The sequence below is a fragment of the Leptidea sinapis genome, chromosome 1, assembly GCF_905404315.1.
Source record: "Leptidea sinapis chromosome 1, ilLepSina1.1, whole genome shotgun sequence".
NCBI lineage: Eukaryota > Metazoa > Arthropoda > Insecta > Lepidoptera > Pieridae > Leptidea > Leptidea sinapis.
Window position 1 is genome coordinate 17,198,332 of NC_066265.1, and position 288,358 is coordinate 17,486,689.

Consider the following 288,358-nt stretch of genomic DNA (forward strand, 5'->3'; position numbering starts at 1 on the left):
CGAATTTAAATTAAGATTTTATTTTCACTTCTCATGCTCTGAAATTGCTTATGTGTGCGCGATACAGGCTGCACAAAATCGATTTTTGTGCACTTGTGCACTCATTTGTTTTTTAAGACATAAAAGATATTAAAATTAAAATACGGTAGGTTATTCAATTAATTAAAAAAAATATATATTACCAAATTAATTCAATAGTAGGCTGTATAGGTCTGGAGCCCAAGCCTAATGATATCAATGTCGTAAGATTTAAAAAAAAAGCGGTGGGAAACAGGTCTTGTTTTTTCGTGCGTTTATTAATTTCTTCAAATTTGCTAAAATTGTTAAATATGTCCATGTTATACTATTGTTTTATTTCCTTGCAATCGAAATGAAAAGCAGAGTTTATAACTCGCCCACAAAACCTTTTTATCCTCGACATTACTATCTGCTTAAAGTCTCGGATAAAACTGGTTCGTTTTGTGCACTCGTTGTAAAATCTACTATTGAAAGCGTTGACTTTGATGTTTGAAACTGTTTTGCGCCACCCTCACTTCGTCCAAGTGAGTTTTAAAATTGTTTGTGCTTTAGATTTCAATAAAATTTTATTGTTGTGGGTGTAAGCAAAACCAAACAAAAATAAATAAAAACAAAAAACATATTTTATGAGACTCGCTCGATCCTGTAGACAAACTGTGTGAACAGTTTTACTGGACTTTGTATTATTTTAAGAAGAAACTGTATCTTTATAAATAAATAAATAAAAAAAATTATAAAAAAGCCTGGCCTGTTTTCATCGGTTGTGTAGCAGCAAGACTCTTGGTCAGTTTGGCCAAGCGGATTTAAAAGATGTAGTAATTTATAATTTGAAAATTGATTTCATGAATGTGCTTAGGATGTCATTGCATTTTACGAAATACGTTTTAATTCATTTTTTTTTCAAATTCATTGCTGTGTCACGGGCTTTTGCTACTACGAAGCGGCAACTGCATTTGTTGCATAGCCTGCGTGTTGCATAGCGTCTAAGAAGAAGGATGGAGCATCGTGAGGCGCATTTTCCATCGCGGCATCAGCTCTTGACGATGCAGTGTGGTGTCAGTTCGTGGTGCTGCTGGGTGGCACCTGTACATACTTAATTACGTTGTATGCTGATAGACGCGCCTACTGTGGTATGTTCTGATGGTTTGTCACTGCAACGTGTATGGTGAGAAACTTTAATTTTTACGATTGAAGACCATAGTGCTCGTATGCAATCAAATAACTTAAAGAGCGTGCCCATGCGTGTCGTGTCGTGCCTGTATAACATTATTATTGTTACAGGAGGAAGACTAGATTATTTTGTTGAAGGGTGCGGTTGCGTCCATAGCACTCACGATCTCTGCGATGTTGGCATTCATCTTGACTGACTGCAACGATGGCAGTCATTGAGCGAGGGCAACGTAACCGAAATTAGTAATTTTTAGTCTTATGATGCGGTTGTGTTGGAGTTGTGTTGTGATTGCAATAGACTATATTGCAATAGAATTGCGAACGTAATGTGTAATTTATAATCTGTCATTTGGGACTACCTTCAAAGCAAAAAAGAGTTTCATAACTACTGTTAACAAAGCCGTGTCGAGTATATTATTTCTCGCCGCCCTCATAAGTGTTTGAATTTATAAGAAGATATTTTTTTTTAAATAAGTCCACGCTACCTTCAATATTTAAGACTTAACTTTCGTGTTAGTAAATCATAAGTCACCGTGTCCAATGTGTGTTAAGCATTTATTTATCTTATTTGTAGCCACAACTGTGAGAATTAAATTCTTCAGTGAGTTGCTTTTTATGATTGTGGTTTTCTGTAAATCAAAGTAGTAAATTTACTGTTGTGTAATAAGTTTTTACGTCTGGGATATTATTATTGCCTTAAGACATGCCTACCTATTGGGTTTCCCGAAATAGGTCTCGTTATGCTGAGCATCTGGGAAACTATAATAATGACGTTTACATTTGTACTTTGTAATGATTTTTGTTTACATACTGGAGCGAGTGCGCTGCAACGCTTAGTGCAGAACAACGTGTGATGTTACGTGATGCCTTGCGCAGTATTCACATGATACAGCGACGCTTAGGGGCTGGAGGACCGCTGACGAATGTCTCTTGGCTATGATTATTTATGACTATTGCCCACGGGCAATGACACACGTGTCAGTAACACAGTTGGTGAGATCTTTACATTTACTAGACAGGGATGGGATATTTGGTCAGGTTCGATCGAGCAAGAAGATAACTAAAAAATGTTTTTATTTCACTTGATGAAGTAAGTCATGATGATTTTTTTTATTTTCTGACTCTGAGTGCTGCAAGGTGGAAACTGCATTTGCCACTTATCTTGGCGTGATGCGTAGCATCTACGGAAGAGGCATGGAGCATTGTGAGGAGCTACGTGTGCTGGTTTGTCCATCGCGGCATGTGCTCTTGACGCTGCAGTGGGGTGCTGCCGGATGGCACCAGTACATGCTTATTTTACGTTGGTTGAACATGCCTACTGTGTTGACTGACTCATTTCTGTAGTTTTAGCTGGATATGCCTACTGAGAGAGGCCTCTGTCCATGCTTATTTTATGTTGGTAGGACATACCTACTGTGAGACGCCTCTGTCCTTTGTAATAGACGGTTGGGACACCTTCCGCCTACTTAGTGTGTTCACAGGATTCGAGACTTGTGGCTGCAGACATGACGAGGAGTTTGCAGTAAAGTGAAAGCGTTGGTGGTAACGTACTGGGGTTTTATGAGAGCTCTCAAAGTGTTATTTTTATTATTATTTTTTGTGATACTACTACATGTGTTGTGTATGTAAAAAAATGGCAAATATAACGCGGTAATGTAAAAGCTGTATTGAAGTATAAATACTATATTAATCCTTATCATTTTATTACTACATAATATAAAATCATTTTTGACTACATTATTCCTGAATGACCTAGGTACGTACATCTTTTTTTTTTCTATTGCCAGAACAGCGTCTGTCGGCTTCGCTAGTAATTGAACAAATTGATTATGTTTCACAAGTCACAACTCGACTTACTTGACAATTTTTTTTAAGAACATTTTGTTTAAGTGCTGTTTTCAAACAGGTTCGGGACACTTTTTAGTGTAATGTTCTTTGCTTTAATTTAAGATTTGTCTTAATTGACCTAAATTTACCCTTTACTCAGAAGTGACTACCTACTTCACTAACGGGCTTGTCAAAAAGGCGCTATATATCAGGTGACCAGGTACATTGTTCTTCTCTTCTATAAAAAAATATGAGTCTTTCAAAGGGATATGTGAATCCACTGATTAATATGGTTATTAACCCTTTCAGATCAGATTTTTGTATTTTAGTATATGTTAACTGATACGACTTAGGGACCTTCGTGAAATGAGGATACTCCTTACCTTAAAGGCCGGCAACGCATCTCATGACATCTGTTGTTGTGGATGTCTAGATTGCCTCACCACTCCCTATCCCGTGAACCTCTTGCACGTTTGCCCCTTCCTTATATAGGAGGATAAATAATGTTACTGATGATTATTAGTTTTTCATTAATTTATACCTAATAGACTATGAAAACAGTGAAATAATGAGAGGAAGTAAAATAATTAATGAGAAAAAAGGTCTTTTCCTTATATGCTCAGATGTGGACAAGATATAATAAGCCCTTTTGTTGTATTTCATGCAGTTATGACACGAGTAGATAATCAATTTAATTTTACTACCTTCTGTCTCCGTTAAAATTTCATGATCGGTCAGAGTATTTCTTATAAGTTAGTCGCGTGAAATGGATAAAAAAAATAGGAAAACGGTTGACCCTACAGGCCATCCCTGCAACTTCCCGCAAATTAATATTAAGTACTGATTAGTTTTTGGAATACATCGGTAAGGCCGTTTAAAAGTTATTCCAAAAACACATATAAAAAATATTTCGTACATTTTTGAGATTTCTTAAAATCTTCGATCCGAATTGTATTCAAAATTTAAGTCTGGTCAAGCCCTTTCGATTGGCGCCAACCGCGATGAAATCGGTACATACCTCCATACTCACACATACACACACACACACACACACACACATACCTACATACAGACGGACACCATCTCTACTAACATCTAGCCGTTCTTCTAGGGAAACTTCGTAGATCCTTCATACATCAAGATCTGATGAAAACTCGATTTTCGAAAAACAGGATGAAACCAATAATATCCCGATTTTTGAAAATATTCAAGCAGGAACTTAAAAACATACTTCTGATATTAATGTATACTAATATTATAAAGCTGCAGTGTTTGTTTGTTTGTTTGTTTGTTTGTTTGTTTGAACGCGCTAATCTCTGGTACTGCTGGTCCGATTTGAATGATTCTTTCAGTGTTGGGTAGTCCATTTATCGAGGAAGGCTATAGGCTATGTTTTTTTTTTTTCAAAATTAGGGATCCGTAATAAAATTGCTATTTTGTAACACAAGGTGTAAAATCGAAAACCTATTTTTGCGTGCGCTGCAAAAACTATTGACAATAGAACAAAATGATGTACAGGCTATAATTACTTACTTATTATTACTTATAAAACTATCGCGTGAATTATACTTTATATGGCAAAACAACGTTTGCCGGGTCAGCTAGTATATAACATGGCTTTCGTGATTTTAAATACAAACACAGCACACTAAAAATATTTATATTATAGAGCATCTCTATTGCTATATTCACAAAACAAGCGCTGTTTAATAATTCAATGATAAATACTTTACATACAACTGACAGTTTTGTCTTTGTTGCCAAATCCGTTCCTGACAAATTGCGCTGGTATTTGAGTAGAAGTCTGTGACTTATAAGTATGACGGCGGGGATAAGTCGGTGAGACAAGAGCATGCGATAGAACGAGATACAACTATGACTTGTCTCAAAAAAAAGGATAGAGAATTATGCCCATCCTCAATATAAATATGGATAAATTTTTGGTAGGCTGCTCTATATATTATGTCTGTGTGGTCAGTTATAGGTTATACAAAAATAGTGAGGTAAAAACACCACAGAGTGGTTTAGGTGAGAAATCCCACACCAAATTCTATATTCATCCCATAGAGCACCTACCAACCTCATCTAATTTCATTTGTTATCATACCAATATCTCAGTAGAGCTGTGTACTTGAACGACGCCCGTTTACCTGGCGTGCACCACGTACGAGACCCAGCTTGTGATAAGTATTTTTTTATGACAGTAAGGGACAAGATGAGCAGGACGTTCAGCTGATGGTATTTGATACGCCCTGCTTATGATGCAGTTCCGCTGATTCTTGAAAAACCCATAAAATTTAGAGCGGCAATACAATTGCGCTCGTCATCTTGAGACATACGATGTTGAATCTCATTTGGCCAGTAATTCACTAGCTACGGCGCCCTTCAGACCGAAACACAGTTATGCTTACACATTACTGCTTCACAGCGGAAAAAGGGGGGCCGTTGTGGTACCCATAATCTAGCCGGCATCCTGTGCAAAGGAGCCTCCCACTGGTAAATGGAGGAAGCCCGCGCACACAGGCAGTAAGTGTCATTGATTATCTCTGCTAAAAACTAAATTGTGTGTCGTTTATGTTGGGATATCTATTTAAATCATAATGCTGAACCTGAAGAAATGAAAGAAAAATTAGAAATTATAATTATTATCATTACAAATATCGTTGGTATGTTTTGCTTTTTGCATCATTTTTCTTTCGAAATGGTTTATACTTAATTCGGCATGGTTTCAATTTAATTAAATTGCCATCGGAAGTATATTTAATATCGGAGCTATATTGTCATGCATAAATCTACTTGTTTTTACAATATGTAAATACTACTATTCATCATCATCTGCATCATCATTTAGCCGGAAGACGTCCACTGCTGGACAAGTGTCTCCCCCAAATATCGCCTTGACGAAAAGCGCTCCCCTTATATTCCGGCGATCTTGACCAGATCGTCGGTCCATATTGTGGGTGTCTAATCTTGTACGTGGTCAACATTGGTCGACTTTACTACCCTAACGGCCATCAGCTCGTCGAGCTATGTGTCCAGCCCACTGACACTTGAGTTTCGCATCTCCTCATTTCTGATTTGATATCGCATCATAAGGCCCATAGTTAGCGACCACATGGTCACGCAGACATCTGCGTTACGTATCATACAGTACAATACCGACTATTAATTAATAAAAATCACTGCCATACTGCCAAACGCCTTGGCTGCAGTCTACTATAGTCATCGTTAGTGGTTCCACTATACAAGTGTCTCCCAAACGGTTTGGGACACGTTTCATATCGTTCTGTCGTGATAGTCTCGCTATCACTCGCATTCAAACTTGAACCGACAGTTGGAGACTAGTATGGAGACATCCGTTCAGCTGTTGGTAGTGACACGTGCTGCCCGGTAGAATGTGGTGCCGCTCAGGAATTGCAGTATTTAAACCAAAAACAACTACTTCACGACAGACCTTGCCTGCACCCGGCGCACAGAAGACTCCCACTGCTTAAATTAATAACGACTAAAACTTATCGGAAAGCACGGCCTAACATTAACTTTATTTGGATTCTTCCAGAAAGTTTGAAAGTCCTTGCAAGAGTGTTTTCACTGACTTTGTTTTCAAGTTGTTTTCAAGTCTTCAAATTTCGTAGACTCCGATATATCTTCAAAAAGTGTCCTTTGGAAGGCTGCCCAGCCATCATCTACTTTTGAAATTTGATGCTCCGCTTTAAGGAAGGTGTATGCACTTTTTTGAAGGTACCCATGTCGTATCGTCCCGGAAATACCGCACAAGGAAGCTCATTCCACAGCTTTGTAGTACGTCGACGTCCTTGAAAACGCACTGTGGAGGACCGCCACAAATCCAGATGGTGGGGATAATATCCTAATTTGTAGCGGGTCGTGCGAAGGTGGAATTCAGCGGCAGTAATCTTCGGAACACTCCCCGTGATAAATGCGGTAGAAGAGACACAATGAAATGACGTGTCTACGCAACGCCAAGTGATCCAGCCGTTCACAGAGCACTGGGACCCCGACAATTTGAGCTGCTCTGCGTTGCACGTGGATCGAGCGGTTGCGCCAGAACAGATTTGAGAAATGACCATATTTTTTATTCTGTAATACATTTAGTTGCTATTTTATTTGCAACAATAGCCTATTATTTCTGATTGTCTAATATTGCTGATTATGGATGATTAGTATAGATACCAGTTAATAACGTCAATAATACAGAAACTTTATACAACCACCTGAAAGTTGTCAAAATCATTAAGGAAAACATCACGACACATAGTATAAAAGTCATTTATTGCAACACTCATAGGGCGTACACCCGCACGTAGTCCACGTTCAGATCTGGTGAGAACCAAGTCGGGTGCCAGGAGTCCCGCGAGCTCCAGAAGTTAAACATGGCCTTGCTGCTGCGGTTCTTCCAGGGCTTGTCCGGGCTGTCCGGGAAGTCGTGCACACCTCCCACTCGCACACCCAGGCTCACGTAGAACTACAAAAAATATTGTTTTGCAGTCACTTTCAGTCTCAATCTCAATACAGATATATCCCCAACTTTAGCATCTTTTTTTTCTAAGCTACCAGTGGGATGCTCGTATGCACAGGAAGCCAGCTAGATTATGGGTAGGTACCACACCGGCGCCTATCTCTGCCGTGAAGCAGTGTGTAAACAGTACTGTGTTTCGGCTTGAAGGGCGCCGTAGCACTGTCGGATGAATAAAGAATAATTTGGTGTGAGATTTTCCAAATTATTCTTTATTCATCCGACAGAGCACCAACCAACCTGATCTGGTTTCATTGGTTTGCTTAGGTACCAATATCTCAATAGAGCTGTTTACTGGGTACGACAACCAGCTTGTGAAGAGTTTTTTTTTATGACAAAAGGGGACAAGACGAGCAGGACGTTCAGCTGATGGTAATTGAATAGCTCTGCTCATTACAATGCAGTGTCGCAGATTTTTGAAAAACCCAAAAATTTTGAGCGGCACTACAACTGCGCTCGTCATCTTGAGACATAAGATGTTAAGTCTCATTTGCCCAGTAATTTCACTAGCTACGGCGCCCTTCAGACCGAAACACAGTAATGCTTACACATTACTGCTTCTAGGCAAAAATGGGCGCCGTTGTGGTACCCATAATCGAGCCGGCATCCTGTGCAAAGGTCCCTCCCACTGGTACGAGAAATACAGAATGTATCCAAAAAATTTTGCGAGTGTATCAGAATGAGTATCGAAACCTTCGATTATAATATTCTTATAAATATTCAACCAGAAAAAAAAAAGTTTCTCACTTTATTTTATTCGCGGCGAAAACAACCAAACTTCTTTAGTTTCTGTACTATTCACCGCATCTACAGTTCAGTCGCCCGCCGTGCTATCTGTCGCCCGAGCGGTTTGCTCGGTAAATTTCGCTGATCGCTTAGCCGATCGCCGCAGCGCGTGGCTTGATCAGTAACATTGACATTTCGATAATTACATTTATTCTAGTCGCTATACGCTTCGCCGTACGCAGCGCGTAAATAAACGCTATAGTGACTGTCCCGTGGCCAGGCCCTGAGTTGGGGGCGGCATGGCGGCTCTCTTTCGCCAGACAAAGGCCGGCAACGTTCTAGTTAATCTCGCGTTGCAGGAGAATGTGGGCGACAATGATCACTTATATAAGGCGACTCGTTCGCTCCTCCATAAAAAGCGACGTGATTGCGTTGCTGTGCTATATAGATAGAAAGACAGGCAGGTCGGTACCAGTTGGTCCAACGGCGCCATGACGGTTCCCTTGAGCCAGGCGGCGGCGTGTGGCACGGCGTTTTCACGGGCGCTGCTGTAGAACCCTTCGCCTGGACTCACGGAGCCGTAAGACTCGCCGTCAACGAACATCTCGAGACCGGCTGCATTAACAAATACTTTATTGGAAGAATATTAAACATAAAATAAAGGGTGCTTCAGCTAGTTGGCTGGACTCTTCCGCAGTCTTAATGTGAATAATAATTAACAAACTATTGGATATCTGTGAAGCAGAACAGATGATAAGAACAACGTATAATTGCTTCAATATCACAAAAGCTTAACCGTATGTTTTAGATAGGGATTCAAGTAATAAATTGAGATTTTTGCGTTTTTTCCATAGATTTAAATTAATAAGTTCTAATCCAATAAGATAAAACTTCCTTGGTACTTGATTTAAGGCTGAGATCCATAGAGCGTACTAAGACTTAGCTCACGTAAACCATAGCTGAGTGTAACCTTAGCATAATCTTTTATTTCGTTTTTAATAGTCATTTGACAGCTGAAATTATACTTAGCTTGAGCTAAGACAGCCGAATACAATACTTAAGTTCTCATTTTATCACACTCAAAGTTTTACGTTAGTAAGGTCTGAGCAAAGTCTAAGTTCGCTCTATATTTATGTCTACAGCTAGAACGTTCTAGATGTAATAAATTGGATTGTTCGAATTTCAATTGTTTTTGCGTTCGGGTTTAAAAGTAAAGATGGAGACATTGAAAATTTGAGTAAAATTTGTAATAAGAGGTTGCGTTGTGAAGCAAAAGCAGCAGAAATATCTCGCAGTATCAGTGACATCCTCGAAAGGATAATATATTTATTTATTTATATATCGCTTCCGCAGAGGAAACTTCCACTTGAAGAAAGAACTCCGAGGAAGACCAGACACTAAGTTAAGTAATTACGAATTGGATGTCATTGTAGAGACCAAGTTGCATGTAACTACCAGGGAATTTGCGGTATTGTTTGGTGTTAGCATACCTAATAAAACGAACCATTTGCATCAAATTCATAAATTAAAAATGCTTGAATAATAGGTATAACTGACCTCCAGAGACAACACGCGTAGAAGCATGTGTAACCAAGATAAGCCGGCACAGGAGTGAAGGGAACTAGGGGGAACATATGACGTGTTATGTAACATAAATTCTGTGTGATAATCTGAAGCAAGCATTGTTAAAGCTGACTCCAAGTCAAATGCCATATTATCGCTCTAAAGCGATGCTTACCAATATAAAAGTGACAGTAACTGCTTCATAGTCAATTCGAAGTGAAATTCACTACCGCTTCCTGAGATCCAGTGATGAAAAGACATTAGATATCAATTTTAATGGACTTCGAACAATCACAGAGACAACCCCGTTCGTTAACCGGTCTTTACCATTATAACTCGTACCGTAAATCCTACATTGCTCGAGGAACAGTTTTAACTCTGCAGGACCTGTATTTAGAAACCCTCCCATACCCTCCGAATTCGCCAGGCCAGGTCCCAAATGAGTACCTTTTTTTTCGCGATTTGGAATTTTTTTAGCATGGTATTTTTTTTCTTAGAAGCAATACAAAATGACTTCACATGCTTGATTTGTTGAATCCAGGGTCCAGGGTCCTCAAAACCTTTAGTGAGAAGGGAATGTTTGAATGAATGTTTAATAGTTAACGAAAACTTCGATTAAAAAATATATTTTACCTTAGAAAAAAAAAAATGTTTGATTTTTTTTTGTACCAAAATTCCAAGGTAATTGTCTTCTATAACTCGTTATATTAATGTCAGATGACACTAAAACGATACTTTGCAGTACACCATTCGTAGCAGATATATATTGCAACGATTTGCTAGCGTTGAAGAAAGTAGAAACCCACCGTTACAGGTATTTCTATTGCTTGTTTTAAGTTTCATGTTGGTTTTATATATTATGTGGCTTCAACTAGGGATTGGCCTTTCTAATTATTTCAGGAAATATCGGATCCGATCGTCAATATAAGAATTCAGAGCACACTCTCACCAAGTTGCAACATCTCTCCTGACTTCTGCCTGGTATCTTATACATCCATGACAGCTGACTGCATTTGCTGTGAGGTGACTAACATGCTCCTGGACCCTCAAATATATATTAAATTAGGATGGAGGAGGAGGAGAGGATAGATTTGAGCAGCAACCATCGACACCGACTTGTATCCTGCGCCCATCTGCGCATGTCCACTTGCAAGAACTATCAGCAAGCCCATATGAAGGTCAACCCTACATGTAGACTAACATCCACACCTACTCCCTTGCTTTGGATAGTCGCCGCCCTAATAATATACTGCGAGTAAAACTCCTGTACGTACTCCGGAATGGAGTCATTACATAATAGGTATGGGCTGTGGGTTTTCATAATTACCATTTATTAGTTTGTAATTCAACAAGAATGTAATATTTGTCAGCGACAGTGTGAACATAAAATTTCATAAAAGTATACTCACTGGGTTTCCAAACTAGAGTATAGATGTGGAAGTCTTTGTTCCAGTTGTCAATGCCGATCTTCTCCTTCAGCAGGAAGGTGCGGTAGGGCTCTGCGTCGCTGAGGACGGGCCCGCCGTACAATTTCTTGGCGAAGATGGGGTTCCCCCGGGCGAAGGCGACGCGCATGATGCCGGACTCATAGCGGCCCGAGCCATACACCTTGTCTCGAGATTCCAGATTTAATTCTGAAACATTATATTTTTAGTTACTTAATAGTTCAACATTTGTTATTGTGAAACATCCGTATCCGATTTTGATGAAATTTGGTACAACGATAGATGAGAGCTTGGAAAGGACATAGGATACATTTTATCCCGGAAAAATTCATGGTTCCTGCGGCATTTGTGAAAAACTGAAGTCCATGTGGATGAGCTATAATTATACAGACAGTAGGTTTAGTTTGCCAGAGCAATCTTCCTCGAAATATGATTCATATAATATGTTGGGAACGGGAGCGAAAACGGGAACCGGAACAGGAATAGGACATGACGTAATCTTCAATTCCAAACATGCTTATTATTATTAAAAACCCTTTATCTACGCGGACAAAGTCGCGGGCAGCAACTAATTTATTATACGACCGGTCAATAAATTCAAAGTTAGACCTTAAAGTGTTCAACAGCTGGTGTGCAGTTGGTTACAAACCTTGCACCAGTTTCAACAGTGGGAAGCTCCTTTGCACAGGATGTCGGCTGGATTATGGGTATCACAACGGCGCTTATTTCTGCCGTGAAGCAGTAATTATTGTGTTACGGTCTGAAGGGCGCCATAACTAGTGAAATTACTGGGCAACTGAAAGTTAACATCTTATGTCTGAAGGAGACGAGTGCAATTGTAGTGCCACTCAGAATTTTTGGGTTTTTCAAGAATCATGAGCGGCACTGCATTGTAATGGGCATGGCGTATCAATTACTATCAGCTGAAGCAAAAGCAAAAAAAAGAATCCCGTAGGAAGGAGGTCGCGGTTTATATCAACAACAAAAATTACCCAATAAATTTTAATCTTAATCTAATAAATGCATCATAGAAACAAAAGTGAATATATATACATCATAGAACTATATTGATCTATTTGTCGTCGCTTGAAACTGTTAAATTTAACCAGGCTCCTTTGCACAGGATGCCGGCTAGATTATGGGTAGTACAACGGCGCCTATTTCTGCCGTGAAGCAGTAATGTGTAAGCATTACTGTGTTCCGGTCTGTAGGGCGCCGGCCGTAGCTAGTGAAATTACTGGGCAAATGAGACTTAACATCTTATGTCTCAAGGTGACGAGCGTAATTGTAGAGTCGTTAAGAATTTTTCGGTTTCCAAAGAATCTTGAGCGGCACTGCATTCTATTGGGCAGGGCGTTAATGACCATCAGCGGAACGTCCTGCTCGTCCCTAACTGTCAGACTCTAACTCTTTATTAATCATTTTATAAGCCATGAAGGGAGGGCTGCAACGAATTAATTTCGTGGTCAACCTTGCCTTGTGTTATGTTCTACCTGGAATGAGCCAATTTCCTGCAGGAAGCTTAGCTCGTATCTCGATCTTGCCAAACTTAAAGTTGAACTTGTTGCGAGTGGTCACCTTGCCGGTGATCACAGGGGGCAGGATCTGTGCACCCGACGCGACGCGACTGCACTCTGTGGACCCGACAGTGCCCGTACATCTGGACGATTCAAAGTCAAAGTCAAATAAAATTTATTCAAATATCTCGAATCGTCAGTACAAATATTTAATTTACTGAATCTACCATATTTATGATATTATTATTATTATTAGAGTATTTTACCATAGCTATAATATACATAACAAATTAGTTTGCAAGGTATTCCTGCCGTGAAGCAGTAATGTGTAATCATTATTTTGTTTCAGTCTGAAGGGCTTCGTAGCTAGTGAAATTACTGGGAAAATAAAACATCTTATGTCTCAAGGTGACGAGCGACATTGCATTGCCGCTCAGAATTTTTAGATTATTCAAGAATACTGAGCGGCACTGCATTGTAATGGGCAGGGCGTATCAATTACCATCAGCTAAACGTCCTGCTCGTCTCTTCCCTTTTTTTATATAAAAAAATATTTTGCTAGATTGCACAGTGGAATCCCAATAATTGTTTCAATTAGAATTTATATTGGTCAGATAATTTATGAGGATAAAATAAACAAACATGTTGGAGAGGTCCAAGGCCTCGTTGAGGAAGCCCTCGCGGTACTTGGTCTCGGTGAGGATCGGAGAGATGGCCAACGCGCCCTCTGACAACCGCAGTGTGCCCTCCGCCATGTACAAGTTGAACGGATAGTCCTGGAACAATGTACGAGTGAATATAAGCACGGATTAACCAAGTTATACTCCAAATGTCAAAATGCGAAACTCACTATAGATACCTTACACTTCATCAATGTATTAAATTCAAACAATATTTCATTTTTTTTTTATTTAAGGATAACCAACAGCTAATACAATTTCTATAGATATAGTTCTATAGATACATTTATATATCGATACAATAAACAAAAGTCATAAATAAAAGTCAGTTATATTTCAATTACAAAGTTTATTATATTGATACTTATAATAAACAGAATAAGTCAAACAACTCGTGATGTTTGGTGATTTCCTTCACTTTTGGTATTAAGTTACATTTATTCGTCAGAGCCGTCAGAGCTCTCATGTCAGTATTCGACATTTATTCGATTCTGTTAAGTTGAGGGTTCCGTACCCGAAGTGTAAACAACGAAAGATAATTGCAATGGCTCCGTCCACCCTTTTCTATGTCTGTTATTTTTTTTTTATGGAAAAGGAGGACAAACGAGCGTACGGGTCATCTGGTGATAAGTGATCTACTACAACTAACTAACTACTACTCTCTTGCAACACCACAGGAATCACAGGAGCGTTGCCGGCCTTTAAGTACCCATGTCCTATCGTCCCGGAAACACCGCACAAGGAAGCTCATTCCACAGCTTTGTAGTACGTGGAATAAAGCTCCTTGAAAACCACACTTTGGAGGAACGCCACACATCCAGATGGTGGTGATGATATCCTAATTTGTGGCGTGTCGTGCGAGGGTGGAATTCGGCGGCAGGAATCAGGTGAAACAGCTCTTCGGAACAATCCCCGTGATCAATGCGGTAGAAATCACACAATCAAGCGACGCGGATGTCTCTACGCAACGCCAAGTGATCCAGTAGTTCACAGAGCACCTCTACGTTGCACGTAGTCAAATGGATTGAGCTAGTACTAGGGTGCGCCAGACCGTGTCTGTATCTCATTATGTCTGGCAGAAGGCTGGAGGTAAAGCTCATAAGCAGCTCTTGTTATAACTAGACGGCAGACATTTTAACAAAAAGTGTATAGACATAAGTGACTTAATATCTATGTTATGTTATTGTTATAACGCCATAACCTGTTTCTATCACAAAATAATTTACGGAGCACATTAGTGTTAATCTTGTAGGATGTAGGTACATATTGACACACTTTTACACAAATTATCTTGCCCCAAGTTAAGCATATATAGCCTGTGTTATGGGTTACAAGACAATGATATATTTAATACAATATACTTACTTAAACATACATAAATTCATATAAACATTTATGACTCGGAAACAAACAACTATATTCATCATATAAATGCTTGCACATACCGGGATTCGAACCAGTACACACAATTGATGATAAATAAACTGATGATTCCCTCCGCCAAGTGAATTGAAAATCTTTCGTTTTATCAAACGTGTCATAGCACACAACTAAATTTAAAAACAAAATCTATAAACGATGGGGGACTCGAACCCGCGACTTCTCGCGTTCAGTGCGAGCGCTCTTCCACTGAGCCAACCGCTCGAGTGACGTAAGGTTCATATATCTTGATATGTTTTTGTCTTTGTTCAACTCCTAGGTTGTGGGTTTATAAGTGTCCAGAAGTGAGGGTTATCACTTAACAAATTAACATTATATTAACAAATTGTAAGCACATTTTGTCATAACAGGTTCATAATTTTATAGAGGTCACGTCGGCGGCTGGAGGTCACAGCCTGCGGTCAAGCAAGTCTCTGAGTAATGGCGACTCGTCTTTATAATAAGCTTATTTATTAAAATTACTTAAAAACACATGTGTATGTCTTCATTCTATGTGTTCTATGTGAGTGTCTGACACAAAACCAATGGTGTAGTGTGCGGGAATAAAAGATCATAAAAAACTGTGAAAGAATAATCCTTCACAGTATCATTTCGGTGCAGACAGCAACGTACAAAAATCTCAAAGGCACTTGTCGTAACTTCAATATAAGCGCGGTCCTCCGAACAAAATTATTCGTCTTCTGATTATTATGTAATCAGGACATTAATGACATAAGTGCCTATTTTATGTGCGGTCAACCTAATTACAAAGAAAACATCTATACATACATCAAGTAGCAAAAATAAAAATCTACTAAAAGACAGTGCTCTGTGAACGGCTGGATCACTTGGCGTTGCGTAGAGACATCGCTTCATTGTTTGTCTTCTACTGCATTTATCACGGGGAGTGTTCAGAAGAGCTGTTTAACCTGATTCCTGCCGCCGAATCCCACCTTCGCACGACACGCCACAAGTTAGGATATCATCCCCACCACCTGGATGTGTGTTTTCAAGGAGCTTTCTTCCACGTACTACAAAGCTGTGGAATGAGCTTCCTTGTGGGGTGTTTCCGGGACGATACGACATGGGTACCTTCAAAAAAAGCGCGTACACCTTCCTTAAAGGCCGGCAACGCTCTTGTGATTCCTCTGGTGTTGCAAGAGAATGTGGGCGGCGGTGATCACTTAACAAGGTACGCTCGTTTGTCCTCCTATCCCATAAATAAAAAAAAAGACAACATAACAAAAATGCTTGAATTTTTGCTATAATTATACTACAAAGACTAATGACTAATAAACAATTTGATAAAATTAAATAAAATGAAAGAACACAAATCAAGTTTTATTGAAACACATGCAAACTTATAATTATCTATCTACCTAATAAAGACAAAATAAAAATAAAAGTATTTTTTTTCTTTAAAGGTTAAACATAACTAAAAACCTATTTACATTTCATTTATGATTTTAACTTTCAATCTTAATAAATAAACTAATGTTAAAAACATATATATTTTGTTCGTTAAAATTATATTCGAGCACTATGTCTGATCGGCGACTTGCTCACTCAGTGTGACATTAATTTATTTGCTGACAAACAAACGAATGTTAATGACATGCATATTGTGTTAGATGGTACTTGAATTATTTATTAATGTTAATACAGTTTTATTTTTTTTCTTGACATAAAACTTTGGACTTAATTATTTGATTATTTGGCGCTATGGACATAATTTGATTTTATACAACTTGACATTTTTGTGTTATGTTTGTTTATATTTGTTTATCATTGTTTTTTTACCTTTGATTTAAAATCTAATTTTGTTGTTTTAGTGTCTGGGATTAGCTTGTAAATGCTTTAGGAACAACTTTAAAATTATAAGTAAGTATATATAATAATTACTACATAATTTACGTTGCATGTCGTTTCATCTCGATTCCTTTAGGTTTGACTTAGTGCCGCTTGTTACGAGCAGGACGTTCAGCCGATGGTAATTGATATGTCCTGCCCATTATAATGCAGTGCCCATCCTGATTCTTAAAAAACCCAAAAATTCTGAGATTCTTGAGATGTAAGATGTTAAGTCTCATTTGCCCAGTAATTTCACTACCTACAGCGCCCATCAGACCGAAACACAGTAATGTTTACACATTACTGTTTCACGGCACAAATAGGTGCCGTTGTAGTACCCATAATCTAGTCGGCATCCTGTGCAAGGGAGTCTCCCCACTGCTCCTGCCGTCAATTCATTCTCACATCACACTTATTTGTTAACATCTCATATATATGATCATGTTATACTGACCGGTTGCTCAGGAAATTTAACTTCGGCATCCCAGCTAGTAAGACCCTTGACATCCGTCTTATCAAACTCCTCGCTGAAGACCAGCTGGCCGGTGCAGATGTTGCCGCGGCCGTGTACCACTGTCTGCGACACCTTGCATGATGGAGCCGGGGTGGGCACAGGCTGAACAGAACCCGTGGGAGTGGGGGGGCTGGTCGCCGGGGAGGGAGGCACCGCGCCTGGGTCCACCGGGGTGCCCTCCTCAGTCACGTATTCTGTACAATATGTTGCGTGATACAATAAAACGATTCACTAGTAGCTTGTTGACTAACAGCCATTTTCAATAGCGTATCTCTAGTTACGGATACATTGCTGTCACCGTTTGATGACAAGATCTTATCTATCCATAGTTATGTCTGATATAGTTATAGTCCAGTGCTTTATGTCAATAGGTTATTGAAATGTAAGTAATCGTAAAATGATATATTTGTCTACCTCTTTTAAGTTAAACTAAGAATAGATCGGTTATTGAAAACGGCCGTAATTGAATGAGTAACTTTGGTGACACATGCCCGTGGGGCGAGTTGGTCTCAACCTTCACCTAGTCTGATGGACTATCAATAGGACTAGTTTTATACTTAATCCGCGGTGAGTCTGAACTTATACAACTATGCAAATTAAATTTGAAAACAAAAATTGTTGAACGATGCGGGTCTCGAACCCGCGAGCGCTGTTTCCACTAAGCCAACCGTTCGAGTGATGTTTCGTTGATAAATCTTGTAAGTCTTGTTCAACTCTCACCACCAGATGAAGTCACAACAAGTTGAACAACACTTACAAGATTTATCAACGACGCGTCACTCGAACGGTTGGCTCAGTGGAAAGAGCGCTCGCACGGAAAGGGGGAAGTCGCGAGTTCGAATCCCGCATCTTGTTTTCAAATTTAATTTGTGTAATTAATCCTAGAATTAGTGAGGGTTGTCACTTTAAAAAATAGACAAATTGCTTAAATTATACAATGTTATATCGAGCTTGAACTTGCATTTTTGTACATATTAGGAGCGTCTCAACCAGGCCATAGATCAGCACCGTGTTGCCCAGGATAAGGTGATAGATACTTCATTAATCGCGCGGGATGTTACCCCTGCGATGGAGTCTTCCGATAATATCAGACATGGTTCCCCGTAATCTTTAACAGAGCGAGACAGCGGGATATAATAAAGCAGTGGCAGGCTCCTTCTCAAAGGATGCCGGCTAGATTGTGGGTACCACAACGGCGCCTATTTCTGCCGTGAAGCAGTAGTGTGTAAGCATTATTGTGTTTCGGTCTGGAGGGCGCCGTAACTAGTGAAATTTCTGGGCAAACTTAACATCTTATATCTCAAGGAGACGAGAGCAATTGTGGTGCCAATAAGAATTTGCCAATTAGAAATCCTGAGCGGTACTAAATTGTAATGCGCAGGGCGTATCAATTACCATCAGATGAACGTCCTGCTCGTCTTGTCCCTTGTAATCATATTAAAAAAAACACGTAATGTCTGTCTCTGTCCTCCGCCCTTATAATATTCTGAATTCATTATAATATTACCCGTCACAGTCCATTCCCCATTATCCTGTCGGTAACCCAACCCGTCCTTAATGACGTAAGTCCAGAAGTAGATCTTGTCTCCAATATTCAGCTTTGCGTTCCGGTCCCTGAAGATCCAGCGGCCGTTCTTGGGCTTGGTGATGTCTCTCGACCACTGGCCCGCCTCCAAACCCTCCATCTCCTCGTTGAGCTTGCCGTGGAACGCGAATAATGTGAAGCCATCATCTGAAAAGTAAATGTTCTACTGTGATAATTTAAAGAAGATTCTACAACTTTCTCAAAATACAATAGATGCCTTATTAAATATTAACTTATTTGGTTGTTGTAATATATTTCGATTCCGAATTTTTCTGTTTATCAATGTAACATGGAATCTTACGTTTTTCGAGTAATTAAAGTGAAAATTTTAATAAATAGCTCAAAATTGTACATACAGATTTAAAAAAAGTGGATTCGAGTTTATTTCGATTCTTTGCATTTTCTGAGAACATAAATGACCATACACACGTAAAATTGTATACCATTGGTTTTCCAATAGGTTTCATCCTACTATTATTTATTTTGGTTTAAAAAAATATCGACCCTGGTTTACCAGTCATTGGAGCGACGAGACACGTAACTTGTCACGAGTTCTGCATCCGTCGTGGAGGGTTGGGCCGGCGCCGAGCCACACGTCATACACAGCTTCCACACACACACATCATCCATCATCTGGCTGTATGGTGCTAGTCGAAGAAAGATTCCCCTTTCCAAAACGAAAAGACCTTTTCCCGCCGAGTTTTTCATCTTGTATAAACTTGTTAATGAAAGTGGCCGAAGCGAAATAAGTATGTAAGGATAGTAGCAAGTGGAAAGAAGTGGTCTCTGCCTTCCCCTACGGGAACGAGGCGTGATTATATGTATGTATGTATGTATAAACTTGTGCACACTAATCGACTTGTTGAGTTCTTAGATGTACAACAAAAGCATTATAGACCTCGGGGTCGATTTTTAGACCTCGTCAAGCTTTGGGAAACCCATACCGACCCAAGGTCAATATCGACCAAACTGGAAATCCCTACTACAGCGCACGTAGTCTCATATATAAAACACATCACCTGTGTTTTAGCCCGTACTCGTACAACTTCTTTAAATGCCAGAGAAGACCTATTCTTATGCGCCTTTGTCCTCTAATTCTATAAAAAGAGTAGTGGGAGGCTCCTTTGCACAGGATGCCGGCTAGATTATGGGTACTACAACGGCACCAATTTCTGCCGTTAAGCAATAATGTGTAAGCATCACTGTATTTCGGTCTAAAGAGCGCCGCACCTAGAGAAATTACTGTGCAAATGAGCGCAGTTGTAGTGCCGCTAAGAATTTTTGGATTTTCCAAGAATCCTGAGCGGCACTGCATCAGCTGCACGTCCTGCTCGTCTCATCCCTTATTCCCATAAAGAAAGTTTATCCTTCACCTCCGTCACCCTTATGTGAATGTAGAGTATTTTTTTATGGAAAAAGGAGGACAAATGAGCATACGGGTCACTTGGTGTTAAGTGATCACCGCTGCACATTCTCTTGCAACACCAGAGGATTCACAGGAGCGTTTCCGGCGCTTAAGGAAGGTGTACACGCTTTTATTAAGGTACCCATGTAGTACCGTCCCGGAAACTGCGCACAAGGTAGCTCATTCCACAGCTTTGTAGTACGTGGAAGAAATCTCATTGAAAATGGAGAAGTATGAGTGTTAGTTGAACATCGTAGTCCAGGAGAGTGTCTCACCCGGTACGGAGACTCGCAGGCCACGTGGCCACAGTGCTTCCAGCGTGGCGGGAGGCACCGAGTAGCTAGCAGCTCTTGCACCTCCCCCCGCCGCCACCACCGCCACCAGAAGCAGCACCAGGCGCATGTCACACAGCACAGTGGCACACACACGACACACGTTCGTTCACCGCCGACACTGCGACGCTACTGCCCGACGACTTGAGGAAAACGACCGGATAATCTCGCGACGAGTGACCACTGACCTGCACTACCGCATCTCGCTAGAACTTGGAAAGCGGTGGAGCTGAATTCATATTTTTTTTATGAAAATAACGGTCGACATGAGCAGGACGTTCAGCTGATGGTAATCGATACGCCCTTACATTACAATGCAGTGCCGCTCAGGTTTCTAGAAAAACCCAAAAATTCTGAGCGGCACTACAATTACGCTCGTCTCCTTGAGACAAGATGTTAAGTCTCATTTGTGCAATAATTTCACTAGCTACAGCGCCCTTCAGACCGAATCACAGTAATGCATACACATTACTGTTTCACTGCAGAAAAGGGCGCCGTTGCGGTACCCATGATCTAGCCGGCTTCCTGTGCAAAGGAGCCTCCCATTGGTAAAGTGTCTCTCTATGTATAAAAATCTCAATATCTTATAACAGTTTCCATTCTTACAATATTATTAATAAGTTAAATTTATAATTTGTACTGTCATTTCTTATTTTGTTTATAATTTAGCGATAGTATTGGATCTATTTTTACCGTAGAGAATTTTTTGTAATTTTTATGTTCACCATAATTATCCTATACTATATACTATACTATATTTAGATCTACTAATTGTAACATAATATTAAGAAAATTGTATTGTATATGATGTGGTTTCACTTAACAAGAATTCGGCTGAGTAGTGCTGGTAGAAAACCTCAGCAGCTACTATTCCCAAAAAACCATAGTTTTGCTACAATATTTCCGGCAACGTAACATGTATATCGTACTGGAAGATATTTTCATTCCAGTTCCCAGATACTGCATAAGAGACATCTTCCACGTCCAATCTTCCCTAACAGACACTGGCCACAGATCGCCTATTGTCAGCATTGTTAGACAATTAAATAAAAATAAAAATTAAGTTACACTCGCTTATAGAACCAATTCTGGACATCTTTTATGATTCCTTAAATTGTTTCAAGGTTTACTAATTTTTATCTCCAAATAAATAATACTAATTGTATAAATATAATAGTTCGTTTATTAAGTGAACAAATCTTATAACTATATTTACAATACTACGATTACATAAAATTAAAACTATCATTACGTGGAAGCGTACCAAGAATACTGGCAGCATTACCGGGTTGGATAGCAAGGCTGATCCGTTAGCTGCCAGCGCTTGGGTTTCCAGTAGCCTTATTGAGGCGCGAAGATAGTATTTTTAACATTCTCCGCGCCCCTGGGCCCCACGGGCCAAGTGTCTCGACACCAAACGGCACAAAGATGTATGACTCACTGAGACCAACATATTTGCGACGCTTGCTGTCTTCGGCAGTCGAAGCAGCAGCCCCAGCACCCACTGACGTAACTTGGACATTAGAAGGAGCCAAAGTGTCGACGCAAGTAGCGTCCCACACCAGCGCCCTTCCCCGTGCCCTGCGGATGACTTCATTAATGCATTGTATATATTATTTGAAGTAAACATGTGTACGCCCATATTGTGTGAAATGTGGCAGTACCTAATAAATGAATTCATAGCAGCATGAAAAGCTATGTGAATTTTATATAAAGAGGACTTTATGGGACATTAAACAGAAATTGTAATCGTTTTTAAAACTAGAAACGAAAATTGTGTTCTTTAAAATACATAATATGAAAAAATTACTTTTAAAAGCAGTAAAAATTTTAAAAGCTCGATTGATTTTCAAAACACTGAAATAGGATTTTTAAGTCAAAAGTATTATTCGTGAACTCTATTTTAATTTCTTATGTAAAACTAGCTCCTGGATAATTATTTTTGAATAAAATTTACGTCATTGTTTATGAAATTTAATTTTCTTGACATTAAAGGAGCATTATTTGAAATAAAAAACGTGTGCGTCTCGGGACGCCCGGCAGAAGCGACGATCATCTACAGCGATATCATGCAGGGACCAGCCATCACTTCCCTCAATATAACATACATATCCAACACAGTTTATACATTGTGATGACATTTTGGAATATCACATTTAAAACATAAAGTTTAAATTAGTATTTCTATTATCTTGACGAACACAGTTCATATTCTAACTTAATAATCTATTTAAATTAATTGTATTAAAAATATATGTTAATAATGGAAATAGAAGATAATAATATTTTAATAATTACATATTTGGCATTCATAATAATTATTATAAATGAGAAGACGCGCGGTTTGTGTATTGACAGTGAGATATTGACCGTGACACGGTCAGACGCGATGCGATAAACTACACAATTTTCAAATCAGCGATTACCTTGATTTTATTACGTAAATAATCTAAAAAGAAACCTCTGGACATTTTATTCGATATAGTTATGACAGCCTAGGTTAAAATACCTTGCTTCAAATTAAATTTGGAAACAAAATTTATGAACTGTACGGGACTCAAACCCGCGACTTCGCGACCTAATTAATTTTGAAAATTTTGTTTGTGAAATTAATCCCAGAGTGAGGGTTATCACTTTAAAAAAACAGATTGCTTAGATTTGAAAGAGCGACATCTCAAGTCAATTTCCTGATATGCAAATATTTAGGTTGAGCAGGTTATCAAGTGTAAAGTAGATCTTGTAGATGAAGCCACAACCTGAGAGTTGAACAAAGCATATAAGACTTATTGACGATACGATATTATCACTCGAACGGTTGGCTTGGCGAGAGGTCGCGGGTTCGAGTCCCGTATCGTTCATAAATTTTGTTTTCAAATTTAATTTGCTTAATTAATCCCGAATGTGAGGGTTACCATTTTAAATAATAACAAATAGTTTGTTTTAACAATACCAACGTGTTATGTGAGAAATGTACTGTAGACAAAAAAAATAATCGTATGTTTTTTTATGTTCACAAAAGATATAAAATTTTAAGTAGCTTATTATCACAAAGTATTTTATTTATTTATTTATTTATAAACATACAGTTTCTTCTTAAAATAATACAAAGTCCTGTAAAACTGTTTACACAGTTTGTCTACAGGATCGAGCGAGTCTCATAAAATAAATCTTAAAGCGTATTTTACAAATGTTACTGCAACAATAGATATTGATTCAATAGTTTTTTAAATTTATTTTTGTTTGGTTCCCGTCGGATGTCGTCTGGCAAACTATTAAGCAGATATGGTATTCTTTTCTTTAAAGGTCTATCGCCAAAGTAATTGTTTACTCTTGGTACTTCAAGTTTGCCTGATGTCATCGAACGGGTGCCATGATTATGACTAATTAACAAAAAATTAACATCGTGCGAGATATAATTATTTGTAAACGTGTACAATACAATCTGTAGCTACACAAGTTTGTTAATTATAATTGGTGAGTGTCGACTCTACGGTTTATTTCCCGATTACACTAATGACGTTAATGACCTTCTACTTGAAACACAACATTCTTGTTCCGACATTGATGACGTAACCATTACATTATGTTTGCCGGCAATCTGTATCGTACAGGTATTCTATGCAGTGCATAGCCAACGTATGTAACATCTTCCGTTTCCAGACAATAATAACTGACCACATTTTACACATGATCCATGCTTACAGGGATGCTTTGTGAACATGATGGTTGTGATTACTGTTCGAAACGTGTACTCATTTGCGATTATTTTATGAGACGTAATGAAACTGAACCGGTTTTGAAGAGATTGAAGAGACTGGTGATGAATAGTGGATCAGGTACAATAAGAATGTCCGAAAAAAGTCGTGGTCAACAGTCGATAAGGCTTCACAGGCTTGCAATAAAATAATGTTTTGTGTATATTGGAATTTAAAGGTAAATTGTTCTTTATGAGTTTTTACCGCCGGGCAGAACCATTGATTTAGATCTCACCTGCCAACTCATGAGTATAAAAGCAAGAATTTGACAGAAAGCTTCCGTAAACAATTGAAAGAAAGGGCGCGGTCTTTCATCAAGATAACGTTAGACACCACAAGTTCTTTAGCCGCTCAGAAAAAAAAATAAAGACAGTTTGGCTGGGAGGTATTAATGTATCCGGTATATACGACACCAACCTTGCATCATCACATTTGCACTCTCAGTCTCTTTAGAATATAAGGTCAGGTTATAACCAGGAGAAGACTTCCAAAATTACTGGTTGCGTTTTGTTTTTATGAGAAGTCTCAAAACTTCTACAGCAACGCGATAATGTCACATACAAAAAAAAGTCATCGAACAAAATGGTACAAAATATACTGTATTTAAATGCAAAAAAAAATATTGATTATTCTTGTAAAATGCGAAGAAACTTTTTCCGCAACCCAATTAATAATCTGATGAGGTTTTGCAATTGCTCTTCAAAATGTGTCTTACTGATATCGGCAGTGCCCCAGGGCACAAGATTTTTTTGATACATCAAAACCGAGTGTGTTGTATTTTGTTTATAAGATAGTGTATTTTGCATGGTCTTATAGCTGGTTTCAATATCTTTCAGATACATTCACTCAAATCATCCTAATTCGCAATCTATTAATACACGTAAAATAATTCACATTGACAGAACGCTGCGCGAGCGGCAAAATCGCGCCGATCTGAGACATACCGCGCAATACGAGTTTCCCGGAACGGAAAGACAAGTATGCCTTCAGGGTGTTAGTGGGACTGCCTCGTTGTTGCAGCGCGTCGCATATGTTCGCGGATGCGCATGTAGATTGCTTCTACACACCCATAAACAAACGATGCACATATTCTGTTCGCAGTATGCGGGCTGGTTCCAATGGTATCCTGAGGGCATTTGCTGACAAGTTTGATTGTTAGTACTTGAACCATTGTAATATGGTGCACGTGCCGACTAATCAGGCCTGTCTTAGATATCGAGTTTATGTTATATAGGATTAGATAGTTGTTTAAGATTACTAACATTAGTTTTAGTGGATGTTTTCCTTACTAACAAATATGATCTTATAGTCGAATTATATGATTTTTATTTTAATATTATGTTCTTCGCTAACTTACAGCATATTCCTGGAATTTCAATATTTAATGTTAGCAAATTATAATATTCCACAACAAAATGATGAGCTATAGCAATCGGCCGTCAAGTAGTGCGTCACAGAATGTGAACCGGTTCATTATTACCTAGCTACTAGCTAATGAGCAGCCGTGTGCGGTACGACGCGGGTACGTGACGATCTGGTCGACCAACTCACGTATTAGAGCAGCGGGTCGTGATCGTCGCTGGTCACGGAAGGGCAGCCCAACATCTCGCATGCGGCGTCTTCAGTCGGAGAGCGTCACGTGCTCGGACGGTCGTGCGATGGTCGGACCGCTGCTGGCGTGTGCGCTGCTGCTATGTGCGGGACTGGTGCGAGGGTACCAGGTACCTTCCGCCACGTTGGAGGCGATATACCCGCGCGGCCTACGAGTCTCCGTGCCGGGTGAGATAACAGTTACCAAAACAATATAGTTATATAATATATACTAGCTGTTCCCGCCCGCTTTGCTGTGCGCATTTTAAAAGGAAGGAACGTTAGAATTCGAAAAATAAGTAGCCACAAACTATCTTGGATAAATTTTGCATCAAATTGTGGTAGTTTCGATACAATCAGTGGTTTAGGCGCAAACAAAGACCATTTTCATTATATATATATAACGATAAAATGACATCTCCCCGATATCCATCTCGGTACTTGTATCGTGCTGTCAGTACAAAGTGTACATTACGGGTACATTTTAAAAAGGGTCCACGTATTGATGTGACAGTGTGGTCGAAAGTGCGTCTTATGAATATTAATTATTAATGTGTTCGTCTTTTGTTTTGTTTGTATATTGAATAAGGCGTAAATTGATATTTGCTAATATTATAATTATTTATTTTTGTTTCTTTACTGCGTAGGAATAGTATATAAGGCACTATTTATCACTTGAGCAAAAGTGTGATTCAATTACTAGGGTGCATTGAAGCTCTCGTGCCTAAAAGTTGTAACCTTGCTGGAATCGCTATCTTTCTCACCTTGGTATAGAATGTTTTATTATCTGTTAGCTTCAGTCCATGTCATTAAATTAATTAAATAATAATTGTAACAACTATAATAATATCTGCACCCGGCGACACTGATAATATCTGAAACATTGATAACTGCAGTTGTCGCTTTCTGTCAAGGAATAACAGAAAAGGCAAAAACCCGTCGAATGGTGTTGTTATGTATAAGCCTTTAAATATATTTAATGGAAAAAACCGACTTCAAAAACTAAAAAATATAAAATAACTTAATAATGATTTAATTAAATACACCTTTTATGAAAATCTAATAGCTTTAATATAGAGAGACCCCCCTTGCAGAGAGTACCACCCGCCTGGTCCTTGAGTCCCACCAGTATAGCCACGCTATAAGCTTTGCATTTATCAGTACGTCGAGGTTTACCAGGGGAGGTTAGACCAAGAGAAAGTTGCATTCCATAAAGGAGATCCCCTCTGACTTGTCTTAAATTCAAATTGAATTATATTTATTCAAAATCACTTATTGAACGTCAAAAACTCCCACTTATTCAAATAGACTATGTATAAAATATGGATTACAATATTATATCGTACTATAACCATTTATAATTAATAATTAAAGAGCATGAGGGTGTCCGCTTCATTCCCATTATGTGGTTTCTTTAAGAAAATCATTTATGTTATAATAAGTAATTATTTTAAATTTTGTAACACATTTGATTGGTACATTATCTGGGATCATATTGTAAAAGCATATACATCGCCCAATAAAAGATTAACTAACTCGACTTGACTGAGCAGTAGACATAACAAGTTTATATTTGTTCTTCGTGTTAACATTGTCACAGTTTCTAGCAAATTCCTTAATGTTCTTTTGAACATACAGAACATTATAAAGAATATATTAAAATGCAACAGTCAAAATGTTTTTAAATTTTTCTTAAAATGATTGTTTAGGACCTAGGTTATTAATAGCGCGAATAGCCCTCTTTTGCAGCACACACATGGTATTAATATCGGTTGGACTTCCCCGTAACAGTATACCATAGGACATAATACTATGAAAATAACTAAAGTAATTTTTTTATGAAAATAAGGGACGATACGACCAGGACGTTCAGTTGATGGTAATTGATTCGCCCTGACCATTATAATGCAGTGCCACTCAGGATTCTTAAAAAACACAAAATTCTGAGCAGCAATACAATTGCGCTCGTCACATTGAGACATAAGCTACGGCGCCCTTCAGACCGAAACACAATAATGCTTACACATTACTGCTTCACAAATGAAATAGGCGCCGTTGTGGTACTCATAATCTAAACGGCATCCTGTGCAAAGGAGTCTGCCAGTGGCCAACTAGTCACGCCGTATCTATGTCAGTTAACTATCTAATTTTATTAACCGCATATGCTGCAGAACTAAGCCTATTCACCAATCCTACAATATGGGGGCCCCATTGCAATTTGGAACCAAGAGTGATGCCAAGAAATATAGTTTTACCGTTTAATAAAATATTCGCATCTACATTTTGACATTTGGCACGACAAACCTAATAAATTTAGTTTTATTACTATTTAACAATAAGTTATTAGCGCTAAACTAGTACACGATGTCCAATACAGCATTGTTTACTTCGTCATATAAAACTTGGCTTCTTTTCACTTTGAATATGAGTGAAGTGTCATCTGCAAACAATACTACCTTGTATGTTTTTTCTACAAGGTTAGGTATATCATTCATATGAACTAGGAAGAGAAACGGTCCAAGAATAGACCCTAGTACCACTATACCGAGAGAAGTTCAAGGATATCTCCTGAAAATCACATCGACCCTCTACATTTATTATTATTTTAATGTGAGATCAGAAGATCGAGCGCAGATCCTTTTACACCATAGTGCCATAGCTTCCTGACCAGCGTTGAATGTTGGACACAATCAAAAGCGTTAGATAAATCACAGAAGATACCCATCGCTTTCTGTGAGTCCTCCGAGGCCTCAAAAATATTCCTGATGAGTTCAAAACCTGCATCCGTAGTCGAGCGAGTGAGGGATACTGTATGACTTCCTCCTAGGCAGTAATAAGATATAAAGCGTGCAAAGGGAATATTAGCTCCTAAAATCCTCTGTTGCGTTGTGTGTGAGCGGATACGGAAACATTTAAAAAAAGGAGTAAGAAATAAGGAGGTAGTTATCAAGCAAGCAAGCCTTCATTAGAACAAGAATTCTCAATCACAAGATTTTATATTGCAATCAATTGAGGAAAATAAAAATATGACGTTCTCATACATTTACTTAACATTATAACTATTATGATATTTTAATAAAAGCGATGCTACAAAAACATCACGACTTATGAACTTTAATTGTTTTATTATACTATATTATTGGTTTGATAACATTAAAATGGAATTCCCACAGATTTGAAACTTGATGGTCAATTATTAAATTTAAATAATCGATTGCTAAACACTCGTGACCAGTTCTAAAGAAAAAATCAACATAAAGAAATAATAAAATAATTAAAACAACAGGATAAACAAACGGAAAACGTCTAATACTCCGCGTCTTAGACCCACAAGCTGTTGTTCATATTAATATTATTATTAATGTTATATTTATCTAGGTATACATACTTCATCTTAATTATCATAAAATAAATATGACAAGTGCGCTTGTCAATTGCTGGCTACATTAAGTTTGTGCAATAGATGTCGATTGCACTTTATTATTAATCAAGCATAATATTCTAATTCAAATATTTTTATTCAAAACAGGATATGATATCACTTATGGAAAGTCAAAAAGTACCACCTATTTAAAAAGGTATGCCTCAGACCACAGACCAACGGGCGCAAGAAACAAAGCAGTTTTTTTCATAAAAATATAAAATATATTATATTTTTATTATTTAATAGTCTGAGGGTGGTCGCCGAATCTGCGGTAAAATTAAAAAGCCATTTATGTTATAGTAACCTTTACCACAAGTTGTTTAACAATTATTTTGAATTTCGTAATTCGTTTGTTTTGAACATTTTCTGGGATCTTGTTTTAAATGCAAGTCTAGACTTAGCTGAGTAGTAGGCTCAATAAGTTTATGTCTATGAACTTAGTATACTGCTAGTATATGAAGTTTATGACCAAAACTATGACAAATACTAAATTTGGACGTGACATTATTATATTTTTTGTAATTCTAATACAAAACTATTAACAACTACCAAGAGTTTTAATTGCGATTTTTTCATATGTTTTATAAATGTTTTTGTTGTTAATATTTTCTATAGAACACTTTCTTTAAACACTCACGTCGGTTTTTGGATATTGAGTAAAATACATCTTTGTATATGGATGACAGTTAATCTGTACAGACATATTCTCATCTAAATCTCTATGTTTTATAAAATAAAGTCCTCCACCGCGTCCGTCTGTCTGTCTGTTCGCGATAAACTCAAAATCTACTGCACCAATTTACATGCTCTTTTTACCAATGGATATTGTCGTTCTCGGAGGAGGTTTTAGTGTATAATTTGATAAGGTTTTGTATAACTTTTTGTATAAATTAACGATATTTGTTGGAAGTGTCGGATAAAATTTGCTGTCTAGGCTTTCAATGAAAACGCTGTCTAAACCCTTTGAGATATAACAAAATACTGTATCGTGGAACTGTTTGTCTTAGAACAACATCTGTCGGCTCAGCATAATAAAGTTAATTGAAGAAGTTCAAGCTACATACTCCAACTGTATGATGAACAATAATTCGAAATGTAACTAGCACTTTATGACATAGATATTTAGAATGGATATCATATTATTAGAATTACATATAGGAATGTTTGAATATAATTAAATATAAGAAACTTTGTTTTCTAGACGTTTCTTTAAAGTCATTGATACGATATACAAAACCATGAAGACTATCATAACCTTCCTCCATAAGAAGACTGCAATTTTATTACAGAGTATTAGACCGCTAAAGCTTTTTAAACAAGAAAGTAAGATTTGTTAGGAATTCTAACAGATTTAAATTAATATTTTTTATGGATTTGTAATTAAAAGTCCACTTGATGCACATATATAGTTTGATATATCTTTACTTATCTCACAATCGCGAGGGTCCCACCCTTAACCATAAGTTAGTTCTCGCAAACTCAAATATTTATGAGTCGGACAGTCGTAATCGTGTTGTTGTCTATATTACAGACGATGGCTTCACGCTATTCGCGTTCCACGGAAAACTGAACGAGGAGATGGATGGTCTCGAAGGCGGCACCTGGTCCCGAGACATCAACGCGCCTCACAACGGACGATGGACCTTCGAAGATGACAACGCAGAGCTCAAGATTGGAGACAAAATATACTTTTGGACCTACGTCATTAAAAATGGCTTGGGATATCGGCAAGATGATGGGGAGTGGACTGTTGATGGTAGGCAACCATAATTTAAATAACTGCAAGCTTATAGTGCCCCCTACTAGTAAAATAAACAATTCGTTTGCATGCAATGGTGTTAAATTACACAATTAATGAATCTACTGCCTATTTATATTTACGAAAATTTTCAGGGTACGTCGATAAGGCCGGTGATCCGGTAATATTGGCTGGAACTACGACTACAACTAACGCAGATCCGAGTATAGTTCCAAGTGTAGATCCGAGTATAGATCCTTACACAACGGCGAGTGTAGATCCGAGTACAGATCCTAACACAACGGCGAGTGTAGATCCGAGTACAGATCCTAACACAACGACGAGTGTAGATCCCAGTACAGATCCGATCACAGCTCCTGGTGTAAGCCCCAATTCCGAGTTGAGTTCTGAGACAACAACAGATTCACCAGCTGTGTCAGCGAGCACAGTGCCGCTGTCCGCTGTTGAGCCCGAAGCTGATGAGTACCAATTCCCGTGTAAAGTGTCTGCCACGCAGGTGACGTCAGCTGGGTTTGTATGTCGGGGACAGCTGCTGTTCGAAGACACGTTCGACGGAGACCTCGACAAGGGCAAAATCTGGACACCGGAAATAAAGATGCCTTGCGCACCGGTGGGTACACTTTGAGGTTAAATTTATTTGGTCACGACTCACAACATGGCCACTAATTTGACTAGTAATTCTTATTTGAAGGCGTTTCTACAAAAATACTTATGTTCCATTATGTATGGTAATATGCTCTTGTTAACATTACATGTCGTGGATCGGCTGCCCGTGATTTCTCACGCCAGTTTTGTACTTTTTTATTTGTGTATCCTGGCATTCAAAATAATAGAGGCGTCCCAACCACGTGGACTTTATAAAAGGTTTTAACCACGTTATGACAGCGTCCCGGCAAAAAGCAATACCCCAGAAGGGTATCGATCCTGCCAGAGCTGGAGATGATATAAGCGGAAACCGCATCACGGAACCACGCTCTTCTTTTTAGAATTTCCGGGGAATCTACTTCAATTAAAATGCCATCCATCACCAAGTTGATACTTGTTATTCGGACATGGGACACGAGAATATCTCGACCTAGGGACGTTTAATATAGTATCCCTGGTATATTATAGATAATGTTATGCATTAGGTTATGTATGTGATTTAGCGAGGATATCTACTGTCATTCACTTAGCATTTTTGAGAGTAAAGACATGTCTTCTCCTATGGCTGCGAGTATATTTTCAGGACCGAATTTGCATCTACTGGAGTCTTTATAGGTTACATAGTGTTTTCATCATCTCTCGACTTTTTCAGGAATTTCCATTTAATGTATACTTGTACGACAAGAACATTGAAACCAGAGATGGCAAGTTGGTGATCGAGCCGGAGCTCCTCGAGACCAAGTACGGAGACGGCTTTCTGTGGGAGACGCTGGACCTCACGCTCAAGTATGTCATCACTTAGAAGTTCGATAGTTATTTTACTTTTACTAAATATTTATTTTTAGAGGCGCGGATAATGTACAAACTACTATACTCTCCCACCAATAGGGCTACTGGCATCCCAAGCGCTGGCAGCTATTTCGGTCAACGGATCAGCCTAGCTATCCATCCGTGGAAATACTGCCAGTATTCTTGGTACCCCGTATAGTTTTAATTTAATGCAATCATAGTATTGTAAATACAGTTAGTAGATTTGTTTTATTTACTTTTTTTTTTATTTATAACCAAATACTATTCAGACCAATGAATAACAATTCAAGAATTTTGAACATTACATCTACATCAGCTTTAATATGGGGCCTCGATGTGCAATACTTTTAGTTAAATAAAATATACTTAGTAAAAATATATTTCTTTATCTACTTTGTGTATCATTACTACTATTTGCGTATCAATTTGGAATAGCTTTTCTGTTTTTTTTGTCCGATAGACCAATACAGACCAATGCTTTATTGGCTACTACGATAATATACGTAGAGACACATGGTGTTTGACGTACAGGATAGCGTTGGGATTTGTACTTATGCTATGATACCAGGATCATATGACTGCAGTTGACGTTAATGATGTTGAATTCCACCATCCAACTTCGTTCCACAAACTGTAATATGATCCTCATCGTCTGGTTGTGTGGAAGTCTCCGAAGTACTATTTTTACGGCAACGACCATACTGTTAAAAGCACTCACCATCTACCTAGCCAGCCATGCTTCTGTGATTCCTCTTGTTCTCTACGCATTAAAAAACATCTTTATCGTTCAGATGCACCGGTAAGGTGGGCACGAAGGAGTGTTACCGCGAGGCATCTGGACCAGAGATACTGCCTCCTGTCATCACCGGCAAGATAACCAGCAAAAGGAGGTTTAGCTTCAAGTACGGCAGAGTTGAGGTGGTGGCCAAGATGCCGCTCGGTGACTGGCTTGTACCAGGTATGTGCCAGCTGGTGGCGATGCTATCCCTACATTATTATTGTTTTTCTTTACTATTCATAATTATTCGTAATATTTCAGAAATACATGCGTCTGCCAATATCGTGTTCTTAATTCACGGTGGTGTTCCTTATATTCCAGTTAATGGATTATTATACTTCGACTTTTAATTCTCTAGATCGCAAAAGTAAACTCATTAGTGCCAGCAGATTGATTCTACGAGATGCTCAGAGATATGACTTGAGGATTGGGATAAGAGCCAAACATAACGGTCACTAAATGTAATAACATAACTCTTGAACACCAACATTGTAAAAAGTTATGTGGTGTGAGGTCACATCGCAATATGAGGTCCTCACGCGATCTATTGCTTCAAAATAAAGGATAACTTACCCGGCTTGTTACATGTTGTGTATTGTCTTAGTTACAGTTCTGAATCTATTATTTATGAAGGTTAAAATATTTTTTAGAGATCCAGCTGGAGCCGGCCCGGCACGAGTACGGCTCGTCGCGGTACGCGTCCGGTCTGCTCCAGATCGCGTTGGTCAAGGGCAACGCAGAGTTCGCCAAGAAGTTGTACGCGGGCCCCATCATGTCGGACAGCGAGCCCTTCAGGTGAGGTATCTCATAAAACAAGAGTCTTCAAACTTATTTTTGAGGTCGCTCTAAAATTTGATTTTAAACATGCATCAAGATGGGGAGGATGGTAATTGAGTATTTGGGGGTAAAAACTCCAATTCTAGTAAGATTCAGGAGCGGGATTATACGGCATGGGTCACATTGAACAGCTCTACAAAAAATTATCTATACTAGTTGAGACTGTTAACGCTCAATGAAATCACGTCATAGTATTTAGCCGAAAACAGAGAGCCTCGACAATGTGAGCCGGTTCCACCAAACCAGGGTTGAATGAACTGCGTCCGTGTGCAGCCGCAGCTGCTCCAGAAGCAGGTTTAGGAGGCGGGATAGTCTGTCTGGCTCTGTTGATGACATCTAGTGGCTTCTAAACCAATTTTGCTTTAATATTTTATGAAAAAGAGTGACGAGATTGGCAGGATATTTGATTGATAAAATTTACGTTTGTCACATTGAGGTTGATGGCGATCAATTAGCCCCGTTATTCCACTAGCTAGGGCACACTATTGCTTCACGGCACGAGAAGGCATACAGAAAAAGCTCCCTACGCTCACTAACTTCTTAGGTGATTAGGAGTTGTCCGAGATATGCAGAGCCGACATTCTACCACTGGGCGTGACTCAATGACCGTTGTTGACATCAAAGGACTCTCCTGAATGGTGAACGCGTAAGCTTGAGTTGACGGAGGTTCAATTTGAAATACAAATGGCTCGTTAGTAAATAATAAATAATTGATTTGTTTGTGTGAGAAGCGCCAGGTGACCGCACCTTGAATAGCTTTAAATATCCGGTGACAATATATAGAATCAAATATCAAATAAAATATAAATATTTAACGAATACAAATGTTTTGTTTTACAGAAGCAAGTACTTAAAAGAAAAAATTGGTCTCGAGAACTGGAACAACGGGTATCACAACTACACTCTGTTATGGAAACCAGGTAGACATTATAATGCTCACTACAGACTTACAGACGGACAGACAGACAGACATGACGAATCCATAAGGGTTCCCTTTTTTGCCATTTGACTACGGAAAACAGTCAATATATTAAATAAACAAATTATGTAAACCATTGCTTGGTATAATTATATGATTACCGTGATCCTTCTATTTGCAATGACTATGACAAACAAACCTAACACACATTTAAGATTTTAATAATTTAAATTTCTAGATTCAATCCAAATGTTCGTCGATGGAGAGAAATACGGCGAGGTGGACGCGGGCGAGGGCTTCTACGAGGAGGGCCAGCGGTGTCACGTGAGGGCTGCCCCGCGCTGGCTCAAGGGCACCGCAATGGCGCCGTTCGATGAGCTGGTACGACACGTCATCCACAATTTTTTTATGATAATAAGAGACGAGACGAGCAGGACGTTATGGTAATTGAAACGCCCTGCCCATAACAATGCAGTGCCGCTCAGGGTTCTTAAATTCTTAAAAATTCTTACAATTCTGAGCGGCTCTACAATTGCGCTCGTCACCTTGAGACATAAGGTTAAGTCTAATTTGCCCAGTAAATCACTAGCTACGGCGCCTTTTAGACCGAAACAAAATAATGCTTACACATTACTGCTTCACAGCAGAAATAAGCGCCGTTGTGGTACCCAGAACCTAGCCGGCATCCTGTGCAAAGGGGCCTCCCACAATGGCTACAGTAACACCGGAAGCCGGTGTTGTCGCAAGCTAATCAGTTGAGTTTGTTCCAGTTCTACATTTCTCTGGGTCTGAGCGTGGGTGGGGTCCACGAGTTCCCGGACGCGGCCCGCAAGCCCTGGCACAACCGCGGCTCCAAGGCGATGCTGCAGTTCTGGGAGGCACGCGACCAGTGGTACCCCACCTGGTTCCCCGATACCAGCGCGCTGAGAATCGATTCCGTCAGGGTGTTCGCCCTTTGAATATAAACATGATGAGACGTTCTAACAGTAGTTTCATTTCATCACTCAGTCAGACAATCACGTGAAACCTAATTGCTTACCCACTAAACATCACCTGAGGTTGGCTTTGCGCAAATACCATCTTAGCCCTCATCGGCTGCGACCTTCTCTTGGGGAGAGAGATGCGCAAGCAGCACTTGGAAGTATCAACTGGAAAATACCGCTTTGCGTTCCGGCCTGCGTAGACAAGCCTAGTCAATGTTCTATTTTAACACATAAGTCTAACATTTTCATTTCCGACTCGTGGTTACTGGTGTCACCAGTTTGTCACACCAGTGTGACTACGAGTTATTCTATTTCCTCGTCGTAAGGTCGTAAGGTGTAGTATAACCCGTGGTATGAATACTAGGAAAAAACATTTTCCTTCCATAGTCATTCATTATATAAAGTATCGAGAATGTCAAGATTATGAGAATAGAAATTGACACATCACTTATTATATCACTTACCAACAGGGTGTAGTAAAACTCTTGGTGTGACGATGAGGAAAAAAAATGACTCGTAGTGACACTGGTGTGACCACGTGTCGGGAATGAAAATTTTAGTTTTTCCATCTCATTTTTTATGGAAGAGAATACAAACGAGCTCCTGCAATACCAGAAGAATCACAAGAGCGTTGCCGGCCCTTTAAAAAAGTGTACGCGATTTTTTTTTAGGTAAGGATATCGTATCGTCCTGGAAAACGTCCTTTTTCGCGTGTCGTGCGAAGGTGGTATTCTGCGGAGGAAACTGTTCAAACATTTCTTCCGAACACTTCCCGTAATAAATATGTTACAAGACACACCATCAAGCGATGTTTGTACGCAACGCCATGTGATGCAGCCCTTCACAGAGCACTGGGTCCCCGTCAATTCTAGCAAATAGCAAATTCTGGGTTGCGTCAGCCCAAATGTGACAGCAATACTCCATATGTGGCCGGACCTGCGCTTTGTAGAGCGTTAGAATCTGGGCCAGCTTGAAATATTTCCGTGCCCTATTTGAATGATGCCCAGCTTCTTTAAAGCCAGTTTGGCTTTGCCGTCTAAATGACCGTGGAATTGGCAATCTCTTGAAATTCTAGACCCAGAATTCTGATACTAGGTAAGGCTTTAAGGGAAGTGTACATGAAGAGCGGTGATACGACAAATGGGGTAGTAGATAACGCGCAAACTTGAGTTCTGAGGGTTAACGGAACGTAAAATTTTCATAAAACCATGACAAGGACGGCATGATGTGCGAGAGTGAAGAAGATAATAATTTTATAGAAGCTCTAGCGAACGATATAGAATTGTGCGACAAGGACGGGATTTATGTCTGGAAAGAAAAGTCGGAGAATCCTTTCCCGAGAATTCTCGCCCAGGCTGCCCGTCTTATTCTGGGGAGGGAACAGAACCGCGCATGTCGGAGGGCAAACGAAACTGCAACACGCTTAATGTGGACTTTCGTTACATTAGGGGAATCCACTCCAATCTAAACGCTGTCCACCACCACCTTGAGACGGCGGTTTGGTGGTCGAACACATGCACAGACAATATGACATTGTCAATATGCGTATCACTACGGCTAGATATAAAACTGAATGAACCATATCACTGTAGATGTGGCGTACAGGTAGATGCTCTCGGGCGTCACGGGTTACCCTACCTGAAATCGGTAGGCCGAATCTGTCGTCACGCCAGCATTAATGAAGTCATCCGCAGGGCATTTGCCGCTCTTAATAAACCAGCTGTTTTAGAGCCAAATGGTGGTAACCCGCCGTGATGGCAAGCGTCCTGATGGAACGACGCTGGTGGCTTGGGCACGGGGAACGGCGCTGGTATGGGACGCGACTTGGGTCGACACTGTGGCTCCTTCTCATATCCAAGTTACGTCAGTTGGTGCTGGGGCTGCTATCCCCCTGTCCCGTGTTTATAATTACATGTACAGTCCATTGCCCTTGTAGTTGTATATTTGTTGCATTAGATCAGGTTTTAAAGCAGTAATAATCCCTTCGGTGGGTGGGATGTTCAGAATGTATTCGTTCATGACGCTTAAAAGCAATATTATTTATAAATGTTTAAACTTCCAATAAAAAGATGGCGTTGTACTTACTATTATTAATCTCAATCGCGCTGTGGTTGCGTTAGGTATACGAAGATGGGGCGACGTCCGCGTGTACCTGGACGCCGCCTAATTGAGAGTTTATATGGAAGATGGTGCCGGCACTCATGCTGGCACGCGCCAGGAGGAGTACCGGATGTGTTAATAACGCCGTTCCCGGACTCCTCCTACCAAGGCGTGGTATGGTACACCGTGTGGTTTTAGTCGGTTCGATTCCGACACACCACCCTACCGAAAACCCCGGTGGGGTGACGGCCCGTGGAGGTTTCCACACGTATAAAAAAAAAAGGTATACGAAGATGTATATAATGCTACTATTTCCTGTACTGAGATTTTGTCACTCCCTACTTAGTCGTGTTTTGCTAACATTACGTATGTGTGTGATGCAATTGTCACATCTATTCACCAGCTAATGCTTGATGCTTGCCGAATGCCCATTGCCCGCTATAATCTACTACCTTCAACAACAATGTAAATTTCGTACATATTTCCTATTTTTTCAATTATGTTGTGATTAAATGATAAATAACTTCTAGTAGTAACAATTAATACAAACAAATAACGGGCCCAACATTAGTCGGTCGCGCTATACCGTCACAAACGCCATAATATCTTGATCGTCGCGACTCGCGAACGCTTTGCACATAATATGATCAATGGCTGTCCTTGAGTTGGCTCGCGAACCAAAAAAGCTGTCAAGTTGCATATTATTGATCATAAACTATATTGATATGTGTTCCAAGAACAGGTTTATCTTATCTGTATTCTTTAATTGTGTGTTAATAATAAACACCGATGAAGTGTCGTCTACATTTAAAACATAGTCCAACTCTCTTAAAAGATTAGAACTGGCAAGCCGTAGATGTATACAAACACATCAGCAGACGATAATGAATGTAGTTACTAGTCGTAACTCGTATTGACTCAGTGAGTATCAACTATCAGTCACAGCCACAGTGATGAACGGTCGTGCACGCGTCTCTCTGCTGTGTTTGTGTGTCTGTGACGTCATCTTGTTCAGTGATCGTGCGCAGGCGCAGGTCTACGACTACAATGTCACCATCGAAGCTTTCACACCGCGAGGCTTCAGGATCTCAATACCAGGTGATCAAACAACTCTGACAGCAGCTAACGAACTTAGCTAACGCAATGGTGGTACCATTGTGTGAATTATTTAAAAAAAAATTGTGTGCATGTATCTTTACTCGCGATTGAAGTAAAACTTAATTATAATTAACTTTAGGAATAATGAACAGATACACATATATATATATATATATATATATATATATATACTTTTTTTGCTTATCTGAAAGCTCATAGACAAAATATGTAATTTTCGTTTACCCTTGTTTGTCCCACCTATTCTAGGACATCCAGTAGGTATATAACAAATATTTTAAAAAATCTGAAAGACAAGAAGATTTAATTTGTGCCATTAAATATATACTTACATTAATTAAAGCCGTGCTATTAATAAATAATTGAATAAAAATAATTAAATTATTCGTATCACACATATCAATATAACGTTGATATTGAATATTAACAATATGGCTCTATGGGCTCGGACCTTTTGCCTGTCGGATGGATGAAGAAAAATTAACGAATGTCGCGAACGTCAGACTGAGAACTTTTATTTATTATTTATTACAAAGTAGTCATAAATGAACAAATACACTTGGATATTTTCAGAAAATATTACTGAGCAATTTGAAACTTATTTTAATTTGTTACTTCCGTCATAAAAAATATTCTGAGTTACCTCCAAGTCACGCCTAAAGAAGTTTTACTTCAAAAAACCATTGATCATTCAACCTCCGCCGAAAGAGTCCTGAAGGCGATTTAATTTACAAATGGATCTATTCAATCAACAATTAATGTCACAGCGAGTCTCAAGTAACATTTTTAAAATTGATTTCAGATGATTCGCGGATCAAATTCTTTTACATCGAGTACTTGTTGTACAAATCGAATCAATTTGTGAATTCGTCGCGGCAGTTTGTGACTGAGGCGAAAGACGGGCACCGCGCGGTCGAGGACCGGAACGTGACGCTCTCCGTGGGGGACGTGGTGCGCTGGACCAGCTTTGTGGCGCTAGAGTGGGGGGACATAACCCCCGCGGACCAGTACGGACTGAACCTTGAGTACCACACGAGCGGGGTGGCTAAGCCGTACCACAACTCTATAATACGCGGTACGTACTCGTGTATATCCACGGATAAAAACACACATAAAATATATTTAATAATTATTTAGCAATAAATAACTCAATAAATTCTCAATTTGAATATAAAACATGAATAATTTGTATCTTACAGAAGTTGTCACTCGAAAGAATCTGGTCAGTCCGAGAACGTCCAACATAATTCGAACGCAAGTAAACAATAAGGAGGTTGCACCGAACCAAGTCATATTCAAGGACGAGTTCGAGGGTCGCGCGCTCCGGCGGGATCTGTGGCACGTGGCGCACTACGTCCCAGTCGACCACCCCGTAGGTACCGACTACCACCCGCTCCCCGGGACCTGTAGCACGTGGCGCACTACGTCCCAGTCGACCACCCCGTAGGTACTGACTACCACCCGCTCCCCGGGACCTGTGGCACGTGGCGCACTACGTCCCAGTCGACCACCCCGTAGGTACCGACTACCACCCGCTCCCCGGGACCTGTGGCACGTGGCGCACTACGTCCCAGTCGACCACCCCGTAGGTACCGATTACCGCCCGCTCCCCGGGACCTGTGGCACGTGGCGCAATACGTCCCATTCGACCACCCCGTAGGTACCGACTACCGCCCGCTCCCCGGCACCTGTGGCACGTGGTGCACTACGTCCCAGTCGACCACCCCGTAGGTACCGACTACCACCCGCTCCCCGGGACCTGTGGCACGTGGCGCACTACGTCCCAGTCGACCACCACGTAGGTACCGACTACCGCCCGCTCCCCGGGACCTGTGGCACGTGGCGCAATACGTCCCAGTCGACCACCCCGTAGGTACCGACTACCGCCCGCTCCCCGGGACCTGTGGCACGTGGCGCACTACGTCCCAGTCGACCACCCCGTAGGTACTGACTACCACCGGCTCCCCGGGACCTGTAGCACGTGGCGCACTACGTCCCAGTCGACCACCCTGTAGGTACCGACTACTGCCCGCTCCCCGGGACCTGTGGCACGTGGCGCACTACGTCCCAGTCGACCACCCCGTAGGTACCGACTACCGCCCGCTCCCCGGGACCTGTGGCACGTGGCGCACTACGTCCCAGTCGACCACCCCGTAGGTACCGACTACCGCCCGCTCCCCGGGACCTGTGGCACGTGGCGTACTACGTCCCAGTCGACCACCCCGTAGGTACCGACTACCGCCCGCTCCCCGGGACCTGTGGCACGTGGCGCACTACGTCCCAGTCGACCACCCCGTAGGTACCGACTACCGCCCGCTCCCCGGGACCTGTGGCACGTGGCGCACTACGTCCCAGTCGACCACCCCGTAGGTACCGACTACCGCCCGCTCCCCGGGACCTGTGGCACGTGGCGCACTACGTCCCAGTCGACCACCCCGTAGGTACCGACTACCGCCCGCTCCCCGGGACCTGTGGCACGTGGCGCACTACGTCCCAGTCTACCACCCCGTAGGTACCGACTACCGCCCGCTCCCCGGGTCTAATATATATAATATAGTAAAATATCAGCCTACTAGAGCAAAATAAAATACGCGACCAAGAGACTGGCATCTGGAAACATTCAAGTTGATAAACATCCGAGCCCTAATACAATTTATTTTTGATAAAATATTACTAAATTCAAGAAAAATTATGATTTCAATACATTCAATTCAACAAAAAAGAATAAACTTTACGTGCCGTTTAATAAGTTAGCTATAGTTAAGTTCTCCTTCATATGTCTTGGTATTTTATTTTACAATAAACATCAGAAAGTATTCTATGACTCACTCAGTACAGATTCAAGAAGTATATTGAAGCTTCTTTGAGAAAAAAAGCTAACTGTAGTATAGCATATAGAGGGATGCATGGTCCTGCTCAGACAACTTTCAATTGTATATTATATTGGGTAGACTAAGTTGTTTTATGATTTAAAAGGTGGGCTACGAGTTTCTTATCAGTTCTTCTCCCCATGTCATAGCCCCTTTACGAAGTGATGTAACTTCATGACGCTTACCAAGTGTTTCCATTTAAACTACTGTAGTTTTATCCGTGTTTTAATGAGAAACAGCTACAATAACATTAGAATACAAAAGTAAATTTCGCCGCTATATACAAGGCTATAATAGTTCAGATGGGACATTGGGTGATCCGGAAAGCAGAAGACTCCGGTTTGAATCCAGATGTCTTGTTAGTTTTGTTTTTTTCAAGTTTTGTACATTCTTAAAAATGCGAGCAAGGCTAGGGCGTTCGGACATTATTTATAATATATAATATTGACACACTTTTTACACTAATTATCTTGCCCCAATTAAGCATATATAGCCTGTGTTATGGGTTACAAGACAATGATATATTTAATACAATATACTTACTTAAACATATATAAATTCATATAAACATACTTATAATCATACATAAATACATTTAAACATCCATGACTCGGAAACAAACATCCATATTCATCATATAAATGCTTGCACCTACCGGGATTCGAAACCGGGATTCGAATTTATAAATCCAGTGTCCTGATATTTGTTCCCAGTGAACTCCTAAATGAACGCATTTTAATGGGGAAACATCATGGAGGGTGGAGTCGTATGCAGCTCCTGACGCAATGTTCGTGTCCTATGTCCAGGAACACCCATTCGTGTCGTACCAGGACGACCTCTACAACCCAACGGTGCTGGTAGAACGAGGAGCGCTGCACATCCGCCCACTGTTGCAGCAGAACCTGCCCTTCTTCAACAACGAGTCTCTCTACTCCGGCACTTTGGACCTGAGGAACAGGTGACGATATGACAGGCTCACACGCGCCAGAGCTGGCGTAGTGACGTAACCAACCTGTATATAATTGTTATGTTTTTAAAGTGATAACCCTCAGTATTAAGTACAATAATTAAGGTTTTTAAAATATGAAGAGTGCACGAGCGCTGGAGTACCAGTACGTACGTTGTCTTCCGGAGCCAAACTTTGGAACGAACTTACTCCCGACGTTCTCACACGAGAACCTTGACTGGTGCTGCTCCTACACGCTTGTCTCCTGTTCTACAAACACAGAATGAAACATGTTAGTTGAGTACAGCAGCTGCCCTGGTATGACCCGGCAGGTGCACGGGTTCCATGTGCTGGGTGGAAGGCGCAGGGTCGCTGATCCTGCCCCCCGTGGTCAGCGGCCGCATTCGTTCCCGATTCGCGTTCCAATACGGGACCGTCGAGATCCGCGCCAAGCTGCCTCGCGGCGACTGGATCTACCCAGGTAGTGTTATATTTTATAATATTATGTACCACAGTGGGCTTCCTCCTAATTGACCATTAAAACACAATGTATCTCGCAAGTCATACATATGTATTATATTAAATTAGTTTGTTTAGTACGATGGCGAAGTCAATCTATTTATTTAAAACATAAAATATTTCCAATATTAATATGGTCACTATAAGATGTTGTTAGGTTAGCTAACTATGTAATAAGTAAAGACAGAAAAACCCTCATGTAGAGACTAAATAAATTGGCCGACTTAGTATTACATGGATCTCACAAGTTTTAAGCTATTAAACATATATTTCTTCATCGTTCATTCATCATCAGGCTGAAGACGCACTGCTGGACAAAGTCCTCTCCCAAAGATTTCCACGACGATCGGTCTTGCGCTGCACTCATGCAACGTATTCCAGCGATCTTGACCAGATCGTCGGTCGATCTTGTGGGGGGCCTACCAACAAAGCGTCTTCCGCTATGTGGTCGCTATTCGAGGACTTTACTGCCCTAACGGCCATCTGTCCATCGAACTATGTGCCGTGCCCATTGCCGCTTCAGTTTCGCAATCATTTGGGCTATATCATTGACTTTGGTTCTCCTACGGATATCCTCATTTTTGATTCGATGTCGCAGGGATATTCCGAGCATAGCCCTCTTCAAAGCACTCTGAGCGACCAAGAGCAATTTCATCAGGCCCATAGTTAGCGACCACGTCTGCGTACCGTAAGTCATAATTGGCAACACACACTGGTTGCAAACCTTCGTCTTCAATCACTGTGTTTGGGACGAGAAGGCTTTACGGAGCTCCCCGAACGCTGCCCATCCGAGTTTGATTTGACGAGAGACCGCTTTCGCGAAATTGGACCTGCCTAACTGGATTATTTGTGCGAGGTAGACGTACTCGTCGACAATTTCAAACGTACAGTTTCCCAATTGTTATGGCTTGTTCAATAGCTCCTTATAAAAGGTAAGGATGCAGCACACTGCAGTTAATCTTGATAATCTCCAACGGAAACCCCGTATTCTGGCTCCGCTATCCATCCTTCACCAAACCTACATATTACACCGCCACGTTTCTATTTTCAGAACTTCTCTTAGAACCAAAATATACGAAGTATGGCAGCCAGAGCTACTCCTCCGGTGTGATCAAAATTGCGATGGCCAGGGGAAACGTACACCTGAGTGACACCAACTACGAGAGCAGTGCACGTATCACCTCGCATAATAGTCTATTTCTCATTTGTTCACCATTACAGGATCACAAAAACATTCTTATTGTTATTGTTATTTTCGGAAGAGGAAGACAAACACGCGTACGGATCACTTAGTGTTAAGTGATCACCGCCGCCCACATTCTTCTGCAACAACAAAGAAATCACATGATTATTGCCAGCCTTTTCGAAAAGTATACGAGCTTTTTTTAATCGTCGTGGAAACACCGAAAGCTCATTCCATAGAGCGGTCGTACGTGGGTAAATGTTTTTTATGGAAAAGGAGGAAAAACTAGCGTACGGGTCACCTGGTGTTAAGTGATCACCGCCGCCCACATTCTCTTGTAACACCAGAGAAATCACCGGGGCGTTGCCAACTTATGAGGAAGATGCCACTGTTCAGGCATTATCTATAAATAAATTTAAATGTTTTATAAAAAAATGGCTCTGTCGTAAATCCTATTACTCCACTGCTGAATATCTAAATGATCGGACAGCCTGGGACTAGATTGAGATTATTTTATAGCGACTGTACAATATTGTATATTTTTATTGAAAAGAGCGCAAAAAAAAGAATGCTGGGAGAGTTTCTTGCGCCGCTTCTTCTCTCTCAGAGCGCCATTTGTTTCCGAAGCGGTAGTAGTATCTAGTAGTATAAGAAATGACATCAAAAAGAATTCTAAAGGAATCAATTTTGAGAAAATAAATGCCTTTTATGCCTTTTGATGTGTTCCTTGAAAACCGCACTGTAGAGGAATACCATACATTCAGATGGTGTGGATGATATCCTAGTTTGTGGCGTGTAGTTCGAAGGGCCAATGCGGCGGTAGAAGTCAGATCAATCGGCTGCCGGAACACTTCTCGTGGTAAATGCGGTAGAAGACACACAATGACGTGACGTCGCCACGAAACGCTTAGTGATCTAGCCGTTCACAGAGCACTGGATCCCGAGAATTCGAGCAGTAAAACTGCACCCCACCAGATCAGGTATAAGAGCAATACTTGTAGAGCTTAAGAATGTGGCCGACCTGACGTATTGTAGTTAGCAACTACAACATGATTCTTGAAAATATTGCAAAACCATGTTATGAAATTTACGAGATTTAATAATAACGTATCATATAGCGTTATTTTGGGAATGGAGCAACCGTATATTAAAATTAACTAATAAAATTTTATTTATATTTTAACAAAATTTTATTAAAAAAAAAGTAGAAGCGCTGAATTTTTTGCGCCCGATACTCTCAAATCGCATTAATGTTCTCGAATGCGTGATAGTTTTTGACTGTATAGATTTACAAGAGCGACATCTCTAGTCAATTTCCTAATATGCAAATGTTGGGGTTGAGCAGGTTATCAACTGTAAAGTAGATCCTGTAGGTGAAGCCACAACCTAAGACTTGAACAAAGCATACAAGATTTTATGACGATACGTCACTCGAATGCTTAGCTCAGTTGGCAGAGCACTGGCACGTAACGCCAGAGGTTCGTGGTTTCGAGTCCCGCATCATTCATAAAATTATGTTTTCAAATTTTATTTGTGTAAATTCTTAATACAAAAACTCACAATATATCCAATAGCTTAGATAAAAAATATCAAATTGTGAAAATGATAGCTTTTAACTATCACAAACAAATGTTATTGGCAGCGACGTGTGGAGTTCGGAGTTCAAACAATAATATTTATAATAGCTCAGACAGACGACAGAGCACTGATAAACAGTTATGTATCATTTTGTTTCTTAAAATGTCGGCTTCAAACATTTTTAAACAAGCTGTTCGATATTACGTGGGTAACACTGAAAATGCTTAGAACTGGCCAGTTAGAAACATTGCTTATGAAAACTTTCTTTGAATTTCAATTTTAGAACTCTTTGGTAAACGAATGTAGTATATTGCATTCATTTGTCATTTATTTTTGTGAATTGGCGGCAAATCTAAAACTCTTGTTACTCGTGAAAATGAACCTAACGCGAGAAAATTTTTGGTCAATGATTTATTATGATTTTCGTTGTGGGCTTATTTAACAACAAAGCTATGATAGGCTGCGATTAGCATTTCTTAATGAAGCTGCATTTCGTGCCACCATTTACAATTGGTTTGACGATCTAAAGCGTGGACGTAGTAATCTCAATGATGATCCGCGTGAGGGACGTCCTTTAACAGAGACTACTGAAGATAACATCAGTGCTGTGCGACGCATGATAAAGGAAGATAAGAGAGTGACCTATCAGCAGATACAAGCTTAAACATTGGTATGAGTCAAGTTCAAAAAATATTACACGAACATTTAAGCGTCAGGAAGCTTTGTACCAGATGGAATCCCCATACTGTAACCAACCGCGACGACTATAAACACCTTCGCATGGACTGGTGTCGCCAAATGTTAGATAAGTTCAACGGCGGTGACTCAAATGCTGTATTTGACATTGTCACAGGTGATGAAAGCTGGATATATTGCTACGGACTCGTAACCAAAAGACAATCAGCTCGGTGGGTGTTTCCTTTCGAGGATCGGCCAACTAAGATAAAGAAAGTTGGAAGTCAAGAAAAAAAGATGATTACCTCATTCTTTGGTCGGAAAGGTCATTTCGCGACAGTTGTGCTAGAAGATAGAAGGATAGTTACTGCAGACTGGTATGTCAATCGCTGTTCGTCTGTTATCTTGGAAAAAATTCGACATCAGCGCCCTCGAAGCAGGATCCTCCTTCACCACGACAATGCTTCAGCGCACTCCGCAAAATGGACTGTTGAATATTTGACTATGGCAGGTGTCGAGATAATGACTCATCCGCCATACAGACCTGACTTGGCGTCCTGCGACTTTTATTTATTCCCAAGAACTAAAGATTTATCTTTAGTTCTTGGGTATGGGTAGTATCTCAAATTTTAATTTGAGATATTCGCTTTACGAGCACTGAAGATGCGGTGAGAGCTTACGAAAATGCCATAGAAGAGACCCCTAACGAAGAATGGACCCACTGCTTTTGTCAGTGGTTCCAACGAATACGACGATGTGTACAGAGGAATGGAGATTACTTCGAAAAAAAAATAAAAGTATTGGCAACTTTCTACATTAAGCCGTTTTTTATTTTCTAAAAATTTTCAGTGTTACCTAGGTAGAAGTGAACTGTATATTGTTTGGGTAGGCTTAATAAAAACAATGGTGAAAAAAAAACAATGCTTATACCACCCATCTTTACTGCTAATGACCACAAACAGCATACCGAAATCAACGTGGTTTCAACAATGGCACCTTAGCATGTCCGGTCTTCACTGTTGAAATTATCTGGCAATTTATACGAACACAAGGAAAAAATATAAAAAAGAGTTATGTGGATATAATATATGTACCAGAGATAACATAATAATAATAATATATGTACAGGTGCTACAGGCGGGTCCAATATTAAACGCTGTGTGCAAGGGGCCGTTCACTTATTATAAAAGAAAACTGTTTGATGGAAGCCCCTGGAGCGATGACTTTCATGTGTACTCGGTGACCTGGACGCCTGGTGAGTTGAGCAAGCATCTTACAATAACATCCAATGTTGAGCCAGCTGCTTACAATAACAACCAATGATGTGCACGCTGCTTACAATAACTACCAAAGATGAGCAAGCTCCTTACAATAACATCCAATGTTGAGCCAGCTGCTTACAATAACAACCAATGATGTGCACGCTGCTTACAATAACAACCAATGATGTGCACGCTGCTTACAATAACTACCAATGTTGAGCAAGCATCTTACAATAACATCCAATGTTCAGCCAGCTGCTTACAATAACAACCAATGATGTGCACGCTGCTTACAATAACTACCAATGTTGAGCAAGCATCTTACAATAACATCCAATGTTGAGCCAGCTGCTTACAATAACAACCAATGATGTGCACGCTGCTTACAATAACTACCTATGTTGAGCAAGCATCTTACAATAACATCCAATGTTGAGCCAGCTGCTTACAATAACAACCAATGATGTGCACGCTGCTTACAATAACTACCAATGTTGAGCAAGCTTCTTACAATAACATCCAATGTTGAGCAAGCATCTTACAATAACATCCAATGTTGAGCCAGCTGCTTACAATAACAACCAATGATGTGCACGCTGCTTACAATAACTACCAATGATGAGCAAGCTCCTTACAATAACTGCCAATGTTGAGCAAGCATCTTACAATAACATCCAATGTTGAGCCAGCTGCTTACAGTAACAACCAATGATGTGCACGCTGCTTAAAATAACTACCAATGATGAGCAAGCTCCTTACAATAACTACCAATGTTGAGCCAGCTGCTTACAATAACTACCAATGTTGAGCAAGCCACTTACAATAACTACCAATGTTGAGCAAGCTGCTTACAATAACTACCAATGTTGAACAAGCTCCTTACAGTAACAGCCAATGTACATTTTATTAATTTAACTTGTTGTTAACCGTGACTTCGTCCGCATAGAATTAACAACAAAAGTGTGTTCAGTTCAATGCAGCTAGAAAAATAAATATTGTATTATTTGTAAATTAATACTCAGTACCATGTTGAAATTTATTCTTTTAGAGTCTTTATTACGTGTTTTATTTGTTTAATTTTTTTATATTGTGTTTTTTTTGTATTAACCTCATTGAAAAATCTCTGTATATACAATTTGGTGTATGATTTTCATGATCTAAAACAACCTAGATTTAACTAAGGGTTGCGCAACCCTTAGTTAAATCTATGCCAGGTTTGCTCTTTTGACTTGTGTGTTGAATGTCATAGAAAAAAAATGATGTTGATGGGAATTTGCAGTCTTTTGAATTCAAAGTTATAATTTTTTCAAGCCACTAGGGCCCCTTATTCTTTCCCTAAATTAAAAATGGCCTATAAAAAGGCCTATCAAAATAGATCCAGACGTTTCGGAGATAGCCTCGCGTTACATGTATTTTAATTTTAAGCGAAACTCTAATTTTAATAAATAAAAGTAATATTAAAGTAGCCTATTTTATGCGCCGTAAAGTTAACTATCTGCCAGTTAAAGTCACGTCAAAGGTGGTCCAGACATTTCGGAGATTATCTGGAACAAACAGACAGACCAACAAACAGATAAAATAAGATAATTGTGTGTATATTGATGTAGTATGTTTGTGTATATCTATAAATTTGCATGTGACTAGTTTCTATCGAGATGGCAGTGGATGGCCAGGTTTGGGTGAGCTACAAGCCTGGCGCCGCGGGCCTGCGCTCGTGGCTGCCCAGGGCGTGTGGGAGGGCCTGGTACGACCTGCTCGACTCCCCCCATAAGATTGCGCCATTTGACAGCTATGTGAGTACGCATGTTGTCACTATTGAACAACTAACTATATGGGCATGAAATTAAACAAAAGAGTTTATGTAAGCACTCTTTTATAATCTCTCGTCCCACTAGCAAGACACAGAGTAAGTTTTTTTTTTGCGGTAGCATGACGTAGGGCGAAATAAAAACTAACAGTTCTCTTACCGGATATATATATATATATATATAAATTATAATAGTGAATTGACACAGATGTCGCTCATTCCGGATATAGACAAATTATTTGCTCGGCGATTATTTTTTGCATATTAAAATGAAATAAACCAACTGTCACTGAGATAGAATATTGTTGATTGCAGTTAACGTGAATTGGTTCTGGAACATATTCAGTTCATCACCTCTCTTATTCAGTTTGAGAACGTGCGATGAGTTAATTTTCAATAGTAATCTTCAGATGCGACAGAGCTCCTTTTTACAAATAATAGATAAAAACTAAAAACACGCTTTTCAAGAAACAAAAACTAAAGAAAAACGTGAGACAACACGGTACGCCTGGCAGATGTGAAACATCGAAATTATCATGTACAGGTTATTTGGATAAAAGGATAGTTTACGACAGGATCCCCGATATACTGAGTTTCTGATCAACTAAATTGGTGTCAGATATTTTGCCACCAACTTACCGACAACTTGTCGTTAGCGACACTTTGTTCGCAACTTGCGACAAAGTTGGCAACTATCTGTTGATGTAATATTTCACAAAACTCCATGAAAAACTTGTCTTCAACTTGACATGAAATACTTTCAAACAGCTTTCTATTTATTTACGCCAAATAATATAAAAGCTAAAATAAATAATCGAAATGTGGGCCTTCTAGCATCTATAAGAAATGAAACTTCAACGGACAAAGTAAAAACACATTTCAAAGAAAAGTATTTAAGAAAAAATATTGGCAACAATTTTTTTTTCCCAAATTAAACAATCGATAGAATGTTGAATAAAAAATATTAAAAAAACGGTCAATAAAATGTTGATTAAAAAAATGTTTAAAAAAACCTATTGTGTGCAATTCACAAGTGGTTGACGTGAAACAATTCAATGAATCATTTGCCCGTTTATGTCTCTATTGTCTCACTTTTTCGTTTCATCGAGTTTCAAATCACAACGATTCTAAAGAAGAAGAAAAGAAAATACTAATTTTAATGTATAATTTCAAAATTAATATTTTATTACATCATATCGTCTGTATCGCCATACCATCAATCAGGTTTTTCCTCGCTCATAGATGTTCCTTAACTCACTAGCTCTTAACTCTTTCATCAAAAAACTACGTCTATTGTCACAAAGTCGGTCAAAATCGGATGATTCGTTCGTGAGTTAAAAAAAGAAAAGAGAAAAAAATTTGATGAGAGAAAACCGGAAAAAGTGTTATTTCGGAATCCATTCCAAATTTCGAGTTCGGTCATCTCTTTCTCACACCGCGGACCACAGACAAATATACTACGTTCATTCTTCATAAGCGATCCAAACGCCATTCAGTAAAAGACAAGTCATGGTACGAATTTTAGTGATTCAGTTTAGGTACCTAAACTGTACTGCATCGGAATCGCATCGCTTATTAAAAGTTGATGGTAGGCCCTCAGTTCATCTTCATTTTCAAGATTTCATTTAAAAGATTTGCCGTTTGAAAATTCTTAAAAACAGTGTTTTATTAAACTTTCACCAGACATGATTTTTTCAAATTACTTCGAAATTTAATAACTGATCAAATGCATGTTCTGAGTTCTTTTATAGAATATAAAGGTATTATTGAAATTTTATGAGACTTTTGAGCTCAAAGAGCTCAAATCGTCTTACGTACAATTTGAAGCATTTAGGTATGGAATTAGTGGGAAGTTTCAGGGATGGCCTTTAGGGTTAACCGTTTTCCTAATTTTTTATATGCGTAATCTACGAAATAATAAAATGATATAGTAAAGAAGGAATACAGAAATTATTAAATTGACACCAATCCTTGAGCAGTGTACAGTGTTTCAAATTAATCCGAGGTTTTGAGAATCACGTTCAAATATTCCGTTACATACAGAGATATTAACACATTATATATGTAAAAATAATATTAGTATCCGTCATAATAATAATTATATATATATATATATATATATATATTTGAAAGTGGGAGAGTCACGCTGCTGCCTTATGACGTCAGCACAATCGGGCCAGACTCGTCCGGGTTACTTACCACACTCGCACAGAATACCGGCGTGAAGTAGCGGCCTAGTGCCGCTATGTTTCGCATAGGTTAGTGTCGAGGACCGGAGGCCTTTCCCCCCCCCCCCCCCCCCCCAACAAAATATGAGAGCGATCCTAAAAAATAAATTACCCCAGGAGGGTACCGGCTCTTGTAGAGCCGGAGAATCCCTCCCCGAGCATTCGCGCTCGGGCTGCCCCTCGTATTCTGGGGAGGGCGTACCGCGTATGTCACAGGACAAACAGGGCAGCAACACTACGGCACCCCGCTCCACGCTTAATGTGGACTTTTGTAACATCCGGGGAATTCACTCCAACTTAAACGCCGTCCACCACCACCTTGAGACGGCGCAGCCGGCCTTGTGTTTCCTTACGGAGATATCTCGACCTAGCGATACGTCATATTTAACGTACCCCGGGTACAAAATTGAGCATAATTTCATGCCTCATGCCGGGGTATGTGTGTACGTTAGGGAGGATATCTGCTGTCGCCGTCTCGGCAATTTTGAGGGTAGGGGCCTGTCTACTCTCTGGCTCCGCGTAGATTTAGAGGACCGCGTCCGCATCTATGCGTGTGTCTACAGGTCCCATAGTGGTAACGCAGAAACGGATCACCTCATGGGCTGCGTTCAAGCGGCATTTGATGACGTGCTTGCTCAGAACCCCTCCGCTGAAATCGTAGTCTTGGGTGATTTCAACGGGCACAATGCCGAATGGCTTGGATCACGTACCACAGACTACGCAGGGCGATCTGTGCATAATTTTGCATTGGCGTATGGTCTGTCCCAATTGGTTGAGTCGCCGACGCGGCTCCCGGATGTGGATAGCCACATGCCGTCCTTATTAGATCTTCTGCTGACTACACATCCCGATGGTTACCAGGTCTCTGTCGACGCCCCTCTCGGAACGTCCGACCATTGCCTGGTCAGGAGTGTAGTGCCTATCCGACGCAACGTCGTGTTTGGCACTACAAGTCAGCAGATTGGGATAGGATGCGTTCCTTTTTTGCATCCTACCCTTGGGGCAGGTTGTTTCCTTTCAGATGATCCTAGTGCCTGCGCCGTTGCAGTAGCCGATGTGATACTGCAGGGCATGGATATTTTTATACCAAGCTCTGTAGTACCGATCGGTGGCAGATCACAGCCCTGGTTCGATGCGTCAGTTAAAGCAGCATCTGACTGCAAAAAACAGGCGTATCGAACTTGGGTTGCGGCGCTGGGCTCAAAGGATCCGAACTGCAAAGTTCTGAAGAGGAAATATAACCGTGCCTCCAGATTTTTTAAGCGGCAAATCGCCCGTGCGAAATCGAAGCACGTCGTCAAAATTGGCGAGCAGCTTTCCAGTTACCCGAACGGAACACGCAAGTTCTGGTCGTTGTCGAAAGCTGCTCTTGGTAACTTCAACCAGCCGTCCATGCCGCCGTTGCACATGAGGAATGACACCCTGGCCCATACGGCAAAAGAGAAAGCCGATCTCCTGTGCACTCTTTTTTCCTCCAACTCGACTCTTGACGACAACGGAAAAACACCGCCGACCATCCCGCGGTGTCAGAGCTCCATGCATGAAGTACAGTTCCGATAGAAAACTGTTAGGCGAGCTCTGTTTTCGTTGGACGTCAGGAAGTCGAGCGGGCCGGATGGCATTTCTCCAATCGTGCTTAGAACGTGTGCCCCTGAGTTGACGCCGGTGCTAACGCGTTTATTCCGGCACTCTTATTCAAAAGGCGTAGTCCCTGATTCATGGAAGTCAGCCCTTGTCCATCCGATCCCAAAAAAAGGAGACAGTTCGGATCCGGCAAACTACAGGCCTATTGCTATTACCTCCCTACTCTCCAAAATTATGGAGAGCATAATTAACCGCCAGCTCTTGGTATACCTTGAGGGTCACCAGTTGATCAACGATCGGCAGTACGGCTTTCGCCATGGTCGGTCGACTGGCGATCTTCTGGTATACCTAACACACAGATGGGCGGCGGCTATTGAAAGCAAGGGGGAAGGCCTGGCAGTTGGTCTGGATATAGCGAAGGCCTTAGATCGTGTATGGCACAAGGCGCTCCTCGCAAAACTTCCATCATTTGGGCTTCCTGAGAGCTTATGCAAGTGGACCTCCAGCTTCCTCACTGGGCGCAGCATACAGGTCGTTATCGACGGTTATTGCTCGAATCCCAAGCCCGTAAACGCTGGAGTGCCCCAAGGCTGTGTGCTATCTCCCACGCTGTTTATTCTGCATATCAATGATATGTTGGACACCGCCAACATGCATTGCTATGCAGACGACAGCACTGGTGATGCCGTATACACGGGCCATGCAGGTCTCTCTCGGGAAAACGTCGACCAGTGCCGGGTGAAACTTGTGTCTTCTATCGAGTCCTCTCTCGAGAAGGTCGCGGAATGGGGTAAGTTGAACCTTGTCTAATTTAACTCCCAGAAGACTCAAGTTTGCGCGTTTACCACTAAAAAAACCCCATTTGCCGTATCACCGCTCTTCGAGAACACTTCCCTTAAAGCCTCGCCTAGTATCGGAATACTGGGTCTCGAAATCTCGAGCAATTGCCAATTCCGTGGCCATCTGGAGGGCAAAGCCAAACTGGCTTCAAAGAAACTGGGCGTCATAAATAGAGCACGGCAATACTTCAAGCCGGCCCACATTCTAGCGCTCTACAAAGCGCAGGTCCGGCCTCTCATGGAGTATTGCTGTCATCTCTGGTCTGGCGCACCCCAGTATCAGCTCGATCCATTTGACCGCGTGCAACGCAGAGCAGCTCGAATTGTCGGGGACCCAGTATTCTGTGAACGGCTGGATCACTTGGCGTTGCGTAGAGACGTCGCTTGATTGTGTGTCTTCTACCGCATTTATCACGGGGAGTGTTCCGAAGAGCTGTTCAACCTGATTCCTGCCGCCGAATTTCACCTTCGCACGACACGCCACAAGTTACGATATCATCCCCACCACCTGGATGTGTGGCGGTCCTCCACAGTGCGGTTTTCAAGGAGCTTTCTTCCTCGTACCACGAAGCTGTGGAATGAGCTTCCTTGTGCGGTGTTTCCGGGACGATACGACATGGGTACCTTCAAGAACATGAACAAACATACAAAACTGGTAGTATATTATGCACTAGCTGATTCAGTCTTAAGCTATGGTCTAAATATTTACGGTAAAACGTTTAAGACTTACTTAAACGAGATTGAAAAAATTCAAATTAGACTATTAAAACTAATAATTGGAAGCAAGGAAAAGGAAAAATACGGAAAAAATTATGTATATATATTTAAAGACTTAAAAATACTGCCAGTAACTAACAAAGTAAACTATTTAATAACAAAAGAAAATTATTACACAAATAGATTTAAAAACCCTGTTAATCTGAGGGAAAATTTGAGAAAGAATATCAGGAATATTTATATAATACCAAAAATAAGTAACTACTATGGGGAAAGATTAAGGGAATATGTTGTGCCAAAAATTTTTAATAGTATAGAATGGTTAAGAGAGGATAAAAAAGACTGTAGAGTAGTACTTAAGAAAAAATTAAAAGAGCACTTTCTTAAAGTCTCCACATAAGCCTTAATATTTAAAGTAGTATAGTTTAGTTATATGTATACAGGTAAGATTTTAAAATGTTTTTAGGAATATTATGAATTGATAACTAAGTAATGATATGTGTGTAATGTTATATGTGTATTAGTAATAGTGTATAATATAACGAACAAATTAGGTATAATTTATTATAGATGCACAATAGTATAATATTGTCTAAGAGCGTAAAGTCGCCAACAAACTGTTGCAACAGTTTGGCGAGATGTAAAATTTAAGTACCAACTGTGCATATATTTATGATTAAATAAATTTATAAAAAAAAAAGAAAAGCGCGTACACCTTCCTTAAAGGCCGGCAACGCTCTTGTGATTCCTCTGGTGTTGCAGGAGAGTGTGGGCGGCGGTGATCACTTAACACCAGGAGACCCGTACGCTCGGTTGTCCTCCTATTCCATAAAAAAAAAAAAAAAATATGTCGTCGTTATATTGTCCAAGCCGTGATATTACAATTTCACTAGTGATATTATAATTAAACGGTAAATTGTCAATCGACGTCATTTCTTACAAATTAACGGCCTGGTTATAGTGACATTGTAATGTCACGGGTACACTATAGTGATATTGTAACGGCCGTTCCCAATATTCAGTCTACCTCTTACTTGGGATAAAAATTGTAACTAACTAAACTAACTAAAAACTAAACTAACTGTTGTTGACTTTTCTATCACAATAAACTCATCGACGGTAACTCATCTTATCCGTACACGCTGTCTGTCAATGGGACGACGTATAGCTTAACGACCAGCGATAGAAGTTTGTATGGAAATTACAATTCACGCGTCCCAATATAAGGCGATAAGAATGATTTGTAGGGTATATTGGGACAGCTTCAGATTATTGACAGCTAATTACTGACAGTAGAATGTAGTAATTTATCTCTATCTGTAGATAGTATATTGGGAACGGCCGTAAGGCAATAATATTTTGATAATTTTACTGCTCGTTAGTTTATGAGGCCACCTCTGATTGGTCTGTTTCTTGTATTTATTGTATAGTCAAGATTTTTTAGTTATGCACTAATATACTTACGACACATATAAAGCTAATAAAAGTGTGTCAAAAATGCAATTGTTGTGTTTTAGTTCTACCTGACAATTGGGCTTGCAGTCGGTGGATCCTCCGAATTTCCTGACGGCTTAATAACTGGATCAGATTGCCCAAAACCCTGGAGGAATAAGGACCCGAAGGCGAGTGTAAGGTTCTGGGAGCACCAGAACGAGTGGTGGCCCACCTGGAGCCAGCCGGAACTGATCGTGGACTACGTCAGAGTGACTTCAGTTTAATAAATATAATATGACTCGTTTGACTAATGTTCTTTGTTGGTTGCTTCTTAACTACCAGTGGGAGGCTCCTTTGCACAGGATGCCGGCAAGATTATGGGTACCACAACGGCAACTATTTCTGCCGTGAATGAGTAATGTGTAAACATTACTGTGTTTCGGTCTGAAGGGTGTCGTAGCAAGTGAATACTGAGCAAATGAGACTTAACATCTTATGTCTCAAGGCGACGAGCGCAATTGTAGCGCCGGTCAGAATTCTTGGGCTTTGCAAGAATCCTGAGCGGCAATGCATTGTAATGGGCAGGGCGTATCAATTACTATCAGCTGCACGTTCTGCTCGTTTCATCCCGTATTTTCATAAAAAAAAAATCTACAATAGATCTGAATTAAACTAAAATTCAAAAGAGCCGCAGTAAGCATAGATCTAGAGGACATTGGTGGAATTTGACGCCACGTCTTTATCCTTTATAAAGTCACACAGTTATGTTTATGAGGACACGTCTTGTAAAATTAAGATCGGGTCTGACTAGACGGTTATAAAACTGAAACGATCAATGATGACGTAGCACTGAACACACCGTGATAGAGACAAATTCCTCTACTGTTTGATCTGATCGTATCTCGAATATAACCAACTGTATTTATTTATTTTTTAAAGACACACTAACAAGCTATTCTGAATTACATAAAAATAAGAATAATATTAAACGAACATTACGAACAGAAAAACTTTTTTACACCTCTGTACATACCTGTAAAAAATCACAAGGCAAAGTACTTTATAGGTTAATTAATGTTATAAAAACAAATTATTTCTTATGTTGTATTCAACATACATTCATATGAGTAAATCAAACCATATTATATACAATAAAACACTATTATAAATAATACGGTTGCAAAGTCTTTTAAATTGTAGCACCGACATCCCAAACACATCCATTGAGTCAAAATTATTATTAAGGAGCTCATTAAGTAATCTCATAGAGCGCTGCAGTGGGGAGTGAAGAACAATATTAGTTCTCGGAATAGCAAGATGAGAGAATTGACGATTAGTAAGCCTTGCTCCGAGGCGGGGTATATTGAAATCAGCTGTATCAATATAATAACATTAATATTAACAGTAAACACTGTAGGACAGCTATAAAGGGATTGATTACATAAGAACTGAAGAAATGTTAAAGAAATAGAATGTTAATAATGTATAAGTAAGGATACGACATTTGTACATATTTCCACAAAACATAGACACACACACACACACACATATACATTAATTTTAAACCAATAAATTAAGTTAGTAGTAATGTAAACAAAAATTGTGTTTGTTTACCTTTTTTTGTTAATTAATTAAAGAATTTTGTGTATCAACTTAATGAATTGAAATTGAGGAAGAGTGGTGTCTTTTAATACAGGCATTAATTGCTTGCCGGAGGACACTATTTTTCGTATGAAAATAAGGAACGAGACGAGCAGGACGTTCAGCTGATTGTAATAGATACGCCCGGCAAATTACAATGCAGTGCCGCTCAGGATTATTGAAAAACCCAAAAATTCTGAGCGGAACTACAATTGCGCTCGTCACCTTGGAATAAGTTGTCAAGTCTCATTTGCACAGTAATTTCACTAGCTACGGCACCCTTCAGACCGAAACACAGTAATGCTTACACATTACTGCTTCACGGCAGAAATAGACGCCGTTGTGGTACCCATAATCTAGCCGGCATCCGTTACAAAGAAGCCTCCCACTGGAGCAGAAAGAAATAGGCGCGTTGTGATACCCAAAAACTAGCCGGCATCCGCTGCAAAGGAACCTCCCACTGGAGCAAAAATAGGATAGCACAATTAATTGTTACGTTCGTTTTAAATAGTGTAAATAAATATATTTGATTTTGATTTTTGAAACGATAACAAGAACTATCAACACTTTTTTTTTTTTTATGGAATAGGAGGACAAACGAGCGTACGGGTCTCCTGGTGTTAAGTGATCACCGCCGCCCACACTCTCCTGCAACACCAGAGGAATCACAAGAGCGTTGCCGGCCTTTAAGGAAGGTGTACGCGCTTTTCTTGAAGGTACCCATGTCGTATCGTCCCGGAAACACCGCACACGGAAGCTCATTCCACAGCTTCGTGGTACGAGGAAGAAAGCTCCTTGAAAACCGCACTGTGGAGGACCGCCACACATCCAGATGGTGGGGATGAAATCCAAACTTGTGGCGTGTCGTGCGAAGGTGGAATTCGGCGGCAGGAATCAGGTTGAACAGCTCTTCGGAACACTCCCCGTGATAGATGCGGTAGAAAACACACAATGAAGCGACGTCTCTACGCAACGCCAAATGATCCAGCCGTTCACAGAGTACTGGGTTCCCGACAATTCGAGCTGCTCTGCGTTGCACGCGGTCAAATGGATCGAGCTGATACTGGGGTGCGCCAGACCAGAGATGACAGCAATACTCCATGAGAGGCCGGACCTGCGCTTTGTAGAGCGCTAGAATGTGGGCCGGCTTGAAGTATTGCCGTGCTCTATTTATGACGCCCAGTTTCTTTGAAGCCAGTTTGGCTTTGCCCTCCAGATGGCCACGGAATTGGCAATTGCTCGAGATTTCGAGACCCAGTATTCCGATACTAGGCGAGGCTTTAAGGGAAGTGTTCTAGAAGAGCGGTGATACGGCAAATGGGGTTTTTTTAGTGGTAAACGCGCAAACTTGAGTCTTCTGGGGGTTAAATTGGACAAGGTTCAACTTACCCCATTCCGCGACCTTCTCGAGAGAGGACTCGATAGAAGACACAAGTTTCTCCCGGCACTGGTCGACGTTTTCCCAAGAGAGACCTGCATGGCCCGTCTATACGGCATCACCAGTGCTGTCGTCTGCATAGCAATGCATGTTGGCGGTGTCCAACATATCATTGATAAGCAGAAGAAACAGCGTGGGAGATAGCACACAGCCTTGGGGAACTCCAGCGCTCACGGGCTTGGGATTCGAGCAATAACCGTCGATAACGACCTGTATGCTGCGCCCAGTGAGGAAGCTGGAGGTCCACTTGCATAAGCTCTCGGGAAGCCCAAATGATGGAAGTTTTGCGAGGAGCGCCTTGTGCCATACACGATCAAAGGCCTTCGCTATATCCAGACCAACTGCCAGGCCTTCCCCCTTGCTTTCAATAGCCGCCGCCCATCTATGTGTTAGGTATACCAGAAGATCGCCAGTCGACCGACCATTGCGAAAGCCGTACTGCCGGTCGTTGATCAACTGGTGACCCTCAAGGTATACCAAGAGCTTAAGGTTAATTATGCTCTCCATGATTTTGGAGAGTAGGGAGGTAATCGCAATAGGCCTGTAGTTTGCCGGATCCGAACTGTCTCCTTTTTTTGGGATCGGATGGACAAGGGCTGACTTCCATGAATCAGGGACTACGCCTTTTGAATAAGAGTGCCGGAATAAACGCGTTAGCACCGGCGTCAACTCAGGGGCACACGTTCTAAGCACGATTGGAGAAATGCCATCCGGCCCGCTCGACTTCCTGACGTCCAACGAAAACAGAGCTCGCCTAACAGTTTTCTGTCGGAACTGTACTTCAGGCATGGAGCTCTGACACCGCGGGATGGTCGGCGGTGTTTTTCCGTTGTCGTCAAGAGTCGAGTTGGAGGCAAAAAGAGTGCACAGGAGATCGGCTTTCTCTTTTGCCGTATGGGCCAGGGTGTCATTCCTCATGTGCAACGGCGGCATGGACGGCTGGTTGAAGTTACCAAGAGCAGCTTTCGACAACGACCAGAACTTGCGTGTTCCGGTCGGGTAACTGGAAAGCTGCTCGCCAATTTTGACGACGTGCTTCGATTTCGCACGGGCGATTTGCCGCTTAAAAAATCTGGAGGCACGGTTATATTTCCTCTTCAGAACTTTGCAGTTCGGATCCTTTGAGCCCAGCGCCGCAACCCAAGTTCGATACGCCTGTTTTTTGCAGACAGATGCTGCTTTAACTGACGCATCGAACCAGGGCTGTGATCTGCCACGGATCGGTACTACAGAGCTTGGTATAAAAATATCCATGCCCTGCAGTATCACATCGGCTACTGCAACGGTGCAGGCACTAGGATCATCCGAAGGGAAACAAACCCTGCCCCAAGGGTAGGTTGCAAAAAAGGAACGCATCCTATCCCAATCTGCTGACTTGTAGTGCCAAACGCGGCGGGTCGCTGGTGGTCTGCGACGTTGGCGTCGGATAGGCACTACACTCCTGACCAGGCAATGATCGGACGTTCCGAGAGGGGCGTCGACAGAGACCTGGTAACCATCGGGATGTGTAGTCAGCAGAAGATCTAATAAGGACGGCATGTGGCTATCCACATCCGGGAGCCGCTTCGGCGACTCAACCAATTGGGACAGACCATACGCCAATGCAAAATTATGCACAGATCGCCCTGCGTAGTCTGTGGTACGTGATCCAAGCCATTCGGCATTGTGCCCGTTGAAATCACCCAAGACTACGATTTCAGCGGGGGGGATCTGAGCAAGCACGTCATCAAAGGCCGCTTGAACGCAGCCCATGAGGTGATCCGTTTCTGCGTTATCACTATGGGACCTGTAGACACACGCATAGATGCGGACGCGGTCCTCTAAATCTACGCGGAGCCAGAGAGTAGACAGGCCCCTACCCTCAAAATTGCCGAGACGGCGACAGCAGATATCCTCCCTAACGTACACACATACCCCGGCATGAGGCATGAAATTATGCTCAATTTTGTACCCGGGGTACGTTAAATAAGACGTATCGCTAGGACGAGATATCTGCGTCTCCGTAAGGAAACACAAGGCCGGCTGCGCCGTCTCAACGTGGTGGTGGACGGCGTTTAAGTTGGAGTGAATTCCCCGGATGTTACAAAAGTCCACATTAAGCGTGGAGCGGGGTGCCGTGGTGTTGCTGCCCTGTTTGTCCTGTGACATACACGGTACTGTGCCCTCCCCAGAATACGAAGGGCAGCCCGAGCGCGAATGCTCGGGGAGGGATTCTCTGGCTCTACAAGAGCCGGTACCCTCCTGGGGTAATTTCTCTTTAAATACCAATGCTCTCATATTTTGTTGGGGGGGGGGGGAGAACGGGGGGGAATGGCCTCCGGTCCTCGAATCTAAACTATGCGAAACATAGCGGCACTAGGCCGCTACTTCACGCCGGTATTCTGTGCGAGTGTGGTAAGTAACCCGGACGAGTCTGGCCCGATTGTGCTGACGTCATGAGACAGCAGCGTGACTCTCCCACTTTCAAAAAGCCCGTAGTCGCCTCTTACGACACCCTTGGACCTGGGACTACCCTATTCTTTTTTACGCCCCGGGGCAGCACAGGGCAAAATTTCTTAATATGTACTGATAACGATGTGGATGAAAATTTTTCTTACAACAAAGATATTTATAATGAACTATAAATGTAATGTAGAGATATGGGGGTGAGAGGTTATCGATAATATGTGTCAAGTTGAATCGAGTAACTCTCCACAAACTTTAACAACCACACATCAAGTTCAATCAAGTCAAACGACAACAAACCGATTAGAGCTATGAGTCCAAATCTGTCTGCTTGTGCTGCCTGTCTAATATTAACGGCCACGACTTCACACGTCTTCGCAAAAAATAGAGTTATAAACGCAGTGAAGATAGACCTAACCGCTCCGGAGCTGGTTGATGTGAGGGAAGTGGATGCTCAGGGATTGTACGTGAGGTGGAGGACAGTGGCTTTTTCCAGGGCGGACCCCGTCCTAGGATATAAGGTACGACACACATGTTTATTATGTATTAAAGCCTACTTTATAAGTCTTGCAGACGTATGACTCGCGACTCAGGAACACCACTATTAAGACTTGTACGGCCTTACAAATAAAATTGGCATAAATTTATAACTAATCACAAACCAAGAATATGTAAAATGTTTAAAAATAGACATTTTGCTTACAAATGGTTTGTTCGGACGTATCACGTTTCCCGCGTTTATTTGCAAGGCAGCTTGTCATTCGGACAACTTCAGAATTATCATTGTATTGACAGTGTTGTCAACGATAAATGTAAACATTTTCATTTTCTTTTTTTATCATCAGTTATAACATTATACCAAGTTTATTTGTTAGGCCGTAAAAGTTTTGTATATCTGTCCTTTTATAACTCAAAAACGGCTTGATCATTTATGAATCCCAATTAAAATTGGTACGTAGTAAGATCATGTGATTAATTTACTTAATTAATAGTCTCTTTGTAATGACTATGTTCAGCTTGCGAGTTGAATTCCGAGATGAAATGTGTGTATGTCTGTATGTACTTTATGTCTTTCTCTAGCCAAGGTGTATGTGACATGTTGTGGACTCAGTGTATAATTTAGGCGAGAAAGCATAAAAAATAAATAAACTTATGTAACATAAAAATATAATAGTTTAATATAATATAGTATATATTAATCGGTTAATTAGTAACTAAAAATTATTTACACCCATTGTTTCATGTTTTCTGGCAAAATAAAGGATTTATGATTTTATAATTTCAAACTTATGTCAAATGACTGCACGTTTCATACTAAACTAAATTTCAATTTTTACTTAGACAGTTCCGCCCCTTATTACGTGTTATTTACATCTTCTTTGCCGTCAGTGGTGGTGTGAGACGACCTGAACACTAGCACACATATTGATATATTATGGAAATTTAACCTAAGTGATGCTCCTGTACCATCACTTACAAAACAAAATTAATATACTGAATCGTTATATTTTCAGATAAAAATATGGGAAGTGAAAGAGTCGTCTGAACACGGACTGGAACTGGTTAATGCTGAAGAGTATCCAGCAGAGGTAACCAGTGAACTACCGACAGATGTAAGTACTGTTTATATTGGACACCAACCGCTAAAGGGGCCGTCACTCACCATCATGAGATCACTTCCCACTTCAACAACAAGCGCCTTAAATTTCTCCTTAATCTGAACGACTGAGTATTACTTATGAGAGAGCTCATGGTCACTCAGAGGGCAATGGAGAGGACTATGCTCGGAGTTTCCCTGCAAGATCGAGGAATGAGGAGATCCGTAGGTAAACAAAGTTACCGATATAGTCCAAATGATTGTGTAACTGAAGTGGCAGTGGGCAGGGCAATAGTTCGACGGGCAGATGGCCGTTGGGGCACTAAAGTCCTCGAATGGCGACCATTGCTCCTTTGCACAACATGCCGGCTAGATTATGGGTACCACAACGGCGCCTATTTCTGCCGTGAAGCAGTAATGTATAAACATTACTGTGTTTCGGTCAGAAGGGCGCCGTAGCTAGTCAAATTACTGGCAAATGAGACTTAACATCTTATGTCCCAAGGTGATGAGCGCAATTGAAGTGCCGCTCAGAATTTTTGGGCTTTTCAAGAATCCTGAGCTGCACTGCATTGTAATGGGTAGGGCGTATCAATTACCATCACCTGAACGTCCTGTTCGCCTCTTCCCATATTTTCATAAAAAAAATACAAACATTTTTGGATCATGCGTCATCCGGGCTGGTGTGCCTGAGAGGAGAGCGGCACGAATCGTCCATAAGTGTTGAGACACAAATTAAATTAATTAAGGTTGTATTGTTGATGCGCTCAGCCGTTCCCGTTGGCCAACACCACACCCGGGACCAGAGAGGAGATCGCGACCGGCGGGGAGACAAGCAGCGCGGTGGTGTCAGGGCTCCGGGGCGAGACTGTATACGAGCTCCGGGTTTCAGCTTTCAAGGCTCACGAGGACGGGCCGTGGTCGCTCCCCACGAGGATCAAAGTAATGAACGAGGTTGACCTGGGCAGACGTGCCTCCATCACCAGGACTGCGGAGGGCTGCAGGTTCTCCGTCTCCTCCGATGTGGAAGCGGAACACGAAGAATACATCCACGTGTATAATTCTTATTTTTGAAAAGCGCTACGAACTTGATTTTTGACCGTTTACCCAACTGATTGCAAAATAATTAGTTATGTTACAAGTTGCTTATTGTTTTATTTGCATTGTGCAACCCCCAATCACTCATACATTTATAAATATAATAGAATCTAACGAATGTTACAATTCCATTTTTACCAATCCATAACACTTAAAAGAAGAATTTAAATAAGAACTGCAATTATAGCAAGCACTCTTTTGAATTCACAAAATATTAAGAAATTCAGCAGTATACAAAATATCATAAAATATTTGCGAGCATATTAAATAAAATAAAGGTAAATAAGGTAATAGGTAAAATAAACCTTGGGTCGAGGCCTCTATGAGAACATAAAAGAAACACTGAGTAATAAGCCAATGTATTCCGGAACACTTTTGTCAAATCCCTCCTTTTCCCTGATCACCGTGGTCCACACTCTTGTACCATCAGAAAAATTACAAGAAAATCGCCGACCTTATATAGCGTCGAAAAACCTACTTATGAATTAAAAAACCGATGACATCATAATATAATTACAATGATAATTATTATTATATTAGTAAATAACTAGCCATTCCCGTCCGCTTCGCTGGGCGAATTTTAAAAGGAAAGAAAGTTGGAATTGGAAAAATACGTAGCCATAAACCATCTAGGATCAATTATTTCGCATGGAATGGTGGTAGTTTCATCTCGATACGATCAGTGGCTTAGGCGTGAAAGAGCCTCAAACAAAGACCATTTTCAATATATATAATCATTTATCTATAGATAAAGATAGATTAGTACTGTACGGCAAACATTTTGGGTTTCACAAATTACCCAATTTTTATTTCCACCGCTCCGAGAAACTTTAAAATGTTATTTTTTCTTCATACCTTTCTTTCTTTCTTTCTGTAACATTCGTTGTATGTGTACTTAGTATACGTATCGCACTCCCTTATGAACTGATTCATTTTCAGGACAAAAAAGTACCTTTTGGCGCCTGGTATCGTGAAATGATCATCTTTGAGGGCCTGATGCTCTTCAATGAGTTAGCTGAGAGATTTCTAAAATATATATGTTAGGGACTGATATGTAATCTCCAGTTCGAACGTTTAAACATTCTGTAAAATGTAAAATAACATGTAATAAAAATTATTGAAATGAAGCTGACTTCAACTTTAAATTCGCTACTGCTTCTAAACTACTGGTGATATTTTTATCGCTCTAACAAAAGAGAATAGCTATTTTAAAACAAAAAGCTTTGATATAAGGGACTTTATACTATAGTCATTACTAACGGCTGTCAGCTGGTCCATGTGCGGGCGACGGGAAGTACTGTGCCACTGACTTTCACACGAATTATATTTATTTGGGACTGGTTCGCGTGGAACGAGATAGTTAGCTCCACCCAAACGCTGAAGGTCGTTGCCGTGATCCTAGGCCTTCAATCCTCGTTATGTGTGCTTAATTTCTTTCGTAAAGGCCGGCAACGCTCTTGTGATTCCTCTGGTGTTGCAAGAGAATGTGGGCTGCGGTGATCACTTAATATCAGGTGGCCCGTACGATCGGTTGTCCTCCTCTTTCAAATCAAATCATAATAACAACTTGAGAAGTAGCTGACCCGGCAAACGTTGTTTTGCCATATAATTTAGTGTTCGACGGTTTTTTCTCCGACATATTTCACAAATACAACTATTATGAAAAAGTATTTTAATTTTTTGGGTTAATATATCGTATATATTTGACACTCACAATAATTTGGATTTCTAATGGTAACAGAATTTTTAAAATCAGTTTAGTAGATCCAGAGATAAAGGCCGGCAATGCTCTTGTGATTCCTCTGGTGTTGCAGAAGCATGTGGGCGGCGGTGATCACTTAACATCAGGTGACCCGTACGCTCGTTTCACCTCCTCTTCCATAAATAAAATCATAATCACAACAAGATGAGTAGTTAAGCCATGAAAGCATAACAAACTCACATACGCATAATTTATAATATTAGTAAGTATATAATTATCATTGTAAGGATAAGGCACCGTTTGATATGTATAATATTTTTTTATGACAATAAGGGACGAGACGAGCAGGATCTTCAGCTGATGGTAATTGATACGCCCTACCCATACAATGAAATGCCGCTCAGGATTCTTGAAAAACCCATAAATTCAGAGCGGCACCACACCTGCGCTCGTCACCTTAAAACATAGGATGTTAAGTCTCATTTGCCCAGTAATTTCACTAGCTACGGCGCCCTTCAGTCCTAAACACAATAATGCTTACACTTTGATACTTCATGGCATTGCTACGCCATGCCCATTAAAATGCAGTCATGATTCTTGAAAAACGCAAAAGTTTTGAGCAGCACTACAAACGCACTCGTCTGCTTCAGCCATAAGATGTTAACTTTCAGTTGCCCAGTAATTTCACTAGTTATTACCTTCAGACCGTAACACAATAATTTCTGCTTCACGGCAGAAAAAGGCGCCGTGTTCATCATAGGAATGATTTTTAAAAACTTCTTATCTTATTGTTTGTATCTCATATAAAGTTACACTAACTAAATATTCAGTCAGGATTGATATATCCCTGCTTGTGGATCACAATATCACCTAGGTAGTATAATAATATTAACTTTGATATTACGTTATTATTATATTATGTGCGTGAACTTCTAGAAGTCAGTTGCAAACAAGTATATAACCCTGACTATACTCCGTAAGTCACTAGATCTGAAAAAATTTTCGGGACCTGACCCATTTGGCAGCTGAATTTATCGTGGCATGTGCCTCCGAGCTGTCATTACCCATATCATTATTGTTTAAGAGATCCTTCAATGAAGGTCAATGAAGGTCTGGTTCAAATGGAAAACAGAATATATCTCTCCAATACATAAAAAAGGTTCTTGGGAAAATGCAAATTTAGAAAATATTGTTAGTTGTACCTACATTACTAATTTTCATATCTATATTGGCTGTTATAAAAATTAGGGAACCTTAGGTCTAGATTTAATATCCTTTTTATGTAAACAATTTTAGAATGTGACCGTTTGTTTCTATTAAATAAATAGGTAAATAAAGGCAATCATTTAATATTATTAAAAAACATTACACCAATGCGGCGAAAAGTATCCTTTTACTTTGGTTTTTATCTTAAAATGAGATATTAAGCAGTAGTACTTAATTGTTACTCTTCATACTTGAGTCCCATTAGTTCTGGCGTTCTTCAAGGATCAAAATAGAGGTTAGTTCTTTTTCGACGTTTTCACAGCTGTCATACTCCATCTTGACGCAAAAATGGTCTAAGAATATTTATTATATTAGATCTTCATGTGCATTCTAATACGTATTACATCTTTTTTATTCTAGCTCTTGCTGCAATGACACATATTTTGTCAAATAATATTTTATTTGTGTTGAATCGGACGACTTATAGGTTATACTTGAGCGGCGCATCATAATCATCAAAAGAGTCTCAAAATGGCTCGTAAAGGACAAGTTAGTATTCAAGAGACGGTGGAGAGCAATGAGGAGTTCGAGGCTTACTTGGCAGCCCACTCTCACCAACTGATCTGTGAGTACTGTGTGAAGAGTCTGTAAAATATAAAAATATAAGATAAACAAAAAGATGAAAGTTGAGGTTGGACTTAGTATCCCGTTGAACGAATTAGGAGGTTAAAATATTGTAATTGAGAGAGCTTTGGAGAGAGCTCTAGAGATTAATTAAAGCGTGGGTTAAAGATACCTAAGTATATGTTAAACTTATTTATAACAGGAGGAGAGGCCTCTTCTCGCCTCAATAAGGCTACTGGAAACCCAAGCGCTGGCAGCTATTTCGATACGTTGACCGAACCACAGGCTGACCCGTTGGTCAGCCTAGCTATCCAACGTGGAAATGCTGCTATTAGTCTTGGTACGCTTCCCCGTAATGACACTTTTAATTTTATATAAACATAGTATTGTATATATAGTTTTAAGATTGGTTTTGATTTGTAAGATTTATGTACATGAGCTCTGTTTAGAGAAATATTAAAACTGAATCTCAATACACACATTGAGGTTAGATTTTTTTTTCTTTATTTCCTTGAAAACTGTGCACTGCCTTATAATAAGAGTAGTAGCACTATAATCACGGATGGAGGCTCTATCAACTAGAATTTATAAAAATTGGGTCGGTTAGGTTATGTTAGAACAGTTAAAACAACGCACGAGCCGAGCGTTACGTGCCACCGCAGGGACCGGCGAGTGCCAGAACCGAATTGTAGCTGTTTCCCCTCCTTTTATTTTCGTTCGTTGCCATTTCACAGATTAGGGAGAGGAGAGGGAACCTCCCCAACCGTTCAAATTGTCATAATTTGACGTAAGGTAATAATGCTTTTTTCTCTGATCGGTACATTACCTTATAATTGGAGCAGTATCAGAGGTCGGGGGGCACCCACCCACTCCCCATTCCGCCCTCCTTCATCCCCTCCTCGTGCTACAGGATACTAATTTTTAACCGAAAATTGTAACAAATTTCAGTTAACATTGAGATTTAACTCATTCCTTATGACTGAATCGGAAGTTCAGAACCACGCGTAATAATAATCATTGAGGTCGGTTTTATATATAGTTCGAACTTTTAGAAGACGCCTGACTTCAATTTCTTGTGGCATGCTGTAGTCAAGCCTTTTAGTTTATGCTGAGCCTTTGAAGCAATAATAAGCTTTTGAGTTATGGGTTTTGCTTAAAATATGCCTTCGTGTGAATTGAGATACAGTTTTAATATTTTTCAGAGCTCATGTACTTACATCTTACAAATAAGTTTAACATATAATTAGGTATCTTTAAAACACGCTTAATATAATTAATGCTTCTGTAGTAAAAATCTATAGTAGCCAAAATGTCAGGAATTTTTGTCAGAAAATCAGTGTGTTTCAAGTTTCACTACGGGCTATGTTCACCTGGCACGCGTGCTGCAGGTATGGAGGTGTACAGTGAATTCTGCGGTCACTGCTTGGCGACGGGCAATGCGATCAGAAAAGGAAAACTAGAAATCGGACAAGATCAAATAGCCATGGTTAAAGTATGTTTTTTTTTTTCAAATATTTATATACCCACACTCGCTGTGCTACAAACGTCACTCACCTGCACCAGTAGTGCTACACGTCATGCCCCTCGCCGGCGCTGCTCCAACAGTGTCGTTGGCAACTTATACGAGATCAAATAGCCATGTTTGAAGTATATTTTTTTACTTCAAATATTTATATACCTGTAGTCGTGCTACGTTCATCACTCAATTGCACCAGTATTGGTACACGTCATGCCCCTCGCCGGCACTGCACCAACAGTGTCGTTGGCAACTCATACGAGATCAAATAGCCATGGTTAAAGTATGTTTATTTTCTTCAAATATTTATATACCCACACTTGTTGTGCTACAAATGTCACTCACCTGCACCAGTAGTGCTACACGTCATGCCCCTCGCCGGCGCTGCACCAACAGTGTCGTTGGCAACCTATACGAGATCAAATAACCATGTTTAAAGTATATTTTTTTACTTCAAATATTTATATACCTGTAGTCGTGCTAAGTTCATCACTCAACTGCACCAGTATTGGTACACGTCATGCCCCTTGCCGGCCGCGAGGCTGCACCTACAGTTTCGCTGGCAACTCATACGAGATCAAATAGCCATGGTTAAAGTATGTTTTTTTTCTTCAAATATTTATATACCCACACTCGTTGTGCTACAAACGTTACTCATCTGCACCAGCAGTGCTACACGTCATGCCCCTCGCCGGCGCTGCACCTACAGTATCTTTGGCAACTCATACGAGATCAAATAGCCATGGTTAAAGTATGTTTTTTTTTCTTCCAATATTTATATACTCACACTCGTTGTGCTACAAACGTTACTCATCTGCACCAGTAGTGCTACACGTCATGCCCCTCGCCGGGGTTGCACCAACAGTTTCGTTGGCACTTCGTATGCTGGGAGATTAAAATAATATATGTAATATGTTTTGAGTGGATCGTACTATTATCTCTATGAGACAAATTGTGCTTTCATATAGACTTGGAAGAAGCCATTTGGCAGAGCGGACTCTGTCTTGGCTTGGCATTGGCCATAGGCGGAGTAACGTAGTGATTCAAGTTCTGCAGTCACCATATAGGGATTGTAAAGGTCGTGTTAGGATGAACGGTACCAAAATTTATAAACGATGCGCGACTCGAACCCGCGACCTCTTGGTTTCAATGTATTCAATGACAATTGTCTATTGTAAGTCCAAATTTGTACCACCCTATTTAATAGCAAATAAATATATATGAATGAATAAAAAAAAATAGTTGCGACGTGTTGCTAATGTATGAATAGGATGTCGGATTGAGGCAGTCTCTTAGTCAACGAAATGTGCCCAGTGCTATATTATTAGAATATCGACTTCAAAAATTTATTGAGAACTTTTTCAAGTCGAGCAATGTGAATTCGAGAATGCTGTGAACGAAAGAGTAAAAAGCAACTTTGTGAGTAAATGGCAGCCTGCATGGCCGCCAAGGTGCAGAATGATACCGAACTGGTGAAAGGCCCTCCCTACAGTGTGATCAACATGATAGTCAAACCGTAGCTTTAAGGCAAGCATAACACCTAAGCCCTAATTACCCGGACCCTTACCAGATAGAACGTAATGTAACGATAATATAAATTTAATTTTTAAGTTAATTTTAAGGTACTAGCTGACAAAGTAGACGCCGTATCAAGGTTCAGAGACAAAAGTGAGCCGGTATTTCTGTTTGTGCTGGTAATTATCCTTTATATAAGTGTATTTGCTTTCTATACAATTTGAATTTATTATAAAAATGTGACTATCAATGGCTGTCGCTATGTCCAGACTCACCGCTTATGCCTCCCCGTTTAACTTAACCAATTTTATATCACCATCTGGTGACCTTAACGGAAACCGTATTGCCATTCCGTGTTCATCTGGTGCTCCCCTAAGCATCCCCCGGGCTGGCGGTTCGTAAAGGCAATAGGGCGGTAGTTGGACGGATCCGAGCGTACACTTTTCTTAAGGATTGGGTGCACTAAAACCGCCTTTCACAATTTTGGGACTTCGCTTGATGTGTAGGAAAGCCGGAAAAGACCGGTAGGCGCCAATCCAAAGCAAATATCCGCAACACTATTAAGAGAATGCTCTCTTTATGAATGTCCAAGGTAAAAAGGTGTTAGCTGTGATAGTAATTATTTACTAATTAGTAAAAATTGGTACTCATAAAATTATGAAATTTGTGAACGGTGAAATATTAATCTACGAGAACTAACGTATTATGTCTTGTAATAGAAGGGCAAGCTGACGAGAGCGATGTTCGGTTCCAATGGAATCGAGCTGAACCGTATAATGGAGGAAGAGCTGGCGTTCATGAAGAAGGAGCTGGACACGGGAGTGGAGCGACCGAAGCGCGCGATACAGGAGTTGCTGCCCGAAGAGGCCGTGAGTATCCCGGTCACCTGCTTACTGTAGGATCACTTGATGGTCGATCAACGCAGCACATGCTGTCTTGCAGTACCAAAGGAATGACACGCTATGAAGAGAATAGGTTATTATCAGCCTGAAAACACCGAGTTTAAAGTTCCCCAGTTTGGTAGTATATGCAGGAACACTGACCTGTATAAATACCACTGGACAAGCTGTTTTTGTGCCTATTTGAAGCGCCATTCGCGAGCGTCCAGAGAACTAATTTTGACGTATTATGAATGACGTAAATGGCTGTTAAGGAACGTACAAAATTCAGAAGTATTTTTGTAATTTGAATTAATTTCGTTCGTTTTTCGTGATATTTATACCTCAAGAAACAACGTAATTAAGTACACATTTTTTGTTTTTGTAAATAGTTTCCCACCATCTATCGATGTTTGCTGAGGTTGTCGAAAACTGGTTTTAGTACCGCAGACTCTCGTTATATGGCCAACAGCGCCAAAATGGCGAATATCAAACAGGCACAAAAGCACTTTGACAACCGTCAGTCCTTTGGTAGGTATTTAGTAGTCAGTGTGCAGGACTGTCCCTTAAGGGCTGCCAACCCATCATATTTATCAGAAAAGTGCTAGTATGTGATAATGGCGATTTAACACATACTTAAATAAATAAAAATACTGCTCTTGTGCATTGTATCTATCTAGGTTTCTATCGAAGCAGAAAATACAAATTTCAAGAAACAAGTTCAATTTTACCTGAACCTTAGCCGTTCATATTGTTCTAATAAATTTTATAAATAAAGAAAACGTTGCTATAGTATACTTGCGCATGTAATGGAGATTCTATATGAAAATCATTTATTTCACAAATTTGTAAGGATTGCTAAAAAAATTATTTTCTGGAAGAAGTTTTATGGAATTTGTGCACACTATTTTTCGTTCAATGTTAGCGCTTTCTCTTGCATGTCGTCCACAGCTAATATGCGTTGGATTACAACATGCTTTTTTACCATGTTCACGTTGACGATAGACAGGACCGGGAGGGCCCTCTTAAGAACAGCACTTTGAAGGGAAGTTTATCACATGAAATGCGGCTACAGCTCAAAAAGATGCATCTGCGGTCATACATATACTAGAGTGCAACTCTGCGGAAAAAACTATTGTCTCCAACGCCCAGCTTCTTTAAAAGCAATTTTTTCTTGGTGCTTCAGTTGACCGCTTGCTGTATTTTGTTTTTTTTTTTTATGGAATACGAAGACAAACGAGCGTACTTGTCACCTGATGTTAAGTGATCACCGCCGCCCACATTCTCTTGCAACACCAGAGGAATCACAAGATCGTTGCCGGCCTTTAAACCTTTAAGCCCTTACACCTTCCGTACGCGCTTTTTTTGAAGGTACCCATGTCGTATCGTCCCGGAAACACCGCACAAGGAAGCTCATTCCACAGCGTTGTAGTACGAGGAAGAAAGCTCCTTGAAAACCGCACTGTTTAGAGTGATTATTAAAGAATGTATTTATTAATGCCAAGATAATTATTGTATTTAGGCTAGGATCGAGGCAGATTTAAAACTGGAAGAGGAATACAAAGAGGCAGCGGAGAGACTACGCGTCCTAACCCTCGCAGCCAGGAAGAGGCGCGTGTGCGAGAGGCTCTCCCACCACGTGACTAAGATCAACTTTATCATGTTCTGGCCGCACTGCCACCAAGCACATTTCGACCAATATGAAAAATGGGACTTGCTCAGTAAGTGTGTTCAATTTTTAAGATGAATCGGCATAAATTAACACTCAATCACTTATATACTGCATTTTTTACTACGTAATGTAATTTGACACTGACCAAAGATTCTAAATTACAGAGAAAAATGTTGTTTAATTGGCAAAACGTGTTTTTGCCAATTTTGTTATTGCCAAAATATTTTTCTTTATTATTTGCAAATTTGTGCGTTTACCGCTAAAAAGTCTCCCTTTGTCGTATCCCCTCGATCCGAGATCACTGTATACTCAGCGACGTTCAGTTAACTTGGAAAAGAAGGCCAAACTGGCCCCTAAACAGCTTGTAATACTAAGAAAGGCGAGATAGTACTGCACTAGAAGCCTCCGCCTGCAACTATATAAGGCACAAATTCGGCCTCACAAGGAGTACTGTTCTAACCTCTGGACTCTTCTTCCATCAGTCATTTCCGATCGGAAACAAAACGTGCGGAAAAAAAACATTACGTGCAAAGTACCAAGCGCATCACGTTGACGTATGGCATTCCACAACCGCGAGTTTTTGTAGAAATTTCTTGCCTCGCACAGCCACTTTGTAGAATCTATTACCGGCTGCTGTTTTCCCGAACCGATATGACTAAGCGACCTTCAAGAAAAGAGCATACTCCTCCACCTTAAAGGCCGGCAATGCATTTCTTGACACCTGTTGTTGCACCTGTCAATGGACGGTTACCCCACCACCCCCCATCCCATGAGCCACGTGCCCGTTTGCCGTCTCTTATATATAAAAATAAGTATAATATACATAATATTATAATTTATAAAATAATGCCACAGTAATAAAATGCAGCCGTCATTTTGTGACTGTTCAGTACAAATGCATCAAAAAGATCCGAAAGTATGGACGTCGTCAGTAGTGTGTGTTAACGACAGGGAATCTGTCAATCTGGAATGAAACAGAAACAAAAAACGAATTAGGCGCCACGTTGACAGATTGATGTCCTATTAGTGTCAAGTGTCAATGTGTCAAGAGTTTCTCGCCGCCTCCGCAGTTCCGCCGCGACCACGTGTCATGCAATTGAATCGAAATATCGACATTAAATTAATAAAATACATATCGTGAGTACCCGTCATAATAATTACAATATTAAATGTGTTGTCCAGATGTGTCGGTGTTTGCCAAGGAGACGTTCCAGCTGACTGAGGAGCTGGCCCGGGAGGCGCTCTACATGAGTGACGTAGACCTCAACCCCGCCTGCCTGCACGCGCTGCTCTCTGGTGAGGTGCTGGTCGTGCTCTTCAAGATGCTCGACACCGACTATCGGGACTTCGTCAGTGAGTCTACATCATACCGCTCATCCGATACAACAATCACGTTATTAAGTTATAGTTAATGATCAGGACAACGTTTTTTTATTAAAATAAGGGACTAGACGAGCAGGACGTTCAGCTGATCGTAATTGCTACCCCTAACCATTACAATGCTGTGCCGATCGGGATTCTGGAAAGGCCCAAAAATTCTGAGCGGCACTACGATTAAGCTCGTCACCTTGTGTTTCCACTATACTGCTTCACGGCAGAATAGGCGCCATTGTAGTACCCATAATCTAGCCAGCTTCCTGTGCAAAGGAGCCTCCCACTGTTAGTTTGAAGTTTTGGTAGTTTGAAATTTAAAATATAATTCTATATCCAATCATAATAACAATTTATAACAAAAATTCGTTAAATTGTCAAGAAAACTATTATAAGATACCAGTTATAACAAACCTGACGTACATTTATACCGTTTTATAAATGAATGAATGAAATCAAATCAAAAATATTTAATTTCGTAGGTAAATCACATTACACTTGAAATATGTAATTTTTTTGAAATTTTTTTTTGAAGGCAGATTTCCTCAGAGAACAACGAGCAAGAAACTTAAACAAAAACAGAAAAAAGGTTGAAAAATTGAAAAAATTTCAATTACAATATATGCAAAGTGATGAAACAAAAAATATACTCAAACGTCAAATACTAAATGCCTTACACGAGTAAGTCAAAAATAATAATATGAAGTACAATACAAGAGTTCTGGAGTGCGGTAGATGCATCAATCCACACATACCATAAATAAATAAAGGCAATATGCGAGACTTCAATTAGCTATTATATAAAATAATATAATAAGTTTAATTTAAAAAAAAGCATGTAACAGGACCATCCAGCCACCACAACTAGCGCCCGTTCACGAGCATGACGCACGGACCAGCCATCGCCTCCCTCGACCATATTTTGGGAAGGGAATGACCCGCCCGACGTCGCCGCTACAAGCAGTGGCTTTTAAGCGAGAATGACGATGCCTACCACAAGAACTCTACCATATAACAAAACAGTGTTATCATATTATCACCAGTCAACAAAAAAAATTTTTGTGCTTGGGTTGTACTTGGTATATCGGATTATTTATTGATTAAGCACAAATAAATTTAAAAAAATATATTAAAAATCAAAAATAATTTCTTCTTAAGAATTTAGAGCAATTTGACCATTTTCGATTTTAATGCCCAATTAATGCTGATCTTCAAATTAAGACCGTATTAAAATGCATGCATGGAAAGTTATTGGAGACTTCAAGATGGTGTGTTTTTTGGCTGGAATGCAAGTTGTATATACTAAACACTAGTGTTTTCTGTCCCTGTGGGATAGTAGAAAAGAGGGTAAAGCCAAATTGTCTTCGAAGGAGCTTGGCATCATAAATAGAACACGGCACTACTTCAAGCCGGCCCACATTCTAGCGCTCTACAAAGCGCAGATCCGGCCACATATGGAATATTTCTGTCATCTCTAGTCTCGTGGTGCACTCCAGTATCAGCTCGATTCATTTGACCGCGTGTAATGCAGAGCTGCTCGAATTGTCGGGGACCAGTCATCTGTGAACGGCTGAGTCACTTGGATTAGAGACGTCACTTCAATATGTGTCTTCTAACGCATTTATCATGGGGAGTGTTCCGAATCATTCCTGCCGCCGAAGTCCACCTTCGCACGACACGTCACAAATAAGGATGTCATCCCCACCGTCTGAATGTTTGACGTTCCTGCGGTTTGTTCGGTTTTCAAGCAACATTTTTCCACGTACTACATAGCTGTGGAATGAGCTTCCTTGTGCGTTGTTAAAACATAAGATAGAGAAACTGATTATGTACGTATGAAAATTTAATATACCGTCACAAAAATCGTCACCTTTTTGCTCTTAATGGCAATTTTCATTTTTATAACACTACTTTTAAACTAATTCTAGTAGGCTTCATAAGATACATAATAGCTTTAAGGGTAAATGTATGCACTTTTATAATAAAGTCCCAGCCAATGTTCAGGCATTATCTATAAATAAATGTAAATATTTTATTAAGAAATGGCTCCGTCGTAAATCCTACTACTCCACAGCTGAATATCTAAGTGATCGGATAGCCTAGAACTTGATTATGATTATTTTATAGCAATAGCAATGACTGTACAATATTGTATAATTGATTAAAAAGAGCGCAAAAAAAGAATTCTGGGAGAGTTTCTTGCGCCGCTTCATCTCTCTCAGAGCGCCATTTGTTTCTGAAGCGGTAGTATTCTAGTGTATTAGAAATTACATCAAAAAGTATTCTAAAGGAATCAATTTTGAGAAAATAAATGCCTTTTAAGCCGTTTCACCATTAAGTCTGATCTATTCAACACAAGTGTGGCAACGGCGAGACGGCTACTGCACAGGGATTTTTTTGATTAGGTAGTATTGGATAATGTTATACAAGTTAGTTGATAATTTATAGTAATGTTATAGGAGTTGCAATTGGTATGCATATTATGTTCACATATATTGTGCTAATTGTATTATAGTGTATCTAGTTTATATATAATATTGGCTGTAGGTATGTTGGATTATGGGCTGGTGTATCGCACACATATGTAACTATCCAATTATATACACGTGGGATTCTATAAATGGCTAGCTATGACTATTAAGATTGTTTTGTAATGTTATGAAAGCTGTTGAATCACCTAATATATAATAAATAAATAAATAAATAAATAAATAAAAGTGTGCGATGTAATTAGATCGGGGAGCTTCGCTGCTTTAAATATAATGTTCGTATTTAAACAGGACTAATGCGTCATGCGCTATACGAAGAAATACCAATCCCTAAGGAAGACGTGCCCCCGGAGAAGCGGGTTCCTCCTATACCAGCGTATGAGCGCTACGCTACCATCAGTAAGACTGCGAGGGAAGTGAGGAGGGAGAGGTATGAAGCCAAGATGCAGAAACTGGTGAGCTCACGTTATGTTACATATGATGTTATAGTGACGCAGGTTATTGTAATTTAGTAAATAGTCTCGTGTGAGCAGGCTTCTTCCACACCACCGAGTACCACAGCACCTTTTTTTATCTGTCGTGAATATTACTGCAATATACAAGAATTATTGTATTTTCGTTTTCTTGCCGCTCCGAATATTTTGTTTTAAAAGAATCCTCTATTGGAAATTAATGCATTGTGATTGGCTAATGGTGACTTACTGGCAGGTGAACGTGTTGCTCTTTTCGTAACTGTTTCTCATTCAAAACACGAAAGAATTCAGATTGATGGATGATTTAAGAAGTAAGTTCCAGTAGTATAGTTAGTTATAGTGTAGGTATTGACCTACAGTATAATAGGGGGACAAGTGACACGCAGTTTTGTTCAATAGACCAGCTGCTGTCCTCCCAAGCAATCATATTATACGCAATTATGTTACTTTGGGTTTTATAGCGTGAGGAAAGAGAAGAAAGAGAGCGGCTGGCGGCAGAGCAAGCTCGCCTGGCACGCGAGGCGGAGGAGGAGCGACAGCGAATAGAGAAGCAGAAGCAGGAAGAGGAGAGGATGGCGAGAATGCAGGCGGGGGTACGTATAGAGTATTGCTGTTATCTCTGGTCTGGCACACCCCAGTATCAGCTCGAACAATTTGACCACGTGCAACGCAGAGCTGTTCGAATTGTCGGGGACTCAGTGCTCTGTGAACGTCTAGATCACTTGTGTAGACGTCACTTCATTCTGTGTCTTCTACGGCAATTGTCACGGGAAGTGTTCCGAAGAGCTGTTTGACCTGATTCCTGCCGCCGAATTCCACCTTCGCACGACACGCCATAAATTAGAATATCATCCCCATCATCTGCCTTCATCCACAGTGCGGTTTGCAAGGAACTCTCCACAACCAAGCTGTGGATTGAGCTTCCTTCTGCGGTGTTTCCGGGACGATACGACATTGATTCCTTCTAAAAAAGCGCGTACAGTTTTCTAAAAGGCCGGCAACACTCATGTGTTTCCTCTTGTATTGCAAGAGAATGTGGGCGGTGGTGATCACTTAACATCGAATGACCCGTACGCTCGTTTAATAAAAATATGAATCTCATAGTAGAACGAACCTATACTTTGTCCAACGAACTAACTAATATGACTTCTTTTCCCTTGCACAATCGTGTGAAAGTGATAACGATGCATCACCGATATAAATTGTCAGGATTGGTCAATGGGCGTGACAAATTCATGAAAATGTTAGACTGCGTTTTATGTAAAAAAGGATAAGTCCTCTAAATGAAATCCATTTAGAGGAAATTCATGTATTCATCTGAAATTTAAAGCAAAATTGAATTTAAAATTCTCATTCTTCAAACTTGTGTACAAAAGGAATATCCTAGTACTTGAACAAATTAAAATAAAAAATGTTGAACCTAATAAAGGACTTAACTTCTGAACCACTTGAGTCATGCTCCAAATTTATAAAGAGTTGTTCTTGTATTGGTTTTCTATTTCTATCTATCTGCTGTCAAACTTTGTAATAGCTTCGTATAATATTTTATTTTATTTTATTTATTTATATTTAAGTTTCAAACTGGTATTATTTTGTCCCACATACCCTTAAACTTGAGCACCTACTTATTCTATTTATAATGGGTTAAGGCGAAGAATAAGCAGAAAACACGGAAACAAGGTATTTTTAAACAAGTTTTGTAAGGAAAAAATAGCATCTAGAGCTATGAACACTACTTTATCCTGTTACAGATACCCATAAGTTTTATTTATAAGTTGTCAATGTTTTCTGTTGGTTATAGTTAACGTGATCGTGATCTCGTGAGTCCAACTAATGGCCAACACACGTCTATATGCCCACATGTGTATGTCACTAATATAAGATAAGATAAGATAACATCATTTATTTGTAGTCATGGGTATACATAGATGTTACAAATCTTTAAAAATTAAAAATCAATCCTTATTATTTAGTTACCGGCTGACCCTGAACCAGAGAAAGTCGAAGAAGACGGAGCGGAGGAAGTAGAGGGAGTAGAGAGAGCGGAGGGAGTAGAGGGAGAGGTAGCTGCGACCGAAGCTACAGAAGAGGTAGTTATAACAGCGTGCTTGAGTTTCTTCGTTCTTTAGGCTTTAATGGTAAACTTCATGGGGTATGTTACATATATGGTAACAATTGTCAAGAATAGGTCATTTTAGTATTAAGTCTTTTTCGTCAGTAAAGACAGATCTCAATTAAAGGTTGAGGATCTTGGAGAAGATGGGGAAGTGGAGCAGGAGTTCCACTCGGACGTGTCGGTGGAAGGCGAGGAGTACATCCCGCCGGGAGGGCTGCTGGTGCCCGGATTGTACACGCCTCCCAACGCACTCGCCAAAGCCAATGGACTCGTCCTATTCTTTCCGAAGGTCATTGTGCATATTCGTAAATTTAATAACGCTACCAATTAATATAATAGTTACTTCATATAGTTTAATTCATTCTTGAACTTTATTTTGAAGACAAGATGAGATTCAATTTTTTCAGCATTTGGTATAGACAATGAACAAATATAAAAATGGAAGCATTTCTGACGCTTTTAAATATTGCAACTAAAATTTTACCTTAGTTAGCAGGGCTTCCAAACCGGCACGTGGATTAGTTCAGTTAGGAAATCGAATCCTTGTCGGGCGGGATTTTTAAAACAAATAAAACAAACGATTATAAATGCATTCTTGTGTTGTAGTGGTGTATAAATCATACGAATCATTGTACCAAGCAGTGGCGTGCATTTATTTTCTAGCAAGGTATAGGCATTGTAGATCTATCTAATCTGTATTTGCGCTTTAGTCGAACAGTGCTAGGCTTCTTATATAGAATTCAACCCACCTTAGCAGATCACCGTGTAAGCCAATCTTTGAAAGCTTATTTAAGAGAATTTGATTGTTTATTTTGTCGAAAGCTTTCGAAAAATTGGTGTACATAGCGTCTACTTGACATCCAGCACCTATGGCATTAAATAAAAAATAATTGATAGTTTACTTATTGTTCTTTATTGAAGTTTAAAATTTACAACTTTTTTGCTGATAATGAACTATAAATACTATGGAAACACTGCTTCCATGTTTTACATGCGTTTACTAGATAGATATCATGGGAATAACATTAAAGATTAATTAGACTGCGAATGTGTTAACTATTGGTCATACGTTTCTAGAGAAAAAAATATGTCGGACACATACGGACGATCAGATCTGAAATGGGGCATTGGGGAATGTGGTTATCTTGTATTAAAGTGTTTCTAATCAAGTTCGTTACTTTGATAAAAATTATTTGTTTCTGGATATCCAGATAAATATAAAAACTTTTAAATATTGATAGTATATTATTGCACCGCAATTGTCTATTCCTTTTATTATGGCACACAATAGTGATGATTCCTGTGGGAAATAGGAAATCACCTATAGACAACAGACGCATTGTTGACTGATTGGCTGATCTAATGTCAATCTGTCAATTGTCATCTGATGACAGCTATGTCTCTCGCATCGGATACCCTTGGGCCTTGAATCAATCAATCACCGGGTACCGGCATTCATTCGTGCGGACGTACATCATTATTTAAGCAACTACGTCAGTCAGTTCCTAGAGGAACGTCTTCAGGTATGTCTGTCTATTGTTTCACCATAGCTAATTTTGATTTTTAATATTATATGTTTTCCTACGTACGCGTTAATACACTATTTTCACAACCAACCCATTGCTCCAAGACAGTACCCATGTGTACATATTATAAACGCGCCAGCTGTTGACGGTTGAGACACACAGGTGGTGGCAGAGCTGACCACGATCGAGTCTGAGTTCCTGCCGCCGCACGTGCTCGTCATGTTCCACGTGGATAAGAGGCAGGAGGTGCAGGAAGTAATGCAGCAGTTCCCTGAGGAAATACTTAATGTGAGCTCTGCACTAAATGTCATTTCGTAATGGAAGAGGAATAAATGATCGATAAAAGAAATAAATGAACGCACGTGACACGTAAGAGTAAGTGACCACCGCTGCTCACACTCCTTGGTTGTCGCGTTCCTCATCACACAGTTTTGCCCTAGTAACACTCATTACAAAGTTTGATTGTACGAGGAAGGAATATAAACCGAATTGCATCGAAACGCTGATGACGTCGAAATGATGACGATGATATTTGAGTTAGGACCGTCTGGTGTGAGAGTGGAATGCGGCAGCAGGTGTCAAGTGTTATTCACGTTAGTATAAAATATTTTTTAAGTCTCATCAAAAATTACTTTTGCCCCTTTCCTGCCCTTTGCATTGTTTGCCCCAGTGGAAATCACGTCGACAACGAATACGGAGGGAAAGCCTGTACCTAGGCACAAAGAAAGAGATATAGTGATAAATTCACTGTACCCCACTGTATGACAGATTCTACCTATAAAAATATTTATATTGCAATCCTCGGCAACGTTATTGATTCTAAGCGTCATGTAATTCTAATCATACGAAAATAATTATTTTCGCCTACATATTATATACAACAAGTTTTGTACTAAGCGCCATCTTGTGTCAATAACATGACACAACTATAGCACATTCGAAACGCATATAGGAACTAAGTAAAAATTGTTTGTGCTAGTCCCTGGTGCTCACCACTGTCGCTGTTGCAATGCTCCTTACGGTAGTTTCATTCGTAGCATAGGAGCTATCTCTCTGTTAATACGTAAGTAACCATCCCTACTCTGTGGTATCGCTAAGATATTCATCTCTTTATTTTACTAATTTTCTGGCACCATCTTTTTTTTACACGCTTTATATTAGCTTCACTTGTATGTTTGTATGTTGTAACCGACTTCTTTGGGCGCGATTTTGACGCACTTTAATCGGCTAGATTTCGTTCAAACTTTGTAGATTTATCGAGGACCGATGACATTACACTAATTTGATAAAATTATTCAATTTTTCAATTGCAAAATATGATTTTTGTTAATTTATATAATTTTTAAATAAATAAATCACTAATAAGCGCCATCTAGTAATTTATTGTAAACTACAAAGGAAACGCGCGACATGTCAAGACAGTTCCACAAAATTAAAGAATCTATATTCGTTTCGAAGCGAATAGATGGCGGTGAATTTATATTTCCATTATAAATTATTAATGCGTGATTTAATTGAGCTAATTATTATAAGAGCTAGTTCGGGGATCTCGGGCTAGCTGAATTAAGTGATCATTCAATATAACAAAAATATTTTTATTCGCAAATATTAAAATCCCTTCATTTAATCTAAAAAAATTAACTAAAAAAATAAAAATAAATAATAGTTTAAAAAAAAACTAAAGTTCTTGTGTTCTTTAGTTTTTTTTTAAACTATATTTTTTAAATCACCTTCTGACGACTTGTAACCGGCTGCGTGATTTTGGTATTCGTTAAGGCGTAACTAAATTTTCTTAAATTTGTCTTTCATATACCATCAAGAGGTGAGACTAACTGCTAGTGCTGGTATTTAGTAGCGATATCTGTCGCATGCTGCAACCAGCACACACCAAATATATTGTGAATACAGCTGCTAGAATGAGTAGATGACCTCTGCACAAAACTAGCTTATTTATAATCAAAATGTTAACCATAGTAAAACAGTAGCACGCCTCATCATGAACTATATTTTGCAGTATGGCATCTTCGTGGGTGACGATCCCTATTCCGCCGAGCACCTGGCCTTCACCATCAAGCAGTACAACCAGATGGAGAGGCTCCGGAAACAGTACGTTTAAAGTTAATTACCCACGTCCCGTGGGCGACACTAGCTAAATCTTAGTTAATTTTTGAGATATCAATAGTAGATACAATATTGAAACCCAAGGGTTCAATATTGTTCAATAAAGCGATAAGCATAGCATAAGAAGTAAAAAATATGACGTCTGGCCATTTTTATAGAAAATTATTGTGGTTCATCATGTGGGGGGCCTACCAAGACAACGTCTTCCGGTACGTGGTTGTCATGCGAGGACTTTACTGCCCCAACGGCCATCTTTCCGTCGAGCTATGTGCCCTGCCTACTGCCACTTCAGTTTCGCGACCATCTTATCTATTTTAAATATTAAAAGTTATATAAATATATTTTTCATGGAGAATGCTCGGTGCCGTATAGTGGCGTTCTTCATCAATTTCACTTTACATTGTGTGTGGGAGCAGCAAGGACCGGCTGGCGGTGATGGTGTCGCGGCGCCGCAGCCTGCCGTTGCTGCAGCTGGCTGGACTCAACCCGACGTACATCAGCGCGGACGCGGCCTCGGGGGAGCGGGAATGCCTCGCCCTGTTCCCGGTGGGCTACGGCGACGACTACCTGGAGGAGGAGAGCCTGCATGAAGAGGAGATCAAGGTGCGTCACTCACATGTTACAGCAGTCTGAACTTGACTCAATGAACAAGTGTGGCAGGATTTTATAATGTCATTGACGACGGTTTATTTGTTGGAAGTTAACAATATGACACCAAGAAACACCATGATGATGATGATTCATACATTGATTTGACAGTGGAAGTTGTCAGTGGGATTTAAATAACGTAAGCTTTAACTTAAAATTATTTGAAAAACGTATCTATAACCGAATTAGAATATTTCATTTTTGGGACAAATAAACAAATGAACACTATAGATGTTTCATTATGGCCCGGTTTTCATTAAGTCGGTTCGAATCTTCATGATGCGCGTGTGTCCAAATCAACGAAACAAAAATGGCCGTTGTTGGGTGTGTAGGGAGGGGACATCAACAATACATTCGATCCGACACTTTGACTGGAGCTTCGCAGTGACAAAACTTTTGATAGAAGAGTCTATTAAAGAGAGACACTCAGCCCGGTTTCCACACAGATTGTTAAGCTACTACTAGAACTTCTACTGTCAGTCGGGTCCGACCTAATGGAAACCGGGCCTATGACAGCTACGGTTGTACATAATACACGAGGTTACTATTCATTTAAAATAGTGGATTGTTTGACAGGAGGTGGATCCCGAGCCGGAACCGAAGGCAGAGGTCAGTATCGGTCCACTGCACCATACTATGAACAAAGATAAGCATAACTATTAGAACAAACACAATTCACTACAAACGGGAGAAACTATAAAGTAACTTATGCAAAACATTCTGTTTTATCAAACGAGATCACAATGCTGTTATCTCCATAACAATGCATGTTAGAGGCGTCCAACATATCATTGATACATAATAGCATAAAATACATAATAGCTATAAGGGTAAATGTATACACTTCTATAATAAAGTCCCAGCCACTGTTCAGGCATTATCTATAAATAAATTTAGAAGGTTTTATAAAAAAAATGGCACTGTCGTAAATCCTATAACTCCACTGCTGAATATCTAAATGATCGGATAGCCTGGGACATGATTGTGATTATTTTATAGCGATCGAAATGACTGTACAATATTGTATATTTTTATTGAAAAGAGCGCAAAAATAGAATGCTGGGAGAGTTTCTTGCACCGCCTCTTCTCTCTCAGAGCGCCATTTGTTTCCGAAGCGGTAGTAGTATCTAGTAGTTATTAGAAATGACATCAAAAAGAATTCTAAAGGAATCAATTTTGAGAAAATAAATGCCTTTTATGCCTTTATACGCAGAAGAAACAGTATTAGGTGTAGCAGACAGCCTTGGAGAACACCAGCATTCACGATTACTTTTTTGACTTACTCGTTTGACTATTTGACATTTGAGTATTTTCTTGCATCACTTTCCATATATATTGTAATTGAAATGATTTGTAAAACAATGAAAATGTTAATCATGATTTAAAAGAGTGGCAATGAGTTTCTTGCTACGTTTTCACATTAGCTCAACCGAATATAATGGCAAAGTAGCGGTAGATTAAATAAGGAAATTTTTTTTTTACATTCGTGTCATTTCCGTGACCTACATGAATAAAGTGATTTTGATTTGATTTTTGATTTCAATATATCAATTAGTGTGTGACTAGCCTATAGAAATCACATACAAAGCGAGCAACTTGGAAGAAAATCTCTAGCGGAAATATAGCAAGATAGAAAAGAAAATTGAATCTATTGTTACTGTAAGCCAGCCTAGCGAAACTCTAAGGAAAAAGCGATACACTTGTATGAAACGTGCAGTCATTGATAGATTGACAGATGATGAATTTAATTAAAATAATTGACGGAGACAGCCGAAATCCACTACGTTTTAGGCAACTGTCCGCTTTCAAACTTTTTCGTCACCAATCGCCTTACTACAATTACTACTATTTGAAACTTATGTCAAATCACTGCACATTTCATACTAAACTAAGTTTCAATTTTTGCTTAGGTAGTCCCGCCTCTTATTACGTAGTATTTACATCCTCCTTGCTTCAAGCGATTTTGATTGACAAGTCATATACAGTCAGCCACTTTAAGCAGTAGCCCCTGAGTATTTTAAATATTGAACTAGCAAACCAATAGCTAATGCATACATTGGCAAATTAAAATGGATCACAAAGTATCGGTCTATCAGGTTGTTACTTAGGTATTACGCTAGTATATTGTAAGTGTATGGTCAATTGTGTTCACTTACACCAACCACACATGATACACTCACTCACGCCTTGTTCCCGTCGGGGTAGGCAGAGACAATAGAATGCCATTTGCTTCTATCCTTACAAACCTCACGCACTTCCTCTACATTCATTACTCTTTTCATACATGCTCGCCGGTTGTGGGTGCTTCGGACCTCCCCTTTTCTCAAAACGTCCCCAATTTGGTTGATGAATGTTCTACGAGGTCTCCCGCGACCGACTTGCCCACACACACTTGCCTTATATAGTTGATGCGTCATTCATTCTTCACTCATTCGCTCCACGTGTCCAAACCATTTCAGCATTCCTTTTACAGTCCTCGTCACAACAAAACACAGCGCGCTCGTATTACTGCATTCGGAATTCTATCAGTCAGTCTTACCCCACACATACTACGCAGTGATCGCATCTCAACTGCGTTAATTCTGCTTATGATACATTATAATTACACTTATTACAGCCTGAAGTCGCCGAAGAAGCTGCTAACGATGACGACAAAGAAATCGAGGATGACGATTAATTGATCGTTACAATGAAACAGACGATGGCCTAGTAGGTACTGTAGTACACACTTGTAATAACAATATAAATGTTTTATTAATTAATAACTGTAATATTATCAAATACATTATTTAAGTTGCATTCAATTGTTTTACTTACAGGCAGTACTTTTTTAATACAGTAAGCCTACTTTCTATTCTAGTTACAACAAGATTGCAATAAACTCATTGATTATGAGACCACTGCGCAATCAACTTAACTCGGGACCTTGCTCGAATGACAGTTCTAGGAAGTATGATCGGGAAGAAAAACTCAACAAAAATGAAATAGGCCTGTAAAAATAAAATTAATCTCGCAATAAATTTCCGATCAAATTTTTTTGAAGTCCAAAGAAGTTTGGACTTGCGTGGAACACTTTTCTTGGGTGGGTATAAAATGTTAAACGCGCGTCAGGACACGTGGCCTGATCGAAATTTCGTAAGACAGTCGTTGAAATTATGGGTGTAAGTTGTTTTTTCTGAGAGATAAACTTTTTAAAGTACTTAACATATTTGCAATAGTTCTGAAGTGTTTATTTTTTTAATGTTATCATAATGTAAGCGGAAATCAACATACATTTGTATGACAGTGTGTGTCTGTGTAAAAAGGTTGTTACTAAATACTCGTAAGTAACCATTAACTGCTACTCAAATAACAGTCGATACTAAATAATCTATCTCGCTTGTCACTGTTAGTTTTGTTATCTCGTCACAATGACAGCCGGTGATATTTTAATACCTGTTACGACAAATACGTCTCACCCCTAAATTGCTAACGTAAATTTCTGTTTTATACAATATTTTAGAGTGTATCCCGTTTAGTGAACTTAATAAAAAAAAGTAGTTAAGAAAACCATACTGTATTAACTCGCATACCCATGTTATTTTCATAACTTCAATACAGCGTGAACTCTCTTGAACCCGACTGGGACGATCCCAATGTTTTTACGCACCGAGGAAGCCCATGTCTTTATTGTTATTTAATTCGACACTGACTCTACCAATTACTAGTCAGTACGCTACGGGCCGGATCCATTTTCAACACTCGTGCTCATTTCTTAGTAAATAAATGCTCGTAAAATAAGGTTTTAAGAAGGTTCCAATACTTCTAAAGCTCAGGCCCACATACAGCACAGCGCCACCTGGCGGACGAGCCACTTACTAGGAAAAGACAAAATTTGAAAGCCATAGTAGAAACAATAAGTATTTTAATAAAATATTTAACTTTACATGTACTCCAGTAACATAACTATTAACAGTAAAATACAATGTAGTATAAAAACAAAACTATTGTAGGGTAGACCGGGGACAATAGTATAAATTTTTACTTAAACGCGTCGATTGTGACGACATACTTTATATTTAAGAAACGCAAAATGTAAATTAAGAAACATTATATTCCTTATCTACGGGATTTAGGAGCCAATATGTACTGAAATCGACTATTTAGTCGATTGGTAAATTTTAATCTTAATGCTGAGCTTAGTTACCGAAATATTGCTAATGTTACTATTGACCCCGGTCGACCCTACATCAATGTGGGCTTAGAAAACACACAGTAATGTAAAATACAATAATTATAAAACAAAGGGAATCGGAGGCGATTCGTCTCGGTAGGAAGTAAAGAACATGATTATGTATTAAGTATAAATTTTAATAACCGAACTGTCAAACAATTACCAGTGTTCAGTACAAAAATGTATATAAAACAAAAGAAGGTAATGTTACAATTTGAATTATTAATAAAGTTAGATTACATAATATGGCACGTCGAAAACAATGTTAAATTTTAATATTAACCGTGAACACGAAGACGGGAAACAAGTGAAACCTCTGTGGTAGATGGAAACGTATTTCATTAATATTATTATGTTTTAAATCATATTTACTTTCACTAAAAATATAAATATTTATGTAAATTAATAAAATCTTTAACAACATACACGCGGGTGTTAATAGTGTACCTAGACATTTAATAATATAATTAGTTTTGCTAATGATAACTGATTAAAAAGTACGTTTAAAAAAAATCACTTTAATTGCTATATAGTTTCTTAATAAACTTTTTACTACATTTCTGAAGGCTCGATTTTCTAACACTTAATTATATCATATTGTACTTTCAGATAATTTGGAATTATATTATTTTCACAATATTTTAAAGTAGGTATTGTTATTGCTGTTTCGCTCTCGAGAAAAGTAGATTAAGTTTAAAAAAACTAGCAAAATAAATATTTCCACTGCTTGTTCGGAACCTCGGGTGAGTTATGAATTTACAAATCGAATTCAAGGCTGACGTTACTACTTATAAGGAAGCTGCACTTTCACAATATATTATTATAATTTTTTTTGTTATTACAACGATCAACGAAATAATTGTAAATAGCGCCGGTGAGCGTCACGCGGCTAGCGAGAGCCAGCACATAGCCAGCAGTGACGTCACGTAGAAGGCGCCGCTCGTCGCCAGTAGTGCACGCACCGCCCCTCGCACGCGCGACCTCGCCCGAGAGCGCGGTACGGACCGCGTGCTGTATATCACCGAGCTGTATAGCGGGCCTTCCTCGCGCTCGCACGGGACGCGTGCGGGCGAGTGCGACGGTCGGCCCGGCGCTCGGCGTGGCACTCGGTGCCCGCCGCTTCCCCCTTGTCGGTAGTTGGGCACGAGAACCCGCCGTGGGTACCCCATGCTGCCTCCGTGCGAGTCTGGCGCGAGCACACGGCGCCGGCCCGGGGGTCGCACGGCTGGCACGTCGAGTAGCACGCCGGGGGCCGGGGTGAAACGTGCCAGCGGGACGCGGGGGGGCGGAGGGCGAGGCGCCGCCATCGGTCAGTCGGCGGTCAGCGGACGTGCGAGCAGCTCCTTCTCGGCATCCACCAGCGCCTCGAGGATACATGCCGAACTCCATGCCTGTTCAAATGTAAGTGGAATGATGACGTGCCAACTTTTTCTAAGTTTAAAATACCATTGCATATTATGTCTATATTAACCATGCATGCACGGGCAGGAGACACGCGAGGGACGTGCGTTCGTCACAAGTCAGCATTGACGTACTTTAAACAACTGATTTTTTTTTTAACTTTATAAATTCTCGTTTATAAATTACCGTACACAAAAGTGACAATTTATATTACAAAAAAAAAATAACACTTCAGAACTATTACGATTATTTGACATTGATAAGTTTATCACTCAGAAAAATCAACTTTCATCCATAATTTCAACGACTGTCTTACGAATTTTTCATTAGGTCACGTGTCCTGACGCGAGTTTAACATTTTATACACATCCCAGGAAATGTGTTCACAGCCGCTCCAAAAGTTTTCGCTTCAATAATAAATGGCGAACTGAGCTACCTAAACATACACACTTCTAATCGAAGCATTTCCCGTGAGATAGAAAACAACAGGACGACCAACAGCGTACAATAGTTTTAAATAAAATCTAATAGTAACACAAAACCAATTAAAGATCCTCACGGATAGCAACATATTAGTTTAGAATAGTTACGAACACTTAAGTTAATAGCTCTGATAATTCAATGAAAGAATTCATTACTCAACATGTGCCTGGCCGATGCTACGCTTATGCAGAATAGATCTAAGCCTACTCGCTTATCAATTTTATTAAAGTTACTGCTCACTCGCCACAAGTAGGAATTTTGCCTGTATTTGGATTTAACTAATGGTATGTATAAGAGGATTGAAACGCAAAAGACTAACAGGGGTATTAATTTTTATCAAAGTTAATAGCTCGGGACAGTCAATTAAATTGGAATTAATTTTCAAGAGGAAAGATATATCTGCTATTTCTCTTCTCTTGGAATCGTTTGCAAAGATTATAATAGTTTTCTCTTTAAAAAGAAATTTTAAGTCGAAAACATAAATACTTAATAAATTTTAATTGTATCCTCTCAATTCGTCTAATATATGTGTCGTATTGTGAGTTCCACACCTGGGAAGCATATTCGAGTATACTACGTACGAATGTGCAGTAAATAATTTTAAATGTTTTGATGTTTTTGAACGAAGCACATGCGCGTTGTACAAATCCCAGGGCGCTTGAAGTTTTCTTGACTATATGTTCAGTATGATCATCACGATATTATTTTTTGTTAATTTATATTCCGATCGTATGAATATACATTTACGTATGAAAGTAACTATAGAGCATTTGGAGGGATTAAGATCAAGCTCATTGGTTTGGCATGTCCCTCGCACTGGGATCACCTCTACGATAAAACCGACGCCTAGCCCTACGACACCGCATGCTAAGGTTGCTGATAAAAATATTTATTATCTAATTCAATTACAATATACGATATTGTATATTTTAAGTATTAGTTGCTATAATTTGAGAGTGCATGGCCAGCGAAACTTGTCATCGCATGTGAGAGTATGGAAACTCAGGCCCAGATCGGATCCCTGCGAACACATTCTCAAGTGTAACATTCCATTAAAGGTGTAGGTGCCGAGACCAGACGACGTTTTACGTACGTTACAAACAGTTTGGAATATCTGGGAGAGATTAGACATTAATCCTTCCAAAAATATTTAAAAAATTATATATATAAACCGCACCATGGCACCGACCAGTTGCCATCTCTCTATGAATAAGTTTTACATCAGGGCATGTTAGTGACGATAGGTTATCTCGTATACATTCCAATTGTCATATTTTATAAATTAGTCCCAAATTTCGCTTCAACAAAGTAATGATCAAGTCTAACAATTTCCTATTCCATGGCTGTGGGTGTGATGGTAACCATGCCACTAACTCCTTACTCTGTCGGTTATCAAAATCACTACTACATCAACGCGTGATATCCATCTTTAAGTTTCCACTACAAGCGATTCGATTCATTCGCTAAGCGTCTACTTTTCTAAAAGGACGGCAACGCTCCTGTGATTCCTCTGGTATTTGCAGAGAGTTTGTGCGGCGGTGATCACTTAACATCACGTGAACCGTGTGCTCGTCCTCCTGTTCCATAGAAAAAAGTGTAATATCTGATTCTGTTCTAAAACAACATTGAAACCACGCAGCAGTTCATTCCCGCTTTAGAGCATCGTCGTAACTCATGTCCATGTCATATCTTTGGATCTGAATGGAAGGAGGGTGTGTCTCACTAGAGATAACATTTTTAAATAATTCATTAAAAATAATTATATGAACCTAGGGCTCTGAAGAATTTATTATTCTTTGAACAAATAATACTAGGTCACCAGAACCAGTGATACATTTAACAGCTACAGTTGTATTTGCACACAGCGGGCATTAATGTTACATTAGGTGACCAAAATATTTCCTTAAACCAGTGGCGGATTTACCAGCAGGCTGAGTAGGCTGGAGCCTAGGGCGGCAAATTTTAAGGAGCGGCAAATTTAGATCATAAATTGCTTATTTCGATTTACAAATTGTTATTGAAATTATACGATTTTCGAAAATTGGAGAGAAATTAAAATATTTCACAAAAATCGAAATATAGTCCTACAAACAATCATAAATAATAAATATCTCTACATAAACAATTGCTAAACGCTTTATTAATTAAAATAAAAATTTCTCGTTAAATCCGATATGAGTCTATCTATGACAACGAGAAATGTGTTAACCCTGAAATAATGTCGAATCTTCATAATTATGTGCGAGAAAGAGACTGATATGATTTCAAGGACACGTTGACTGTACCAGAGGCTTTATTAGAAATACATGCAAGTTTACCTAATAGAGCAAATAGAACATCAACCGAATATCGAGATATATTCGCAAACTACTTCAGTACCGATGGTCGCTTGCCCTGGCACAATTTGTAAATATATGGGTGCGACCTACGACGGCTGCTCAGTTTGTGCGTTGAGGCACTTGCTCGCCGCGAGCCGAAATTGCGCGCCGTAAACAAAATGGCGTCGAACGCACATACGGTATGAGTAATCTTTTTAAAAAGTTATTCCAATCATTACGAAAACCTGGTAAATTTTAGCAAATATTGTGAAAACTCATGTGCAAAGCCAAAAATAGTAGAAACAAAATAGTTATACTTTTGACAATTACCTATTTCCTAAAATTTCTTAGATTTGAAATGAACGGAACAACTTTAAAAAAAAATCACACATGTTACATATACGTGTCGAACGCTACTACAGCACCTGCTGCGTTTATTGTAGTTCATCGCATTATTAATTTAAGGCATAATAAAATAAAAGACTAACCAAGTTCTGCCTTTTCTTTATCTTCCATGGATTCAACGCCAAATATATTGATCAGTTCAAGCCACAACTGCCGCTTAACATCTTTATTGGAGTAATCATTTGATGATAAATCCCATAAACCTCTTCTATTTTCAACTTCAATTATTAACCTTTCCGTGTCGAAATTATTGGCCATTGTAAAATAATCACTCTGTAGCTATACACGTCTGGTCGCCGCGGCCGATGCGGTAGCACTGATGAATTTTAATACAGAAGTGATGTTCTCGACGGCCACGATTGGTCGCTGGTCGCGTGGCATCAAATTAGACGCCGCGGCCAACGGTGGCCGCTGGTCGCTGGCCGCTAAGTGCGTAGGGGCTATAGCGATGGCCATATAAAGTCCAGAATTCACTGGCCGCCGCGGCCAGGTCGCGGCGACCATGGTCGCCAGTGCGTAAGCAGCCTAAGATATCAAAATTTTGAGGCGGCAAAAATTTAATAGCCTGCGGGCGGCAAATCTGTAAATCCGCCACTGCCTTAAACGACAAATTGTTCCGCCGTTCCACGCCCGAACAACAGCAACTGTATCGCTTTCCCACTATCCTGCTGTAACTTACGATTATCTAAACAATTTGTTGTGTTTTAAAGTGGAGGGAATTGGGAGTAGTCCAGTCGATCTATCATGTCTATAACATCATTCAGAGTCGCAATGGTATTTAATATCTTCAAATCATCAGGAAAACAGAGCAAGCCAGTGTTATGAAAGCAGGTGGAAATATAATTTATAAAGATAGAGAATAATAAAGGACCAAGTAACGATCCTTGCGGAACCCCACTGGGAATGGTTACCCAGCTCGAGATATAATTATTGATTACCACAGCTTGTGACCTTCGGTCAATATAAGATGAAGACCACAGATGCAAGTTCCCGATAATGCGGAAAAGTTGAATTTTTTATAAAAGTACTTATGGTCTCTTCGGTCAAAGGCTTTGCTATAATCGATATATACTACATCTACCTGGCTACCATTGTTCATGGTTTCAGTCAGAAATTCACTGAGTAAGATAAGGTTGGATACAGTAGATCTCCCTTTGAGGAATCCATGTTGAGATGGGTGGAAGGAGTTTTTACTGTGTGATGATCAGAATTTACTGCTACAAAAGCAAATATTAGATAATAAGTTGAAATTACAAAAATATGTTTTAAGTTGTCATGGCTTATATTACTCGCAATACCAATAACGAGATATCGGATTTTCATCGAAAAGTAACTTATACGTATATTGTATTGAGTGCCGTACCTGCGTGCGGCACGAGTCCCGGCAGTAGGCGCCGCCCGCGCCCGTCAGCTCGGGCAGGCCGCGCCACGGCGAGCCGCGCATTTCGCGCAGCAGCGGGCCCAGAGCGGCGAGGACGGCGCCCGCCTGCGAGCGACCCAGCCGCCGCGCCACCTCCAGGCGCGCGCGCAGGTAGAACCCCAGCGGCCACACCCACTCGGGCCCCTGGTGGTAGTTGAAGCCGTGCGCCACGCTGGGGTCGACGCCGTCGTCGGAGTTGTCGTAGTCGCCGCGGTAGTTCCAGTCGGCGGGGTCCAGCGTCTTGAGGCCGAGCGGGCCCGCCAGCAGCCGGCCCGCCGTCTCCAGCGCCGCCCACGCGTGCCGCGCCTCGAACAGGTCCGGGGCCACCGCCATGGCCACCGGGAAGTTGCAGCGGAGCTGGTAGTCGGCCCAGGGCTGCGAGGCGCCGTGCGAGTCCTTGTAGATGGCGCGCCGGTGCACCAGGTCGGGGCGCGCGTCGGCGGCCGAGGGCGCGGGCGGCACCCAGAAGTGGCGCTCGAAGCTGCGGCGCACGCGCTCGGCCCACTGCGGCCACGTCCACGCCGACACGCCGCCGTCGCGGTGGCGGCGCGCCAGCCCCGGGTGCGGGTAGCGCGCGGCGCGGTGCTCGGCCGCCAGCCACGCCGCCGTGCTGTAGGCCAGCGCCACCAGCTCCACGGCGCTGCCGTCGCGCGGCGTGGCGGGCCGCCCGCGGTTGCCGGCGCGCTCGGAGGACCCCATCTTGTCCATCCACGTGCCGCAGTTCGCGTCGTTGCCGCCGAACGGGAAGCCGGTCTCGGGATCGATCCCTATTTGCACGTTGAACCCCTTGTCGGTCATGTGCGCGTCGATCTGGCGGCCGGCGTTTCGTTCACGGAACACGACTCCCTGCGGACGAGTGCAGTCGATATAGTCATCCGCGGGGACGGGGAGAGATAGGGCTCCGAAGGCTGCGCACGTACCTGGAAGTGTCTGTCGAGCGCCTCCTGCATGACGTCATGTAGCGGCTGCTCGGCGGCGCCGGGCGGCGCGGCCTCGCACTCGTCGCTCGGGAACAGGCGCGACACCGGTTCAGTGAGGAGCGCGGCTCCCCCGGCCACCTCCGTACAATACTGCAATGATAACGTTTATTTATTTTATTTTATTAGGTAAACAAACAGTATTACATGACATAAATAGGTTAAAAAAAAAGTATACATCTATTAACCATTTACAGTTTTCGCATATAAGAGACTATAAGCGTGTTAGAAATAATGAACAAAAATACAAAAAAAAAAATCAAGAGGTAATACAATAAAAGTATATAGATATAAATACACGAAGACAAAATGAATGGATATTATAGTATTCAGGTATTCAGCAATCAAGGGAACACACACTCATCCAACGCCTCGTCAATGTGCCTCTTAACGCGTTTGGTGTCGTATTTAATATATCAAAATCAGGCAAGTCTAATGATATCTGATTTAATGCTTGTGGACACCTTATAAAATATGAATGTTGCCTGTAATTAGTACTGCAATGAGGAACGTATATAGTACATTTTGTCCTGTTAATTTAGAAGAATCTATCTTAGAGTAAAAAACAGTATCAGCTATTTGACGTCTTATTTGTAATGGAAATATGTGATGCTTTTTACATCTTATTATATAATCTGCATCATATGTATTACACTTATATTGTAAATATCTTAAAAAACTTGTTTGAATTTTTTCAAGTCTATTAATGTGAACTTCATATTCTTCATATTCAGGGTTCCACACCTGAGAACAATATTCAAAGGTGCTTCGAACATATGAACAGTATAGTATTTTAATGAGTTTTACGCTAGAAAATTGAGAACATATCCGTTTGATGAAACCAGAAGATATCTTGGCCTTTTTCACTATATTGTCAATGTGTTTTTCATATGTAAGTTTACTGTCTAGTTACGTTTAGGTCTAGTTAATTAAGATGACAGTATGCCTCAAATCTTTCTAGATCCGCTTGAAGAAGCTGACAATCTGAATCTCTGGTGATATTTAAGAATATTTTCATATCATCAACATACAGCTAAAATTGGAAGATTCAAAGCAAACGCCTACGCCCTTAATAAATATATTAAATAATAGAGGGCCTAGTAATGAGCCTTGTGGCACTCCAGAAGAAACAGTATTCCAAGAAGAGGCATAGTCTTTTACAACAACTTGTTGAGACCTATTTTAAATGTAAGAGATGAACCATCTGAATAGATTTCCATGTATTCCAGCAAATAGAAGTTGCCGTAACAGTATGAAGTGATCAATTCGGTCAAACGCTTTACTAAAATCGGAGAAAGCAGCATCCACTTGTCCACCTCCGTCCATACCTGCAGTCGTGTAATCAATAAATGATAACAGATTAGTGGTGGTCCACCGATTCTGCATGAAACCATGTTGTTCAGGTATGAACGTATATTTTAGAGAGTTGTAAACCTGAGTGTAAATAATACGTTCAAAGATTTTGGCAAATATACATAGCGTGGAGATAGGTCTATAAGTTTGTATGTCATTTCTATTTCCATTTTTGTTTACTGGAGTAACGAAAGCGGATCTCCAAATTTTAGGTACTATACCTTCATTTATTGATCTACTAAATAGTATTTTCAGTATATAATAATATCTCGTCATCCGTCCTTCTCACCTGTTGGATGCTGTAAAGCCACCACCAGACGGCGTCCCGGCAATTGTAACGCGCGTTGCGGCCGCCGTCCAGCAGGTTCGGGATCAGACCGTGCCGCAGACTCGCCGCGAACGCCAGGATGTGCGCGCGCGCGTCCGCCTCGCGCCCCGTCAGCAGGAACGCGCCGCGCAGCGCGATGAAGGTGTCGCGGCCCCAGCAGCGCATGTAGCCCACCGCGAAGTGCGGCAGCCCCGCCGACAGCGACGCGGCGCCCGGCGCACGCGGCAGCGGCGCCGACGGCCGCACGCCCGTCAGCTGCACGCTGGTGAGCGCCAGCTCGCGAGCGAAGCGCGAGCCGCGCGCCGCGCCGCCCAGGCGGGCCAGGGCCGCGGCACGCACCGCCGTGTACAACGCGCGCACCACCAGCTCGAAGTAGCACGGCACGAGGAAGCGCGGCAACGCGGCCAGCGGCTGCAGCGCCTCCCGGTAGAGCGCCGCCACGGGCGCCAGGCGCTGGTCGTCCTCCAGCCGCCGCCACGTGTAGTCGGGCAGCCAGTCGCCGGCGCGCAGGTTGGCACACAGCGGGTGCGCCAGGTCGTCGGCGAGCGCGAGCGGCTCGAGCGCGGCGTGCGCGCCCGCCAGCCCCGCGTAGGCCAGCGGCCCGGCGCCCGGCACGTCGTACACACCGCCGCCGCAGCGCTCGCGCTCCTCCGCCTCGCAGCAGTACAGCAGCACGTTGAAGTCGGACAGCGTGAGGTCGGCCAGCGCGGGCGCCAGCCGCAGCGGGTCGGGGGCCGGGGCCCCGGTGAGGGGCGCCAGGGCGGCGAGCGCGGCAGCAGTGGCGGGCTCCGGGCGCACGCGCAGGGCCACCACGTCGCCGGGCGCCAGGCCCCGGAAGTGCAGCTCGGTGGCGCGGCCGTCGCCGGTCGCCCGCTCGAACACGGCCGACTCGGCGAGCGGCACGCGCGCGCGCACGTTCACCTCGTACTCGCCCAGCCCGTTGATGTAGCGCGGGTGAGGAACGTGCTCGGCCGGCGGTTCGAATGGCCGCCCGGTTTTTCTGGAGTGATATATTAATTCAAAATTACTTTGATAAATAACTAATAGTACATTATAGCAAAGGCCGGGAAATAGGCAATTGCAAGTCGAGTATGAATTTGAAGGCCGAGCCGTAGGCGAGGACTTCATTAAATACGAGACAGGCGCCCGCCAGGGCATATAAGTTCCTTTCCCAAAAGAATGCAGAGAAATAAAACACACTTTTTATATTATACATTAGATTTAATTTACCTTTGTCGCTAAATATATATCATCTGGGGCTGTCATTAAAAATTGCTTTATATTTTGACAGTAACAATTTTCGATATCTTGCTTTTGAATCCGGTCGATTGTCGTTTAAGAGATGTAGTTAAATTCCCATAATTTTTCAAGTTAATTCCGTTTTTAACATGAACTGTGTACATTTCAGCATGGAATAAATTGCCCATAATGTAGATGGCTTTTTAGTTTTAGCAATATCATTAAAATACGCCAAAAATACTGTCGGAAAAAATGTTCACTATATATATACTCGTTTTTCCAACACATAAAATTTTCATATACTTTCATGTATTTTTCTTATGACTTCGCTGGAAGTAGGTTTTCCATTGCCAATTTGGCTTCTGATCGTAAATCTGGTAGAGTACAATCAATCTCCATTTCACTCTCTGAACCGTTGGAAGTCATTTTAATTATTATTAAATTTATATTTATTAAGTGGGTATGTAAATAACAAATCAAGACGATTTTTCAGCTTCGCCGCAATTTTTTTTATCATCTGTGTAGACAGGCAAACACAAACAGACAATGGTATGCCAAGAATGACAAAAGAAATCCGATCAAAGAGTATTTAATAACCCCAGCACGCCGTTTCATACAACATTGCAGGATCGTTGTAATGTTCCAAATTCAAAAACGCTCCTGTAATGGATTTGATTTTCTTTGTCCGAAAAGTCGATACTTCGCGGTTCCAACGGATTTAGATCCGGACTAGACGACGGCCAATCTTCAGCTGACCATCACTGAAGTCGGATAATGACCACGTTGCACTCTGTCGACGCTTTGAGCATAAATACGGTCATTTTGTTTGTTAAAATGTTGCTCAATTGTAAATAATTTTTCATCTGTAAACAAAATTTTTCTGTCACTTCCCTTTGCGTACCGTTCTGTAGTTGTTTCAATTTTACCACCCTATTCTTTTTTAAATTATCAGTTAAGAAATGACCAGTGCATCTCTTATAGGCTGCATGTCTATATGATAAAATATAAATCTTAGATAAAATCGTTTGTTTTCGGACAGGATTTCTTCGAATTATTTCCCTTACTGCTTTGACCACCTTTTTCGTACGAACACTACGTAGACGGCCAGATCTTTCACTGTCACAAACAGAAGAGGTCGCATTGTACCTAATAGTCCGGTACACAAACATTTTACTAATACCAAGCGTATGGAGAGTTTTAAAATTGCGTTAGAATCCATACGTACTTTGTGTAATGCAATTACAGCGATTCGGTTCTCTTTATCACCCCACTCCAATTTATATATAATATTATATAATATAATATTGTACAATGTGTTGGCGCCAAAATTAGAAAACTCAATGAACAATCATATAAAAATGACATATTCCAAATTCAAATGTAATATTAGACTGGTGAAATATCAATAAAGAATATGTGACTAGTGGAATTCTTAGTTCTTGGTGCGTGGTTAGTCTTCACCCCCTAGAACCGACATGTAATATATAATTCATCTCGTTCTCACAGTAACGAAGTGACTTCGGTTCACAGTAATTAGTGATTGATTTAAACACTGTTTGGAATTTCTGTGATAATTATTGATAATTTGGCTGTGTGTGCAAATTGTATCAATTAGTTGTTGCAATCATCATTGCATTTCCACCCCAATTTAAAATGTTTCACCCCCCGGCGCCACGGTCGTCGCAAACTTCATCTAATCCGGATCTACCCACCACCAAAGATGATGACAAACTTTTTGCAAATTTTGAACGGCGTCGGCGTACGCAACCATGTGACTCATTCAACTTATACTGCGGATCATCTTACATAGAGCCTTAATAAATCAATTGCAACTCTTGGAGCAGATATGAATAAAAAATTCGAACAGCTTACTGCAGAAATGACTAGTCTATTTTCTACTGAGGTGAACAAAGATCATGAACATGCACGAGAATTGAAAGAGGAGGTAATTGCGGTCAAGTCTACGTGTACATCTCTCAACACATTACTCTCAGAGTTGGATATTAAACAACAACAGTGTCAATGGCAAATATCATCTATAGGCGACCAGTTAAAATCTCAAGATGATAGACCAGCTAAGCAGAATAAAAATAAGCAGACATCCGAAGCCATTACTCAAGTCAAAGATTTGTCGGAGTGTGTTCAATATTTACGTGCTCGACTTTGTACTAACAGCCAGGGTGAAAACCTTAACACCATCTTTAACACCCTATGCAGGAATAACGAGATTGATGAAATTCATCGCGTCAGGCGCTTTGCGACTGAAGGATTGATCCACTTTATAAATCTTAGAAAGAAGGAAGAATTTCTATTACTACGGTGGACCTGGGTTTCAACGGACCACCCAAGCCAGTTTTTATTAATGAACTTACACAACATAATAATATACTTCATAAGCACGTACGAGACGTAAGGAAGAATTTAGGCTTCCAGCTTGCATGATATCTGCAGTAAAGATGATTGTAACAGTGTATTCTTCTCATCGAGCAATGTGGAATTGGATTGTTTCACTACTGATTATATGAGCTAAACACAGTTAAAACAATACAATATCGTGCTTCGGCACTAGCAATAACAAATATCTTGAACTAATCTTCTGTAATAAGCATTGTGAAATAAACCGTAACATACAGCCGCTTTCTCCCGAGGATTCGCATCATCCAGCACTTGACAAATATCTCATAAATGCTGAATACAAACAGTTAAAATATTCCTTATTCTTCCGAGAGACCCATAATAAATATATTTACAACAGAGAACACAGTCATGCGTCTTACCCGTGGTTATTGTGGCGGATGGACGCCTCCAGCAGGATCTCGTCGAGCTGACCCTCGAACCGCAGCGGGCGCAGCGTGCGAGGAGCAGGCGTGGCCGAGGGTGCGCCGAAGCACGTGTGCGCCACGACGATCACAGACTGCAACACGACGCAACGTGACGCATGATGATGGAGAGAAGGGAGATGAGATGGGGAAGGGAGCTGCGGTGAGACGAGGGAGCGGCTGCGCAGTATTTAACAGCATATCGAAGGTGATAGTTGTTCACAGAACAATCTGATAGTCTTCTGGGGGTTAATGTCTTCCATGAGTCGGGTTTTGAATAAGAGTGCCGGAATAAACGCGTTAACACCGGCGTACTTTGCTCAGATTTTACATACGTAAAACTTAGCTGAGTATAAGCTTAGCATATTTTTTGTCTTCGTTTTTATAGTCAATTGACAGCTAAAGTCAAGTGCGCGTTTTATCAAACTCAACTAAGTTGAAATCTCAGTACGCTCTATAGATCTCAGCCTGAGGCACCCTACACCAACGCTGTGACGTCGGAGATAGCTGTGACGATGCAGCGCAGCCGCAACGCCCGTGTGACACCTTTCATACAGATTGCCTCATACAACATGGGCTTAAGTTTTGGTCATGTACATTAAGTTCCTCGTACGGTCCAATAGTAAACTTCAACAAGTACTCGTACTTTTATAACACTCCATATTGCAAATAATTTAGATACTATTTTTTTACGGAAAAACAACTAATATAGAGTCTACAAATATCGGACGCATCATTCCTGGCGACGCACTAATCTCAGAACAAAAGTAACCAGCAGAGCAACGCGCGAATATAACGCTAAAATAGAGGAATTAGTGAAATATAACAAAAGAACAAAGAATGGGCAGGACACCTAATACGGGGCAAACAAGAAAAATGGGCCAACAATAGGATGGAGCGACGATTTATAAGATGCCGCTGGTATGACTTGGAGCAGATCATGTCATGACCAAGAACACTGGAGGCCTATGCAAAAGCAAAACAATCATTGCCGATGTTTCTGCAAACTCAATGTAAATCTAAAACTATTTAAAGATCGTTATTATATATAAGGCTAGTTATTATTATAACAATCACAGACTGCAGCGGGAGTAGAGTGACGTGCGGGACTCACCTTGCGGGAGACGGGGTCGTGTCGCGTGACGGCCACCACGTGCTCGTCCATCTGGTCCACGAACACCTGCGGGACATCGTTATAAAGATATACATTAAGATAATACACACATACATATAATCACGCCTCTTTCCCGTAGGGGTAGGCAGAGACCACTTCTTTCCACTGGCTATGAATGTAACATACTTGTTTCGCTTCGTCCACTGTCATTATTCCTTTCATACATGCTCTTCGGTTTAGGGTACTCTTGACCTGGCCTTTTTTCAAGACGTCCCTGATTTGGTCTCGAAACGTCTGCCTAGCTCTACCCCTTCCAACACTTTTATTCACACTGGCCTTATACACTTTTTTCTTCAATCGTTCTTCATTCATTCTCTCGACATGGCCAAACCATCTCAACATAAAGCTCAGCATTAAGATAATACCATTTAATAGCAAGGATCTGACTCCATTGGCCTGAGTACAGGCCAGTTATCGATTGAAATCACTTCCCCGGAGGGCAATATTGTTCACTGCAGAGTGCCAATCTTATGGATTGATAAGGGTGTCGACAAAGTCGAAAGGAACCCTTGAAAGCTGCAGACCCGTATTTAAAAAATATAACCTATTAACAATTGTTGAATTATACATATTTTAGTGCTGTTTGTAGGTGCACGTGCTGCTCGTTGAGATGTCGCCGCGCCGCCATCATGTCGTCCACGCCACCTCCTGCAGTGTGCGGCCCTCACCTCGTGGTATCCGTCGCGCGCCAGGTGCACGTGCAGCTCGTTGAGATGTCGCCGCGCCGCCATCATGTCGTCCACGCCACCTCCTGCAGTGTGCGGCCCTCACCTCGTGGTATCCGTCGCGCGCCAGGTGCACGTGCAGCTCGTTGAGATGTCGCCGCGCCGCCATCATGTCGTCCACGCCACCTCCTGCAGTGTGCGGCCCTCACCTCGTGGTATCCGTCGCGCGCCAGGTGCACGTGCAGCTCGTTGAGATGTCGCCGCGCCGCCACCATGTCGTCCACGCCACCACCTGCAGTGTGCGGCCCTCACCTCGTGGTATCCGTCGCGCGCCAGGTGCACGTGCAGCTCGTTGAGATGTCGCCGCGCCGCCACCATGTCGTCCACGCCACCACCTGCAGTGTGCGGCCCTCACCTCGTGGTATCCGTCGCGCGCCAGGTGCACGTGCAGCTCGTTGAGATGTCGCCGCGCCGCCATCATGTCGTCCACGCCACCTCCTGCAGTGTGCGGCCCTCACCTCGTGGTATCCGTCGCGCGCCAGGTGCACGTGCAGCTCGTTGAGATGTCGCCGCACCGCCACCATGTCGTCCACGCCACCACCTGCAGTGTGCGGCCCTCACCTCGTGGTATCCGTCGCGCGCCAGGTGCACGTGCAGCTCGTTGAGATGTCGCCGCGCCACCATCATGTCGTCCACGCCACCTCCTGCAGTGTGCGGCCCTCACCTCGTGGTATCCGTCGCGCGCCAGGTGCACGTGCAGCTCGTTGAGATGTCGCCGCGCCGCCACCATGTCGTCCACGCCACCACCTGCAGTGTGCGGCCCTCACCTCGTGGTATCCGTCGCGCGCCAGGTGCACGTGCAGCTCGTTGAGATGTCGCCGCGCCGCCACCATGTCGTCCACGCCACCACCTGCAGTGTGCGGCCCTCACCTCGTGGTATCCGTCGCGCGCCAGGTGCACGTGCAGCTCGTTGAGATGTCGCCGCGCCGCCATCATGTCGTCCACGCCACCTCCTGCAGTGTGCGGCCCTCACCTCGTGCTATCCGTCGCGCGCCAGGTGCACGTGCAGCTCGTTGAGATGTCGCCGCGCCGCCACCATGTCGTCCACGCCACCACCTGCAGTGTGCGGCCCTCACCTCGTGGTATCCGTCGCGCGCCAGGTGCACGTGCAGCTCGTTGAGATGTCGCCGCGCCGCCATCATGTCGTCCACGCCACCTCCTGCAGTGTGCGGCCCTCACCTCGTGGTATCCGTCGCGCGCCAGGTGCACGTGCAGCTCGTTGAGATGTCGCCGCGCCGCCATCATGCCACTGGCCTCGTCCACGGCCACCTCCTCCTCCCCCACACCCTCGACCCTCCATGCCGGGTACAGTCGCCGCTCGTCCACCACGTGTACCTACATAATATTATACTCGTAATTAATTGCACTGTTTTACCTAAGTTTTAAAAGTGACGACTCAATATTTTAAACAATATTTAACTTTATATATTTAATACGGCTTTACCCACGGTTTGTCGGAGTTGGTACCGACTAGTTTCGGATCATTCGGGGGTCCTTCATCAGGGTGAGTGCAATGAGTTCGCGGTGATGCTAAAAGTAACATTTTTATTATTATTTTAGCTAACCAAGTTAACGTTTCAAGAACTTTCCAGATCTCGTTTTCAGATTATTTTTGACAAAATTTACTGATAGTGCCCTCTTCTTTTTTAATATGTGTGATTTTGGGTCTTAATTTAGAGATTATTGGAGCATTGGGTCACAGACAATTCGAGCTGCTCTACGTTGCATGCCGTCAAATGGATCTAGCTGATACTGGGGTGCACCAGACCAGAGATGACAGCAATACTCCATATGTGGGCCGGCTTGAAGTATTGCCGTGCTCTATTAATGACGCCCAGCTTCTTCGAAGTCAATTTGGCTTTGCCCTCCAGATGGCCACGGAATTGGCAATCGCTCGAGATGTCGAGACCCAGCATTCCGATACTAGGCGAGACTTTAAGGGAAGTGTTGTCGACGAGCGGTGATACGACAAATGGGGATTTTTTGCGGTAAACGGGCAAACTTGAGTCTTCTGGGGATTAAATTGGACATGGTTAAATTAACCCCATTCCGCGACCTTCTCAACGGAGGACTCGATAGATGACACAAGTTTATCCCGGCACTGGTCGACGCTTTCCCGAGAGAGATCTGCATGGCTCGTGTATACGGCATCACCAGTGCTGTCGTCTGCGTAGCAATATATGTTGGAGGTATCCAACAATCATTGATATGCATAAGAAACAGCGTGGGAGATAGCACACAGCCTTGGGACACTCCAGCGTTCACGAGCTTCAGGTTCGAGCAATATCCATCGACAATGATCTGTATGCTGCACCCAGTGAGAAAACTGGAGGTCCACGTGCATAAGCTCTCGGGAAGCCGAAATGATGGTAGTTTTGAGAGGAGCGCCTTGTGCCATACACGATCAAAGGCCTTCGCTATATCCAGGCTAACTGCTAGGCCTTCCCCCTTGCTTTCAATAGCCGCCGCCCATCTATGTGTTAGGTATACCAGAAGATAGCAGATGGCGAAAGCCGTACTGTCGGTCGTTGATCAACTGGTGACCCTCTAGGTGTACCAAGAGCTGGCGGTAAATTATGCTCTCCATGATTTTGGAGAGAAGGCAGGTAATAGCAATAGGCCTGTAGATGCCGGATCCGTCATCTTTTTTTTTGGATCGGAGGGACAAGGTCTGACTTCCATGAGTCAGGGACTACGCTTTTTGAATAAGAGTGCCGGAATAAACGCGTTAGCACCGGCGTCAACTCAGCGGCACACCGTCTAAGCACGATTGGAGAAACGCGATCCGGCCCGCTAGACTTCCTGACCAATGAAACAGAGCCCGCCGAACAGTTTTCTGTCCGAACTGTACTTCTGGTCGGCGGTGTTTTTCCGTTGTCCTCAAGAGTCGAGTTGGAGGCAAAAAGAGCTCACAGTAGATCGACTTTCTCTTTTGCCGTATGGGCCAGGGTGTCATTCCTCATGTGCAACGGACGGCGGCAGGGACGGCTGGTTGAAATTACCAAGAGCAGGTTTCGACAACGATCAGAACTCGCGTGTTCCAGTCGGGTAACTGGAAAGCTGCTCGCCGATTAATCGCCGTGAAAGAATCTGAAGGCACGGTTATATTTCTTCTTAAGAACTTTGCAGTTCGGATCCTTTGAGCCCAGCGCTGCAACCCAAGTTTGATATGCCTGTTTTTTGCAGGGTTTGACTGACGCATAGAACCAGGGCTGTGATCTGCCACCGATTGGTACTACAGAGCTTGGTATAAAAATATCCATGCCCTGTAGTATCACATCGGCTACTGCGATCATCCGAAGGCAAACAAACTTGCCCCGAGGGTAGGATGCAAAAAAGGAACGCATCCTATCCTAATCTGCTGACTTGTAGTACCAAACGCGGCGGGTCGCTGGGGATCTGTGACGTGGGCGTCGGATAGGAACTACACTCCTGACCGGTCGGACGTTCCAAGCGGGGCGTCGACAGAGACTTGGTAACTATCAGGATGTGTAATCAACAGAAGATCCAATAAGGACGGCGTGTTGCTGTCCACATCCAGGAGCCGCGTTGGCGACTCAACCAATTGGGACAGACCATACGCCAATGCGAAACTATGCACAGATCGATTTGCGTAGTCTGTGGTACGTGATCCAAGCTATCCGGCATTGTGCTCGTTGAAATCACCCAAGACTACGATTTCAGCGCAGGGAATCTGTGCATGCAAGTCGTCAATTTCCGCTTGAACGCAGCAGCATATGAGATGATCGGTTTCTGCGTTACCACTATTGGACCTGTAGACACACGGATAGATGCGGACGCGGTCCTCTAAATCTACGCGGAGCCCGAGAGTAGACAGGTCCCTACCCTCAAAATTGCCAAGACGGCGACAGTAGATATCCTAACGTACACACATACCCCGGCATGAGGCAAAAATAATGCTCAATTTTGTACCCGGGGTGCGTTAAATATGACGTATCGCTAGGTCGAGATATCTGCGGCTCCGTAAGGAAACACAAGGCCGGCTGCGCCGTCTCAAGGTGGTGGTGGACGGCGTTTAAATTGGAGTGAATTCCCCTGAGTGTACAAAAGTCCACATAAGGCGTGAAGCGGGGTGCCTTGGTGTTGCTGCCCTGTTTGTCCTTTGACATGCGCGGTATTGTGCCCTCCCCAGAATACGAGTGCTTACCACACTAGCCCGGACGAGTCTGGCCCGATTGTGCTGACGTCAAAAGACGGTAGCGTGACTCTCCCACTTTTAAAAAGCCCGTAGTCGCCTCTTACGACACCCTTGGGCCTGGGACTCCCCTCACAGTCCAGTTTATAGACACCCGCATCTTGCAGTGGAATATATTACACTTTAACTGTCACAAGAATTGCTGGATCTTCTTTTGTGTTGAAGTTCGTTTTAGGATCCAGATAATTCTGTCTGTAATACCCTTTACTTAATGGCAGGTAGGCTGGTTGACTGTTACTGTTAGCGCCTGGCGACAACTATGACAAATACTATATTGACTCTCTCGAAGTCTCAGCAGATAAAATCATCTGCAGATCTGGAAATGGTTTGAAACATTGCGGTCGGGTAACCTAAAATAATAATGAAAATGTTATATTTTCGCAAAATCTAATGTATAAACAGTTACAATTACTCGCGTATAAATCTTATAAAAAGTGTTTTATTTAAATTAAATCAGAGTGTTAAATGGTCGATTTATTTACCTCTCAATATCAAAAATTCAAACATCAACACCAATTAACTCTTCAATTACTACACGAAAAGTATTTGAAATAAATGTAATACTTATTTGCAATTAATACACAAATAAAATTTGAAAACAAAATTTTATGAACAATGCGGGACTCGAACCCACGACCTTTCGCGTTCCGTGCGAGCGCTCCCCCAACTGAGCTAACCGGTCCAGTGACTTATCGTCATAAAATCTTCGAGTGACGTATCGTCATAAAATCTTCTATGCTTTTGTTATGGCTTCATCTACACTCTACAGGATCTCCTTTACAGTTGGTAACCTGCTCAATCCCAATATATGCATATTAGGAAATCGACTTGAAATGTCGCACTTTCAAATCTAATCAATTTGTTTTGTTTTTAAAGTAATTCAGATTTGATGAAATCACTTCTAGGATGTATATGCAAATAAAATTAGAAAACAAAATTTTCTTTCACTTTAAAAACATAACAAATAATTGTTCATTCGCAATTGTCATAAATTTCTTGTTTCCTATTGGTGAACGAATTAGACTTTTCAATGCTAGAGGAGAGGAGAGAATGCTGCGTGTGTGTGTGTGTGTATTACGTGGTGCGGCACGAGGTCGTCGTAGCCGCGCGTGGAGCCGACGGCGCAGGCGGCAGCGGCCACAAGCGCAGCGGTTGGCAGCAGGTCGAACACGGAGCGCCGCGTCACGGGGCTGGGGTTGTCATGCGTGAGGTCCAACAGCGCGGCGTGAGCGACGCCGGCCCGCGCCGCTCGCGCCACGCCGGCCCGCGCCGCTCGCGCCCCGCCCGCCGGCGCTCGGAACGCACCTACGGCCCGCCCGCCGTACCGCCACACGAGGCGGCCTTGCTCGTGCGCGTCCCACGCGCTCTGAGCCTCTACACGCGACACACAAACGAATTGTTAAGTAGGTACTATATCAAGGAGTTCTTATCCGCATATAATAACTCATTGTTCTATGGTTGGCCGTCAAGCTAAAGAACTACTGGTATGGCGACGTCAAAGTGCTTTTGTGCCTGTTTGATATTCGCCATTTTGGCGCTGTTGGCCATGTAGCGAGAGTGTGTGGAACTAAAACTAGTGATGCCAACCGCAGCTAACAAACATCGATAGAAAAACTATTTACAAAAAAAATGTGTACTTTATTACGTTGATTCTTATAAATCGGACGGAAAACGAATGAAATTAATTCAAAATGTAAAAATACTTCAGAGAATTGTACGTTCCTTCGCAGCCATATTTTGTATTATACGTCAAAATTAATTCTCTGGCCGCTCGCGAGTGGCGCTTCAAATATGCACAAAAAATTGCTATCAAATATATGGAACAACCTGTCCAGTGGTAGATATTTATACAGGTCAGTATAAAGAACAGAAAATGATTGAACAAATTTTAAATATTGACGCGGACGATAAGACAATCGGATAGACAGATTAGAGAATGAAGTAAAGTAAGAACAGTCGGCCTTCGGCCCAAGATTTTATATCAAGTAAAATAATGTAATATATTATAAAAGATAGTAAAAGAGCATATACGTATTAAAAGAAGAAGAATATTTTATTGTAAAACGATCCCGCGTTACAGTACACACACCGTCCGGCTTCTAGTTATGAGGTAACAGTATCGTGTCAACTGTATATAAAGTTATTATAATTTAATGAAATATGTTGACTGGCTGGGAAAAATGGCGAATGATCGTAGAGCGAATAATATTTACTCCATAAGATGTCACTTTGTAATCTTTGAAGTTGATAGCTAGGATCAAAAGTTATTGAATCATTACTTACTGAATATTTATTTGGAGTCTACAGTCCCCGATCTGTTTCTTGCTATTTTTGTTTGTGAGTGGCCATTTTGAAATCATGACATAAGCAAAATGATTAACAAATTTAGGAAAACTTTTTAATATTATACACAACCTCCATACAAAATTATATTAACAAGTAGTGGTATATATTATGTTAGAAAACAAGTGATGGATGAGCATTATACATAATTTTATTTATTTATTAAACAGAACATACGGTCAAACGAATAATTCACAATATATATTTATATAGTAATACCGTAGCAAGTTCTTCAAAAAATTGTCTAAAAAAGGTATTTCAAACTGAAATTGGCTGGATTAGAAGCTCCCATTCAAAATAAACTGCTTCAGACTTGAGAAGAACGGGCGCAAAAACTCAGCGCGGGCTTTTTTTATAAAAATGTGGATGAGAATGTTATATCGTACATTAAACATTTATAATTAAAAAAACCTGAGGGTGTCCGCTCGTAATACTTTTGTTTTGTACATTTTCTGGGATAATATTGTAAAAGCATATACATCGCCCAATAAAAGACTTAGATACGTAAGATAGTTTGAAATAGTATTGATTACAGTAGGCGATTGGCGACGAAGTTCGAAAGCGAACAGTTGGTTAAAACGTCGTATAGTGGACAAGATAGTAGGTTTTTGACAAGATTATAGCCGTCATCTGTCAATCTATTAATGACTGCATGTTTCATACAATCGAGTGAATCGCTTTTTTCTTAGAGAGGCTGTTAGATGGGCTAGGCTGGATTTTTGCTGGATTACATTTGAAGTTCTCCGCAGGTTTGGCACACACAGCGGCTGTCAACCATTGGACTACAGTTAATAAATACAATAATGTGATATTTACAAACAACGGTAATTCTCAATAGGGTTTATGCATGATTTTTAAAAATCGTTGAGATCTTCAATAACAATAAAAACAATGGATATAGTAATTTCAGACAATTCTATTGTAGCAAATGTAATATTTTGCTATTGTTTACTCAATGAGGTAATGCATATTCTTAACTGCATTTTTAGATAAAATTATATTTTGATAAATTATGTTTTGTTTTACAAATTTTAAAATATAATTAATTATAACATACACAGCAGAATTAAAATCAGGGTTTAAAACAAAACAAACACGCATCTTCAAATGGCATCATAAACGCGTCTATTTTTAGAAGATTATCTGATTGCGTTTTAAGAAATCCACTTTCAGTAGTTGTAAATAATAATTATAGGTATCATTTAATAATAAAAAAAAACAAGATAAAATTTAATGTATATACGCTTATCACCGAAAATAATATCTAGCAACCATACCAGTGATTATGTTGACAGTTGTGTTTATATGGAATTTGACGTCACTTTCGATATTTTATATTTCATGAGTATTTATTAGATTTGTTTAATTAATATTTATTATTCAGCGAAAATTTAATAAGAAAAAATAATGATTAAAAAAAATAATTGAAATAATTATATGTTACAAGCATACACCCTATTTACATTTACATATTAGTACTTTCCGTGTGAGAGTGTGTAACAGGTGTACACGCGCGTGTGTGTGTGTGTGTGTGTGTGGAACGCGCCGGCAGTTACCTCTGATGAGTGACGTGATGCCGAGCCGGTTAACGAAGATATTGTCGAGACGGTCGCAGTTGGTGAACAGCTCAGCCACCACGTACAGGTCCGGCTTGACCCGCCGGCCACACTGCAGCAGGTGCTCCGCCACCTGGCCGACACGTGACGTCACTCGCCAGTGCGCTCTCAAATACACACAGACAGCAACAATAAACAATGCAGCACGCTCCACAACCCGTCTCTCTCATAGTGAGATCAGAGCTACAAGTTTTTTTTTCATGCAAATAAGGGACGAGACGAGCAGGACTTTCAGCTGATGGTACTTGATACGCCCTGCCCATTACAACGCAGTGCCTACAACTGCGGTCGTCACCTTGAGACATAAGATATTAAGTCTCATGCGCCCTTGAGACAGAAACACAGTAATGCTTACACATTACTGCTTCACGGCAGAAATAGGCACCGTTGTAGTACCCGGCATCCTGTGCAAAGGAGCCTTCCACTGGTAACTAAATTCGGCAATAGCGGAACATTTACCCTCGATCTAAAATCCAAAATTGAGTTCTTACTTCTCACCAGAACATTGCTCATCTTTGTAGTTTGTAACTTTTGGTACCTACAGAAGAAGATAAGTTTGGACATGCAGAAAATATAACTCTTGGAATATTTTTTTGAACACCCGACGTAACGTCATAGGTTTTACTCATGACCACATAATATGACAACTTTTTGTTACCATTTTACTAGGAATAGTTTCCTCCTTGCGTTTATTATTTACAAATGTCCAATATTGTTTGATAATATTTTTAGGAATGTAATTTTCAATACCGCTCAAATAGTTGTTGCAACAGATTTCGATTAGATAATGGACTCCAGCTTAGGGCAACAGTAAAACAAATAGGTACAATTCACTTAAAATGTTACTCAGAGGTTTTTTACACACACAGTTGTGAATTCGATTTAGAGCTATTATCTATCAGTCTCAAGGCAACACAAACTTTGTACCAAAAAACTGTCATGCTATGTGTGTAAAAATATTTAATAAATTAACAAAAGAAATAAGAGAGGAGACAGTGTTAGATATATTTAAGTTTAAATTATTAACACTAATAAAAAATATTGTTTTTACCCAATAAACGAATATTATCAAACGAAATGGTAACTAGCACTAATACTATTTTTACCAAGAATATTATATTTTAGGTAATTACTTTCACCACATTATCTCTTAGCATTTCAATAATTATTGTAATTGTGTATTGTAGGGTCTTTTATTTGGTCAAATTAAATGTAGCTGTAATTATTGATTGTGTCAGGTTTATAACCACAAGAATATTTGCATGTCTGTCAATACTAAACATGTGCCTGCTCTTTAATTTGTATCAACTTTACTTGTGAATGTTTCGGGCAAATAAAGAACTTTGACTTTGACTTTGAACGCAGCACAGGCGATTTGAAAATTTAAATGTAACACTCACGTGCAGCGGCGTGGAGTGGCAGTTGTCGAGTCGAAGGCCGTCGAACACGCGTGCCGTCAGCTCTACGTAGCGCCGCATATGCTCCCACAGGAACGGACTGTCCTCCGGCGCCGCGCCGTACCTGCGATACCCAAAATGTTAGTGAACGCCAGCAGTCGGACGCTCACGGCTCAAGGCCACGACGGGCGCAGCTCACCGCAACTTGACGCTGTCGCCCCACGCGATGAGCTCTCGCCGCAAGTAAACGCGGCCGTCCTCCTCACGCGCCGCAAAGTCGCGCAACGGGTCAGCGTTCATCACCCAACCGTTGTGGGCCATCACCTCGCATCCTGCGGAGACCCCACATATTATTATACTCGTGTACCATCTTATGCTGGAGTGTCTAATAGAACCTGCACCTCGAGAGATAGAGTCGGAGACGGTATGTTTCGAGTCGATCGCACTTTAGATAAGAGGAGTTTTACAAACCAATCGTATAGTATAGTATCTTCAAAATTTGTCAGAGTAATACCAATAATGACTACCAAGATAATGGTTTACAGTTAATCATAGCTCTATTTGATCCCACGATACAATCTCCGACTAGTGTGGCGATTCAATGACAATCACAATGTAGTCATATATTTTATAAGCTTGTAAAATATTTAAACTTTATGTAATTTAATGACAATGCATTTGTAAAAAGATCAAATTATTCTTATCTAAAATTATTATTTATTCTAATCCAGTGTACATAACAAAATTCCGTAATAAATTGCTCCATTATAGAAATACAGTAAAAAAACTAGTGCAATTCGGCATCCGATGACCAAATCATACTTTCTCCCCTAAGTATTCAAAGTATTCAACAAAATCAATGTAAACTTTAATTATATTATTATTTACTGTAATTATAAATGTAAAATTCTTGCTGGTATCTTTAAAATGTAGTTATTATATTATAGTACTAATTCTATACTTAGTATTAATGTAATAGATTATAAGATAGCGTAACTCTCTAGTAATTTTAAAAACTAATTAGAATCTTACATGTGAAAACTAGTTAATGGCTTTTTGTTACACAAATAGATGTCAACATAGTTATAAATAGCTGTAAGTTTTCTAAATAAATAAATAAAACAGTTCGGCGAGCTCATGTTTGCTTGGTCGTAAAGAAGTCTTACGGCATTATTCCCATCGTGCTCAGGTGCGCCCCTGAGTTGACGCCTGTGCTACCGTGATTATTCCATCACTCATACTCATAAGACACTGACTCATAGATATTAAGTCAGCCCTTGTCCCATAGATATTACCTTCCTGCTCTCCAAAATCATGGAAAGCATAATTAACCGCCAGCTCTTGGTATACCTAGTCACCAGTTCATCAATGACCGACAGTACGGCTTTGGCCATGGTCGGTCGATAGCAAGAGTGGCAGTTATTCTGGAGTTAGCTAATTATTCTTTTAATCGTGTTTGACAGAAGGCTTTTACTTTAAATTTAAATCATTCTGAACTTTTCTATTCTTAGAAAATAATATTATGGATTGTCCCTGGTTGTTGCAATGTATAAATATAAAAATAATAGAGATGGTTTTGTTCGTGTGAGTAAATTTTACAATAAAATTTTCACCACGATTTTAGTGTAGACATAGATTGCTGACACTTTTACAAAGTTTAAACAACAAATTAAACAAATTTTATTGAAATTGCCACAAAGTTTGTAGGATCTCTTAAAGTATATTTATATGTTTGTTATTTTTTTATATTATGTTTGTAACATTAATCATCTGTACGCTATTAAACTTGTTAATTAGGTCTGAGATCTGTAAATTAATTTATCTACACCCATGCTTTTAATCCTCTATTAAAGATTCTAGAACAGTTAACAGCTTATTGCCAACATTAAAACACCCAAAGTCATCATAACTACTACATCATCCAAATGAGTGTTGTAATGAAATTCATTACAATATTATATCATCCGTTTTCATAATAACACTTCTTTGGATGATATTAATGTTAGCAGTAAGCTTACCGTTTCAGAATCTTTTATAGAGGACTAGCTGACCCGGCAAACATTGTTTTTCCATATAATTTTTTTTTAATTACACCGTTTCTTGGATATTGCTTTATTTTTATAAAATAAACGTAGCCTAAGTTACTCCTTATTACATCAGCTACCTGCCAATAAAAGTCGCCGGATTAGCCGGAACAAACAGAGAGACAGACCGACAGACAAAAATTGTATAAAATGTTATTTTGGTGTATATACGGTATATGTATTCATAATATACATTTAGTAAAAAACTTTTATTTCAATATTACAAACAGACACTCCAATTTTATTTAAATGTATAGATAATTCACACAATATTTTTATAAATTATAGCCTATATGTTATTCTGGTGTGTAAGCTATATTAATGCAAAGTTTTATCAAAATCCATTCAGTAGTACTTGCGTTAAAGAAGTTTAAACCTACATCCAGTCATACAAACATTCACATTTATAATATTAGTAGGATTCATATTATGGTTGTAGACTAAAGTCTTGTATGCAACTGCTGATAATTAGGTATTAAAACACTCATGTGATACTATTATCATAAACCCACATTCGTGTTTTAATACAGGGGGTATTACACAACAGTTGCATAAATAACTATTAGTAATTAATTTGGTCTGTTTCTGAATAAATAAATAATATAATATAATATTGACACACTTTTTACACAAATTATCTTGCCCCAAGTTAAGCATATATAGCCTGTGTTATGGGTTACAAGACAATGATATATTTAATACAATAAAGTTACTTAAACATACATAAATTCATATAAACATACATAAATACAATTAAACATCGATGACTCGGAAACAAACATCCATATTCATCACATAAATGCACCTACCGGGATTCGAACCCTGGACCTCTAGCTTTGTAGGTAGGATCGCTAACTACTCGGCTTTACAGGTTGTCAGGAATTAGATCGGCTCCTAGCCGTTTGTATGATTATAATTGACTGTTCGCTATTAAACTTGTAAATTAGGTCAGGGATCAATAAATTAATTTATCTACACCCATGCTTTTAATCCTCTTTTAAAGATTCTAAAACAGCTTATTGCCAATATTAAAACACCCAATGTCCTAATAACCATAACATCATCTGAACGAGTGGTGTAATGAAATTCAGAACAACATTATATCATCCGTTTTCATAATAATACTCCTTTGGATGATATTATGGTTACTAGCACTGGCATTTTTAATGTTAGCAGTAAGCTAAGTGTTTCAGAATCTTTTATAGAGGATTCATATTATGGTCGTAGATAAAAGTCTTGTATGGAACTGTTGATAATTAGGTATTAAAACACTCATATGATACTATTATCATAAACCCACATTCGTGTTTTAATACCCTTTATTACACAACAGTTGCATAAATAACAATAAGTAATTCATTTGTGAGATGGTCTGTTTCTGAATAAATAAATAAATAATATAATATTGACACTCTTTTTACACAAATTATCTTGCCCCAATTAAGCATATATAGCCTGTGTTATGGGTTACAAGACAATGATATATTTAATACAATATACTTACTTAAACATACATAAATTCATATAAACATTCAAATAAACATACATAAATACATTTAAACATCGATGACTCGGAAACAAACATCCATATTCATCATATAAATGCTTGCACCTACCGGGATTCGAACCCTGGACCTCTAGCTATGTAGGTAGGATCGCTAACCACTCGGCTATACATGTCGTCAAATAAATAGATAGATAAAATGTATAACTTTGAATTGTAAGAGTAATTAATTAGTAAATAATTGAGTAGGATCAAAACTGACCCTGGTCCCCGTAGATAAAGTCCTCGTAGTGGCGCAGATCAGGCAGCTCCGGCAGCGTGAAGTATCGCGCCACTAGAGGCCGCTCGCTGCTCACCTCACTCACGCGCGGCCCATCCGTCTGCAGGCGCTCGTATCTACCACGCAGTTTAACTATCTTAATATATTCTTTTGTGCGTCTTTTGTAACCTAACTCCTCCTAAATGGCTGGACCGATTTTCTCTTTTCTGTCTGTGTGTCTTCAGGTGGATTCGAAATGGTTTAGATTCACAATTGAACTACCTCCTAAGCGTCTGGACCGATTTTGATTATTTTTTGTGTGTTCCAGTGAATTTGAAATTGGTTTCGATTCTCAATTCCGTCCATATAATATAATTCTCCTGCTCATGTGTATGTTAGTGAACTTCTCCTAACGGCTGGACCGATTTTATAATTTAAGACGTGTGTACAGGACAACGTCTGTCGGGTCCACTAGTACATTTTAAATACGGATTGCATTGACTCACAGATGTACATACCGGTGCTTGGACAGAAGAAAAGAAAGAAGGCCCCTATTTCTGCCGTAAAACAGTAATGTGTAAATATTACTGTGTTTCGGTCTGAACGGCGCCGTATCTAGTGAAACTACTGGGCAAATGAGACTTAACACCTTATGTCTCAAGGTGACGAGCGCAATTGTAGTGCCACTCAGAATTTTTGGGATTTTCAAGAATCCTGAGCGGCACTGCATGGAAATGAGCAAGGCGTATCAATGACCATTGGCTGAACGTCCTGCTCGTCTTGTCCCTTATTTTTATAAAAAAAAACGACGCCCGATGATCGATCAACAGGCTAGAATTCAACAACAATAGAAATCCGACCTATACAGCTTGAGAAAGGATTGGTAAGTTCACTGAAGAAAAGGCCTGCTGCGCGCATTCAAGTTAAAGAGGAGCGGTATTGCGCTAGCCATCCTAGTGACGAGCCTGAGGGCTGACTAGAAATGTCAAGTCTGCGCTTTCAGTTTCTCCAGTCTTCGGCCAGCAATATTCAGTAAGACAGTTATTTTTAATTATTCTGTATTTTGAGTATTGTGAGAATATCGTGTAGCTGGTTAGCGTGCAATGGATTCAGTTAGGCTGTGATTACCGAACTGCTAAATCGGATAGCATACAAGGATCACCAAAACCACCAAGGTTCGAATTATGAGGTGTCTTGTGTTTCCAATCTTCCTCTACGGGGCTGAAACCTGGTCCCCTAGACTTCAAGACCGCCGCAAAATTGATGCCTTAGAGATGTGGTGTTGGAGACGACTCCTGAAGATCCCTTGGACGGCTTTCCTAACCAACAATTCCATCTTAAAAGAACTGAAGATAAAAGAAAGGCTATCGTCGACTGTGCAATTACGAATTCTGAAGTTCTTTGGTCACATCTCCAGAAATGAAGGATCGATTGAGCGGTTGATAGTGCAGGGGAAGGTGGAGGGGAAAAGAGCGAGAGGACGCTCACCCACACGATGGACGGACCTTATCAAAACAGTGACCCAGACACCTATTGTGGAGTGCTCCCATAATGCTGCAAACCGTCAAAAGTGGAGGAGCATCGCGAGGGAGGCAATGCGACCCATAACTGTGGAGACCAACGGCGACTAATGTTGCGTCATCTTGGCAACCACGACCACTCTGACAAGAGTGAACGATTGAGAAGAAGAAATCGGATAGCAGTTGGCGATTCGATTGGCCTGTTTAAAGACAGTAGACCAGACCCAGGGATAAGTATCAGTTGCCGATCCCATTAGCCTGTCTGAGGACAGTAGACCAGAACCAGAGATCAGTATCAGCTGTCGATTCCTTCGTCCTGTCTGAAGACAGGACTAGAACTAGAAATCAGTATCAGTTGCCGATTCCTTCCATCTGTCTGAGAACAGTAGACCAGAACCAGAGATCAGTATTAGTTGCCGATTCCATTAGCCTGTCTGAGGACAGTAGACCAGAACCTGAGATCAGTACCAGTTGTCGATTCCATTAGCCTGTCTGAGGACAGTAGACCAGAACCTGAGATCAGTACCAGTTGCCGATTCCATTAGCCTATCTGAGGACAGTAGACCAGAACCAGATATCAGTATCAGTTGTCGATTCCTTCAGCCTGTCTGAGGACAGTAGACCAGAACCAGATATCAGTATCAGTTGTCGATTCCTTCAGCCTGTCTGAGGACAGTAGACCAGAACCAGATATCAGTATCAGTTGTCGATTCCTTCGTCCTGTCTGAAGACAGGACTAGAACTAGAAATCAGTATCAGTTGCCGATTCCTTCGGCCTGTCTGAGGACAGTAGACCAGAACCAGAGATCAGTATCAGTTGCCGATTCCATTAGTCTGTCTGAGGACAGTAGGCCAGAACCAGAGATCAGTATCGGTTGCCGATTCCATTAGCCTGTCTGAGGACAGTAGATCAGAACCAGAGATCAGTATCAGTTGTCGATTCTATCAGTTTCATTTTAAAAGCGTTTCACAAGTAAATAACGTTGTTTATACCTCATGCCCGCCAGACAGTTGTCGACTGCGGCACGCAGGTGGTCACGCACGGTGTCCTCCGCGTGCTCATTGAGCTGGGTCAGTCGCTGGCGGAAGGCCGCCGCGCACGCTTTCACGCGGCTCGCTTCGTCCTCCCACTCCGACCTGGGTGTGCACCAACACATACATGTTAAATAAGTGTATGTCTCTATGTGAGTAATGTTTAAATTCAAATATTTTTATTCAAAATAGGATCTGACATCACTTATTGTAAGTTATGACTAAAAATTTTTGTTAATACACCTCTTATGCAAACCTTTACCTTTAATATTAATAAAATACTATTATTTGTATCTGCTACCTATTGATACGTTTTAAGTCAGTGCCAAGCCCTAAACAAAATAAAACTTAATATTATAAACAGCTTACTTACTGTAATTATTTAGGTTGTCTAGCTACGCGTATCTGTCCGCTTGGGTTGTTTTGTTCTAGACGAAGCTATCCCGCTTAAAGTAACGCGTGGCGAGTGTAGGTACCTTTATTACATTTGGCTTGGCACCGACTTAAAATCTATCAATATGTAGCACATACTAATAATAGTATTTTATTAATATTCAAGGTAAAGGTTTGCATAAGAGGTGTATTAACTAAAATTCTTAGTTATTTTATACTTTTCAGTTTTTGAAGTCGGTATTTTTAAACGAAGTTTTTTTTATTTTTTACGTTTTAGTTTCAGTTAATAATAACATATAATCAACCCGAATGGAAACTCCAAAAAAAAGCTGTACACAGAAAACAATTATGTCATCCAGGTAGACGAAAATGTTCATATAAATGTTCATAAAATGAAAACTACTGGGCCAACCTATGTAAAATTTTTATGAGACCAAATGGCATCTATTTCGCATCAAATAAAAGTATAAATAATTACGTTAATCGGATCATAAATCTCAGAGTAATGTAAGAGTATGTAAGGTGTACATACATAAATAAAAAAATACCGATCGAATTGATAACTTCCTCGTTTTTGAAGTCGGTTAAAAACTACCACCCATTCCAAAAAGAAGACCTCAGACCTGACGAATGGGCGCAATAAACTCAGCAGGCTTTTTTTTTCATAAAAAAATATGTTTACAAAGTAATATTGTACAATTAAACTTATTATTTAATAGCCTGAGCGCGGTCGCTCCAATCCCAATCTGTGTGATCATTAAGGAAGTCACTTATGTTATAGTAACCTTTACCACACAAACGTTTTTTAACAATTCTTTTGAATATCGTAGTACTTTTGCTTTGAACATTTCCTGGGATCTTGTTGTAAAAGCATATACATCGCCCCACAAAAGACTTACTAACTCGACTTAGCCGAGTAGTAGGCATAACAAGTTTGTGTTTGTTCCTCATGTTAACATTATGATTGCCACAGTTTCTAGAAAATTCCTCAATGTGCTTAAGAACCGGGACCGAATGGGACGGGGTAGTCACCTGTACACGTTGTAGAGAGCCAGCGCTCGGTCCATGTCGACGGAGGCTCGCAGACGCCGCCGCAGCGGGTCTGGCACCAGGTGCAGTTCCTCCGTGTCGGACGGGGACACACCGGGCACCCTGTAATGGTCCCCACCATAATCATTACTCAATATATTATACATAATACAAATAACATGATTTTGTATAATAATGTAAAAATGAATTGCTGTTCGTTAGTCTCGCTAAAACTCGAGAACGGCTGGACCGATTTGGCTGATTTTAGTCTTGAATTATTTGTGGAAGTCCAGAGAAGGTTTGAAAGGTGAATAAATAGGAAAATGCTGCTAAATTAAATAAAAACAAAAAATTTGTTTTTCCTTTGATGTGTGGATACATAATATCTATGAGAGAATTTATTGACGCACGGTTTGACAGTTCTGCTGTGAAACAATTTCATAACGATAGCAGGGTGCATAATTTACGAAGTAATTTTTGATGTTATTATAATTAAAACATTATTTTATTTATTATATACAGAACAACGTCTGTCGGGTCAGCTAGTATAGAATAAAATGTGTACATATATTATTTTTTTATTAGGTTTGCTCACAGGTTAACATCTTAGTTACAACCAGAATTAGCATTCATATTACAAATAGAGATGCAGACCCAATTACAGGCAAAGACAGCTTGCGTTTATAACAATATCGCTCGGTATTTGATACGGATCACGTATAAGTAAATAAAATATGGAAGACTAACAAGTATTTTGAAATTTTTGAATACAAATTACTTTTGAATTTAGTTAACGTAACACAAAAATATCTAAACTAGTAGCGTGACAGAGAGTATTATTGTGTCCGCGACACACCCTAGACAGCAAGTCGTTTTGACTCAAATTGGTACTGGTATTTATTACATAAAAGAGCCTATAATTAGCTCTGGGGACAACCAAGAATATCTGGGCTAGCAAGCAAGGACAATAAATCCTGAAGCCTCTTAGAATTATGAACAACAGGATTTGATCCAATACAACGGCGTTCCGCAAGAGATAAAAATTAGAAGTATTATAATCTCTCCGGATATGATTTAAGTGTTGACAATTTCTTTCCACAGACAGTACGAATAAACATGAAGCTTTATTAAACTTTTTCGATTCTGTTAATATGAATTTTCAAGTGGAGATTACATAAGCAACGCTGAAGTATAATGAAGTAAGAACCCGTTCAGATCCGGCTCGAAGGACCAACTAGATGTACAGCTTTGTAAGATAAAATGAAAGAATAAAATGAGTATAATAAAGTAAGAAACAGATTTATAGTTAGATTGATTGAAATATACGCGGGGATTCATAGATCACGCGCAGTGCTGATTGCAACTACTGAACTACAGCAATGTTTTAAGTTTTAAAGAAATATATGTGTTTCGCTGCGAGTCTCAATATAAAACTTAAACTATTCCGCCTGCTAATATCAAGCCGCGTTTCAAAAAAACACCCAAATGCTAAAATGCCATCTACCGATCATCGACGGGGAAGCTCGAGATCGAATTTTCAGAAACACACACTCACTTGGTAGCGGCGCGCTGCAGGAAGGCGGCCGAGAGCGCGTCCACGTCGCAGCAGAAGAACTCGTGCAAGCGAGCGTCGCACAGCCGCCGCTCCAGCTCCGGGCGCAGCGCCTGCGACACGCGGCGGGTTACTACGAGCACGGGGCGCGAGCGGCCGCATTCACCCACCCGGCATACGTACGTCGAGCTGGTGCGGCGAGTCCAGGCGCGCGGGTAGCGAGCCGCATACAGCCGGTACGAGGCCATCCGCCACGTCCGCCGTGAGCCGCGCCAGGAGCGCGTCCAGAACAGCCGCAGGCCGCAGGTGCGGGCAGTTGGCACAGTTGTAGGAGGCGTCGCGGTGCGTCCGCAGCCACGCCGTCTCATTGGCCGTGTGGTTCAGCACGACGTCACAGATCGCCATCATCTGACAAGTTACGGTCATCACTGTTTCAGAATTCAAGCCAAGAACAATACGCATTAAAATATTTACTATATTTCGAAAAGGCAAAACCTTAATTACACGATATTGTATAACGAAATAGTATAACAACTTCTTTTTTATATACATAGGCTGCACTAAAAGTATCGGGAATGGAATATTTCCACTGTTCCTGTCATATTTAAATCGTTTTAATTAATAACTCCTTGGTTTTAAAAATCGAATACCATTTATTTATTTAAAAAAAGATTCTCGGTCTTGTCACAAGGCCTTGTCAAACTTGTTTAGTCGTTGAGAAAATGGAATTGACTCGAGAAAATTCTAGAGCGATGATTTATTATGACTTTTGAAGTGGTTTAACACAAAAACAGTGTGTTGACCGGATGATATCTGCATTTGGTGATGAAGCCCCATCCAAAACCACAATTTATCGCTGATTTGCTGAATTTCAACGTGGACGTGTCAAGCTCAGTGATGATCCCCGTCAAGGTCGTCCAAAAACTGCAGTCACCAAAGAAAACGTTGATGTCGTGCGTAAGCTGATTTAGGAAGATACATACAATTCAGACAACTTTAGACATTGGCATCAGTCAAATACAAATAATCTTACATCAACAATTAGGTGTAAAAAAGTTGTTTTCCCGATGGATACCGCATTTGCTCTGTGAAGAGGAAAAAGCGGCTCGCGTTACTTGGTGCGTCAAAACTCTCGAAAGATTCCACGCAGGATCCTCAAATGCTGTATTCAACATCGTATCAGGTGTCGAATCCTGGATATACGCGTACGAACCCGAAACAAAAAACCAGTCACGAGTTTGGGTGTTCGAAAATGAGTTAAAGCCAACAAAAATTGTTCGTTCAGGGAGTGTTGCAAAAAAAATGGTGGCCACGTTTGTCTCCAAAACCGGCCATGTTGCGAATATTCCTCTTGAGGGACAAAGAACGGTTAATGCAGAATGGTATGCTAGCATTTGTTTGCCACAGGTCGTTTCTAAACTCCGTAAAGAGAACTGCAAGAGCCGCATCATCCTCCATCACGACAATGCGAGTTCTCACACCACGCACAGAACAAAAGAGTTTTTAGAGCATGAAAACATAGAATTATTAGACCATCCGCCGTACAGCCCAGACCTAAGCCGTAATGAGTTCTATACTTTCCCTAAAATAAAGAATAAATTGCGTGGTCAGAGATTTTCATCACCTGAAGAAGCTGTGGACGCCTACAAAACGGCCATTTTGGAGACCCCAACTTCCGAATGGAATGGTTGCTTCAATGATTGGTTCCATCGTATGGAAAAATGTGCCAAATTTCGCGGAGAATACTTCTAAAAGCAATAAATACATTTTAAAATAGTAATGTTGTGTCACTTCCTTGATTCCCGAAATTTTCAGTGCTATACGATATCATCTTGTGGCGATGTAATACAGGAATCGAGTCAAATATCTCTGAGGACCATTCCCATAATAGATGCGAAAGAAAACGCGTAATAAATGACAACTACCTGAATACTGCAATCATTGAGCAAGCTATTCTGATTAACTTTTGGGAAGCCTATAGCTAAAAATTCTGAGAGAAGTGCCTTTCTCAACAAAACTTATCGCTTTGGATCCTTTGTGCCTGTGCATGTACTGCTTTAGCTGATGCATAGAACCAGGAATTAAAGTGATGCAATGAGCAAAGTAAATAACCTGTGTTGCTGATTTGGACACTGTATCAGCGTCTCCGTTAGGAATAATACGGTTGGCGGCGGATGTCGGAAAATTACAAACCAGTGGGGTGGCAGCAAGTATATGTCTCGCCAGAATATGATGGGAGGGGAAGGAATGCCCTACTCTGGGTAGAGCTGCTACTCTCCAGTGATGATAGCTTTATCAGAACCCCTGTCATATTTGAGCGTGGGTTTGAGGGATCGGTGGTGGTTTACTATACAGCTTCTTATCGCTGGTTTATTGTTCGAGTGTATGAGCCCACTGACTAAAATTTAAAATTCACATTAATTTGTAATGCAAGCCACATTAAACACAATGGTGGTGCAATATAAGAGTATTCATGAGCTTGTTACTCCCGCCCTAAAGCTACCTCAAAGGCTTATAAACAAAATAATTTTGTGAACAGGGTATAATAAATAATATAAGGGAATATATTATTAGTTATTACTATAACATTTTATTACAAGGTCTCACAATATGAAATCATTATTATGATTGAGAAATTAGGTCAGATCGTAGTAGCTGAATTGTTCAAGTAAATATTTTCTAAGGCCCCTCACTATATTCACGACCTGGGACGATCTAATCCTTTTTTCTCCCATGGACTCGCCCAGGGAATGATCTTAAATAGTTAACAAACCTGCCATTCTTCGTGCATGGTGGTGATTAAATTTTGAACATCAGCGAAAGTAGCCTCTCTGCCCGTGACGGGGTCGTCGTACCGCGGATCCAGCTTCAGCTGGTCAGCGATGCTGTAGCTGGAATCCGACGCTCCCAGCACCTGCGACAAGACAATACGACTGCAAGTGTCAAGGTCAATAACAACAAGTCGCGGAAAGAGAGGACGCGAGCGGCACCTGGAGCGGCGTGAAGTGCAGCAGGTTGTAGCCAGTTCGGTGCGCCACTTCGAGCACGCTGCGCCACCGTGGTAGAGGTCCCAGGCACTTGGCGAGCACGGTCTGACACACCAGCGCGTCCAGAGGCGCGCCGGTGGGCAGCGACGGCGTCACCGCGAACCAACCCGAGCCTTGTCCGCCGTCAGCCGCGCGCGCGATCCTGCCAAACGATGTCAGTCACGTGACGACTCTCTCACAGCGGTACCGAGCGGTGCCAGCGGTACTTACGGTTCGTCGTACACGAAGTAGTAGTGGAAGGTGCCGGCGCGCGCGGCTACTAGCTCGGCGAACATCTCGGTGTCGGTGACGAGAGCCCCGTCACCCATCCCAGTGCCTCTCTCGCTCCACTCCAATGCGTAATATTGCTTATGTCCAAACTCCACGCTCCCACATTTTGGGTCATCTACCCCATGCAGAATTTTAATAATATTAATATTTCCTTTCTTTAGAAAGTATTATGGTTTTGACTCCCATTGTGAAAAAGATATCAGATATCATGGAGAACTAAGCTTCTAACACTACACGCCCTATCTTTACAAACTCTATCTACACCTTAGTAAAAATATGTAGCATGGCCATTTCGTTACATTCACATGGGCATAAAATGAAAAATTTGTCCACTGTTAATTACTTTTCTGTTTTACAATAGTTCTTGTTGGAATGGAACGGTCAAGCCATATATTTTGAATGAACTGTAGATTTTGTGAGGTAAGCCCTAAAGAGTTAGGGCGTGTAGAGTTAGAAGATAGGTGTAGAGGGAATTGAAGACGGAAATTTTCAAGATTGGTACTCATTATTATGGACTTTATTTAAAATTTTAAGTAACTGTTAACTAAAGTTTTTTTCATGGTACGGACCTCTTAAGGAGAAAACCATACCCTTATAGGGTATCACTTTATTCTCCGTCCATGAGAACGTAGCTTTGTAGTTAACATAAACATGACATTGTCTAAATTGTCTTCGTCGCGATGACCAAGTTAATCTATTTATTTAAGCCGATGGATTCCCCATACTTTAACCGACGACCAAAAACACCTTCGCATGGACTGGTGTCGCCAAATGTTAGATAAATTCAACTGCGGTGACTCAATTGCTGTATTTGACATCGTCACAGGTGATGAAAGCTATTGCTACGAACCCGAAACCAAAAGGCAATCAGCTCAGTGGATGTTTCCTTTCGAGGGTCGGCAGACTAATGTAAAGAAAGGAAGAAGTCAAGGAAAAAAGTTGTTTGCCTCATTCTTTGGTCGAAAAGGTCATTACGCGACAGTTGTGCTAGAAGATGGAAGGATAGTTACTGCAGACTGGTATGTCAATCGCTGTTTGCCTGTTGTCTTGGAAAAAATTCGACAGCAGCGCCCTCGAAGCAGGATCCTCCTTCACCAATACAATGCTTCAGCGCACTCTGCAAAACGTACTGTTGAATATTTGACTATGGCAGGTGTCGAGATAATGAGTCATCCGCCATAGCAACAGTCAAAATGTTTATTTCTTTAAATTAATGATATTAAATTTCTTAATGATCTTTAGGACCTAGGTTATAAATAGCGCGAATAGGTCTCTTTTGCAGCACAAAGATGGTAATACTATCGGCCGCACTGCCCCATAACAATATATCCTGAGCGGCACTGCATTGTAATGGGCGGACGTATCAATTACCATCAGCTGAACGTTCTGCTCGTCTCGTCCCTTATTTTCATAAAAAAAACTAACATTTAAACACTCACGTTTAAATGTTTATCAGCCAACAGTCATGTAACACTCACCCGCGTCTGGTTCCGCCACATAGTTGGTATAGAGGTACACCCTTCGCCCGAGCAAGCTGGGCCCCGGACAGAACCGAATGCGATCGCCTTTCTCGAACCTGAAATCATTCCAATCTTTTAGTTGCGAATAGGCCGCGAGTAGAAGCTTATAATGGGCAGTATAATAGTTTAAACACATGGACGGATTTGGCACGTCCACCGGGCGCCTCGCACAGCCAGTTGACAATCTCAGGGTTGCCGCGACACACGTATTCAAATGCAAATATTTATATTCAAAATAGGACATGATATCACTTATTGAAAGTCAAAAACTATTGCTTTAAAAACGAATGCTTACAAGCTTGAATATCTTAACAAAAAAGTAATATTATAATATTATTAATATGTTTGTTTATTATACGCATGTACGATATGCATGAATAATACGAGAAGTCATAAAAATGTTTCATATTTTAACTATCCCAAGGACTGCAATAGGTAAGTGAAAATTTGATAAGATTTATATTTGTGTGATTTTTTTTTTATATCTATATTTGGTTATTGGAAGAGATTACATCACGGTATGTTTTCACCATTTTATTATTATTGCAAGGTTTTACTTAGCTCTTGTTTGTCGGTTGGTTGGTAATTGGTATATAATCGTGTACGTATTTGTTTAAGTTCAAATATAGCAAGCAACGTTTATAACACTTCCCGCTATCTGATAGAGCTAAAATTAACATAACTTCTGTGGTAATGCTATAACATGATATTATTATACACTAGGATGCCGCAATCGCTCGTTGTACCGCTTCACTGCGGCGTATATTTGAGCGAAACGAGGTAAACTAAGTCTGTGTACAAAAACAAAACAAAATTAATCCAAACAATAAAAATAATCTTTTGTAATTTGGCGCCATATTTAAACATGGGGAATTAGCGCCTTATTTGGTCACATGATAAACTTGTGCTGATTTGCAAATTCAATAACTAGGAACCTGGCAGTCGAATCACTCTCGATTGATAGCAGTGTTACAGACACTTATTGTGATTGGATCAATCACATAATATCATATAGATAAATCAGCTCAATTGTAAAATAAATATAAATAGCGCGTGCTTATTTAGAATAATTTGTAAATCATGTTTGTTTTTAATTATAATAATTGAATCAAGTCGAAATTCAATATTCTGCCTGGACAATAACCTAGAAAATTTCAAAAGCAATGAGGTAATTTTTTTTTAAATCGATCTAGAAACTCTTTAACACAGAAATCAATTGGAGCGGTGGGTACCCCGCTCAGCTTCGCATCGCTTCGCTCAATAATCTGACGCTGCAACCAGGATTATCTCTACAATAGGGAACTCTTCAACGGTCACGAAAATTAGTATGTACGATAGGTTTTGATGTCTGATCACATTTTTACTACTGGTGCAGTGACGATTATCACCTTACGGGAGAACTCCTTAATAGTTTTTAATTTATAATTAGTTATAAATTAAATTTTGTTTTAAAAATAATAATATTTCGTGTTAATTCCGCCAATATTCACAAAAATCACTTCGACAAGTGATTAATGATTAGTTGACTCGCCAAAAGCTGGAACGAGACTTCTATTAATTTTCTTAATTTTTACGAACATGATCTTCAACATGAACTGCAGCTGCAGATAGGACTGTCTAGTCGCTCTGTCTTTAAATGAAATAAATATAAATTAAATATATATCTTTCAAATACCTCTAGAAGTCCAGACGGTAAGACATAATTTATATAAATAGATGATTATAATGTTAATGCGGACACCTTTATCTGTCACTTTTGTATGAAATCTTGTATCTAGAGTTATTTAATATCGATGGATGATAAAACCCGTTAAAAAAGTTAATAAAAAATTTTTTTGTTTCATTTCTCTTAACTTTTTGTGACAACCCTACAATTTTGACCGTTCGAAGCTTTGTCTCTGTACCGTTTATTTACTCATGTGGTATTAGTAGCGGACCGCGTTCAGATCACAGCCGATCATGTGTTAAAACTATAAAGCTTGTGGCGTATTGCATGTACCGGTAGAGCTGGTCGTCTCGGTGCTCGCCGTGCTCCAGGGTGAGCTCCCACAACTCGGGGTCGCGGCGCGTCATCCTCCCGCGGCTGCCGCTGCGTCTCTGTAACACGCGCAGTGTCGTGTGAGGAGCGGGTCGTCTGATGAAATACAACGGAACAGGAAACGTCACTTAATATTCTATATCCAGCAATAGAGCACCCAAATATTGATGACCGGCTGACACCACACCGCACGCTGCTGAACTGGGCGACAGGTGAGTGACTGGTGGCTTGTGGATACTGAGCGGCGACGCACGGTGCTCTCTGGGCCGGGGCGGGAAGGGAGATATTAGATACTCCGGCAGGATCATATTACACGCCATTGTGTCCACGACGCCATGCGCGACCACAGCCAGGCACCGTGCCCGCCGCCCTCTACAGTCACCGGTCACTTACCTTCAACTAGTATTTTATTTGTGCTAAATTATTCATTCGTAATGACCACGAACTAGAGATCACCTATCACTGCGAGAGAACATGTCGAATGATCTACGGCATCCGTCGCCCGTGCGCTGAAATAATACCAAACTGATTCCGAGAGCTTTGGCAGCGTTTAAGGGATTGGGTACACGATTTTATGCAAACAGACACCTGAAGACTTCCTTAGCTGCGGGAAGATATCAGAACATGGGACCATGATCTCTTTTGGAAGCCATCACACCATCTGCCCCCCAACCAAACTAGACCAGAATAGTTTATGTTTCTGATTAATTAAACTGCATTTCTGGAGGTCTACCTATTTCCATACCTATTATTCCTAAGAAGATTCTCATTTGCTGTCTCATTTAAATTTATAGTAAATTTAGAGATAGAACTTACTGAATTTACTTATATTTAAAAATACATGAAACTTACGTAAATAATACACATATATGTGGAAGTGTAATCATTTTAGCGCCGATGTCGTCACCTCATGACTAAAGCTATGTGGAAGACAGTGGCGGCTGGTTCGTAACGTGTTCATGTTAACAAAACAGAATTAGCCAAACAGTATTTTGTGCAAACTGTACATCAGGTATAAATCTCAGACACCGGCGGTCTGCGGTATCACATTGTCGTTTTCAGACAATAAAGGTAAATAGTAAATAATAATAATTAAAGACATTTATATCAGAGCAAGTTCATATTACAATATAGGTACAATAAGAAATAAAATACAAATAAGTAAAATTTAAACATAAGATAAAAAATATGAAAGAAAGGTGTATAATTAAAATAGTCAAAACTAAATAAAATTACACGCTAATGTTATTTTCGGTTCTCGCTGTGGTGCACGGACAATCAATGCCTGAAGGATTAAAGAAGATTTATCCAGGCAATCACCGATGCTTCGAAGGATACGATTCTGAATAAACGTAAGAAATTCGTTCACTATTACATTATTGTCCTTGAATATTAGACATCGTAGATTTAATTAGTGTTTCAGATATGCAAGCACACGACCGATTCCCATCGTGGCGCCGCGAGACTGAGAGTAAAAACAGTGCCCATAACATCAGACTTCGCTTTTTCCTTAGGAGATAGAGTGCCATTCTGTTTTGGGACAAGTATGGTATTGGTCTACTATATACACAAAGACTACAACCAAATTTTAAGATGTGAAAACTGTAGGTGCGCAAAACATTGAAGTGAAATGTGCAGGACATAAGACACTTGAGAAAAGCGTGAAATAGATTAAAATTATAACAATTAATTACTTTACTATTTACCAAAACAGATATAGCAACAGAAACAAGAAACTAGAGATCAAAAGTTGAGAAAACAATTTATAAAGACTAGCTGGCCAAGGATGGAGAAGAATAGCGAGACAAAGTCGATTAACGATCTTCTGAAGACGCAGTGACATCCGAACAGATACTCAAGTAAAACATTATGACACACAGCAATTAAGGATTATAAATACTTACACACCTCTGATTTCTTAAAATGTCTAGCTATACAACAAAACACCATGATTATTGAAGACAAGCTGTTGTTCTATTAGGAAATGTAACTGACGACGTAGCTGGTCCATAAACAAACAGAAATCAATCTTTGAAGTAAATAACCGTGACGTCTAGCTACAGCCGCAACTATGTTAACATCTCATTAACAGTAATGAACATTTATTTACATTTCTTGCATGTAGTATGCTTCTTCGAAAACTACGTTCAGCATACCACAAGCAATTCAATAAGAAATATCAAGAATTATTAAAAATATACATACAATTCTAAGCTGTAAGCACTTATTAAAAAGAACTAAATTCATATTATGAAGATTTGGTTGGATGTTGTGTCTTAGTGGTTTCATGAATGAATGATGAAAGAATATTGCTACACTTACAAATTCCAATTATACTCAATTTCGCTTTTACAAAGATTATAAATAATAATCGATAATTTTATTTTGATAAATCATTTTTAATTTTATGTAGAACATCTGTCATTGTATCAACAACTATATCGTGGTTCGCAGTGAACGCATATTAAACATGTAAGCATTTTTGTCGCTTTAAAATAGCGCAAATAAAACTATCCCATAGTGGGCAGGGCTTTTTTTCCTTTATTGATTTAGGAGCTTTTTATACGTATGTACATGTCAGCCCCCTTATAATCTAAGAACATTAAATAGACAAAAGAAAAACAAAATTCTTAACTTAACAAACTAAAAAAAAAGTAAATAAAAGGAAAAGCAAGTTATATCTATAGTGTTCAACAAATATGAGGGCAACAAAGATGCAGGGTGGGCAAGTATATTTACAAACATGCCCGTATTAAATCTGTTCAAACCCATAAGTCTTACAATTTTGTCTCTACTAGACTGAAATCGGACACATTCCTTTAACAAGTGCTCAACATACTCAATTGTTCCACATGACTCACATAGAGGTGACTCCGCAATTTTCATCAAAAATTTAAACTTATTCAAAGGCATGTGTCCGGATCTCAGTCTGTGAGCAATTACAATCAACCTCCTTTAATCTTTACATTAATAAACCACGGTACATGAGGAGGCTGAGACTGCAAAGTTCTATACCAATGGGCAGGGCTTACAAACTGTACCAGCTCGCAAATCAGTTCAGTAAGGCGAGTGAGTACGATCGTATGGCGCAGAAATTATACGGATCGTCGTCCCAAGGGGAAATTAACCACTTTTCACGTTTAGATATACCAATTACTTAAAAATACAATAAAATATATTTTCATTTGAGCGATGGCATTACGCATACTGTAGTAGCACATTATACTAACTTTTTATTATGGAACTAAAATATTTCTTTAGTTACAAATAGATTGGTTTTTAATTTTTTAAGTTTGTGAGATCGTATTCTGCTGTAGCTTTTGGTTTTTCAGTTATATTCACTTTTTTTACTCTTTTCTGCTCTTTCTATATAAAAAAAAAAAATTACGTACTTTTCTTATTTCACGTTATTTTTAATTAAGATTCCCACAAGATTGGAGTTGCACAGATTATAGATAAAAGCTGTTCAATTAGAGACAAGAACATGATTGGAAACCTAACAAAACATTATTTTTTACCTTATGTTTTGAGTACTATCATTTATTTATTTTTTATTTATTACATAATTATTGTATTTAATAATGGAAGCACTTGTGGCTGTTATCGCGACGGCCGGCTTATTGAAGGTAGCTACTGAAAATCAGTGTTGGGTGATACCCAACTAATATGCTGAGTAGCAAACCTTTTTGGGACATAACACTGCAAACACCACCTTATTATGTTGATATAGAATAAGCCTTACTTTAGTTTTTTAATGTATGTTAGTTTTACTTAGATTAGGCATATTATAGTAATTTTTAAGATAAGTTTTTTCATATTATTTGTTATTATATTTTGTAAATGTTCACGTGTATTTGTAGTGTTTGTTCCAAATAAAGATATACTTACTTACTTACATCTGAAATTTGTTCACTTCAATTTAAAAATGAAGAATTCTATTCATCCAATAATAAATTCACCGTGCTTTCTAAAAGCGCTGTACCAATTTGTACCGGAAGTATTTATTTGGTTGATGACTCTAGGGTTTTGTTCAATGATATAATTAATTCCTTAAAAAACACACAGCATTCAAGGGTTTTGTAAGCACTCGTATGCATTGTAAGAAGATACTCCATAATTTCACCACATGCCAAAATTACTTTTAAATTTTTGCAGAAAATAAATTAAGTACCTACTCGTAACTCGTGTCGTGTGAATAAAGTGCATACAAATCTTTTTAGGTAGATTTAGATAGTTTTAAAGGAAGAGTACGACAAACGAGCGTACGGATCGAATGATGTTACGTGACTATCGCCGCTCACATTCTCCTGTAGCACCAGAGGAATCACAGAAGCATTGCGGGCTATTAAGAAAAGTGCTAAAAATTATTACTTATATAATGTATAGTTCAAAAATCCATTTTTTTGTTAAAACATAAAACTTGAAATAAAAATAAGGAACCGAAATATAAACTATCTATACGAAATATCTCTCAAGTACCACTATACCACCACAATACCAAACTGCACATATAAGTCCGTCAACTTAGCTCGGGACTTGGCTCGAATGACAGGAAGTACAGTTAGCAAGAAAAACTCATCAAAAGAGAATTAAATCAAGTAGACCGGTAAAAAATAGATTTGAACCTTGCACTTAATTTTCGATATAAGTTTTTTTTCTAAGGCTAAACTTACTGAGCACAATATGCTGCCAGTTCCAAGTTTTTGGCCAATATCTCGGAAACTATGCACTTTAAGGCAAAAGTTATGGAAACCATTATTGTAGGAAATAAAATTTCGGATCTTTTATTTCCTGTAAACTTTTTGTAAAACTTACTGTTTACGATTTATGGCCTATTTAACGGTATTTTCTACCTCGGCCGATAACTTTTAAAATATAGGACTGAATATCAAATGCTTCTATCCATTTTAATAGATCAGTTTATTCTCTACAGCTTTTGTTTAAAACTTTTATTCTTATGTCCATACTTTTTGAGTTATAGCAAGTTTAATGTTGGACCACTAATGGAGTTAGGTCAAAAATTTCGAGGGACACATATATTATGTTACAAATGCAACACATTTAAAAAAAATCTATTGATAACGTCCTTAAAAATTAATAGTTCATTTCCTTACAAGCAAAAATAGTAACAATTTTTTATATATTTCTATTATCTTATTTCTATATTTTATTTCATTATATTCTGTACTAAGAGCTAAATAATAGGATGTCTTGAAAAAGACACCCACTCAGCATTTTTCGAATTGAAATTAGGATCACCCCAATTCCAACACAAATTTTCAGTAAGTACCTACCAAGTCGGCCTATTGATAGCAGCCATAGACAACACATTTCCTTTTGTAGGTATTAAAAGTGACCATCTCAAAATTTTTTTTATGGAAAAGGAGGACAAACGAGCGTGTCACCTGGTGTTAAGTGATCACCGCCGCCCACTTTCTGTTGCAACACCAGAGGAATCACAGGAGCGTAGCCGGCCTTTAAGGAAGGTGTACGCGCTTTTTTTGAAGGTACCCATGTCATAGCGTCCCGGAAACACCGCACAAAGAATTCCACAGCTTTGTAGTACTAGAAGAAAGCTCCTTGAAAACCGCACTGTGGAGGACCGCCTTACATCCAGATGGTGGGGATGATATCCTAAATTGTGGCGTGTCGTGCGAAGGTGGAATTCAGCGGCAGGAATCAGGTGAAACAGCTCTTCGGAACACTCCCCATCATAAATGCGGTAGACGTCACACAATGTGTGAGTGCCGGAATAAACGCGTTAGCACCGGCGTCAACTCAGGGGCACACGTTCAAAGCACGATTGGAGAAATGCCATCCTTCCCGCTCGACTTCCTGACGTCCAACGAAAACAGAACTCGCCTAACAGTTTTCTGTCTGAACTGTACTTCAGGCATAGAGCTCTGAAACCGCGGTGGTCGGCGGTGTTTGTCCGTTGTCATCAAGAGTCGAGTTGGAGGCAAAAAGAGCGCAAAGGAGATCGGCTTTATCATTTGCCGTTTGGGCCAGGGTGTCATTCTTCATGTGCAACGGCGGCAGGGACGGCTGATTGAAGTTACCAAGAGCAGCTTTCGACAACGACCAGAACTTGCGTGTACCGGTCAGGTAACTGGAAAGTTGCTCGGCGATTTTGATGACGTGCTTCGATTTCTTACGGGCGATTTGCCGCATAAAAAATCTGGAGCTTCGCACTTCGGATCCTTTGAGCCCAGCGCCGCAACCCAAGTTCTATACGCCTGTTTTTTGCAGTCAGATGCTGCTTTAACTGACGCATCGAACCAGGGGGCCTACTCTTAAAATCGATATTCGATAAATCGTGGCATTGGTCGTGTCGAATCCTACTCTTAGTTACATCGTATTCAATGTTGAAACGATGATTGAACGAACGAAACATTTTTCGATATTATCGGTACTAACCCTACTCTTAGTTGAAAATGTCAGAGACGAATATTCGAATTTGACAAATAATCAAACGTTATTTTCCGATAATCTCAACGACACCTTCTAGGCTGTCGTTGCAATTATCGTTTCAAGTTGTATAGATACATTTGCCATACAATATACACACTTAATAAATATTATTAAAATAATTATATGTGATTTACTATTTAACAAGATTTATTTACTACCAAGTCATATAAGTCATTTTGTTGATCGTTTATGCTTAAAAATAATGCAAATGGCCGCCTGAGAAATACGAAGTCGACGAGAAGGGTTGAGTTACTTTTTTTTACATTTTATTATCCGCAAGTTTTGTATTATTTATTCAATTTTAAATGGTCATATTAAATTCATTACATATTTTTTTAATATTTACATTATGTGTAAATGATACCAAATTAGTGGTACAGTCTGGCATGGTCCTTAGCGTCTAAACTATGTTTTGACTTTTGACACTTAACAGCGACATTGTGACTGAGTACCTCAAGGACGACGAAGATATTGAACGGGAGAGACGTGCTTTGTCTGTTAGGTGTAATATGCTGTCGCGTCGCTTTGCTAAGTGTACTGACCCAGTGAAGGTGACGCTGTTTAGAGCTTACTGTCTAAGCTTCTATACATGCCAACTTTGGACGAAGTACACCAGGCGTGCCATCAACAACATCAGGATGATATACAATGATGCGTATCGTATCCTGATGAAGTTGCCTCGGTACTGTAGCGCGTCGGCCATGTTCGCCGAGGCCAGAGTACCGGATTTCTTTGCGATCATGAGATCGCGTATCGCAACATCCTGGAGCCGTTTGCGAGAATCCAAGAATGAGATCCTGAGCACGCTGGCCGGGTGTATTGATTGCTCAATTAACAAGCATTGGCGTTCAGTGCACCAGGAGGCTAATAGGAAATAAATAGACCTGAATACAGAATTGTATTTTAATTTATTTAATTTTAAATTTAATTGTATTATATAATTTTACTTTATACATATATTATTGTAATTTTAACTGGGTGCAACCTTTTAATAAAGATATTATTATTATTATTATAGTACAGATAATGTTTAGGTTTGAACTTATTTCATTCACGCTAACATCGTAAAAAAATCAAAATATAAGTCTATGGTAACGATAAGGAATTCGAACATTTGTTAGAGTAGGATAGTTGCGATATATTCGGAGTATTATCGTATCGTTCCGAACGTATCGTTGTCGATTTTGCGAGTAGACCTCCAGGACTGTGATCTGCCACCGATCGGTACTACAGAGTATGGTATAAAAATATCCATTGCCTGTAGTATCATATCGGCTACTGCAACGGCGCAGGCACTAGGAACACCGAAGGGTAACAAACCTTGCCCTAAGGGTAGGATGCAAAAAAGGAACGCATCCTATCCCAATCTGCTGACTTGTAGTACCAAACGCGGCGGGCCGCTGGTGGTCTGCGACGTTGGCGTCGGATAGGCACTACACTCCTGACCAGGTAATGGTCGGACATTCCGAGAGGAGCATCGACCGCAGAGTAGAAGATCTAATAAGGACGGCATGTGGCTATCCACATCCGGGAGCCGCGTTGGCGACTTAACCAATTGGGACAGACCATACGCCAATACAAAATTATGCACAGATCGCTCTGCGTAGTCTGTGGTATGTCCGTTGAAATCACCCAAGACTACGATTTCAGCAGAGGGGATCTGTGCAAGCAAGTCGTCAATTGCCGCTTGAACGCAGCCCATGAGATGATCGGTTTCTGCGTTACCACTATGGGACTGTAGACACACGCATAGCTGCGGATGCTAGGCCTCCGGTCCTCGACACTAACCTATGCGAAATATAGCGGCACTAGGCCGCTACTTCACGCCGGTATTCTGTGCGAGTGTGGTAATTAACCCGGTTAGTCTGACAATAGTAGAAAAAGAGAAGAAACCAAAAAGTTTGAATTCTACTGTGAGTTTTAAAAGATTATTTTTATTTATTTTTTTGTAATAACATATTTTGATTTTTAATTAATTTTATTTTCTGATAATTATTTTTTTCTATGCCTCTGAACCCTTTTGATTCTCTAATAGAAAAGATTCAGTTTGTTTTAAATAAAGAACAAACTTTTTCATGTAATAATTAGTAGTAATATTGAAATTATTGATAATAATAATACATCAACATCATAATTTAATATGCACATAAGTAGGTACTGTCCCTCGAGCAGAGAATTTTTAATAATTGACATTGAGTGATATAATTATTTAAAAATTCAACTAAATTAAAAAAAAAGGATTTTAAGAGGTATTTATATCTGCAGATATTAGTAGGTGCTTGCTCAAATTTATTTCTTACTCAATTATAATTTGTAGCTTTCGAATGAAGTTAGGCACTTCTGATGATTTACAATGATGATGATCAGTGTAGACTTGTGTAGTTCATGTACTTGTACTACTAGGAATTAATTTCTCACACAGTATGAGAATGAACTATTCCTTCAGCTTATAGGACTTTGTTTATCTAGTACAGTACCGACATCCAACTCTGCTCAGACTGACTGAGACTAATGCAATGGTGAATTTGATAAATGAATCAGAGATGCGAAGCAGCTTAGGAAATAGGGAGTGAGTGTGATAACTATAGCTTCCGCAGTTTTCTCACATAGTTCTATCAATCAAGGCTTGGACTTTATAGTTACAGAAATACTGGCTATTTTAGTTTAATGTTGGGCAGTCGCCATTGTTTTATTTCTAGGAATTTTTGTCAACATATTATTAGTACTTAGTAGGTATTTTTTTATTAGTTATATTACAAGATTAGTATGTATAGCACTTATATACTTGATATATATCTATGTGTAATAATAATATAATGAGACTTCTAAGCCTGTGAAGTATGAAACAAAGTCAAATATAAATCGCAAAACTTTATTGCATCTATCAATATACATTGATTGTACTAGATCGGAGCGCCCTTTTCGATGTCTGCGCAAGAACAAGTTTAGACCTGTGATTAACTCAGAAAGATAATACCTGTAATATTTAAAATAAAAAATACTAGGTGCTAAAAGTCACACCAAAATTTATAATATTATATTATTTGTATTTAACCCGTATAATTTTTTTAAATAATATGGACACTTAACGTTCGTAAAACCGGTGGTGTGAATAATTAAAATACATATTTATAAACAGACATATTTTTTGGTCTAATCATAAATTAATATTTTAAAACTTAAAACAGTTAAAATCTAAAGGTACCTACATAAACACAGTAAAATTTGTAGAACTCACAGTTTTCGGTTGCAATATTCGGTTAAGACTTCGAGAATTATTATCAAACACACCAGTTAATATTTATACATTATTATTGAAACATGAAAGATAAATAAATTTTCCTGAAATATCTATCTATTGAATTACTGACTAGTGTACTATCACCATTCATCGTCATAAAGTTTATTATTATTTGACAGCAACTTTGAACTTTCTCCTTGAGATGACCTTCAAGTTTTTTTTTTTTTAATTAATTGTTTTGCGGCTTCGAGCTCTTTGAGTATCAAGTTCCAAAACTAATTATAGGGTTCCAAGTTTACCTTTACTACCATTACCATTACTTTTGTTTTTGTAGGTAAGTACTGAGTTCTATCACAAAATTCATTAAATTGAGAATCCAGAGTCGTGGGTTCGAGTCCCGCATCGTTCATAAAATTTTGTTGTCAAATTTTATTTGTGTATTAATCCTAGAAGGGGTTATCACTTTACAAAAAATTACAAATTGTTTATCATTATATTCGGAATCAGTGTCCTCCCAACGCGCGCCTGCAACTCAAGCACATCTCACCTATAACTATGTATGTAATTACAAACCTACCTTGGCTGACATCGAATCCAAAAACAACAATTATCCTAACAAGAATTAGATTAATTAATTAGATTGTATAAAAATACGCAATTATTTTTATACTTTTTAGTGCACATTATATCTGTTGTTTTGGAATAGTATTTTTGAAGTGGGTTTTTTTTTGTTTAAATTTTATTTATATTTTTCTATTACTTATCCGCGCTCTGAATTCTTGAAAGTAGCCCAATTAGCGCGCGCTTGTACGTGCGCGCGGCTCGTTATCTATGCGTATTATTTTACGTGTAGCACAAGAATGCTTATAGTTACGGTGATTTCAGTGAATTTATCTGAAAGCTAGTGAAACAATGTATTATAATAAGTGCAAATTATTTGATTTGTAGCTTTATTATATTTTACACAGACCTTTCTTTTGACAAAAGTTGAAAAACAGTTATATTTTGGAATAAACGAGGATTTTCAAGGAAAACAATTATTTTTGTTTATATGTGTTTAAGGTTTTATAATCCAATATATTTGTTATTTCCTTTCACCAAACTGAAATTTACATGCTTCTTAGTAACAGTATCTAGACTTTATATTTATATACTGAACGATAGGGAATTTAATCTACTTTTTATTGAATATAATATATAACTTTGGTTAATTTATCAAACCAAATAACATATGATGCAAAATATTGAGTAAGGTAGGAATATCACGACATAAATTTGAAGATTTTTATTTTTTAAATTATGACAAGATTATCTAAGTTTTCTGTTCAGCACAAACCTACAATAAAACAGAACTGAAATAAGCTTTTCAGTAATGTATAATACATGTACATCACAGAACAAAGAGTTATAAAAAAAAATGTTGACAGAAACCGTGCGAGTGAAGAAGTGCGAAAGTGCGAGATTGCTTGTGTATGATATAAAATATAATTTGGAAAAAATAACAACTGAACTACATTGTACGATAATTTTCCAAGTAAAGTTAACATATTTCAACATATTCCAAACTAAATGTACAGAAAAAAACAGACAAAGGAAACGATGCTTCTAAGTCGTTATTCGATTTGAATGGGCCCTATTTCAAGCCTAATTTATATCAACAAACCCATACTATTATAATTATATAATATGATGTCTTATATAATAAAATTTTGTTATAACAATAGCAACTTACCGAATATTGGGTATAAATACAAAAACAATAAAAAACTCAACGCACGAACGGAAAAAACTACTCTATACGTACGGCAAGTACTGTTACGTTCCCGCGCAATTTTTTGTAAACTTTTGTATAGTGAACACTATACAAAAGTTTACAAAAATCGAATCTACCTATTCAAAACTATACCTACATTATTCGTCTTTATTCTATTATAAGTTCAAAGCGAAATAACACTTCGTAACAACGCATTAAAACCAGAGTTCGATTGCGTGGTATCGTAATTCAAGTGCTTCATTATGACTCCAGTGAGTCATAAATAATGCGAATTTAAAAATGATGCATATTGACTTACTCGGTAAATAACAGAATGAATTAGATTGTATAAAAAATATTATATTTTCCGTGAGTGCGCTGAGAACAATCAAAATTGTTTTTGGATTTACACTCAATATTCGGTAAGTTGCTATTGTTATAACACAAATTTATTATGACATCATATTATATAATTATAATCTTAGAATAATAACGCTTAGAACGTAAGAAGGCCCAAGCGAAATGATTAATGAAGCAGTTTCAATGTGGTTTTTTATGACCACATACGTTTCCGCCGCGTCAGTGTCATTCTGTCAACTTCCAGGACAATCAGTGCGGGAAATTTAATTGAAAAATTACTAACTGTGTAGTGAAAGGGTGTCACAAAGGGTCTTATAATAAAAATTATGATACGAAAATCACATTTCACATCTAAATACTATTTCACAACTTTTAATTTAAGTTAATACATTCGTCAAAACAGCAAAATATTTTGTAAATAAAACAGACGTCATTAAAAAAATATGTTGCCAAACTTAAACTAAGCGCTTTGAATAGTCACTATAAATATTTCTTTTAAATTACAGAATTTACCATATCATGTTTGGAAAAAGTTGAGCTCGTGAGAACATTAATGGCCACTGCTTTTAACCGACTCCAAGGAGGAGGTGAAGTGGAAATTCTTTATCAACTTATGAGAGAAATTTTATAGCAAATCTTCATGGCCGCCGTGTAAAATTATGATTTGAACAATATGGATATCGTATCCGAGGTTCTCGAGGGTGCATGGAACGAATTTGGGATATTTTTTTAAATCCATGATGGCCGCCGCGCAAAATTATCATTTGAACAATATGGATATCGTACCTATCCGAGGTTCTTGGATTATAAAAGTATAAATATATTGTATTTGTTGATATAAATTAGACTCGAAATAGGGTCGAAATCGGGTCCATTGAAATTGACTAACGACTTTGAAGCATCGTTTCCTTTGTCTGTTTTTTTCTGTTCATATAGTTTGAAATATGTTTACTTTACTTGGAAAATTATCGTACAATGTAATAAAGTAGTAATTTTTTCCAAATTATATTTTATATTATACACAAACAATCTCGCACTTCTTCAATCACTCAGTTTTTATCGGTGCAAGTAGTGTTAAATTTGTAACACAAAGACGTATACGGTAATTTAGTATTCAACACATTGTTACAAGGTAGAGACTTGGCTAAATATTCACACCTCCCAGGAATCGATCTATAACCCGAAATATAACCTATGTCATTGCAGTTTGTATTTGCTTACATAAAGAAAACAATGTGCTAATGTTAAATAATTATCAAATGGTGATATACAAACACACATTTAAATATAACGCTACAGTTACTATTAATATTTAACAGTGTTATAATAATTAACGTTTTAAGTTAACAATTTTAATGGCTAAACCAACTCTGCTATCGCTACATCCCTCGCAAGGCGACTGTCAAGATCGAGCGAGGTGTGACACCTCGTTGATTGGTACAAGCTAAAGGTATCATACATAAATAGTACTTATAGGTATGTGCATCTAAAGCGTAAAAAGTTATCAAAACACGCTAACAGATGGCGGTACTCTGTCTTTCCAGTTCCAACAGTTGAGATAACTCCCTATCACTAGTTGAAACAAAGGTACTCTGTGTATCTAATATATAATATAATCTGTGACCTGATGTTGTCATTTAAAAATTTGACATTGATAGATGACAGTTACGTTTAATGTTCGACTTCACGAATCAAGTCCTTTCTTGATAAACATATGTGTCTAACATGGTGAGTTCAAATCTTAGAGCCAGTTTTAATCCTAAATAATCATATCTTATAACTAATATAAAGTTGTTTTTTTAAGTAATTTACTATTGTAGTGTATGTTGAGTGATGTTTTTGACTTTATTTTATGTTCACTCGACGTTTGAACGAACTTGAAATTAAGATTGCATTAATCCTCTAGTTCCACACTCCGTACATAAATAGACTTAAAAATCAAATGAATTGAAGTGATTCACGAATATGGTACCTAATACCTATTACAATTAATTGGGATGTTCACGAACTGAACGTTCCATGTTTATGTTATTTCAGTTCATAAATGTTATAAATTTAATAGATCAGTTGTACACACGTTTTTATTTTTAGGCTCGCGGACCTAAGAAGCATTTAAAGCGTTTAAACGCACCTAAAGCATGGATGTTGGATAAGCTGGGAGGTGTTTATGCGCCTCGGCCATCCACTGGACCACATAAACTCCGCGAGTGTTTACCGCTCGTCATCTTTTTGAGGAACCGGTTGAAGTATGCACTGACCGGTAACGAAGTTTTGAAAATTGTGAAGCAGCGTTTGATTAAAGTAGATGGAAAAGTTCGAACTGACCCAACTTATCCTGCAGGTTTCATGGGTAAGTATCTTAATAAGTTCTGTTACTTTAATAATATCATATTATTATGTACTATAACGTATCTGAGTATATTTTATCTATATGTTAATATGCATTATAAGGTCGGAATTAAGAGCATATTCTAGGTTTACTGATCCCTTGATTTTTTAAACAAACATTAAACTAGACTCTTACCAGATAGAATTATACAAATGTAGAGATAATATTTAGTCATTATGTGGGTCAAAGTTATCTGCAAGAAGAAAGGTAAAGGCCTACTTCAATACTAGCCATGGCAAAGACTGCTAATTAAAAAACACAAGTGGCAAACAAAATTTGTTGATATATGTTTGATGATTAATTAAGCCAGTTGAATATAAGGTGTCCCACAGTTTGGCAAAGGCCTAATTTAACTCTCCATTGTATCTGCTAAGTAACACACATTCAATCTGTTAGGCTAAGTGGATGTTGTCTTTTCATCATGTTAACGAAGCATCCTAACACAAATATTGAATTCAAGGTTTAAAGGAGACATTAAATGAACATGGGTAGAGCTATATAACCTTAATCGTAAAAAAATATCCTTAATTTTAAAGTAAGTTATTGAAATTTTGAAACATATTATATATTAATCCCCTTATTCATAATAGTCTGCTAATCTAAAGCATTGCTAATTCTCACTCTGTCTTCTTCTATTGACCTAAGTCAGAATGAGAAAAAACACTCCTAAGCGGCTGTTTAAAGTTAGCGGACCAATATGAATAAGGGTGTTAAGAAACAAATTTTAATCACCCTAACATAGCCTTATAAGATGGCACGAAGTAGGTGTCAGTGCTGCTTATTAGGAGTGTGCAGCTACTAGATTTCTTACAGGTTGTTTAGAAATGATATTATGAAAATTTGATTTATTTTGGTGAATTATGTATTTTATTTTAGAATATTTTAGATTTATGATTAACTGTTAAGTTATGTGTTTATTTAATGTTGCCATTTTAGCATGATGCTGTATATAATTTATTTTTTATTACTTTTTTTGAGATACTTTGTTTAAACAACTTTTCAACTTTGAACATGATTCATACTATATTGCATTCAGCACCTTACAAGCTATTTGTTATGTAATACAGCCAATGTAGAATAATCTAGTTTCTTGTACATAAATTCTTTTCACAAACTACTTTTTCTGAATGTGCCATATCGACTCAAGTGGCCAGGCACCTCTGGCGCATGTGCTAGGTGGATCTGTGGTCATCACATGACATCTTGGCTGGGGTTCCATTGTGACTAATTTCTCTTTAGCTGTTTGGGTTCTGTTTATAAAACTTATGTCCCCACTACTTTTGTTTTAAAACAACTAGCTCTTTGTTGAATAATATAAATAATAGAGACTGCACAATTTTAACAATTTTCATCTAAAGTTAGACATTTTCACCAGCTTTTTTATCTTTACCTACAGATTCTATATTGAAAATTACTCTACTACTATATGTATTGTGTTTAAATAATAATTGAGGGAAGGAGACGAACCGTGCATGAACATGGCGCCACCGGCGGTTTAGTAGTTATTAACCCCCTTATTCATAGCGGTTCGCTAACTTTAAACAGCCGCTAACAAGTGTTTTTTCTCATTCTGACTTAGGTCAATAGAAGAAGACAGAGTGAGAATTAGCAATGCTTTCAGTTAGCAGACTATTATGAATAAGGGGGTAATTCTCTAATTCTATAACAACCTGTCTTGTGATAATTCCCAGGTTCTACTTTGATTGTAACTTGTATTTTTTTTATCTTAAGAGATAAAAAAATATATAAATAAGAAAGACCTTATTTTATGTAGCTACTGTTTATTAGAAATTATGTCACTTTTTTTAAATTGATTCTGTTCAAAGCTCAACTTTTCGAAATGGTGGTAATGTTTTAAACATTCATAAACATAATTTTGATGTATGCTAATAAATAATTTTTGGTTTGATATAAAAAAAATAAATTGAAACATGATATAAGTATTGTACTAGCCCCAACTCAATCATAATACCTATGTATTTATTTGGTCTATATATTTATCTTATTCCTATAAATAAGATAAATTGAATATATTATCTATTTCATTTGTTTTTCTGATTAGCTAACAATCTGTTACTAAATCACTGATAAAAGTTATATTAGTATACTCATAATTTTGTAGCAGTTATATTGATTGCATATGGGATGGGTTCGCAGCCTAGTGAAACTCTAAGAAAAAAGTGAGAATGAAGAAATGAAGTGAATGCTTGATTTTATGAAATGTGCAGTCTTAGATAGCATAGATAGATTGACAGATAATTTTGTAAAAAACGGAGATAGCCAAAATCCACTATGTTCGCTTTCAAACTAAGTCGAATTATAAGTTGCCGCCACAATATTGTATTTACCATTTCAAACTTATGTAAAATCACTGCATGTTTCATACTAAACTAAATTTTAATTTTTACTTAGGCTGTCCTGCCTCTTATTGCATAATATTTACATCCTCTTTGTGGGTGGGTTAAATATTCAAATGTTACACATTTGAACTGCAGAATTTAGGTAGTTTGGGAACTGGTAGACATTATGTTGTCATTCATAAAGATATTTTTATTTCAGATGTTGTGTCCATTGAAAAGACAAATGAATTATTCCGTTTAATTTATGATGTTAAAGGCCGCTTCACAATTCACAGGATAACTCCTGAAGAAGCAAAGGTTTGTCAATATATTATATTATATAGCTTTTATGTTGTAGTGCTCCAAATTTTGGTGACTCACATGAGAAATTGAACCAAGCAAGATCTAAAATATTGTATACACTCATAAGAAGCTCATTGATAGTGGTGCGAAATGTGAGAACGGACATCTCTTTCTCACATTTCTCACATTCATACACATCTTCTTTTAGCATTGGAAATGTAATTATTTAGCAAAATGATTAAAAACATCATGTTACATAATTTTGTCAATTTAAAGGGGCACTTACCTGAAATGCGACGGTCTATATGTTTTGATATGCCATTATTTGGAGAGATTTTCACTGAACACTGTCATTTTTTGATTGTAGGTACATCAATAATAAGTAATATTATATTGAACCCCATAATATTATAGGTTGTGTCATAACTGTTCTGTATTAATTGCAGTACAAGCTTTGCAAGGTGCGCGCAGTGAGCACGGGTCCCAAGGGTGTCCCGTACCTAGTGACCCACGACGGCAGGACCATCCGCTACCCAGACCCCCTCATCAAGGTGAATGACTCCATCCAGCTGGACATCGCCACCACCAAGATCATGGACTTTATTAAGTTCGAATCAGGTTTGTTTATATGCAAATATATTATCCCCGTAAGATAGAACGTAATTCAAGAGTGGATTGTAATAATGACCGACAGTACTCTGTACATGCCAAAATTTTAGGTGTAGCACTTGAAATAAAGATTCTTAAGTGTTATAGATATCAAATTGACTTTAAATTAAGTGGAGGCATTGTTGGGGATGTCTTGAGATGTTCGAAAAGATTTAACCACAAAAGAAATTGAAAAACCATTTGACACTTGCAGATTTTTAACATCAAATTCATGTGTACTGTGCATTATAAATATGGTTATTTTCATGTATTTCAAAAAACTATGTATAATTAATGTTTCAATATGGTATCATTCAAAATTTGGAAGGAATTATAGAATGCACTTGGTATCTCCTGTGATTTATCTAAATTCTAAGGTCTTTGATTCTGTTCAACATTCAACACTGGTCAGGAAGCTACTACACTATGGCATGAAAGGAACTGCACTCGTTCTTCTGATTCCATATTTAAATAATAGATTTCAGAATGTTGATGTGAAAGGCGGATCTCCTGGGACTTCTCTCAGTATGTGGGTACCACAATGTTCCAACAATAGACTTATTGTTGGTCTGTTGCTCTTCCTTCCAGTGGAATCTGCTTTATTTCTTGACAATTACTCTGGATTCCAAATAACAATGGGGCCCCCATATTAAAGAATTTGCTAATAGACTTAGTTCTGCAGCATATGCGGTCAAAAGATTAGACAATAAACCTACATAGGCGCTACTAGTTCAGTTATTTTCATAGTATTATGTCCTATGGTATATTGCTATGGGTCAATGCTGCCGATATCAATACCATCTTTCTATTCGCGCTTTTTATACCCTAAGTCCTTAAGAATCATTGAGAGCAAAATTTAAAAATATAAACATCTTGATTGTAGCCTCTCAATATATGCTTGATAATGTTAAGTATGTACATAGGCACATAGAAAATGTCATAACCATAATGTTAACACCAGGAACAAACATAAACTTATAATGCCTCCTCGGTTAAGTAGAGCTAGTACATCTTTTATGGGCCGATATATATGGCTTTTACAATGAGATCCCAGAAAATGTATTACGAAATTCAAAAGAATTGAAAAACGTTTGTGTGCTCAAGGTTACTATAACACCTTAATAATTGGGAATGGAGCGACCACCCTCGGGCTATTAAATAATAAAATATAAAATTTTACAAATTATTCATATTTTTATAAAAGAAAGAAGCCCACTGAGTTTCTTGCATCCGTTTTTCTCAGGTCTCAGGCACACTTTTTCGAATTGTTTAGTAGTTTTTTGAGGATACAGATGTTACCAATTGTGAAATTTGAAATCACCCTTTGCCAAAGCACTTGGTAAAATTTTGAAGGCTCCAGGATAACATGTGCTTGTTTTTTGTTGTTATGGAAGAAAAACCTGTTCTCCTTAACTTAGGATAAGAAGACAAATGAGTTATAATAGCATTTGCTCATAAATCTTAACAATGTTAACATGTATGGAAAAATATCTTTCATTACCCACATACAACCATAATTAAAATATTATTTTTGAAAAATTACCTCTACATTTTTGCAATTTCTAATTCCTTTTTAACAAAGGAAATTATAATACACATACAGGTTTTTTTTTGGTTTAAGTATTGTGTACCATACATAACTTTTTGTTGTGGAGTCTTAGAATGTTGCTATAGCATAATATGAATCGTGTCGGGCAGAATGATTGAATTAATTTTGCTGTTGCAATTTCAGGTAACCTGTGCATGATCACCGGAGGAAGAAACTTGGGGCGAGTGGGCACCATCGTGTCCCGTGAGCGCCACCCCGGCTCGTTCGACATCGTGCACGTGCGGGATTCCACCGGGCACACGTTCGCCACCCGCATGAACAACGTGTTCATCATCGGCAAGGGCACCAAGGCCTACATCTCGCTGCCGCGCGGCAAGGGTATCCGGCTTACCATCGCCGAGGAGCGGGACAAACGCATCGCGGCTAAGGTCGCTCAGCATTAGATTTAAGCCTACAATAAACACTTACGTCTAATTCGGGCTCTTTTCATTTATGAATCTGAATCATTAGCTCTGGTGGATTGACATGATCCTCTGAAGCAAATACACAATTTTTTTTACCCACTTACTATGTGAGTAGTTCTCAAAATACATGTTAATAATAATTATGTCTCAAAATATTCTGTTGTTGAAAAACTTGACTTAATAATTTCTAAATGTTGTTATATCAAAAACTAAAAACATATTCTAAAGGATGAAGCAGCATGTTGATAAGTTCACTTAAATATTATTGTTTGAATAAAGCGGATACATTATGACGGCATTAGTAAAAACGCCCTACAGATTTGTCTTTAAAATTACTAAAGTTTTATCATTCAGTGCCTGTACCAAAGCATATTGAAGTTAAAAATCTATTCTTATCTATTCTAGTAGAACATAAGAGAGTCATCTCAGTACAGAAGTTTACATCAAAGACACACCTCTCGGTTTTGGCGTCACATTTGAGGGTGAACATTTCTTAGGTGTTGCTGATGCAAATGCTTTCCCTAATTTATTTGAAAGCACATTTTTACCAGATGTAGGTACCTACCTATACTCGATGTACCCGATAATAGTAATTAAGTCAACATTTTTTGTATAACAAATCAAATCAAAATCACTATTCATGCAGATCAAGGAAATGACATGAATGTGCCGAAAGTTTTCTTTTTACATTTAGGTACCACCACTTCGGAAAAGGTTGAGCTTTAATGAGTAGTAAGAAACTCATTGCCACTCTTTTAAATCAACATTTACTTCATTAGCAACCACATTACTTTCATTTATTTACAAATAATTTCAATTATAATACGGGTATCTAAAGTGATTATAAAATATACATAATCACTTTAATTTAAAAAACATGCAGCAAGAGTTTCTGGTAAAAGAATCACCCAGCCACCAATGTAGCACGCGTTCACAAGCATGACCTCACCTCCATAGACCATATTTTAGGAAAAGGAACCCGCCCTCAGTGACATGACGGAGCTTTGCAAAATGTTGGATTCTTATGATGTTGAATCCCACAATGTTGCATTCTTACGATATTGAATCCCAAATTGTTGGATTCTTAATATGATGTTGAAACCCAAAATGTTGGATTCTTATGATGTTAAATCGCAAAATGTTGGATTCTTATGATGTTGAATCCCACAATGTTGCATTCTTACGATATTGAATCCCAAATTGTTGGATTCTTAATATGATGTTGAAACCCAAAATGTTGGATTCCTATGATGTTGAATCGCAAAATGTTGGATTCTTATGATGTTGAATCCCAAAATGTTGCATTCCTATGATGTTGAATCCCAAAATGTTGGATTCTTAATATGATGTTGAAACCCAAAATGTTGGATTCTTTATGACGTTGAATCCCAAAATGTTGGTTGGATTCTTATGATGTTGAATCCCAAAATGTTGGTTTCTTATGATGTTGAATCCCAAAATGTTGGAATCATCCTCATAGGATGTCGGCTGGATTATGGGTACCTCAACGGCGCCCATTTCTGCCGTGAAGCAGTAATGTAAGCATTACTGTGTTTCAGTCTGAAGGGCGCCGAGCTAGTGAAATTAATGGGCGAATGAGACTTAACATCTTATGTCTCAAGGTGACAAGCGCAGTTGTAGTGCCGCTCAGAATTTTTGGGTATTTCAAGTATCCTGAGCGGCACTGCATTGTAATGGGCGAGGCGTATCAACTACCATCAGCTGAACGTCCTGCTCGTCTCATCCCTTATAATCATAAAAGTTAAAAAAAACTCTTAATATGATTTTGAATCCCAAAATGTTGGATTCTTATGATGTTGAATCCCAGTGTTGGATTATTAAGATGTTGAATCCCAAAATGTTGGATTCTTATGATGTTGAATCCCAAAATATTGGATTCTTATGATGTTGAATCCCAAAATGTTGGTTTCTTATGATGTTGAATCCCAGTGTTGGATTATTAAGATGTTGAATCCCAAAATGTTGGATTCTTATGATGTTGAATCCCAAAATATTGGATTCTTATGATGTTGAATCCCAAAATGTTGGTTTCTTATGATGTTGAATCCCAGTGTTGGATTATTAAGATGTTGAATCCCAAAATGTTGGATTCTTATGATGTTGAATCCCAAAATATTGGATTCTTATGATGTTGAATCCCAAAATGTTGGTTTCTTATGATGTTGAATCCCAAAATGTTGGATTCTTAATATGATGTTGGATTCTTTATTAATGATGTTGAATCTCAAAATGTTGCATTCACTAGTGGGAGGCTGCTTTGCATAGGATGTCGGCTAGATTATGGGTAGCTCAACGGCGCCTATTTCAGCCGTGAAGCAGTAATATAAGCATTACTGTGTTTCGGTCTAAAGGGTGCTGTAGCTAGTGAAGTTACTGGGCAAATGAAACTTAACATCTTGTCTCAAGGTGACGAGCGCAGTTGTAGTGCCGCTCAGAGTTTTTGGGTATTTCAAGTATCGTGAGCGGCACTGCATTGTAATGGGCGAGGCGTATCAACTACCATCAGCTGAACGTCCTGCTCGCCTCATCCCTTATAATCATAAAAATTAAAAAAAGAACTTAATATGATTTAAATCCCAAAATGTTGGATACTTATGATGTTTTATCCCAAAGTGTTGGATTATTAAGATGTTGAATCCCAAAATTTTGGATTCTTATGATGTTGAATCCTAAAATATTGGATTCTTATGATGTTGAATCCTAAAATATTGGATTCTTATGATGTTGAATCCTAAAATATTGGATTCTTATGATGTTGAATCCCAAAATGTTGGTCTCTTATGATGTTGATTCCCAAAATGTTAGGTTCTTAAATGATGTTGAATCCCAAAATGTTGGATTATTTATATGATGTTGAATCCCAAAATGTTGGATTCTTATGATGTTGGATTATTTAAAATCACTTATTGAGCGTCAAAATCTATTTATTAAGATGTTGAATCCCAAAATGTTGGATTTTTATGATGTTGAATCCCAATTTATCGTAAAAAGTTGAATTTACTAGACACAATGTCGAGTTCCTGAAATGTTGAGTTCACTGAACTTGCTATATGTTGAATCACAAGACGTTGAACGCATAAAAGTTGTATCCCAAAAATCCGAACAACAATATACAAAATTTGTATAGTATTGTATATACAGGGTGGCGCAATAGAACGTGCATATTGCATCATCTTTTTTCGCGGGGTAGAAAGTGCGCGGGCGGGGGGAGTCTGCATCGTTGGGTAGGCGGGCTCATGGAGTTTTAGTCACTATGAGTCACTTCGACGGGAAGCGTCGCGCATTTTACGAGAACTCTCGTTCATACATCGTTACTAGGCGTTTATATTGTTCTGAATATGGCCTTCGGCAAATTAGTGAAGCTCCGAGTGCTAATTTAATTAAAATATGGGTTACAAATTATTAAGTTATTTGAGTAACAGCTGTTACAGGTTACTGATAAGAGTAGTTAGTAATATTTTGTCACAGCTATTATTATGTGGTTTCTAGGTCTGTTACATTATTTTGATCTAATAATAAATAAGTTATGGCTCAGCTCTTCTTTTAAATGTGGGAATAGAAAAATCCTGTCTACTTACATTGACATTTCTGAATATTTTTAATTCTGATAGTTTCGTCAATAATAAAGGTACTTAACTTTTATGTATTTATTTATATAACATACTATCTGACAAGATAATACTTAAATGTTGGTAAGTAAAATATTAAATAACATTTCAATTAAAATATTATTTCTATTTACGAGGCACGTATTTGCCAACTCTGGTAAGAATAATTATTGTCAAAGGCAAGTGGACACAAATTCAAGACGGTAAGACCAGTGGGAGGCTCCTTTGCACAGGATGCCGGCTAGATTATGGGTACCACAGCGGCGCCTATTTCTGCCGTGAAGCAGTAATGTGTAAGCATTACTGTGTTTCGGTTTGAAGGGCGCCGTAGCTAGTGAAATTAATGGGCAAATGAGACTTAACATCTTATGTCTCAAGGTATCGAGCGCAATTGTGGTGCCGCTCGGAATTTTTGGGTTTTTCAAGAATCCTGAGTGGGACTGTATTGTAATGGACAGGGCGTATCAGTTACCATCAGCTGAACGTCCTGCTCGTCTCGTTCCTTATTTTCATAAAAAAAAGTAGGACACGGTGGAAGTGCACACACATACGTGAAATATGTACTGCTGAAGAGTAGGTACTCGTGAAACTAGCCACAAGCCAGGCCTTATCGGCCAGAATATAATTCAATATTTAGAATAAACGCGTTAGCACCGGCGTCAACTCAGGGGCACACGTTCTTAGCACGATTGGAGAAATACCATCCGGCCCGCTCGACTTCTTGACGTCCAACGAAAGCAAATCTCGCCGAACAGTTTTCTGTCTGAACTCTACTTCAGGCATAGACCTCTGACACCGTGGGATGGTCGGCGGTGTTTTTCCGTTGTCGTCAAGAGTCTATTCGTTGTCCCCTGGACCTTCCCCTACATGTAGGGTAAGTAGATACATGTAACTATACATATTTACAGTGTTTTATATTGTACGATGAACGCAACCCTGCCTGACTCAGACTCACACTTGACGGTTCATGGTGCGGTGCGGCGGTGTGGCGGTTACAGGGAAGGGATCATCACACCGTCCGATGCAGATGGTTCGGCCGCACCAACTTCGATGTATAAACATTCAATCTCCTACACCTTCCTTTAGAATTCCGCGCCCAACGCGACACAATAAAACAATCGCATGGTTATATTTTTTGTTATTACTTAACTTTCTAACATTAAATATTTACAATAAAATTCATGCTAACATTAAATATTTACAATAAAATTCATGTCAATCCTGAAAACACTTATATCACAATATTACTCGTAGCACAATATTACTCGTCAGTCAAGTGTCAGCTGCGTCTGGGCGCGGTCGTGGCCGCGTGCAGGCGCACGTGCTTGTTGAGGTTGCTGGGGTCGCCGAATGCCCGCAGGCAGTGGCGGCAGCGCAGCGGCTTGTAGCCCGTGTGCGTGCGGATGTGGATCTTGAGACCGTACTTTCGCGAGTACAGCTTGCCGCAGTACAGACACACGTGGCCGGCGTGCGAGCGTCCCCAAGCCGCCGCCAGGGCCTCCAGCTGCGCCGGTGAAGTCACGGGAGACGCCTCGCCAGCCGCGCTTCCTGCAGCCCTCAGCCTCGCCACACACTTGCGCCAGAACAGCTTCTGCTCTAGGGGCTGACATTTCAGGAACAGATGCACTTTCAGCGGGTTGGGATGCTCAAACTCCGCTCCGCACTCGTGGCACACGTAGTTACCTTTACCTGCACAAAGATTACTATATTATGTACAACATTCATGTTACATGTTCAAATACTAATTATGCCACAAATATTTTCCATAAGACAAGAGGATTAACAAACTTCTGGCTCCTCTGTCACAAACCACAACTCCATTATTTCGGTAAGCACAGTTTGTAAAAATATTAATAATATTTATTTAGTTCTTAACTTAAGGCCAATTTTAAATTATTTTACAGGAACCCCTGAGTGGGTGAAATTGATAGTGACAGTAACATAACATATTGCAACAACACTTGGTAAACTGAGCGATCTGTGCATAATTTTGCATTGGCGTATGAAATGTCCCAGTTAGTTTGAGTCGCCAAAGAGGCTCCCAGACGTGGATATCCACATGCCGTCTGTATTGGATATTCTGATGACTACTCAACCCGATAGCTACGAGGTCACTGACGACGCTTCTCTCTGAACGTCCGACCATTGCCTGGTCTGAAGTGTAGTGGCTGTCCAACGGCCACATCGCAGAACGCCAGCCCCCCGACGCCCTATCTGCTGACTTTACACTACAAGTCACCAGAATCTAAATCTAAGTAGGTACCTACGTCGTCAAAATCGGTGAGCAGCTTTCTATTTAGCCGTCCCTGTCGCCACTGCACGTGAGACAAATTTTCCCATATGGCAAGAGAGAAAGCTGGTCTTCTGTGCTCTCTTTTTGCCTCCAACTCGACTCTTGGCGATGACGGAAAATTAGGTCGACTATTCCACCGTGTCAGAGAGAGCTCTGCATAGAGATGCATGAGTTACAGTTCGGACAGAAAACTGTTCGGAGAGCTCTGTTTTCGTTTGACGTAAAGAAGTCGTATGTTATTTCTCCAATCGTGCTTAGAACGTGTGCCCTTAAGTTGACGCTGGTGCTAACACATTTATTCCGGCACATTCAAAAGGCGTAGTCCCGAACTCATGGAAGTCAGCCCTTGTCCGTCCGATACAGAAAAAAGGAGGCATTTCGGATCCGGCTAACTACAGGCCTAGGCGCCAAGTCGAGCAAAAACAAGCGTAACATCCTATTTTCGATGCATTTCAGGCCATTTTCGACTCCCTATAACTATATAGTTTAGTAAATAGAATTAGAACTTGTCAAATTTAATTAATTTTGTCTCTCACTGACTGACTAATCGATCTTCAAAAGTCTCCACTTCTAGCAGACATAGAAGCTTCGTAACCATAAAGCAAAGTAGTCGTGGTAGAACACATACTGAACTAGATACAAAGAGCCTAGCTTCAATACTTAGTATTGCTTGTTCGTCACGTTACGGTACCAACTGTAGGTGGAGGAGTAGTAGGTGTGTGTCGTACCGGTGATGTTGCGCGGCGTGAGGAACGGCATATCCAGTAGCGCCAACACGCCTTCGTCGAACCACAGCGTGAGCTCTGTGTGCGGCGCCGCGTCCGCCGCCAGCCGCATGTGTAGCCGCGGCGTGCCGGCGGCCGACGGTGACGTACACAGCAGCAGCGGCGCCGTGGCCGCGGCACTCGCCAGCGGGGCACGCGTCACGCAATCTGCAACGCCCTCTGTCCCTACCCCGCACGACAGCGTACCCGACTCGTCCATCTCCATGTACACCTGAACACACAGACAACATGATTCGACACGCCACACCAACCTTACCAGCGGGAGGCTCCTTTGCACACGATGCCGGCTAGATTATGGGTCCCACAACGGCGCCTATTTCTGCCGTGAAGCAGTAATGTGTAAACATTATTGTGTTTCGGCCTGAAAGGTGCCGTAGCTAGTGAAATTACTGGGCAAATCAGACTTAACATCTTATGTCTCAAGGTGTCCAGCGCAATGGTAGTGCCGCTCAGAATTTTTGGGTTTTTCAAGAATCCTGAGCGGCACTGCATTGTAATCAATTACCATCAGCTGGATGTCCTGCTCGTCTCTTCCTTTATTTACATTAAAAAAAACATAATTGATAAGATGTCTGGATTATAGGTTTGGTCACGAATATGTGGAATTGAAGATTTCAATAAAAAAATTCAATATTAATATGTCTTTACAGTTTCGTCGCAATTATTTTGATTCTATGTTATTTTTAAAAATTCTCAATAACATGATTGACTTTCCAGCCCTTTTGCATAACATTACATTACATTACCTTAGTACCTACCCCGTAGATGTGAAACCGATAATCAGCATTCCGCATAGCTGGACCGTTTATATTAAAAATTGTTTTGTGTGTATGTGTAATTATATTATAGATACTGAACTTTGCTGTAACCATACATTTAAAAAGCTGTAACCAAATTTAGAAAAATATATTTAGTTGCCTTACTAATTTTACCTTACTAATTTTCATATTATCTGTATTGGCTGTAATAAAAATTAGGGAACTAGAGGTCTAGATTTAATATCCTGTTTATGAATGTGATCGTTTGTTTCTATTGAATAAATAAATACCTAAATGATTAGACACACCCCACCAACCTGACAGGTTTATTTCAAACAACTTCTGCTTAAGACTGAACACCTCGTGTCTCAACTGTGGACAGCGCTGCAGCGAGGCCGCGGGTATATTACACAACATTGTCTGAACTTCGGCACATACGAAATTGTGGATAGCGTTTTAAGGGTCCTTTAAAAACGTTAATTTAAACTTACTCACTAAGAACATTTAGGCAATGCTATCTGGATGAAAACTCCCATGTGACATTTAACTTGTAAGATGAAATATTTCGTAAGATTTTATTAGGAGCCTTCGTTCGCCACGAAAATCGTTCATCACAATCTCTTAGGTATGTGCCTAATGCACACATGGGAGATTTTAGTAACAATATTATATTTCAAAAAATGTAAAAAAAAAACTGCCCGCGTTACCACTCAAGTGTCGGTTTGGTCAATTTCGCACCTATTTGTTGCTAGAAAGACGGCTCAATATCACATAATCACTCATCTCTACTACATAACTACAACCGGACTGGCGGCTGTCAAAGTGCTTTTGTTCCTGTTTGATATTCGCCATTTTGGCGCTGTCGGCCATGTAGCGAGAGTCTGCGGTACTAAAACTAGTGATGACAACCTCAGCAAACATCGATAGGTGGTGGGAAACTATTTACAAAAAAAAATGTGTACTTATTACGTTGATTCTTGAAGTATAAATAACACGGAAAACGAACGAAATTAATTCAAAATGTAAAAATACTTCAGAGTATTGTACGTTCCTTCGCAGCCATTTATATCTACGTCAAACTTAGTTCTCTGGACGCTCGCGAGTGGCGCTTCAAATAGGCACAAAAGATTTCAAACATATGGAACAGCCTGTCATGTCTTATTTTAGTGAGATGAGTAACTAGAATCAAAACAATCGCCTGTCAGTTCAAGGCCACACGTCCGTGCAGTTATGACATGACACCGGTAGTTTTTTTTGTCATATGGATTGTCTAAAAGCAAAATACTACACACTTCAATAACTCACTAACACATCTGTAAAACTACCACACATGAACATTTTAAATTTAGTCTCGCCGTAATGAGGAGAGTGTTTGTCTATTACGATAGTATACTAAGTTTATGGGTCAATACGTTATAATTTTAAGTTATTACTTTTATACTCAGGGGCCGCATGTAATTAAATGTCTGTCGATTATAATCATCATCATCATCAGCCGGAAGACGATCGGTCCTGCGCTGCGTCGTCCTACGTATTTCGGCGATCGTCGGCCCATCTTGTGGTGGGCCTACCATCACTACGTTCCCCGGTACGTGGCCGCCATTCGAGGAATTTATTGCCCCAACGGCCATCTGTCCGTCGAATTATGTGCCCTTGCCCACTGCCACTTCAGTTTCGCAATCATTAAGTAACGAAGTTTAAGTACGTGAGTATGATATAAGTATATCTACCACTATCATTGACAGTATTATCTTTAACTTTTTAGTGTTCGTAACTATTTTAAATATGTTGCTATCCGCGAGGACCTTTAATTGGCTTTATGTCACTATTAGATTTTATTTAAAACTATTTTACACTATTGGTCTTCCTATATGAATTAAATAAATAAAATGACAAGGGATATCCGCTGTATCATAAGTAAGTAATAGAAGCGCGCTACCAGCAGCGGAAAGAGCAGTTTGTATGTGTATTATTAGCAAACTATGAAAATTTTTCTCAAAGTAAGTAACTATTACACGTGGACACGCGTATTACATATTTTTATTCAAAATAAAATGTGACATCACTTATTGATAGTCTCATTCCAAAACGAATGCCTCAGACCGGAGTAGAATGGGCGCAATAAAACTTCAAAGAGGGCGATCGCTCCATTCCCAATCTGTGGCATCATTTAGGAAGTCATTTGTTATAGTAACCTTTACCTACCACACAAACGCTTCTTAACAATTCTTTTGAATATTGTAATACTTTTGTTTTGAACATTTTCTGGGATATTGTTGTAAAAGCATATACATCGCCCCACAAAAGACTTACTAATTCGACTTACGGCCGTTCCCAATATTCAGTCTATCTCCGGTTGTGGCCTACTTGAGATAAAAATCGTAACTATCGTTGACTTTTCTGTCCCAATAAACTTATCGACGGTAACTCACCTTATCCGTACACGATGTCTGTCAATGGGACGACGTATAGCTTACCAGCGATAGAAGTTTGTATGGAAATTGCAATTCACGCGTCCCAATATAAGGCGATAAGAATGACTTATCCGGTATATTGGGACAGCTTCAGATTAAGTTAAAGTAATTTATCTCTATCTGTAGATACTATATTAGGAACGGCCGTAAGTAGTATATGAATATGTACTTGTAGCAGTAGCACTTACCTGCGCGGGCTCTTGTTCCCGGCGCCGTTCGCCCGCCAGAGCCAATTGCGCCGCACAGAAGCTGTTCGAACGTGCGCCACGCCGCAGCCCGCGACCTGCCATCAGCCGCGCACTCCCGCCTGCAGCTCTCATCACCGCTCTCATCACCTGCCAACTTCCACACAAACTGTGCCCGGCGTCCCGCCACCCTGCGTTATATACCGAGCGCCGGCAAGGGAGGACGATTCACTCTTAATTTGCGGAACACCCTCCGCTAATATGTCCGCGATTAAACTTTTGTTAGAAACTAACAGCCCTCCCGCACGCTCCCCGCGCCCTGCACCCCGCACGGGCGGATATACTTTACTCAATCATATATCAAGGTAGGGAATTATTTGTTATAATAGAATAAAAACGAGATAGTATTATTTGCGGATGACACTTCACTCATTTTCAAAGTGAAAAGAAGACAAGTTTTATATGACGAAGTAAACAATGCTCTATCTGACATAGTGTACTTGTTTAGCGCCAATAACCTATTGTTAATTAATAGTCTAGTCTCTGTCTGCTAGATGTACGTTAGACTTTTGATGATCGATGAGTCAGTCAGTCAGTCAGTGAGTGATAAGATTAAGAAACTACTGGCTCAAATTGACTGACATTAGAAATATACCATGTTTATACAATTACTGCTTGCATTCTGAAAATTCAGGCTTCTAATTTCTTCCACATCGAAGTTATATATGTATAGGGGGTCGAAAATGGCCTGAACTACTACGAGACAAGGAAAGTACGGCCGTACTGCTTGTTTTGCTCGACTTGGCGGGGGCACTGCCGTATTCCTAGATAACCCCTGTTTTTTTAAAGCAGGAATTAAAAGAATGACAACTGTTTAATATTAAATATATTTAAATTCTACAAATATTTTACAAGGAAATCAGATTATCTTTAACAACGTCTAGGTTCATGGTTGAAATTTTCACCGTTACACGCACGTACCTACTCTGTCTACGTGGTTCGTAGTCACGTAAAGCGTAGCGCTACGTCTGGACAGGTGATCAAATTAAATGATGTCTCCCTTACACACACTCCTCTAGACACACTTGATCACCGAACACTTATTAAGACCGGACTAGTCTTCGATAGTATTGTTGAATGCTGTTCTGGTGCGAAACACAGGCTAGCCAACATTGAATGTTAACAAAACAAGCAATTGTTGGCAGGCCCGACCGTACACATCGGAACTTACTTTAGATCGGAACTTTGCGGCAAATAGTTGAGTTATTTTGTGATATGTCCTACATAATATTATCTTGTATTTAATATAGGTAATATAAAACGCTAACAGCGAAGCATTATGGACTATTCAAACAGTAGAAAATGTAGTAAATGTTTCAGAAATAACCTTAAAACGTAACCGAAGACAACGTAAGTAGGTGAAATCAAAACGGACACGACGGGTACAATACCATTAACTAAAATAAATGTTATTCAAAAACATTATTACTTTGTTACACTTGGACAAGATTTGTGAAATTATCATAAGAAAAATATATGAAAATATCTAAAACTAAGATAATAATTCATTAAATAAGTATAACGCAGGGTGACGTCGAGCGCCCCCTCGCGGCTGCCGTCGTCATTGCTCGTCGTTGTCTGAAACAACACGTAGAGTGTACAATAATTTATCGACCAAAGGATTAGACTAAGACTTAAGGCTGGTGATTGCAACTGCCAGTCCACCTAGAGCGAAGCCTGTGCTAGGGCTGTCCAAATATCCTCGGCCAAATTGTATTTTTTTTTTATTAAAGTATTGATCTTAGATGGGGGCTTTATTGGTTAAATAAATAAAAAAGATCAAAAATTTTAATTTTACTAATTATGTACCTAAGTTTAATTATTATATATCCTACTAATATTGTAAATGTGAAAGTTTGTATGGATGTATGTTTGTACCTCTTTAACGCAAAAACTACTGAATGGATTTTGATGAAACTTTATAATAATATAGCTTACACACCAGAATAACTCATAGGCTATAATTTATAAAATTATAGTGTGAATTATCCAAAATATAAAAGAAGTGTGAAGTAAGTAGAAAAAAATCTGCAATTTATATGGCAATACAACGTTTGCCGGGTCAGCTAGTATTATATATAATGTATAATAAATATATATAATTTTACAGCAGTTCTGTCTCTGCCTCACTGTGTCTAAAGCGGTAGAAGTAATTTGACTGTTGTCGAACAGACAGACCGGCCGCTCTTTATCTTCGCTCTCCTTCGCGGTCTTACTTGTTTGTTATGTCGAGTCTGTACTGTAGATACCCCTCCGGTTGCCAGAGCAGTATATACACATAGTATTTTCTTTAATTAACGCGAATCTCACACATTTAAATAAAACTTTTACATTTTAATTATTATTTTAGCTATTCCGATGCTTCAAGACCTTTCCAGATCTCGTTTTCAGGGGGACTGCAGAAGAAATGAGTCAAGATAGTATTTGTCTTAGTTGTCATTATGAATTTATTGCCTTGATTAAGTGTCTACGTATAGTTCTAGCTTTAATGGTAAATAGACTAGTTTAAATTTCACTGAAAAAATTAAAGATGCCCATTGAATATTTTTATAACACAGGTACCTCGTTTAAAATTGTTAATACTCATAAAGAGTGGAACTGTTTTGCATTCTAAATGAAAAAATAACAAAACATAAATAATTTCCTCTATTATTAAAGTTGTTCAATCGCGGTTCGTGGCCACAGTTTATTCAGTTTTAATTCACTTATTAATCGTAACGCTTAAGCCGCTCACAACATTGTTGTATTGTGTCGTGTGTACAGAGTACGGCGAGCGGGGCGCAGCTGCACAAACAGCGCCGCGCGTGTCACTCGGACCCCTGCGTATTTGTAGATAGAGCACACATTGGCGTGCACTGGGTGCCACCGTCGGCGCGACGTCCGTTTTAGGTGTATGAGAACGCACACTTGCTCACTTGGTCGGTCTTTACTTTGACATAGCGAGAATTAACAGTGAAGTGAAATCATGCGATAACGGCGGGCGACCTTCATTAATAATAGAGGAACCATTAGCCACGCCACAACCACTTGCGAGTGGCTGGCGAGACGCAGGCCCGCCGAGATGATAATCAAACGACACGATAACATCAGTTAATTCGTTTATTGTTCCCTCCGCGGCGGCTAATGCGCACCCACTGCACGTGTGTTATGCCGTGTGGCGAGCTCCATCTGGAGTGCGTCTGGCAGCGATTACCGGTGTTCAATAGCTGTTCGGCGATCATTATAACGCGTAGTACGTCAGACCGCTGCCTGTTGTAACGCATGACATATGACCGTCCGCCTACGTGCTACGTTCTCTATGCTACGTTCGCTGTACTATGTTCAACGTCCTATGTACTACGTGCCCAAAACTGCTACGCACACACTTGTGACACTGCACTTCAATAGATAATTAACTTATTTTATTTTCTATTTATTGGGAAAAACATACAGTTATACATTAATTTATTATACAATATATATTATTACTTATCAAGTTATAGTTCCCAACATCCTAATTTATGGAACATATTATAAATATGAAAAAGTTTGTTAAAAAAGATTAACTATACTGAAGGGGTTAACTAAATAATAAAAACACATACAAAGAAGAATTTAGAGCATAACAATGTATTGCAGTGACTTGAAATGTAGTCTAAGAACGTGAGGAGGTACGGTTTATTTTAGAGTTGATTTTTTGCAATAAATGAGGAGAATCAATATAGTTATTGAAAAGTTTGTACAAAAATAACAGATCAAGATAAATTGTACGCTTTACCAGAGCAATTACTTTCCGTTGTTTCGAGGCACCCTGGTAATCCAAAAAATAAAAAGCTTTAGGATACTTTAAGGATTTAAAAACCTTATTTTGAAATTTTCGGTATGCTCAATATGTATAGCATACTGTGGATTCTAAATTAGGTTAGCGAATTCAAGGTGGCTCCGGACCAAAACGTACACAATTATTAATAATATAAGTTTTCGGTTGTTTATAGGGCTCAGATAATCTAAGTATTAGTTTACAAGTGGGAGGCTCCTTTGCACAGGATGCCGTCTAGATAATGGGCAACCACAACTGCGCCTATTTCTGCCGTGAAGCAGTAATGTGTAAGCATTACTGTGTTTCGGTCTGAAGGGCACCGTAGCTAGTGAAATATTGGCCAAATGACACTTCACACCTTATGTCTCAAGACGATGAGCGCAATTGTAGAGCCACTCATAAATTTTGGGTTTTTCAACAATCCTGAGTGGCACTGCATTGTAATGGACAGGGCGTATCAAATACCATCAGCTGAACGTCCTTTTAGTCTCGTCCCTTATTCTCATAAAAAAAAGTTTCTTGAATGCCTTAACGCGCGAGTTTAATGTAGAGTTCAGACTTACTTATAATCGATGACCATAATCATGAGTGTGTCTATAAATTTAAACAAGGCTTAAATTTACAATTTCAACCTAATCATTAAATCCCAAATTTTTGTTCTGCCTTTCTTTAACACACGTCATGTCTAAAAAAGTTTTCGTCATTTCTCGTGCTTGGTGATGAACATATTCGTGTTTTTGGAACGGAACCTGATTGACTCGGATCAGTCATTATTAAAATAAAAAAATAACGCGGAATCCCAACTTTAGTATTAACGCGACAACACGGTAAGCGTGCGATATCTCAACGATGGCACAGCACTACACTGCAGGCGCGCGAAGCGAGGCGTGTCGACAGCTCCCACTTCCACCTCAGGCCCCGACTTCATTAAAAACGCACGCTTTCTATAAATCTCTAATAATCTGCACTCTTTTTATAGTTTTATTGGAAAATGTGATTAAAATTACAGATAAAATGAGATTGAGATAAAAATAAGTCCAAGTCGACTTGTAGAGCTCCACGGTTACTTATGGTCCCTGAGAGTTGAACAAAGCATACAAGATTTTATCAACAATACGTCACTCGAACGGTTGGCTCAGTTGGAAGAGTGCTCGCACGGAACGCGAGAGGTCGCGGGTTCGAGTCCCGCATTGTTAATAAAATTGGTCATTATTATTCATTATTTTCATTAATTGTTTCCATATTATTGCTGCTACGAAATAACATGTATGAATTATCTATGAAACGTCTTTTGATGGGGCTTAAATTTTCCGAACATTTACCATTTTAATTTATACTTTTTAACACGATCGGGAAGTAGAGATTTTGACGCTCAGCAAACAGACAAATTTTTTGAAAAAAGCTGATAATTTGACGGGTGAATTATCGATTGAAAATAAGGGTTCTTTTTCGATATTTGAGTCAAAGTAAGGTGGAAAAATAAATATTTCAATACTAATAAATTATAGTGTATTTGGGACATAAAAAGGTAAAATTGACGCCAAATCTCGTGAAAATCAAATTTGATTTTGGTAAAGATAAAAATAAAAAAACCAAAAAGTTGGTTTTGTGAATTTTTCACATAAATTTTGAGTTTATGTGAAAAAAATGTAAAAACAAAAGTTGTAGATCTTTTTATTACCTACAACTTGGTAATGGAAAAATGTTTATTTTTATTTTTATGGAATAGGAGGACAAACGAGCGTACGGGTCACCTGGTGTTAAGTGATCACCGCCGCCCACATTCTCTTGCAACACCAGAGGAATAACAAGAGCGTTGCCGAACTTTAAGGAAGGTGTACGCGCTTTTTTGAAGATCGTATCGTCGCGGATACACGGGCTTTCATATAAATTATTAAAATGGTTTTCATATAGTAAATAATACCAATATTTGTTTCCTGGTAGAAGGCCAAAACGATACGTCGGCTGAAATCTCCAGAATAGTTATAGCGGCCAGCATACCTGATGTCGTGAAGACCATACGACTTGAAGATTGCGTCGGACGCGATTCGTTGCCCGAAAGAAAAATACAGAGAACCGCAAATGCCGTAACCCGCGGAAGGCCGTCCTACCGCGAGTACAAGACGGAAGCGAGTAGATCCTGTTCCCAGGACCCACTCGAGGTTGTGTCTTGGCCAGTGGGCTGCAGCATCACGATAGTAGGTAGTAATAGTTACAATAAAATTATTATTTTGTTGGGGACCCTTTTTTGCAAATGAGTTTATTGTTTTAGTTTAATTGTGATGCTTTTGTCAGAATATTTAATGATTAAATCGGTTTTATTCTCATGTACCTAAACCTTCTTAAACTCTCTTTTGTTCGTACAGTATACGATCAGCGCACGGCGAATTACACTTGTGGTCGTTATTTACAAATCTTTTCACTATTCAATATAAATGTTGTAACAGATTACCAAATTGAAAGTGTCACTAATGTAATAGGACGGCGGGCCCTCGGCCGCACGTGCGCTCTGCCCCTCCCATCCAAACAATATTATAACGTCATCACGGCGTGTCAATGTTAATCGTGCGCAACCGCACCGGGTCGCGCCGAACTAAACCCTCGGCGCGGCCGCGTAGGGTCCATTGTGTGCGGAGTGTGCGAGTGGTGCCACTAGCGAGCGATTAGCGACACATTGTCGCGGTGGACACGGATAAGTCGATGCGGCCCGCGATAGCGGTTTAATGAGAGTATTGAGCGCGCGGTCACGGCGGCGGGTGCAACGCACGTGCGGCATGACAGGTGCCACCTGCGCATCGCACAAGCCGAAAATTAAATGTATATCATTTCTATTCTTGGACATCATATCTAACACTTCAATATCATTAAATCTGCCAGTTATATACCTTAACCGTATAGGTCTAAATGAGGTAGGTATTTATAGGCAGTTATTTTCTCAAAATTGATTCCTTTAGTTAATTATGTTTGATGTCATTTCTAATATACTGGAAGCTACTACCGCTTCGGAAACAAATGGCGCTCTGAGAGAGAAGAAGTGGCGCAAAAAACTCTGCCAGCATTCTTTTTTTGCGCTCTTTTTAATGATATATACAATATTGTACTGTCATTGCTATTGCTATAAAACAATAATAATCTAGTCCCAGGCTGTCGGATCGCTTAGATATTCAGCTGTGGAGTAGTAGGATTTAGACAGAGACATTTTTTAATAAAACATTTAATTTTTTTTGTAGATAATGCCTGAACAGTAGCTGGGACTTTATTATAAAAGTACTGTTTAGAAGTCACATCCCCACGGTGGAATCACATAGCCATGTTGCCTCACAGGTGAGACCAGCGCGTTAGAAATTATTGAGTATTATTATTAAATATTAGTTCCGATGGCGAAAATGACATAATGCGTAGGTAAGTGTAGTTTGAAGCAGCACATTTATTTGAGAAAACTCTTCCACAACTGGTAATTAACTAATCATAAGACTGCATTTCACCGGTATGTTTATTTTACTAAACTGCTGTTTTTTAAATTAAATTTACGAAGATCATTATTCGCTATGAGATTTTAAATTTATTCGTTTTACCGTCTTTATTATATAATATATTGACACACTTTTACACAAATTATCTTGCCCCAAATTAGGCATAGCCTGTGTTATGGGTTGCAAGACAACGATATATTTAATAAAATATGCTTACGTAAACATACATAAATACATATAAACATCCATGACTCGGACACAAATATCCATATTCATCATATGCTTCCACCTACCGGAATTCGATCCCGGGATTTAGAAGTTAGTGCTTTAGTCCAAGAGGAATCGGCACATGAGTACCGAAAACTGGAATAGTTTCCTCAATTTTTTTATGCGTTCCTCTTCAAATTGCCCTACTGATGATATAAACGCATGCTGCCAAGGGCAACCCCGTGCCATATTGTTTCAACAATTGCAAGGAATCATTATTATTCAACCGGACAATTTTTCTATATTCTTTATTTTAATAAGGACCTTTTTATATGTATTTTAATACATATAAAAAGGTCCTTATTAAAATAAAGAATATTAAATAAAGAATGTATTTTAATACATATAAAAAGGTCCTATGACTTTTCATGAAAAAGTTAACATTTTTAGAGATATGAATTTTTTAATTTCTTGCTGTGGTTCTCTTGAGCGCTCATCAAAACGTCCCAGATTTTTCAAATTATTCACAAGCCTTTTCAAAACTTTACGAGACGGTGTTTGTCTGTCAGGATATATTATGCTATACCACCGCAAACTTCGAGAGATGTCCTTATCGTTCAAAAAATATGCTTCCATTTGATCAAAACTTACTTGATATGCCATGTCTGCAATAAATTAACACAATAACACGTGTGTAAGCGAATAAAGACTAAACAGATAAATATCCGAAAAGCAAAAGCTTGCATAGACTGTTCCATTTTCAAATTTAAGAACAACATTTAAAAATTTGTCTTCTTTTTAAAACATCTTGAAAAGTATGCATTCAAACAAACGCTCTTATAAATTGTTACATTCTCAAATTTAACAACATTATTTTTGTTTTAAATTTGCCATGTATTGAAATACTAAGTTTTATCATTTTATCTACATGTCCACTTCTAATAAGGAAAACTTTAAAGCATATAATTGTTTTTATGAAGTGGGTACTTATTTACTAATAATCAATGCAATCTATGGAATGATAATATCGCTACTTTTCGAACGTCGGCGTCGACAATAAATTACTTTCTTGAAATTTGACTCAAACATTTTACGTTGTTAATATCTTTTAAAATACTGAAAAGTGGAAGTGTTCTAACCCAATCCCTGACCCACTCTCGTGTCAATACTATGTTACTTTAGTTTTTGGCCATTCTTTCGATTGGCATCATAAGAGTAGGGGTGTTTTTTTTTTTAATTTAAGTCAGTTCGTTTCCCAGACAAGGCAAGTAATTTTTTGAAAATATTTGAATGCAGAATTACTAACTTTTAAAAATAACAAAGTCTTCTTTCACTAAATTACCCTATCTACGACATTTAAGGCGACACTAAATGCCAGCGACCTTGAGCGATATGAGTTCACGGCTGCCGGCCCGCCATCTATGTAACAAAGCCAATATTTTCAAAATTCTTGCGTGGAAAACAGTTTATATGCTCACAACCCTCGTTATTCACTACTAATCTGAATAAATGAACCTACACAAAAAAGTACAAGCTATAAGAATAACTTTTCTGAGAGAAGTACCAACAAAATGCGTCACGCCATGCCAAAAACATGTTTAACTTCAAAGAAATGTGGTAGTTCAAAAAGGCTCGGCAGTGTTAACTATAACCAACAGCAAGCATTAGCAACCTACAAATAAGATTTAAGGATATGTGTAACAGGATTAAGTAGTGTTCATAGCTCGAAATGATATACTTTCACCACAAAACTTGTCTAAAAACACCATGTTTGCGTGTTTTCTGCTTACTCTTCGCCTTAAGGTACTTACTTCATGTTCCATAACTTTGGGATGCCCTGTATTTATATAATATTAATAAGAGGTGTACTAAATCTTTATTAAGTTTATTTATATTTTTTAGTTTTTGAAGTCGGTTTTTTTATTTTGTACTTTTTAGTGTCTGTAATAGGTTGTTCTGTAAACTATAGTAGGATTTTTCTAGATTACACCAGGTACTATCATTCCACACATTCCGTTGCTTTTTATTGTCATTTATTAAATAGTTATTTTTTTATGTAGCTTAGAACTACGAAGGGTAAGGGTGCCGCGGACATTAAACAATATTGATCCCACAAAACGAGAACGGAAAAATGGGATCGACTCCGAAAAAATGCTGTTCGAAACTCTATTTCACATTCTTGTGAGACAGTAAAATATCGTGAAGAACGTTTGTTTGGTATGAATGACATGTAGCCTAAGGCCCACTTACCGGGACACGGGTTGATAATAAAAATAATATATAATCAACATGAATGAAGGAAGTCCTAAAAAACTGTAGGCTAGTTACAATTACATCATCCACGTAAACAAAAATGTTCATAAAATGAAAACTACTGGGTCAAACTATGTAAAAAATTTTTTCAGACCAAATGGCAACTATTTCATCGAACTAAAGAAGAATCACGTAAATCTCAGCGTTATCAGTGTACATACATAAAGGAAATACGTACATAAAGGAATACTTCCTCCTTTTTGAAGTCTTAAAGTGTCTTGAAAGTGTGGGTTTTGGTTCAATGATTGTTATATTGATGAAAATATCCTCGAGTTTCTCATCTTCTCAGGTCCGAGCAATATGTTTTCAATTGGATGCAAGTTCTCCTTCCATATATAGGGAAATATCTTGGTATCAATATTCTTTTAGGCGCGCGGTACCTTTCTCAGGCCTAAGCTACTTAAAAAAATTACTATTTAATAAATGACAATAAAAAACAACGAAATATTAAAGTACCTTATATATACTAGAAAAATCCTTAAATCAAATAAAATCGTGAAGTTTACAGAACAACCAATTACAAATAAAAAAAACCGTCTTCAAAAACTAATTATGCAAACCTAAAAACCGTTAATATCAATAATATTAAGTATTTTTTCTTAAGGACTTGGCACCTATCAATATGTACATAACAATGCACATAACATACAAATAATATAATAATTTATTAATAGGAAAAAAGATTTCCTGTCACGGATTCAACTCGAATATAGTTTATACAGCACTGATGTCTGTTGTCGCTGGTTCTAGGTGAGACCACCTATCTTAGCAGTTGCGACTTGCAGAACCACACTACCGCGTTTGATTACTACGGCACTTGTTCTTATGAACGATATTGATAACATTACAATAGTAATAGTGTCCGCGGTACCTTCCTCCTCGGCGGGCAGCGATGGCGGCGTGACCGACTCCTGCGGCGAGGTTGTCGCCGCGGCTTCCTGCTCTCCGGCCGCCCGCAGCAGTTCGCCGCGCGCCTCCACGACCTGGCGCACGATGTCTGCCGAGGGCGTCGTATTTATTAATCACACAGAATTTCTTTGACTAACGCGAGTGTTACACATTTAAATAAAACACTTTTCGAAGGATTAAAACGCGTGTAATTGTAACTGGTTTTACATTAGATTTTTGCGTTAAAGTTACATCTTTATTTTAGTTAACCTGACGTTTGAAGACCTTTCCAGATCTCGTTTTCAGTCCCCCTGAAAATCAGATCTGGAAAGGTAAAATGTAAAAACAGTTACAATTACACGCGTTTTAATGCTTCGAAAAGTATTTTATTTAAATATCACACAAATTATAAACACTGCTTCCTTAACGAGAGCACGACACATATAGACGTTTAAGAAAAAATATAAAATTTACTCAACCTTCGTTTGTTCTCTTATCTCATAAAACAGTAAACCCATGGGTATGTCACCTCCCCCAGATTCTATACCACAGTTCTTGATCACGCTGCTCTATCATTTTTTTTATGAAAATAAGAGACGAGACGAGCAGGATGTTCAGTTGATGGTAACTGATACGTCTGGCCCATTACAATGCAGTGCCGCTCAGGATTCTTGAAAAACCTAAATATTCTGAGCGGCGCTACAAATGCAAGGTGACGCCTTGAGACAAGATGTTAAGTCTAACTTGCCCAGTAATTTCACTAGCTACGGCGTATCAGTTTGTTTTAATAATATTTCAGTTCTGTTTGGGTTAATTGCTGATAAAGTATCACATTTATAATATTGCGTCTCTCTGAACTACTTCGACCTCTAGCTTTCTTCAAAAGCTCAACCCGAGAGCAGAGTGAGTGTGCTTTAAATATCTGAGTAGTATTAAAGATTCCTGATTCAACCTATGGAGATCAAATATGTATTAATTCAAGCATCGAGACCAGTGGAAGGTCCATTGCACAGGATGATGGTTAGATTATGGGTACCACGACGGCGCCTATTTCTGCCGTGAAGCAGTAATGTGTAAACATTACTGTGTTTCGGTCTGAAGGGTGCTGTTGCTAGTGAAATAACTGGGCAAATGAGACATGTCTCAAGATGACGAGCGCAATTTTTCTGTTTTCAAGAATCCTAAGCGGCAGTGCATTGTAGTGGGCAGGGCGTATTAAATACCATCAACTAAACGTCCTGCTTGCCTCGTTCCATATTTTCATAAAAAAGACAGTCCTAATGGTACAGTAATTGATGAAGTCATAGTCACTTTGCAGGTAAGGTACCTGCATGTTGGTGTGAGGTATTTTATTACAATATATTAGTTATATATATAACTATCATCAACGTTAGACGAGTTACTATAAAGAGGTAAAGTTTGTGACTAAACTGAACCGTTTTTGAATACTCTGTTACCAATAGAAAGACACATTATTTATGAGTATCATAGGCTATTATTATATACAAAATTAAGACTTTTTTCGTGATAGTCGAATTTGCAAATTCAGATTAAAAACAGAAAACGTTTATTACGAACGCTGCTTCAACGATAAGAGATTTGATTGTTTTGAGTATATGTGACACCCAGTGCCGGATTAGCCATATAGCAAGTGTAGCAATTGCTACGGGTCCCGCGCAAAAGGGGGCCCCGCATGTCATTTTTTGGGAGAAACTTATAAGATATTGAATTTCTTGATGTGGTAAAAACGTGAAAGGTTACAACTTTTCCTACTGAGACAACTCACGTCAGCCACTCGGTAACTGACTATTTCAAGTATATAGACCAAGGGCTCATTGAAAAAATTTCTTAACCTAAAATAAAACTTATGACGATAATAAAATGAAGCCGACCGAGCACTGATGTCTTGAGTTGTGCCTTGAGCAGTGACAGCCGACAGGAATACCTCGCTCGATGCGTTACCCACCCACAAGTACAACACATGCTTCCTATTACCAGGTGTTGATTAATAGTAAGCGAAAGGTCAGTAAAGAACAGTAAAAGGGATGTCAGATTATGTTATGGTATCTAACCATAGCATGAATAAATAAAGGCGCTTTTGTTTTGTCGATATTATCGATGGATGCAGTAAAAAAAAGCGAGATTGTGCTGGACATTTTGCTAAAAATAGATTTCAAATATTTGAATTTATTCGACTAGCTTTTCTAAAGTGCCTATGTGTGTATCTGACTTTACAGGTTGGTAGAATATTGCAATTTGAACATGTGAATGTATGTCAAATATATTAGTGCTTGTTCACGTTGACTCTCCGTGGCCGGCGTGGTCTTTATAAAAAATATCATGTTAATTTCTTTTATCAGTGAAGGACTCGTACGAACCCGTGATGACGTCACGACTGGTGATGAGAGACTCGATCTCCTCTGACACTTCTTGAACTAGCCACGGCATAAACTCTTCTTGAACCCCTGTACAAATCAGACAAAAAAAAAGTTATTAAGAAATGCAGGCTAGAATTTAAAAACAATATACGCATATATACAACCACTTAAACATCAGAAAATAGATATTTGAAATTATTGGCAAAACAAGCAATCTGCAATTTGTGGCTCAGCGTATGTAATGAACTCCCGGCCCAGCGGGCAGTAGTCCGGCCACGTAGCTCTGCACCAGCCCCGCTCCCCTCACCTGCTCGCAGACGCCGCACCAGGTAGCCAGCGTCCCGCAGCCCGGCCAGCACGGCGGGCAGTAGTTCAGCAACGTAGCCTTGCACCAGCGCCGCAGCCGCCACTCGCTGGCGCGCTTCCAGTGCCGCCGTCCGCGCCGCTCGACCCTCGGCCACACGCCGCTCCTGCGGAAGCAAAACCCACAAACATGTTACGGTATCATTAATAGATAGCAGTTCAAGATAAATACGATTTCTTAAGACCTATGAATGAGCCAATCTAATCAGCTCCTTCCTGTGAGCAAATGCTCCTTGTCATTCAGACATCGGCGCTGCGCCAGTCCCTGAAATCTTACTTTCTGTGTTCGTTATCGTCTTGGTTTAACCCTCCATCACTCTCCGGTGACAGTGCCAACTTGCGGCAAATCTTAACAGCCTTGAGATGTTCAATTCTGAAGGAACTAAGTCTCTGTAATGCACTGGCCTCGGATTTTCCCTCTCTAGGTGGTCCAGCAGTTCGTCTCTCGTTCGTCATACAAACTGCATTCCTACTGCTGTAGGTACTTGCCCGACGCGCCACATGGACAGGTGCCGTCTCCTTTGAGCCCCGGGTCCCTAAGCCTTCCATTGAACATTCCATGCCCCCCGTCCACAGCTGCGACGTGTAATGGTTGGGATGCACCCACGTCGCCAGAAGACTTTCCACGACACATGGGAAGAAGCGTTTGAGATCGCCATCTCTCTCTTTGCGTACCCAACGCTCCTGCCACATGATGATCCACCTTGCAGTGGATGTCCTTCTACAATATCGCGATCTTCTGCTTTACCCTTTTGATCCTGGTTGCATCGATCTTGCCCACGCGGTACACCAGATCGGCCGGAAGAACCCCTGATGGAACTGGCAGTGTAGCCGTACTCGTGGAGCGATACACCGTGGTGAGCAGCACCAACGACGTTCGCTGTCTCCTAAGCACCGACTACACACCACACACAGGAACGACCCTTGATATCCCAGCGAAGCAGAGTGTTCTTGGACTTGGACTGCTAGTTGTTCTCGCTTTACGGGACAGTACCTTCTCCTCCATGAGCCGGTGCTCCTGTGCCGCCAGCCGCTGCCGCTCCGCCAGCTCAGCGTCCCGCAGCTCCCGGTAGCGCCGCTGCTGCTCCCGCAGCGTGGCCAACTCCTCCTCCTGCGCCACCTCTGCCAGCGCCTGCTCCACCGTCTTACCGACGAGCACTTCCAGGATCGGTTGCACTTCCAAGTCAAAATCGAACAGCTGAAAATGAAGCACTATGTATTTCAATTTAATTTCAAATATTTCAAGCATATCCAATAGATATCTTACATCGCCCGGGTAGATCTGAGTGCTCGCGTCGGCGCCGGTCTTGGCGGGAACGTACACGGGCGTGGCCGGCCGGTCTGCGAACAGCTCTGTCTGCACCCCCACCTCCATCTCTTCTCCTTTGTCGAACAACTACGTAACGATGATACATTGAGTATATTATAATAATATGTATAGTATTTCTAGTATATAATACTCTAGTATGTCATATTTCCTGCAGACGAATTCAACAATCGTACCACACGCTATTTAATAAATACCAGCTCCATTATCTGGACGTGTTTCTTCCCCGTGGCAGCACTCTTGCGCCTCCTTTGGTATTGTTGAGTGCAGCTGTGATCCCGCCACGTGACCCGGTCGCTCGTTGCTCCTCCTTCCATAAAACAAAGCGATCATCGCCACCTTCCTTGTAATACCAGAATCACGGGTGGGTTATTGGACTCTTTTTATTAATATTTGATGGTCTCGGAGAAGTAACGGTCGAACGGGCCAAGCGGTGGTGAGCGAGCCCCGCGTCCCGTCGGCTATTGCGAGCTCTAGAGGAATATGCAAATGCCTTCGTGCTTTTTTATACGAGGTTCTCACTTTATAATGATGTTCGTTTAAAACTCTGATTCCATGCTTGAAAGCTTATCAGACTTACGAACGACCAGCTGAGGTGCGTGACAGTTATGAAGGGCTCCGATTACAAAACCGGTATTAAATAATTTACTGATTACGACATATTACATTTTTTTTGTATGATAACGGTCACTATTATTATTATAGACTCTAGATTATAGCTTACATTATATAAACCAGTGCGAGGCTCCTTCGCACAGTATGCCGGCTAGATTATGGATACCACAACGGCGTCTATTCCTGCCGTGAAGCAGCAATGAGTAAGCATTGTAAGCTGTGTTTCGGTCTGAAGGGCGCCTTAGCTAGTGAAATTGCTGGGCAAATGAGACTGAACATCTTATGTTTCAAGGTGACGAGCACTCTCACCTCCTCCAGGTAGTGCTGGGTCTGCACGGGGTGATGTCGACGGCCGGGCGCGGCAGGCGGCGTCCCGGGCCGCAGCCGGGCGAGAGCCGCGCGGCGAGCCAGCGCCCGGCGCCGCGAGCGGCCCGCGTCCGCGTCGCCCTGCGCGACACATGCTACATTATGATTGTTATATTACTATATATGTACGGTCTATATATCAACAAACAGTGAAGAATATATGACATATTACCTTAAAAAAAGGGAATTCTTTCACACAATTGTCATATTATGGGTCAGGTTAAGATAGTAGGTCACATTAAGATAAACCGTCTGTTTAATAATATGATGCCCATCATGGGCATTTTCAAAATCGGTAATAACTTTTGGTCACGTCCAAATCTCATCAGTCTTATGACCAGGAGCTACAATAGGGTTCACTTAACATCTCCTCTTAACAAAGGGGTGTAAAATATTTTTCCCTAATTTCTACCCCTTTGTTTGGCCACCCCCACCATGCAAACCGGCATATAAATTTTATTAGTTTTTCCGTTATCAGTATCACGTGGGGCGCATAGACTATTGATATCTGAAGCGCTTCAGTATTTCTTTGTGACTGCTTTTTTACATTGTTGTACACGCTCCCCACACCAGAGACAGGTAACACATCATATAAACATTTTTCTTTTAAGCATCTAACCTAAACTATTCAATAGGTGCCCACGACGCTCGAATAACGTAACGTTAATCCCTATTTAGTGTCTTGAGCTCTCCGCTACCATTATATAAAAAAATTACTTTATCCATCCTATCCTAAATTTTAAATAGCCCTTTCCTGCTAGATATAACACATTGTGAAACGCAAATAATGTCTATGTTCGATAGGTAAGTAGCGAGTAGCCTATCAGGAAATTATTTGGACATGGTGAAACTCCTATGTTTTGCAATTTTTTTTTGATGCTTTATTATATGTGAAAGATATCTAATTCACATTTATGAAATGCACGAGATAAAAAGAACAGTGCTTCAAGCACAATTTAAAACTTTGGAAGCATGATATGATGTCATCTATGTATACTATAAACAGCAATGGACCAAGATGCGAACCCTGAGAAACACCTGACGGAACCGGGAGAAATGATGAACAGTATCCGTATCATATATCAGTTTTATTGCAACCGCCTGATTGTGATTTCTAGGATAAGAGGTATGTAAATCACCATGTACACCGATTAATAAATAATTTGCGTATAAGAATAATATGCGAAATTTTATCGAAGACTTCTGAAAAGTCGGTGTACACTGCATTTACGTGCAGTCCACTATCGATAGCGATATAGATTATGATCAAGAAATGCGAAAAGATTACTTTTTGTAAACTTTCAACCTACAAAACCATGCTGTCCAGGAATTATAATTGGTCAAACGTGTGTATCATAAATAGTGTAATGTTGCGAGAGAATGTGAGTGGCGGTGAACATTTAATGTCAGGTTACCCGTACGCTTCTTTGTCCTCCTCTTCTTTAAAAAAAAATAACTAGAGGCCTATTGTTATTACCTGATCTCCAGGAGTCTGAGAAGTATAATTAATTGTTAGCTGTTGGAATATCTACAGGGTTGCCAGTTGATGAATGAACGACTATCATTTGGGCTATCCGAGAGTTTGTGCAAATGAACCACGCGTTCATCACGTTGGAGTAGTGCGTGCCTCCAGTCGCCGTCACCATACTGTCGCTGTGGGTGATAGACCATACTCACTGCGGCCTGCTGGTGGGAGCCGAACGTGCTGCCGCGCACCACGCGCTTGTCGTGCATCACGTTGGAGTAGTGCGTGCCTCCAGTCGCGGCCGTCACCATACTGCCGCTGCAAAAGCAAACTTTAGTTGTTTTTTGTAATTAAACAACAGTTTAGCAAGCTGCAACGAGAGCTGGAATAGGTTCTATGAGTCTAATAAATTGGTATCCACCCGCAAGCTACCAATTCTAAATCATTATACTAGCCAATATGAATAATTGTCGAACTCTTACCACGCTGAATTCCTTATGCCAATTGTCCATAGGGACTCCGTCGTGGCTTCCTGCACCTGACTTTGAGCAAGGCTCGTTGAGCTCTCTCTAAAATTATTAGATGTGATTTTGCAGCTCCTCCCCAGACTGTGATGCAATTCATAATGACTGCCTGACATAGGAAAATGTAAATTCATTTAAGCAGTTGGTAAGCAGCTGAGTTCCTGAGTAGGTTTATGATAATCATGAGTTTTCTAACTCATTCAAAATTAAATTAAAGTTTGTTTTACATCCAATTGCTCTCCCAGATAACGTACCTCTGTCGTTCTCTGTAAATTTGAAAAAAGCATGGCACTTCTGATGCTATCTATGTATTTGTATAATTTCGCAGTCAGTTGGAGCACTAGCTTTTGTTATTTGAAATTACAGGTATATCGTTTTCTCGGGGTTGAGAGTCAGGAGAATATTATCTAACCAGTTAGCCACTACGGAGAGGCCTTTTTCTGACGTGTATTTTGCTTCTTCCAATGATTAGACCATTAAATAATATTACGGTGCCAACAGCATAACAAACGATACCCGCGTTTTTAATGTTCAGTTTGGGTAGGAAGTTCATATAAATTGAAAACTTTGTCCGGCCTAAGATAAAGCGCTGAGGAACACCCACTGTGACCTCTTGCAGTTCACTAATATGTTTGCATACACGCATACACTGTGTCCTGCCAGTTAGCCTGCCTGCTCTCCAAAATCATGGAGAGTATAATTAACCAACAGCTCATGGTATACCAAGAAGGTCACCAGTTGATCAACGACCGACAGTACGGCTTTCGCCATGGTCGATCGTCGATGGTATACCTAACACATACGGGCGGCGGCTATCGAAAGCGAAAGGGAGAAGGCCTAGCAGTTAGCCTGGATATAGTGAAGGCCTTTAATCGTGTATAACACAAGACGCTTCTCGCAAAACTTCCATCATTTGGGTCTCCCGAGAGTTTATGCAAGTGGACCTCCAGCTTCCTCAATGGGCGCAGCGTACAGGTCGTTGTCGACGATTATTGATCAACCCGAAGCCCGTGAACGCTAGAGTGCCCCAAGACTGCATATGAATGATATGTTGGACACCTCCAACATTCATTGCTATGCAGATGACAGCACTGGTGGCCATATACACGGGCCATGCAGTTCTCTCTCGGGAAGTCGTCGACCAGTACCGGCAGAAACTTCTGTTTTTTATCGACTACTCTCTTGAGAAGGTCATGGAATGGGGTAAATTGAACCTTGTCCTTCTCCGATGTGACCGCGGTATCTGCTCGAACTCCGACAGCATCCGATGCTTAGCGAGTCACTCTTAGATTCGAAAATTTCTCATATATAAAGTAAAGCTATATCTTAAATTCAAAATAATAATTCTAAAGAGTATTATTAAAGATTAAACCACTCCGTATTTCAATAAATTAATCAGAACAAAACGTAAAATATAGTTAGATTTGCTGATAAAAGATAAAAATAATAAGGCAGTCGACCCCCTAGCTGACCTCGAGGGCTCGACGGTCTCCCCCCGCCCCCCTGAGCCAGCGCCCTACCCCCGCCGACATCCACTTTAGGTTGGTTTAGCGACATTAACATTGTTAGTATATATTTAAATATTATATATGCAGATTGTCCCAGAACGTAACCATTACCTGGCATCGGGGAAAGGCCCTCTAATGACGAGGTAATAAAAAAAACAGCGTTTTATACACAGTTGTATTCGACTACTTTACTGAAAATATTAAAATTAAAACTGCGTGTGTTGTGGCCTCCTAAGATGCCAAACTAGCTATCGGGAAAAAACAATACGGAAACGAGGGAAATACTATTTTAACCGGTAACTATTGGATTAGCCACTCGGTGCTCTCGAGCAAACAGCCCATGTTGCTTTGTTGTATCAACATTATGTCTAAGGCTGACATCTATACAGCGTATTTAGACTATACTCAGACTTAACTCATGTGAAACTTGGCTGAGTGTAATAAAACGTGAACTTGGCTGTCTTAACTTAAGCTCAGCATAATTTCAGATGTCAATTGAGTATATAAACGTAATGAAATGAAATTAATTTATTTGTATGAATCGTGCAAACAATTGGTAGATTGTGTATCTTCTACCGCATTTATCACGGGGAGTGTTCCGAAGAGCTGTTTAACCTGATTCCTGCCGCCGAATTCCACCTTCGCACGACACGCCACAAGTTAGGATTTCATCCCCACCATCTGGATGTGTGGCGGTCCGCCACAGTGCGGTTTTCAAGGAGCTTTCTCCCTCGTACTACAAAGCTGTGGAATGAGCTTCCTTGTGCGGTGTTTCCGGGACGATACGACATGGGTACCTTCAAAAAAAGCGCGCACACCTTCCTTAAAGGCCGGCAACGCTCTTGTGATTCTTCTGGTGTTGCAAGAGAATGTGGGCGGCGGTGATCACTTAACACCAGGTGACCCGTACGCTCGTTTGTCCTCCTATTCCATAAAAAAAAAGATGCACAGCACAATTCGCCAATATCGACATACAAAAATTTTATTGTCAATATTGGATTTTTTATATTTATATGTATATAGTACACATTACGCTAAGCTTACACTCAGCTAAGTTTTACACGAGTAAAGTCTAACCCCCTTATTCATAATAGTCTGCTAACTTAAAGCATTGCTAATTCTCACTCTGTCTTCTTCTATTGACCTAAGACAGAACAAGAAAAAACACTCCTTAGCGGCTGTTGAAAGTTAGCGGACCATTATGAATAAGGGGGTAAGTACGCTCTATAGATCTCAGTCTTAGACGTGGTGTGCCTGTTCTTTTTTTGTTATGTATTCTAGGGAACTTTTGTAACATTTGTGTCGCATTTATCTATTTGATTTCTGATCTGTCAATCTTCATTTGATTCTTAAGGTTAATATTTTATATTATTTGTAATTTTGTCTTGATTTTTGTTTTATTTTGTTTTAATGATTGAAGATATTTACTACTTTGTTTTATTAAGTTTAGCATACTTATCTCCTCGCTATTGACATATGTTTAACGGCCGTTCCCAATATACTATCTACATATAGAGATAAATTACCCTCTACTGTCAGTAATTAGTCATTCTTATCGCCTTATATTGGGACGTGTGAATTGCAATTTCCACACAAACTTCTAAGCTCGTAGTGGTTCGTAAGCTGTACGTCGTCCCATTGACAGATAGCGTGTACAGATAAGGTGAGTTACCGTCGATAAGTTTATTGGGACAGAAAAGTCAACGATAGTTACGATTTCTATTTCAAGTAAGAGATAGACTGAATATTGGGAACGGCCGTAAGTACGTAATTATGTGCTTATCACTCCATCTTCAGACATAATATTTGTACTGAAAAATTGAAATTCGGTATTTTTTTAAATTTAACAATATTTTTTTAATCAAAATAATTACCATTATTATCTATACATTGCTGCCATCTAATAGGAAGATCATTTACGCCACTGCGATAGAACTGTGATGATTTAGATTCGGCAAACTGTGTGTGAAAAGCGGTGTACTCAGGGGTATATTGGTTTTTATGGTAATAATATTTATTTACTTAAGGTACTAAATTAATCTATGACACGTTAAACAACTGTAATTAATGGTTCTACTTGTGAGAACGCAGATCTCTACTATTAATAGTTATAGAACAGTTGTTAATGGTAACTGGAACCGGCCTGATAAATGGTTAAACATTTACTGCATCTCTACTATGTATTGGTAATAATAATTAAAATGCTTACTCGGGCCGGTCCTGTAATAGTTGCTAGACGAATGGTTAAAGGTAACTAGGACCGGCCCGATCAATGGTTACACGCGTACTGCCTTACTAAAGGCAACACAATATGGTTATAAGAAAATAATTTTATCTACTAAGGCAATATTTGTAATGTAATGCTATTCGATGGATTTACTTCGAACTGTATGAAAGTATTTTGTTCTACTACAATTTCTTACTTTAAACTTTCATGTACTTATTATACGCGACGCGCTGATTGCGCGACGGGTCAACGTCTGCTGCACACCATGGATGAACCGTCTCACCACCGCGATGCGACGCCGCTCTAACTGAAGCACAGCGATCGATACTGGCTGATAGCGCGCTCTCTTTAAGTGTGCTGGTTGTTGTCCCCACTGGCCCAGTACCGTGCCACACTGTGACTTGGCCGAACTATGGTTCTGTACAGAGTTGAACCGAATGTGTTCGTGACCGTGGTTGCGTGTTTTCTCATGATTGCCGGTACGTCAATCTACATCGATTATATTTTCTCTATGCCACCAATAACCAAGAAAAGAATAAAATTCTAAGATAATACTGTACTAACAAGATTAAACTCGTTAAAATTCAAAAATTATGTATAGATGTTATTCTTGCATGTGGTCGTTGCCTGTAAGTGCAATAACACTTAGACTTAGACTTAATTAGAATAATAGTTACTGTAATTAGTTCGTGATTATTGTGTTGGCGATGCTAATTAATAAATAATAGGTTAATAACTATTAAATCCTCCCAACACTTTTGTCAGAGATAGTTTAAAGTGACACGATCATCTGATTGCAAATGTTAAAGTACTGCACCGTACAACGCAGCGTCAATCACATTAACATTTTTAAAAACTTCTTTACAGAAATACCTTTTTCTATGATTGAACTCATCATCTGTTACCTCTATTGAACCGTAATGTAAAATTAAAGAACGACTAATAATTATTACCCGGTGACGACCCGCACGCACGTCCCTCGCACATAATTGTGTTTAAGTTAATTTAATTCAGCACAAAGATTCTATTAATATTGGCAGCTTTGCCCCATAGGAATATACCATAGGGTATAATATGAAAATAACTAAAGTGAATTAATTGCGCCGTATCTGTGTCAGTCAATTGTCTAATGCTACGAGTATACTGCAGAACTAAGTCTGTTCGCCAATTCTTCAATATCTCCCATATTGACAGATTGGCGACTTTATGACTTTCGACGGAATTGACTTAGTTGTAATAACCCCATTGTAATATGGAATCCAGAGTAATGCAAAGCAATATAGGAATCTCCAACGGTTTTTCTACGTCTTCGTTCAACAAAACACTTGCATCTACATTTCTGACATTTGGTACGGTAAATTTTAAAAATTTCATTTTCTTGCTATTTAACATTAGGTTATTAGCGCTAAACCAGTACACGATGTTAGATAAAATATCGTTTATTTCGTCATTCATAACTTAGTTTCTTTTCACTTTGAATATCAGTGAAGTGTCATCCGCAAATAATAATTAACGTTATGTGTTTTTTCTACAAAGTTAGGATGATCATTTATATAGATAAGGAAGAGGATCGGTCCAAGAATAGACCCCTTGTAATAAGTACTCCCATACTGAGAGGAGTCCCAAGAGATCTCCGGCAATTCACGTCGATCTTCTGATTATATTGTTTAGATATGAAATCAGAAGGTCGAGCGCAGTTCCTTCAATGCCATAGTGACATAGCTTCCTTTTTTTATGGAAAAAAGGACAAATGAGCGTACGGATCACCTGGTGCTAAGTGATCACCACTGCCCACGTTCTCTTGCAACACCAGAGAAATCACAGGAGCGTTGTCGGCCCTTAAGGAAGGTGTACGCGCTTTTTTGAAGGTACCAGTGACGGTAAGGAAGTTTATTCCACAGCTTTGTAGTACGTGGAAGAAAGCTCCTTAAAAACCGCACTGTGGAGGACCGCCACACATCCAGATGGTGGGGATGATATTCTAATTTGTGGCGTGTCGTGTGAAGGTGAAACAGCTCTTTGGAACACTCCCGGTGATAAATGCGGTAGAAGACACACAATGAAACGACGCATCTACGCAACGCCAAGTGATCCAGCCGTTTACAGAGCACTGGGTCCCACACAATTCAAGCTACTCTGCGCTGTACGCGGTCAAATGGGTCGAGATAACACCGGGGGTGCGTCAGACCAGAGATGACAGCAATATTCCATATGTAGCTCGACCTGCGCTTTGTAGAGCGCTAGAATGTGGGCCGGCGTAAAGTATAGCCGTGATCTAGTTATGACACCCAGTTTCTTCGAAGCCAAATTGGCTTTGCCCTCCACGTGACCGCGGAATTGGCAAGCGCTCGAGATTTCGAGACCCAGTATTCCGATATTTGGCGAGGCTGTAAGGGAAGTATTCACTACGAGCGGTAATACAACAATTTGGGTTTTTTAGAGGTAAACGCGCAAACTTGAGTCTTATGTTGGTTAAATTGGACAAGGTTCAATCTACCCCATTTTCGCGACCATCTCAAGAGAGGACTCGATAGAAGAAAAAATAACAAAATATAACATTTGAATTTGGAATCTGTCATTTTTATATCATTGTTCATTGAGTTTTCTCATTTTGACGCCAATACATTGTATATCATATTTTGATTGATATTAAAATGGAGCGAGGTGATAAAGAGAACCGAATCGCTGTGATTGCATTACACAAAGAGGTATGGAGCCAAATGCAATTTTTAAAACTCTCCATACGCTTGGTATTAGTAAGATGTTCGTGTACCGAGATATTAATAGGTACAATGACACCTCCTCTGTTTGTGACAGAAAAAGATCGGGCCGTGCACGTAGTGTTTGTACGAAAAAGGTGGTCAAAGCAGTAAGGGAAAGAATTCGAAGAAATCCTGTCCGAAAGCAAAAGATTTTATCTCGGGAGAAGAACATAGCACCTAGAACCATATCGCATATTTTAAAATATGACTTAGGACATAAAGCCTATAAGAGACGTACTGGTCATTTCATAACTGATAATTTAAAAAAGAATAGGGTGGTAAAAACGAAACAACTACTGAAGGGGTACGCAAAGGGAGGTCGCAGAAAATCTTTGTTTAAGGATGAAAATTTTTTACTAGTACCACGTAGTGTTCGTAAGAAAAAGGAATTCGAAGAAATCTTGTCCGAAAGCAAAAATTTTATCTCGGGAGATAAAGATAGTACCTATACTCGGAAATGTAATTCGAGATCAAACATGTAAACAAAGAAATATCATTGTCAAAATGACAATTCAGAGATTATCAACATTTTCCTAAGTAGTTTAATAATAAACTTATTTTGATAAATAATACATAAAACATAATATAATAAATTCATAAATAGTAAAGTTAAAGTTAGTTAAATTAGTTAAAATTTACTTAAATATATATATTAAATATTTACAAATGTCTTTCTTTGAAACTAAAATATATATATATACTAGCTGATCTGACAGACGTTGTTCTGTGCATAATAAATAAAATACTGTTTTTTTATGAATTTGTCAGTAATATTTCATAACACCAAGAATTACTTTGTAAAATACTCTGCCTGTCAATGACGTTCTATATTATGTATTTGAACGTCATTGATCCCTGTTGTTAACTATAATGAAATTGATTCACAGCAGAACTGTCATACCGTGTGTCAATGAATTCTGTCATAGAAAATTTGTCCAAACAAAAAAAAATATTGCAAATAAAAATAATTATGGGTCCTAAATCGAAATAAATACTATCCTATCTCTCAAGTTGGGCTAAACTGCACTCCATGAAGTAATCCCCATTAAAATCCGTTCATTAGTTTAGGAGTCCATCGCGGACGAACAACGTGTCACGTAATTTATATATATTGAGAAGAAGATATAATATATTATATTTGATAGTTACCAAATATATAAAATAAATAGTTTGCCTATTAGTATTCGCTCTCTGATGTGGGGTCTGAAAAGCTTGATTTCGACGAATCGGAATTTCAATTTTTCTCTATTTACAATGTCTAGTAATTGAGCTTTTATCATATTTTCTTCATTATTTATATTTTTGGATAAGAGCTATTCAATATTTGCGCTTTCCGTCGGGCAGTCGTCGGGTTCGATTCTTACCTTGGTAGGGATTGGTAAGGGACCTTAAAAGAAATACCGAATTGGTTTTTAGCTTTGGCAGTATGCCCTTTAACCACTTTTCATAACGAGCGGATGTTTAGTGTTTCTTTTTAATTCGAACATTAATAATGCTCCATCTACAAAACCGTTCTCGCTATCTATCTAGCTTTTAAGCCTGTGGTAAGGCACTCTAAGAAGGCTTATTTAGGAGTTTTAATTTGAGTATCAAACCACATTTTCGATGTTGCGTGACCTGTAAAAGTATTTACTATTATTAACTGTAATAGAAAAATATTGTATAAAAACAAATATTCACTTTCCACTTTTTTGCAAATATATGATACACAATATATCGCTACATAAATATGTAGGTATATATTATAGGTATGTCCTATTAAAACGCACATTCATTGACCCATATTTATTATATAAACATATAAAATAATAATTTAATATATAAACGAAAAGCAAGAAGAGCACATTCAATCCCGATGATTGTCAGAAGCCGAATGAACAAAACAATATGGCAACCAGGCATACCTGTCTCTACGACCAAGATTTTTTGTAACATTATTTACGTATTTCTTCTGTAGACGAGCCAAATGTTTAGAGCTTCTATCTTATTGCCAGTGTCATAGCAAAGTTTGTACAATAAATTTACATTTTAAATATTGGATGTATTTTATGCAATATTACAAAGAGAAAACGTTGTGCAATATTTAATTATATGTATATAGATTACCCTCATAATTTTAAAATGATATTTTAGTATATTTAAACACGCACAATAAAAAAGGTTATTATGTGTTCTTGGCAAGACCATTTTTTACATTTTTGATCTCGAATTATAAATCCGCTACTCATTTCTTAAGTGATAATAATTAGCTATGAAGGAGTGACTACTTTTGTGAAAAAGGTATCAAAACATAGGAACAAGTGTATCAAAGATACCATTCTTGAGAAGTTAGTGAAGCCTATTAACAATACCATGTTCAATAACCAAGAATGGTCCTTCCAGCAAGACTCGGCGCCGGGTCATAAAGCTCGGTCTACGCAGTCTTGGTACGAACGTTTCGGACTTCATCAGAGTTGAACAATGGTCGTCCGCGTTGTCTAGCCCCGATCTTAATCTGCTGGATTATGTTTATGGTCAGTTTTAGAGAGTACGGCTTGCTCTAAATGCTATGATAATTTGGAGTCCCTAAATTGTTTTAGGCCGTACGATTGGCAGTGAACAATTTTCCCATGGAAAGAGTGCGTGCTTCTATTGATAGAGCCGGTTAACTTCTGAGGTAAAAATCTCTTAATGGACCGCTTTCTCTTTTAGTAGAGGATGAGCGTCGATTTTCGACTCTAACCCATGCATGTATTTCGGTTTTTAGTGCGAGTATGTTTATCCGATTGAGCCTAGTCCATTCGTGGTGTCGTCATAGGGCGGCAGCATGACTCTCCTACATTGAAAAACCCTTAGTCGTCTCTTAAGTGAGCCCCGGGCCTCGGGCTCCAGAGCACAGGACGAATATGGGATTCTTGCAATTTCTTCTCTTTGAAGCTTAGCATTTCCGAAGTAAACACATGGCCGGATTTGGTACGGCCGCAACATCGGACGGTCCAGGCAGTAATAATAAATCTGTGCGATGGACAATGCCACATAGCAAATATGGTCCGCTACCAGACCGCGTCCGATGGTTCGGCCCTACCAAATCCGATCATGTGTATAAGAGCACCACGCACGATTTGACCTTGAGACAAGATGTAGCCCAGTGTTTCATTAGGACTATCAACAAAGTACCGTTGCGACACAGCACTCTTTACCGGCACCTCGAACATTCCTAAGCACTTCTCATCATGAGTCATTGTATGAATAAACTGCGGACAATATGATTCCGGCAGTTGAAGCGGTACATCACCACAACCAGCAGAACAGTGATCGAATGCCGCTGGTACGTAAGTTATCTATAGTACGTAGTTACCTACAGTGTAAAAAAGAGTAATTTGTAATTGCAATGAGTAAAGTCAAAAAGTAATTAACTGTTTTGAAAAGTTTTTCACCAGTAGAAATGGAAAGTTGATTATTATTGTATTATAATAAAACAATGAATTAGATCTCTTCGTTAGTTGCAACTAAATAAATATAGATAAACATGACATAAAGTGTTGGTTTTCTTTGCTGGTAAAAGAACAGGCAGTCGTTAACTTTTTATATTTACAATCAAATTCAGCGACTAACGAAGTCAAGGCGAATGACGTAAAATACATTTCCCACGAGAAGAGGAGAAATTTTAACAAAACTGAGCTGAAATTAGGTTAGCGATATTATTGTAAAATAAAAGTGAATGCAGTTCTTGCTCCAATGGAACATGCCACGACTAAACCCATTGCAACACTGTGTTATTGTTAAAGGAACTGCTTGTTATCATATTATTGTAATCTTATCATTATCGACGATTATTGGAGGGCCGGATGGACGGCGTCACTAACACTGGTCGGGAGCGCGTCGTCCGACGTGACACAGGCTGCGGCCGGCTGGAGTACGAGAACACGACCCGGTCCTGCTGTAGCGGCCACAGCGCTTGCAGGTGCAGCAAGCCGGCGAGACGCGGCGGCGGTGGTAGGAACTGGCCCGACCTCACTGTCGACACAAACCGCGGTCGCTCCGGCTCTTTGCGCAGCTTCACATCCAGCGTGCGGGAGATCTCGGCGTCCGGAAGAGGACGGGTCGTGCGAGCTGGCAACGGTCGCACCACGTTCACGTGACGGACGCGGCGCGGGGACGACGGCTCGCCGGTGAGCACGGTGAAGGCGCCGTCCGAGGCGCCCGACATGGCGGCGGGCGACTCGAGTCCGGCTCGCGACTCCACTGACCACTGGGGCCGGCGGTCACCCTCGGCCGCGCAGGCGCCAACCGGCCACCACGACTCCAGTAACACCACCAACTCCACGTTTGGGTTGGCTATTGGGACCGCTAATTGGGTTACATTTTTTGCAAGTGGATCATCCTTCCAGCTTCCTCACTGGTCGCAGTATGCAAGTCGTTGTCGACGGTTAATACTCTTATCATTTGTTGGTCCCACTGGAAGATCAGTGTATATATGTTTTTTCTATTATATTATGTAAATATTGTGTTTGTTACAAATAAATATATTTCTTTCTTTCTTTCTAAAGCGAAGCCCGTGAACGATGGAGTACCTTAAGGATGTGTGCCATCTCCTTTTCAACGTCAATTTTAAGTTCACCAACAAAAGTACACTGGCCGTGCAGGGCTCTCTCGGGAAATTATAGTTGGTGGCTCCTACCGAGACCGTAGCAGTCTTCTTCGATATCGCAGAATGGTATAAAATTGTTCAGTTCACATCCAGAAAAACAAGAAATGATACATATGAATGTCAAAGATTATTTAGGTACAATGTAGGTACATTTTACTATATACCACGAAACTCATTATCATCGCTCTTTGCTGGTCTTGTCAAATTGATTTAATCAATCAATATATATAACTAGAGGTCCCGGGTCGAATCCCGGTAGGTGCAGACACGTGATGAATATGGATGTTTGTTTCCCAGTCATGGATCTTTATAATATGTTGTTAAGTTAGTATATTTATTGTATTAAATATATGGTTGATTGATTGATAAGTCAATATATAGGTGGAAATCTCTTACGTATATATAGATAATGAAATCGTAACTGGTTTGTTAGTTAGTTCTTATATTTGGGTAACGTTAACGCCGGATATTAGTGATATTTTGCAAGGATGGGAGTTTTCTATTTATTTTCTCTGTTTCAGTTTCAATAAGTTTAGGACTTAGGATCGGATTATTCTATTTTTGTTGGTCTTCATAAACGTTACATAAAGTAAGCAAAAAGTAAGTTATGTTAATTTATCTTGTACGAAATCGTATGAAGCTGTACGAGGCAAAACAAATATAATATGGGCGGCGGTGATCACTTAACATAAGGTACATACGCTCGTTGGCAACACAAGGGTCTGCTCAAAGCACAAATTTTAGGCCAATAGACGTTATAAATAAAGCGGTTACGTACAAGTGGATCGGATTTCGGACATGATGACGTAGGTAAGAGTGTACAAGGTGTCCTTGGCTGACCATCAAGGTCAACGAGGTTTTGACAATTATAATAATATGTTAATAGAGTAGAGGTCCGTGAACGCTATCGGTCACGCAATATCTACGGCTACACTCGGACTGGCAGCGACTTAAAAATAATAGACGATATAGAATCAGCAATATTTACATTATATATTATACATAGTTATGTACTGTGCTGTTGTACCTAGACTGTTTAATAATAATTCCGCCCAACTTGCATAGCTTGATAGAGCTGGATTTCATTTTTCTGGATGGTCTGAGTCTTTTGTAGGAAAGTAGAATAACTCTACTTTTTGTAACAGATAGTGTAAGCCCATATTGTAGAAGATATTCTGAAAGAAGAAACTGTACAGAACAATGTCATCTGCATACTGTAATATTTGACACATATGAACTGACCCTTGAGGTAAACCTTTCCAAGCTGACTTAAGAGGGAGATGGTTCTCTCCATAAGAATGTTGGATATGCAACGGGATAGCTTTTCCCGGATGCTCAGCTGGTTGAGTCTACGCCTGAACAGAGGAAGAGACACATTTCCGTATGCAGATTCAACATCTAAGGAAACTTGCAAAATATGTTCTTTTTTTTGGAGTACAATTCTTATGTTATGAGGATGCTTAGATTTTATAAAAAAAACTATGTTTAAAAAAACCGACTTCAAAAACTGAAAAGTATCAAATAACTAAACCTTTACCTTTAATATTAATAAAATACTATTATTTATATGTGCTACCTATTGATAGGTTTTAAGTCAGTGCCAACCTGAATGAAAACTCCAAAAAAAACCGTACACCGAAAACAATTATGTCATCCAGGTAGACGAAAATTTTCATATAAATGTTCATAAAATGAAAACTACTGGGCCAATTTTTTATGGGACCAAATAGCATTTATTTCGCATCAAACAAAAGAATAACGTAAATCGGATCATAAATCTCAGAGTAATCGGTGTACATACATAAAAAATACCGATCGAATTGATAACCTCCTACTTTTGGAAGTCGGTTAAAAATTATATTGGATATTTACATTTGACAATTCCGACGGCTAAAATATTTTTTTTTCTCGAAGTTAATGTTATTTCCGCCAGACTGTATGAATGAGCTTAAACTCTTGAGAATCTGACAATAGCTGTTTAGTTGTTTATTAACCTATTATTTTCGTTGAGTCGAATTCTTAATTGAAATTTGCATGAATCCAAACCCGACAAGTAATTTTTTCGCAGTTTATAAATTCTCCTTCGCCTGTTTTTACATTCACTCCATTCTGCAAGCATTTCCACCATATCCATCACTTCAACAGCACCATCGGGATTCTACGTCTCAGTTTAAAAATAAAGATACGATGGCCACGACAAAATATTTCAAACAACTTTAATCCCCCGAATATGAACGGTTATTCAATGACTAGGCAGCATAAAGCTTATACAATATCCTGACGGTAAAAATTGTTATAGAAACGTTAAAGTCATTCTTTGAATACAAAATTAATGTCTTACTGACAGTTATCAAATGCGTTGGTTGAGTGACCTATCAGTAAAATTTATTGAAGTAGGCGTTACTTTGCGGAAATCCATAATAATATATAAATGATTTGGGTTTTCTTTAGTGTGAATTCCGCCAATATTTGTCTTTAAACAATTCGATACGTGTTTCGCCTCTACACGAGGCATGACGAGTTGTCTCGCCAAAATCTGGCACGAGACTAAAGACTTGAGTCTTTTGTATATCAGTAAATATCTTAAATCATTTGTATATCAGTAAAATGCCTTTACGCATGGTATTTATAGAAACAGTTTTCAAATACGTCGTGTAGTAAATATACGGCCGTTTTCAATAAGGTATCTATAGTTACGGATAAATTGCTGTCACCGTTTAATGACAAGATCTTATCTATCCATAGTTATATCCAATATAGTTATAGTCCGATGCTTTCTGTCAATAGGTTATTGAAATGTAAGTAAGCGTAAAATGATAGATTTGTCTACGTCTAGTAAGTTAAACTAAGGATAGATAGGTGATTGAAAATGGCCGTTAACTGGACGTACCTACCAAAAACTATCGGTAATAATAAGTAATGTCCATGCATTTTTGTAATTACAGATTGCAGGAAAATTGTGATGATATCAGGTTTGTTGGAACCTGAACACTTAACTTCGATAAGTTTATTTGGAGTTCAGAGTAACGATAACCTATAATGACTCAGTGCAGTATCTTGAATGATAATGGCTACATTTCAGGGACATCATAATATTGTGTGTATAATATGTACGACTCGTGAACGGATGCTGCTTGTGGTACCAGGTCGACCAGCGGACCTACCACAAACTCTTATTGCGATTCAATTGACAACCTAAAATGAACTGCTTTGCTGTTTCGTACCACGACGTGATTAGAGCTATCTAATTGAGGCTGACGTCAAATCAACTGATTAAATCGCAATTATGTCAATTGAATATCAAATATTATGTCAATTTAATCGCAAACTCATTTAGTTCGTTCATTCATTCGTACCATGAGGTAATATTTCAGCATAAACTGGATAGCTTATGTGTCAAAGTGAGCGATTCGAAAAAAGTTCCTACTTCCTTAGAGGACAGCGAATCGTGTTGTTGATAATAAATTTTTAAAAATAGTGAAAACATACAGAAAGGAATATTTTATTGATGAAAGATGAGATGAGAATACTTTATTGGACTTTTTTTTTAAACAAAATACTGAAAATAAATACCGAAAATGAAAATACTAAGAAGGAGGCAGTAAGGGCCCGGGCTATAGCCTGTTCGCAAGAACGAATTAAAAAAAATGTACTCTGTGCTCCTGTCAAATCAAACATGAATGGAGGTGCGTTCATAACTCGTTATTTTTATGAAAACACCCAAGCAAACATTTAATTTGTAATTTAAAGATCTATATTTATTTATATTACTATTATTTAATAAGCACAAACAAGGGCTTAGTGGTTTATAATTTGAAGTTTTTAATTATTTATTACTTTTTATGAAATAATTATTTATTTAAACAATATTCATATATTTGATGAAGTACCTTACGAACTAATTTGTAATGTATATTACAATACATAAAATACTCTATTTGATTGAAAAGAGTGGCGGTTGAGTTTCTTGCATGCTATTCTCACGAGCTCTTTTACGAACATACGGTAAATTCAGTAATTTAAGAGAAATATTTGTAGTGACGATTCAATAGCGCTTAGTTTAAGCCTAATTGATTTTTTTAAATGAAAATAAGGGATGAGACGAGCAGGACGTTCAGCTGACGGTAATTGATACGCCCTGCCATTGTAATGCAATGCAGTGCCGCTTAGCTTGAAAAACCCAAAAATTCTGAGCGGCACTAAACTTGCGCTCGTCACCTTGAGACGTAAGATGTTAAGTCTCATTTGCCCAGTAAAACACTAGCTACGGTGCGCTTCAAACCGAAACACAGTAATGTTTACACATTACTGCTTCACGGCAGAAATTGGCGCCGTTGTGGTACCTATAATCTAGCCGGCTTCCTGTGCAAAGGGCCACCCAATGGTTAATTGATTAAAGTTAATTTTGACTTTAACATTGTTTTTTTGTCTTAAGACAGTGCACTGTTCTTCATTATTCTCTATCCATTGTTAGTAATTTGTTTATATATTATTCACACTTAATATGAAATATAATAAAACTGACAATTAAAGACATGGTCGGGAAGGCTATGGTTGGAGGGTACGTACCACGATGGATCCTTCCGCAATCGTGTGTTGTGGTAGAGCGCCCGCGGCGTACTAGCATACGTGAACGGGCCCTTGGGCCTCTGGGGCTTTGGGCCCTCCACCAGCACGGAGCGCACCGACACGCTCATGTTGCGTCTCCAGACGGCCGCGCCACGCGCGAGCCACTAGCAGGAACAGCTCCTCGCAAGTCGCCACCAGCACGCAGCACATGGACCCTGCCGCCGGCGTCAATGCTACCACTACTGCCACTGCTGCCACTCTTACACACGCTCCCCGCAGCCGCTCGACAGCTCGCGTCACCACGTATGATGTCACAAACATCACCGCTCCTGTTTGAAAATGGAACGCGCTCCGGAGCTCGCCACCAAGGAGGTCTTCTCATCGATCTTTGTATTTACAATACTTGTACGTAGTTAGTATAATTAGTAACACAATATTGTGAGTGAAAGATGGGCAGCCGCCGCGACGGTTGCCATGGCGACGGGTAACAAGCGGTTCCGGTCGTCAACTCGTGTCATGACACACGACACTCATCACACAGGTGACTAGTGCGCGGCGCCCGTTACGCGGGATTATTCACGACGTCATACTACTTTATCTGTGGTATAACTGTTTACATTTATAGGTATTTAACAATTGATGACGTGTGACATCATAAAACAACAATAATCAACAACAACAACCAAATATGTACCTATTCATAATAATTGTAAATTATTGCGTATTGTAAATGTAATTTTCATCGAAATTAATCGGAACGGTCTTTTCTCAGATGTGAACCCAATGAAATATGACCTACTTAAAGAGTAGTATTTCTTCTGGATTATTGTTTATGACCGTAAGAGTTCATGCAAGTTTGAGCACATGGTTGAAGTATGGTTGAAGTATTATGTATGTATGTAATATATTTATTCATAAAAAGTTACACTTTCATTTAAACCATGCCCCGCAAAACTGCTTACGCAGTTTGACTGAAGTGAACTAATGGGGCGAATTAACATGACACCTCGCTCGATCTTGACGGTCGCCTTGCGAGGGCAGTAGCGATAGCAGCGTTGCGTTAATCGTTAAAAATGTTAATTAAAAACGTTGATTATTATAACACTGTAAAAACTAAAAGTAATTAATTTAACATTTGCACGACATTTTATTTATGTTAGCAACTACAAACTACAATCTCCATAGGTTTTTCTTTTCGTGTTTAAGGATCGATTTCTGCGTGGTGGTTTCTTTAGCCAAGTCTTTACCTTGCTTTACAAGTGTAGGTATAATAATAAAATATATCCTTAGACCAAAATATTATTATATTTTACAGTAATTTTAAAAGGAGAATGCCCATATGTCGCCTGGGTTTTTCTCATGCGTCAAGCACGGACGACTAAAAAAATAAGGACTCCGTGTCACCTTACATAACAGTGAGGCACCAAAACAAGCCGGTAAACGTGTGAATACATAGCCCCACGCATACACTTACACTAATACAAGCCGATCGGCCGCCATCATGAGATTTGTCATCGTCTGTGACAGATTAGTTTGCGTCGCAATAAAATATTTTAAAAATGCCGTCGTGCGTTGTGAAAAAGTGTAAAAACAATACTATAAAAGTATGTGTATATATGATTATTTAAGGGAAATAAATTATGTAACTGGTATACCCCGTAACCTCACACACACTAGCATAAAGGTGCTTCACTTGCTAATAACACGGCGCGGAGTCCTTCTTTTTTACTAATCCGTGGCGTCAAGATGAAATTAATTTAGTAATTATTTACTCAATTTTTGCCATAATCTCCCGATCGGAATCAATGATTTGAACAGGGGATTCAATTTAAAATTAAATAAAATATTATATAGATTTTTCCTGTAAATGGCGGTGACGGAAATAAAGCCATCAATTTCTGAGAGTTTAGTAGTTTGGTTTATAATTATTTAGGTACAATTGACATTTATTGATTCGAATCGATGTTTCTGTATTAGAATCGATTTTGGCAAGATCACAATGATATTTATTATTATTAATCTGATTGGAACTCTAAAAATTGACTCACGATTAGTTAGTGTCGGAGATTTATTCTTATTTTATATTTTTGGTAGGATAAAAAAAACATTAACATATGGTCAAAAATCGATTCTTCGATCGATTTCAGACCGCCACCTCTTCACCTCGCAATATGAAATGGCTGACATACCGCCCGGCCGCCAGAGCCATTACAGTTTGTTTTTGTTTATTGTGTCGATCAGGTTTTTACTCTCACCTCAAACTTCATAATTGTAAATGTTACAGTATATGAAAAAGAGTGATCACGTACCTAGTTTTGTGGTGAACTAATTACAGTTTAACGTATTAACATATTATTATGATTATTATTTGCAGAGGGTGGCTATATGCCTAGTCCTGTATGGGTCCTAGTAACACCGCGTCCAGAATTGAACTATTGTGTTCGCCACTCATACTTATAGCTCGTCGTCAAGCCCTGCCGCGTTTGTGAACCGCAGTATCTTCTTGACGCGAGTATTGCAAACAGCATCTGGTATTAGGGTATAATCGCCGAGGATGGTGTTACGGTTATGCATTAGTTGCAATTGCAGAAGAGATGAAGAGGCATTTCATCGGCCTCAAGACAAAATCTGCAAGTTCTTTCGTTTTTTATTCCGACCACACAGAGGTGCCCACAGAGAGGTATTTAGGCCCAGTTAGCATCCTGGTTTAAAGCTTTTATCAGTGCTTTGGAATGGTTTAAAGCTGTTGAATTGCTCCAGCGTATAAGTGCTTCTAGTTTACATTGGTTCCTCAGGGTGTGACGAATGGCGCTCTTAGGCAGTCCACAAATAGGTTCAGGACCGTATTGGACTGCTTTAGCTCCAGCTCTTACAAGCTCATCGGCCATTTCATTGCCTATGATTCCGGTATGCCCTGTGACGCATCTGAGAATCACTCTGTTTTTAGGCCTAATGTGTTTAGGCAGTCAGTGTAGATTTTGACTAATTTTGACGCACTCTAGTCTGCGTCTAAAGCCAACAGAGCAGCCTGACTGTCAGAGTGAAAGTATATGTTTTGGTTGAAGTAGCCTTTTTGGATATTGATATCCGCGCATTCTAAAATGGCGTATACCTCAGCTTGAAATATGGAGGCAGATTTAAACCTGGGGGCGTTCTCTATATACTCCAAAGCCAACTTAATTTTCCATTTTGGACCCATCGATAAACCATAAGAGGCTCCCGTCCTTCCATCAGACTTTGTCGTTCATCCAGTCGTCCCTAGAAGGTAGTTCCACAATATAGTGTTTGACAGTTGTTAATTGTGGAGTCATTTGATCGAGTGTCATGCCTAGTATGTAGTCTTGCAAAACTGAGTCTTCTTAGTGTTTGCGACATCCAGTTACATGACCTCCTCTGTGCGATTGCCCTCAGCATTATCGCCTTCGCCTCTTGCTGTATAAACAGTGGAGGAGGCGGTAGGTTAAGCATAGCCTCAATGACCGCACCTGGAGTGGACGTCATGGCTCCGGTCATCAACATAAAGGCAAGTCTCTGCAGGCTGTAAACAGCCTGTCTGCAGTTGTTTTCTGGCTGGCTTTGTTCCACCACACAATTTAGGCATAGGTGATTGTAGGCCTCACAACTGCTGTGAAAAGCCATAGTAGCTTTGGGCGTGCAGTGTCTCCCTACCAGACGTCGACATACACCCAAGGCTGTTTTAGCCTTTTTTACTGTTTTATCGATGTGTGAATTCCATGTGAGTTTCTGGTCAAATGTGACTCCCAGATACTTCACCTCAGCTGAGAATTCTAAAGTCGAGCCGTTCAGAGTGGGTGTTCAGTTTATTGAGTGTTCTTTTTCTGGTGAACGGCACAATTACAGTCTTTCCTGCATTAACTGATAGTTTGTTGGCTGTTCACCACTTTGAGATGGTGTTTAGCGCCTTCGTAAATATTAAACTTAGTAGGCTTTGGCAGAATCCTCTGACTATGATGACTAAGTCATCTGCGTACCCTAGTGCATCAATCCTGAGTTGTGCCAGCTTACTAAGTAGTTCATCCACTGCTAGTGTCCATAGTAGTGGCGATAGCACGCCACCTTGTGGGCAACCTCTAGTAGTGTATAGCTCTTAGAAATTAGAGCTTTAAGATTTGAGAGCATTGACCTTACCTATTTGACAGTAGTGGAGTATACGTCTTTGCTGATTAGTCCTTTGACTAGTGTGTCTGTCGGGGTATTGTCAAAAGCGCCCTCAATGTCTAGTAACGCAAAAAGTGCTATTTGTTTGTCTTGTATCGCCTTCTCGACTCTATCCACAAGTTGTTGAAGAGCCGTTTCTGTAGACCTGCCTCTACAGTAGGCGTGTTGAGAATTGTGAATGGGCTTTAGGCTTAGAACATCATGTCATATGTACCTATACAAGACTTTCTCGATAACCTTCAGGAGAAAGGAGGTAAGGATTATGAACCTCAAAGAGCTTGGCAGGGAGTAGTCCTTTTCTGCCTGCGTTAGGTATAAACAGTACTTTAGCCTTAGTCCATTGTTCTGAAGATTACCCAGTAAATCTTGACTAGAAGCACTACTAATACGTCCAAGCCCTTTTTGAGTAGTGCTGGAATAATATTGTCTAGACCGCTTGACTTATAGGGTTTCAGAGTTTTGATGGACCACCTTACGTCCCGGGGTCTGATTATCTTAGCCGCTCTACGCCAGTCCTCAACGAGAGGCCGTTGAGTAGGCATTGCTGTAGGTGGTAGGTGAGCAGGCCCCGGAAAGTGTGGGCCATCAGTACTCTTATGTTTTCGATCTCGTTGGCTGTGTAATATCCATCTTGTCTCTTAAGCAGGCCGATCTATCTGGTAAGGTTTGTCCTTAGCGAGCAGTTTGTGTTTTCGGGCTCCTTGAGGAGTTTTTGACAAATCCTCGTAGAACCTTTTCCAAGAAGCTCATTTAGCGTTCCTAACTTCCTTATTGTATTCTGTCAGGGCGTTTTTATAGGGTTCCCAGTCTTTTCAGCCCTTTTGTAGAGCCTTCTGGATTTCTTCTTGAGTTTGTTCAAGTTTGAACTCCACCAAGGTACTTTCCTGTTTGAGAGCTGTGTGGAAATTGGGCAGCTAGCCTCGTAGGCGTCAGTGATGCCATCCGTGGTTGCTTTCACTGCCAGTTCTAGCTCATCCAAGGTTCTGATACACTTTGCTACGATCTCCAAATTACTCCTGAGTATGTCTTTGTAGACAGTCCAGTTTGTTTTCTTTGGATACCTAAATGTATGTATGTGGTTTTCAAGGCAAGCCAAGAAGTCAAATGCTATATGTCGGTGATCCGATAACGAAATTTCATCACTGACTCGCCAGTTCATTATACGCCTGGCAATGTTGTCGGTAGCGTAAATAATATCTAAGACTTCCTGCCTATTCTTGGTAACGAAGGTTGGTTTGTTTACCTGAAGGCAGTTAGTCTCTAAGAAATTGAGAAGTAGCTCACCTCATTGACGTCGCTGCATCCCCAAGGAGTGTAGTGGGCATTGACGTCGGCCCCGACAATCAGCACCTAAGTTGGATAAAATTTAGTTAAGAATGTTTTCCTCCACTTTGTTCCCACGAATAGCTAGGGAAATAAAGGTCACGAACCAGCAGAGCCCCGCTTACTGGCCGAAGGGCATAAAATGACACTCCGAGGTGCCCAGGTATCGGAGATCGGAGGTACATCGTTAAAGTCTGAGCTCTCCGCCAAACACGCAGCCCTCGTCACGTTACGTCTCACAACTTGGCTTGGATTCCCTCCTCCTTTATCCGGGCTTGGGACCGGCAACCCTTTGATATAGGGCAGAATATGGAGGCGGAGTTCAACGTATTAACTTACGAAAGGTCTTATTTGCATACTTTAGGAATAGGATAAAACGTTTTAATTTTATTTAGTTTGTGTGGTTTTGTAACACTTACTGTATATATTATAAATATGAGTGTGAACACGATCAATAAAATCTCCAAATGTTGAAATACTTAGTTGTACTTATCCTGTGTAATAGTGTAACCCAAAACATGTTTTGTCCTCATAAACGCGTTTTTATTCATGTACATAAATGTTGTTTCACATAAAATGTAAATTATTTGATTAATAAATATATTATTATTAAATGCGCTATGTGTTGTATTCCACAGTACTGTAGTTTATTTGTATTTACATAAGAAAGTCTACTAAATCTGCTAAGTAGGTAGGTAAATATGTAACAAAGCAGTATTTGGTTTGGTAGGTGTAATCAATACTTTTCGAAATGTAATGAAATTAATTTAATGTAAAGTATTTGGTAGTAAACAGGTGTCCCAAAGTTATGGGACATGAAGGGAAAGTACCTTAAATATCGAAGATAGGCTATTTTACTGAAAGAAGACTTTATGTTATTTTTAAAAGTTAGTAATTCTGCATTCAAAGATTTTCTAAAAATTACTTGCCTCATCTGGGAATCGAACCGACTTAAATGTAAAAAAAACACCCCTACTCTTATGATGCCAATCGAAAGAATGGCCAAAAACTAATAACTCTTCTTAAGTAAAATAGTATAGTAGGTATATTACTACAAGTTATAGTTACTGTTAAAAAAACTGCTTGAAAAAACTGTGGCTCACGGCGTTCGAAGTAGTTTGACTTTATATTTATCATGTAAGATAATGTAGAATACGTACTGTGCAACTACTAAGCATTCATAAAGATCGTGTTGTAATCTAAATAATATTTTACATAACAGCCAGGTTGGTGTTGATAAAAGCCAATTACTATTTGAATAATAAATATCTATTTGACCGAAAACAGCCATCATACACTGGCTGCTTCTTACGTAACTTGAAAACTGCTACCTCCTAACATTTTTTTCCTAACATTTAGAAATTTGTTAAAAAATATTTAACAAAAATACAACCGCCTTCAAAAACACTATTCCAAAACAATAGATATAATGTGCACTAAAAAGTATAAAAATAATTGCGTAATTTTATACAATCTAATTAATTAATCTTATTCTAGTTACGATTATTGTTATTTTTGGAATCGGTGTCCTTCCGCCGCAACCCGCTCACGCCTCTCGCCTCCTCACGACTCAAGCACAGATGTGCTACAAACATAGTTATAGGTGAGATCGCCTATAACTATGTTTGTAGTAACATACCTATCTTGGATGACATCGACTGGAAAAAAATGGAACCACTCGGGAAGCACCAGCTTTCAAATAAAAAAAGAATTATCAAAATCGGTTCACCCAGTCGAAAGTTTTGAGGTAACAAACATAAAAAAAACATTGCGTGCGTAAAAAGTACACATGTCAGAAGTGAAACCTGCATTGTGCATGAACCTCTAAACTGCATATGAAGTCCTGGTACATGTTGCTAGGATGGACACATGATGTCAACCGCTATGAAAGACATTTCTAACACCGCTACCATATTTATGTTCTCCTGGTGTCTATGCAGCTAATTCGTGCGTATGACATAAGAATATATTAAGGTATACCTACTCGCGTCATACATAAAAATAAAATAGTACGCATATTTCTGTCTCATTCTTTGCCGGCTTCATCCTACACATTTTTGTATTTGTGTCTCTTATCTATCGTTTTTTCCGCTGCATCCGGTTTGAAATCACGATTCTAAAGAAAACACTTCAAAAAAAAAAGTACCGACGAATTGAGAACCTGCTCTTTTTTTGAAGTCGGTTAAAAACAGCCATATAGGTTGGCTGATTTCTGCAATATAAGTATTTTAGTTAGTGTCAAAATTGGCTGCATTTTACACCAAGGTGACTGTTTTTCACGAAATTCATTTGTTGCAATGGCACAATTTGACAGCTTAATATAATCTTCGACATGGGTGTTTTTGTAAAAAAAAATGCGCTGTTTTCTGCTTAACTAAGTCCAACTATGAAAAATATATTCCTTTAGAGTTCAGAGCATTTAATAATAAAATGTTTATATTTTTTCAAGGTAACAGTTTAACTGTAACTTTAAACATAACAATTAATAACATTTTATATTAATACTAGCTGACCCAGCAAACGTTGTATTGCCTATATTAAAATCGCGATACAAAAGTATCTGTTGATCGTAGATGGGTGAAAATTTGAAGTTGTATAAATTTTTTATGCTGACTCATACTCAAACAAAGTTAAAAAAAATGTCAAAAAAATAAAAATAAAAATAAATTGGCGTGGACCATACTTAACATTTAGGGGGATGAAAAATAGATGTTGTCCGATTCTCAGACCTACCCTATTGGGTACTCAATATTTCATGAGAATCGGTCAAGTCGCTTCGAAGGAGTTTAACTACAAACAGCGTGACATGAGAATTTTATATATTAGATAACTTTTAACACACTAAGCGATAGCAACGCAGTTATTGTTGCATGTCACTTTGCACTTTAAAATATTCGAGTTATTCTCTTGCTGTTATAATATCTTAATGTTACTAGATATTTGTTAAGTTTCATGTAAGTACATAAAATTATTTGTGAAGTTAATTGTAAAAATAGTTATTGGCATTAGTTGGAAAAATGTTACATTTATCATATTATAAAAGGTCTATATTTGTCCCGAAGCCACAACCTGAGAGTTGAACAAAGCAAACAGAATTTTGTAACGAGGCGGTACTCGAACGGTTAGCTCAGTTGGTTAGAGCACCGGCACGGAATACCGGAGGTCGTGGGTTCGAATCCCGCATCGTTCATAAAATTTTGTTTTTCAAATTTTATTTGTGTAAGCTATAGAGTAATAATATTTGATTGATTGATTTAGGTTTTATATGGACCCGGCATTTGTACGTACCGAGCATCAATATCAAAACCTTTTCTGGGACAATTTTTATACACATGGTAATCTAATACATTACAAGGATTTAATATAATTATATACATTAAAATAAAATTGCCCAAGGGAAATCAAGATTTCAATAAATATCATAATCGATAAATTATAATAATCGACTTGTCAATCGACATCTTCGATTTATTTTTTTGGAATGGCAATTCAGTTTATGACAGTGAAACATTAACGGTATTCGGAACCAGCCTAGCTAAACTCTCTAAGAAAAAAGCGATTCACTTGCAGTCATTGATATTATATTGACAAATGACGGCTATAATCTTGTAAAAAACAGATTTCGCCGAAATCGTTTTAAGCAATTGTTCGCTTTCAAACTTAGCTGGATTGTACTTCGTCGCCAATCGCCATACTGTAATTACTACTATTTCAAACTTATGTCAAACGACTGCACGTATTTATATACTAAATTGTAATTTTTACTCAGGCAGTCCTGCCTTTTATTACGTTGTATTTACATCCTCTTTGGTCGGAACTCTAAATGATTCGTTTAGTTTTTATTATTTTGTATACAACTGACTGAATACATTTTTTGGTGAAAAATAATTTGTTGTGCACTCAGTAGACCAGGGTTGATAATTTTTGAAACCAAAAAAATAATAGTAGGTTGAAACCCATTGGAAAAGGACGCGAATATAACAAAAATGAAAGGAAAAATAAATGACGGGCGATCTGAGGGTGGGTAGTGGAAAAGGTTAGTGTTTTAGGGTAAAATACGGCTTATCTCGATTTCCGGCAAAACTACAAGTCCTATGGCAAAAAGTTAAAAGGCAAAGTTGTAGGTATTAAAAAGTACTACAATTTTTGTTTGCACACTTTTTTCACATAACCTCGAAGTTTATGTGAAAAATAAAAAAAAAACAAGTTTTTGGTTTTTTATTTTTATCTTTATCTTTATATTGTATATTGTAAAAATACCTTTTTATGTCCCAAATACACTGTAATTTATTTGAATTGAAATATTTATTTTTTTACCTTATTTTTACTCAAATATCAGAAAAGAACCCTTATTTTCAATCGAAAATACACCCGACAAAATATCAGCTTTTTTCAAAAAGTTTGTGTGCTTTCTATTCGTTAAAAGTCTTTACTTTCCGATGGTCTAAAAATATACATTACAATGGTAAATGTTCAGAAAATTTAAGCCCATCAAAAGGCATTTCATAAAGAATTCATAACCTTTATTGCAGCAAAAATATGCTTTTTGCCATAGTACTTGTAGTCTTGCCGGAAATCGAGATAAACCGTTTTTTACCCTAAAACACCCTCCCTTTTACACTTCCCGACCTCAGATCGCCCGTAATTTATTTTTCCTTTAATTTTTGTTATATTCTCTTCCTTTTCCAATAAGTTTCATCCTGCTATTATTTTTTTTCAGTTTTTATCATTTTCAAAGGCTTCTGCACTGGTCTACAGGGCCATAGATCGGCATGCCTATTTTTGATACTATTGTACTAATTGATAATTATTGTCTATTTGATAATACATAATAATTATTAATAAGCATCAATCCCTACTCTGTGCTATTTGTATTGTCTCAAAAACTTTAAAATATTAACAGTTCCATCTAGCGAAAACCAAAGAAAATAGGACGGCACACTCTCGTTGTGCTTACGAGCGTGACAACCATTTAATAACACGTTAGTATGGGCCTTCCTTCATAGATGGCGCTCAATCCATACTGTTGAATTCAAAACACCTTAACTTCAATAGAAGTTAGACACTGTGATTCATGATTTAATTTTATGAAGAAATAAAATATTGTGTAAATTTTGCGTGCGATTTCTTAAATCTCTTTTATAAAACAACGGAGGGTAGAAGTAAGGAGAATCATCTGTGTATATAAAAAAGAGTCCGTCAAATTGTGTTAAATTAGGGTGGCGCCACAGTAGCATCAGGGAAATCTTAAAAGAAGCGCGCAAAATATAAAATCACTCTAGATTCACGGTTCTCTATATTAATTTTTTAACGTTATATTTAATACATTATTTTTTATAATGTAAATTTTTACTACATTCATACCACACCCTGTGCCTACACCAGCGCCATTGTGGAAGCTTTTTGAACTATTATTTACAGCATAAGCTGGACGCTTTTTCAACTTTTCTTCCATATGGGATGCCTCTACCCTCCATATATATAGCTTACAAGGCCTTAGTTTGTCAATCTTTGCAGAGAAGATAAACTCGATTGGCGGCACCATATTCTAGTTTTCTATAACTCTATAGATTGTATACTGATACAAGGTGAAACTAAATGGGTATACTATGCTTTGAACCAGACATTCCTTAGGTCATCTCTAATGACTATGTGAAGTCAGAAATTAATTAGCATTATATTTTAATTCCATATTTAATGCGCTAAGTTTTCGCAAAATCTATGATTCCCTCAACCCTAATCAGCTGTTTTTTTGAACTCTCTTTGACCTTAAACAGATGAAAAACGTAGATGTGACATAATATCAGATAATAGTAAAATGCCTACGATTCATTGCAGCTGTGAAGCAATTTGTGTTCTCATTTTGCCATGAAGACAAAGTTATTTTGTATGTGCACTTGCTTTAGCTGACATTGAAAATACTTCTAAATTTGTATTTACTGTAGTTATATATTACCCAATAAAGATTTTTTTAATTCTAATCTTATTATGAAACTATGTTATGTTAGTATTTACTCTGATTTCCGCGAGTGTTACAAATTTAAATAAAACACGTTTAAAAGATAAAAACTAGTGTAATTGTAACTGTGTTTTTACATTTTGTGTTTTTTTAAATATGTTAGGTTGAAAAGATCGGCCTGTCTGCGTTAATACTCTTTGAATTGTGCTTGAAACACGATATTTACTGCTCTGTGTGTGTGTAAATGTCTATTCTAAAGGCACCCTACACACTGCACCATTTTTAATTCAAGATTTGTTTATTATGTTCGAAATTAAATGAGTTCCCCTTTTTTATAAGTTATTACGTAAGCACATCAATGTAGAATTATTTGAAGTTTTCTTCAAGTTACATTGAAAATAATTCCAAATTAGTAAGTGTAGATTATGGGTACCACAACGGCACCTTTTTCTGCCGTGAAGCAAAAATGTGTAAGCATTATTATGGTTTGGTCTGAATGGCACTGTAGCTGTTCTTATTACTGGGCAAATGAGTCTTGACATTTTAATTCAAAAATGTTTTATCCAATAAAGATAATTCTAATAGACTCCTATTAAGAAATTGTTCTTCACGGATTTTTTTTGTCAAATATGGATATCTTTGACCATCCTCGTATTAATATATGTACTCCATTCCCGGACCGGGTTTGTACCCGGCCTGGGTATGGAATGGGGCAGTTATTGAGTTTTTCGTAGGACATTTCTCACTAGCAGCCCATAGTTCAGAAATGTAGATGCTCGCCACCTATTACGTGGGAATTAAACATAGGGAAACGTGGGTGGAAAAAATACACCTCTAACCCTTCAGGAATACAGACGTGAAACTGTGTAATGTTATGTAATTTCTTATTTTGTTTATTTGTTTCAATAACAGGAAGAAAAAAATGAATGAATAATAACATAGACACAAGCCACATTTCATGTAGTGTGCATACTCCTTAATCATAGATTATTGTTTATGTTTAAGTCCATAGGTAGGTGACGTCATTCTGTTTATAAACAAAGGCCCCGCCTAAAACTGGCAGTCTCTTTATATTTAGGGTTGTCTAAGAAAAGAAATTGAAAAGTAATATTTTTATTTCGTAGGGAAGTCTTTTTCTTTTTTTTTTATTTATTTATTAAAACTTAAACATCACCATACTATTGCATATGACCCAAATAACGTACCATTGAAGGGATGTTATACCCTTTCTGGTTCACGTTGTAGTACAGAGTAGGTAGACCGGTGCCGATCGAGTGCCATCATGTGAGTGATCACCTATCACCAAATAAAAACTTTCAGATCTCTATATATAAGATAAGCCTAAGATCACACTGCTCGATTCTGCAGCTATCTATTTTTCTGATAATACTAATTTTAAATGAGTGATATACTCCCTGTATACAATATATAATAATAATATTGACACACTTTTACACAAATTATCTTGCCCCAAGTTAAGCATATTATATAGCCTGTGTCCCTGTTATAATGAAATTGATATATTTTATACAATATACTTACTTAAACATACATAAATTCTTATAAACATACATATAAACATATATTACATATTAGCGATAGGTTGTCATTATGGCCGTTTTCAATAACATTTCTCTTGTTACGGATACATTACTATCACCGTTGAAAGTCAAGATCTTATCTATCCATGTATGTGTTCCCAATATACTATCTACAGATAGAGATAAATAACTACCTTACACAGTCAGTAATTAGCTGTCAATAATCTGAAGCTGTCCCAATATACCCGATAAGTCATTCTTATCGCCTTATATTGGGACGCATAAATTGCAATTTCCATACAAACTTCTATCGCTGGTAAGCTAGGTATACGTCGTCCCATTGACAGACAGCTATCCTATTTTGAACAAAATATTTGTATTTGAATTTTAATATATCTTTACTTTATATTGAACAGCAAGGTTCCCGATAGCACCTTCTCTAAAATATAATAAAATATATCATACCATTATAATGTTCCCAAAATAAATTAATTTTAAATTACACTAAACTGACCCGACAGACGTTGTTCTGTATTTGCCAATGCCAAATTTGCCAATCATATTTCAAAACATCAAGAATTATTTCGTAAAAAATGCTCCCTGTTATAATGAAATTGTTTCACAGCGGAACTGTCAAACCGTGCCTCACTATATTCTCTCATAGAAAATATATCCATATTAAACAAATATTGGAAATAAAAATAATTATGAGTCCCAAATCGAAATAAAAACTATCCTATCGCTCAAGTTGGACCAAACTGCACTCCATGAAGTAATCCCCATTATAATCTGTTCATTAGTTTAGGAGTCCATCGACAAACAACGTGTCACGTAATTTATATATATTAAGATATCTAATCTTAATATATATATGCCTGAAAGGAGAATTGGAATGCGCTTGGCGTCTTCTGTAATTTATCAAAAACTCTTATTTGTTTGTTTTGAACACGAAGTATTTGTCAGAAAACACCAACAACACAACCTTTTATTTATAGAATTGGGAGTATCATTAGTTTATGTTTGATTATTAGAGAAATGTTATAAAAATATTCTTGTACATATCAGCTGAATTTTCCTTTAAATTATTTCAACAACTACAAGTGATTACTATATCATAAATTTGCGCATTGTTAGTTTTAATAATGGATGCACTACAACAGAATTTGGTTGATGTTACTACCGATATACATGCAAAATTAACCGCATTAGAGAAAAAAACAAAATATCACTGGAAATAACACTGAATCTGATACTACAGCAGATATCAAGCACCTCTTAGAAGAATTTGTTGCGATCATTTATTATAAATTACTTAAAAAGTCTAAAAATTCAAATAGACTTGTTATTCAAAATGCATGATGACCTGGAGATGAAGTCCAGATTTTGATGTTCCATGGTGTTCCAGAATCCAAGGATGAAAATGTAACACGTGAGTTGATAAAAATTATTAATGATCATTTGCAGAATGACAAAGCTGATATAAGACAGTGTCACCGTATGGGACGTGTAATTAAATTTAACTTCAAAATTTGGAAAGAAGAGATCAAGTTTGGACAAAAAAGTCAGGCCTCAAAGGAGCAGGTATAACAATATCAGAATTTCTGACCAGAAGACGGCATGAAGTATTTTTGGCTGCTAGGCAGTGCTTTGGAATATCGAAGTGCTGGACCAGGCATTGTGTCATAATTGTTACTGGTCCTGATGGTCCCATCATCATGGTACCACCTATATGCAATAAAGTGTCTATCTATGTCTTCCCTTGTCCTGTTGATGATAACTATGAACTTGTTTTGTTTACTTAATACTAATTTTGACGATTTAAGCAATGCTCTTTCTTCGCTTCAGTGGTTTGTAGCGTATAACGGGAAACATAGATCAAAGGACGATGACGGTGATTGACAGGAGTACGATGCTCCTGTCAATCATTTTGTTCAACTACAGCATCAGTTGTAAGAGATGGAAGATAGTTTTTTTTTATGGAAAAGAAGGACAGACCGCCTTGGTCACTGCCGCCCGTTCTTTTGCAACACCAGAGGTATCACAGGAGCGTTGCCAGCATTTAATGAAGGTGTAAGCGCTTTTTTTAAGGTGGGACCTACTACCCATGTCGTATCGTCTACCAGAAACAACTGTGTTACAAAATTTAAAAGAATTGTTATAATACATTTGTGTGGTAAAGGCAATATAAACGACTTTCTTAAATGAGACCACAGACTGGGCACAGAGCGAACACCCTCAGATTATTTCTTTATAAATGTTTGAATGAATGAATGAATTTATAAATTGTAACCAAATTTCTATGAAAAAAAGCCCACTGAGTTTCTTGCGCCCGTACTTCTCAGGTTTGATCAGGCATGGCTAATTCCGAATGAGTGGTAGTTTTTGACGTTCAATAAATGATTTTAAATAAAAATACTTGAATTTGAATTCAGAGGTGTATTGATAAGCTACTGGCACATGATGCGTTAATGTTTAGTGTTAGAAATAATTCAGTAGAAATTCAGAACGCTTCTTAAACGAGCACAGCATAGTAAACAAATAATATCAAGTTAAACTTGGCATAAATAATGTTTATTTGTGTCGTCAACTCTCGCGGCTCGATGGAGACGTCACCCCAACGACTCCGCCGCTCTCACACGCGCCACTCCCTGCACAGTCCGCTCCAGCGACAGCAGCCACTGTGTGCGGCCTCACTTATAGCGGCGGACTACGGCAGGTTTTCCCTCGCAGCGCACTCCGCTCTCGGGGCGCTCCGCTGCGTCCATTCGCCACGCTCGGCGCGGGCAGGGTCCTCAGTGCAATAAATATTAGTGTTGGCCTTTCAGCAAGCGGAGAGCGGCGCGGCTAATGATCTGTGCGTAATGTCCTCGAAACATAACTTCCGGATCCTTTTGTCGTAAAAAACTGTAGCAGCGGACGTGGCCACGCGACTCGTTGCTCCCCGATGACGTCGCTTTTTATTGCGAGCTGTATTAGAGCTAATGGAGAAGAAAGTTTCCGCTATAATATGTGATATCAATCAAATACCACCGTCGGGTACGCTCTCATCTGTTCCGACGATGTCCGATACGACGTGCGACGTGTCACTGTACAGGTAATATATTGTATTATGCTATTAGTGAATGTGCTCGCTTCTGGCACCACTCTCTCATTGGTAGATTCTATTTTTTTTATATTATGATAATATTTACATATTCTGTAATTATTGAATTTATATATATATATATATATATATTATCATGACTAGGATTAGTTTGTGATTCAATAATAAAAACTTATTTACTTACAGTATTACGGAACACTGGGAGCACGACTGTCTGACGATGGCAAAATACCAGCAACTTGGACAAAAATTTGCAAAATAAACAGAAAACATAGCATTCATTGGTATTTAAAGATATTTCAAATTAAAGTTATAGAGCTGTACTGAGAAATATTTATTTAAAAAATATAGCAGGTAAGCAAGTGACACGAGAGTTTTATATATTAAATATTATATATAGATAAGTAACATAGTATTTTAAAAGAAAGTAGTCAACTAAGCGGGTATTTGTAGATTATTTTTGTAAATTAATTAATTAAATGCTCAAAATGTGATCTCGCTTGTCTTACGCAAAACGCCAATCTTTTAATGAGTCCGCTGCCTGTTGATTTTCTTATTATTGTATGGTGAAAACTCGATATGATATGGCACAATTCTGTTTGTAACTCGCCCTCGTTCTCGTATCGCTTTTTGTATAGCATATCTTTCACATATCACCAAAAGAAGAAATCTTATTGTGTAAGTTCCGGGATCTGGCCGGCCATCTAATCGGTCCATTCGTACCAATCCAAGTAGGAAAACATTCATTTTACGTTGTTCCTTTCTTCTAAAATACTATGTTACTTAAGAAGAGTTATAAGCTTTTGGCCATTCTTTCGATTGGCATCATAAAAGTAGGAGTGTATTTTTTTTACATTTAAGACGGTTCGATTCCCAGACGAGGCAAGTAATTTTTAGAAAATCTTTGAATGCAGAATTATTAACTTTTAAAAATAACTTAAAGTCTTCTTTTAGTATAATAGCCTATCTTCGATATTTAAGGTACTTTCCCGTCATGTCCCATAACTTTGGGACCAGAACCAGAATAGTTACCAGAAAAAGTAAATTATTTTGACGAAGAGCTCCGCAAACGTGATCCGACTGTACATCAAAAAATGGCCGACCAATGAATCGTTTCATTATCTGTATTTTTAAGTGTAAGGTTTTTGTCGTCACCGAATGCTGTTTTAAGAATTTACGGAGCACAAATTCTGCAGCCTTAGAAACCTCATATACGTCGCTTGAGACATAATATTTTATTAAATCTTACTTAATAAAAAAAAACCTTACCACTCATTAAAAGATTTTCTTGACGATAAATTAGTAAATATTAAAAATTAACTTCGACTGAACTACTATCATTGTGTAACTTATGACATTATATTATAAATTAAAATGAATAAGCCTATGAAATAATAATTATTGTATGATTGACGTTAATTCAAGTTTGCTTGGGATGTATATCTTTTTTAGTATTGTATAATATATTATAATTGTTACAGAAATTAAAACGTGAACTTACTATGTATTCCACTATAAGTTTGCATGCTTTATGGGTTAGGATAAGAGCACCTGTTAATTATAAACCAACAACACCTTATTATTACCTTATCTCGCAAATAAATATGGTTTGATTTGTTGATTTTTCCACCTCTATCTCGTCAGCTTACTAATTTGTGGTAATCAAATTTACTATTCACAGATAATAATTCGACGCAACCCATGCATTTTTAAGTGTGACAGAGATCTCACCACTAAACCAGCTATATATCCAACTATTTACTATATATATTTGACAAGCTTGGTTATGATCTAGTAAACGAGACATTATGCCTCCTTTTTTTCTAAATTATCTATAGTATAACAGTCACTTTCATTCTAATTTACATCATCAGTCCGCGAAAATGGAGCAGTTGTATTAATATTATACAGTGAAAAAGAACACATTAAAATACTGACGTTTTTCTAGTGTTTCGTGTTCCTGTACGTTAGCACAAAGTTTCCTGATTTCAACGATTTTATTGTTCCATGTGGCACAACATTTCCGAAAGATGCCTTTTAGTTGTTTGGCACCCTGATACACATCCTGGCACACATGATATATCCTGATGACCCTATCATTATAACCACCACGCATACGTATAGCCCCAAAAATAATGTTGCGCGGCGGCCATCTTGGATTTCAAAAATGTTCCCAAATTCGTACTCTGCACCCTCGAGAACCTCGGATATGATATCCTTATTGTTGAAATCATAATTTGGCGCGGCGGCCAAAATAATAATAAATAGTTTTATAAATAATAGCTGGCTCTATCGTCTCGATTTTTCGTTTCATCGAGTTTCAAATCACAACGATTCCAAAGAAGTTTCACTTCAAAAATTTAATTAATTTTTGTGTTGACGTAAGTCTTGAAGTGTAAATATTCACAACGTCACAAATTTCTCCCTATTTTCATAGAATTTTCAGCACTGCACTGGTATGCACAAACACAAGTAACTGACGTATGGCGAGTGTAAGACGTATCTGTCATGCACACTAAAGCTATTAATCCGGCCTGTTTTTATGCGTTGTGTCTTTACGCAAATGGTTCTATCTAGACGTATAAATTATCTAAGATATAAAGCATTTACTTCAAAATTTGGCAATTCAAATTAATAATTTAAAAAACTGACAATATGAGAAGTTTTTATTGTTTTCCCAAAGTTCGATTATGATGACTTTAGGCCCTTTTGAATAGACACTCCTCAAATAATATAGTAATTTATTCGTATCTCGATAGACTGATCTCGTAAACAGTTCCAGATCATTATTCACTGATATGTCACGGGCCCGGTGACGTAAGCGTCCGCCTCATTTATTCGGATTTATTCGACAGCAAATTATTATTCGCTGTCGAACAAAGTCAAATACAACACATGCGTCTTGAATAATTTCAATCGTAAGCTATCGGTATATATTAATATGTACACTTGCGTGCAAAAAAAAACCACCCCATGAGTTTAAGTAACAATAGAAGATAATCAAACGGACCTTACATTTTGGAACATTCAAGAAAAGTAACTCGTACAATCTCTTTACCTACTCGTATTAATAAAACGCAACATTAAAAAAGAAAAGTTATTTTTAGGAATAATAATCCCTACTAATATTATAAATGTGAATGTAAGTTTGTTTGTTACGCTGATACGCCTAAACCATTGAACCGATTTGAATTCAGTACATAGATATACTAGAGCTTGGGAATGGACAAAGGCTGCCTTTTATCGCGAAAAAATCTTGGAGAGGTTGAAATAGGTGATGGAAAATTGTATGGAAGTTCGTCATTATCGAAGATACCATGAAATTTTGTATTAAGGTACTAAGATAATAAATAAATAAATGTATGTTCTAAAGTAAGTATAAGTAGTATTTTTTTTTATGGAATAGGAGGACAAACGAGCGTACGGGTCACCTGGTGTTAAGTGATCACCGCCGCCCACATTCTCTTGCAACACCAGAGGAATCACAAGAGCATTGCCGGCCTTTAAGGAAGGTGTACGCGCTTTTTTTGAAGGTACCCATGTCGTATCGTCCCGGAAACACCGCACAAGGAAGCTCATTCCACATCGTTGTAGTACGAGGAAGAAAGCTCCTTGAAAACCGCACTATGGAGGACCGCCATACATCCAGATGGTGGGGATGATATATGATAGATGATGAATTCGGCGGCAGTATATTAAATAATAAAAAATGCTGCCCAAAGTAACTATTCCAGGCGGAGGAAGATGCAGTTAAAAGCTAGTATATCATAATATTCTCATTAATGTCAGTTTCATGATATAGGTATTATTGAATAAAACAGCCGTAGGTGTTTTGAAACGGAGTGAGAATTACAATACTTTGTTAGACAAAATGTGCAGTTTAACAAAATCGTTTTTTTTGAGTAACTTTTATTGTAATAAATCAAAGAATTGAAATGATTCTTTTTCATGAAACTACTAAACAAATATTTTGCAATCTTCTCTCATTTAATACTGTTTTTACGTGCTACCTTACTCGCAGCTGCAAAATGGTACGCAAACACGAAGTCAGTAAATATCATCTATTCAAATAAATGGTTAGATTTTTTTTGTTGCAGGTTCGAATTTTCGTATCTCCAATAATGGGATTGAGTGAACGAAGAAAAAGAGCCTCTTAGCCTTTTCAAAGATTTGCACCAAATATGATCATCGCCTTATATGCAGATAGAACTAAGCGAATCGAGTGCCTTTGTTGATACTTTGCCATCGCAGATTCTTTTAAAGCTTTCTATGGACCAGCTCCACCAAATAAATTGATGTACTCACTTTTAAGGAGGAGGATAAGGGAGGGCTGTGTATATGTACGTCGCGAGGCAGGTGGGGCAGCTTTTCGGATTCGCAGCGAACAGAATCTCAAAAAAAATTTTGGAGAAGAAGGCATCAATGGTGAGGAGTAGCCAGCGGCAGACTTTATAATATCCATAGGTCACTTAGTGTCATGTAGCCCGGCCGCGGCCGTACCCTTTTTTATAAGGTTTCGTCTTACTTATCACACAATTTTTGTATGGAACGAGACAAACGGAATGTTCAGCTGATGGTAATTGATGCAAGGCCGCACAAGATTCTTGAAAACTGCGCTCGTCAGCTTGAGACATAAGATGTTAAGTCTCATTTGCTCAGTAATTTCACTAGCTACGTTGCCCTTCAGACTGAAACACAATAATGCTTTAACATTACTGCTTCACGGCAGAAATAGACGCCGTTGTGGTACCTATAATATAATCTAGCCAGCCTCCTGACCAAAGGAGCCTCCCACTGGTAATTTTGTTGTTTGATTGTGTATTAATGTAAGGTATGGGGTAATTGTATTTTTTATCTAGTTTATTTCAAAATATGTAGGATCGTTACTTTTATGTCAACTTATTATTTTTAATACTTATCACTTCCTTGTTACTAAGCTTTCCTTCTAGCTCTGCATTATTAATTTTATACTTAGATTTGCACTAGGAATTTAAAGCCACACCCTTTCTATCAGTCATATTAGTTTATTACTGCCGATTTCTCTCATTTTCTTGCTGTAATATCATCAGCTGTTGGCAGTTCTGCTAGGCGATAAAAGCTCCACAGAATCACATTAAAAAGAAGAAACATAGAAAAAAAATCATTTACTATAGGAACCCAGCATATATCGGTGACGACACTGTCATTAAAATGATAATTCTAAAATTTTCCGAATAACAGGCAGAGTTGCAAATAAACGCGGGAAACATTATACGTCCGAATAAATTATTGATAATTAACAATTTATAATGCATTTGTTCGCAGTATCTTAGAGTATTATTCTATGGTATGGTGTCCACACTACCAAATATACAATAGTACCATTAGTTCAAATTTTATTTGTATACAATAGTAGATTATACAAATGATTTGAGTTTTCTTTATTGTTAATTCCGCCAATATTTGTCTTCAAACAATTCGACACGTGTTACGCCTCTACACGAGGCATCCTCAGGACATGATGTCTCGCCAAAATCTGGCACGAGATATAATGGCGAGACAACACGTCCTGAGGATGCCTCGTGTAGAGCAGTAGAAAATAGTGCAGTCTAACCTTCCTTTGGGACACTTTCGTACTCTTAATAGAATTGTACGTACAATAGCCTTCCGAAAGTTGATTGAAATATAGACATTTTCAATGATAAACTCTCTGCTTTTCGGTATAAACTTCGGAAATGTTGCTAGACAGGAATATTATTTGCTGTTCAACAAAAATTATTCATTTAATGTAAAATTGTTAATAAAATAAAATGTTTTACCGTATTTAAGTAAAATAACTTTTGTTCATTTTAATTAATTTTCCCTTTGTAGAAAATAATTTATAATTAACTTGTATATTATATTTATAATTGTACTGTATTGTATCCTAGTATTAGTTCTTATGTTGTTAAAATTCAAAAATTATGTAAGTGCAATAACAATTGGATTATTGGATTATGTTAGTGACAATTGTGTTGACGATGCTAATAAATAAATAAGCAAAATGTCTATTTGTAAACACCTAGTCTTGCCATAAATACTGAAACAAAGAAAAAAAAATGTATTGCAAATAACATAAATATAAAACAATTCAAATACAAGAAGCTTGTCTTTTCTGGCTGCAACACACTCCTTTAAACGTTGAGGCCAGCTTTAAATAGAAGTACGCACTCTTTCTATGGGAAAATTCTTCACTGGCAATCGTACGGATAGTTTTAGGGACTCCAAGTTATCATGGTGTTTAGACCAAGCCGTCTAAAACTGCACATAAATCATAACTAGCGGATTAAGATCGGGACTAAACGACGGCCAGTCTTCAGCTCTGATGAAGTCCGAAACGTTCGTTTCCAACCAAGACTGCGGAGCTTTATGACCCGGCACCGAGTCTTGCTGGAAGAACCATTCTTGGTTATTGAACACGGTGTTGCTAAGGGGCTTCACTACCTTCTCAAGAATGTTATCATGATACATTTGTGCCGATGTTTTGATACCTTTTTCCACAAAAGTACGGCATAGTCATACCTTCATAGCTAATACCCCACCAAACCATCACGAAAATCGGATAGTGCCCACGTTGCACTTTGTCGACTAATTGGGAAACTTCCTTAGAGCTTTGAGCATAAATACGGTCATTTTGTTTCTTAAAATGTTGCTCAATTGTAAAAATGTTCTCATCCGTAAACAAAATTTTTCTGTGACCTCCCTTTGCGTATTGCTTCAATAATTGTTTCGATTTTACCACCATATTATTTTTTAAATTATCAGTCAAATTACCAGTTCGTCTCTTATAGGCTGCAAGTCCTAAATCATCTTTTAAAATACGTGACATGGTTCTATCTTCATCTCCCGAGATAAAATTTTGCTTTCGTACAGGATTTCTTCGAATTCTTTCCCTTACTGCTTTGGCCACCTTTTTTCGTACGAAAACTACGTGTACGGCCAGATTTGTTCTGCCACAAACAGAGGAGGTCTCATTGTACCTATTAATAGACCGGTACACAATTAATATTTTACTAATACCAACTACCAAGCGTATGGAGAGTTTTAGAAATTGCATTCGGCTCCATACTTACTTTGTGTATTATTATACACAGCGATTCGGTTCTCTTTATCACCTCACTCCATTTTAATATCGCAAAATATTGTACAATGTTGTTCGAGCTCAGGAATATTGTCTGGGACTGTATAAAGGTTTCCTATAGTCGCTGGTTTTTGGCTCGATTAATTAATGGATTTACGTAGGCACTTGCAAACAACCAAGAATCATTAGCAAAGAAGTGAAAAGCATTCCACTAACCTTTGAACACTCCGACGTCACTCAGGTGGCGGCGGCGCAGCAGCTCCAACGGTCCTGACTCTGGTATTCCAGGTGTACGTGACACTGGCGAATATGAACGATGTAAATGTAGACACTAGCATTGAACGTCAACACTGGTGGAGAGTCACGAAGCTTGTGGTAGACTTGAAGACCAGAGGATATCACCCGAGGTGAACACGGTTTACAGATGTAGTGCTAGCGACCACGTCCGAGCAAAACTCAATAGCCTCTGTCCGCTTGTCAACCCAAGCGCGACTTGTGTCATCGGATAGCGGAGCACGTACAACTACCCTCATTATTCCTAATAAAATCAGCAAGTACCTTACAAATGTATTGGCGCCAAAATGAGAAAACTCAATGATATAAAAACGACAGATTCCAAATTCAAATGTAATATTTTGTTAATTTTTAATTATAACAGCTATTACGGCCAGACTAAGTATACACAACATTAGTTTGTATACTACTAAGAGAGCAAACAATCGTTCTCATGCATCATTGAGGTGGTTTTTGCAGTAAAAGGACGTACAAAAAATATTCGACATTGTCAGGGCAGCAGTAATAATTACTAAAAGGACCGATGAAGTACTAGAAGCAGTGCGAAAGCAGAAAAAAAGGAATTTTAGCCTAAATCACACATGTGCTATAAAAATCTGATATTCACCAAGAGGGCTTTATATATTCCATTGAAATGCATGACCTTATATATATGACGTAACGCAGGCAGTAAAGGGCCTGTATTCAGTTTGATTAGTGCGAGTGTAAGTGATTAGTTATTGAGGATGATTAGTGCAGGTGTATAGTGCAAGTAGTGTCCAATTCTTGTTTAGTAACTCTATTTAGTAAATTCAGCTGTTAGGTGTCGATCAGCAACTATGGACGAACATAGAGAGCGCGCTTGCAATTGCAAGAAGTACTTAAAGAAGTATTAAACGCGGTGGTATCTGAAACGGAAGAACTTTTGGAAGCTGAACATGCAAGACGAAAAATATGGATTCGAAAATGGATTAATAGAAGACCCATTCATGGCACAAGCTACCAACTCTTTAAGGAATTGGTTGCTGAAGATACGACGGAAGTGAGGGGGAAGGGAGGGCGCGCGGGACGTGGCTACTCGCACTTCACTCGCAAAAAATAGAACACGCTTCTAATCACGTTACTACGCAGCCAACTAATCACCTGCACTAATCAGTCGCTGTCCATACTTGTTTTCTCCTAATCACTAATCACCTGCACTGATCACTAATCAAAGTGAATCCAGGCCTTAAACAGCAGTCGCAAAATAGTTGACGGTCCAAAAAGGACAAATTTATTACTGCTGTATCGAAGTATTCAGGTCGGAGTCTTAGTCCCAGAGGAAAATAAAACTCTTAGAAATAAGGCAATTCAGAAAGACAAATGAGACAAAAATCAGTCAAAAAAAAAACGGACTTACTTTCAAAAGACTCTAACTATGGAGAACAGTGTTAAAAACCGGACATGCCGCAAGAAATATTTGAAAGAGAAAAAAAGAAGTTGTAAGCAAATGTAAATAATAGCGTGGAGAAAGTTACAGAACCCAAAAGAAAAATTTACTGAAAAGAGAGTGGATGGGAATAAGAATGAGCATTTATTTATTTGAGAAAATGACAAACGAGCGTACGTGTCACCTGATTTTAAGTGATCACTGCCGCCCACAATCTCCTGCATCACTAGAGGAAACATAGGAGCGTTGTACCTATGTCATATCACATAGTTTTTATAATAGATGTAATATTTCGTGTTGTGTTATGTTATCGTTAAAGTTTGAATTAAAATAAGTAATTTTGAAATGAGGTAGTGATAAAAAATTATTTTAGTTCATAATTATAATATCATAAATTTATGTTGAAGTGCCGAGAGCTATTATGTTTACCCCGTGTGTTTATTTTATGAAAAAAAGGGACGAGACGAGCAGGACGTTCAGCTGATGGTAATTAATGCGCCCTGCCCATTACAATGCAGTGCCGCTCAGGATTCTTGAAAAACCCCAAAAATTTTGAGCGGCACTACAACTGCGCTCGTCACCTTGAGACATAAGATGTTAAGTCTCATTTGCCCAGTAATTTCACGAGCTACGGCGCCCTTCAGACCGAAACACAAAAATGTCTACACATTACTGCTTCACAGCAGAAATAGGCGCCGTTGTGGTACCCATAATGCAAAGGAGCCTCCCACTGGTAGTGGAGTTTACCCTGCTCATATGGACGCGCCGAAATAACGAATAGCATAGAGACCCATGCGCATTATCTTTGGCGATACCATTCGCCTTAAAGGAAAATACGCTAGAAAAATTTGGAAATAGCAGTTGAATGAAAAATGTCCACCTTAACATTTCAAAGTTATTATGTAGTAGGTAAGTAGTTGTCTTCACCAAGGCTTTGAAAATAAAACATAATGATGAAATAGAAATATATATATATTTATTCTGTCACCGAACTCCGTGTAAAACTCCGGCTGGACCGATTTTAATGATTTTTTTCTGTGTGTCTTCAGGTGTGATCCGACAGACTGCACTACGATCACAGTATCGAATATTCAAGTTCTTACTATTAACTTTTGACAGAACGAAGTCTGTCCGGGCAGCTAGTAGAAATATATTTATTTACCATATGGAGTGACAATAGCATATAACATATTGCAACAACACTAATTGGTTAACATCATGAATCTATATCTATATAATATAGGTATAAATAGCTTAATTAGTTACCTTAGTTGTAAACAGAGCAAGACATGTGTTATGTTATGGATAAGATATATATTCATGTAGGGCATTATACTTTTGGCCTTGTTGGTTTTTTATTTCCATAAACATGGCCCTTATTTCACCTAAAGTTGTTGCGGAGTCTTCTGTGAAATCACGAAAAGATCTTTTATGTCGTTTATTACTTTCTGATTCGATATGCTTGAAAGTGCTCGTATTTAATCCAGGATCTGATGCATATTGTTCTGTAGGCATTCCTTGAAAATAACGTTGAGTTCTGGTGGATTTTTTTGGTGACCTTTGCACCGGTAGCGACATATTGTGGTCCAAATTAAAGTTTATAGATGTAAATTCGTTCAAATATGACGGTAATCGCTAACTGTTGTTTAAAATAAGAATAATATACTAGAAAAACTATTTAGATTTCTACAATTCAGCCCAACAAAGCATATAAAACGATTTATTTATTTAATTTGACGAGATACAGACTGAGCGTCTTAACAGTTTCGCGGGGCGGGGGGAAGATGATATTACTAGAGAAAAATACTTATTCAAAGAACAGATAGAAGACATCCGATAGTATACACATATTATTATGATTTATTTCTTTAGTTTCCACAGGCTAATGGCGTACGCGTAATAGACCGCATGTCTATTTGAGATTGGATCACTGGCTGCATTTTATTATTGCGTCATGTCCATAGAGTATCATATAAGACACTGCAGTGTCTATTTCATGGAGGAAAAGAGTGAAACAATTGAGAAGTTGAACGAAATGTTGAACTGTTTCAAAAATGAAAGAAGAATTTTGAACAGTTTCAAAAGACAGGGTACACAATCTCTAGTCGGATAATAAGTACAAATTAAAAGTGATTGACATTTGATATACTAATTAACCAAATAGCAAATTCGCACCCTATACTCCACAACCTACCTACCTATACCTGTAGGGGGTTACACATTGCCAAATATCTAATAAATAGAAGTGTACCGTCAAGGAATCATCCACATGTATTCGGAAGTAGAGCGTACATCTCATGAAACATCGCGCGCCTGCCGACTATACACTATCTGTTCACACGCACAATTAACTATATTTACGAAATTACATTCAATACATTCACTTAGAAACGTGGTGACTGCAGGGTGAGTGTAGTGCGTGCAGGAGCTCAAGGGAAACAGAGAACTGCGCTCAATCTAATAACATTTCTCTCAGAACAGGAAGTATCACGTAGCCGTCAGAGAGTCACGCAGCAGCCGGGCGCGGGCGCACGTAACGTCGCATCCGGCTCGGAGCGTGTGTGTACAAACCCCGCATGACCCCTCCCGCCCGGTACCTATCACCTGTGTCCTCACTTGTTGAAGAACATTCTTAAACTATCGTAGTTATGTAAGAACACTAATGAGTACTCCACAGGAACGAGCACTGTACCACGCGCTATGCGTCTGTGGACCTCAAACGATGCCTGACACCGGCATCTACATGTAGTGTTGTTCTTGAAGAAACTTGAAGAGCATAGGATACAAAAGATACCGGACGCACTGCTACGACACGGGACGTAGTTGCGAATGTCCCTCACGAGAACCAGGGAGCCAGCAGTTGATAAACACGTTGGTGATCTCAGTACTGCCGCCGCACCCGGACCGCAATACTAATCAGACAATTAGCCGTCGTACCCACATGCAAACGATTAAGCCGATTCTAGCTCCACAAGACTGATTAACATTGTAATGTATGTTAAGCGGTGGTGAGTGTGGGGAGCTGCGGGCGGGGGGAGCAGCAATTATAGCGACTAGGACGTCTTGTGTATACGATCACGAGTGCATACATTATCGCCGCCGACAACGACGATAGATGAATGCTAAGCGCGCGCTACTGCGACCGCGACAGTGGCGCCGCGCAGCTCGCAGATGCAAACGTCTTCGTGAATGTAGAGTCTCTCTTAATACGGAGTCCGGTTAGTTTCGTGATCGCTCCCTCTCTTACGCCATAAAATATTTGAAAAAGGAAATCGTACTCGTGAGGTGAATAGGTCTCTACGGCGGGGTCACTCGCGCATTGTATTGTATTGTCAATTGTTTTTCGCGCCTGCACACGCTCTGCGCACCTCCGCCTGATCATATTCTTTTAGTCAGGTGCTGGCACGGCTGGAGTTGCAGCCGGGTCGTCACTGGTGCGTCGTTCTCCCACGGTCGCGGGTCGCGCTGGCGATGCTCGGCCGGGTAACGGTAGCGCGTCGCGTCGTGTCGAACATGGAATGACTCACGCCACCTCCACTGTCGACCACACCGTGAGAACTAACAACGCGTGGATATTCCTCGCGTGATCAGATTGCAAAACGCGGCCCTAGCAGCTTGCGAATGTGACCGGTATACAAGCCTACATACTCCCTTTCCCCTCCCTCATCACTGTACTATTGCCGTGAGACAACGCGGCCGATCTGTTTACGAGCAATATTCTCAGTAAACGTTAGAGCGGCCATAGCCACACGGGATGCAGCCATGTCACGTCTTGCAATCGTCTCAAGTCACTCGTCTTTTTTTATGGAACAGGAGGAAAACGACTGTACGGGTCACCTGATGTTAAGTGATCACATTTTCTTGCAACACCAAAGGAATTACAGGAGAGATGCCAGCCTTTTAAGAAGGTATACGTGCTTTTTAAGGGTATCCATGTCGTACGTAGAAGATAGATCCTCGACATGGTGAGGATGACATCCTAATTTGTGGCGTTTTGTGCGAAGATGGATATCGGCGGCAGAATCAGGTCAAACAGCTCTTCGGAACACTTCCCGTGATAAATGCGGTAGAAGACACACAATGAAGCGACATTCACAGAGCCCACGACGATTCGAGCAGCTCTGGGTTGTCGCGACGCGAGGTTCAAATGGTTCGTTCTGTTACTGGGGTGCGCCATACTCCATATGTGGCCAGGCCACGTATATTATGGCTTTCCGTTATCACCTCGTCCCGTCGAAGTACGACAACATCGATACGCCATTTCTGAGCGAAACGTCAGCAAAGGTATTCACCTGGTATGTTTACTCGTACCTACAAAATACTTATATTAGGTAAAAATAAGGTTTCTGTTTATTCTATATTTACCCGTTAATCTTAGTTATTATGATGTCTTAGCCCCAATTTCACCATTGTACCTAGGTAACACTGAAAATGTTTAGAAAATGAAAAACGGCTTAATGTAGAAAGTTGCCAATACTTTTATTGTTTTTAGAAGTAATCTCCATTCCTCTTTACACATCGTCGCATTCTATGGAATCACTGAGAAAAGCAGTGGGCCCATTCTTCCTCAGGGATCTCTTCTATTGCATTTTCGTACGCTTTCACTGCATCTTCAGGGCTCGTAAAGCGAATACCCCGAATTTTATCTTTAGTTTATGGGAATAAATAAAAGTCGCAGGGCGCCAGATCAGGACTGTATGGCGGATGGCTCATCATCTCGACACCTGCCATAGCCAAATATTCAACAGTCCGTTTTGTGGAGTGCGCTGAAGCATTGTCGTGGTGAAGGAGGATGCTGTTTCGAGGTCGCTGCTGTTGAATTTTTTCCAAGACAACAGGCAAACAGCGATTGACATTCCAGTCTGCAGTAACTTTCCTTCCATCTTCTAGCACAACTGTCGCGAAATGGCCTTTCCGACCAAAGAATGAGGCAATCATCTTTTTTCCTTGACTTCTTCCTCTCTTAACTTTAGTTGGCCGATCCTCGAAAGGAACCACCCACTGAGCTGATTGTCTTTTGGTTTCGGGTCCGTAGCAATATATCCAGCTTTCATCACCTGTGACGATGTCAAATACAGCATTTGAGTCACCGCCGTTGAACTTATCTAACATTTGGCGACACTAGTCAATGCGAAGGTGTTTCTGGTCGTCGGTTAAAGTATGGGGAATCCATCTGGTACAAAGCTTCCTGACGCCTAAATGTTTATGTAATATATTTTGAACTTGACTCATACCATTGCCTAAGCTTGCCCGTATCTGCTGATAGGCCACTCTCTTATCTTCCTCTATCATGCGTCGCACAGCACTGATGTTATCTTCAGTAGTCGCTGTTAAAGGGCGTCCCTCACGCGGATCATCATTGAGATTGCTACGTCCACGCTTAAACTCGTTAAACCAATTGTAAATAGTGGCACGAGATGGGGCTTCATTAAGAAATGCTAATCGCAGCCTATCATAGATTTGTTTTTGAGTAAGCCCACAACGAAAGTCATAATAAATCATTGACCGAAAATTTTCTGGTTTAAGTTTTTTTTTCACGTGTAACAAGAGTCTTAGATTTGCCGCCAATTCACATAAAAAATTACAAATGAATGCAATAATACTAACATTACGTTATCAAAGAGTTCTAAAATTGAAATTCAAAAAGTTTTCATTAGCAATGTTTCTAACTGGCCAGTTCTAAACATTTTCAGTGTTACCCTCGTAGTAGACCCGGATTAGAACACTTTGAACTTGGCTTACGCGTGTAAACGAATTTACAGATTCAATTCGGATTTCACCAACACAAACTAAACGTAGCTGTAGCCTAAACGCGATTAAATGCTGACCGCTGAATTTTTGAAGTTCAACATATTTGAACGCGTTCAAGCGCGGTCACCGTCGTTATCGGAATAGATATATTGACATTTAACAATTTTGATTTTGTTCCTACTTATAGATGATAGTTTTGACAGATATTTAAAACATTCTATTATTTATGACGATATGTAAACTCAGCTTACGTCAACACAGTCAAAAGTTGTTGGTGAAATCGTTTTGTGTTTAATCGAGATCAAGACTTGAATTTAAACTCGTTTACGTAAAACTGAGTTTTATTGAACTCAGTTTGAAGTGTCATTGATAAAATCGGGGCTTAGTTATCATTCATCATTAGGTAAATATATCATTGGTCGAGTAGTTCATGTATATTATTAGAAACGTATTATTATTACAGACATAAATTATTATGATTAATTATGTAAAAGTTTCAACCAGTATAAAAGATCATCATAAAATTTCAATATGTAAATAGTACGTAATAAATTATTAGTAAGTAGATAAAGGGGGACAAAATTATTTACTTAGCTATATGAGGTTGTTTGTTATATATAATATGGTTAATTTATTTGTAAGTATATTAGTTTTAATAAAAAGGTGTATTTTATAAAATAAAGATCTATTATTTTTTTGTAATAATAGATCTAGATTTATTAAATTATTTTGAATATTCTAAGAACAAGTTAGTGGTTAGCAAAATAGTATTTTAATATATAATAGAGTCTATTAAATGTTTTTTCGCAATGGAGTTGCATATTATGCAATTTATCACTGCATAATGACGAGTTCCCTTCGGGATTTTGGCGGTAATACGCGTATTTTAGTACTTTAAAAAAGCGTGTCTATTTCGTCATCTCGGGTCACCACATACATACGGATTTTCGGAGGTTTAGCGCTAAAATAAAGCCTATCCATTTCGTCGCACTTCCGGGGGACGAGATGATAACGGAAAGCGGATACGCGGCTGGACTACGTGAAACTAGATAATAATTACCCCTGTTTTTCTAATAACAAATTATATATAAATGAATAACAAAAAAACTTGTAGAGCAGACTTACGAGTATACTTTTTCCATTTTATTAATAGTTTTTTGACAGCTCACGCCCATGAAGGTTCGTATTGTTTAAGTTAAAATTACATTCAAATAATATTGTACTTCATGGACGGGTACTGCCCCCTTAGTGATGTCCTACACATAAAGATTAATACTATTTTGCCACAGATTACAAATAATCGGTAGAAATAAATGCTTATATGTAATTGTTAAATAATTATAAGGTGTAATATGTTATTTAATCAGGAAGACAACAAAATTTGAAGTTTAAATAAATAAAAATGGTAACATAATACAAAGTATTATTATTTATTACTTTCTTCATTGTATAAGGCATACAAATACAAGCCTCTTTTAGGGAATGAATTAGTACTAATGTACAAAAATATAACCAGGAAGATTTTTCTTACATACATACATAAAATCACACCTCTTTCCCGTAGGGGTAGGCAGAGACCACTTCTTTCCACTTGCTACGATCCTTACATACTTGTTTCGCTTCGTCCACTTTCATTATTCCTTTCATAGATGGTCTCCGGCTTAGGGTACTCTTGACCTGGCCTTTTTTCAAGACGTCCCTGATTTGATCTTGAAACGTCCGCCTAGGTCTACCCCTTCCAGCACTTTCATTCACACTGGCCTTATAAACTTTCTTCGCCAATCGTTCTCCATTCATTCTCTCGACATGTCCAAACCATCTCAGCACACCTTTCTCAATTTTTGTCACAACATCTTCTTTCAGACCACAACGTTTCCTTATCTCACTATTCCTTATTGTTATTATTCGTCGGCCGAAGATGCAAGTAATACTTGGTCATCAGCATAGAGAAAACATTTGACGAGGTACTCATTCATTCTCAACCCACTTTCACTCTCTTTTAAATCTTTCTTCAACTTACTTAAATTAAGTTATTTGAGAAGGGAGAACAACTCTTGCAATTTTATACAAAATAGTTTTACAACATTAACCTTATGCTACTATCACCGTTATGCTATTCACTGTTACTGATAGGGCTAACATAAAGTTCCTAAATATTGATTACCAGAACATACGAGTACAAGGTATCTCAAGTGAGGAATTAGAAATTGACCTGTTTTTGAGCAGCTGTAATATATGTATATGAACATTGGCGTAAAAATCATCAGCCATTTTAGTTTAAGGGAATATAAACTAGTCAGTTCGTTTTGTAGAAGTAGGGAAATACATGGAGGTACCCTTATTATTATCAAAAATAGATTAAAATGTAAAAATAAAAGAGATGTTGAACAACTAACTGAGATTAAGTGCATACCGCCCCCCCCACTACATCATGTGAACAATTCCAACATAGAATTGAGGAGGTACTATCAAAATTAAACAAAACCAGCAAGTCAATTATTGTGTGTTGAGATTTCAATAAAAACTTACTTGAACCTCCTGTCAATAATTAATTAATACTAACCTTATACATTTATTTCAAAGTTTTAATTTGTTCAATGTGTTTTGGGAACATACTAGAATTACATCTGCTACAGCAACCTCCTTAGATAATATTTTTGCAAATGTTATTATTACTGGTAAACTTATAATTAATTATTATTAATTATAAGTTTACAGTTTAAAAGTTTACTTTTCAGCCTATTGGCTGAACTGGTAGTCAGATCAACTGGTAGTTCAAGTTGCCGTAACACTTCTACGTGTTTAAATATTAATAATTGCGTTATAATTTTTGAAAAAGAATTAAAAATGAATTTGATAAATTATTTTTCGAAATTCCAATTATTACGACCAAAGACCCAAACTCTTCACGAAAAGCAGCACAGGATACGCTTTAATTACACATACCAGTATCTTTCTTTGATTTGAAATTTAAGTATGATTAAGTGATTTACTAAAAATCTTCAAATCAATTACTTAAACTAAAAATACGTAGTACCTATAGGGCCATTCGACCAATATTGTTAAAAACACACTTGACATTATTAAATGAATGCATAGATGGGGGTGTGAACCCTGACCTCATGAAATACAGCAAAGTTATACCTTTGTTTAGATCGGGCAGTTCTTTTGACCCTGCTAATTTCAAGCATATTTTAGTGCTGCCTGTATTGAGAAAATGTTTGAAAAACTTTTGCTTCAGCAGCTACAAAAGCATTTTTGTAAATTACTAAACAATAATCCATTTGGTTTCACTACGGGCTTATCAACAATTAATGGGTCACAGGATGCAGTGGGCATTTTTTGTGATTTGTCCAAATTGTCCAAATTTATTTGTTGACTGCGTCCAGCATCAAACCTTACTCCTAAAATAAAAGCATTATGGAGTAAAAAATACAGCCATAAATCTGTTAAAATCATATTTAAGCGAAAGAGTTCAGATAGTCAACGTAAACGGCAAACGGTCTTCGGGTAAATCTGTAGGAATAGGTGTTCCACAAGGTTCTGTTCTCGGTCCTTTCTTGTTTCTTATATTATATACTAACGATTTACCATTTGTAGCTTGATAGCCATGACATTGTATGGTACTTCACTTATTTTTAAAGTGAAGCGTAGATGTTGATGACGAGGTAAACAATGCACTCTCAATGATAGAGCGTCGAGATCATTACATCAAACACAGTGGAGGTACAAACCAACATACTTATAAATGACCAGACATTTGTGACACTACGATCTTCTTGGGTAAAACGTTAGATAAAAAGCTTCAGTTCAACTAGCAGATAGACTCAGCTCTGCGGTATATGCCGTTAGAAAGATTAGAGAGTACATGAATATTACTACCGCTAGATTAGTGTACTTCAGTTATTTTCACAGGATCATGACGGACGGTATTTTACTGTGGGGCCATGATTTGTCCAAATTGTCCAAATTTATTTGTTGACTGCGTCCAGCATCAAACCTTACTCCTAAAATAAAAGCATTATGGAGTAAAAAATACAGCCATAAATCTGTTAAAATCATATTTAAGCGAAAGAGTTCAGATAGTCAACGTAAACGGCAAACGGTCTTCGGGTAAATCTGTAGGAATAGGTGTTCCACAAGGTTCTGTTCTCGGTCCTTTCTTGTTTCTTATATTATATACTAACGATTTACCATTTGTAGCTTGATAGCCATGACATTGTATGGTACTTCACTTATTTTTAAAGTGAAGCGTAGATGTTGATGACGAGGTAAACAATGCACTCTCAATGATAGAGCGTCGAGATCATTACATCAAACACAGTGGAGGTACAAACCAACATACTTATAAATGACCAGACATTTGTGACACTACGATCTTCTTGGGTAAAACGTTAGATAAAAAGCTTCAGTTCAACTAGCAGATAGACTCAGCTCTGCGGTATATGCCGTTAGAAAGATTAGAGAGTACATGAATATTACTACCGCTAGATTAGTGTACTTCAGTTATTTTCACAGGATCATGACGGACGGTATTTTACTGTGGGGCCATGCTGCTGACATTGGTATAGTGTTTATTCTGCAAAAGAGAGCTGTTCGTGCTAAATATCAGCTTGGTTATAGACAGACACTCAAAAAAAATTAAAGAAATTAATATTATGGCTATTCATTGTTAGTACACTTTCGATAATTTAATATACGTTTACAAAAATCGTCACCTTTTTGCTCTTAATAGTGATTTTCATAATTATAACACTAGAAATAAGGGATAGCTTGTAACTAATTCTGGTAGGCTTCATAAGCTTTAAGGGTAAATGTATTATTGTACACTTTTATAATACAGTCCCAGTCACTGTTCAGGCATTATCTATAAATCATTCTAAATGTTTTATTAAAAAATGGCTCTGTCGTAAATCCTACTACTCCACAGCTGAAGCGTGATCGGACAGCCTGGGACTAAATTATGATTATTTTATAGCAATAGCAATGACAGTACAATATTGTATATTTTATTAAACAGAGCGCAAAAAAAAGAGCCGCTTCTTCTCTCTCAAAGAACCATTTGTTTCCGAAGCGGTACTAGTATCTTGTATATTAGCAATGTCATCAAAAATAATTCTAAAGGAATAAATTTTGCGAAAGTAAATGTCTTTTATACGTTTTAATAAAACAACTAAAATGTTTAATTCCTTTTATTAACATGAGTGGTCAAAATCATCATTTATAGGTACGAAATTCGTTGGATGAGGAGTCTTCAGTAGTATTAATGATTAGCTCTTCTGTGCATAAATTATCAAATGCAATTGGTTGATCTGGCTAAAGATCTGAGCTGATTGATCCCTAAGCTGCGATTGCAGGATATATGTGCGGACAAGGGGAATTGATCAAATCAACAAGTGCACTTTATCTAGGTTTATCACAGGAGCTTCAGCAGATGATATGCTCGTGCGCAGATGATGAAGCCTCAATTTTTTCTTGTGTCCGGGAACTGGGTTTTACTTCACACAAACCGCAATTGAGTCGTTAAATATTATAAGAGACAACGGTAATGCTAAGGCTTAACCAAGGCGTTGGACATGGGAGGTCTGGCCCAGAGCCTTTCGTTTCGTCAATTTTTTAATATATTTTAATACATTTTTTTCAGTAAGGTGAAAGCTGGTATATAATCTTCCTTAAGTAACAAACCAATTTATTTATATTATATATTATAATTTGTATGATATTAGGTTTGGCATTTGCTGGTAGATAAACTGTTTGGCGAAAAGTTTTGCGATATCCTGCCGAGTTTCTACTATCATGTTATTTCCTTTCATTTTCGCAGGTATTGATGAGTGACCCCCTCTCTTATTTTTAATGAAGTTAAAGAATGTTTTAGGATTTTCTGGGATGTTAGATTATATGGTAGGTATGATAGGGTATGGTTCATTATGAGCTTTTACCGCCAGGCAGAACCATTGATTCGGAACTCTACTACCACCAACTGATGATATTAAAGAAAGAAGTTGAGAGCGGAAAGCGGCCGGATTTGTTCATTAGAGACGGTTTCATTACGATAACGAAAGACCACATACATCTTCAGCCACTCAGCAAAAATTAAGAGAGTTTGGGTGGACTGTGTTAATTCACCTGCTATAGGTACACCTTCAGATTTCCACCTGCCTCGGTCTCTTCAGAATGCTTTAGGCAGTGACACGCAAATAAAAGTCAAAGAAACTTGTTTCAATTAGGCTTATGCTAAGCGCTTTAGAATCATCACTATAAATATTTCTTTTTAAATAACTGAATCTACCATATTTTTTTATATTTAATCCGTATCCATATCGAGTGATAATAATTGTTTAAAAGCAAGCTGTGTTTGCCTGTAATTGGCTCTGGCGCTAATTGGCGCTAAATAGAGATTATTTATAATACGAATGTGAATTCTGGTCGTAACTAAGATGTAATCTTGTTGGCAAACCTTATAAATAAATAAATGAATAAATAAGTTTATTACTGTACCATATAGGATAACTGTTATCTCTTGATATTGCGGTAGGGACGTGTTTTGAAATTATTGAGTTACATCTGTCATAAAAATATCATGCATTACAGCAAGACTTGCACATGGTGTGTTTTCTAACGGCCGTTCCCAATATTCAGTCTATCTCTTAATTGAGATAAAAATCGTAACTATCGTTGACTTTTCTGTCCCAATAAACTTATCGACGGTAACTTTATCCGTACACGCTGTCTGTCAATAGGACGATGTTTAGCTTACCAGCGATAGAAGTTTGTATGGATATTGCAATTCCTGCATCCGAATATAAGGCGATAAGAATGATTTATCGGGTATATTGGAACAGCTTCAGATTATTGACAGCTATTTACCGACAGTCGATGGTAGTAATTTATCTCTATCTGTAGATAGTATATTGGGAACGGCCGTAAGTGTGTTTTGTAGATCTTTTAAAATAGCGTCATAGTGGGCCTACTAAAATTATACTTGTCAACATGCCTACACCATTAATACTAGACTTATTAAAAATATCTTGAATTTTCATATATAATTCGAAGAAACATTTCCGTAACATAATAACATGAATAGTAAAATATTATAAAAGAATTGCTCGTTTAAATTTATAAGATAAGCCCCACGTATATATAGTAGGTAAGTAAATCTTCTTCCACTGCGTAGATACTGAGCTAATTAGAGGATATAATATTTTTCTCAAAAGAAATTTATGGTCACTAGATAAAATATTTAGAAGAAAAATCTATAACGTATATTATATACAAGTTTTCCAGAAGATACCAAAAGAATAATGAGTGAAAATGGAAGTGTAGCCTATATATATCTATGGAAGCCAAACAATACAATTCCATATATTTTCTTGTATGGAGTTAATACAGACATAAAGCAAAATAATGCAATAGAATAGTGGATATAGTAAATTAATTCAGCAGTGACACATTTGTTAAAAAACAGTGAATTTAAACATTTTCTTTATAAGCTTTTTATTTAATGTTAAAGTGTTTTAAATGATAATTAAAAAGCGTGTTATATTACAATTTAACATTTTCCGTATAGGTGTAATGTCTATTACCAGCTAGCTGGATCATGTATTATACTAGAGATACTAGCAGCGAAACCCGGCGTTGTTCGGGTTAAATTACATCACATGTTTAATTGTTATGATCAGTTGCACGCATTTTGGAACTTCCCAGATCACTTCAGAAATTTTTAGAACTTTCTAGACCATTCCAGAAAGCCTTAGAACTTTCTAGATTTATTACATCAGTTGCACACATTCTGGAACTTTCTAGATCATTCCCGAGATTTTCAGAATTTTACAGAAGTTTACATTAGCAAGAGAAGGACAGATGTATATAATTTTTGCCACCCACTTCTACCATCCCGACCAAACTCCCTTATGCACACCAAGGTACCGAGGGTATTTGCCATCCCAACGGGTTGATTTGATCGTAGTTGCGGATGATAGAGAAAACCGTGGACATACGTACGAACATAAGCATTTTATATAATATATTAAGATTAGGTGAAACAATGAAAAACTATTTATAGGAAAGCGAAATATGGTCGAAGAACTCGTGACTCGACGACACAGCCATGACCTTGCACCTGGCTGAGCGGTAGGGGACCTAGAAGTAGTCTGTCGATGTACAGGTATCGGGCAGTACAGTGGGTATCGGTCACCAGTGATAGCGGAGCCTACTTACGGCTGCACCTCGCAGGACCGTGAGGCCACGCTACGCTGGACATCGGAACAATAACTTGGCTACCTACTTGTCGTATAACTGAATGCTTATTGTTTTTCTTGCGGCACGATTTTTTCCAGAGAGTTTCGGCGGCAAAGTGCAGCCAATCGCGAACAAGCGCGTTGGTTGTGGGCGGTTGGCGGGGTGGAGCGAGGCGGGGCGCCGTGCACTACAACATGACGGCTCTTGGCTCGAGCAGGCCGGCTGCTGACTGTTCACAATCAATAAGTACCTAGGTACACTTACTTCTAACAGTCTTCTATATATATATATATATATATATACTAGCTGACCCGACAGACGGTGTTCTGTAGATAATAAAAAATTCTGTTTTATAGGAAATTGCCAATAATATTTCAAAACATCAAGAATTATTTCGTAAAAATGCTGCCTGTTGTTAGAATGAAATTGTTTCACAGTGGAACAGTCACAGCGTGCGTCACTAAATTCTCTCATAGAAAATATGTCCATAAAAAACAAATATTGAAAATAAAAAATTATGGGTCCCAAATCGAAATAAAAACTAACCTATCTCTCAATTGGAGTAAACTGCACTCCATGAAGTAATCCCCATTTAAATCCGTTCATTCGTTTAGGAGTCCATCGCGGACAAACAACGTGTCACGTAATTTATATATATTAAGAAGATAATGAAAATGGTCTTTGTTTAAGGCTCAATCACGCCTAAACCACTGATCGTATCAATATTAAACTACCACTATTCGATGCGAAAAATTATCCTAGATGGTTTATGGCTACTTATTTTCCGAATTCCATCGTTCCTACATTAATTTATTTTATATTATATTTTTTAAAATTCGCCCAGCGAAGCAGTCGGGAACGGCTAGTACTTCATGATTTGATATTACTAACATGTAAAATTGAACACGAGGTACCTGTCACAATAACACACACACATACAGACATCATCATTCTTGTTTGGAATCTCCAATCACCATCTTTGAACACGAAATCAAATCAATATCCACTACCTATACTTACTTGATTTAGAAGGTTTAATAAAAAAAACACAGAATTTCACATTATATCTATACATATAAATAAAATTGGAGTGTCTGTTTCTAATATAGAAATTACCGTTTTTTACTATATGTATATGAATATATATACGGTATACAAAAATAGCATTTTTTACTATTTTGTGTCTGTTTGTTCCGGCTAATCTCTGAAATGGCTGCACCGATTTTGACAGCTATTAGCAGGTAGCTGATGTAATTAAGAGTAACTTAGGCTACGTTTATTTTAGATTTTTTATTTTTATTTTAGAAAAATAAAGTAATGTTGCGATGTCCAAGAAACGGTTTAACTCTAAAAATAATTTATTTGGCAAAACAACGTTTGTCGGGTCAGCTAGTATATATATAAATCCAGTGGCCTGATGTTTGTTTCCAGTAAACAGGAAACTCCTAAACTAATGAACGGATTTTTATGGGGATTACTTCATGGAGTTTAGTTTAGTCCAACTTGAGAGATAAGATAGTTTCTATTTCGATTTGGGAACCTTAACTATTTTATATCCAATATTTGTTTTGTATGGATATATTTTCTATGCGTGAATTTATTGACGCACGGTTCTGCTGTGAAACACTTTCATTAAAGCAACAGGGAGCATGTTTTACGAATTAATTCTTGTTGTTATGAAATATTACTGACAAATTAATAAAAAACAGTATTTTATTTACTATGTACAGAACAACGTCTTTCGGGTCAGCTATTATAAGTATCTATAAATAGATACCATCAGACCATCACTTTAAAAAAATGCAATGACTAACACAAGTATCAAAGTAAACAAATAATTGAGTAAAACACTATATATTGGGTAAATAAATAAACCATTAACTTAGTTGGTATTTAAATTAATTTTATATTATCATTAACTTTCAATTTCCCAATTGCTGGATCATCCATTATCCAGCTAATTCAAGCACCTCCCTCGACCATATTTTAGGAAAGGAAACGACTCGTCACACGCCGCCGCGATTTTAAAAACATTCAAAAAGTTTGATGCATCTTCGCTCAGTGGCTTTTAGATAATAACAACCTTCTCTGTATATTACAGTGCATACCAGTGGGAGGCTCCTTTGCACAGGATGCCGGCTAGATTATGGGTACCACAACGGCGCCCAGTTTTGCCGTGAAGCAGTATTGCGTAAACATGTGTTTCGGTCTGAAGGGTGATATTACTGGGCAAATGAGACTTAACCTCTTATGTCGCAAGGTGACGAGCGCAATTGTAGTGCCGCTCAGAATTTTTCGGTTTTTCAAGAATCCTGAGCGGCACTGCATTGTAATGGATAGGGCGTATCAATTACCATCAGCTGAACGTCCTGCTCGTCTCGTCCCTTATCTTCATAAAAAAACATTAGAAGATTGAGAAATAGTTGTAAATATACGGCGATGGGAACCACAACTGGCTCGGTTCCCACCTCTTACTCATAGCGCTGCGTGCTCGGCACGCGTCACGCCCCGCACGTCACCGCGGTCGCAGGTCACGCGGGCGCCGCGGACCACCCGGAGTGACGTGAAGAAGTGTTGGCAGACATCGGCCCACAAGGAACACAACACGGATGTTCTACTTGGCCGCTGCAGGACAGGACTACGGAGTATCACAGAGGTAGTATGTAAGGGTTGCCAGAGGATGAAGGGAAGAATGCCAGGACAGTGACAAGTGGGCGTATTTTTTGATGTATCTTAGGTCGTTACATAAATTAACTAGATTGCAATATTTATTTGATCCCACATAGGTATCGAATTATTGGGTACCTTCCAGGGCTCGAGGCAGCAGATATTCCTAACTAGAGAATGAGTCTTGACAATGTAAATCCAGCTAAATAATATGCACTCTCTGTCTCCAGTGGAGACAAACAGTTTGTTTTGTTCCGTAACATAAACAGCATCACTTTGATGAATAAACGGAGGGCCCTCGACCGTTCGACTTGTTCAAAAGTTAATACAGGCTCAAATTGTTTGTTGAGTGTCGGATATGAGCGCCGTAACGAGCGGGGCGGGGGGAGAAGGTCAAATAAAAACAAAAGCTAAAGCCGTGTTCGAGGTCCCGAGTCCCGACCGAGTGGGAGTGGGGGCTGGTTGCGGGGGTGCACAGAGAACAAACGCAATAAGCGCGGACTCGCCACGCTCCTCGAGCCACGCAGTACTCAGGCACTCAGCGCTCGTTGACGACACGACGACGCGACACCTCTCCTAAGGATAGCGCATCTGACAGCAGCTAGGGCTGTCACTTGGCCGAGCGTAGCTCCGGCTAGTTGCAAACTGCGGACACTATACAACACCAATATATTTCAATACCTGTGCGATCTACATAGTTATTTTAAATATGCAAATTTTTTAATGGAAGAGTCGGACTAATAATTATAATAAAACTTTACTTCAAAGTAACCACAGACTCAAAATAATGTTAGTTAGTCTTAAAAACTACGTTAGTACGAAAACATAATCTTAACTACTTATTACTATTATTTGAGTAACTATTTCTCCGTACCTAATGGTATGATGAGATAGAGCTCTAATGAGATAGAGCAACAGTGGTCATATATTTGCAGTCTAACCTGCTACCAATCATCTTCAGGACACCGTTGGTGCTGGCCCTCATTCTGCGCACCAGGGAACTACATCTTTTGCGCATCGTTGTGTAAAAACAATCTAGTCTAATATAGTCAAATGAGAGTCCTCCTCTTTTATTTAAACCAGATCCCCTGGTTGGACCAGGTCATCTTGCTTCGGCAATGCTCGCGTCGCCGGGCGCGCCTAAGGTCGATGGATTGCGCGTAATTTGTACCCACCTTTATTATCCCTACTAATATTATAAATGTGAATGTAAGTTTGTTTGTTACGTTTTCACGACAAGGCCACCGAACCGATTTTGATGAAATTTAGAATAGATAGACAAGAGCTTATAAAAGGACATAGGCTACCTTTTATTGCGAATAATAGAGTTAAAATAGGGGTTCAATATTGTATGAAAGTTCGTCATTATCGATGGTACAACCTGAAACTTTGTATTAAGGAACTTGATAAGAAATAAATATTTGTTCTTGCGTTTTATAAAAATGTTACCAAAATTCTGCCCAAAGTTACTATTGTAGGCGGACGAGGTCGCGGGTAAAAACTAGTTAATAAATAATTTTGAAATGAACAGATATAATAATATATAATGTTGACATACTCTTACATAAATTATCTTGCCCCAAAGTAGGCTTTGCCTGTACTATGGGTACAAGATATCTATATATTTAATACAAAATACTTACTTAAACATACATAAATACACATAAACATCCATGACTCGGAAACAACCATTCATATTCATCATATAAATGATTGCACCTACCGGGATACGAACCCGAGACCTTTAGCTCAGTAGGCAGGGTCTATAGGGGTCATCAATATAGATCCATTGTTCTCTGCGGCAATTAGTTAACACATTTTATTATAGATTTATATCAAGAATCAAAAAACGTGCGTGTATCTGAGGGTAGTGCGTTTTTTTACGCCAGTGCCAGCCCTGTTCGCTCGGCCGCGGCGCTCACTCGTCACTCGAATCACAAGAGGATCCTCAGATTGTGTCGTGGGCACTCGGCGTTGATCCGAATCTTTGCTCGTGTATAATGACGTCGTTAGCATTCTGACGATCTGTCTTTGTTTTTGTGATCCGTCCTCTCGAAGGGACCATTAATGTAACTGTGAAACTTGCAAAAAATAGTTTCGAAGACATGTATTGTATTGTTCTATATGTGCCATGATTTATATTAATATGTGTGTCCTATCTACGAGGCGTATCTTACACGAGTGATGTTTTTTTTTTAATTTGAGTATAGGTTATTATTTATGGTGACTAGTTTTGTTTCGCTATAAATTTATTATAACAGACATTCTCCTCATTACGGCGAGACTAAATTTAAAATGTTCATGTGTGCTTGTTTCACAGATATTGTGGTATTTTGCTTGGCCAATCCCCAAGTTCAATTTTGATAAACGGCGTCATATTCACATACTATATTTTATTATCTAACACATATTTTCTTAAATGTTTCTTTAGTTGGATTGTTACTATATGAAACAAAACAATCCAATACAGAACACGACACCAATATATTTAAATTATTATAACTTAGGTGCCGTTTGGTGTCGAGACACTTGGCCCGTGGGACCCACGGGCGCGAAGTAAGTTCAAAATATTATCTTACTATAAAGCTACTGGAAACCCAAGCGCTGGCAGCTATTTCACTCAACGGATCAGCCTAGATATCCAACGCGGAAATGCTGCCAGTAGGTATTATTGGTACGCTTCCACGTAATGATAGTTTTAATTTTATGTAGTCACTAGCTGACCCAGAAAACGTTGTATTGGCCGATATTAAAATCGCGATACAAAAGTAACTGTTGATCGTAGATGGGTGAAAATTTGAAGTTGTATGTATTTTTTAATGCTGACTCATAATCAAACAAATTTAAAAAAAAAATAAAAAAATAAAATCGTGTGACCACCCTTAATATTTAGGGGGATGAAAAATAGATGTTGTCCGATTCTCAGACCTACCCAATATGCACTCAAAATTTCATGAGAATCGGTCAAGCCGTTTCGGAGGAGTTCAAAGTTTAACACCATGACACGAGAATTTTATATGTAGTCATAGTATTGTAAATATAGTTACAAGATTTGTTTTGCTTCAATAATAAATACAGTAATTAAAACTTTCGTGATACATGATTAACTTATTCAGTAATACATTATTGTAATAATTCCTAGTTGTAGCACCCACACCCATTAATCGTAAGTAAAGCCGTATTAACTAAATAAGTTTACGAATCAATTTTTTAATTAATATCCGTTAAAACACAGAACAATAACGATAAAAACACTCAAATTAAAACGCGATCCAATTTGTCAGGAGACTAATGGACACTAAATTGTTTCAAAACGGTTTCATGGACTTCATTTATTCCGTCTCTTTCTCAGACCTAGGTTTTTATGTACGGATACTTATCTAATTTTAAACCACGGTTTGTCTGTTACGGTAGTATACTAAGTGTATGTGACAGACAGACACGATACGGAAACCTAACGGAAAGTTCATGATAATATCTGAATATAGATTTTAGTTTACCTGCGAAAATTAATTTACCTGCCATTTACGGCCATTCCCAATATACTATCTACAGATAGAGATACATTACTACCTTCTACTGTCAGTAATTAGCTGTCATTAATCCGAAGCTGTCCCAATATACCCGATAACGGCCGTTCCCAATATTGAGTTTATCTCTTACTTGAGATAAAAATCGTAACTAACGTTGACTTTTCTGTCCCAATAAACTCATCGACGGTACGGATAAGATGAGTTCATCTTATCCGTACACGCTGTCTGTCAATGGGACGACGTATAGCTTACCAGCGATAGAAGTTTGTATGGAAATTGCAATTCACGCGTCCCAATATAAGGCGATAAAAATGACTTACCGGGTAGATTGGGACAGCTTCAGATTATTGACAGTTAAATGCTGACAGTAGAAGGTAATAATTTATATCTATCTGTAGATATTGGGAATGGCCGTAAGTCATTCTTATCGCCTTATATTGGCACGCGTGAATTAAAATTTCCATACAAACTTGCTGGTAAGCTATACGTCGTCCCATTGGCAGACAGCGTGTACGGATATGGTGAGTTACCGTCGATAAGTTTATTGGGACAGAAAAGTCAACGATTGTTAAGATTTTTATCTCAAGTAAGAGATAGACTGAATATTGGGAACGACCGTTAGGTATGTGATGTTTGACTTCTGACCGGCGGACTGCTCGAGTTAGTTACTTGATTAACATTTTCAATAATTAAACTGATTCAAGATTTGTAACAGTTATAACTAGACGCCTATCATAACGTGAACAACTAAAAAAAATGTGTGTGTACTTATGTATGCACGCAAGAAGTTATACTTCTTTGGCGTAACAAAGCAAAAATCCTTAGAATTATTTAATCCTCTGCTATTCTACGTTTGTAGAAAGAACAATATTGTAAAAATCTTGCAGCGATGGCTTTGACAATTAATTATTAAATAACGAATTTGGCTGTATGGGCTTGAACCTTTTGCCTGTCCTAATAATGGACGAAGAAACCAAAACAAAAATAAAGAATGTCGCAAACGTCAGAAAATTTTAGGAACCAACTTCAACGTTTGTGTTACAGTGATGCGCGCGCATCTTAAAATTTCACTCTCATCAGTTTTTCATAACGCGCCTAAAGAAGTATAACTTCAAAAGAAATTCAAATAATCATTGGATCAGTCAAATACGTTTTATGCGATTAGTAATTTTTTTTTACAAAATTTTTCTTTGATTTTGAACGATTGCAGAACAGAAGTCTGCAAATAAATAAGTATATTTACATAAATAGTAAAAAAAAATATTTAGTTGGAAGCCCTTGTACAATGTGTTGCCGTATGGTAAACTTACACATTAATAACTTATATTATGTTATCTAACTCAACAAACAATTTATTAATTTAAAAGTACTTGATAACATAATTAAAATAAGACAATTTACTTGTTTACTTATTAAAGTACTTACATAAATATATAAAAACTATAAATTAAGAAAACAACTAATAATACTAACTTTACTTATCAAAAACAATGACGAATGATGTTATTTAATTAAATGATTTTTAATTTTTCGCTTGAAAATCGATGTAGAGTTCCAAAATATGTCCAAATCGTCTATTTTAAATATATTTAAGCGGCGCTGCTGCCACACCAACGTGCCAACCAAAGAGGATGTAATAACTACGTAAAAAGGGGCAGGACTGCCTAAGTAAAAATTGAAATTAAGTTTACTATGAAACGTGCAGTCATTTCACGTACGTTTGAAATAGTAGTAATTACAGAATGGCGATTGGCGGCGAAGTATAATCCGGCTAAGTAGTAGTAACTAACGGCCGTTCCCAACATACTATCTACAGATAGAGATAAATAACTACCTTCTAATGTCAGTAATGTCAATAATCTGAAGCTGTCCCAATATACCCGATAAGTCATTTTTATCGCCTTATATTGGGACGCGTGAATTGCAATTTCCATACAAACTTCTATCGCTGGTAAGCTATAACGTCTTCCCATTGACAGACAGCGTGTACGGATAAGGTTAGTTACCATCGATAAGTTTATTGGGACAGAACAGTCAACGATAGTTACGATTTTTTATCTCAAGTAGGCCACAACCGGAGATAGACTGAATATTGGGAGCGGCCGTAAGAAACCGGACAGTTGCTTAAAACGTAGTGGATATCGGCTATCTTCTTTATTTACAAGATTATAGCCGTCAACTGTCAATCTATCAAATGAGTGAATCGCTTTTTTGTTAGAGAGTTTCGCTAGGCTAGTGCCTCCGGCCGGCGGGAGTCAGTCGTCACAATACGTCCTGTAGTAGGGACCCGTAGGGGGCAGCGCCACCAAGCGGCACGCTCGCTAAGCATGCAATGTCAATATTGAGATTAGCGATGTGCTTACTTTTGTTTGTGAGCGTTCTAATGAAGTGTCAATCAATGAGCGATTGCGCAGAGGTCACGTGTCGCGGGGCAATATTGTTTGTTTGTTTGTCAATATGTTGGGACTTACATGAACGGCGGTCGATCCGGCACGATCGACAATTGTGTTCGGTTTTAATTGATGGGAACCCGGGCTCACCGCAAACCTCAATGCTTCACGAAAATCTATTGTTCTATTATTGTTCCAACTTAATTGGGAAATGGAATCTAGCTCCGCGAACTTATTGTTTAAAATATAATGCGCGCACCCCGCCCAGTCGTGTCCCACCTGAATCTTATATTCAATTAATATTTACATTACTTATTGATTCGCCTAATAAAAATGAATCAACTTTAACCTTAACAACTCAACCCAACAGTTTTATCAGTGAAATAAAGATAAATTTGCACCTCAAACTTGTAAGACAATTACTCGGATGACTACTGGTACTTACTTGGTACTACGAAGTTCCACAATTCGCAAACACTCTGACATAACGTTCTTCAGGTGTTTTAAAAAGTTAATCCTTACTTCCTTACCGTCCATAAAATCAAAATAAACGCGTTCGCGTTATACCTGCTCTAGTAGAGTTCTTCTCTTCTCTAGGTAAAGTTTTACCCAGCGCACCATTAGAGACTGAAGTCGAGCTGAATACATGTGCCGTTTAGATTTTCTTGAGTTATCTAATACTAATTCTTGCTAGGACTGGAAATTTGGTCAGTGTCGTGAGTTCCTGTTCTTAATATTCGAGGCAAATTATTGTTATATGGGTTTGCATGACCATAGTGTGAGAGATGCGACTGAGCTTTTCTCAATCCGCAATTACAATTTCTTCGATCAATTACAGTTTGGTTTATGGGTGATATTATCTGAGACATCAGGCGTAAGATGAAGTTGCATTGATCATGGAAGGGTAGTCATCGTAAATTACAGACAATTTTCAAAACTTTGAACAAATCTTAAAACCCGTAGAAAGTCACCTTTCCGCGTCTACAGAAGCATAATATAAGTTTACATGAAAGTCATTCCTCTCGGTCTTTGGCGTCACGTTCGTGCAAAAGTTGGATTCGAACCTAGCGTGACAGTTGAGGGTCAATGTTTTTCAGGTGTTGCTGCTGCAGATGCTTTCGCTTATTTATTTAGCTTTAGCTTATAATTCTGACAGGTCGCCGAATAATAACTCAAAGTCAAAAATCTTTATTCACTGACAAAACTTTATAAGTTATTTAGTGCAAGTCAGGATGAAGTATAAAAGTTACAATAGCATTCACATGAGTATAACAATATTCATTAACAAAATTTAGAACATTAATTCCAACTATCTTTATCATTCAAATAACCTTTCACATTATAATAGGCCTTAGATGTTAATTAATTTTTTACGATAAATTTAAATTTTTTAATAGGTAATATTTTAATATTATTTGGGAGTTTATTATAAAATATAACACAATCCACTTTAAAAGATTTAGCAATTTAACGGAGCCTAGTAGATGGAATTGCGAGTTTATGTTTGTTTCGAGTATTGACACTATGTACATACCTATTCTTTTTAAATTGGCTAATATGTTTATGAGCGTTTAGGAGGTTCTCGTATATGTACTGGCAGTGTACTGTCATAATATTAATTTCACTAAACATTTCTCTCAATGAACCCCTTGAACGCATTTTATAGACTGTTCGAATTGCTCTTTTCTGCCGCACAAATATGTTGTCAATATCATCAGCCCTACCCCACAATATAATTCCGTAATACATGACACTATGAAAGTAGCTGATATATACAAGTCTATCCGCTTCATCATCTGTCAGCTGCCTAATTTTTTTTATCGCAAATACTGCAGAGCTAACTCGATTCCATAAGTTTTTTATATGAGCACCCCATTGTAGCTTAAAGTCTAATGTAATGCCTAGGAATGTTGTCGTTTCTACTACATCAAGTTTGTCATTATTAATTTTTATAGATGTTGGTTGGTGCTTTATATTTGGAAGTGTAAACCTTATACATATTGTTTTCCTTTAGTTTAAAAGTAAGTTATTAACATTAAACCAATTTACTACTTCAGCAATGTCGTCGTCAACCTGACAGAAATATTTGTTGGCGTTTTACTTTAAATAACAAAGATGTATCGTCAGCAAACCGACAGCGAACAGACCCAAGATTGAGCCTTGTGGTACACCCATTGATACGATAGAGCCAGTTGATCTTTTTCCATTAATGCCTACTATTTGAATCCTATTACACAAGTACGATTTTATTAAATCTATAGAAACATCTAATAATATTTATGTCAACATTTCAAACAAAAACATCTGATCCAAAAAATGGAGATAGTTTGGACCCGGCTAACTGCAGGCCTATTGCTATTACCTCCCTACTCTCCAAAATCATGGATTGCATTATAAACCGCCAGCTCTTGGTATACCTAGAGGGTCATCAGTTGATCAACGACTGGCAGTACGGCTTTCGTCTTAGTCGGTTGGTCGAATCGAAAGCCCGTGTACGCTGGTGATCCCCAAGGCTGTGTGCTACCTCCTTCACTATTTCTTCTGCATATCAATGATATGTGGACTCCTCCAACATGCATTGCTATGCGTATGACAGTACTGGAAATGCCGGATACACGGGCCATACTGGTCTATCTCGGAAAATCATCGACGAGTGCCGGAAGAAACTCGTGTTTTCTGTTTAATAATCCCCTAAAATGTTTCTTATGCATATCAATGATATAATGCAAATCAGCGGAAAGTCTCGGAATGGGACCGACAAAATTTAGTCCACTTCAACCCCAAGAAGACACTAGTTTGTGCGTTCACTGCTAAAAAGTCTCCCTTTGTCGTATCCCCGCGATTCGAGATCACTCCTCTAACTGCCACAGCCTGTATCAGCATAATTGGCGTCGATATATCGACCGACAAATTATCGATTCATAAAATGTCGATATATTACACAAAGTAGGAATGTAGTATGGAGCCAAACGCAATTTTTAAAACTCTACATACGCTTGGTATTAGTAAACCAGGCTATTAATAGGTACAATGAGACGTTTGTAACAGAAAAAGATCTGGCCGTCGACGTAGTGTTCATACAAAAAAGGTGGTAAGGGAAAGAATTCGAAGAAATCCTGTCCGAAAGCAAAAGATTTTTTCCCGGGAGATGAAGATAGCACCTAGAACCATATCGCGTATTTTAAAAGATGACTTGACTGCCTGTAAGAGACGTACTGGTTATTTCTTAACTGATAATTTAAAAAAGAATAGGGTGGTAAAATCGAATACAACTACTGAAGCGGTACACAAAGGGAGGTGACAGAAAAAAATTGTTTACGGATGAGAATTTTTTTAGAATTGAGCAACATTTTAACAAACAATATGACCGTATTTATACTTAAAGCTCTAAGGAAACTTCCCAATTAGTTGCCAAAGTGCGAAGTGGGCACTATCCGCCTTCAGTGATGGTTTGGTGGGGTCTATTAGCTATGAAGGAGTGACTGAGCCAACTTGGTTGGAACGTTTCGGACTTCATCAGAGCTGAAGACTGGCCCACGTCTAGTCCCGATCTTAATCTGCTGGATTATTATTTATGGTCAGTTTTAGAGAGTACGGCTTGCTCTAAGCGTCATGATAATTTGGAGTCCCTAAATCAATCCGTACGATTGGCAGTGAAAATTTTTTCCATGGAAAGAGTGCGTGCATGTATTGATAAGTGGCGCCAACGTTTAAGGGACTGTATTACAGCCAATGGAGACCAGTTCGAATAAACTTTTAATAGTTTAAATTCTTTTATATTTATGCATTAAACTAACACACTTTGAAAGTAATAAATGTTATTTGCAATAGAATTCTTTTTCTTTGTTTCAGTAATTATGACAAGACTAGGTAGTTACAAAATAACAATAATTATAACTCGAATTGGATGAATTAGGTGGTATTTATGTATAAAGTAAATCGAACTAGTAGTAAGTACAGTCCAATCATTTAAAATAAAGTTGAATAAAAGTTTTTAATATAAATAATTAAGTTTGATGCTATTACTTGTTATCAATGTTATGTTATAAATGTTATCACCATACTTGCGAGACTCGAATCGACCTCTTTTCAATCAATCTTTGTCAATCAATGTATAAAGTGGTGTCATAACAGAGATCATTATGTAATCTGAGTCCTAGTGCATCACAAAACGATCTAGTCATATTGCTACACTTGACTTAAACTACACCTCAAGATTTTTAAGTTAATAAATTGGTTCTGCGGGCCCGGGACGAGGAGCGCAGGGTGCGGGGAGCGGGCAGGCGACGACCCTGTGACTGTGAGGACTAACTGAGGACAACGGAATTATTTAGAAACAACGCAAGCAATACATTAGAGCCTCATACATAAATGTAACGACCCGCGCCGCTCTCAAAAACTGACGTTCATTAAGTCAATTGAATTAAACATCAGCGGGGATGACGTCTCGCCCGCGCCGGCCGATACCAGCTTTTGTGATATAGTAACGATAACCAGATTCAATATTTAAACGCAGAAAAATTTATCGAAGTGGTAATAGGTCCTATAGGCACACTTTTACAACTAAATTTGTTTGACATGAAAGCTCCAAGATTAAATAGAGTCAATATCACGTTGTAGGAGTATTTGGTCGTCTAGCAATTTCTTTTAATATTTTCATATAATTCGATCATAACAATAAAATAAATGTCACAAAAAAATGAGAAACAACAATGGGCCTAGAAGAGTACCTTGCGCCACACCTGCGATGTTATCAATGATCGTTGATAGAAAGTTTTTTAATTTTACACTTTGAATGCGACTCGATATGAATGAATCAAACCATTTTAACAAACTTCCAGTAATGCAATATCACTTCAATTTTCTTATCAGGAGCTTAATATTTACTACACCAAAAGCTCTGCTTAAATCAGTATGAATGACACATGCATTAAGATTCTTATTAATATTATAAACTAAATACTTGAGGTAGAGACATAAATTGGACATATTAGTTGATCTACCCACAAGAAACCATGTTGTTGAAAAACTTCGATAGCTAGGAGACTAATTTATTATAAATCAATGAGTCAAAAAGTTCTGGAAGCATACTCATTTACTTAACTGGTCTATAATTAACATACTATTATCATCTGAGGTATCCCCACTTTCATGTAGAGGAGTGATATACGAAAAAAGGAAACTAACCAATCCTAAGAGAGAAGCAATTAATCAGCTTAGTCAATGGACCAGCAAAAAACTTCTGGTACTTGACTACAAAGACGATCCCAGTAGTTGCTTTGGGTATAACGAAAGACTTTGATCCAGATTAGCACAGGTACTTAGTAGTGCCTGTAGGTAGGCCTAACTCCATTCCATAGGTTATATACTAGAGTGTTTGTGGTGCAGCAGAGGATCATGGGTCGCAGCACACAACATGCTTAGTATAATATGTGAAATTCTTGAAACAGAAATCAGCAGAATAGTGTGAAGCCACAAGGAACAAGTATCAGGCCACCATATACGTACCTTTACATAATAAATAAAATACTGTTGCATGAATTTGTCTATAATATTTCATACTATCAAGAAAATTACAAATTACAAAATTACTATTAAAAATTTATTATACAAACAGGGAGCATATTTTACTGAATATCAGTAAAATATGCTCCCTGTTTGTATAATAAATTTTTTTCACAGCAGAACTGTCAAACCGTGCGTCAACAAATTCTCTCATAGAAAATAAGTCTCATACAAAACAAATATTGGAAATAAAAATGATTATGGGTCTCAAATTGAAATAAAAGCTATCTCATCTCTCAAGTTGGACTAGGTACACTGCACTGCATGAAGTGATCTCCATTAAACTCCGTTCATTAGTTTAGGAGTTCACTGGAAACAAACATCAGGACACTGGATTTATTTATAAAAAGATACAATATTTAATACAATAGTATTAGCGCGACTTTGTTGTAATCACACTTTAACGTCATCAGCATTATAATTATATCACTCCATTATTTGAAATACAATTGCGTAAACAAATACTTACAATGGTTCAAAGTGCATGGGTCTACAGGTAGGTACTGATTGAAAGGGTCTAATTGGATCTTTTAATTGGTTTCATTATGAAGAATATTTTTACAGCTGAATTAACCGTAGAATTAATTAGACGTGATCTATAAATAATTATACCAGTGGGAGGCACCTTTGCACAGGAAGCTGGCTACATTATGGGTACCACAACGGCGCCTACTTCTGCCGTGAAGCAGTAACGTGTTAGCATTACTGTGTTTCGGTCTGAAGGGCGCCATAGCTAGTGAAATTACTGGGCAAATGAGGCTTAACATCTTATGTCTCAAGGTGACGAGCGCAATTGCAGTGCCGCTCAGGTTTTTTGAAAATCCTGAGCGGCACTGCATTGTAATGGCCATTGGGGTATCAATTACCATCAGCTGAACGTCCTGCTCGTCTCGTCCCTTATTATCATAAAAAAATATATATACAATGTTGTATATTAATGGAACCCGTATAAGCGCGGTGTAAGCGTCCGTTAAAAATATAGTTTACATATTTTTAAATTAAATGGAACTAGTAGTTAGTACTTTATTGCGACTGTATTGAAAGAACACTCACCTAAAAGTTTATATACACATTTTTTTCAAAACAGTATTTTAATTTTTGAACTATAGTTTTATTTTAATAAGATATTATTTATAAGTATTACAACATCAAGGTCCAATTTTCGTTATACAGTATGTTTGTCTATAATATTATATTTAATAATAATACTATTCCGATGATCCTGGTGCAACTGGGACAAAGTAATAAAAACATTGTATTGTATCGGTCCCTGATAAATAAAATTGAAGTTTCTGTTTGTTAAAATAGCTGCTTTTTACAAAATAAATATCTATAATATAACTATATTAGTATCTAGTATATTAGAAAGGATATCAAAAATAATTCTAAAGGAATCAATTTTGAGAAAATAAATGCCTTTTATGCCTTTTATGGCTTTTAAGATAAATATTTTATGTCCTCCGTGGTGCATGCGGGGGATGCCGCTTGCAATGCAAACATTATAGAACACTATGTTTCAATCTACATGACGGCTGATAAGGCTGTATTAAATTGAGCTGCTTTAGTTTAATTCTTCAAGAAAACGGAACAAGATGTTAGTTTTGATGTTGGTGCCGCTGTAAAGGCAGACAGACTGCTTTTCATCAAGTAGAAGGATTTCATTTCAAGAAGAAGGATAGAAGTTGTCAATCAGGATCTGTGGGGAGCTGATGTGGTATGTATAGGTAACTTCTACTGATATTTATCGTTATAAGAAAAAATACCAACATCACATTATGTAAACGAAAGTGACTTAAATAGGCAGCTACAAGACTGAATGTATAACGAGCGGGATATGTCACGTGGCTCCACGTGACGAGCGACCAGCAACGTGACCCGAGGCAGGCGACCGGACGCGAGCAATTAGCATGCATTAGAATTGACTGAGTGACAGAAGGTCTGTGGAGATTAACATTGAGAGTGGCCAGTGATTGGTGGATGTTCAGCATGATCAGGTCCCACTTTTCTCGTTGGTTCACAACATCCACTATTGCAGGTTTTTGATGAAGTGACTTGTGCGAACACTCTAGTCTCACGTCTTTTTGTTCTCCATTTGGATTGGATGAGCCATCCCCTGGTACACTAAGGGTCGTCGCACACCGCAGCGCAAGTTAAATTAAGAACACAAATTAACTTAAGAACACAAATTAAATTAAGAAGCAAAATTTGTGAACGATGCAGATCCCGAACCCGGTAAAAAAACAACTGTAAAGTAGATCTAGTAGATGAAGCCACAACCTGAGAGTTAAATAAGGACATATCAAGATTTATGAATTATACGGCACTCGAAAGGTTGGCTCAGTGGAAGAGCGCTCGCAGTTCACTTCGTGTCCCGCATTGTTCATAATTTTTGTTTTTAAATTTAATTTCTGTTAATAATCCCAAAAGTGAGGGTTATCACTTTAAGAAATAACAAATTATTTAAACTTGAGAGTATTTAGGTTTACTTATAGCTTTCATGATATATTTGTCTAGAGCGTAGATCATGTTATACGTCGGCGGAAGGACTCAGATGGTTAGTCCAACATTCACTGAGTTGTACCTACCTGTACTGCAGGTTTAATAGCAACCTGAAACATTTTAAAGCAAAACGACAGCGCTGAACGTAAGTATGCCGCAGTGTCTAAAGACGAAGGTATTCAACCAGTGTGTGTTGCCAGTGAAATGAGGAGATCCGTAGAGTCCCAAAGTTACCGATATAGTCCAAATGATTGCGAAACTGAAGTTGCAGTGGGCAGGGCACATGGTTCGACGGACAGATGGCCGTTGGGGCATTAAAGTCCTCGAATGGCGACTACGTACCGGAAGATGCAGTGATGGTAGGCGCACACAAGATGGACCGACGATCTGGTCAAGATCGCTGGAATACATTGGATGAGGGCAGCGCAGGACTGATCGTCGTGGAAATCTTTGGAGAAGGCCTTTGTCCAGCAGTGGACGTCTTCCGGGTGATGTAGAAGAAGAAGAACGTCGTTCACACCACAAGCTAGAGACTTACGTATTAGGGGTTAAAGTAAAAAAGGCGAATTGTACTGAAAAAAAAAATTTTTTTTTGACTAAAACTAAAATTTTGTTTGACGTATTAAAAATACAACAATTTAGTTAACATGTCATATAGTCTTCTCCTAAGTACACATTGCACATTGTTGTCAGTCCTTGCCTGGGCTGTCACGCACACTCTGAACTTATATTATGGGTTTTATGTGTATCTTTGTAGTTAAAGTTCAGTTGAGCTGATGATTACATTTCACCCTGCTTTGATGATAACAAATCGCCGACATCGCATATATCCCAGGGATCTCCCTCATTTGCGAGCTCTGATCTACCCTCCTGGGACTCAACCTTTGAACGACTTGACATTTTGAATAGCCATCTCCATAATGCTTCAGAACATAGTCTTGATGAAGTACCACTAACATCAACTTTTCAAGAGGTTCTATCGTCGTCAGAGCTGTAAAGAAGAAGTCAAAATTTCCTCTCCATCTCAAATGAAAGAAGACAATTTTACGCCATATGATGAATGGGTGAGAAGTAGCTTTAGCTCCATAAAACACACAACAAAAGAGTGTTGGAATACTTTAGTTTCTTCTAGATTATCATATCAGATATTGTTTTTGACACAAACTTGTATTCGGTTCAACAATATGGCAGATCCATACAATTGACAGAATAAGAGCTAGAAAATTTTAGTGAGATTTAAATTTTGATGGGAGTTGTTCAACTGCCTGTATACACGGATTATTAGGCCAGAAAAATTCGCTACCGGTTAACAGCTGATGATATAAGCTGAGTTGATTTAAATGACTCTGAAACGCTTACAAAAAAAAGCGTAAAAACAATTATTGTCAAAGTCAATCAATGTGAATACTTTGCAGACAACAAGCAACCTCTAGGACTTGCACTGGTACGAAATTTCATGAAAAAATAAAACAAAATTTCTTGAAATTAGAAAGAGAACGCCCCATTGACAAATATAAAGGCACAAAACAAGCCAAAAATACCAAAAATAACCACAAGGATCTATTCTTGCACGAGAAGAGTGCTCTCTTCTAATGATAACTGGCCTCAACGTTTAAAGGACTGCATAGCAGCCAATGGGGACCACTTCGAATAAGCTTGTATATTTTAAATTGTTTTATATTTATGTATTAAACTAACACACTGTAAAAGTAATAAATGTCATTTGCAACAGAATGTTTTTTTCTTTGTATCAGTATTTATGGCAAAACCAGGTATATCAAAATAAAATAGTGCCATGGTCAAATTAAACTATTTATTAAAAACACAAAATATATTTTAGTATTGATATCGTCACTTTATGATGTTGTTAGATGAGCTAATTACGTAATTTCTTAATACAGAAGGACCCATAAGTAGGGAAAGAATAACGGCCGTTCCCAATACACTATCTACAGATAGAGATAAATTACTATCTTCTACTGTCAGTAATTAGCTGTCAATAATCTGAAGCTGTCCCAATATACCCGAAGTCATTCTTATCGCTAGTTCACTGTTGGAATTTCCATACAAACTTCTATCCCTGGTAAGCTATACGTTGTCCCATTGACAGACAGCGTGTGGTACAGAAAAGTCGGCGATAGTTACGATTTTTTATCTCAAGTAGGACACAACCGGAGTAAATTGACAGACTTGGTATGAAATGGATCTTATAATTTTTTACGGTAGAATTGAGGTGCGAGACTTTTTTTTACAAGTTATGTTTTTGATGGCATTTATAATATCAGAAGCCAATATAAACAGGTATTTAAAAAAAAATAGATTCTGTTTTATTCTAATGTTACTTTTTGTATGATAAGTATTGGAAGTTCATAGGTTTTATGAAAATAAGGGACGAGACGAGCTGATGGTAATTGATACCCGCTGACCATTATAATGCAGTGCCGCTCAGGATTTTTGAAAAACCCCAAAAATTCTCGTCAGCTTGAGACATAAGATGTTAAGTCTCATTTGCCCAGAAATTTCACTAGCTACGGCGCCCTTCAGACCGAAACACAGTAACGCTTACACATTACTGCTTTACGGCAGAAATAGGCGCCGTTGTGGTGACCAAAATCTAGCCGGCATCGTGTGCAAAGGAGCTTCCCACTGGGACTGTCCAAAAACGTATATTGTCATTTGACAGATCCGTCGGCGCACGTATCGCGGACGTGAGCTATTGTCATCTTAATATTATAAATGTTCAGCATAAAAAATGATCGAGCCGTATTGGGATCGTGTATCTGGCTGCGACCTTTTCCGGTAATCTCCGTAGTACAGGTAGCGCCGCGCTTCTCACATATCTTCGAGCAAATAAGCTAAGTTCGCTTAAATTTTTTAGAAAAAAGAACTTGTACCCAAATTTTTCCTTTCAATTATATACCTTGAGATAGGTTGTGGGCTCCCGTTTTCCGCACTCAGACACTTTAGCTTCCCCTTGACTGGCGAGCACTGAGCCAGGCCTTACCTGTGAGGAGGGTATTGGTACCCTTGGTGCCGATCCTGTTGCTACAGTGCTAGACCTTTGCTGCGAGCCTCGCCAATTCATCTGCAGCATCATTGGCGTTGGGAGTCCTGTGCCCCTTAATCCACTGTAGGGAGTGTTGTGTATATGGGCTGTGCCTTTGATACAATTACGTACGTAATCATTAAAACTTCTACGCAGTACTGTTGAATAAAATTTTAATACTGTGACACTCAGCTTCTTCGCGTTGATCACTGCAGTACCATCATTGATGCCCATGATGATGACCCACATTACAAGGTTAAAGCGTGTGCCCTAATCACATAGAGATATGACTATTAAACTCAGCAAGGTAGTAACATAGCTAGTTGATAAATCAAGTAGGTTTGTTAATTAAGGATTTTTTTTTTGTAAATTCTTAAATTGCCTTTTGAAGGGATTTGTCATTTTTAAATTTCCTTTGACCTCAGTCATAATATTTCTACGTAATTTTGTGATTTTATTATTAGGCGCATAAGCTTCTACATTTTAAAACTTTAAACTCTTATTACTTAATGTTCGCTGACGACATGAAAATCTATCGAGTTGTAGATAGTTTTGATAACGCACTGCTACTTCGGGAAGATCTATTAAGGCTTTCTCGTTATTGTGAAATTAATAAACTCGATCTTAACAAATCTAAATGTCTTGTACTTAGTTTTACCTGGAAATCTAAATTTTTTTTACCTATTTTTATTATTATAATATTTTGTCCCAGACATTACTGGGAGTAAACCACGTCTCTGATTTAGGTATTATCTTCTTCCTTCTCCTCGCGTTATCCCGTTACGCGGGGTCGATTTTTCTTATCATGTGGCGCCATGTAGATCGCGTTTTCGTGTCTACGTCACTGAGGCCAATTCATGTCCCTTTGGACTTTCGTTATCCAGGTAGTTTAAGGTGCTCCTTTACCCCTCTTTGTTGCAGCCATGAAAAAGCACTTTTTCACCACATATACGTTTGGTCCACATTACGTCATTGCAATCCGTACCATCTGAGCTTTGATTCTGATATTTTGTCGGTTATGGGTGCAACCTTAAAGCTTCTTCTTATTTATTCATTTCGTACTTTGTTCTTGAGTGTCACTCCTCCCACCCATATCAGCAAACGCATTTCGGTAGTCAAGTCTGGAATCCTAACTACAATAAATACAAAAATAGGCCCACAAAGATTTCCACGACGATGATCCTGCGCTGCCCTCATCCAACGTATCCCGGCGTATCGGACAAGATAGTCGGTCGGGCCAAATAGGCCAATATTCGACATAAATTTACCAAATCCCTTTGCTATAAGTTTCAAATACCTGATACATGTTATGAAAACCGTTGTGAGCGTTTACATCTATTACCACTCTCTTTACGTAGAAACATCGCTGATGTTTCATTATTGATGATGATATCTCAATCTAAATTAAATTGTCCATAACTCATTTCGAAAGTTAGATTATATTATATACCATACCAGCACTCTTAGAAAAGAAACCTTCCCAACGTCCCGCGTAGCCGTTAAAATTACAGAGCTATGGATACCAATCTTTGTGTTTTATAATATCAAACAAACGTCAGGAATCAGTAGGTAATAAACAATTAAATAATTAATTCTTCTCTTACTGTTATTGATAAATAGAAAACCTCATATAACGCTCTAATATTATAAATTTATTGGAAAATCAGGAGCTTTCTTCCACTTACTACAAACCTGTGGAATGAGCTTCCTAGTGCAGTGTTTCCGGGATGGGTACCTTCAAAAAAAGCGCGTACACCTTCCTTAAAGGCCGTCAACACTCCTGTGATTCCTTTGGCGTTGCTCTTGCAACGCCAAATTCTCTTGAATGTGGGTTGCAGTGATCACTTAACAGCAGGTGTACCGTACGCTCGTTTGACGTCCTTTTCCTTAAAAAAATGCTAAACTAGAACAGAGACTACTGTCTCTGTTCTAGTTACTGCTGGTAAGAGACTACTGTCTCTGTTCTAGTTACTAGCTGGTAAGTACACAATACACAATATTAACTCATGTATTTCCATTAATTAAATACAACTCATTATGTTCAGTCTGTCATGTTGTATTTAGTTGTATTTCTTTTTCTCTCTTTCTTTCTTTGGGAAAATGATAAGAGTAAATTTTTACGTCACGTGCTCTCTCTGACTCTGAGAAATAAAAAAGCAACCAAGTGCGAATCAGACTCGCCCGTGAAGGGTTCCGTAGCAGCAAGTAACATAATATAAAACTTCTTTATTATTAATACTCATTTATTATTAACTAGTTGACCCGACAGACGTTGTTTTGTATATAATAAATAAAATAATGTTTTTTATGAATTTGTCAGTAATATATCATAACATCAAGAATTATTTCGTAAAATATGCTCCCTGTTTTTGTAATGAAATTGTTTTACAGCAGAACTGTCAAACCGTGCGTCAATAAATTCTCTTATAGAAAATATGTCCATACAAAACAAATGTCGGACGACGGGGGACACATCAAAGGAAAAACAAAGTTGTTGTTATTTTTTTCACCTTTTAAACCTTCCCTGGACTTCCACAAATAATTCAAGACCAGCCAAATCGGTCCAGCCGTTCTCGAGTTTTAGCGAGACTAACGAACAGCAATTCATTTTTATATATATACATAATATTTGAGTTGATTGGATGAAAGGTAAATTACAGTTTACGATTTATGACGTATTCAAAAAACAACTACTTACTTGATCTCGTTCAAACCAATTTTCGGTGGAAGTTTGCACTTATTTTTTTTATAGTTTTATCATTCTCTTATTTTAGAAGTTACAGGGGGGACCCCTACATTTTACCACTTAGGAAGTGTCTCTCGCGCAAACTAATCAGTTATAATATTGGCTGTGACATACGGACGGACAGACAGACATGACGAATCCATAAGGGTTAAATTCTTTGCCATTTGACTACGGAATCCTAAAAACATGTACGTCTCGGGACACCCGACAGAAGTGATAACTTAAACTAATCTAAGTTGAACTCTTTAATACTTAAATTGTTTTAACTTGAGAAAAGCTTAGGTTATTACTTAAATTTTATGTATATTAATATGAAAATTTAAGAAGCGGTTTTTTATTACTAAAATTTTTATTAAAGTGAAAAACCTCTTTTAACATAGTTGTGATTTGAAAGTCGATGAAACGAAAAAGCGGGACAGTAAAAAGAGACAGACACATAAATTCATAAGATTTCGTAGGAGAAAATGAGATTGGAAGCATACAGTGTTTCGGTACCAGGCGATCATAGTTAAAGAAAAGATTGTCTTAAGATTGTCTTATGTGTGACGCGAGTATACCTTAATATATTTTGCCGTCTTGCGTACGACGTATTATTACATAGACACCAGGAAAAAATTGAAATCATGTGTCATCCTAGCAACATGTTTATAGGCTTAATGTAAATTTTGCAGCAGATACAGTGATTCAGTTGAGTTTTTGGACGCCAAATTTAATTTGAAAAAGTGCTGCAGTCGCACTGTATCAACAACATGATAAAAAACAGTAATTGTCGCAGCATACCTCACCTTCGGCTCGGGTGTCAATATACCGCGGGTGGCAATGTCCTACTTATCTCACGTGGTGCGTATACGATTGTTTTCCCACCTCGATGAAAAGCTCGCTTTCAGTCCCTAGTACTAGGGACAAAAGTCTTCTTACCCGGAGAGAATCTGCCACTTTTCTCCCTCGTACCAGGGACTAAGAGACAGCTATTCATCGAGGTGGGAAAAAAACACTTTAATTAAAAACTTGTTGAGTGATTGTTAATTACTTTTTTATATAGGGATATAGGGATTCGATCTCTACGGGGCACATCTGCTATATATGAATTCCGACGTGGGAAACGAACACAGTTCACAATTAACGTGAAGTCTGTGAATTATGAATTGTATGCTCGACTGATAACTGTTGGTCGCGATACTGCCGACCTCTGCTGCGAAGGTGTCGACATCTGAATCACAAATAACATCAGATTACATATTAATGAGCCACCCGCCGCCGCACCGCGTAAGACTCGCATACGATCTGCATGCATCCATAATGCTCATGGAAACATCAGCACAGGGCGGCTACTGACAGCTGTCATCTGCCAGCTGTCAATCAAAATTGACGCATGGCCTTAACAGTCGTAGCTAAGCATCGGTTAAAGATTATACAAGGATGGAACAAGTAAACAACATATCACTTATTACTACATTTAGTTTTTCTCTTTCTCGATCAATTGATTTATCTTAATCAAAATTGAAATATCTTATGTCTTCAATAAATAGATTGATTTGACCATCGCACTTAACAATATAATATCATACATACTTGTGAGACACATTTTGTTTTTAATAAAAAAAGAGATAAGTACTGTGTTTTCATACAATGGCCAATCAAATTGTTTAAAACATATTTTTTTTAATACTGATAAGTATGGTCACTATAAGATGTTGTCAGGTTAGCTAATTATGTAATAACTTAAGACAGAAGGACTCTTAAGTAGGGACTAAATAAATTGACCGACTTGGTATTACATGGATCTCACAACTTTTTACGAAAGAAGAACTGAGTTGCGAGAGTTGGGCTTTTTTAGAAGTTATGTTTTGATGGCATCTACTTAGTCTTGCCATAAATACTGTTACAATTAAAAATAAACTAAAATGATTGTTCATTGAGGTTTCTCATTTAGGCGCCAATACATTGTACAATATTTTGCGATATCAAAATTGAGTGGGGTGATAAAGAGAACCGAATCTCTGTGATTGCAATTTTAAAACTCTCCATATGCTTAGTATTTGTAAAATGTTTGTGTACCGGGCTATTAATAGGTACAATGAGACGTCTTCTAAATATGACAGAAAAAGATCTGGCCGTTCACGTAGTGTTTGTACGAAAAAGGTGGTCTAAGCAGTAAGGGAAAGAATTCGAAGAAATCCTGTCCGAACGCAAAAGATTTTACCTCGTGAGATGAAGATAGCACTTAGAAACATTTCGCGTATTTTAAAAGATGACTTAGGACTTCCAGCCTATAAGAGGTACTGATCATATCTCAACTGATAATTTAAAAAAGAATAGGGTGGTAAAATCGATACAGCTACTGAAGCGGCACGCAAAGGGAGGTCACAGATTTTTTTTTTACGGATGAGATTTTTTTTACAATTGAGCAACATTTTAACAAACAAAATGACCGTATCTAAAGCTCTAACTAGCTCAAAGCTCTAAGGATGCTTCCCAATTAGTCGACAGAGTGCAACGTGGGCCCTTTCCGACTTCAGTGATGGTTTGGTGGGGCATTAGTTATGCCCCACCATGTTCAATAACCAAGAATGGTCGCAGTCGCTACGCAGTCTTGGTTGGAAGCAAGCGTTTCGGACTTCATCAGAGCTGAAGACTGGCCGTTGTCTAGTCCCGATCTTAATCCGCTGAATTATAATTTGTAGTCAGTTTTAGAGAGTACGGCTTGCTCTAAACGCCATGATAAGTTGGAGCCCCTAAAACATTCGTACGATTGGCAGTGAAGATTTTTCCCATGGAAATAGTGCGTGCTATTGTCAAACTAGTGATATTATAATTTACCGGCAGATTGTCAATCGACTGCATTTCATTAGTGACATTGTAATATTATAATATCACTAGTGAAATTATAATATCTCTGATAATAATTTACCGGCTTTGATAATATACCTGCGACATATACATAGTTCTGTCTGACTTACATAGAAGTGCGTTCCATGCTTTTTGACACTTTAAATCTAAAAGAGTTGGTATATGACTTACAATTCTAGTAACCAAAGGCTGCGCACTACGAGTACCTAAACCACCAAACCGTACCGGTAAAAGGGCTTGAGACCAAACACGATCTGTAAACACACAATTCAAGACGGTTTCAAAAAAATTTTTAAGTTTAAAATCAACCACATCAAGTAAATCTGGAAATTTCTTTATCGGGCTAGATGTTACGAGGTACTTAGGTTTTGGAACAAATAAACAAGGCCGAATAGTAGTTAAGGCCATATGAGAATAGATCTAAAATAATCTGTCCGAAACGTTTTTTTTTATATGAAAATATATTTTATTGATCGTTTAAGATCGTTGGAATTGAAAGAGGAAATAAGGGAGCTCCAAGAAGGTGAAGTGATGACTTATACAAAACTTTAATATTGGGGGCCAGAACATTAAATTTAGTGGTAATATCAACCCTGTCTGAAATTCGGAATTTTTCGCTAGTAAAAAGATCGCATTTCAAAAAAAAGAATTCAAGGCCGATTGAGCTAAAACTTTCAAATCATCTAAAACAGAGTTCACTTCAGCACCCAAAGTATCATCATCCAAGTACCAAACATTAATTTTTAATTTTAATTTTGTAATGGTGGAATGAATAGCAAGACTTAATATTGCTGGACCATGAGGGTCGCCTTGCTGACAACCAACGGTAACCGAATATTATGATTTTTCAAAAATTATTTAGACGGCTTACTGTAACATTGGCAAATATAATGATAGACGGAAGGAGTTGAAGTTTTTTACTTCTCTCAGGAGAGATCCCCTGTCAACAGAGTTAAAAGAATTTTTCATATTTAATTTTAGAAAGACATCACCAGAGACACTCCAAAATAGTTCGCGCAGCATGGACTGCAGCTTCGCAAACACCTTTGCAGTCGGAACCCAACTTACTTAGGATAAATATAGTTGAGAGGAAAGGAGAAATAATATGTCTACAACAAGTTTTAGAAACAAGGCGTCGATAGACATGGCTATTAAGGACGAACACCACAATCTTTTTCTTAAGAGCGCATATAATCGCACCATATAAAATTTCGGAAATTTTGGTATTATCTTTTCTGTATTTTTAATGTAGGGTACGCAATTGTCTGTCCTTTAATTTCAACATAGTTCTTAAACAGCTTTTTTGTGAAAGACGTACTGCATGGCCTCCATTACTGTTGCCTCAAAATATAATACCCAAGCGCATTATAGATTCAACCCACCCGTAATATGGAGATAGTAGTGTTTTTATTTGGATAATTTTGGATAGTTTGAAGATGCCTGGCCGTATGCCTGGTCCGTCTGCTGATTCCAACTTAGTTTATTATCAATTATTATACCTAAGATTCGTTATATTAATCTCGATTTAATCTATGTTTGGGTTGGATATATTAACCTTGACGTTCAATAAGCAGATTGTGAAATCGATTATTTCTTAAATAAAATTGCATAAAATTAGTTTTTGTTCGATTTACTAATAATTGATTTGCAATAAGCCACAATATTGTTTGCACCAAGGCGTGATTAATGTCCAATTTAAAATAAAATTATTCTTATTTATTACATTAAATAATTAAGGTGGTTAAACAAATTCATTGGTTATGGAATGTGTTAAGGTATATCATTTATGTATAACAAAAAGAGCAAAGGGCCTAAAACACTTTATTGTGGAACGTCTCAATCAAAAACAATTCATTACATATGACAATTCATACAATGAGTGGGCGCAGGATACTTATTTTATATAGCAAAACAACGTTTGCCGGTTCAGCACTCGTATATGAATAAACAGCGAATAACATATCATTTAGTAAATTAAAATAAGTTGAACCAAGCTAGGTCCGTCGTACAATGTAAAGAGTTACAGTCAATTAACTTATAAAATGTACCTGGACGAATAAAAAGAAAACTTCATACGAATTCCATTGAAACTCCCTTAGATGCTTGTTTGATGTGTCAAACTGGTGTTAAAGATATTTTAGGTTAGCCGTGTCAAATTGTCACAACGGAGTAACGGCGACCGTGGATAATGGATATGATTTAGTGAGCGATGAAAAAAACACGGTCTTCCACAGGTGTTGCGTTTTGTTGGGAAACACCGAGATACAATCAAGTCGATTTTTGTTGAAAGAGCTGTAGCTCCGACTCGCTCGCCTTCCCTGGCGGCATTGTGTCTGCAGATTTATGTGTTCCTTTGTGTCAGCTCTAGAGCCACTTGTGGCAAGTTTCGGGCAAAGGTTGATCTTTATTTGGTCAATTATAAATTCTAGAGTAGATAGTAATTATTTGAATGCTCTTGCAATTTCCTTATTAGCTTTTTGATTTTAATCTTTAAATGACTACCGGGTAATAAAATAAAACAGCCACCAATAAAATCACCTCACCACTCCCACACACCAGACTGGTGGTTAGGCATCAAGCAAAATGTGAAGGTGACGGTGATTCTTGATGATTCCAAGGTTGGAAATTGGAGAACCAATGATGAAAATTTCAACATACTGCAAGCCAGACTTACCGGCCAGAATCCTAGTTAAAATGGACGCACATATGCATGCGCATATTCAGCAAAGCAAAGATTAATATACTTACGAGGGGCTCTGAGGCAACTTTCTTTTCGCCACGAGCACAAATGGACGGCACCGAGTACGGCAGATTGGTGAGAAATGAGCTTAAGACCTTTCCAAGCGAATATAATGGTACCGCAGGTATAGAAACACATATAACTTACATGACTCATACGTTAATCAATAGCTTTGAACAGACGTGCACTTTTACTTTGACAAAGCCCAATTTAAACAACAGATATGCGTGGATCAGAGCTAGATGGGCTGCGCTGCAAAGTAAGGAAGCTGTTCAATATAGCCAAAAATACCCGAGCATCAGGTGACTGAGACGCGTACAAACAATCCGGGTGTCTGTGTGAACCTGTACTATATTGTGTAACTTCTCTTGTAGGGAAAGGTTTATCACGCTAACAATCAACCTTAGGTGCATTCATAAATATTGAAGGTACCTTTACCAAAACCTCATTAGAATAGGCCGAGCGCTAGCCGTATATGATGTAAATCCTATAAATCCTACAATTACTGGGTGAATAGACAGCATGTTGAGGCACAGAGCGATACGGTTCACTGTGAATACCAGCACAAGATATGTAGTTGCAACTTGTTGCCCATAAGGAGGAATACTTTCGCCACTCCTTTGGAACCTTGTGAACGATGAGCTCATCACAAAGCTACACAAAAATAAACTATAAGCCTTACTAAAGAAGTTAAACGCTTGAACTTTAAGCTGCTTTTTGGCAGTGCAGCTTGCATTGCTATGCAGACGACAGCACTGGTGATGCCGTATACACGGGCCATGCAGGTCTGTCTCGGGAAATCGTTGAGCAGTGCGAAACTTTTGTATTCTAACGAGTCCTCTCTTGAGAAGGTCGCGGAATGGGGTAAATTGAACCTCGTCCAATTTAACCCCCAGAAGACTCAAGTTTCGCGTTTACCACTAAAAATCCCCATTTGCCGTATCACCGCTCTTCGACAACACTTCCCTTAAAGCCTCGCCTAGTATCGGAATACTGGGTCTCGAAATCTCGAGCGATTGCCAATGCCGTGGCCAAGCAAAGCCAAATTGGCTTCGAAGAAGCTGGGCGCTATTAATAGAGAACGGCAATACTTCAAGCCGGCCCACATTTTAGCCCTCTACAAAGCGCAGGTCCGGCCACACATGGAGTATTGCTGTCATCTCTCTGCACCCCAGTATCAGATCGACCTATTTGACCGCGTGCAATGTAGAGCAGCTCGAATTTTCGGGGACCCAGTGCTCGGTGAACGGCTGGACCACTTGGGGTTGCGTAGAGATGTCGCTTCATTGTGTGTCTTCTACCGCATTTATCACGGGGAGTGTTCCGAAGAGTTATTTAACCTGATTCCTGCCGCCGAATTCCACCTTCGCACGACACGCCACGAGTTATGATATCATCCCCACCATCTGGGTGTGTGGCGGTCCTCCACAGTGCGTTTTTCAAGGAGCTTACTTCCACGTACTACAAAGCTGTGGAATGAGCTCCCTTGTGCGGTGTCTCAGATGGAAAACCTGGCGTCTTGCTTCGAAGATAAGTAGATGGATTTTTATAGCAGTCAGAAGACCAATAATCTCCTACGGAGAAATAGCTTGGTAGTCCAGCACAGAGCTTGTGACAATACAAACCATGCTGTAGCGATTCCAGCGTCTGGCTTGCACAACTGACTGCCTTAGAAGTATCTAAGGCAGACACTAGAGACTAGAGACTAGTAAGTCTGGGGCTAAAATCGCTTGATATACACTGTCAACATGAATATAACGATGGTTCTGCGCCTAAAGCTGTTGGTTGTATGGTAGAATGAAGACTGCCTTACAGAATATCTCTGGAACAGATTATAAAGGATTATCCACTCTTTGAGGCACCATGCTATAGGATACCTAAAACATAAGATACATAATAGCTTTAAGGGTAAATGTATACACTTCTACAATAAAGTCCCAGCCACTGTTTAGGCATTATCTATAAATAAATTTAAATGTTTTATAAAAAAAATGGCTCTGTCGTAAATCCTATTACTCCACTGCTGAATATCTAAATGATCGGACAGCCTGGGACTAGATTGTGATTATTTTATAGCGACTGTACAATATTGTATATTTTTATTGAAAAGAGCGCATAAAAAAAGAATGCTGGGAGAGTTTCTTGCACCGCTTCTTCTCTCTCAGAGCGCCATTTGTTTCCGAAGCGGTAGTAGTATCTAGTAGTATAAGAAATGACACCAAAAAGAATTCTAAAGGAATCAATTTTGAGAAAATAAATGCTGCAGGTACTGGTGCCGGCATCTTCTCATCGGAACTGAACATACACACTCCAATACACACCCCACACAAAGCTCCAAGTTACAATGTAAGTGTGTAACCATCAAATAAGCTGCTAACGCAGTACTAAGATGGACAGTACATGGCCATGATATGACAATTCTCTCTGAAAGTATGGTGGTATTTACAGCCCTGAAGAGCATCACCTCCAATTTAGCGCTAATATACGAATGAAAATCCTGGAACAATTTTGTTGCCTATCATAACCGGGTAACTCTGCAATGGATCAAGGGACACAGTAGTTCGTTGCGTAATGATGCAGCGGATGAACTTGCAAGGTGGGCCTCGGCAACCCAAGTGGTTCAAATTTCAAAACATTTTTGCAAAAACTTGTATACACTAGTAATAGAGACATATCTCAACTATTAAAATAGGAAAGACAGAGTATCGCCATCTGTTAGCGTGTTTTGATAACTTTTCAACGCGCTAGCGTATCAGCAAAGCTACACACTTAGAATAATAACGCTGCTACACGTATTTAACTATACTATTATGTTACCTATTTAAATATGGTTATACATATTATATTGTACTAATTGAAATGATTTGTAAAAAGATGAAAATGTAAATCTTGATTTAAAAGTGTGGCAATGAGTTTCTTGCTACTTCTTCTCATTAGCTCAACCCTTTACAAAGTAGCGGTAGATTCAATAAGTAGACATTAATGTATACTGTGACCTACATAAATAAAGTGATTTTGATTTATTTAATATAATAATAAAAGGAACAAAAAAATGTAACTAAAAACAACCGACTTCAAAAAAGATATTCTAATTAATTAATCGTAAGTTCTGATGTAACAAATATTAAAAAACTGACGAATTGATAACCTCCTCCTTTTTTGAAGTCGGTTAAAAATAATTTGCAAGTCATTTATTTTTCCTTTCTAACTGCAATAATATTTTTCGCATTAACTCCTCATACTTATTAGACATAGACTCCTTGTTATTTCGCACACATGATATATATATATATATAATATCAAAATATTTGATATTATAACAAACACAAAAGAATCACTATGTAATAAATGTAATGATTTTATTGTGTACGAGTGAACCAACGAACTCAACAGATACAGCTGTAAAGCACAAATAATAATAAACACAGTCCTTGTTATTCTAGAAAAATCACAAAACACAACTTACAGCACAAGTACCCACAGACTTGTGCCGTGCATGTGACATTTTAATATTTTGGATTTTCTATGACAGCAGCGACATCTCTGTGCAGGTGTACTTATTATAATGCTATCAAGTTAAAATGCTAACATTTGTTCTTACTACTGCAATATTTTGGTACTTTTTAATTTTGTATAGTAAGCGATTTTTACTGTTGCGATACACTGCCCCGTAATGACGTTACAGGCGAGCGAGAGTGAGCAGTCACCAGAGGGCCTACCATCAACTTTTAATAAGCAATGCGATTCCGTTGCTGTTCAGTTTAGGTACCTAAACTAAATCACTAAAATTCATACCATGAAGTGCATTTTACTGAATGGCGTTTGGATCGCTTAGGAAGAATGAACGAAATAAATTTGACTGTAGTCCGCGGTGTGAGAAAGAGATGACGCTCTACAGTCGTTGCATAAGTTTGTCTCTCTTACTCCTAAAATGATATGATTTTAGCGGTTTTTTTGCGTAGAAAATACTAAAAATACATTTTAAAATTGCGCTTTATAGCGTCAAATTAAAAGCCATTAAGCCCTTTTATGTATTTATTAAATAATAGTAATATAAATATATATAGTTTTTTGAATTACAAATTAAATGTTTGCTTAGGTGTTTTCGTAAAAATAACGAGTTATGAACGCACCTCCATTGATGTTTGATTTGACAGGACCACAGAGTACATTTTTTTAAATTCGTTCTTGCGAACAGGCACTTACTGCCTCGTCTTTAGTTTTTTTCATTTTTGGTATTTATTTTGTTTTACAAAAAAGTCCAATAAAGTATTCTCATCCCATCTTTCATCAATAAAATTTTCCTTTTCTGTATGTTTTCACTATTTTTTAAAAGTTATTAACAACACGATTCACTTTCCTCTAAAGAATTAGCAACTTTTTTCGATTCGCTCACTTTTACACATAAGCAATCCAGTTTAGTTTGAAATATTACCGCATGGTACAAATGAATGAACGAACTAAATTAGTTTGCGATTCAATTGACATCATTTTTGACATTCAATTGACATCATTGCGATTTAATCAGTTGATTTGACGTCAACCTAAATGAGATAGCTCTAATCACGTCGTGGTACGAAATAGCAAAACAGTTCATTTTAGGTTGTCAATTGAATCGCAATAAGAGTTCATGGTAGACCCGCAGGGTGTGGGAGTCGTATTTAAAGGATAAATAATAATGAATTAAAATTGATAGCTACAAAATTAAGAAACCCACCCGATGTAATTTTCATTTCCATATTTTTCACACAAAATTTCATATTAATCGGTTAAGCGGCTTCGGACGAGTTTGGTAACTAACACCGCGACTCGAGAATTTCATATATTAGATTTTAAAGTAGCTGACCCGACAGACGCTGTTCTGTCAATAGAAAAGAATATGAAATAAGTATTCGGGAATAATGTAGTCTAAAGCCATCGGAAAAATGAGTAATCTTATTTAATTAGTTAAAAATGAAATAAAAACGTATTACTAAATGATCATACCCTTCTACCGGTCCTTGTTTGTTATTAAAATGATAAGGATTAATATCGTATTTGTGTAAATAGCTTATGCATTACCGCTTTATATTTATATAGTATGTTTACCTTAACAGATAGACATATGCCATCGCGGACTTATCTACAAGACACTCAATTCCACAGTATTGTAATATCCATTTGGAGGTTCCTTTGCACAGGATGCCGGCTAGATTATGGGTACAACAACGGCGCCTATTTCTGCCGTGAAGCAGTAATGTCTAAGCGTTTCGGTCTGAAGGGCGCCGTAGCTAGTGAAATTACTAGGCAAATGAGACTTAACATCTTATGCCTCAAAGTGACAAGCGCAGTTGTAATGCCATTCAGAATTTTTGGGGTTCTTCAATAATCCTGAGCGGTACTGCATTGTAATGGGCAGGGCGCATCAATTACCATCAGCTGAACGTCCTGATCGTCTTGTCCCGTATTTTCATAAAAAAAATATTATTTTGTTATTTATATCACAAAGAGTTCAGACAGCGTTTTGGTTAATAACCCCCAGACGATTTATTTTCTTCCGACACCTCCAACAATCATCGTTAATGTATACAAGAATGTGTACAAGAACTTATTTACATTCACATTTATTTACAAAAAATTATATACTAAAATCTTTCTCGAGAACCACACAATCCACTGGAGAATGAATCCGTAGCATGAACATCGGTGCAGCATTTATCGCGACCAACAGACAAACAGACGCGGCGGATAACTTTGTTTTATAATATGTAGTGATATGGATATTTAATAATGGCTGGGGGTTACAAGAGGTATGTAGATACGACCACAACATTCAAAATGTTACATTTAAAAAAAACATGTGTGCATGTCGTGGTAGAAGTGAAACCTTCTAAAGTTTTGGCTTCATGATACTGAGAGAAATGTAAAATTTCGGGAAGAGGATAATTGTAGATTTTAGTAATGATCATAGTCATACATCGTTTGATAATTATTTTACATTTTATTCGTATAATATATGACGCAGATTTATTCAGACACAGAGCATAAATTGTCGATAAATGATTTTGAGGCTTATGGTAACTAAAGTATGAAATAAATACTTTGGTCTTAATATGGTCAATAGCAATTACTGTTTTTGATCTTGTTGTTGATACAGTGCGACTGCAAAAACTCAATCAATAAAATCGCTGTACTTATCCGATGCAAAATTTACGTTAAACCTCTAAGCTGCATATGAAGTCCTAGTACATGTTACTAGGATGACACATGATTTCAACCGCTATTAAAGACATTACTATCACCGCTACCATATTTAAGTTCTCCTGGTTTGCGTAATTCGTATGTTGTAATAAGTCGTACGCATGACGTCAGAATATTTTTAGGTATACTCGCGTCATGCATAAGACAATCTTTTTTTGAACTATGTTCACCTGGTACCAAAACGCTTCCTATCTTCAAATAAAAATAATGCTTCCTATCTCATTTTCTCACGCGTTAAATTTTATGAATTTATGTGTCCTGTCTACTATTTCTAACTGTCTGTAATAAAATTGCAATGCGCTTACGTTCATTGCTACATTGCAAAATTTTGTAGATACAAATTTAGACAAATTATTAGTTAGTGTAGTTCAGATTCACTAAAAATCTAAAAAAAAGAACCGACTTCAAAAATACTATTCCAAAACAATAGATAAAAATAATTGCGTATTTCAATACAATTTAATCTATTATCTAATTCTATTAACGTTTATTGTTATTTTTGGAGTTGGTGCCAGCCAAGGTAGGTTTTGTTATAGGTGAGATGTACACACGACGTGACGGCGAGAGGCGAGAGCACCGCAACACCGATCTCAAAAATAACAAAAATCGTTTGTAGAATTTGATTAATTAATCAGAGTGTAAAAAAATACGCAATTACTGTTATACTTTTTAATGCATATTATATTATCTATTGTTTTGGAAAAGTGTTTTTGAAGTCGCTTCTTTTTTTGAGAAAGTGAAACGAAATGTTTTCAAAAGCTTGGTACAGAATAAAGATCAATATTTAGTTGGCACACGAGCTCACTGAAACAAAACTTAATGAACCGTTAACTCAATCGCTTTTTATTATTGAGACGTAAAGAAAACGAGCTGTGTCTAAAGAAATTGATGGTGATTAACTGCCGGTCAGGACCAACGACTCGGATATAACTCTCAGATCTGCAAACAACAGCAAGAAGTTCAGAGAAAGCGGCGGGAATCGATCAAGGGTGTGGTCTTTCAGCACTGTTACGCTAGAGTGTACCAGTAGGCTTCTTTTCACAGGATGCCGGCTAGATTATAGGTACCACAACGGCGCCTATTTCTGCCGTGAAGCATTAATGTGTAATCATTACTGTGTTTCGGTCTGAAGGGCGTCGTAGCTAGTGAAATTACTGGGCAAATGAGACTTTATTGGAAAATTTATTGAATTAGGCGTTACTTTGCGGAAATCCATAATTATACAAATGATTTAAGTTTTCTTTAGTGTCAAGCCAAAATCTGGCACGAGAGTCTCGTGCCATTTTTGGTGAGACAACACGTCCTGAGGATGCCTCGTGTAGAGGCGAAACACGTGTCGAATTGTTTTAAAAACGAAAATTGGCGGAATTAACACTAAAGAAAACTTAAATCATTTGTATAAAATGAGACTTAACATCATATGTCTCAAGGTGACGAGCGCAGTTGTAGTGCCGCTCAGAGTTTATGGGGGGGGGTTTTCAAGAATCCTGGGCGGCACTGCATTGTATTGGGCAGGGCGTATCAATTACCATTATCTGAACGTCCTGCTCGTGCCTTATTTTTATAAAAAAAAGAGTCTAGAACATTCATATGTTAAACCGCTGTTAGAGTTTGGCTGGAGGTGTTAATGCATCTGCCAGCTAACTCTGAGCTTGCTCCTTTAGACTTGCAAGTGTTCGGATTCTTCAAAAGCAGAGTTTATAACTCGTCCACAAAACCTTTATACCCTCGACATTACTATCAGCCCTCGCCTTCGGCTCGGGCTCCTAAAACTCGGATAGAAATGGTTCGTTTTGTGCACTCGTTGTAAAAGCTACTATTTCACTTCTCATGCTCTGAAATTGCTTATTTGTGCACGATATAGGCTGCACAAAATCGATTTTTAAGATAGATACATTTATGAGAAGTGCAGATGCACAAGTGCACAAAAGTATCTTCTCATAAATGTATCTATATTAAGGCAAAGAAAATGAGCCATACAGTCAAACACAATAAAAAGTTCAGAGATAGAATTTGTTATTTTATAATATTTACGTTAATTTATTTGCCTCATGTGTTTTTAAGATATTAAAATTTGTCTTTAGGATATTAAAATTTTAATTATAAAATGGTAGGTTATTTATTTAATTAAAAAAAATATATATTACAAAATAAATTTAATAGTAGGCTGTATAGGTCTGCAGCCCAAGCCTAATATCAATGTCGTAAGAATAAAAAAAAAGCGGTCCCGCCGCTTTTGCCGGGAAACAGGTCTTGTTTTATCGTGTGTTTATTAATTTCTTTAAATTTGCTTAAATTGTTAAACATGTCCATGTTAAACCTACTGTTTTATTTCCTCGCAATCGAAATGAAAAGCAGAGTTTATAACTCGTCCACAGAACCATTTTATCATCGACATTACTATCTGCTAGAAGTCTCGGATAAAAATGGTTCGTTTTGTGCACTCGGTGTAAAATCTACTATTTATAGTCCGTATCGTTGGTGTGTTGCTAAAAATATATTGTTTCTGCTATATTGACGTCACAAACTGGTGGTCGGCGTTTTTGGTCACGTGACATACAGAAAATAAAACTATGATTTTATTTGTGAAAATATAAACGCAAACAGAGGACTGCAAAATTATTTGTCGCGTTTTTTATAAGAAGACTTTCTATAGTAACGGGATTATGCACTACTTACAAGATTTCAAAAGTTATAAGATGGCATGGAATCAGATAAACAGGGCGTCCCACGGCTATGCCTCGTGGAGGGTAAGTATTTTAAATATTGTAGATGTAACATTTTACTGAAAGAAGACTTAATTTAATTTGATATTTTTTTTAATAATTACCACGTTTAACCGGGAACGAACTAATATATAATATAGAACTAATATAAAAATAAATACCCTGTAGCTTTATTCTACCGATCGATAGGCTTTATTATAAGGCTTATTGAAGTGAAAGTTCCTTAGAATCGTTGTGATTTGAAACTCCATAAAACGAAAAAGCGATACGATAGAGAAGCAAACAGTATAGGATTCAGTCGGCGAGAGAATGAGATAGGAAGGGTTTTGGTACCAGGAGATCAAGTTGAAGAAGAGATTGTTTTATGTATGACGCAAGTATACCCTAATATAATCTGACGTCAAGCACTCTACGTATTACTACACAGATACCAGGAGAACTTAAATATGGTAGCAGTGATAGTAATGTCTTTCATAGCGGTTGAAATCATGTGTAATCCTTGCAATATGTACCACGACTTCATATGCAGTTTAGAAGTTTTATGTAAATTTTGCATTAGATACAGCGATTCCTTTGCTTGAGTTTTTGGTCGCTAAATTAAATTTGCAAATGTGCAGCAGTTGCACTGTATCAACAACAAGATCAAAAACAGTAATTGACGCAGTATTCGAAAGATATTGAAACCAAAGAATTCATTTCATATTTTACTTACCATGAGCCGATTGTATCATTTATCGAAAATGTAAGCTTTGAGACTGAATAAATCTATGTCATACATACATAGATTTATTCAGCATTGCATAGAAGCAATGCATTGCAAGCATTATACATTGAAGTAAAATTTTTGAAATATTTATGGTACTCTCATTTACACCTTTTATGCCTTTTGTGGCATGGCCGTGGGACACCTGTATAAAATAATGTTAATTACATGTGAATTAAATTTGAAAAAAAAAAATCTTGAGTATTAATATAAAATTACAATAAACTTTTTCCCCAACCTACTAAGAAAATATTTTTTCTATCAGTTCCACGTGACAAATTTAATCGTTTTAAAGTATATTCTAATATTACGTGCCTACTTAATATATATAATAAACCCATTTGCAAAAAAAAAACGTACACCCAAAACTTTCTGTACAACTATAGAAATCTTAAAAAGAGGTTTTATATGCATTCAATCAATTAGAAGCAATTGTCTACGCATTAAAAAGTACTGGCAAGTTAAGTAAAATGTTCTAAATTTGAAAATTTTAAAGTTTTTAAACAATATTCTATTCGATCGTTAGCTTGCAGTTTGTGTTTGGATATTGTGCTATAAAGAAATAAAATAGGGATTTTGTCATTTTAACGAATTTCTGTTGATGTAAAATTGCTTAAATTGGTTTTTTATGACAACTTTTTCACCGTAATATGGCAGACTAGACAATTATCGCTGGTAATATAGTGACTCTTCTTCTGTCAGATCGGTTTGGTGCCAGTCATTCCGCTGTTCAGAAGTACAGGCTACACTCCATATTAATATTTATTTAATTATTTGTAATTTTAAATAAATAATGTAAATTAATTGTAGAAGTATCCATCCTACTCCGTGATTTAATTTGTAATGTAGTTTGTGATTTAATGATGTAATTTCCTAAAAATCTTATTAAAACGTATTAAGATCTAATTAATAATTACCAAGCAAAAGTGTTTTCACATCAATAAATAATATTTATTTTATTTTGTCGCATCAAAATATCTATTTAACAACTGTTAAAAATAAAAGTACATCTTGATGCATCAAATCCGTTTTACAACTGTAAATAACTAAGAGTAGTCGAATAAATCTAAAGTACCTATTTTTTTAGCAAAGGAGTAATAGTTTTAGACAATCGAAGCTTTGTAAAAGGTTCGAGTCTATAATAAACGACTATAATATCGTCATTCGTCCAGCCATTCCTCGGTCTATTGAAGAAACCGCAATGTAACTTAGCTCAGAAGTGATAACCATGCCGCCTAGATGGCGCTGTTCACAAAAATTTGACGATGGTACTGTATCCACTGGGAATCCATAAGTATATTATTTAATACATATTTTTTAATAAATATAAAAATTAAATGCTAAAATAATGTTCACTTCTAATTTAAGCCCATTTTTTTCTTATTTGTCTGATGTCATAGGTTCATCTACTCACCGCAAGGTGGCAGTAGCAGTACTTACGAGATGGAGGTGAATAATTTTGTATTTGACACTGTTCACTCAAGTAGTATTGACTTCAACAAGAACAATTAGAATAGTTAAAAGTAGTAAGTTAAATCTAGATTCCTAAAATATTGTATTAATATTAGATTAATCTCTTAAAGGTTTTTATTTCTTAATCACATTATCTACCTTCGTCAAAATTAATAAGATCAACCATATATATATATCTATAAATATAGAAGAAGATAGGGATGTAAGATTAATGGAAAAGAATCGATTAATATCACTATAAAAATCGATCGAAACTTTCATTGAACACGCACTCATACACTTTTCTTACGCTAGATACTTACCTTCATAATGGTCCGTTAACTTTAAACAGCCGCTTAGGAGTGTTTTTTCTCATTCTGACTTAGGTCATTAGAAGAAGACAGAGTGAGAATTAGCAATGCTTTAAGTTACCAGACTATAATGAATAAGGGGGTTAATACCTACGGTAAGCAATCTTTGCTTATTCCAAAGCTCAACTATACGACTTGTTAGATCCACAGTTCCTACCTTCCTAGAAAACCAATGCACGCCTGTATAGTATATATCTAATATATAAAATTCTCATGTTGCGGTGTTTGTAGTTAAACTCTTTCGAAACGGCTTGACCGATTCTCATGAATTTTTGAGTGCATATTGGGTAGGTCGGACAACATCTATTTTTCATCCCCCTAAATGTTAAGGGTGGTCCACGCCAATTTTTTTTTTAATTTTTTTGACATTTTTTTTAAATATGTTTGATTATGAGTCAGCATTAAAAAATACATACAACTTCAAATTTTCGGTCATCTACGATCAACAGTTACTTTTGTATCGCGTTTTTAATATCGGCAATACAACGTTTGCTGGGTCAGCTAGTAATATATAGTATAAACACTTATTATATGTACCTAGCATTGTATACTTCAAAATTTGACATAGTAACATGTGGATAGCGTATCTGACTACAATTTTATTAGCCTTATATGTTATTTCTTTATGTAACTACTCTGTAAGTTGTAGTTGTTTGTTTTTGATAATAAAAAAAGAAGTAAATATTCAGATTCGATTAGTATTTTGAATTTTAAAACACACGTTTGATTATTATCTCATACACAAATAAAATTTAAAAACGAAATTTTATGAACGATGCGGGTCTCGAACCCACGACCTCTCGCGTTCTTATATTTGTTCCTTACGAAACATGTGTCGAATTGTTTAAAGACAAATATTGGCGGAATTAACACTAAAGGAAACTCAAAGTCACATTTGGAGTTTATTTGTTTTCAAATTTTTTTTGTGTAATCTTTGATTACGTTTTTATGTCTAATTGATATCAGTAAATATGCTGAGCCAGTCCAATACAAAATTCAAGTTTTCGCTTTATCACCTTCCGCTTAGTTTTTCCTAAGTAAAGTCTGAGTAAAGGCGAAGTAAGCTCTATAGATCTCAGGCTTACAAAATCGACAGTGGCCTCACAAACTCTTATAGAATAAAAAGAAAATAATATTTGATTTTAACTTGAATAGTTACAATGATTAGACTTCTACTAGAAATAGCGGATTATTGATAATTACTTACTATGTGAAAAAAAGACAAACTTGTGTTAAACTTACTATGGCGCATATGTAAGGCGTGCCACATTTAGCACTTCTGTATTTCAAACTAGCTGACCTGGCAAACGTTGTTTTGCCATATAAATTATATATGTAAACCTTCCTTGAGCTTCAACGAATCTATTACAAAAGAGATCGGTCGAATAGTTTAGGAGTTATTAGGGAACATACAAGCATACATTCTCTTTTATATATATATATATATATATATATATATATATATATATATATAGATTCAAATATTTTTAATAAATCACTGATTAATAATAATAAGAACACGTTATTATAGTCCTAATAATGCATATTGTAGGGATCCATCATCCAACATTGATATGTAGGAGAAATAGTTTTCGAGTTAAACTAGCTTTGACGAGCTTAAGGGTGGGGTTGAACTGTGTTCATCTAAAGACTAATTGGACGTAGTTCCTGAAAAACGTTCCAAGCTGCAAACATCACATTTTAAGGAATTCGTGTTTTAAGTATAATAAAATATATTAGTGTATTCCATACATGTGGGTTGGGCTACTAAGTCATGATGTCATTAAAAGAGTGACAGTCAGGTTGCCATTTTTTTACAGTCCGTTAACATGAATCACGTGACCAGTTTTGTGTTCTTAAGTCAATTTCGACATGATTGTGGTTTGGAACGTTTTTTTGGAGTTATGTCCAAATATTGTTCTTACTTTTAAAATCTAGAACACATTTAAAAGCATGCTGTGTTCAATTCCAGAAGGAGGTAGTCGCCGTAACGTATATTTCTGTTTAATACAATATTTTAGTGTATCCTGTTTTGTGGACTTAAAAAAAATGATCATAAAGTAGGTTTTGGACATCATCATCATCAGCCGGAAGACGTCCCCTGCTGGACAAAGGCCTCCCCCGAAGATTTGCACGACGATCGGACCGACGTATTCCGGCGATCTTGACCAGATCGTCGGTCCATCTTGTGGGGGGCCTACCAACACTGCGTCTTCCGGTTCGTGGTGGCCATTCGAGGACTTTATTGCCCCAACGGCCACCTGTCCGTCGAACTATGAGCCCTGCCCACTGTCACTTCAGTTTCGCAATCATTTGGACTATGTCGGTAACTTTGGTTCTCCTACGGATCTACTCATTTCTGATCTCGTAGGGAAACTCCGAGCATAGCCCTCTCCATTGCCCTCTAAGCGACCATGAGCTTTCTCATAAGGCCCATAGTTAGCGACCACGTCTGCGACCCCAATTTAATATAATTTTTAAATTTTAGAAATCTCTCAGTCTTGAAAAAATATGTCTGTTGCTCTTTAAATATGTCCCCAAAATCTATTTTAACATTTCGGCATCATCAAGTAGGAACATCCATAGTACTTAATTGCAGCTGTAGACAGACTGACGGACATGATCCGAATAGAAGGGTGTAACGGATAAAATTTACCAATTAACTTTCAGTGATTGATTTCTCGCATCAAGTGCAGGACACAGACCACGAGGAAGTGGACAAGATAAAAGATGTTGGAGTATTTTTTGATCGCAAGGTAATATGTTGTTTACCATATAGATGTTATAGTGAATAGGTCATACCGGTTCCTGGGATTTTTATGGCAAAATTTTCCAAAATAATACAGCTTTGAAGACGGTGTATAATGCGCTAGTCCGATCTATTTTGGAATATTGTTGCAGTATATGGAATCCCCAATATAAAATTCACATTAACAGCTACGTGTTTTTTCTTACTGTCCTTACTGTCTACTCTTAAATCATATTCGGAGAGATTACAACACTTATTTTTTACAACACAAATTTTCATCTCTTGAGGAACTCCGTTACGTATCGGATCAAATCCTGTTGTTTGAAATTATAAGAGGCTTCATGGATTATCCTTGCTTGCTTGCACAGATATCCTTGATTTGATGATGATGATAAAGTAATTATAGGCCCTTTTATGTAATGAATACCAGGACCAATTTGGGTCAAAACGGCTTGCTGTACAGTATAGTATAGATATTTAAAAAAAAATTAAAAAAAAAAATTGTATTCAAAATTTTCGTAATAATTATTAGTCTTCCATATTATTATTAATATGTAATCCGTATCCATACCGAGCGATATTGTTTTAACGGAACATGTGTTTGCCTGTAATTGGGACTGGATCTTTATTCATAATACGAATGTAAATTCTGGTTGTAACTTAGATGTAAACCTGTTGGCAAACATTATAAATAAACGGAAGGAAACATATAGAATGTAATTTTGATTTACTGTGACCTCTGGCCGTTGAGAGAGCTGCTTTAATTTTTTCAATATTATAATTAAATTAGTAAAATAACTAAATAACTAATAATAAGTAAATAACTTTTATTGTTTGTTACAGCTATGCTAACAGTTTGTAAATATTAAAAATATATATATATGTGTATATGTAAGCATTTCCACATTTATTTACATGAAATATTAAACATTGGATATTATGTCTTAACTATTCCATGTTGTTTTTATGAATTTACATTTATTTAGGTGGTTTGTTTTATGTAAAATATTCCTTTATTTTTATTCCATTAATTATAAGTACCAAATGTGATTTTTACTATAATTTCCGTCTTTAATTCTTTAATTTATTTCATCTACTCTATGTTTTTAATAATAATTGTTTTGGTAATAAGCCTATTACCATATGAGAAGCAGATCGAAAATACAACGTCAAAACTAATGCTTAAGAGGATCCACTAAATATAAGTAGGTTAAATAAAAATGTTACTTTCTTTGTTTATGATTAATGTAGAGTTTGTAGAACATATCGATAGAGACTAACTCTATCTACTTGGACATGCTTACACTAACTCTAGTTTGACAGATGGCTGGCAAGGCTGAGCCCGCGGAGAGTGAACAGCGCCAGCTCTCCGCTCGGCGGTCATGGTGTTTGTAAATAGCGAGAGCGGCGTAGAGTAAGTACTGCACGGAGTACACGTAGCGAGTGCGGCGCGCGGTGGAGGGGGCAGGGCGGCGCGGTACGTGCTGATTAGCGGGCGGCGCTGGGCGGGGCCGGCGGGGGCCGGGGGCGGGGGGCGCGGGGCGCGGGGCGCGGGGGCCGCGCGGCTGGGCGGCGGGAGGCCCGCAGGCCGCCAGTCCGACCCGTGCTGCCGCCGAGCACGCACGCGCATGTCGCTCGCTGTTACACCCGATGTGAGGTGGCCCCCGCCGCTACCGCAGTGTCGCGCGACCCCCGCGCTTGTTTCGCGATCGAGTGCGCCCGGTGAAGGCTCGAGAGCCTTCGCGCCGGCAAGACGCCGTCCACCGTGGACCTGAGGTACGGCGCCATGGCGGCCACCACGTACATGCCGGGAGAGCTGGACCTCGGCAACCTGGGCGGGTACCACGCCGCATCGCCGCGCAGCGCCGAGCCCGCCGACATGAAGTACCAGCACCACCTGCACGCGGCCGGCTCGCCGTCGCCCGCGCCGCTCAACCCCTGGGCCTCGCTGCCGCCCGGCGACCCCTGGGCCGTGCACCAGCACCACCACGACGTCAAGCCCGCGCCGCACGAGCACCGCCACCTGGCGCACGGCTGGCACGCGCCCGTCGTGTCCGCGCACTACGGCGCCGGCTCGCCCGTGGCGCTGCACGGCGGCTACCCCGTGCCCATGCACCAGCACCACATGCTGCGCGACGTGCAGCCCTCGCCGCACCTGCACCACCACCACGCGCTGGAGCGCGACCAGCCCGAGGAGGACACGCCCACCAGCGACGACCTCGAGGCCTTCGCCAAACAGTTCAAGCAGCGCCGCATCAAGCTGGGCTTCACGCAGGCCGACGTGGGCCTGGCGCTCGGCACTCTCTACGGAAACGTCTTCTCGCAAACTACCATCTGTCGCTTCGAGGCCCTCCAGCTCAGCTTTAAGAACATGTGCAAATTAAAACCGCTCCTGCAGAAGTGGCTAGAGGAGGCCGACTCGACCACGGGAAGCCCCACCAGTATAGACAAGATCGCCGCGCAGGGCCGCAAGAGAAAGAAGCGGACCTCCATCGAGGTGTCGGTGAAGGGCGCTCTAGAGCAGCACTTCCACAAGCAGCCCAAGCCGTCGGCGCAGGAGATCACCTCGCTGGCGGACAGCCTGCAGCTGGAGAAGGAGGTGGTGCGCGTGTGGTTCTGCAACCGGCGGCAGAAGGAGAAGCGCATGACGCCGCCCAACACGCTGGGCGGCGAGATGATGGACGGCATGGCGCACGGCCACTACCACGACGTGCACGGCTCGCCGCCGCTGCACGCACACTCGCCCGCGCTGTCGCCGCCGCACGCGGCGCACGGCCACCCGCACCCGCACCCGCAGCACGCGCACGGGCACGCGCACCCGCAGCACGGCCACTCGCTGCAGGGCGCGCACACGCTGGCCGCCCACTAACAGTTCGCCCCGTGGGCTCCGCCGCGGCCCTTCTACGCGGAGCCGCACTAGCCCGCGGGAGCTGACCGGCCGCAGTGAACAGTGGTGCTTGTGAGTGTGTAGTGAGTGCCGCCGCCCGCCCGGTAAGTACCGCCGTCGCCGCGGCCCCAGACGATAGAGTGCAATGTTAACATTTATTGAGGAGACCGCAGCCGGTCGCCGGGAACGGTTCTAATTGTTTTGTTATACTCTAGTTTGTTTGTTTGTTTGTGTTATGGCCAGCCGGTACTTAATATTTATATATATATTATGTTCTCGGATCGCTCAAAGAATTATCTTTATATAACCTATTGTACATTGCGGTGGGCTACTAGAGCTCTCCGCGTCTTAGTCTGGCCGGTGGCCGGTGGCACCGCCTCTTAGTTTTGTTACAGTATCGTTTAGTTTCTGTGAATGTAGTGCTAGTGCGTGTGACTCGCGAGGAAGGACAGAGACTTGTGGGGGGTGAGGAAGGGGGGGTTAAGGCGCGGGACACGGCGTAGGTGCCCCGCGCTGGCCCGATCCGAAACAAACTTTATTGTAAATGTAATTATTTCGTTATTCTCAACGAAGTTGACGAGTTGATATATGTATATAACTGTAAAAACTAAAATAGGTAATACGGATCAGATGGCACGGGCCGTGCGAGCCGTGCGAGGCCGCGCGGGCCTCTCGTAGGTAAATAATGAATAATTAGTCTTAAAATGTTTTATATTACGATCTAAGTATTTAAATAAACCAGAGTAAATATTTTAAATAGTAGTATTATTGGTGAACCCCGGCCGGGCGCAGGTGTCACCCGCGTCAGGTCACCTCGCCCGCAGGTACACACTCGATCTCACAAAAGGAATCGAACCCGTCCCTCGAAAAAAATGTGATATACGGCAATCTGACACCTTGATTGTTTGGTGCGCTTGTTAGTGTATTAATAGTGATACACCACAATAAACAGTGGTGGTTGTTGGTCCCACAGGCCCACTGGTCATGTACAAGCGCCCGTGTTGAAGTCTGGGTCAACAGACACTTCTTACTTATACATTCTTACTAATAAGATTATAGGAAACAAATATTACCTGACCGAAGCTTTTATAACTATTACTTTTAACAGACAAAAATATGTCGTTCTTGTTATGTTAAAAATTTAAAAAGTCAAACTGTATAGAATTTTTAAAGACTGTAATCTCTTCTCAAAAGGTCTTTCTGTAACTATCTATATTATTATTACATATAATTATAACAAAGTCGTCAAAAAGTAAAATCTGTCCATTGAATAATTTTTTAAATTCAAATTCAAATGTTTTTATACCAAATAAGATTTAAAATGACTTATTGAATGTCAAATCATTCGAAACAGCCTGAGACTTGAGAAGAACGGGCGTAAGAAACTCAGCGGGCTTTTTTTTATAAAAATATGGATCACATGGTACAATAAAAATTTATAATTAAATAGCCTCAGGGTGTTCCCTTCATTCTTAGTCTGTGGTATCATTAAGAAAATTATTTATGTTATGATAACCTTTACCACACAAACTTTTTTTTACACAATTGTTTTAAATTTCGTAACACATTTGTTTTGTAGGTAGGTACATTTCCCGGGATTATGTTATTGAAGCATATACATCGCCGAACAAAAGACTTATTACCTCGACTTAACCAAGTAGTAGGCATAAGAAGTTTGTGTTTATATTGCTCGTGTTAACATTATGATTATCACAGTTTCTAGCAAATTCCTCAATGGGCTTCTGAACGAAGTCAAAATGTTTATTTCTTTAAATTATTCTCTTAATGATTCTTTAGGATCTAGGTTATAAATAGCGCGAATATCCATCTTTTGCAGTACAAAGATGGTAATAATGCAATACCAACTTGCTGTGGGATCTACAAAAACTCGAAGTCCTAAAAAAGTATTTTGTAGAATTTTATGTTTAATTTTGTGTGTATTTAATTCTTAATTTGCACGTATATTACCAAGAGTTCGGGACTACATATTGGCTTCATATTGTTGCGATAGATAGATTAGTATTGTTGCTGATTTATAGCTTCGACTTGGATGAGGTCGCATCGCTGGTTGAAAGACTAAAGCCCTATGAATTGTAAATATCTGCGCGTCACTTTGAGTGTGTTTCTTATAAACTAGTAGTTGCCCGTTGCATTCACAACTAAAGGTCTTATCTCAATAATGTTTAAGTAGGGATAACAGAGAGAGTTGTCACACTGAAACATGCAGGGCAAGCTTGTCAGCCATTAAGTTGGCATAGCGACATCCCATTCTGCACGGATGCACACCAAGAAAGGGAAGATATTAGTAGGAATATATTGAAACAAAACTTTAAATTAATAACCCCCTTATTCATAATGGTCCGCTAACTTTAAACAGCCACTAAGGAGTGATTTTTCTCATTCTGACTTAGGTCAATAGAAGAAGACAGAGTGAGAATTAGCAATGCTTTAAGTTAGCAGACTATTATGAATAAGGGGGTTAATGTAAAGCATTCTCGATATTCTAGATGACATCAGATAAATAGATTCCTGTCATTATTGTTGAAGTCAGGAATTCCGTTCTTAAATAAATTGTCTTAACGCGAGGCAGATCTACTTCTGTTGGCAGTAGAGGTATGATCTCATCAGTACGATGCTTGGTACATTTTGTAACATGATTTAGGTATTTTGTTAGGGTTTCTGATGTTATTTGATTGTGATACTGAACAGAGTCAGTGCATTATTTTGACTTATAGGACATATGCGACAAGATACGAAGAGTTAATGTAATGTAAACAGAATGTATTCCATTTCTTATATACTTAGTTCTCAGGAGTTATCTCTAATAGTTGTTATAATAGAGCCCAATATCAGTCAGTCTAAACTCCGTCACACAAGTGTCGTTCCAGCTAGACCTAGTTCACTTTAGTTACTCGTCAGCGCCAGGCCTGACGCCATAGTGGCCTTTCCTTAGTGACAAATGTCCTTAATCTGTTAAATTGTTTTTATTTGTAACCGACTTCAAAAAGGAGGAGGTTATCAATTCAATCGGTATTTTTTTTATGTAAGTACACCGATTACTCTGAGATTTATTATCCGATTTACGTAATTTTTGATACTTTTCAGTTTTTGAAGTCGGTTTTTTAAACCTAGTTTTTTTTTGTTCTTTTTATATTATTAACCGTCAGTGCACGAAACAATCGCGCTTTTTGAATGTATGCAAAGCCTCTGCAACTTCAAAATCGATGGTAATTGTAAAAAAAAGTTCTGTAAATTAAATTAAAAATAATTCAGGAATGGCCCGCGATCAGTAAAAGGTTTAAAGGCATTTATTTTCTCAAAATTGATTTCATTAGAATTCTTTTTGATGTCATTCCTCATACTACTACCGCTTCGGCAACAAATGGCGCTCTGAGAGTTAAGAAGGGGCGCAAGAAACTCTCCCAGCATTATTTTTTTGCGCTCTTTTTATTAAATTGTACATACAATATTGTACTGTAATAAAATAATAATAATCTAGTCCCAGGCTGTCCGATCACTTAGATATTCAGCTGTGGAGTAGTAGGATTAACGATTGAGACATTTTTAATGAAATATTTAAATTTATTTAGAGATAATGCCTGAACAGTGGCTGGGGCTTTATTATAAAAGTATATACATTTATCTTTAAAGCTACTAAGTATCTTATGAAGAAGATTAGTTACTGTCAATCCCTTATTTCTAGTGTTATAATAATGAAAATCACTATTAAGAGCAAAAAGGTGACGATTTTTGAGAACATATTTTAAATTTTCATAAATGTGCTGACTATTATTAAAATTTTTTCAGTTTGTTTGCCATTAATAATTAACGTTATTCTTTTTATTACTGTTTAAAAGTATTTTATGTAAAAATATATCCATGTCAAGGTCTATCTTAATCAATATTTCAATTTCAATAGGTCAATTTTAATCAATATTTTGAAATAAAAATCAACTAACCAAATAAGCTATTCCAGTTCCTTGCTGGTGTATGACATACTGCAGAAGAACTTGTATATTATGTATCTCGTATAACAATTATAACGAGGATGGAGCATTCTGTGTGTTCACACGAGTGGGGCGGTGGTTCTATCACACGGGGCACAGCATAGATGCTCACCTACACCATACCAGCCTAGCGAAACTCTCTAAGAAAAAAGCGATTCACTCGATTGTATAAAATGTGCAGTCATTGATAGATTGACAGATGATTGCTATAATCTTGTTAAACACGGAGACAGCCGAAGTCCGTTACAGTTTAAGCATCTGTTCGCTTTCGAACTTAGCCGGATTATTACTATTACTACTATTTCAAACTTATGTCAAATGACTACCTTTTCATAGTAAATAAAATTTCTATTTTTACTTAGGAGTCTCGTCTCTTATTACGTAGTATTAACATCCTCTTTGCTTCCGACACACATCCCCAATAACAATATATTCTTCTTCACATCCCTGTCTATTACTGGAGGTCAGCAGTCAGCTTTTTAAGCTTTTCCTTGTCCATGGCTAAGCGAAATAGTTTTTGGACTGTCTTCATGCCAGTCCACTCTCTTATATTTCTGACAAAGACTTCTTTCTTCTTCCAACACCTATTTTCCCGGCAATGTTCAGACGGTACCTATCGTTGCGCACTACATGACCAAGGTACGAGACCTTACGCTGCTAAATAACATAGCTGTGTAATAACGACATAATTCAGTACAACAGATACTTCATCTGTAGATCTATGTGCCGAATATCTCCAAGACTTCCGCCAACCTTCTCCACTCGTATGTTTTCTCTGCCAGTGTCTTCGTTCCGTCACTCCTGCCACTCGTCTGATGTCGTCCAACCACCTGTTCTAGATGTTGTCACACTTGTCACTGATGTGCAATTGATATACTCCATTAGCTGGTCCTCTGTCATGTGCCATGCCCCTGGTCATCATTACAATCGTGGATATTACAAATACTAGCTGACCGGCAGACGCTGTTCTGTCCTTAGAAAATAAATATATAAAACTCGGGAATAATGTTGTCTAAAGTAAAAGGTAATTTTTTTTAAGTATTAAAATGGATATAGTTTGTGATCTGAGATAGAGATATACCCTTGCGGACTTTATTATAGACCTTTACAAGACACACAATTCGACCATACATCATTTTGCTTTATTTCAAAGGGTTTTCGTTGTAAGCTCCTAGATGGCTAATTTTTTTCCGACGCCTCCAACAAATATCGTTAATGTATATAAAAATGTATACGAAAACTTAACAAATTATATATTCAAACCTTCCTCGAGAACGACGCTATCCATTGGTGAAAATAGCATGAAAATCGGTGGAGTTTTTGAGATTATCGCGAACAGACAGACAGACAGACGCGGCGGAGGACTTTGTTTCATAATAAGTAGTAATTATATTCTACCTGCACTCTACTTCACGTTCGACAAGCTGGTCTGTAGGTTTGTTTGTATAATTGGTGTTTTTTATTATTATATGGATATAACATGCTATTTTTATTTTCTTCTTATGCATTGGTTTTTGAACGCGGTTCGATTCAAGTTACTAGAAGACATAATATTCTCAAAAGTATTTTTAATTGTATTGACTTTGGCTTAAAAATGGCAGATTATAACTATATTGAGATATTCAACAATAATACTTTTTTTTTAAATCAAAATCACTTCATTCATGTAGCTCAAAAGAATTACACTTATAAACGTCAAAAGTTTTCTTTTCTTTTTACACTTACCACCACTTCGAAAAACGTTGAGCTTTAACGAGAAGAAGTCGCAAGAAACTCATTGCCACTGTTTCAAATCAACATTTATAGCTTCAACGTTTTATAAATCATTTCAATTACAATATAAAATGTAAAGAAATGCAACAATGATACTTAAAAGTCAAATACTCAATACCTTACTCGAGTGAGTCAAGAAAGTAAATGTTAATTAATACATAAAAACACAAAAGTTATTTAGTACAGTAGATGCATGAGTCCTCACACACTGTAAATAAATATCGTAACAGGATCATCCACCACTATTACGGCCCGTTCACGAGTATGACGAGTGGACAAGCCATAGCATTCCTCGACCATATTTTAGGGAATAGAACGACCCGCCCTATGTCCCCGCCACAAGCTTGACAAAGCTTGTCAGGAGAACTCAACCAAATGTAAAGAATGTTCATCTACACAATCAATACCTCAACTTACACTTTCACCATTTTGTTTAAATTAACTTATAATATATAATTAATATTATATTTTTATTAAGAGTAAGTTACAGCTCAAATCCTTTAGGGCAATTCAAACCCCAAATTTTTTTTTATCATTTAAATACTCCTTTAAATTGAAATAAGATTTTTCTATAATTTATGTTTAATATAGGCTTTCAACTTGTTGAGGGACATTTCCATTATGTTCTCAGGAAACTCATTATAAAAACACCGTTGCCTATATATGACTTGTCGAGTTTACTTAGCCTATAAGTTAACAGTATATGTATGTTTGTTCCTGGTATTATTATATGTCTTTCATACATCTTTTGATATTTACTGCCATAAATCAGTGATTATTTTAAAATATTTAAATTTAGGTCTAAGTGACTCTCTTGGTCCCTTACTGTATATTACCTGAAATAAACCATTCTTGCAGTTTCAATGTCTGTAAGAGGGCCATATAAGGGCCCCAATTTATAATAATGTTATCATTTATATAATATCTATTTATATATATCGACGGTACGTCTGCAGGTCACAGACAAGGTCCCTCCGGGACACGAGACTCATCCGTCACTGTTATTTCTCTGAGAGCGGCTCTCTACTCCTGCATAGCTCGTCAATGGCTCGTCTCAGCCCACACAATATCTGTCTGTTCCATGAACTAACGATCCGGAGACGATGAGAGGCCTGTCGCTTTTTTGAGAGGGACGAGACGAGCAGGACGTTCAGCTGTTGGTAATTGATACACCCTGCCCATTACAATGTACGGCCGTTCAAGATTATTGAAAAACCCAAAAATTCTGAGCGGCACGACAACTGCGCTCGTCACCTTGAGATATAAGATGTCAAGTCTCATTTGCCCAGTAATTTCACTAGCTACGGCGCCCTTCAGACCGAAACAGTAACGCTTACACATTACTGCTTCACGGCAGGAGCCTCTCATTGGTAAAACAAAAACAAAACTGGCTTGTAGAGAGTCTCACATCCTATCAGTACTCTCTTTGGAAACACATTAAATGTAGAGTTTCATGAAATAATGACATTGACAGCTAATTGTTAGGATATCGGTTGAGATTTAAGATGCCAACAGAACACGCTGCGAGTACCCCGTGGTGCGGCACTGTACCGACACGATGCGGACACGGTACGGAACAGCGCGCGTTAACGGGCCGCGACAGTTCAGCTTGATCGAGCACATAACGCGGCCAGTTTCACCTGCCAGTAGTGACGAGTGCTAAAACAACATTTCATAATATGATATACGGCTACAGCGCTCGCCACCGCAATACTTATGTTTTTTGGACGTAAGTCTGTTCACGTGACATTCCACACGTGTAATGGTGCGTGCTGTGTGCTGCTTGAAGGGTGCCCGTGCTAGGTGCGTTGGGTAGGTGATCACTTCTCACGTAGGTATGTGGTGGTGTCGCTGCCACCCGTGGTCAGTAGTGGTGGTAGCAGGTAGTAGTAATAGTAGTAGTCAGGTCGGCTCGAACTACTTGTTAGCTTTTTTAATGAAAATAAGGGACGAGACGAGCAGAACGTTCAGCTGCTGGTAATTGATACGCCCTGCCCATTCCAATTCAGTGCCGCTCAGCTTGAAAAACCCAAAACTTCTGAGTGGCACTGCAATTGCGCTCGTCACCTTGAGACATAAGTTGTCAAGTCTCATTTGCTCAGTAATTTCACTAGCTACGGCACCCTTGAGACCAAAACACAGTAATGCTTATACATTACTGCTTCACGGCTACCCATAATCTAGCCGGCATCCCACTGGAATCTAGCTAAACCATGAGTGTGTCTACACTTAAGGAAAGTATGTCAGTGAAACCGGATTGATCCGAGCAGGTGAATTTAATTTCTGCTGAATAGTATATACTATATTATATATTGATACACAAGTTATTTTTATTAATACAGATTTTACATAAAAATAAAGAAAGGTACTTCAGATTTTTGAGCCCTTATTTGTACATTGTTTGTTTAATTAAAACACTTTTTAAAGGATTAAATTGTATCTTTGTTTTTACATTAGATTTTTCGAGACAATAAATGGCGCTAAACTTCATAATGACAACTACCTATGACAAATACTATCTAATATTCCAAAGAGGATGTAAATACTACGTGATAAAAAACGGGACTGTCTAAGTAAGTTTGAAATTGTAATAGAAACAGTACGGCGATTGGCGACGAAATATAATCCGGCTAAGTTTGAAAGAGAACAGTTGCTTAAAATGTAGTAAATTTCGGCTATCTCCGTTTTCACAAGATTATAGCCGACATCTGTCACTTTTTTTTTAGAGAGTTTGGCTAGGCTGGTAATTATGACAACAATAACTATTTTATATATAACTGGCTGACCCGACAGACGTTCATAATAAAAAAAACTCTTGCGGATGGAATTTTGGATAATCCGTTCTTAGCTGACCTCTACTCGGTGAAAAGAATATTCCTACCAAATTTCAAGTCTTTAGTTTAATATATAATTATTTAAAATATTTATTATATAATAATTTGTATAATGTGAATAAATTGACACATTTCCGTATAAAATAGTTGGTGGGTGACAATTGTAGCGTCCGATACATTGTCAGGAGTTGTCTGGAGTTCTCTGGAGTAATTTAAAACTCTCATACACTATTTGAGGAAGACATACTCATTTTATATTGATGGAAATCTGAATCGAAGTCAATAATTGCAAAGTAAGTCGGAATAAAGGCATAAAAGGCATTTATTTTCTCAAAATTGATTCCTTTAGAATTCTTTTTGATGTCATTTCTGATATACTAGATACTACTACCGCTACGGAAACAAATGGCGCCCTGAGAGAGAAGAAGTGGTGCAAGAAACACTCCCAGCATTCTTTTTTTGCGCTCTTTTAAAAAAATATGCACTATTGTACTGGCATTGCTATTGCTCTAAAATAATCATAATCTAGTCCCAGGCTGTCCGATCACTTAGATGGATGTGGAGTAGGACTTACGACAGAGCCATTTTTAATTTAATTATAGATAATGCCTGAACCCTCGGACTTTATTATAAAAGTGTATACATTTACCCTTAAAGCTATTATGTATCTTATGGAGTCTACTAGAATTAGTTACAAGCAATCCCTTATTTCTAGTGCTATAATAATGAAAATCACTATTAAGAGCAAAAAGGTGACGATTTATGTGAACGTATATTAAATTTTCATAAATGAACATCAGAATTTCTTATCCATGAATTCCTTAAGACTATAGATATTATAAGCATTGAGCCAACTATATAGCTTATTCTCAAATAATCTAGAGTTTAAATTTTTAATACTACTCGGTAACTTATTATAAATACGAACACAATTACATACACAACTTTTATTATATTTAGTAAGTTTTGGAACATCATGTAGAACGAGTCTTTGTGGATCACGTCGGTTCCGCGGATTTAAATCATTAGCTGATTTAAACAATGCTTTTTGTATATTTAACGAAAGACGTACAAGGCATTTATTTTCTAATTCTATACTAGATACTACTACCGCTTCGGAAACAAATGGCGCTGTGAGAGAGAAGTAGCGGCGCAAGAAACTCTCCCAGCATTCTTTTTTTGCGCTCTTTTCAATAAAAATATACAATATTGTACAGTCATTTCTATCGCTATAAAATAATCATAATCTAGTCCCTGGCTGTCCGATCACTTAGATATTCAGCTGTGGTGTAATAGGATTTACGACAGAGCCATTTTTTATAAAACATTTAAATTTATTTATAGATAATGCCTGAACAGTGGCTTGGACTTTATTATAAAAGTGTATTACCCTGAAAGCTATTATGTATTAAGATACTAGAATTAGTTACAAGCAATACCTTATTTCTAGTGTTATAATAATGAAAATCACTATTAAGAGCAAAAAGGTGACGATTTTTGTGAACTTATATTAAATTTTCTTAAATGTACTGACAATGAACAGTCATAATATTTATTTCTTTAAATTTTACTTTAAGAGACTCTCACTGAACATACATATCTCGAAAATATAAAGCGACGGCAAAGGTAACAATCCTTGTTTTTTATATATGGGTTATGACACGATTGCTCCCCAATTCATCCCGTCCTAATACATTTTTTTTGAGCAATAAATGCTCTGTTTATATCTGTGCTGTGTCCCGATAATATAAGCCCGTAGCGCACTAGAGACTCTACATGTGCGTGATAAGTCATGATAGCAGATTTTAGGGTCGTTATGTTTTTGACTTGTTTAAAAGCATAAACAAACACTTATTTATTCTCTTAGAAATACTATCTATTTGCTCTTTCCAATTAAAATTCTCATCTATTATAACTTATAAACTTTATGCGTGCTACTTCTTTACATTTTGTTATATTTAGTTTAGGATTATAGCATTTATTTAAATTTATATAATAGGATTTCTAAAGATTTATTTTTTAACAGCAAAAAACAAGATTTAAATGTTTTTCGTACAACTATTCTGCCCGCATTAAATACCAAATAACATACGCACTCTCAGCTCAGTTGTTACATAATTACCACAGATAATAATAGCTACGAACACACTTTCCGAGAGGTGGCAACCCACAACAATAAAGATATACAGCCCACATCATTTTTGTGATCTATGCAACTATATTTTTTTTGTTATGGCAAACAAATTTTTATCAATTCTTCTCTTGAATGAAGTATTCAAATATCACGGTGATATCAAGTAATTTTATTAAATAACCTTAGATTAATGATAGGTTTCCACTCGACTGTTTCGGTCTGAACGGCGCCGTAGCTAGTGAAATTGCTGGGCAAATGAGACTTAACATTTTATGTCTCGAGCGCAAAATTGTGGTGCCGATCAGAAGTTTAGGGTTTCTCAAGAATCCTGAGCGGCACAGCTGCGTATCAATTACCATCAGCTGAACGTCCTGATCGTCTCGTACCTCATTGTCATAAAAAAAAGTTTATCATACGATAACATAATTCCAAGTGAATTAGCGGACATAACCGTAAATAAATTAAAAAGAGGCGATCAAATATGTGTTTTGTAACAAAAGCTGAAACATCAGATTCACCAGAACATAAAAATGTTTAAGACAGACTAGACTACGCTCAGAGTCTGGTAGGAGAACCTTCGTAATAGGCAATTATCGATGCCGTGTTTGTTTTTGTGATTATTGTGTAAACTATTGAAATTAGTAGTCATGACATTTTAATGATGAAATTAAAGCTTCCAAT

General features: G+C 38.7%; 9 protein-coding genes and 2 long non-coding RNA genes across 26 annotated transcripts; 7 read left to right on the forward strand and 4 right to left on the reverse strand.

The window, feature by feature from the left end:
• Nucleotides 1-7,288: 7,288 nt before the first annotated feature.
• LOC126967876 (beta-1,3-glucan-binding protein-like) lies at nt 7,289-20,730 on the reverse strand. Its single transcript, XM_050812572.1, has 8 exons — nt 20,530-20,730; nt 18,772-18,996; nt 17,205-17,458; nt 13,443-13,576; nt 12,777-12,943; nt 11,248-11,472; nt 8,748-8,890; nt 7,289-7,498 (listed from the first exon to the last, which is right to left on the reverse strand). The coding sequence occupies exons 1-8, from the start codon at nt 20,654-20,656 to the stop codon at nt 7,316-7,318; spliced, it is 1,458 nt and encodes a 485-aa protein (XP_050668529.1). The 5' UTR covers nt 20,657-20,730; the 3' UTR covers nt 7,289-7,315.
• A 5,193-nt stretch (nt 20,731-25,923) lies between these two features.
• LOC126967847 (beta-1,3-glucan-binding protein-like) lies at nt 25,924-36,087 on the forward strand. Its single transcript, XM_050812534.1, has 9 exons — nt 25,924-26,120; nt 30,887-31,111; nt 31,249-31,724; nt 32,412-32,545; nt 33,361-33,527; nt 33,998-34,142; nt 35,025-35,104; nt 35,342-35,484; nt 35,874-36,087. The coding sequence occupies exons 1-9, from the start codon at nt 25,952-25,954 to the stop codon at nt 36,060-36,062; spliced, it is 1,728 nt and encodes a 575-aa protein (XP_050668491.1). The 5' UTR covers nt 25,924-25,951; the 3' UTR covers nt 36,063-36,087.
• A 2,752-nt stretch (nt 36,088-38,839) lies between these two features.
• LOC126967857 (beta-1,3-glucan-binding protein-like) lies at nt 38,840-57,251 on the forward strand. Of its 3 annotated transcripts, XM_050812544.1 has the most exons (9): nt 38,867-39,284; nt 40,105-40,377; nt 40,502-40,674; nt 42,979-43,130; nt 43,451-43,599; nt 44,689-44,807; nt 48,202-48,328; nt 49,980-50,128; nt 57,028-57,251. In XM_050812544.1, the coding sequence occupies exons 1-9, from the start codon at nt 39,140-39,142 to the stop codon at nt 57,226-57,228; spliced, it is 1,488 nt and encodes a 495-aa protein (XP_050668501.1). In that variant the 5' UTR covers nt 38,867-39,139; the 3' UTR covers nt 57,229-57,251. The 3 variants fall into 3 exon arrangements, with proteins under 3 accessions (XP_050668508.1, XP_050668501.1, XP_050668517.1); XM_050812560.1 differs by lacking the exons at nt 38,867-39,284; nt 40,105-40,377; nt 40,502-40,674 and adding an exon at nt 40,680-40,745; XM_050812551.1 differs by lacking the exons at nt 48,202-48,328; nt 49,980-50,128; nt 57,028-57,251 and having other exon boundaries at nt 38,840-39,284; nt 40,502-40,678.
• A 5,117-nt stretch (nt 57,252-62,368) lies between these two features.
• Nucleotides 62,369-65,210, forward strand: LOC126967926 (uncharacterized). Its single transcript, XR_007730100.1, has 3 exons — nt 62,369-62,989; nt 63,983-64,081; nt 64,837-65,210. It is a non-coding gene; the product is annotated as an uncharacterized LOC126967926 (long non-coding RNA).
• Nucleotides 65,211-68,546: 3,336 nt separating this feature from the next.
• Nucleotides 68,547-87,749, forward strand: LOC126967835 (uncharacterized). The gene is made up of 15 exons (XM_050812526.1): nt 68,547-68,696; nt 70,084-70,187; nt 71,834-71,905; nt 72,446-72,595; nt 74,127-74,325; nt 75,459-75,629; nt 78,428-78,591; nt 79,071-79,202; nt 80,583-80,699; nt 80,850-81,014; nt 82,414-82,539; nt 84,266-84,357; nt 84,789-84,975; nt 85,597-85,629; nt 87,638-87,749. Exons 1-15 carry the CDS (start codon nt 68,603-68,605, stop codon nt 87,695-87,697), a joined length of 1,866 nt encoding a protein of 621 aa, XP_050668483.1. The 5' UTR covers nt 68,547-68,602; the 3' UTR covers nt 87,698-87,749.
• Nucleotides 87,750-88,907: 1,158 nt separating this feature from the next.
• On the reverse strand, nt 88,908-139,576 carry LOC126967758 (glycogen debranching enzyme). 13 transcript variants are annotated; one of them, XM_050812436.1, is made up of 22 exons: nt 139,405-139,576; nt 129,657-129,754; nt 127,616-127,713; nt 126,078-126,252; nt 125,811-126,009; nt 125,594-125,734; nt 123,004-123,228; nt 122,824-122,933; nt 121,272-121,391; nt 119,808-119,951; nt 117,298-117,431; nt 113,647-113,779; nt 113,451-113,571; nt 111,991-112,123; nt 109,170-109,465; nt 105,055-105,210; nt 103,091-103,156; nt 101,935-102,071; nt 97,880-98,918; nt 96,181-96,330; nt 95,204-96,106; nt 88,908-90,624 (listed from the first exon to the last, which is right to left on the reverse strand). In XM_050812436.1, exons 2-22 carry the CDS (start codon nt 129,728-129,730, stop codon nt 90,544-90,546), a joined length of 4,635 nt encoding a protein of 1,544 aa, XP_050668393.1. In that variant the 5' UTR covers nt 129,731-129,754; nt 139,405-139,576; the 3' UTR covers nt 88,908-90,543. The 13 variants fall into 13 exon arrangements, with proteins under 13 accessions (XP_050668393.1, XP_050668402.1, XP_050668443.1 ...); XM_050812445.1 differs by having other exon boundaries at nt 139,372-139,576; XM_050812486.1 differs by lacking the exons at nt 105,055-105,210; nt 109,170-109,465; nt 111,991-112,123; ... (11 more) ...; nt 129,657-129,754; nt 139,405-139,576 and adding an exon at nt 104,952-105,015.
• Nucleotides 139,577-143,115: 3,539 nt separating this feature from the next.
• LOC126967895 (40S ribosomal protein S4) lies at nt 143,116-149,222 on the forward strand. Of its 2 annotated transcripts, none has more exons than XM_050812595.1 (5): nt 143,116-143,248; nt 143,612-143,870; nt 146,469-146,566; nt 146,998-147,169; nt 148,932-149,222. In XM_050812595.1, exons 1-5 carry the CDS (start codon nt 143,246-143,248, stop codon nt 149,189-149,191), a joined length of 792 nt encoding a protein of 263 aa, XP_050668552.1. In that variant the 5' UTR covers nt 143,116-143,245; the 3' UTR covers nt 149,192-149,222. The 2 variants fall into 2 exon arrangements, with proteins under 2 accessions (XP_050668552.1, XP_050668560.1); XM_050812603.1 differs by lacking the exon at nt 143,116-143,248 and adding an exon at nt 143,351-143,488.
• A 4,876-nt stretch (nt 149,223-154,098) lies between these two features.
• On the reverse strand, nt 154,099-156,066 carry LOC126967919 (PR domain zinc finger protein 13). Its single transcript, XM_050812624.1, has 2 exons — nt 155,863-156,066; nt 154,099-154,530 (listed from the first exon to the last, which is right to left on the reverse strand). Exons 1-2 carry the CDS (start codon nt 155,969-155,971, stop codon nt 154,121-154,123), a joined length of 519 nt encoding a protein of 172 aa, XP_050668581.1. The 5' UTR covers nt 155,972-156,066; the 3' UTR covers nt 154,099-154,120.
• Nucleotides 156,067-160,789: 4,723 nt separating this feature from the next.
• On the reverse strand, nt 160,790-193,256 carry LOC126967885 (radial spoke head protein 3 homolog). The gene is made up of 9 exons (XM_050812583.1): nt 192,811-193,256; nt 176,803-176,908; nt 175,069-175,206; nt 174,085-174,213; nt 173,812-174,015; nt 172,762-172,924; nt 172,455-172,541; nt 170,060-170,185; nt 160,790-160,974 (listed from the first exon to the last, which is right to left on the reverse strand). The coding sequence occupies exons 1-9, from the start codon at nt 192,936-192,938 to the stop codon at nt 160,958-160,960; spliced, it is 1,098 nt and encodes a 365-aa protein (XP_050668540.1). The 5' UTR covers nt 192,939-193,256; the 3' UTR covers nt 160,790-160,957.
• Nucleotides 193,257-270,661: 77,405 nt separating this feature from the next.
• LOC126967632 (uncharacterized) lies at nt 270,662-274,056 on the forward strand. The gene is made up of 3 exons (XR_007730054.1): nt 270,662-270,764; nt 270,871-270,919; nt 273,964-274,056. It is a non-coding gene; the product is annotated as an uncharacterized LOC126967632 (long non-coding RNA).
• Nucleotides 274,057-275,643: 1,587 nt separating this feature from the next.
• LOC126970125 (silk gland factor 3) lies at nt 275,644-277,686 on the forward strand. The gene has a single exon (XM_050815858.1). It carries the CDS (start codon nt 275,829-275,831, stop codon nt 276,909-276,911), a length of 1,083 nt encoding a protein of 360 aa, XP_050671815.1. The 5' UTR covers nt 275,644-275,828; the 3' UTR covers nt 276,912-277,686.
• The last annotated feature ends 10,672 nt before the right edge of the window (nt 277,687-288,358 follow it).

Excerpts from the sequence above, each read along its gene's own strand:
- LOC126967876 (XM_050812572.1), bottom strand. The coding sequence starts at position 20,656 with ATGCGCCTGGTGCTGCTTCTGGTGGCGGTGGTGGCGGCGGGGGGAGGT. Across the intron at positions 12,944-13,442 it reads GCCTTGGACCTCTCCAACAT|ATGTACGGGCACTGTCGGGT; the intron begins GTTTGTTTATTT and ends TGAATCGTCCAG. Across the intron at positions 11,473-12,776 it reads AGGAAATTGGCTCATTCCAG|AATTAAATCTGGAATCTCGA; the intron begins GTAGAACATAAC and ends ATAATGTTTCAG.
- LOC126967847 (XM_050812534.1), top strand. The coding sequence starts at position 25,952 with ATGCGGCGTCTTCAGTCGGAGAGCGTCACGTGCTCGGACGGTCGTGCG. Across the intron at positions 33,528-33,997 it reads CGGTGACTGGCTTGTACCAG|AGATCCAGCTGGAGCCGGCC; the intron begins GTATGTGCCAGC and ends AATATTTTTTAG. Across the intron at positions 35,485-35,873 it reads TGGCGCCGTTCGATGAGCTG|TTCTACATTTCTCTGGGTCT; the intron begins GTACGACACGTC and ends AGTTTGTTCCAG.
- LOC126967857 (XM_050812544.1), top strand. The coding sequence starts at position 39,140 with ATGAACGGTCGTGCACGCGTCTCTCTGCTGTGTTTGTGTGTCTGTGAC. Across the intron at positions 40,675-42,978 it reads ACGTCCCAGTCGACCACCCC|GAACACCCATTCGTGTCGTA; the intron begins GTAGGTACCGAC and ends TCCTATGTCCAG. Across the intron at positions 44,808-48,201 it reads ACACCAACTACGAGAGCAGT|GTGCTACAGGCGGGTCCAAT; the intron begins GCACGTATCACC and ends ATATATGTACAG.
- LOC126967835 (XM_050812526.1), top strand. The coding sequence starts at position 68,603 with ATGGCTCGTAAAGGACAAGTTAGTATTCAAGAGACGGTGGAGAGCAAT. Across the intron at positions 72,596-74,126 it reads AGTTGCTGCCCGAAGAGGCC|GCTAGGATCGAGGCAGATTT; the intron begins GTGAGTATCCCG and ends TATTGTATTTAG. Across the intron at positions 82,540-84,265 it reads TCCCTGAGGAAATACTTAAT|TATGGCATCTTCGTGGGTGA; the intron begins GTGAGCTCTGCA and ends TATATTTTGCAG.
- LOC126967758 (XM_050812436.1), bottom strand. The coding sequence starts at position 129,730 with ATGACGCGCCGCGACCCCGAGTTGTGGGAGCTCACCCTGGAGCACGGC. Across the intron at positions 113,780-117,297 it reads CTTTATCTACGGGGACCAGG|GATGCGAGGTGATGGCCCAC; the intron begins GTCAGTTTTGAT and ends GGGTCTCCGCAG. Across the intron at positions 109,466-111,990 it reads CATCACGTCACTCATCAGAG|AGGCTCAGAGCGCGTGGGAC; the intron begins GTAACTGCCGGC and ends TGTCGCGTGTAG.
- LOC126967895 (XM_050812595.1), top strand. Across the intron at positions 146,567-146,997 it reads TAACTCCTGAAGAAGCAAAG|TACAAGCTTTGCAAGGTGCG; the intron begins GTTTGTCAATAT and ends TATTAATTGCAG. Across the intron at positions 147,170-148,931 it reads CTTTATTAAGTTCGAATCAG|GTAACCTGTGCATGATCACC; the intron begins GTTTGTTTATAT and ends TTGCAATTTCAG.
- LOC126967919 (XM_050812624.1), bottom strand. The coding sequence starts at position 155,971 with ATGCGGCTGGCGGCGGACGCGGCGCCGCACACAGAGCTCACGCTGTGG. Across the intron at positions 154,531-155,862 it reads CACGCCGCGCAACATCACCG|GTAAAGGTAACTACGTGTGC; the intron begins GTACGACACACA and ends ATCTTTGTGCAG.
- LOC126967885 (XM_050812583.1), bottom strand. The coding sequence starts at position 192,938 with ATGAGCGTGTCGGTGCGCTCCGTGCTGGTGGAGGGCCCAAAGCCCCAG. Across the intron at positions 176,909-192,810 it reads TTGCGGAAGGATCCATCGTG|CGGCAGTATGGTGACGGCCG; the intron begins GTACGTACCCTC and ends TTGCTTTTGCAG. Across the intron at positions 172,542-172,761 it reads GGTGCGGCGTCTGCGAGCAG|GGGTTCAAGAAGAGTTTATG; the intron begins GTGAGGGGAGCG and ends TGATTTGTACAG.
- LOC126970125 (XM_050815858.1), top strand. The coding sequence starts at position 275,829 with ATGGCGGCCACCACGTACATGCCGGGAGAGCTGGACCTCGGCAACCTG.